The sequence below is a fragment of the Pongo pygmaeus genome, chromosome 20 (genome assembly GCF_028885625.2).
Source record: "Pongo pygmaeus isolate AG05252 chromosome 20, NHGRI_mPonPyg2-v2.0_pri, whole genome shotgun sequence".
In the NCBI taxonomy this organism is placed as follows: Eukaryota; Metazoa; Chordata; class Mammalia; order Primates; family Hominidae; genus Pongo; species Pongo pygmaeus.
Genome location: NC_072393.2, coordinates 14,769,636 through 15,056,469, shown reverse-complemented (window position 1 = coordinate 15,056,469; position 286,834 = coordinate 14,769,636). Strand labels below are relative to the sequence as shown.

The 286,834-nt window shown below is 47.6% G+C and overlaps 6 protein-coding genes, 1 long non-coding RNA gene and 1 pseudogene across 22 annotated transcripts; 5 read left to right on the top strand and 3 right to left on the bottom strand.

Annotated features, from left to right (window-relative positions):
• LOC129020454 (olfactory receptor 7C1-like) overlaps positions 1 to 348 on the top strand; it is a 10,994-nt pseudogene extending 10,646 nt beyond the window's left edge.
• Positions 349 to 22,473: 22,125 nt separating this feature from the next.
• LOC129019377 (adhesion G protein-coupled receptor E2-like) lies at positions 22,474 to 56,206 on the top strand. The gene is given in 20 exon segments (XM_063658736.1): positions 22,474 to 22,580; positions 24,993 to 25,043; positions 25,246 to 25,362; positions 26,645 to 26,800; positions 32,387 to 32,518; positions 33,117 to 33,263; positions 33,693 to 33,839; positions 33,927 to 33,973; positions 34,100 to 34,177; positions 34,890 to 35,067; positions 43,142 to 43,249; positions 43,609 to 43,668; positions 43,671 to 43,831; positions 44,358 to 44,549; positions 47,000 to 47,197; positions 48,181 to 48,416; positions 53,060 to 53,126; positions 53,703 to 53,794; positions 55,794 to 55,962; positions 56,048 to 56,206. Coding segments are annotated over 20 exon segments (2,517 nt in total). The 5' UTR covers positions 22,474 to 22,558.
• A 32,883-nt stretch (positions 56,207 to 89,089) lies between these two features.
• Positions 89,090 to 121,994, bottom strand: ZNF333 (zinc finger protein 333). 5 transcript variants are annotated; one of them, XM_063658730.1, is made up of 12 exons: positions 121,934 to 121,994; positions 118,384 to 118,427; positions 116,737 to 116,860; positions 116,210 to 116,305; positions 112,581 to 112,663; positions 106,970 to 107,086; positions 105,357 to 105,444; positions 96,935 to 97,023; positions 96,167 to 96,293; positions 95,300 to 95,395; positions 94,658 to 94,734; positions 89,090 to 94,165 (listed from the first exon to the last, which is right to left on the bottom strand). In XM_063658730.1, exons 2-12 carry the CDS (start codon positions 118,384 to 118,386, stop codon positions 93,068 to 93,070), a joined length of 1,998 nt encoding a protein of 665 aa, XP_063514800.1. In that variant the 5' UTR covers positions 118,387 to 118,427; positions 121,934 to 121,994; the 3' UTR covers positions 89,090 to 93,067. The 5 variants fall into 5 exon arrangements, with proteins under 5 accessions (XP_063514800.1, XP_054317745.1, XP_054317746.1 ...); XM_054461770.2 differs by lacking the exon at positions 121,934 to 121,994 and adding an exon at positions 121,714 to 121,809; XM_054461771.2 differs by lacking the exons at positions 116,737 to 116,860; positions 121,934 to 121,994 and adding an exon at positions 121,714 to 121,815.
• ADGRE3 (adhesion G protein-coupled receptor E3) lies at positions 121,803 to 193,462 on the top strand. 7 transcript variants are annotated; one of them, XM_063658732.1, is made up of 15 exons: positions 121,815 to 121,945; positions 143,799 to 143,849; positions 149,097 to 149,219; positions 150,534 to 150,689; positions 157,465 to 157,648; positions 161,792 to 161,911; positions 167,338 to 167,522; positions 170,379 to 170,546; positions 173,095 to 173,292; positions 176,380 to 176,615; positions 181,312 to 181,378; positions 181,602 to 181,693; positions 184,420 to 184,588; positions 189,034 to 189,141; positions 193,230 to 193,462. In XM_063658732.1, the coding sequence occupies exons 4-15, from the start codon at positions 150,594 to 150,596 to the stop codon at positions 193,266 to 193,268; spliced, it is 1,662 nt and encodes a 553-aa protein (XP_063514802.1). In that variant the 5' UTR covers positions 121,815 to 121,945; positions 143,799 to 143,849; positions 149,097 to 149,219; positions 150,534 to 150,593; the 3' UTR covers positions 193,269 to 193,462. The 7 variants fall into 7 exon arrangements, with proteins under 7 accessions (XP_054317749.2, XP_063514802.1, XP_054317748.2 ...); XM_054461773.2 differs by lacking the exon at positions 121,815 to 121,945 and adding an exon at positions 154,094 to 154,131; XM_054461776.2 differs by lacking the exons at positions 121,815 to 121,945; positions 143,799 to 143,849 and adding exons at positions 148,115 to 148,229; positions 154,094 to 154,131.
• A 7,249-nt stretch (positions 193,463 to 200,711) lies between these two features.
• CLEC17A (C-type lectin domain containing 17A) lies at positions 200,712 to 225,661 on the bottom strand. Of its 4 annotated transcripts, XM_054461765.2 has the most exons (13): positions 225,560 to 225,661; positions 225,335 to 225,406; positions 220,694 to 220,765; positions 218,970 to 219,002; positions 218,837 to 218,887; positions 218,719 to 218,760; positions 218,201 to 218,242; positions 214,977 to 215,114; positions 214,829 to 214,891; positions 212,233 to 212,328; positions 211,863 to 212,014; positions 205,659 to 205,768; positions 200,712 to 202,679 (listed from the first exon to the last, which is right to left on the bottom strand). In XM_054461765.2, exons 1-13 carry the CDS (start codon positions 225,600 to 225,602, stop codon positions 202,547 to 202,549), a joined length of 1,047 nt encoding a protein of 348 aa, XP_054317740.2. In that variant the 5' UTR covers positions 225,603 to 225,661; the 3' UTR covers positions 200,712 to 202,546. The 4 variants fall into 4 exon arrangements, with proteins under 4 accessions (XP_054317740.2, XP_054317742.2, XP_054317743.1 ...); XM_054461767.2 differs by lacking the exon at positions 218,837 to 218,887; XM_054461769.2 differs by lacking the exon at positions 205,659 to 205,768 and having other exon boundaries at positions 202,523 to 202,679.
• Positions 225,662 to 236,515: 10,854 nt separating this feature from the next.
• NDUFB7 (NADH:ubiquinone oxidoreductase subunit B7) lies at positions 236,516 to 242,596 on the top strand. The gene is made up of 3 exons (XM_054461763.2): positions 236,516 to 236,801; positions 241,747 to 241,915; positions 242,408 to 242,596. Exons 1-3 carry the CDS (start codon positions 236,690 to 236,692, stop codon positions 242,538 to 242,540), a joined length of 414 nt encoding a protein of 137 aa, XP_054317738.2. The 5' UTR covers positions 236,516 to 236,689; the 3' UTR covers positions 242,541 to 242,596.
• A 97-nt stretch (positions 242,597 to 242,693) lies between these two features.
• On the bottom strand, positions 242,694 to 279,889 carry TECR (trans-2,3-enoyl-CoA reductase). Of its 3 annotated transcripts, none has more exons than XM_054461761.2 (13): positions 279,652 to 279,889; positions 246,337 to 246,387; positions 245,660 to 245,711; positions 245,215 to 245,259; positions 245,014 to 245,117; positions 244,820 to 244,935; positions 244,630 to 244,735; positions 243,843 to 243,915; positions 243,708 to 243,751; positions 243,577 to 243,634; positions 243,410 to 243,498; positions 243,011 to 243,056; positions 242,694 to 242,930 (listed from the first exon to the last, which is right to left on the bottom strand). In XM_054461761.2, exons 1-13 carry the CDS (start codon positions 279,664 to 279,666, stop codon positions 242,803 to 242,805), a joined length of 927 nt encoding a protein of 308 aa, XP_054317736.1. In that variant the 5' UTR covers positions 279,667 to 279,889; the 3' UTR covers positions 242,694 to 242,802. The 3 variants fall into 3 exon arrangements, with proteins under 3 accessions (XP_054317736.1, XP_054317735.1, XP_054317734.1); XM_054461760.1 differs by lacking the exon at positions 279,652 to 279,889 and adding an exon at positions 275,280 to 275,423; XM_054461759.1 differs by lacking the exon at positions 279,652 to 279,889 and adding an exon at positions 246,791 to 247,583.
• Positions 279,890 to 280,016: 127 nt separating this feature from the next.
• LOC129019373 (uncharacterized) lies at positions 280,017 to 284,033 on the top strand. The gene is made up of 3 exons (XR_008495621.2): positions 280,017 to 280,150; positions 281,544 to 281,667; positions 282,725 to 284,033. It is a non-coding gene; the product is annotated as an uncharacterized LOC129019373 (long non-coding RNA).
• The last annotated feature ends 2,801 nt before the right edge of the window (positions 284,034 to 286,834 follow it).

Genomic DNA, 286,834 nt, shown 5'->3' with positions numbered 1-286,834 from the left:
CTGGGTGTGATTCCCTTCACTGGAATACTTTTCTCTTACTATAAAATTGTTTTCTCTATACTGAGGATTTCCTCAGCTGGGAGAAAGTGCAAAGCGTTTTCCACCTGTGGTTCCCACCTCTCAGTGGTCAGCTTGTTCTATGGCACTGGCCTTGGGGTCTATCTCAGTTCTGCAGCTACACCATCTTCTAGGACAAGTCTGGTGGCCTCAGTGATGTACACCATGGTTACCCCCATGCTGAACCCCTTCATCTACAGCCTGAGGAACACGGACATGAAGCGGACCCTGGGGAGACTCCTCAGTAGGGCAACATTTTTTAATGATGACGTCATTGCAGGACTTTCATAAGTAGCAAGGCTTAGACCATTGGGAGGCATTTTTGATGGTTCTTGAATGTATCCAAACGTCAATGTATTCTCTTTTAGCTCCGGAATTACCATATTTTATCGTGTCTTTGATACAGGAGCTAGAAAGAAATTATTTAGGTAGATAGTGAGGGTCACAGAGTCCTTGGCAAGGTTTCCCCATTAACAAAAAGCAGCCCTCAAAATCGTTACTTTTCTAACAAAGAACAGCCTGAAAAATCGAGCTGCAGACATAGATAAGCAAGCTGGAAGCTTGCATGAGTGAATGCCAGCAGCTGCGCCAATAGAAAACAGCTAGCTGGGGGCCAGGCATGTTCAACATGGAGGCTCCCTCTTCCTTTTCTTTGTCAACCACGTGTACAGTAAAGGAACAGGCAACATGGGGCTGGCCAGGTAGAGAACCCATCTGTATAATAAAAGATTAGGGTGGGGCAGCCAGCTTCTCCACATGCTATGCAAATGGCACACCTGATCCAACCAATCTTTTATGGCCTATGTAAATCAGACACCGCCTCCTCAAGCTAGTTTATAAAACCCTGTGCATTTCACCATGGAACTAGCAACCCATTTTCTCTGGGACCCCTCTCTGCACAGAGAGCTCTTCTCTTTCTCTCACCTGTTAAACTTCTGCTCTTAACCTCACTCTGGTGTGTCTGCATCCCAGTCTTCCATGGCTGTGGGACAATGAACCTCAGGTGTTACCCCAGACAACTATGCTGCTTCATCTTGATTTTGACAATTTTTGAAGACAGTGTATTAACTTTCTAGGGCATCTGTAACAATGTGCCACAAATTGGGTGAGTAAAACAATAGCAATTGCTTGTCTCACATTTCTGTAGACTATGACGCCTGAAATCAAGGTGTTGGCAGGGCTGGTTCCACTTGAAGGCTGTGAAAAAGATTCTGTCCCATGCCTTACCCCTAGCTTCTGCTGGTTGCTGGCAGTCTTTGACTTTCCTTGACAATATAGAAGCATCACCCCAATCTCTGCTTTCATCTTCAGGTGATGTTCTCCCTCTAGGTGTGTCTGTGTCCAAATTTCCCCTTCTTATATGGACAACATTCAGATTAGAGGCCAACTCTACTCCACTATGGACCTCATCTTAGCTTAACTAATTACATTGACCACAGCCCTATTTCTAACTGAGGGCTTTATGATCATATGATAACATATTATCACATAAGCAATGCAAACTATTGTGAACATCTCAGATATTTGCAATGAAAAAATTAAACATTGGCTTCACAAAGGTCAGAATAGCTGAGACCACATTCTGAAGTTTTGGCGGTAAGGACTTCAACACATGAATTTGTAGAGAATGAAAATTCAGCCCATAAAAAACCGTTTCATCGAGACTAGCTTTAAATACAAAGAATGACCAGCATCCCAAATTGCCCGTTTCTGGTTTTTTTTTTTTTTGCAGATAAAATTTTATTGGCATATAGCCACACCCACTTGTGTACATATTATCTGTGGCTGCTTTCATGTTACAAGAGCAGATATGAGTAACTGCCACAGAAATCATCTGTCCTGGAAAGCCTACCTAAAATATTTACTCTCTGGCCTTTTTCACTGTGAAGGTTTGCTGACCCCTGAATTAAAACATTGCTCTCATTTCATCTCATCTAAGTTAGATTTTTTTTTTTTTTTTTGAGACGGAGTCTCGCTTTCTCGCCCAGGCTGGAGTGCAGTGGCGTGATCTCGGCTCACTGCAAGCTCTGCCTCCCGAGTTCACGCCATTCTCCCACCTCAACCTCCCAAGTAGCTGGGACTACAGGCACCCACCACCACACCCACCTGATTTTGTTTTTGTATTTTTAGTAGAGACGGGGTTTCACCATGTTAGCCATGATGGTCTCAATCTCCTTACCTCGTGATCCACCCACTTCAGCCTCCCAAAGTGCTGGGATTACAGGCGTGAGCCACAGCAGCAAGCCTAAGTTAGATTTTTTTTAAGCATCTCAGCACACCATTAAAATTTTCTAATGAACATGAAATTCTTTGCAAAACTCCATTCTTATTACTATGTAATTAGAAGGGTTTCGTTCCATACATACAATGCTAACTCAAACAATAAGTGATCCTTTCCTAGTAATCTAAATATTAATTCTCATGATGGGTGGGACCTTCATATCCCCTCTGCATAGCAAAATCTCTGACATAGAAGGAAAGTGTGGTAAATTCTTGTTGAATAGGTAAACCTAAACTAGTATATGCATATCTTGAATAAATAAGTAGAATTAACGAAGCTGTGAAGCTAGAAAAACTTTTAGCTACTCTGTAGTTAAGCCTCACAGAGATTTTGAGTAACACCCTTATGTGAAGTCTCTGTTGTAAGATTATGTCATTATTCACCATCACACACATGTTAAAGCTAATTCAGTGCCATCATCTTCCAGGGGAGTGATGTAGAACAGGAAAGACTGAATGAATGGTCAACTTTTCATGTAACTCACTCAATTAGTGGAAATGGTCCTTCCATTTCTTTTTCTTTTTTTTTTTTTGAGATGGAGTCTCACTCAGTTGCCAAGCTGGAGTGGGGAGTGCAGTGGCACGATCTCGGCTCACTGCAACCTCCACCTCCCGGGTTCAAGTGATTCTCCTGCCTCAGCCTCCTGAGTAGCTGGGACTATACACACGTGCCACCACGCCCAGCTGATTTTTGTATTTTTAGTAGAGATGGAGTTTCACCATGTTGGCCAGGATGGTCTTGATCGCTTGACCTCGTGATCTGCCTGCCTCAGCCTCCCAAAGTGCTGGGATTACAGGCTTGAGCCACTGCACCCGGCCTGGTCCTTCCATTTCTAATTGAGAAGAGTGATGGTGAAACTGCCTTTGCAAAAAATTATCTCTGAGAACATTATGACGGTGAAAGAGGTCTGACCTAACTAACTCCATCTTGCCTCTAACCTCCAAGCTGTCTTTGCTCATTCCTGGGCTTAGGCAGAACTAACTTTGGGAGAAACTTAGTTTATAGTTTAACTTTGAAACAAAGACGGTAACAGCCCTTTCCCAAAACGAACTCCCTTCCTGCTGGGAGACTAGACTGCCTTCATAGGACTAACATATTAGCCACAAGATCAGAAACTATGGTTTAAAAGTCACTCAGTTCGCCAGGCGCGGTGGCTCACGCCTGTAATCCCAGCACTTTGGGAGGCCGAGGCGGGCGGATCACAAGGTCAGGAGATCGAGACCATCCTGGCTAACATGGTGAAACCCCATCTCTACTAAAAATACAAAAAAATTAGATGGGCGTGGTGGTGGGTGACTGCAGTCCCAGCTACTCTGGAGGCTGAGGCAGGAGAATGGTGTGAACCCGGGAGGCGGAGCTTGCATTGAGCCGAGACTGTGCCACTACATTCCAGCCTGGGTGACAGAGCAAGACTCTGTCTCAAAAAAAAAAAAAAAGAAAGAAAAGAAAAGAAAAAAGTCACGCAGCTAGAGACTGCAAGATTCTGAACCTCCCCAGATTGCTTCTGGGGATAACATCACTATTGTAAAACCTAAGATTGGTGCTTGAGCTATTTTGCAGACCGTGTACTCCATTGCTCATTTGGCACCACCCAGACTGATAAACTAACTCATCTGGTCTTGTGGCCCCTCCCAGGAACTGACTCAGCACAAAAGGAGAGCTTTGACTTCCTATGATTTCATCTCTAACCCAATCAGTCAGGACTCCCCACTTCCCAACTCCTACCCACCAAATTATTCTTTAAAACCCCAATCCCCAGATTTTCAGGGAGACTGATTTGAGTAATAATAAAACTGTGGTCTCTTGTACAGCTGGCTCTGCATGAATTAAACTTTATTGCAATTCTCCTGTCTTGATAAAGCAGCTCTGTCTAGGCAGCAGGCAAGGTGAACCCATTGGGCAGTTACAATGGTGCAATCAACTCTATTGTTGGACACCTCCCAACATTAGAGACTGAAAAATCTGAGTCAAAATTGCCTTCCCTATAACGTCTATGATTAGTTATTTTGAAGGAATCGATCAATTTTCAACACTCTTCCATGAAACCACTAGTCATTTCTTAGACAAAAGGTTTATTCCTGTCTTCACCCCCATAAGTTTTCTATACTCCTTAGAAGGTGGAATGAGTTCCTTTATCCATAATTCCTCTTCCACTGACATTCTATATTCACTCAGTTCTAACACTGCTGCTTCTAAAGTGTGAGACACAAGAATGCACCCAACACTCCAGGCATTTAATGATAAGCACAGAACACGCTTCCTTGAATAATCTGCAGCCCCAGGCCAGTGTGCATGTGTCTGTGTTGCAAAGCCACAAGACACATATTAAACATTAATTAGTAAAGTTGGATAAATAGAAAAGGTCAGTGTTAGGGGGTGGGCGGGGCAGAGAGAGTGGGAGAATTGTCACAAGGGTAAAAGAGTTTCATGGAAGAAATGTTGGGAAGTGAAATGTCGGGATAATTAAATGAGTGACCATCAGGTGTGGCTATTAGTAGATCACCAGGGATATAAACAGGTACCAGTTGGTTGGTGTTAAAGATGAAACCCAGATTGGCTCCTCCTCATCTTCTCAAGTTCTCAGTGCTGCAACATTCCATGATTTCGTCTTCTAGCCTCTTCTTTTCCCTACCTGTTCTCACTTTTCCCTATCTGTCTCTCACCACGTGTCTCTCTAGTTAATGTCATGCTGTCTCATAGACTTAAGATCATATATGGAGGCTAAAGAATCCAAAATGCATATCTTCAGACAAGATGACTCCAGATTCATAGACCCAACTGCCTCTTAGACAACTCCATTTGGAAGCTTAACACACATTTCAAACCTGACATGCCCAAAATCTTAATCCTAATTACTCCCAGCCTTCTCCACTCACAATCTTCCCATCTATGTACATGGCAAAACTCCATTATTCCAGCATCTCAAGTCAGAATCGTTTGAGTTGTACTTAACTCCTTTCTCTCTCTCTCTGTCTGTCTCTGTCTGTCTCTCTCTCTCTCGATTGTATATAAATGGAATCATACACTATTTTGACTTTGTGAGTGACTTCTTTCACTTAGCTTAATGCTTTCAAGGTTCATCCATGTTGTAGCATGTATTGGTACTTCATTATCTATTTTGACAAATAATACTCCATTGTATAGATAGACTATAATTTGTTATCCACTCATCAATATGAGAGACACTTCAGCTTTTCCACTTTTGGACTATTATGAATATTCTTATAAACGCTTGTATACAATTTTTTTTTTTGAGACAGAGTTTCACTCTTATTGCCCAGGCTGGAGTGCAATGGCGCTTTCTCAGCTCACTGCAACCTCCACCTCTCAGGTTCAAGCAATTCTCCTGACTCAGCCTCCCTAGTAGCTGGGATTACAGGCGCCCACCACCATGCCTGGCTAATTTTTTTGTATTTTTAGTAAGACGGGTTTCACCATGTTGGCCAGGCTGGTCTCGAACTCCTGGCCTCAGGTGATCGGCCCGCCTCAGCCTCCCAAAGTGCTGGGATTACAGGCGTGAGCCACCACGCCTGGCCTTGTATACAAATTTTTGTGTAGACATATGTTTCCATTTCTCTTGAATATATACGTTGGAGCAGAATTACTGGGTTGTATGGTAATTCTATGTTTAACATATTGAGGAACTGCCAAAATGTTTTTCATAGTGACTGCACCATTCTCATCTCCACCAACAATGTAGGAGTGTTCCAATTTCCCCATATTCTCATCAAAACTTGTTATTGCTTGTCTTTTTCTTTTTTTTTTTAGCCATTCCAAAAGATGTGGAGTGGTAGCTCAGTGTGGTTTTAATTTGCATGTCCCTAATGACTTATGATAAGACTCTTTACAAGTGTATATTGACCATTTGCATATCTTCTTTGGGGACATATCTATTCAAATTATTTGCCCATTTTTAATTGAGTTATTTATCTTTTATTGTTAAGTTGCAAAAGTTCTATGTATGTTCTGGATATAAGTCTCTTGCCAGATGATTTTGATGCATAAACATTTTTAATTTTGATGCAGTCCTATTTATCTAATTTTGTATTTTGTCATTTGTGCTTCGGATGCCATATCTAAAAATCCACTGCCTAAACCAAGGTCAAAAAGACTTACTTCTTTTTTTTTTTTTCTACAAGTTTTACAGTTTTAGCTCTTACATTTAGGCCTATGATCCATGTGGAGGTGATTTTTTAATGCAGTGTGAGGTAGGGGCTTAACTTCATTCTTTTGCATGCTGAAATACAGTTGTCCCAGAAACATTTCTTAAATAGACCATTCTTTCTCCCCAATGAATTGTCTTCATATCCTTGTTGAAAATCTATAGACCATAAATGTAAGAGTTTATTTCTGTACTCTTGATTCTATTTCATCAGGCTATATGTCTAATCCTTATGCCCATACCACACTGTCTTGATTACTGTAGCTTTGTAGTAAGTTTTAAAATCAGGAAATGTGAGTCTTCAAGTTGGTTCTTCTTCTTCAAGATTCTTTGACTATTGTGAATCCTCTACCATTCCACATAAATTTTAGGGTCATCCTGTCAATTTACGCAAAAAAGTTAACTGGGCTTGTGGTAGGGACTATGTTAAATTCATCAAGTTGGGGAGTACTTCTATCTTATCAATACTAAGCCTCCCAATTCATGAACATGGGATGTCTTTCCATTTCTTTAGATCTTCAACTTCTTCCAACAATGTTTCATAATTTTCAATGTACAAGCCTTGCACTTTATATAGTAGTATTTGTATATCTTCTTTCACAGGATAATTATAATGAGCAGCTAAACCAGATGATCTTGTCTCCTGGAAAATGAGGACAATGTTGAACTGTCATTCACTGAGCCAGGAGTATCTTAAAAATGCTTTTTCATGTTTGTTACAAATAACTTTTCATGACACCATTATAAAAGAAAATTTCCAGGAAATGTTTCACACGCAGTTGCTGTAGAATTTAGGTTTTCTGATCCATAGAGCATGCTCAGCTAACTCCCATTGCAGGTAAGGTGCTATGGCCCAATTTCACACATACTTTGGATTAAATCCTCTGTTTCAACCTGCTTTTCTAAAAAGATCTTCCTCAAGTTGAAAATATATAACCAGGAAAACCAGCCTTAACAGACTTTCTCAAAATAGCATAAGAGAGGAAATTATTGTTCAGTCCAAGACCTTCATGTAAAGCAAACAACTGATCTCAATTGCCCAGCACTTTCTTGGTTTAGTACAAAAAGCCCCAATCCCAGAAAAACATCTGTTACAGGAAAACCAGGTCACCTGAGCTCCCTACCTGCATGCCCCATCTTCTTCACTCTTCTTTTCTAAAGAGTCTCTAATTTAATTCATTCGACAAATATATTTTTATTACTCACCAAGTGCAGCACACAGATCAATAAAGATTCAATTCCTGCCTTTACAGAGCTTACAGATAATTTTTTGATGTTTCCTGGCTAGAGTAAAATCAGAACTCTGTAAACAGAATCTCTTCACTCTTCCATTTTATAAACTGAGCTATGGAACTAGGCATATATTTCTACTGCACATTTAGTAAAATGTATTTATAGATAACATGTTATTTTATCCTCAGCATGATATCTAAATCCAGAGCAGTTCCACCTAAAATAATATTCCCTCTGGGCTCCCACTGACCAAATTTGTACCAATTTGAACATCAAGGAAAATGACTTTAAATTATTATGACATATTAAATAAAAAATATCCATGAGTTCATAGTGATACATAAAATACCAGCCAATAAATGTAGAAGATATGATAGAATTAGAAAATCACGATTTTTCAATATCCAGTAAATGACCACTAAAAATGTTGCATAGTGGAGAACAGGGTATCCCTACAGTACCAAAGAATCATCTCACAAATTACTGATTAATTACAAGTGCCAAAGTGTACATTTACAATGTGGAGATCTGATAGTCACTATCTGAATTCAGTCTCAGGCTTAACATTATCAATACAGGGGCAACCTGACATTATATATCTCCTGATAAGACATGAAGTCACAAAATCATGTTTGTGGCAAATAAAGAATTATTGACAAATCAGCCTAACCTCAATCTAATCTAGTCTTTATTTAGACTGAAGGTTGGCAAACTACAACATGCAGACCAAATTCAGCCTGCTGCTTGTTTTTACAAATATGGTTTTATTGGAACATGGCTACACTTATTCACTGATGTATTATTATTGACAGCTGCTTTCAACCTACAATGTCAGAGTTGAGGTGTTGTAACAGAGACTATAAGGCCACAAAACCAAAAAAAAAAAATTACTATCTGACCCTTTATAGAAAAAGTTTGGTGGCCCCGTTCTTCTAGACCTAACCTTCAATCTACGTGAAATACAAGGGACAGAAGAAGTTAAGTGACATGATGAGGAAACAAACTGGCAAATCCAGAACATGAGACATTCAACAAGAAAACTGACCTAGACTCTTCTAAAGTCATTATCATGAAAAAAGTGGCCAGTAGCTACTCTAGATTAAGACACAAAACCAGCAAAACAATCAAATTCAATATCAATTTTGGTGGAAACTCTAGTTCAAATATATGGTATAAAAGATATTTTGGAGTCAAGCGGGATAATTTGACTATGCATTACATATTAAAAGTTATTGTGAAATTATTTATTCCTTTGGGTGTAATAATAGTATCATGGTTATATAAAGAACATTCTTATTCTTAGAATTTGTTGAAGAATTATTTAAGACAGAAGTGCTGGCCGGGCACGGTGGCTCACACCTGCAATCCCGGCACTTGGGGAGGCCGAGGTGGGCGGATCACCTGAGGTCAGGAGTTCGACACCAGCCTGACCAACATGGAGAAACCCTGTCTCTACTAAAAATACAAAATTAGCCGGGTGTGGTGGCGCATGCCTGTAATCCCAGCTACTCAGGAGGCTGAGGCAGGAAAATCGCTTGAACCCGGGAGGCGGAGGTTGCAGTGAGCCGAGATCGCGCCATTGCACTCCAGCCTAGGCAACAAGAGCAAAACTCTGCTGCAAAAAAAAAAAGATGGAAGTGCCATGATGTCTGCCACTGACTACCAAATATTTTGTATGTGTAAATGTGTGTATATAGATTGAGAGAGATGTTTTCTAGGGTGCCACTATACTAATATTGTTCCATCTCTATGGATGATATATGAGTGTTTATTGTATCAATCTTCTGAATTTTTTCTGTGTTTTAAAATTATAAATAAAGGTGTCAGGAAAGCAAATGCGTTAATTAGTTCTTAATTCATTAAGGATATACTCTCATGAATTCCTAGACATCCAGATCAAATGCTTTTTTCTCTGCACAAAGTTAATTTTGTCAATAGATGTTTTATAAAACTGTGAATATGTATGGCTACAAGGTGATGGATTTAAAATCTAAAAATTAAAAATAAAATTATTAAAACGTTAGGAAAAAATGGAGTGGATCTCTACTTCTGCCTAGGAAATAGCAAATAAAAATGAGTATGGCTCCCAACCCAAGAATAAGACAATCCAAATAAACTACAAAACCACTAATTTTCTTGAACCCATTAGAGAACGGAGGTCATGGGACAAGAAAGTAGCCTGAAATCAAAGGAAAGACAGGAGTGTCTAAAGAGAGACCATAAGGAGTACTGGCGAACCTAAGGCAGAGCACAAAAGGAAGTTATCTGGGTGTAATACAAGTGATTAAGAAGAATTCATCTAAATTTTTAATGAATTTAATAGCCCCAATAGTGGTCACTGATGAAAGTATAAGAACTCCGCAGGAGTGCAAAAAATGTGGGGAGACTCTCTCTGAAATGCAACTACATAGGGAAGATCCACAGCTGAAGGCAGAACAAGTATGAGACAAACAAACCCTCTTGCAAAAAGAGCCCTCACCCCAACACAAGACACCAAAGTAACACTCAAATAAACTGAAGCCTGGGGTTCACTGATTCCAGACACACTTAACCTCCCACAAAAATAGCTTAGGAGAAATAATACAAAGATGTGCTCATTTCCAGTCATAAATAATACCTCATTGTCAGCTGCCCTACACAAATTGTCCAGCATTCAATCAAAAATTATGAAACACAGGCCAGCCACAGTGGTTTACACCTGTAATCCCAGCACTTTGGGAGGCAGAGGCAGGCAGATCACCTACCAGGAGTTCAAGACAAGCCTGGCCAACATGGCGAAACCCTGTCTCTACTAAAAATACAAAAAAAAAAATCAGACGGCGTGATGATGTGCACCTGTAATCGCAGCTACTTGGAAGGCTGAGGCAAGAGAATTGCTTGAACCCAGGAAGTGGAGGTTGCAGTGAGCCAAGATTACACCACTGCACTCCAGCCTGGGCACAGAGTGAGACTCTGTCTCAAAAAAAATTATGAAGCACAAGCAAAAGCAAGAAAACACAAACCACAGAGAAATCAGCAGAAACCAGACTTAGAAATAAACTAATAGGGAATTTAAAATAACTATAATCGGGCCGGGCACAGTGGCTCACACCTGTAATCCCAACACTTTGGGAGGTCAAGGCAGGAGGATCACGAGATCAAGAGATCGAGATCATCCTGGCAAACATGGTGAAACCCCGTCTTTACTAAAAATACAAAAATTAGCTGGGCATGGTGGTGCGCTCCTGTAGACCCAGCTACTCAGGAGGCTGAGGCAGGAGAATCGCTTGAACCTGGGAGGCCAAGGTTGCAGTGAGCCAAGATCCTGCCACTGCACTCCAGCCTGGCAACAGAGAGAGACTCTGTCTCAAAAAAAACTATAATTAATTTTTTTTAACTCTAGTGCAATTCTGACCTTGGGGACAATTTTGCCCCAGGGAATATTTAGAAATTTCTGGAGACATTTTTAGTTGTCACAGAGAAGGGGCTCCTACAGGCATCTAGTAAGTAAAGGTAAATGGCCATCAGTTTATTGCATTCTCTTATCAAAACTCCTGAACCGCAGGACACTGGCTGCCACTCTGGCTGGTCCCTCCCAGCCCACAGTAGTCTCCCTCATTCTCTGACTCCCTCCAATTCCTTTCCAAGCTCTGCATTCTTCCAATTTCTCATACTTACTCTCACAGGACTCCTATTTCCTGGGCACTCAGAACCACCAACATCCCAGCCCTAGATCCCTGAGTCCTATTCCTGGATTTCTGCAGGCCCCCGCACTGGGACCTCAATTTCACTCCCTGCAAATGTGTGGTCTCTGACTTCCGGTATGGGAAGCAAGGATTTCCGGTTCCCACGCTCCTGTTGACAAAAACTTCCCGTTTTCGTTTTTTGAGGTTGCGCAGCAGCACTTTGGGAGGCCGAGGCAGGCAGATCACTTGAGGTCAGGAGTTCGAGACCAGCCTGGCCAACATGGTAAAACTCTGTCTCTACTAAAAATACAAAAAATTAGCTGGGCATGGCAAGAGCCTGCAATCCCAGCTACTCAGGAGTCTGAGGCAGGAGATCGCTTGAACCCAGGAGGTGGAAGTTGCAGTGAGCCAAGATCCTGCCACTGCACTCCAGCTTGGGTGACAGAGACCCTGTCTCAAAAAAAAAAACAAAAACAAGCAAACAAACAAACAATCAAAAAAAAAAAAAACAAGCTGACTCTGGACTCACACAGGCCTGGTGTCTCCAATCCCAGCCTTGCCATTTTCTGGTTCTATGAACCTGGGTGAGCCGCATCGCCTTCCTGAGCCTCAGTTTCCCCATCTGTAAAACGGGGATTCACCCATTCACCGTTCCACAAATGTGCACCCAGGACCCACTGACACCAAGCGCTGCGCCCAGCTCTAACCTATATAAAGTTAAGGCAGAACACGAACATGGTAAGTGCGTTCCTCCCTCCCCCTGGCATGGAGCTGCTGAACTAGCTTGGGACTGGGGGAATCAGAGCATACCTGGACAGAGGGAGGACCACAGAGTGGACCACCCCCACTCTTCTCAGATCCCCCTCATTTGACCAAAAAGCCCCTCTACCAGGAGGTGGGACCCCAAGCAGGGTGCCCGGGCTTGGCGTCCTAATCCGAGTCAGGAACTGACCCCAGCAGCCAGACAGGGGAGGGGGCTAAAGCTCGGGTTTTCCCACCTCCGGCTTCCCGCCGCTGCAGCGCGTGGAGCGAGCGCCACCTGTGGGCCGCCAAGGGGAGGTGCGTGCGATTGCCGGGGAAGTGGATGGTCGCCCCCGTTTCTCCCCGATCCGGGCGCCTCAGGCCCCCCAGGAGTTTAGGAAACAGCTCTCATCTCTTAAATTATCCTCCACATCCCACTTTTCCCAGTTGTCATTTCCCAGCTAGAACTCATCGTTCATGTATTATTTATGCACATTTATTGAGCAGCTACTGTGTGTATTGAGCAAACCTAGAGCATTGCTGTAGGTTTCGAGTACAGAGAAGAAACAGAACAGGCCTGGCTCAGGCCTGTAACCCCAGCCACTCAGGAGGCTGAGGCGGGAGGATCACTTGAGCCCAGGAGGTGGAGGCTGCAGTGAGCCGTGAAGGCAACACCACACTCCAGCCTGGGCAACAGAGCAAGACCCTGTCTCTAAAAGTAAGAAGAGGCCAGGTGCAGTGGCTCGGCCAGGCACGGTGGTCATGCCTGTAATCCCGGCACTTTGGGAGGCCGAGGTGGGTGGGTCACCTGAGATCAGCAGTTTAGGACCAGCCTGGCCAACATGGTGAAACCCCCTGTCTACTAAAAATACAAAAATTAGCCAGGCGTGGTGGCAGGCGCCTGTAATCCCAGCTACTCAGGAGGCTGAGGCAGGAGAATTGCTTGAACCGGAGTGCAGAAGTTGAACCGAGATCATGTCACTGCACTCCAGCCTGGGCGACAGAGCAAGACTCTGTCTCAAAAAACAAAAAAATTAAAAGATAAGAAAAATTCTGAGGGAAAGGTGTTCCAGGTGGAGGGAACAGCGCATGCAAAGGCTCTGAGGCTGGACTGGGCCTGGTATATTTATTTGGGGAATAGTGAGGAAGCTGCTGTGGCTGGAGGCAAGTGAATGAGGGGAAGAGAGCTGGAGTTGACAGGGCAAATCACACAGCCAAGCCTTGTGGGCCTTGGGGATTTTACTGGGTGAGGTGGGAGCCATAGAGGGTTCTCGAGGAGAGGAAGAGCTTGATCTGAACAGATTCAGGTGCTCTCAAGAAGAATAGATGGCCAGACCAACAAGACAGCTGTCACAGATACAGGAAGAGATTTTATATCTCCCTGCGGTTGGTTTTGTTGCCTTTTCCCATGACTCATGGGGAGAGGCACCAGTGGGGCGAGGAGCTGGGAAGACAGGCCACCCCAGACTTCCCCTTCCCAGGAGTCAGGGAGCCCCCACCCCACCATGTCCCAGGACACACTTGGGCAGGGCTGCCAGGAGTATTTGTGTTTCGCCCTCTCTAGATGGGTGGAAATGAGGTATGGCTGGGGAGGTGGAGGGGTGGCCAGGAGGGAAGCTGGGTCCCAGAGAGGCAGGACCCATGAAGGCATCAGGGAAGGGGGTGCCCCCTCTGAGAAGGCACAGGGGTCTTGCTGTCTCCTTTCTCTATTTGAGTACCAAAGCCCCGCTCAAGCCCGAAGCTAAAGGGAAGGTCAAGGGTGTGGGGGTGTCAGGCTGTGGGTGGCTGGGTTTAGTCACAGCTGCGATTGCACTGCCGATAAGGACCCTCGAGGCTGAATGTCACCCCTGCCAGGGTTGGGCAACATCCTGTTTGGGAAGTCTCTTCTAGTTATGTTTTTCGCTTCTCCAGCCCAGCTCTGACCCTAGTGGGAGAATTACAGGCAGGGGAGCACACACTGAATGCTCACGTTACCAGAAACAGAAATAATCCCCTTTAAATTTTCCCAAGAATAGGATATACACATGCAAAAAAAAAAAAAAATTAAAGAACTTAGACCCTACCTCATAGTCATACACAAAAAGTAACTATATATGAGGCCAGGTGCAGTGCCTCACGCCTGTAACCCCAGCACTTTGGGAGACCGAGGCGAGGGGATCACCTGAGATTAGGAATTCGAGACCAGCCTGACCAACATGTCTTTACTAAAAATACACACACAAAAAAAAATAGCCAGGGGTGGTGGCACACACCTGTAATCCCGGCTACTCAGGAGGCTGAGGCAGGAGAGTCGCTTGAACTCAGGAGGTGGAGGTTGCAATGAGCCGAGATCATGCCACTGCACTCCAGCCTGGGTGACAGACAGAGACTCCATCACAAAAAAATTAAATTAAATTAAATTAAATTAAAAAATAAAAATAAGTATCTGTTTGTGTCTGCCTTCAGTTTTCTCAGGTATATACCCAGGAGCAGAATGGCTGGATCACAGGGTCACTCTACACGTAACTTTTTGAGGAGCTGCAAACTGTTTTCTATGCCTGGAAAGAAGTGAAAGGGAGACCTCCATCCGAGGGACAGAGCCCTGGGGATGGGTTGATTCTCACCAATGCTTTCCCATCGCTTCTTTCTGGGACTGGCTGGGACAGTCAGTGCCATCCGTGGCCCTATTTCTCGGGAACCCACAAGCCCACAACAGAAGAGGCCCAGAGGCATGAGGAGGGGTTGACCCGGGTGGGCACCCAGCCTAAATAAGCCCCCTTCCTCTCCTGGCCTTCCCCACCCAAGTCAAGGGAAGGATTCCGAGACCCCCGTCCTCACAGTGCCCCCCAGAAGCCTGACCCTGTCCTTATCAGGACTTCGGCACCACCCAGCTCAGAAGACTTTGCAAAATGGGGAAGACACTGAGAGCTGCAAGAAAGTGACAAAAATGCCACCAAGAGTCACACAGAGTTCCCAGCTCGGGGCTTCTTGTTGGCTGCCACCAGTTCCCCACCCCCACAGCCACCCCCGAGCTGTTCCCCTCCCCCACCCTACTCTCTCCTTTGCTTCCTCTAAACGCTTCTCCTTAAAACTTTTACACATTTTAAAATTCTTTTTTAAATATTTGTATAGAGCCTCAGGTTTATAGAATAAATGAAACAATGCAATTCTTGGGACCATCGGTCTATCCATGATCAGCTTTATTTTACTTACTTATTTACTGAGACAGAGTCTCACTCTGCGGCCCAGGCTGGAGTGCAGTGGTGAAATCATAGCTCACTGCAACCTCAAACTCCCAGGCTCAAGAGATTCTCCCACCTCAGCCCCCTGAGTAGCTGGGATTACAGGCATGTGCCATCACTCCTGGCTAATTTTTGCATTTTTTTGTGGAGATGGAGTTTTACCATGTTGCCCAGGCTGGTCTCGAACTCCTGGGCTCAAGGGATCCTCCCGCCTCGGCCTCCCAAAGTGCTGAGATCACAGGCATGAGCCACTGTCCCTGGCTGATTTTATCTTCCTTGATACAAACTCTTTTCAGAATTCTCTTTGTTTTTGCTTTGGTCGCTGATAAAATCACGTCTGAATATAACCGCAAAACACCACATGCCTGCGTTACATGGCGTTATGTTAAACAACCATCATTTTGGCTGGGCGCAGTGACTCATGCCCGTCTCTACTAAAAATACAAAAAAATTAGCTGGGCGTGGTGGTGTGCACCTGTAATCCCAGCCACTTGGGAGGCTGAGGCAGGAGAATGGCTTGAACCCGGAGGGCGGAGGTTGCAGTGAGCTGAGATTGTGCCACTGCACTCCCGCCTGGGCGACAGAGCAAGAGACTCTGTCTCAAGAAAACAAAACAAAACAGCCATCATTTTAGGAAACATTTATATGTGGAAACTTCTATCTGTATTGTTCACAATTTGCGGGAATAAAGAACTTTGCTTGGCAAAAAAAATATGTAAATTAAAAAATAAAAGGGAAGGAAGGCATACCCATGAGCCTCCCTTGTCACCAAGAACTGAGACATGACCTTATTCCCATGCTCCCATCTTTACCTTGCTGATTACCACCAGTCCAAATATTCTTTGCCCCTTATTCCTTTGCTCAGTTAACTTATTTTTTATTTTACTTACTTTTGAGACAGGGTCTTGCTCTATCACCCAGGCTGGAGTGCAGAGGCGTGATCACAGCTCACTGCCACCTCGAATTCCTGGGCTCAAGCCATCTTCCCACTTCAGCCTCCTGAGTAGCTGGGACTACAGGTGCGAGTCACCACGCCTGGCGAATCTTTTATTTTTATTTTTGTGGAGATGGGGGTCTCATTATGTTACCCAGGATGGTCTTGAACTCCTGGGCTCAAGCGATCCTCCCATCTCAGCATCCCCAAGTAGCTGGGATTACGAGCATGAGCCACTGTGCCCGGCCCAGCCTTGTTTATTTTTATTTATTTATTTATATTTATGTATTTTTATTTTATTTTATTTTATTTAGACGGAATCTCGCTCTTGTCTCCCAGGCTGGAGTGCAGTGGCGCAATCTCAGCTCACTGCAACCTCTGCCTCCCGGGTTCAAGTGATTCTCTTGCTTCAGCCTCCCAAGTAGCTGGGATTACAGGCACCCACCACCACACCTGGCTAATTTTTGTACTTTTAATAGAGACGGGGTTTCACCATGTTGGCCAGGCTGGTCTTGAACTCCTGACCTCAGGTGTTCCACCCACCTCGGCCTCTCTGGGATTACAGGCATGAGCCACCGCGCCTCGCTGCCTTGATTATTTTTTAAAGTCTTCTTGTGTATGTTTGTATCCTGAAACCAAATATTTTATTATCTTTGTATCTCAGCTTTTTTGCAAGGTGGCCTTTTCCTATGGGGCTTTGGAGACTTTTTCAAGATTCTAGTATGGAATCTGTCATGCTGCAATTTAAGATTTTTTTCTCCTGACTTCACTCAGTTTTTAAATTTAAGAAAGGGGTGTGGCTAGGCATGGTGTTGTGCACCTGTAATCCCAGCATTTTGGGAGGCTGAGGTGGGCAGATCACTTGAGGGTCAGGAGATCGAGACCAGCCTGGCCAACATGGTGAAACCCCATTTCTACTAAAAAATTAGCTGGGCGTGGTGGTGTGTGCCTGTAATCGCAGCTTCTAGGGAGGCTGAGGCAGGAGAATTGCTTGAAGCCGGGAGGCGGAGGTTGCAGTGAGCCGAGATCTCACCACTGCACTCTAGCCTGGGTGACAGGGCAAGATTCCATCCCCCTCACAAAAAAAAAAAAAAGTGAAAAGTTAGCCAGGCATGGCAACATGTCCCTGTAGTCCCAGCTACTTGGTAGGCTGAGGCAGGAGGATCACACGAGCCCAGGAGGTGCAGGCTGCCTGAAGCCATAATTGTGCCACTGTGCTCCAGCGTGGGCAACAGAGACCCTGTCTCTAAAATAATAATAATAAATTATGCTAATATAATTAATAATACCATTATTATTATTGGTTGGATAATCTTGGGTTGTTTCTTTTTTTTTTTTTTTTTTTTTGAAACGGAGTCTCGCTCTATCGCCCAGGCTGGAGTGCAATGACGCGATCTCAGCTCACTGCAACCTACATCTCCTGGGCTCAAGCAATTCTCCTGCCTCAGCCTCCCAAGCAGCTGGGATTACAGGCAATCTTGGGTTACTTCTTAGCTGAACAACCTGGGGCCAATGGCCCAAAACCCCCAGGTGCCAGTTCCCCTTTTGACAAATGAGGAACATGTTCGTGCCCCACATCATTGCAGAGGTTGTCCAGAAGGTGCAAAATAGGTCAGCAAGACTGAGACTTCCGGACAAAGAGAAGGCGGAGAAACACAGGCAGACACCCCAGCAGGGACCAGATCAGCAAGGCAGAAGGAGGCTTCCTTTAGCTGGGCGGCAGCGGAGTGGAGTGGCAGGAGTACTACTAATTTGCATGGTTTACCATATGGGGCCCCACTCAGCACAGCCCACTCTGTGCTGGTGCTCTGCAGAAAACAAGACAAAAGTCACTCAGGGAGCTGACAGCCTAATGCGGCTCGAGGGCAGATGGTTGCAAGGGAAGAAGGAAGATGGTGAGAAGTATTGGAGACTCAAGAAAGCAGCTTGGTGGCTCACGCCTGTAATCCCAGTGCTTTAGGAGACTGAGGTATGTGGATCATTTGAGGACAGGAGTTCGAGCCCAGCCTGGCCAACATGGTGAAACTCTGTCTCTACTAAAAATACAAAAAACTAGCTAGGCACGGTGGTTGCATGCCTGTAATCCCAGCTACTTGGGAGGCTGAGGCAGAAGAATCACTTGAACCTGGGAGCTTGCACTGAGCCGAGATCAAGCCACTGCACTCCAGCAGCATAGGTGACAGAGTGAGACTTCATCTGAAAAAAAAAAAAAAAAGCCAAGAAGGGTTTCAGAGTGCTGAGGATGGGAGGAGTTTACATTTTGGATGAGGCAGGTAGGTCAAAAGATGTTTCAGCCAAAAACTGAAGAGAGAAGGGAGTGAACCCTGAGGTTATTCAGGGTAAGAGTGTTTCAGGGCCAGGCACAATGGCTCACGCCTGTAATCCCAGGACTTTGGGAGGCCGAGGCGGGTGGATCACAAGGTCAGGAGTTCAAGACCAGCCTGGCCAACATGGTGAAACCCTGTCTCCACTAAAAATACAAAAATTATGTAGATGCGATGGCAGGTGCCTATAATCCCAGCTACTCGGGAGGCTGAGGCAGGAGAATTGCTTGAACCCGGGAGGCAGAGATTGCAGTGAGACGAGATAGCACCACTGCACTCCAGCCTGGGTGACAGAGCAAGACTCCATCTCAGAAAAAAATAATAATTAATAATAATAATAATAATAATTGTAAAAGAATGTTTCAGGCCGGGCATTGTGGTTCACACCTGTAATCCCAGCACTTTTGGGATGCCAAGGCAGGCAGATCACTTACGGCCAGAAGTTCGAGACCAGCCTGACCAACATAGCGAAACTCTGTCTCTACTAAAAATACAAAAATTAGCCAGGCGTGGTGGCTTGCACCTGTAATTCCAGATACTTGGGAGGCTGAGGCAGGAGAATCTCTTGAACCCAGGAGTCAGAGGTTGCTGTGAGCTGAGATCACATCACCACACTCCAGCCTGGGTGACAGAGCGAGACTCTGTCTCAAAATAAATAAATGAATGAACAAATAAATAAAATAAAATAAAAATACAAAAATTAGCCAGGTGTGGTAGTGGGCACCTGTAGTCTGAGCTACTCTGGAGGCTGAGGCAGGAGAATCGCTTGAACCCGGGAGGTGGAGGTTGCAGTGAGTCGAGATGGCGCCATTGCACTCCAACCTGGGCAATACCAGAGTCTGTCTCTAAAATAAAGTAAAATTAAATTAAATTAAAAAGTGTCGATGATCACCATGAAGGGGTGTAGGGACAATCCCTGGCATCAGGAAGTGCCGCTGCCTCCCTGAGATTCTGCAGACGCCAGCTGTCTGACCTGCCCATCTGATCTGCAGAGAAGGGACGTTGAGCCCTGGGGTTTTAGCTGGGATTTCTGGCTTTCTGAGAAAAAAAAAAAAAAGGCAAAATCCCTCCAGAGCTGGTCTGGCCCTCTCTCCTTCCAGCTTCTGCTGGTGTTCATTCACCTCCCCCCACAGCCCAGGCCACCCCCACAGGAGCCCGGGACAGGAAGGGGTAAATTCTAGGACTGGGGATGTTTGATTACTCCCAGGACAATAGTTCTCTGACTTCAGTCATTAGTGACTTTTTTTCCCCATTGCTGCAATCTCCCCCTTTGAACAATTGAACTATATTTTCCTTAGCATTCATCACTTCTGCATCTTGAATTTATTCATGTAACAAGGAGACTTGATTTCGGCATCCTTATTGAAAAACCCTCCTCATTGTCCCAGATAGTAGGGAAGCCTAAAAATAAATATAAATATAAGGAACACAAAACCAAGTCCTTGAATTCTGGCTGGATACAGACGCCTGCTAAGCCTTAGGGTCACAGAGGCGCTAAAGACATGTTAGTGCCCAGTAGAGACTTTCCCCTGGGCTCATCGCAGGGACTCCAGGGCTGGGCTGCCCGCCTGTGGATCTGAGTCTCAGCTGGGTGAGTCACTTGTGCCTCAGTTTCCTCCTCTGTCAAATGGGAATGACAACATCACTGCAGATGTTTTAAGGAGTAAATGAGTTAAAATAGATTAAAAAAAAAAAAAACACTTAGGACCAGACCTGGAACAAATTAAGTGCTCCATAAATAATAGCATTTTCTTGGCAGCATAGCGAGATCTCATCTCTACAAAAAAAAAAAAAAAAACACTTAAGGAGAAAACTAGCCAGGCGTGATGGTGCACAGCTGTAGTCCCAGCTCCTCAGGAGGCTGAGGCAGGAGGATCCCTTGAGCCCTGAAGTTTGAGGCTGCAGTGAGCTGTGATGGTGCCACTGCACTCCAGCCTGGGTGACAGAGTAAGATCTCTTAAAAAAATATATATAGCGTTTTAAAAAATTATTAAGTAGCTCAAGGGACAAGCTAATCATATGATTTATCCAGAAAGGAAAGAACCCTCCTATCACATGATTCTCTGTTGATTAACAAAGTGCCCAGAGGCCTCCGAAATATAAGTTTTCCACAGGGGGAAACTGGCTTAGAAAGACCAGAAAAATCCAGGGGAGTCTGCTCTGTGCAGTGAAGCTTCTCTTCTTGGCACCTGCCTGGCATCGGAAAAGGGCCCCTTCTCCCTCCCTGGGCTATGTGGACACTGTAATGCCTCAGTATTCTTTCTTTCTTTTTGTTTTTGACACAGGATCTCACTCTATCACCCAAGCTGGAGTGCAGTGGTACCATCATAGCTCACTGCAGCCTCAAACTCCCCAGCTCGGGTGATCCTCCCTGCCTCAGCCTCCTGAGTTGTAGTAGCTGGGACCACAGACGTCTGCCACCAAGCCCAGACAATTTTTTTTCTTTTTTAAGAAACAGAGATTTGCCATGTTGCCCAGGCTGGTCTCAAACTCCTGAGCTCAAGCGATCCTCCTGCCTCGGCCTCCCAGAGTGCTGGCATCACAGTTGTGGAGAAATAGGAATGCTTTTACACTGTTGGTGGGAGTGTAAATTAGTTCAACCATTGTGGAAGATAGTGTGATGATTCCTCAAGGATCTAGAACTAGAAATACCATTTGACTCAGTGATCCCATTGCTGGGTATATACCCAAAGGATTATAAATCATGCTACTATAAAGACACATGCACATGTATGTTTATTGCAGCATTATTCACAATAGCAAAGACCTGGAATCAACCCAAATGTCCATCAGTGATAGACTGGATTAAGAAAATGTGGCACATATAAACCAGGGAATACTATGCAGCTATAAAAAAGGATGAGTTCATGTCCTTTGCAGGGACACGGATGAAGCTGAAAACCATCATTCTCAGCAAACTAACACAGAAACAGAAAACCAAACACCACATGTTCTCACTCATAGGTGGGAATTGAACAATGAGAACACTTGGACACAGGGTGGGGAATATCACACACTGGGGCCTGTCGGGAGGTGGGGGCCTGGGGGAGGGATAGCATTAGGAGAAATACCTAATGTAAATGACGAGTTGATGGGTGCAGCAAGCCAACATGGCACATGTATACCTATGTATCAAACTTGCTCGTTGTGCACATGTACCCTAGAACTTAAAGTCTAAAAAATTTAATTAATTAATTAATTAATTAAAAAAGAAAGAAAGAAACAGAGCTTCGCCATGTTGCCCAGGCTGGTCTCAAACTCCTGAGCTCAAGCGATCCTCCTGCCTCGGCCTCCCAGAGTGCTGGGATCACAGGTGTGAGCCTCTGTACCTGGCCTCAGTTTCCTCTTCTGGAAAACGGCAGGGGAAGCTACTGCCAGCTGGGACGGAGGCTCTGCCAACTCTGGCATGCCAAAGCTCTGGGCACAGGGTGAGCCCTACCAAAGTGGGAGCCCAGAGCTATTTCTGACAAGGTCCCTGCGTGCCTGCCCAGGGAAGAGCCAAATGGCCCTGGGCGAGACCGCCCCGCCCAGCTGCCACACCTTCCCCTGCAGAGCAGCCAGCCTGGAACACACAGGGGCCAGAGGGTTGGTCAGAGCCACATGGTGGAAACTCCAGCAGAGGGTTTTTTAAAATAGGTTGCACTTCATTCTTGCTGAGCGAGTGCACGTTTGTGTGTCTGTGTGTGTGTGTGTGTGTGTGTGTGTGTGTGTGTGTGTATGCAGCGCCCCTGGGTCTGTGTTTTTATTGTACTTTCCAGCTGGCTTCCAGCTGCACCGCCAGTTCCGGGGAGGGCCCTGGGCCAGCGGCTGTCCGCCCCGCCTCCTTTATAAAGTCCTGGCCTCGGGACAGCCCGCACAGCTGCCCAGCCTGGGCTGACGGGACAGCCCTGACCGACTCACTCTTTCCCCTGCCGCTCCTGCCGGCAGCTCAGCTCGAACCATGGGAGGCCGCGTCTTTCTCGGTAAGTACTTTGGGTCCCCGCTGGGGGGTGGGGAAGAAGCTCCAGCGGGACCCCTTGGATGCGTCTGAGAAACGGGAGGCGCCGCTGGTGGCTGTGGGGCCGGCGATGGAGGAAGCCACATGGTCAAGCAGGCACTCAAGGGCACACGGCGAGAGGGGCTGGTGGTGCTTGGGCACCCCCACACCCCGGCAGGAACTCCAGGGTGCTCTCGGAGCCTGCTACCCTGCCCGGAGGGATCCCCAAGCTTTCTACTGGAGCCAGTTTGGCATCTGTTCCCTAAGAGGGGAAACTGAGGCACGGGGGAAGGAAAGGGGCAAAAAGTGAGTGCTGGGACACCAGAGCCACTGCTCTTAATATAGCGCATAGAAAGACATGGGCGGGGAGCGGGGAAAATAGAGGCCAGGACTTCTCCACTGCAGGGTACCCCCAGCTTCTCCCTCTCTTTCTCTCTCTCTGTCTCTCTTTCATTCTCTCTATCTCTCTAATCTCTGTTTTCTCTCTACCTCTGCCTCTTTGTCTCTCTCTCTCTGGTGAACAACAAGGAGATCCCTAGGTCTCCATCTCTAAAGCCCCTGGTGACCTGAGGAGGGTCCCCCAGGACATGCCTTGGGAAGGGGAACTCCCTGAGCGCTGGGAACCGCAGCTCCACAAGCAACCCAACAGGCGGCCACAGCGTTTTCCTGTGGGAGGGGCGCCCGGGGTGAAATATCACCACTGGGTTTCAGGACGGGCTGCCAGGGCTGGCGGCGGTTGTGGTGTGTGTGCACCTGTATCCCTGAGGAAGCATGCGGGTCCAGGGCATCTTAGAGCCTGGGGGATCCAGCGCCATCATTTTTTTTTTTTTTCCCCCTGAGACGGAGTCTTGCTCTGTCGCCCAGGCTGGAGTGCAGTGGTGCGATCTCAGCTTGCTGCAACCTCCGCCTCCTGGGTTCAAGCGATTCTCCTGCCTCAATCTCCCAAGTAGTTGGGTAGCAGGAGTCCGGCACCACGCCCAGCTAATGTTTTGTATTTTTAGTAGAGACCGGGTTTCACCATATTGGGCAGGCTAGTCTCGAACTCCCGACCTCAGGTGATCTGCCCACCTGGGCCTGCCAAACTGCTGGGATTACAGGCCTGAGCCACCATGCCTGCCCATGCCTTCATTTTTACCTGAAGAAATGAAGATGGCAGTAAATGCTCAGGCACACCAGACACCCTCCAAGTCAGAAGAGCGGCAGCTGGAGCTGAGACCCCCACCAGGCTCATGGCCCTTTCCTACTCCTCAGTTCCTTAAACCCCACCCCCAAGCCAAGCTAGGGAGGCTGAGGCAGGAGGATCGCTTGAGGCCAGGAGTTCAAGATCAGCCTGGGCAACAGAGCAAGACTCTGTCTCTAAAATAATTTTTTTAATTATTTTTAATTTTTTTGGCCAGGTGTGATGGCTCATGCCTGTAATCGCAGCACTTTGAGAGGCCTAGGCGGGCAGATCACCTGAGGTTAGGAGTTCAAGACCAGCCTGGCCAACATGGTGAAACCCCATCTCTACTTAAAAAATACAAAAATTAGCTGGGTGTGGTGGCTCATGCCTGTAGTCCCAGCTACTCAGGAGGCTGAGGCAGGAGAACCACTTGAACCCAGGAGGTGGAGGTTGCAGTGAGCCAAAATTGCACCACTGCATTCCAGCCTGGGCAACAAAGGGAGACTCCGTCTCAAAAAAATAATAAATAATAAAAATAAATAAATTATTTTAAAATTTTTGAGCTGGGAGCCGTGGCCCACACCTGTAATCCTAGCACTTTGGGAGGCCAAAGCCGGCAGTTCACCTGAGGTCAGGAGTTCAAGACCAGCCTGACCAATATGGTGAAACCCCATCTCTGCTAAAAATACAAAAAATTAGCCAGGCGTGGTGGTAGGTGCCTGTAGTCCCAGCTATTTGGGAGGTTGAGGCAGGAGAATTGCTTGAACCCAGGAGGTAGAGATTGCAATTAGCCGAGATCGCACCATTGCACTTCAGCCTGGGTGACAGAGCAAGACTCTGTCTCAAAAAAAAGAAAGAAAGAAAGAAAATTTAAAATATGGCGGTGCACACCTGTGGTCCCAGCTACTCGGGAGGGTGAGGCAGGGGGATCGCTTGAGCCTAGGAGCTGGAGGCTGCAGTGAGCTATAATCGTATCACTGCACCCCAGCCTGGGTGACCGAGCGAGACCCTGTGTCAAACAAAACAAAACAAAACCCACCCCCATGAGGACAGGGTGACAGACTCTCTGGCTTTGAGCATCCGAGTGGGATGTGACATCTGCTCAGTCTGTTTGAACGACAGGCGGGATCTGAGCCTGAGAGGGGTCAGCATCCTCCTCCCACAAAATGCATCGCCCTTACGCCCCCTTTCCCACCCTGGGATTCCCTCTGACCCCCTTTCCTTTCTCTATTGCAGCATTCTGTGTCTGGCTGACGCTGCCGAGAGCTGAAACCCAGGACTCCAGGGGTGAGTCTGCTGGGGAGCAGAAAGCACAGTCCACAGCCAGAGCCTGGGGAGGGTCCTGGACCCCCGCCCAGCCCCCTTCAGCCCAGGGAAAGAGAGGCCTCCCCGCACGGGAAACTCAGCGCCCTGCCCCATCTCCCCCAGTGCCCCCTTTTTGTGTATCCCCTTGCCCCTCACCTTCTGACCGTGCTCCCTGCTCTTGCAGGCTGTGCCCGGTGGTGCCCTCAGAACTCCTCGTGTGTCAATGCCACCGCCTGTCGCTGCAATCCAGGGTTCAGCTCTTTTTCTGAGATCATCACCACCCCCACGGAGACTTGTGACGGTACAGAGGCTTAAGGGCAGTGCAGGGGACATCCGCGATTATGAGGCATTGCCCAGTGCCAGTAGGGGACAGAGGTTGTTGTGAGGCCACAGCCTTACCTTCCAGACTATCATCATGGCCAGAGAAAAGAGAAAGAGGGCAGGCGTGGTGGCTCACACCTGTAATCCCAGCACTTTGGGAGGCCAAGGTAGGTGGATCACCTGAGGTCAGGAGTTCGAGACCACCCTGGCCAACGTGGTGAAACCCCATCTCTATACTAAAAACAAACAAAAAAAATAGCCAGGTGTGGTGGTGGTCCCCTGTAATCCCAGCTACTCGGAAGGCTGAGGCAGGAGAATCGTTTGAACCTGGGAGATGGAGGTTGCGGTGAGCTGAGATCACACCATTGCACTCCAGCCTGGGCGACAAGAGCGAGACTCCATCTCAAAAAAAAAAAAAAAAAAAGACAGAAAGAGAGAAGGAGAGAAAGAAAAGAGAAGAAAAGAAAAAGAGAGAGAGGGAGGGAGGGAGGGGGGAAGGAAGGAAGGAAGGAGAAAGGAAAAAATATGAAGGGGGAGAAGTAAGAAGTGAATAGGCATGGCTTCCTGGAGAGAGAGAAGCTGGGTGCTCAGGAATCTGGAGTCTGTGCCTCAGTTTACCCTTAAGACTGGGAAGGGGGTACATTCTGGCCATGGGTTTTTTTTTTTGTTTTTTTTTTTGAGATGGAGTCTCACTCTGTTGCCCAGGCTGGAGAGTGCAGTGGCCCGATCTCCGCTCACTGCAACCTCTATCTCCCAGGTTCAAGCGATTCTCCTGCCTCAGCCTCCCGAGTAGCTGGGATTACAGGCATACACCACCACACCCGGCTAGTTTTTGTATTTTTAGTACAGATGGGGTTTTGCCATGTTGGCCAGGCTGGTCTCGAACTCCCAACTGCTGGTGATCTGCCAGTCTCGGCCTCCCAAAGTGCTGGGATTACAGGTGTGAGCCACTGCAGCCGGCTGCCGTGGGGTTTAAAATTCTACAGAAAGACTGGGGATGGGGATGTGGAGCTTCCTATCCATCCTACACCTCAGCACGGTTCACTGTGTCCAAATCTAGGATGCCAGCTAGAGAACTGAGATCAAGTGTGGTCTTCAGGAATGACCTGCTCCAGCTGCAGCACAGCCTGTGCAGTGCAACTTGAGATTCTTTCCAAAAGATACTAAGCAGCAGGCCCCATGTTGGGGAGTTAGGACAGGGGTCTCTGCCCTGATGGAACTCACATCTTTGGGAGGTGACCCCCTGTCCTGTTGTGTTCCAGACATCAACGAGTGTGCAACACCTTCGAAAGTGTCATTCGGAAAATTCTCAGACTGCAGGAACGCAGAGGGGAGCTACCACTGCGTGTGCAGGCCGGGGTATGAGCTTGCTTCTGGGGCAAAAACATTCAAGAATGAGAGCGAGAACACGTGTCAAGGTAAGAACCACCCCACATCCTCCATCACCACTGTCCATGAGGTTTGGGGTCACCAGAGCTGTTTCTGCAGCATCCAGGGAGCAGGTACCCAAGTATAGGTTCAGTTCCTGGAGTCTGAGATGAGACAGGTGTGCATGTACCTGTTTCACCAGCCCAGAGAGGCAGCGTGGTGTGAGGGCCAAGGGAAAACTCTGGGACCAGCTACCTGGGCCCAAATCCTGGCTTTGCCACCTGTTACCTAAATGATATTACCAACATCACTACTGCTCTTAGAGCCTTGGTTTACCCATTTATAAAATGAGGATGATAATAATGGTGCCTACTCCTATGCCTTCTAGGAGGATCAAGGAAAGAATAGGTGCTTCTAACAGAGCCCAGCACACAGCAGGTGCTACAGTCATCTTCATTCTTTCAATATTATTATGCACTGTAATCCCAGCACTTTGGGAGGCTGAGGCAGGTGGATCACGGGGTCAGGAGATCGAGACTATCCTGGCCAACATGGTGAAACCCTGTCTCTATTAAAAGTACGAAAATTAGCCAGGTGCAGTGGTGGGTGCCTGTAATCCCAGCTACTCAGGAGGCTGAGGCAAGAGAATCACTTGAACCAGGGAGTCGGAGGTTTCAGTGAGCCGAGATCATGCCACTGCACTCCAGCCTGGCGACAGTGCAAGACTCCATCTAAAATAAATAAATAAATAAGCGATGGATGCCTTTTAGGAGTTGTTCAGACAAGCTGGGCTCCTGTGGGGCCACACTCCTGGCTGGCACTCAGAAGAAATCTATTTCGACACAGCCTGCTTCATCCCTTGACATGGGATGTTGTTGTTGTTGTTGTTGTTGTGACGGAGTCTCACTCTCGCCCAGGCTGGAGTGCAGTGGCATGATCTCGGCTCACTGCAAGCTCCGCCTCCCAGGTTCATGCCATTCTCCCGCCTCAGCCTCCCAAGTAGCTGGGACTACAGGCACCCACTACAGTGCCCGGCTAATTTTTTTGTATTTTTAGTAGAGACAGGATTTCACCATGTTAGCCAGGATGGTCTCGATCTCCTGACCTCATGTGATCTGCCCACCTCAGCCTCCCAAAATGCTGGGATTACAGGCATGAGCCACCGCGCCCAGTCTTATCCCACACTGCGGCTCCAGCCCAGGAGAAGCCAGGCCCCCATGCATCACTCCGCTTTGCCTTCTTTCCAGTGGGAACTAGTTGGGTGGGGGAGGGAGCTTCAGGCATCTGCAAGGCCAGAAGGGAACCAGTAGCAGGTGGGCAGAGAAGACAGTACACAGAGTGGGAAGGGAAGGTGAGGAAAGGCAGGAAGTGAAGAGGCTGAGGCTGAGCCAAGGGTCCCAGGGGACATTAAGGGGGTTCAGCAGACCTGCCCTGCTGTAAAGAGAAAAAGTGGCAGTGCTCCTGGTCCCAGCCCTGTCCCTCCTGTCCTCCCTGCAGGCAGTAGAGCCTCCCTGGTGGGAGGAAAGTGAGGACAGAGCAGAGGTGTACGTTCTGAGGACATGCAGCTGCATAGAGCCCAGCAGGGGCGCTCCATATATAGTGCTGCTAGTTCACAGGGGTCCCCTGTGAACAGATGTTACGTTGCATGCACATGTCTTGACCAAAGGACAGAGCCTTCCTGTGAATTAGAAAAAGGACTCTCCAGGCCAGACATGGTGGCTCACGCCTATAATCCCAGCACTTTGGGAGGCTGAGGCGGGTGGATCACCTGTGGTCAGGAGTTCGAGACCAGCCTGACAAACATAGTGAAACCCCGTCTCTACTAAAAAATACAAAAGTTATCCGGGCATGGTGGTGGGCGCCTGTAATCCCAGTTACTCAGGAGGCTGAGGCAAGAGAATCACCTGAACCCAGAGGCAGAGGTTGCAGTGGGCCAGGATCTCACTATTGCACTCCAGCCTGGGCGACAGAGCAAGACTCTGTCTCAAAAAAAAAAAAAAAAAAAAGAAAAGAGAAAGAAAAAGAGAAACAGAAAGGCCTCTCCTCTCCAGGTAGACACAGCGCCATTTGGGGAATGGAGAGGTTTTCAGCCTCTGCTCACCCTCTTGGCTGGGTATCCATATGTAGTCAGCAACCTACACAACTGTACATGGTGATCGTGGGTCCTTCTCAGTGAGAGCCTCTGTTTTAGTCCATTTTGTGTTGCTATAAAGGAATACATGAGGCTGGATCAGGTATAAAGAAAAGAAGCTTATTTGGCTCATGGTTCTGCAGGCCATATAAGACACATGGCTCCAGCATCTGCTTCTGGCGAGGGCCTTAGGGAGCTTCCACTCTTGGCAGAAGGGAAAGGGAAGCTGGCATCCCATGGCAAGAGGAAGGAAGCAAGAGAGAAGGGAGGCGATACCAGGCTTTTTCCAACAAGTAGTTTTCATGGGAACTAACAAGGCGAGAGCTCACTCATGACCCAAAGACAGCACCGAGATGTTCACGAGGGATCTGCACTCAGAACCCAAACACCTCCCACGAGGCTCCATCTCCAACACTGGGGATCACATTTCAACATGAGATTTGGAGGGGACAAATATCCAAACTGTATCACCACATGCACAGGTGGTGTTTGTAATTATTGAGGAGGTGTGTTGCCATGTTAGAAACAGGCCAGCACTGGCCGGGCGCAGTGGCTCATGCCTGTAATCCCAGCACTTTGGGAGGCCGAGGTGAGTGGATCACAAGGTCAGGAGATCGAGACCATCCTGGCTAACATGGTGAAACCCCGTCTCTACTAAAAATACAAAAAAATTAGCTGGGCGTGGTGGCGGGTGCCTGTAGTCCCAGCTACTCGGAGACTGAGGCAGGAGAATGGCGTGAACCCGGGAGGCGGAGCTTGCAGTAAGCCGAGATGGCACCACGGCACTCCGGCCTGGGCGACAGAGCAAGACTCCGTCTCCAAAAAAAAGAAGAGGAGAGGAGAGGAGGGGAGGGGAGGGGAGGGGAGGAGAGGAGAGGAGAGGAGAGAGAAAAGAGGCCAACACTGAGAGAGGGGGCTTAGTTGGTGGATAGGCAGAGACACAGATGAGCAGGAATGAAGTTGGAGAGGGCTCTCATGGACCCCATCAGCACAGAACAGGCTGCTAGTTCGGAGCAGGACCTGCCCCTTGAAGCCCCAGCTCAGGGAAGGGCTCGGTGGGGCCCTGTCTGCATCCCCCTCACCCCTCAGCATTGTTTTTTTTTTTGTCTACCTGGTGTCACAGGCCTCATAGGCAGGAGACCGGGGGCCACTCCCTCAGCTCCTTGCCCCACTTACTCCAGGCATCACAGGGCCGTCCCAAACACCTGGTCACCTGTCGCTATCCAAACTTCAAGGTTCAGAACCCTCCACAGAGGGTCACCTCCAAAAGCTCAGAACATCCCCCTGCCCATCTGGCATCTTATTTGTTTGTTTTGTTTTGCTTTGCTTTGTTTTGTTTTGTTTTGTTTTGTTTTGTTTTGTTTTATTAGTAAAGATGGGGGTCTCACCATGTTGGCCAGGCTGGTCTCAAACTCCTGGCCTCAACTCCGCCCGTCTCAGCCTCCCAAAGTGCTGGGATTGCAGGCGAGAGCCACCATGTCTGACCTGGTATCTTATTTGTACAAAACAAAAAGGGGGCTGGCACTTAGGATATTTGATGAGCTCACTGCATGGTGCATTCTAGCGCAGTATCCACTCTCTCTGCTATCATCAGTGACTGCCAGGATGAGACAGTCTCCACACCAGCTCTGCTCACCTGGAACTCTCTCTGATCTGCCAGCTCATAATGGACCCAGGCACCCTGTCCAGAAATGAAGGAGGAGGGAGATTTGAAGGCAGGGCCACTGTCCCCAGTCGAACCTGCCACTGGCCAAAAACCCCACCGGGAGAAGATGCCTCATGGAGCCCTGACCTCTTTTTCTGCCACTCAGTCTCTGTCCCTTTCACTGAGCAAGACTGCTCTGACCCTTCCTGATAGTTTTGGTCCACCTGAGCGCACTGGAGGATGTTGTGGCTAAGGGTGGGCACAGTGACATTGACTCTCCAAACACACTTGGAGAGTTGAGTAAATGGAAGAGGCACTAGTGTGAACCCAATGGTAAGAGAGGTTAACATCAGGGCCATTGCTTCAAGCCCGATCCTCTCCCAGGAGGTCAACCCAGATCCCGTGGGGGTGGAACCATTCAGAAATAAGTCGTGTCCCTGGTGGAATGCCAAGAGATGAGATGACAGATACACCTCCATCTTTGCCCATCAGCACCTGTGCCCCTCTCCAGCCACTAAACCTTCACCCAGGGCCAGTCTTGCTCAGCTATGGATTCTCACTACATCCTGCCATTTCCAAGACACCTTCCTGAGGATCAAAAAAAGGCACCTTCATAGCCCTGGGGCAACCCAGCTGTACGTCGGCCCCCACTGTCCACCCTGGCCTGGGACCCACTGTCCAGGTAGCCTTGACCTGTGCAGCACCAGCCTTATGCTCCCCTGGGGACTGGCTCAGGGACCAGTCTTGGTCCATGTGCCTGGAGCTGGGCTCTCAGAGCTAGTGTGGATGGGAGAGCACCATCCTGCTAGGGCCACCGGGATTCTGATAACTCAGCCAGTGAGCAGCTGTCCTGGGGAAATCAAGCCCACCAGAAGCAGATGCTGGAGTCATGCATCTTACACAGCCTGCAGAACCATGAGCCAAATAAACCTCTTTTCTTGCAATACAAAATGGATAAACCAGAGGGTTCTCACTGAGAAGGACCCATGACCACCATGTACAGTTGTGCAGGTTGCTGACTGCATGTGGATGCCCAGCCAAGAGGGTGAGCAGAAGCTGAAAACCTGCCTACTCGCCATTCCTCAAATACGACTGTGACTACTTGAAGAGGAGAGGCCTTTTTCTAATTCACAGGAAGGCTCTGTCCTTTGGCCCAGGACTGCCACTGGGAACCAAGACAGGTCCTACCTGGGCAAGCAGCATGCCGCCTGCACTTGGTCCCAAGAAAATCCCACCCTGACCTTTGTCCTGAATCCTCAGGCTGGGACACAGGTGGCTGCGACATCCCTGCCCCAGCTGGGAGCTGCCCAGGGAGGCAGGGGAGAGGGAGAGGACTCGGATGCTTCCAGCCACATCTGGATAACAGAAGGCCTGGGCCAACATGCTCACCATGGGACGCCTCTGTGTGGATTAAAAAAGGGAGGAGATGGCCAGGCGTGGTGACTCATGCCTGCAATCCCAGCACTTTGGGAGGCCGAGGTGGGCTGATCATGAGGTCAGGAGATCAAGACCATCCTGGCTAACACGGTGAAACCCCGTCTAAAACTAAAAATACAAAACAATAGCCGGGCATGGTGGCGGGCACCTGTAGTCCCAGCTATTCAGGAGGCTGGGGCAGGAGAATGGCATGAACCCGGGAGGTGGAGGTTGCAGTGAGTTGAGATCACGCAATTGCACCACAGCCTGGGCAACAGAGTGAGACTCCGTCTCAAAAAAAAAAAAAGAAGGAAAGAAAGAAAAGAAAAGGGAGCAGACAGTGGTACCTTCCAGATGCTTCCATGCCAGGAAATGTGGCAGACCCTCAGCCCCGAAAGCTGCTCACAGCTACAGGCATCCTTCACCCTCTCCTTCCTCTTGCAGATGTGGACGAATGTCAGCAGAACCCAAGGCTCTGTAAAAGCTACGGCACCTGTGTCAACAGCCTCGGCAGCTACACGTGCCAGTGCCTACCTGGCTTCAGGCTCAAACCTGAGGACCCGAAGCTCTGCACAGGTAGAGGCCCCAGGAAGATGCTGTGAGGCTGGATGGGAGCTGGGGATGGAGCCCAGGCAGGTTCTGCAAAGCAGCCGAGGAGGAGGGAGAAGATCCCCAGGTTCCCACAAGGTCAAGGACCTGCTAAGCCCCTGCCTAAGGATTCACCTCCCACAAAGGTCCCGCCACACGGCAGGGAGGCAGCAGGGCCTTCGGAGCTTGGAGTGCCCTTGTGGGCCCCCAGACCTCACCCCTTCCTCATCTGTCACGTGTGAGTGGAAGAAGATGTCACTTCCAGTTCTAAGAAGGGGAACCTCCACCATAGTGAGGGAGGGAGCAGATGAGAGAGATTTTAGTCAGAAAGTCCAGCTCCCATGACTCAGTTTCCCTTTTGGTTTCACATCCTATAAACTGGGGACCATGGTCCCTGCTGTGCCCATCTGGTAGGAAGACCATCATAAGATGCTTTGAAGGTGAAGTTGAAGGTCACCAAGTGGTGGCACGTGCAATAATGGTTTTCCGTCTGAGGCAATGAAAAGATAGGGAAGTGGGTGCAGTGAGTGGAGAGCAGGCCCGAGCTGGTCAGGGACAGGGTTTGACCATCTGGCTTTGTCCTCAGATGTGAATGAATGCACCTCTGGACAAAACCCGTGCCACAGCTCCACCCACTGCCTCAACAACATGGGCAGCTATCAGTGCCGCTGCCGCCCGGGCTGGCAACCGATTCCAGGGTCCCCCAATGGACCAAACAATACCATCTGTGAAGGTCGAGAGCTCAGATCCCACTTTCCCAGGCACCCACAAACATCTGATCACATGTTCAACGGCACCCACACAAACCAAGCAGAATGAGCGCTGGAGGCGCCCGGCTGTGCCAGGCGTTCATTCTTCTGAGGCTAGATGAGAAAAGAGCAGGGGTCCTCCGGAAGGAGCTGGGGTACTGAGTGGGGAGCCTCAGGGAGACCCCAGGCAACAGCTGATGATTCACTGGGAGGAAGGCGTTTCACTATATTCATAACCTGCACATCTGCACGGGGCCCACCTGCTGTGCCCAGGCCTCACCACGCTTCCATAACCCAGCGTCCACCTCTCCAAGGGGCCACTAATGCTGGGAAGAACAAGCTGGGGGCACAGACAGGAGACAGGACCCTCTCCAGGCTGGGGCAGGGCCTGACCCCCTTCTTCCTGTCCTCAGATGTGGACGAGTGCAGCTCTGGGCAGCATCAGTGTGACAGCTCCACCGTCTGCTTCAACATCGTGGGTTCATACAGCTGCCGCTGCCGCCCAGGCTGGAAGCCCAAACATGGAATCCTGAATAACCAAAAGGACACTGTCTGTGAAGGTATGACCTGACCCTAGAAGCTCCCCACCCCCAACACACACACTGACACGCTCCCGCCTAATGAGCCGCTTGTCTTGTTCCCTACAGATATGACTTTCTCTACCTGGACCCTGCCCCCTGGAGTCCACAGCCAAGTGAGTGGCCCCCACAGGGACCAGGAAGCAGGAACTCCATCCACACAGCTTGTTGTATGCACCCTTTGCCCTGAGCTCCCCATTCACCTGAGGACTCCCTAACCCCCTCTTTTGTCCTCTCCCAAGAGCCTCTCCCGCTTCTTTGATAAAGTCCAGGATCTGGGCAGGGACTACAAGCCAGGCTTGGCCAATAGCTCCATCCAGGTAAGGGCAGGACCCAGGGCAAAGGGGCGGGGGAGGAAGGTGGCTGCATACCACAGAGGCCTGGGGCAGTTTGGGTCTGGGAGGGGACAGGCCCCAATGCAGTGGGTGCTGGTCTGACTCCTGGCATCTTTCAGGGCTGGTGGAAGCTATTGGACACCAAAGTGCACTTAATATCTTTCTTCTTGCTTTCCCTGGACTTTGGGTTTAGGTCAGCGTTGATATTGCAGAGAAGTATTGGCCTCTGAGGGGCCATAACCAGGGTCAAGGATCACCTAGGGAATCCCATCCAATGTCTTTTTTTTTTTTTTTTAGACAGAGTCTCACTCTGTCGCCAGTCCAGAGTTTAGTGGCCCGATCTCAGCTCACTGCAATCTCTGCCTCCCGGGTTCAAGCAATTCTCCTCCCTCAGCCCTCTGAGTAGCTAGGATTACAGGCGCACACCACCACGCCCGGCTGATTTTTGTATTTTTAGTAGAGACGGGGTTTCACCATGTTGGCCAGGATGGTCTCGATCTCACCTTGTGACCCACCCACATCGGCCTCCCAGAGTGCTGGAATTACAGGCGTGAGCCACTGTGCCCAGCCGCCAATGCCATCTTTATCCCCCAGATAGACAGTCTCTAGGATCTGTTCCCTGGGGCTGAGCGGTTAGAGTCTTCATGCAGGCCCTCTGGCCCCATGGCTCACTAGGTCTGTGTCCACATCCCTCCAGAGCATCTTACAGGAGCTGGATGAGCTGCTGGAGGCCCCCGGGGACCTGGAGACCCTGCCCCACTTACAGCAGCACTGTGTGGCCAGTCACCTGCTGGATGGCGTAGAGGATGTCCTCAGAGGCCTGAGCAAGACCCTTCCCGATGGGCTCTTGAACTTCAGTTATCCTGCAGGCACAGGTACATCCCTGGGTCTGCCCCAGACTCCAGCTCTGCATGTTTTCTGTCTCCTCCCTTTCCCAGTCCCACCAGAGCCAAGTGACCACACCTGTATATCAGTGTTACTCTCATCGACAAACTAAAATAAAAGATTAAAAAGAAATACATACCAGTCTGGGTAAGACGGCAATACTCAATCTCTACAAAAAAAAAAAATCTTTTAAATTAGACAGATGTGATGGCACACCGGTGGTCCCAGCTAGTTGGGAGGCTGAGGTGAAAGGATCGCTTGAGCCCAGGAGGTTGAGTCTGCAGTGAACTATGATTGCATCACTGTACTCCAGCCTGGTTTACAGGGCAAGACCTCATCTCAAAAAAGAGAAGACGAAGAGGAGGAGAAGGAGGAGGAGAAGGAAGAGGAGGAGGAGGAGGGGAAGAGGAGGAGGAGGATAAAGAGGAAGAAAGAGAAGAAGAAAAAGGAGGAAGAGGGCAGGAGGGGGAGGACAGGAGCAGGACAGGAGGAGAGGAGGGGAGGAGGAAGAGGAGGAAAGAGGAGGGGAGGAGGAGGACAGGAGGAGGAGGAGAGAAGGAGGAGAGAAGGAGGATGAGAGGAGGAAGAGGAGGAATGGAGAAAGAGAGGAGGAGGAGGAGAGGAGGAGGATAGGAGGAGGAGGAGAGGAGGAGGATAGGAGGAGGAGGAGAGAAGGAGGAGAGGAGGAGGAGAAGGAGGAGGAGAAGGAGGAGAGGAGGAGGAGGAGTGGAGGAGGAGAGGAGGAAGAGGGAAGGAGAAGAGGAGGGGGAGGAGACAAGGAGGAGGAGAGGAGGAGGAGGAGGGGGGAGGAGGAAGAGGAGTGGAGGAGGAGAGGAGGGGAAGGAGAGGAGGAGGAGGAGAGGAGGAAGAGGGAAGGAGGAGGGGAGGAGGAGGAGACAAGGAGGAGGAGAGGAGGAGGCAGAGGAGAGGAGAAGGAGGACAGGATGAGGAGAGGAGGAAGAGAGGAGGAGAGGAGGAGGAAGAGAGGAAGAGAGGAGGAGGAGAAGAGAAGGAGAGGAGGAGGAGATGGGAGGAGGAGAGGGGGAGGAGGAGAGGGGAAGGAGATGGGAGGAGGAGAGTGGGAGGAAGAGAGGGGAAGGAGGAGGGGGGAGGAGGAGAGCAGGAGATGGAGTGGAGGAGGAGGAGAGGAGGAGGAGAGGAAGAGGAGGAGAAGAGGAGAAGGAGAGGAGGAGGAGAGGAGGAGAAGGGGGAGGAGGAAAGGGGGAGGAGGACGAGAGGAGCAGGAGGACGAGAGGAGCAGGAAGAGGAGAGGAGAAGGGAGGAAGAGGACAGGAGGAGTAGGAAAGGAGGAAGAGAGGAGGAGGAGAGGAAAAGAAGAGGAGGAGGAGGAGAGGAGGAAGAGAGGAGGAGAGGAAGAGGAGAGGAAGAGGAGGAGAGGAGGAGGAGGGGGAGGAGAGGAGGAGGAGGGGGAGGAGAGGAGGAGGAGAGGAGGAGGAGGGTAGGAAGAGGAGGAGAGAAGGAGGAAGAGGAGAAGAGGAGGAGAGGAAGAGGAGAGGAGGAGGAGGACAGGTGGAGGAGGAGGAGAGGAGTAGGTGGAGGAGGAGGAGGAGAAGGAGAGGAGGAGACGGAGGAGGAGAGGAGAAGGAGGAGGAGAGGAGGAGGAGCTGAGGAGGAGGAGGAGAGGAGGAGGAGAGGAGGAGAAGGAGAGGAGGAGAAGGAGGAGGAGAGGAGGAGAGGAGGAGGAGAGGAGAAGGAGGAGGAGAGAAGTAGGAGGAGGAGAGGAGGAGAGAAGGAGGAGAGGAGGAGGAGATGAGGAGAGGAGGAGATGGAGAGGAGGAGGAGAGGACGAGGAGAGGAGGAGAGGAGGACGAGTAGGAGAGGAGGAGAAGGAGAGGAGGAAGAGGAGCAGAAGAGGAGGAGAGGAGGACAGGAGGAGGAGATGAGGAGGAGGTGGACAAGAGGAGGAGGAGGGGAGGAGGAGGGGAGGAGGAGGGGAGGAGGAGGAGGGGAGGAGGAGAGGATGAGGAGGAAGAGGAGAGGATGAGTGGAGGAGGAGTAGGAGTGGAGGAGGAGAGGACCAGGAGAGGAGGAGAGGAGGAAAAGCAGGAGAGGAGGAGGAGAGGAGGAAGAGGAGCAGAAGAGGAGGAGGAGAGGAGGAGGAGGTGGACAAGAGGAGAAGGAGGAGAGGAGAAGGAGGAGGAGAGGAGGAGGAGAGGAGGCTGAGGATAGGAGGAGGCGGAGGAAGATAGGAGGAGAAGAGGAGGAGGAGAGGAGAAAGCAGAGGAGAGGAGGAGGAGCACAGGAGGAGGAGGACAGGAGTAGAGGAAGAAGGAAGAATAGAAAGAAGGAAAGGAAAGGAAAAAGAAATGCATAAATAACATGCATTTTCATTGTAATATGAATTATCAGCAGTAAATAATTATGATGAAGAATTTAAAATAGCAAAATAGAAACCACTTCAAAAGAGAACAATTTATTTAATTTGGAATACTATAAATTAATATCATTTGATCTATAAGTATGATTTATTTTTTGTTTGTTTGTTTTTGTTTGTTTTGTTTGGTTTTGTTTTTTTGAGACGGAGTCTCACTCTGTCGCCCAGGCTGAAATGCAGTGGTGTGATCTCGGCTCACTGCAAGCTCCACCTTCCTGGTTCATGCCATTCTCCTGTATCAGCCTCCCAAGTAGCTGGGACTACAGGTGCCCACCACCACGCCCAGCTAATTTTTTGTATTTTTAGTAGAGATGAGGTTGCACCGTGTTAGCCAGGATGGTCTCTCGATCTCCTGACCTTGTGCGTGATCTGCTTGCCTCGGCTTCCCAAAGTGCTGGGATTACAGGCATGAGCCACCACGCCCGTCCTGCATAATAATTTTTAAAGCATGAATATGCATATAGCATTAATTTTATTGAGATAAAATTCACATAACATCAAGTTCACCACTTTAAAGTGTCTGTTTCATGTGAGGCGTGCCTGTAATGCCAGGAGCTCACGCCTGTAATCCTAGCACTTTGGGAGGCTGAAATGGGTGGATCACTTGAGGTCAGGAGTTCAAATCCAGCCTGGACAACATAGTGAAACCCCATCTCTACTGCAAATACAAAAATTAGCCAGGCGTGGTGGCGCACACCTGTAATCCTAGCTACTCAAGAGGCTGAGGCAGGAGAATCACTTGAGCCTGGGAGTCAGAGTTTGCAGTGAGCCGAGTTTGCACCACTGCACTCCAGCCTATGTGAGACAGAGTGCCACTCCATCTCAAACAAAAAAATTAAAATTAAAAATAAAAATAAAATAAGAAAAAAATTTAAAAGTGTGTGTTTCAGTAGGATCTAGTATATTCGGAAAGTTATAAAACCGTCACCTGTATTTCTAAAATGCTTGCATCAGCCCAAAAGTCAACACTGCACATGGTAAGCAACCATTCCTCATTCCTCCCTTCCTCCAACCCCTGGCAGCCACTAATCTGCTTTCTGTTTCCATGGATTTTCCTAATCAGGATATCTCACATAAATGGAATCATACAATATGTGACCATCTAGTCTAGCTCCTTTCACCTAGCATAATGGTTTTGAGGTTCATGCATGCCATAGCATTTATCAATATTTCATTCCTTTTCATGGCTGAATACTATTCTATTGTATGAATACATCACATTTTTTTTTTATCCATCCATCCATTGATGGACATTTGGGTTATTTCCACCTTTTGGCTGTTGACAAAAAGAGTCAAAACTCTGTAAAATCTTTGAAGAGATTTATTGTGAGCTAAATATGAATGTATGACTGACCATGGCCCATGACACAGCCCTCAGGAGCCCCTGAGAATATATGCCCAAGTGAAGTGGTGTTGTTGTCTGGGGTAATACCCGAGGTTCATTGTCTCATACCAAGAAAATTAAGGACACGGACACGCACCAGGAGTGAGTTTATGAATGGAGGTTTAATAGGAAAAAAAGAGAACAACTCTCTCTCTTGTGAGAGAAAGGAATGCCCAAAAGGGACTTCCCACCCGTGCCAGAGTGCACCGGATTTTATAGACAAGCTTGAGGAGGCAGTGTCTGATTTACATAGGGCCCAAAGATTGGTTGGACCAGGTGTAACGTTTACATAAGGTGCAGGGAAGCTGGCTGCCCCACCCTAATCTTATTATGCAAATGGAGTCTTTGCCTGCTCCTTACTGTACACGTGATTGGCAAAGAGATGGGAAGATGGAGCTACCATTTTCAACATGCCTAGTCCCAGGTGGCCTTTTCCTATCGGCACAGCTGCCAGCATTCACCTGTGTAGGCTTCCAGCTTGCTTGCCTATGTCTGCAGCTCGATTTTACAGGCTGCTCTTTGTTAGAAAAAAAAAAATGATATAGGAGCTGATTTTCATTAAAAGGAAAGACTTACCCAGGACTTCCTTACCCACACTCTCTGCCTAAATAATTCCTTTTTAACTTCTATATCACAAGGTGGTCATGGCACAGCTTGTTGTTGTTGTTGTTGTTTTCTTTTGGAGACAGAGTCTCGCTCTGTCAACCAGGCTGGAGTGCAGTGGTGAGGTCTTGGCTCACTGTAGACTCCACCTCCCAGGTTCAAGGGATTCTCCTGCCTCAGCCTCCCAAGTAGCTGGGACTACAGGCGCCCACCACCACGCCCGGCTAATTATTTTGTGTGTTTTCAGTAGAGACAGGGTTTCATCATGTTAACCAGGATGGTCTTGATGTCCTGACCTTGTGATCCACCTGCCTCGGCCTCCCAAAGTGCTGGGATTACAGGCGTGAGACACCACGCCTGGCCCCACAGCTCGGTTTTATACATTTTAGGTGGGCATGAGACATCAATCAAACATGTTTGAACCTGGGAGGCGGAGCTTGCAGTGAGCCGAGATCGTGCCACTGCACTCCAGCCTGGGCGACAGAGCGAGACTCCGTCTAAAAAAAAAAAATATATATATATATATATATAAAATTTATACTTTTTGTGTAACTGTATGTCTGTACGTGTTAACTCACCTCTCTTCATCCCAGTGATACAGGAGTGAAAAAGAAATTAGGCAGTTAGCAAGGGTCAGAGAGTCCTCAGTAAGGTTTCCCTTTTAATAAAAATCAGCCCCCAAATCATTTCTTTTCTAACAACGAGCAGCGTGAAAATTCGAGCTACAGACATAGAAAAGCAAGCTGGAAGCTTGTACGGGTGAATGCCAGCAGCTGTGCCAATAGAAAAAGGTTACCTGAGGGCCCGGCATGTTCAACATGGGGGCTCCCTCTTCCCTTATCTTTGTCAACCACATGTACAGTACAGAAGCAGGCAATATGGAGCCAGCCAGGTAGAGAATCTATTTGCATAATAAAAGATTAGGCTGGGGCAGCCAGCTTCTTCACGCTGTATATAAATGGCTCACCTGTTGGGACCAATCTTTGAGCCTTATATTAATCGGACACCGCCTACCCAAGCTCATCTATAAGACTTCGTGCATTTCACCACGCAACCGGAAGACCCACTTGGGAGCCCCTGTCCTTCTGCAGGAGAGGGAGCTATTCTCTTTTTCTTTTCTTTTTTTTTTTTTTTTTTTTTTTTTTTGAGACAGAGTCTTTTTCTGTCCCCCAGACTGCAGTGCAGCGGCGCGATCTCGGCTCACTGCAAGCTCCGCCTCCCGGGTTCATACCATTCTCCTGCCTCAGCCTCCGGAGTAGCTGGGACCACAGGCGCCCACCACCACGCCCGGCTAATTTTTTTTTTAGTAGAGACGGGGTTTCACCATGTTATCCAGGATGGTCTCGATCTCCTGACCTCGTGATCCTCCCGCCTCGGCCTCCCAAAGTGCTGAGATTACAGCCGTGAGCCACTGCGCCCGGTCAGAGCTATTCTCTTTTTCTTTCGCCTATTAAATCTCCACTCTTAAACTAACTTCTTATGTGTCCACGTCCTCAATTTCCCTGGTGTGAAACAGTGAAACCTGGGTATTTACACCGCTTCACTAGTGAGATGATACCTCATTGTGGTTTTGATTTGCCCTTCCCTAATAACCAATGATGTTTAACATCTTTTCATGTGTTTGCTCACCATTTGCATGTCATTTTTGGAGAAATGTCTATTCAAATCCTTTGCCTATTTTTAATTGTGCTGTTTGTCTTTTGTTTGTCCAGTTATAAGCATTCTTTATACATTCTGATAGTAGATCATCTGAGATAAATGATTTGCAAACTATTTTCTCCCATTCTGTAGATTGTCTTTTCATTTTCTTGTCTTTTCACTTTAATGAATAGATGTTTTAAATTTTGAAGACATTTATTTTATCTAATTTTTCTTTTGTTGCATGTGCAATTGGTGTCATATTTCAGAATTCATTGACCGGGGGCAGTGGCTCACACCTGTAATCCCAGCACTTTGGAAGGCCGAGGCGGGCAGATCACCTGAGGTCAGGAGTTCGAGACCAGCCTGGCCAACAAGGCGAAACCCTGTCCTTACTAAAACTAAAAATAAAAAAAAATTAACCAGATATGTTGGCACATGACTGTAATCCCAGCTACTCGGGAGGCTGAGGCAGGAGAATTGCTTGAACCTGGGACATGGAGGTTGCAGTGAGCTGAGATTGTGCTACTACACTCCAGCCTGGATAACAGAGCAAGACTCTGTTTCAAAAATAAAAATAAAAAAAGAATTCATTACCACATCCAAGACCAGGAAGATTTACCCCTGTTTCCTCCTAAGTCTTCTAGTTTTAGCTTCTAAGCTTAGGTCACTGGCTTATTTTGAGTTAATTTTTGTTGGTTGTGTGAGGTAGGATTACAACTTCCTTATTTTGCATGTTACTATCCAGTAATCCCAGCACTATATGTTGAAGAGATTATTCTTTCCCCCATTGAATAGTCTTGGCACCCCTTGCTGAGAATCAACTGACCATAGATGGATGGGTTTATTCCTGGACTCTCAATTCTATTGTTATATTCTTATGCCAGTATTACTGTCAGTTTGTAGTAAGTTTTGAAATCAGAAAGTGTGAATTCTCCAACCTTGTTGTTCTTCTTCAAGATTGTTTTTGGGTATTTGGATTCCTTACAACACCATATGAATTTTAAGATGAACTTTTCTTATTCTGCAAAGTAATAATAGGCTAAAATATTGATAGCGATTGCATTGAGTCTCTAGACCACTTTGGGGGAGTATTGTTATCTTAACAATAGAAAGTCTTCCAATCCATGAACATAGGATGTCTTTCCATTTAGAGAGGGCCTTTTATTTCTTTCAAACACTTTTGTAGGCCAGAAGCAGTGGCTCACGCCCAGCATTGTCAGAGGCCGCCAAGGTGGGCAAAATTGCTTGAGCCCAGGAGTTCAAGCCCAGCCTTGGAAACATACTGAAACACGATCTCCACAAACAATTTAAAAATTAGCTGGGTGTGGTAGTGAGCACCTGTAGTGCCAGCTACTTGGGAGGCTGAGGTGGAAGGATTGCTTGAGCCCAGGAGACTGCAGTGAGCTATGATCATGCCACTGCACTCTAGCCTGACCAACAGAGTGAGAATTTGTCTCAAAAAAAAAAAAAAAATACTAAAAAACTTTCCTATAAGTCTTGAGTCTCCTTGGTAAAATGTATTCCTAATATTTTTGCTGAAAATTTTTGCAGCTATGTCCATAAGAAATATTGGTCTATAATTTTATTTTCTTGTGATGTCTTCATCTGGTTTTGTTATCAGAGCAATATCAGCCTCATAAAATTACTTAAATAGTGTTTCCTCCTCTTCCATATTTTTAAACAGGTAAAAGATTCATGTTCATTCTTTCTTAAGCTATTGGTAGAACTCACCAGTGAAGTCATCTGGTCTGGGCTGTTAGTTTTGAGAGGGTTTGATTACTGATTTAATCTGCTATAGGTCTGTTCAGATCTTCTATTTCTTCTTGGGTTGGTTTCAGTGGTTTGTGTGTCACTAGGAATGTGTCCATTTCATCTAGGTTATCTACTTTGTAGATATACAGTTGCTCACACTATTCTCTTCTGATATTTTGTAACTTCAGACTATATATGTATATAGTATATATATTGAGTCATAGTATATCAACCACTGCAGGCACGATTCCTAACCTAACTCCCCTTATATAATTCCCACAACTCATAGAATTGTCCCTGGAGGTGCAGAAGCAAGTAGACAAGAATGTCACCTTGAGACAGAATCAGGCAATGATGCAGCTGGACTGGAATCTGGCACAGAAATCTGGTGACCCAGGTAATGGCTGAGATGGGGAGGTGGTCAGTGAAGCTTCATGGTGGGACAAGATGCCCAAGAATGTGAAAAATAAGAGATTTAAAGATTAAAGGGAAGTGTGGGGTGGGTGGGGTGGGGCTGTAAGAGGAGAGTCCAGCTGAGGAGGAACGGACCTTGTTGGGGGCCCGAGATATTAACCGTGGCCTTGTCCTGCAGGATGTGATACACATAGAACTAAAGATTGAAAGAAAGTGTGGGAGGGGTGAAGCCAAAGGAAGGTAGCCCATCTGAGTAGAAAGTTCTGTGCAGGGCAGAGGAACTCTGGTGTGGACCCAGAGATTCAACCTACTCCAAGATTCAACCTTGGCGTCACCCTGCAGGCCCTTCTGTGGTGGGCCTTGTCTCCATTCCAGGGATGGGCAAGTTGCTGGCTGAGGCCCCCCGGTCCTGGAACCTGAGAAGCAGGTGCTTCTGCATGAGACACACCAGCACTTGCTGCAGGATGGCTCCACCATCCTGCTCTCTGATGTCATCTCTGTCTTTCTGAGCACCAACGACACCCAAAACCTCAGCTCCTCAGTTACCATCACCTTCTCCCACTGTGTGAGTGCTGGTGGGGTGGGGTGGTGGGTGAATAGTCTGAGTCCGGGCATAGCCTTGCTGCTCAGCTCAGCCCTGGGGCTCAGGGCTCTCTGTTATGGGTACATTATCTCCCCAGGAAAGTCAGTCCTTCCCAAGCTGGCTTTGGGTAAGCATCTCTGAGCATCAGACCCACCAGCTCACACCTGTGTTCTTTTTTTTTTTTTTTTTTTGAGACAGAGTCTCGCTGTGTCAGCCAGGCTGGAGTGCAGTGGCACGATCTCAGCTCACTGTAGTCTCCACCTCCCAGGTTCAAGCGATTCTCCTGCCTCAGCCTCCCTAGTAGCTGGGACTACAGGTGTGTGCTACCACGCCCGGCTAACTTTTTTTTTTTTTTTTTTTTTTTAGTAGAGATGGGGTTTCACCATGTTGGCCAGGCTGGTCTCGAACTCCTGACCTCAAGTGATCCACCTGCTTCAGCCTCCCAAAGTACTGGGATTACAGGCGTGAGCCGCCACATCCGGCCCACACCTGTGTTCTGTTCTTGCAGTCGGTGATCCCGAGACCGAAGGTGCTCTGTGTCTTCTGGGAGCATGGCCAGAATGGATGTGGTCATTGGGCCACCACAGGCTGCAGCACGATGGGCACCAGAGACAACAGCACCATCTGCCGTTGCACCCACCTGAGCGGATTGTCCGACCTGGGCAGCTTTGCCATCCTCATGGACCACTACGATGTGCAGGTGAGACCCTTAGGAGGGGCTACACTCTGCATTTATTGCTGTGTAACAAATCCCCACAGACGTAGCAGCCTTTAAAAAAAATATGCATTATCTCACAGCTCTGGGTCAGCAAGCTGGCATAGCAAGATGGCTTTTCTGCTCAGGGTCTTACAAGACTGAAATCATCATGTCACCCCACCCCCAGGGCTGCCGTTTCATCTGAGACTTGAGGTCCTTCTCCAAGCTCCCTGGTTGCTGGCAGAATTCAGTTTCTTGTGATTGTAGGACTGAAGTCTCACTTTTTTAGCTGTCAGGAAGGCATCACATTCAGTTTCTAGAGGCCACTCACATCCCTTTTCACATAACCCTCTGGCAAACTTCTAGCATTCCTATCTGGAGGACAAGGAAAAAAATTTCCTGCATGCAGAATCCCTCTTAAGCTTTGTATTAGTCGGGGTTCTCTAGAGGGACAAAACTAATAGAATAGATAGATAGATAGATAGATAGATAGATAGATAGATAGATAGATAGATAGATAGATAATTTGTGCCTGCTTATATTCTAGCCACGCTGGCAGCTGATTAGATGGTGCCCACCCAGCTTAAGAGTGGATCTGCCTCTCCGAATCCACTGACTCAAATATATACATATATATAGATATATATAGAGATATATAGAGAGATATATATATAGATATATAGATATATATAAAGGGGAGTTTATTAAGTATTAACTCACATCATCACAAGGTCCCACGATAGGCCGTCTGCAGGCTGAAGAGCAAGGAGAGCCAGTCAAGTCCCAAAACTGAAGAACTTGGAGTCTGATGTTCGAGGGCAGGAAGCATCCAGCACGGGAGAAAGATGTAGGCTGGGAGGCTAGGCCAGTCTCTCTTTTCACATTTTTCTGCCTGCTTATATTCTGGCCACACTGGCAGCTGATTAGACGGTGCCCACCCAGATTAAGAGTGGATCTGCCTTTCCCGGCCCACTGACTCAAATGTTAATCTCCTTTGGCAACACCCTGACAGACACACCCAGGATCAATACTTTGTATCCTTCAATCCAATCAAGTTGACACCCAGTATTAACCATCACAAGTTTTGAATCTGATTCTCCAGGAAAAGCCCGGATCTTGTAAAGACTCATCTGATTAGGTCTGGCCCACCCAGGATAAACTCTGTCTTTTTTTTTTTTTTTTTAGACAGGGTGTCTGTCACCCAGGCTGGAGTGCAGTGGCACAGTCATAGCTCACTGCAGCCTTGACCTTCTGGGTTCAAGGGATCCTCCTGCCTCAGCCTCCTGTGTAGCTGGGACTACAGGCATGCACCACCATGCCCGGCTAGTTTTTGTATTTTCACTAGAGATGGGGTTTCTCCAAGTTGGCCAGGCTGGTCTTGAACTGCTTAACTCAAGTGATCCACCCGCCTTGGCCTCCCAAAGTGCTGGGATTACAGGCGTGAGCCACCACGCCTCGCCCACCTGACTTTCTTATCTCATCACTTAGAGTAGATGCAAGGGACATCATCATCATATCCTGTGGGAAAAAGGGCCAAACCACCCTTTTGTTTTCCATCACAAGAACATCTTATCAATATCCTCCCAGGCAGCAAGCCATACTGCCCAGCCCCTCCTGCCCAGACCTGTAATTACCCCAGCCTGTAAGCAGCAGTGGGTTCTGGCACGAAGCTAGCTCCCCACTCCACAGGTCTCAGGCTGGACATAAACCTGCATTGCTGTAGAGCTGCCAACTCTCTCCCTGTCTTTCTTTAACCCTCACCTTCCCTTCAAAACCTAACGGGCCCACACCTGGAATCTCTGTGCTTTGGGAGGCTGAAACGGGAGGATCACTTGAGCCCAGGAATTCGAGACCAGCCTGTGCAACACAGAAAGACCCTGTCTCTACAAAAATTAAAAAAAAATTAGGACGGGTGTGGTGGCCCACGCCTGTAATCCCAGCACTTTGGGAGGCCGAGGCAGGTGGATCCCAAGGTCAGGAGTTCAAGACAAGCCTGGCCAACATGATGTGACCCCGTCTCTACTAAAAATACAAAAATTGGCCTGGCATGGTGCGCGTGCCTGTAATCCCAACTACTTGGGAGGCTGAGGCACGAGAATTGCTTGAACCCAGGAGACGGAGGCTGCAGTGAGCAGAGATCACGCCACTACACTCCAGCCTGGGCAACAGAGCAAGACTCTGTCAAAAAAAAAAAAAATTATCAAGGCATGGTGCCATACATGACTATAATGCACGCCTGTTGTCACCTACATGACTACACCTGTATTCCCAGCCACCCAAGAGGCTCGGGTGACACCTTCACAAACTAAATTAAATTGGTGACATCTTCACAAATTTACCTGGCTCCCTCATTCTTGAATTTGCTGTGCCAAAATAAAAATTTAAAATGGTGGTGGGGTCATTACCCCAGAGCAGGAAAGCATCACTGTGAACTCTTCTTTTCGGGGTCCCAGGAGAAGGATCCCGTGCTGACTGTCATCACCTGTGTGGGGCTGAGCGTCTCTCTGCTGTGCCTCCTCCTGGCGGCCCTCACCTTCCTCCTATGCAAAGCCATCCAGAACACCAGCACCTCACTGCATCTGCAGCTCTTGCTGTGCCTCTTCCTGGGCCACCTCCTCTTCCTCGTGGGGATTGATCAAACTGGACACAAGGTATTGACAGCCATGTTCCAGAGGGCTCCCTTCCTTGACGCAGGGGATGCTGGCTCATGGAATGATGCGGCATTTGATTCCTTAATATAATGGTCCGGCTGGGCGTGGTGGCTCACGCCTGTAATCCCTGCACGTTGAGAGACTGAGGCGGGCAGATCCCCTTAGGTTGGGAGTTCGAGACCAGCCTGACCAACATGGAGAAACCCTGTCTCTACCAAAAATACAAAATTAGCCAGGCATGGTGGCACATGCCTGTAATCCCAGTTACTCAGGAGGCTGAGGCAAGAGAATCTCTTGAATCCAGGAGGTGGAGGTTGCGGTGAGCCGAGATCGCACCATTGCACGCCAGCCTGGGCAACAAGAGTGAAATTCCGTCTCAAAAAAAAAAAAAAAATATATATATATATATATATATACACACGTGCATATACACATACGTGTATATGTATATACACGTGCATATACACATACGTGTATATGTATATACACGTGCATATACACATACGTGTATATGTATATACACGTGCATATACACATACGTGTATATGTATATACACGTGCATATACACATACGTGTATATGTATATACACGTGCATATACACATACGTGTATATGTATATACACGTGCATATACACATACGTGTATATGTATATACACGTGCATATACACATATGTGTATATGTATATACACGTATATATAACATATGTGTATGTGTGTATATACACGTATATATACACATATGTGTATGTGTGTATATACACGTATGTATACACACACATATATATATAGGCCCTTGAGTCCTGGGGAATATTAGAAGAGAACACCATCAATTTCCCATTGCCTGACTCAACTACAAAGCAAATATTCTCTACAATGCCATCAAATATCTCAGAATTCTCCCCAATTGCATGGTACGGGAGAAGCCATGGGCCACACTCAAATCTGACCGCCGCTCTGGACGTCTTTCACTTCTCCCCCAGGTGCTGTGTGCCATCACCGCCGGTGCCCTGCACTACCTCTACCTGGCCGCCTTCACCTGGATGCTGCTGGAGGCCCTGCACCTCCTCCTCACTGCACAGAACCTGACGGTGGTCAACTACTCAAGCATCAACAGATTCATGAAGAAGCTCATGTTCCCTGTGGGCTACAGAGTCCCAGCTGTGATAGTGGCCATCTCTGCAGCCTCCAGGCCTCACCTTTATGGAACACCTTTCCAGTTAATGCAAATTCTCACAGTCCTTATCTTCTCCAGCATAACCATGGCCATTGCTAGAACCTAGATAGCATTTTTATGATACCTGCTTTTAATTAGATCAGTAGGGATTTTAGGCTCTATTGGTTGGATTACACTGCAGCTCCTCATTCTTAGCTATTGAGTTTATTTCAATTACATTTCAAACTAGGCATTGTAGAAGAGGGTTTTTGGAAATTTTCTGAATGAAATAAAGGGCAAGTCTGTGGAAAGCATGAATAGGACAAAGACACTATGTCATAATCCCTAGGGCATCTTTCCGCTAGAAGATTATAATAATTAAGGAGGGTCAGCCTCAGTGGCTCACACCTGGAATCCCTGTGCTTTGGGAGGCTGACACAGGAGGATCACTTGAGCCCAGGATCTTGAGACCAGCCTGGGCAACACAGCAAGACCCCTTCTTTACAAAATTTAAAAAATTAGCAGGGCATAGTAGCACACACCTGTAGTCCTAGCTACTCAGGAGGCTGAGGTGGGAGGATTGCTTGAGCCCAGGAGTTCGAGGTTGCAGTGAGCTATGATTGTGCCACTGCACTCCAGCCTGAGCAACAGAGAGAGACATTGTGTCTAAAAAATAATAATAATAGTTAGGGATAATGTATTTAAATCTCTCTCATTGAAAATAGCAAGAATGAAATCAAAGTGCTCATGATAGCATTTTTTTTAAATCTAACCTACTTTATCCAAATCTTTTAGGATGCTTCAATTTTTCATTTGAAAAAGTAGACCTGATTTGAATAACCAAAATAATTGATACTGTCATAGTTAAGATTGGCGAGATGCTTACTTTGTGCCAGGTACTTTTCTAGCTAGGTTGTTTGTTTCTTTGTTCATTTGTTTGTTTGCCAGTTGCGCTGGTTGAAACCTCCAGGACACTGTTGACTAGAACAGCAGACAATTTTGTCTTGCTCCTGAACTTAGGGAGAAAGCATTTACTCTATCCTCATTAATGTATGATGTTAGCTGAGGATTTTTCATAGATACCCTTTTTCAGGTTAAAGAAATTCTTTTCTATTCCTAGTGTGTTGGGTATTTTGATGATGAAAGGGTGTTTGATTCTCTCAAATGCATTTCTGAAGCATATAATTTTTAATTATATGGGATTAAAATTATACGATCACATTATAATTATATAATTATATCAGATTATTTTATATGTAATTTATATATAAATATGTATCTATGTAATTTGTATATTATATAATTATATAATATAATTAAATATAATTATATTATTAATTTATATATTATATAATTATAGAATATAATTATATATAATTATATTATATATAATTATAGAATATAATTATATAGAATATAATTATATATAATTATATAGAATATAATTATATATAATTATATTATATATAATTATAGAATATAATTATATATAATTATATTCTATAATTAAATATAATTCTATTCTATAATTAAATATAATTCTATTCTATAATTCTATAATAGAATTAAATATAATTCTATTATAGAATTAAATATAATTCTATAATACAATTAAATATAATTATATTCATTATATAATATAATGAATATAATTATATTATATAATTAAATTATATAATATAATTAAATATAACTATATAATATAATTATATAATATAATTAAATATGATTATATTATATAATTAAATATAATTATATAATATAATTAAATATAATTATATTATTTTAATATAATTAAATATAATTATATTATTTTAATATAATTATATTATATAATTATATAATTTAAATATAATTATATTATATAATTATATAATTTAAATATAATTATATAATTTAAATATAATTATATAATATAATTAAATATAATTATATAATATAATTAAATATCATTATATAATATAATTAAATATAATTATATAATATCATTATATAATATAATTAAATATAATTATATAATATCATTATATAATATAATTAAATATAATTATATAATATCATTATATAATATAATTAAATATAATTATATAATATTATATAAAATTGTATAATATAATTATATATAATTATATTATATAATTATATATAATTATATAATATAATTATATTTAATTATATTATATAATTAAATTTAAGTATATAATATAATTAAATTTAAGCATATAATATAATTAAATATAATTATATACTTAAATATATTATATACTTTATATATTAAAAATATAATTATATTTAATTATAAACATATAATTAAATATAATTATATAATTATAAATTATCTTATCACATTAAATTATATAATCATATATTATATCATTATAATTATATGATCATAGATCATTATATGATTACTTAATCCTTTGTTCTATTAATACACATAATAGAATAAAGGATTAAAATTATATGATTACATTATAATTATATGGTTATATATGGTTAATTATTTACCTTTGAGTCCTGGGGAATATTATATGGTTATATATCGTTAATTATATGGTTATATAATTATAATGTGATCTTATAATGTGATCATATAATTATATGATTACATAATTATATAACTATAATGTGATCATATAATTTTAATCCTTTATTCTATTAATATGTGTAACTAGCCTTACATTCCTGGGATAATTACCACCTGGTCAGGGTATATAATCCTTTCAATATGTTGCAGGACTTGGTTGGCTAGTATTTTTTTTTTGAGGATTTTTGTATTCATTTTCATAAGGGATTTTGGTCTGCAGTTTTCTTTTCTTGTGTTGTCTATTTCTGGGTTTGGTGTCAGAGTAATAGTGGCCTCGTAGAAGATTTGGGAAGTGCTTCCTCTTTTTCCATTTTTGGTTTTGTGAACTATTAACACTAATCCTCCAGAAGTTAACCATAGAGCTACCATATGACCCAGGTATATACCCAAAACAAATTAAAACAGATGTCCACACAAAAACTTGTAAATGATGCAGCCATAAAAAATAACAAGATCAGCTGGGTGTGGTGGCTTAAGCCTGTAATCCCAGCACTTTGGGAGGCCGAGGCGAGGGGTCACGAGTTCAAGAGATGGAGACCATCCTGGCCAACATGGTGAAACCCCGTCTCTACTAAAAATACAAAAGTTAGCTGGGCGTGGTGGTGGGTGCCTGTAATCCCAGCTACTTGGGAGGCTGAGGCACAAGAATCGCTTGAACCTGGGAGGTGGAGGTTGCAGTGAGCCGAGATGGCGCCATTGCACTCCAGCCTGGCAACAGAGCGAGACTCCATCTCAAAAAAATAAAATAAAATAAAATAACGAGATCATGTCTTTTGCAGGAATATGAATGGAGCTGGAGGCCATTATCCTAAGTGAATTAATGCAGGAACAGAAAATCAAATACCACATGTTCTCACTTGTAAGTAGGAGCTAAACATTGAGTACCCATGGACACAAACAAGGGAACTTCAGACACCGAAGCCTACTTGAGGGTGGAGAGTGGGAGGAGGGCGAGGATAAATAAACGACCCAGGTCATCAGTACTGTGCTGATGACCTGGGCGACAAAATAATCTGTACACCAAACCGCCGCAACATGCATTTTACCTACATAACAAACCTACAAAATGTACCTCTGAACCTAAAATAAACGTTTAGAAAAATGTTGTACATGAATGCTCATAGAAGCAATATTTAAAATAGTCAAAAATTGGAAACAATGCCTATCACTGATGAATGGATAAACAAAACGTAATATATCCACAATGAAATGTTATTCAGCCATAAAAAGGAACGTTAAGAGACCATTCAGTCATTATTTATTTGTTTAGAAACACTCTGTCACCCAGGCTGGAGTGCAGTGGTGCTATCTTGGCTCACTGCAACCTCTGCTCTCTGCTTCCTGGGTTCAAGCAATTCTCAAGCCTCAGCCTCCTGAGTAGCTGGGATTACAGGCATGCGCCACCACACACAGCTCATTTTTTGTGTGTTTTTAGTAGAGAAAGGATTTCACCACGTTGGGCAAGCTGGTCTCAAACTCCTGACCTCAAATGATCCACCCGCCTCGGCTCCCAAAGTGCTGGGATTACAGGTGTGAACCACTGCACCTGGCCTCATTCAGCCATTTTAAAATGCTGCAATATAGGTCTTGCTCTGTTGCCCAGGCTGGAGTGCAGTAGTGCAATCACAGCTCACTGCAGTCTTAACCTCCTGGACTCAAGCGATCCTCCCACCTCAGTCTCCCAAGTAACTGGGAATACAGGTGTGAGCCACCACACCCGGCTATTTTTTTATTTTTTGTAGAAACGGGGTCTTGCTCTGTTGCTCAGGCTGGTCTCAAACTCCTGGCCTCAAGCAATCCTCCCACCTCGGCCTCCCAAAGTCCTGATGTGAGCCACTGTGCCTGGCACAACCTTCCATTTTTGTTTCATTGTTAGAATGTATCTAATTGTGTGTACCTTCCTTGAGTTGAAATTTTGGGGATCTAAGACTGTGTTCATTTTCTTCACCACTGTATCTTCAGAGCCAACCACAGACCCTATCACTAAAGAAACACTCAATATTGTTGATGTAGGAAGGAAGTGAGGAAGTGGTAAGGAGGGATGGCATAGATTTACATAACTGTTCCATATCTCCAAAAACTGATGCATTTTTTTTTTATCTCTCTCTCTCTTGTTCAGCTGCTGGCTCCAACCAAAAAAGGGATTTATATGGGGTTTCCTTGGACCTGTCTGTGCCATCTTCTCTGTGAGTGACATCATCTAAGCATCCTCGCTGCCCCACTGAGGGTCATTAGAAAAACAAGATAATAAAGATGGTGACAAGAGCAGGAATGTTCCCTGGGTTGTCATGGGTTGGGTTCAGTTTCCTAAGACCACTCTTGAATCTTCAAACTCTAACACTGTTACTTAATATTTAAGAAAAAGACTTACGTGTATAATTCATATTAGACAGGCTAGGATGAAGAGATAATGAGCTTCAGGCCCTGTGTGGTGGCTCATGCCTGTAATCCCAGAACTTTGGGAGGCCGAGGCAGGCAGATCACTTGAGGTCAGGAGTTCAAGACCAGCCTGGCCAACATGGTGAAACCCTGTCTCTACTAAAAATACAAAAATTAGCCAGGCGTGGTGGTAGGTGCCTATATTCGGGAGGCTGAGGCAGGAGAATCGCTCGAACCCAGGAGGCAGAGGTGGCAGTGAGCTAAGATTGCACCACCACACTCCAGCCTGGGCAACAGAGCAAGACCCTGTCTGAAAAAAAAAAAAAGAGATAACGGGTTTGGTTTCAAAATCTATTCAACAAATCTTCTGTGGTTTTCTGAAGGTGAACTTAGTTCTCTTTCTGGTGACTCTCTGGATTTTGAAAACCAGACTCTCTTCCCTCAATAGTGAAGTGTCCACCCTCCAGAACACAAGGTAAGATGGAGAAGGGGGTGATAACCACACAGACATGTATGGTTCCCAAGAGCCAAGCCATGTGCCTCAGCAACCACTGAGGTCCCTTCTCAGGGTCTTTTGAAGGGACCCAGTGTAAACAGACGCAGCCATCCTTCTATGGCAGCCATCTCAGATTCAGTGGTATCCTGTTGAGACCCCATGCAACATGTTTTGTCCATGTCTAATCTCAGTTTGTGCATCCCAGAGCAATAGGAAGAATTTTCATTGGCTGGTAAGTGGTATATATACAAAATAGAATATGATTCGACCACAAGACAGAATGAAACCATGTCATTTGCAGCAACATGGATGAAACTGGAGGTCACTCTCTTAAGTGAAATAAGCCAGGCACAAAAAGACAAATACCACAGGTTGTCACTTACATAGAGAGGAGCTAAAGAAGCTGATCTCGTGGAGGCAGAAAGTAGAATGATGAAAGTTAGCCGGGCGTGGTGGCGGGCACCCGTAGTCCCAGCTACTCGGGAGGCTGAAGCAGGAGAATAGCTTGAACTCAGGACGGAGGTTGCGGTGAGCCGAGATTGCACCACTGCACTCCAGCCTGGGCAATAGAGTGAGACTGCCTCAAAAACTAAAAATAAAAATAAAGTAGAATGATAGATTCCAGAGTCTGGAAAGGGTATGTGAGTGGGCAAGGCAATGAAGAGAGGTTGATTAATGGGTACAACATACAGTCAGATAGAAGGAATAAGTTATAATGTTGGATGACAGAGTAGGGTGACTCTAGTTCACAATATATTGTATATTTCAAAATAGCTAGAGGGGAGTATTTGAAGTGTTCCCAACACACACAAATGGTAGACACTCGAAGTGACGGATACCCCAAATACTCTGACTTAATCATGACACACTCTATGCATGTTAAGAAAATATCACATATGTCCCCACAAAGATGTACAAACATTACGAATCAATAAACTAAAAGGTTAAAAACTTCTTTGGACTTTTGTCAGCAATCCTATAACAAAAGCACAAAGAAGGCCGGGCACGGTGGCTCATGCCTGTAATCCCAGCACTTTGGGAAGCTGAGGGGCAGGGGCAGATCACAAGGTCAGGAGTTCGAGACCAGCCTGGCCAAAGAGACCAGCCTGACCAACATGGTGAAACCCCGTTTCTACTAAAAATACAAAAATTAGCCAGGCGTAGTGGTGGGTGTCTATAATCCCCGCTACTCAGGAGGCTGAGGTGGGAGAATCACTTCACCTGGGAGGTGGAGGTTACAGTGAGCCGAGATCGCACCACTGCACTCCAACGTGGGTGACAAAATGAGATTCCATCTCAAAAAAAAAAAAAAATCCTCTACAGCACTTGAGCAGCTTGTTGTTCCAGGCACCCATGAGCAAAATTAATGAACTTTCTTCTAGGTTCCTATCATTATCCTTTCCAAATTTTGTATGTCATGCTTTGGTTGTATTGGTGATTTGAAGAGACTGTGTAGTTCATGAACACAGAAATCTCTTTGTGTGTTTAAAAAATAATCTTTTCTTTTTTTTTTTTTTTTGAGACAGTCTCGCTCTGTCACTCCCAGGCTAGAGTGCAGTGGCACTATCTCGACTCACTGCAACCTCCGCCTCCCAGGTTCAAGCGATTCTACTGCCTCAGCCTCCTGAGTAGCTGGGATTACAGGTGCCCCCCACTACGTCTGGCTAATTTTTGTATTTTTTTTAGTAGAGACCAGGTTTCACCATGTTGGTCGGGCTGGTCTCGAACTCCTGATCTCAGGTCATCCGCCGTGCCTCGGCCTCCCAAAGTGTTGGGATTACAGACGTGAGCCACCACGCCCGTCCCCAGGTGGCATTTCTACTGTGGGCTATCATTGACAGTAAAGATCTAAGCTGATCACAGCCCAGTCTGAGAAATCATCTACAGGGGAGGGCAGGGGACTCCATGGGCACAGATGAAATAGCCTTGATTCTGTTTCTCTGGGTGCATCACCAGCCTCTTTTCTTATTCAATCCAGGATGCTGGCATTTAAAGCGACAGCTCAGCTGTTCATCCTGGGCTGCACGTGGTGACTGGGCATCTTGCAGGTGGGTCCGGCTGCCCGGGTCATGGCCTACCTCTTCACCATCATCAACAGCCTGCAGGGTGTCTTCATCTTCCTGGTGTACTGCCTCCTCAGCCAGCAGGTACCACTGCCCAGCTCCCACCCAGGACTCTTCCTGTCCTCACTGCTCTCTGTGAGCTGACCCATTGCATGCTTTGCCTCTGCAGGTCCGGGAACAATATGGGAAATGGTCCAAAGGGATCAGGAAATTGAAAACTGAGTCTGAGACGCACACACTCTCCAGCAGCGCTAAGGCTAACACCTCCAAACCCAGCACGGTAAGATCACGCATTGCTCCAGAGCACTTCACTAACTGACCCACCTGAGGAGCATGTGCCTATCACACAAGAAAATCTGGGAATACAGCAGGCAATGCCCTAGAAAGGTTCACATCTGAGTACACCTTGACTCATTAACCATTAGCAATGATCTCAGTTTAAATGTTTATTTTTTTTTTTAATCAGTCAGGCCTGTTGGGATTACAGTCATAGCCTGTCATCCCAGCATCTGGGAGGCCTAGGCAAGAGGAGCACTTGAGGCCAAGAGTTCAAGATGACCCTGGGCAGCATAGCAAGATCCCATCTCTACAAAAAATAAAAATAAAAATTAGCCAGACATGGTGGCATACACCTGTAGTCCCAGCTACTCCTCGAGAGGCTGAGGTGGGACAATCACTTGAGCCCAGTAGGTTGAGGCTGTAGTGAGCCATGATCATGCCACTGCACTCCAGCCCAGGCAACAGAGTGAGACCCTATCCCAAAAATTAAAAAAAAAAAAAATGCTTGGCTCTTACTCCTTAGGGAACTGTGCTTAGCTTGACTCTCACACACAAAGACTCCTATTGGACACCTACTGTGTGCCATGCCTGGTTAACTAAATGAGCAGGAATTGATCTGAAGCAGTGATGCACGTTCTACCCAGAAGCATTTACCCTATCCCTTTCCTCTACATACAAGTCTATCTCACAGTCACTTGGCACCACCACCCCATAAAGGCAAGCATGGGAGGAAATGCTGTACATATTTATGAATTAAACAGAAATAAGTGTTAACTGGGATTTAAGCTTTCTTAACAAGTCTGCCTCTACCAACTACCACTTAGTAGTGGGTAGTGGGCAGTGCCTCTACTCAGCACCCTCTACCCGCTGCAAAACTCAGAAAGAAAAGCAGTAATGGGGCCAGTGATGGTGGCTCATGCCTGTAATCCCAGCGCTTTAGGAGGCTGAGGCAGGACAACTGCTTGAGGCCAAGAGTTCAAGACCAGCCTGAGCAACCCAGTGAGACCTCGTCCCTATAAAGCATTTAAAAATTAGCTGAGGGTGGTGGTGTGCATCTGTAGTCCCAGGGACTCAGGAAGCTGAGGTGAGAGGCTCACTTGAGCCCAGGAGTTTGAGGCTGCAGTGAGCTATGATTGTGCCACTGCACTTCAGCCTAGATGACAAAGCAAGACCTCTTCTATAAAAAATAATACAAATAATAAAATTAAATAAATAAAGTTTTAAAAACACACTGGGCAACCTGGGAATCAGCGGGTGATGCCCTAAGAGGGTTCACATTTGAGTGACTCCTTGACTCATTAACCATTAGCAATGATCTCAGTTTAAACGCTTTTTTATAAATCAGCCAGGAACAGTGGTTCAAGCTTGTAATGCCAGCACTTTGGGAGGCCAAAGCAGGAAGATCACTTGAGCCCGGGACAACTTGGGGATCACTTGAAGCCATATTATCCTATGCCTCAATGGCATGGGATAATTCATGACATTGATGACTGATAACCAACATTTATTAATTTAGACATACAAAGTTCTCTTGTATTTTTCTCACCTCTTCTTCCATCTTCTCCAGATTGTATGTGTAATTCTAACCCCATTTCACAGATGAGCAAAGTAAGACTACTTGGATTTGTGTGAAATGTACAGAGTCTCGGCCAGGCGCATTGACTCACGCCTGTAATCCCAGCACTTTGGGAGGCCGAGGCAGGCGGATCACGAAGTCAGGAGATGGAGACCATCCTGGCTAACACGGTGAAACCCCGTCTCTACTAAAAATACAAAAGAAAAAAAAAAATTACCCAGGCGTGGTGGTGGGCGCCTGTAGTCCCAGCTACTCAGGAGGCTGAGGCAGGAGAATGGTGTGAACCCAGGAGGCAGAGCTGGCAGTGGGCCGAGATCACGCCAATGCACTCCAGCCTGGGCGACAGAACAAGACTCCGTCTCAAAAAAATTAAAAAAAAGAAAAGAAATGTACAGTCTCTTCAGCCAGTGAGATTTAGGCCTCTTGAGTCTTCCTTCACATTTAAAGAGCTCATTCAGGGCCAGGCACGGTGGCTCATACCTATAATCTCAGCACTTCAGGAGGCCAAGGCAAGCAAATCACCTGAGGCCAGGAGTTCGAGACCAGCCTGGCCAACATGGCAAAACTCCATCTTTACTAAAAATACATAAATTAGCCAAGCGTGGTGGTGCACACATGTAATCCCAGCTACTCAGGAGGCTGAGGCACAAGAATTGCTTGAGTCGGGGAGGTAAAAGTTGTGGTGAGCCAAGATTGTCCCATGCCACTGTACTCCACCCTGGGCAACAGAGCAATACTCTGCCAAAGGAAAAAAAAAAATGTCTATTCAGCCTGGGCAACGTAATGAGACCCCATCTCTATAAAAAAGTTTTAAAAATTCGCTGGGCGTGGTGGCACATGCCTGTAGTCCCAGCTACTTGGGAGGCGAGAGGATCGCTTGAGCCCAGGAGTTGGAGACCAACCTGGGCAACATGGCAAAATCCCATCTCTACACAAAATATAAAAACTAGCTGGGCATGGTGGTGCATGCCTATAATCCCAGCTGCTTAGGAGGCTGAGGCAGGAGGATCACTTGAGCCCAAGAGTTGAAGGCACAGTGAGCTACGATTGTGCCACTGCACTCCAGCCTGGGTGACAGAGCAAGACCCCTTGCGTAAAGTAAATAAATAAATAATAAATTTTTTAAAGTCTTGAAAAGAAGCCCACCATACTGCCATGCACTCTTTCCACATTTGCATTTCTCTCCTTACCTTTTTCCTTTTTTATTTTATTTATTTATTTTTTTTTTGAGACAGAGCTTCGCTCTTGTTACCCAGGCTGGAGTACAATGGTGCTATCTTGGCTCACCGCAACCTCCGCCTCCTGGGTTAAAGCGATTCTCCTGCCTCCACCTCCCAAGTAGCTGGGATTACAGGCATGTGCCACCAAGCCTGGCTAATTTTGTATTTTTAGTAGAGATAGGATTTCTCCATGTTGGTCAGGTTGGTATCAAATTCCCGACCTCAAGTGATCTGCCCGCCTCAGCCTCCCAAAGTACTGAGATTACAAGCATGAGCCACCACGCCTGGCCTCATTACCTTTTTCATCCAACCTGCACAATCCCTGTTTCCAACACAGGATCTTCTATTTCCTTTTCTGTTCTCACTAAATGCCCTCACCACCTATGTCACACACACACACACACACACACACACAAATCCAAGTCATCATGATGACACATTGTAAACTCCATGCTGTCAATCATACAACCAAACATGAGCATCCGCCTTCCACATTCCCATATTATTGACTGTCCATCCTGTCTTTTTTTTTTTTTTTAGACAGAGTCTCACTTGCTGTCACCCAGGTTGGAGTGCAGTGACTCCATCTGGGCTCACTGCAAACTCTGCCTCCAGGGTTCAAGTGATTCTCGTGCCTCAGCCTCCCGAGTAGCTAGGATTACAGGCGCCCACCACCACGCCCGGCTAATTTTTGTATTTTTAGTAGAGACAGGGTTTCACCATGTTGGCCAGGCTGGTCTTGAACTCCTGGCCTCAAGCCATCTGCCCGCCTTGGCCTCCCAAAGTGCTGGGATTACAGACGTGAGCCACTGCACCCAGCCCATCCCTGTCTTTGACTCTCCTACATCCTTCATACTTTATAAAGACCTTGGTGATTACGTTGGGTCCACCAAGACAATCCAGGGCAATTTTCCCGTCTCAAGATCCTTTTCATAACCATATCTACAAAGTCTCTTTTTCCATGTCAGGTAGCATTTACAGGTTCTGGGGGTTAGGGATGTGAACCTCTTTGGGGGGTCATTATTCTGTCTATCATACCCATATAGTTTGGGTTTACCTATTGTAGAATCATCAAAATCTGCCTCATATTGTAGATATCTGCGTAAACATTTATCACCCTTTCACCACACACAGCCACTAGAAATGATATATACACATTGAAGGAAGAAAACGTGTACTTTTGTGTAGGGAATTAGAGTTAGGCCATCAGATAGCCAATAAAGGCTTCTGAAATTTAAGGTGTGTGATCAGATATTTCTGCCAACTACGGACAAAGGACCAAGAAAATCCGTTGCATTACTTAATGTCATTTTATCTTCTATTGTTTCCTAAAACTTGGTATCTCTGGTGTTTGAAAATGTATGTGCCTTGTTCGGACATGCTGGCTCACGCCTGTAATCCCAACACTTTGGGAGGCCAAGGCAGGCAGAGCACTTGAGGTCAGGAGTTGGAGACCAGCCTGGCCAACATGGCAAGACCCCACCTCTACTAAAAATACAAAAACTAGCCAGGCATGGTGGTGGATGCCTGTAATTCCAGCTACTCGGGAAGCTGAGGCACAAGAATCACTGGAACCCAGGAGGCAGAGGTTGCAGGAAAGCCAAGATCGAGCCACTGCACTCCAGCCTGGGTGACAGAGTGAGACTATGTCTCAAAAAAAAAAAAAAAGAAAGAAAAGAAAATGTGTGTGTCTTGCTCTTATTCTGAAGTCCATGGCTTTCTTCAGTCTTGTTTCATAAAAACAAAATGTCTTGTGATCACTACTGAATAATCTCCTGAACACAATATTTATTAATCTCTTGAGCACATATTAATTATGCATTAAATACTAACTATATAAGCAAGTGAAGCTGACCATCTCGAACCATAGAAATTACACTGAGTTTCCTATGAACCTAGGAATAAATAACTCATATTGGAGATGGAAAAGATATGGAAAAAAGAAATTCAGGCCGGGCGCAGTGGCTCACGCTTGTAATCCCAGCACTTTGGGAGGCCGAGGCGGGCAGATCACTTTAGCTCAGGACTTCAATTTTGCCTGGGTAACAAGGCAAAATTCTGTCTCTACAAAAAATATAAAAATTAGCCAGGCATGGTGGTGCATCCCTGTAGTCCCAGCTACCAGGAGGCTAAGATTGGAGGATTGCTTGAGCCCAGGAGGTCAAGTCTCCAGTGAGCTATGATCCTATCACTGCACTCCAGCCTCGGCAACAAAGCAAGACCCCTGTCTCAGGGGAAAAAAAAAAGGAATTCAGTGCTTCTTCTTTTAAATCTTATGTGATTAACAATATAACACTTCTAACATTTCATTAATTTCCCACCTGGCTTCTTTTATGACTCCACATTTAAAGCAACATTACACAAACCCTGGAGCTCAGAGGTCAAGACCTACATTTGGAAACAGATAGATCTTTTTAAATGTTTTTTAATTGATCCATAATAGACGTACATAGTTTCTAGGTACATGTGATCATTTGCTACACTCATATAAGCAAATCAGGGTAACTAAGATATCTATCACCTTAAATACTTATCTTTTCTTTGTACTAATAACATTGAAATTATTCTCTTCTAGCTATTTTGAAATGTATGGTAGATTAATGTTAACTATAATCACCCTACTTCAGATACGACTTTTTTTTTTTTTTTTTGAGAGGGAGTTTTACTCTGTCACCCAGGCTGGAGTTCAGTGGCACCATCTTGGCTCACTGCAACCCCTGCCTCCCAGGTTCAAGCGATTCTCCTGCCTCAGCCTCCCAAGTAGCTGGGACTATAGGCGCCTGCCACCAAGCCTGGCTAATTTATTATTATTATTACTATCGTATTTTAGTAGAGACGGGGTTTCACCATGTTGGCCAGGCCAGTCTCAAACTCCTGTCCTCAAGTGATCTGCCCGCCTCGGCCTCCCAAAGTGCTGGGATTACAGGCATGAGTCACCGCGCCTGGCCCAGATAGATATTTTACTGCAACGCATTTACTTCCTCTTAACTTTGGTAACTTGGGGTTTAGGACTCATACAAAGATGGGGCTTCTGAGAAAGAACAGGATGGAGCTAAATGAAAGCTGATATGGCCTTTTGATGTTGCCCTGACAAATACATATGGTAAGAAAACCTTATGATTAAAGCCTTCTTGGCCAGGCATGGTGGCTCACACCTAGAATTCCAGCATTTTTGGGAGGTTGAGATGGGAGGGTCACTTGAGCCCAGAAGTTCAACAGCAGCTTGGGCTATACAGTGAGACCCCATCTCTACAAAAAATTAAAATTAAAAAATGAGACAGGCATGGTGGCACATGCCTGTAGTTGCAGCTACTCGGGAGGCTGAGGCAGGAGGATCACTTGAACCTTGGAGTTGGAGGTTGCAGTGAGCAGAGATGGTGCCACTGCACTCCAGCCTGGGTGACAGAGCAAGGCCCTGTCTCTAAAAAGAAAAAAAAAAGACTTCTTAAATTTCTTTTTTTAAATAAATTTTATTGTGTATATACAGAATTGAAGTTTAACCTGTGAAGTTATGGGATACGTATAGATAATAAAATGGTTATCTATATGTGAAGCAAATTAATATATCTATCATCTCACATAGTTACTTACTTTTGTGGCACAAGCAGCTATAATCTACTTATTTAACTAACTTCTTATTTCTTTTTCAAAATAGAAATTATAGGTTTTCTTTCTATAGTCTTATATATATTTCTAAATATATATGTTTCTAAATATATTTAGAAATATATATATAGAAATATATATTTAGAAATATATATATATATTTCAGGCCAGCTCAGTGGCTCACACCTGTAATCCCAGCACTTTGGGAGGCGGAGGCAGGCAGATCACCTGAGGTCAGGAGTTCAAGACCAGCCTGGCCAACGTGGTAAAACCCTGTCTCTACTAAAAATACAAAATTGGCCAGGCGTGGTGGCACATGGCTCTAATCCTGGCTACTCGGGAGGCTGAGGCAGGAGAATCGCTTGAACCTGGGAGGCGGGGGTTACAGTGAGTTGAGGCTGCGCCATTGCACTCCAGCCCAGGCAACAAGAGTGAAACTCTGTCTCAACAACAAAATACATACATATATATATTTCAGGTTAACTAGAAAAATCTTCTGAATAAGATCTTCCCTCTTTGCCCGTGGAAAATCTGAACAATCTTTGAGCCATCTAGAGGGGAAAGAAAAGACTTTGTTCTGTGTGTTTCAAGAAATTCACCATGTCAGCAATATGAAGAATGTTATGGAAGGCGTGCTTGGCATTCAATTCCTGTAGAAACCAGAAATCTTCCATGCCCTGCAATGTGCTCATCAAACTCTCAGCATATGGACGGCCAGCTGTGGCCCATATCTTGGTCACTCTGAAGCACAATATTTATGAAGCTATAGAACGTTAAGACCTCTTCCACAGCCTCTCCTTCCTACAAAGACTCCTCCAAATCTTAAAATGAAGCAGGAAAATGAGCCTAAGAGGACTTTCATACCAACAACATCTGAAAGGACTAGAATGTTCACAACACAATCTGGATTTCTTAATTTGTTGTTGTTGTTGTTGTTGTTGTTCTCTAGTTCTACGGGTTTGATTATTTAGTCATGTGAAAAATATTGATTACTCACACATAGATCAAGAGAGACATGGCTCCTGCCTTCATGGAGCTTTTAGGGGAAAATGAAGTGGCTCTTGCAGCTAGAGTTGACTCAGAAGCTGAAATTCCTAGAAATCAGGTTTCTACTGCTAGGCAATTGAAGTATAAACTATTTTATAAACACTGTCTTCTTTCATCTTCACACCAACATGCAGAAAAGTTTCTAAGATCAGGGATGTGCAACAAATTCCATTTCAAAGGAATGACCTGCAAAACTCCTAAATATTCCAAGCAAATGCCCTTAACCCTGTCTGTTACCTGCTTTCCTTGAACAGAAATTCTACATGACCATAAAACCTCAAAGATGGGTATGGCACAGTTCATGCCCTGTAACCTAGCACTTTGGGAGGGTGAGGCAGGAGGATGGCTTGAGCCCAGGAGTTTGAGACCAGCGTGGGCAACAGAGTGAGAACCATCTCTACCAAAAAAAAAATTAAAAATTAGCCAAGCATGGTGGTGATATAGGAGTTAAGGAGAAGTCATTTAGGCAAATAGCAAGGGTAGGAAGTCCTCAGTAAGGTTTTCCGTTTAATGAAAAGCAGCCCCCAAAATCACTTTCTTTTCTAACAAAGTGCAGCCTGTAAAATCAAGCTGCAGACATAGCTTGCTCGGGTGAATGCTGGCAGCTGTGCCAATAGGAAAAAGCTACCTAGACTAAGCGTGTCCAAAATGGCGGCTCCCAGTTCCCTTCTCTTTGCCAGCCATGTGTACAGTAAAAAGCAGACAACACAGAGTCAGCCAAGTGGAAAGCTCATTTGCATAATAAGATTAGGGTGCGGTGGCCAGCTTACATAGGGGTAGGCCCTAGGTAAATCAGACACCGCCTTCTCAAGCCTGTCTATAAAATCTGGTACACTATGACGAGGGTCAGATTTCCCATTCAGACGCCCCTCTCCCATGCAAGAGAGAGAGCTGTTCTCCTTTCTCTTTCTTTTGCCTATTAAACCTCTGCTCCTGGCCAGGCACAGTGGCTCATGCCTATAATCCCAGCACTTTGGGAGGCTGAGGTGGTCAGATCACCTAAGGTCAGGAGTTCAAGACCAGCCTGGTCAACATGGTGAAACCTTGTCTCTAGTAAAAATACAAAAATTAGCCAGGCGTGGTGGCACACACCTGTAATCCCAGCTACTCAGGAGGCTGAGGCAGGAGAATTACTTAAACCCAGAAGGTAGAGGTTGCAGTGAGCCGAGATCCTGCTATTTCACTCCAGACTGGACGACAGGGCAAGACTCTGTCTAAAAAAGAAAAAAAAAAAAAACCTCCGCTCCTAAACTCACTCCTTGTGTGTGTCCATGTGCTTAATTTTCTTGGCATGAGACAACGAACCTTTGGTATTACCCCAGACAATGATGCTGCTTCAGTGGCACATGCAGGAATAGCCAGATGTGGTCCCAGCTATGGGAGGATGAGGTGGGAGGGTCACTTGAACCCAAGAGTTCAAGGTTACAGAGAGCTATGATCACACCACAGCACTCGAGCCTGGGTGACAGAGTGAGACCTTGTCCCCAAAAAATTAAAATTTAAAAAAAGTTTTGAAGTTGCACAGATATAGGTTGATGAACTGAAAGTCTAAAAATAAATAGTAAAGTTATTAACATAATAAATGGAAATATATGTAATTCCAGGAACTATAACCTCCAGCTACAGAAACGCTTCTTAATCAAGAACCAAAAAGCAAAAGCGATAAAATAAAAACCTGAAATGTTTTATTTCAACAAATCTTAAAGCTTCTAAATAACAACATCATAAACAAAGTTTGATGTCAAGTAATTAAAATATTTACATTACAAAGGATTAATGTTAAGAGCCTAAAATAGGCCAGGTGCAGTGGCTCATGGCTGTAATCCCAGCAATTTGGGAGGCCAAGGCAGGCAGATCACTTGAGTCCAGTAGTTCGAGACCAACCTGAGCAACATGGTGAAATCCTGTCTCTACAGAAAAAATACAAAAAATTAGCAGGGTGCAGTGGTATGTACCCGTAGTCTCAGCTACTTGGGATGCTGAGGCAGAAGAATCACTTGAACCTGGGAGATGGGGGCTACAGTGAGCTGAGATGTCATCACTGCACTCCAGCCTGGGTGACAGACTCTGTCTCAAAAAAAAAGAGCATAAAATTAACTTAGAAAGAACTGTTTCAAACCATTAATTTAAAAAAGTAAACAAGAAACTAGAAAAAAATTATACAATGTATGAATAAACAAACTCTGCAGGCTAGGCACAATGACTTGTGCCTGTAATCTCAGCACTCTGAGAGGCTAAGGTGGCCAGATCGTTTGAGGCCAGAAGTTTGAGACCAGCCTGGGCAACATAGCAAGACCTTGTCTCTACCAAAAAAAAAAAAAAAAAAAAAGAATGGGCTGTGGTGGCATGCATCTATAGTCCCAGGTACTCAGGAGGCTGAGGCAGGAGGATCACTTGAGTGCAGGAGTTTAAGGCTGCAGTGAGCTATGATCACACCACTGCACTCCAGCCTGGGTGACAGAGCAAGACCCTATCTCTAAAAAATAATAACAATAAATAAATTATAGGAAAGGAAAGACAAATGGCCAACAATTACATAGGATGTTTATCCTTACTAGTAATCAGGGAAAGTATAATAATAATACAAGAACACAATTCTATCAAATTATCAAAAACTGAACAGTTGGACAGTATTCAGGGCTGGTTTGGTTGTAGGAAGTGGGCATCCCTGTGTAGTGTTAGGATATTAACACAGCCACTTACCAAGTGCAGTTGATTGTCTTTATTTGCAGTAATTATAACTCTATAAAGTCACTGTGAACACTGAATTAGCAAATCCTTAACCATTGCTCCTGGGGGAAATATGTGTACATATATATATAATCTCACATAGATTATAATGTTAAGTTCCAAAAGCAACTCAACCTGGTAGATTCTAATTTTTTTTGAGGCAGGGTCTTGCTTTGTCACCCATGCTGGAGTACAATGGCACAAACACTGCTCACTGCAGCCTCGACCTCCCAAGGCCTAAGCAATCCTCCTGCCTCAGTCCCCCCCCCAAAGTAGCTGAAACTACAGGTATGTACCACCACACCTGGCTAATTTTTGTATTTTTTGTAGAGACGTGGGTCTCACTATGCTGCCCAGGCTCGGGGCTCAATCTCCTGAGCTCAGGCGATCCGCAGGCCTCAGCCTCCCTAAGTGTGGGGATTACAGGCATGAGCCACTGCACCTAGCCTCTATTTGTTTTACAAAAGAGAAACTGAGATCCTGAGTGTTAAGTGACTTGCCTGAGGCCATACCACTAACAGGAGCCAGGGTTAGGATTCAAACCCCTTCCAACTGGTCCCAGAGTTGGAGCTTCTTGCACTGCCCTACACTACCTACCATCTCCATCCTCTGGGCACCTTTGTATAAGAACCAAAACAGTACAGAGCATTGCTTTGTCAACTCAGCTGGGAACATTTCCCAGTGAAACTCACATTTTTCACTGCTCTGTGCCTGTCTGTATAAGCTCAATGAGTATTGATTTAGGGGCTTTGGAGAACTTTGAATGCTACCCCCCAAGTAACCATCGTTGGCAACCTGGTACCTCTACTTTTAGGCATTTCTCCTTCTCTATAGATAGTGCAGAAGTGACCCACTTGGTAACAAGCATCCTTGCCAAGCCTCCACCACCAGGTCAGTGTAAGAATTAAAGAAAGAGGAAAGAAACATGAAAGGTGGCTTGATGGTTAAGACAGGTTTATTTTAGAGAAAACACACCTGAGAGGGGCTGCTGGCCAAGTTAGGTTAGAGTCTTTTTTACAGACTAAGAGTGTTTAAGGATTTAGGGTGGGAGAGTTTCTTAGAGGCTTGGACTGCTTCTGTGTTTTTTTTTTTGTTGTGCTTATACGGGAGGGAGAGTGATGTGTTTGCTTTTATACATTTTTCTGCAGCTATAGGCATACCCCCCAAGTCTGCTTTTAGCTTCCCTATTTTAGTGCACCTGGAGGGAAAGGAATGTGCTTATTAAGGCCCACTGTTTTACTGGGGCCCATTGTATGAGGGTGAAGTTTGGCAGTTACCCAAGAGACTTTTCCTCCACCTTCCTCTGTGCCCAAGCTGTTTTATCTGCTTTTTACTGTCTGCTTTTTTTGGCTGCTTATAGTTTTTAAAAAAGTAATTTCCTTAAATCCAGAAGGCTAAAAATGAAGCTGAAACTTAAAGTGGCGGTGTTTGTCCAAAATAACGGGGCTCCTGCTCTGCCAGTCAGTACCCTCAAGTCACTCCTGATCCTCAACCTCCATGCCTAAGGCTGGTTCAAGAGACCACATAATATCTGCCTTTTATTACATACGTGATGGGTGCATGGGATTCTGCATGCCCTTTGCTTGATATAGACTGCTGAGGTGAGATGGGGAATATCAGAGTCAGCAGCTGCTTGAGGAAGCAGAACACACAGCTGGAGGCTTGGAACATGTGGGTCCCTATGAGTGCAGAGCCTGTATCCCCACAGAGTCTACCTAGGGCAGGGGTCGCCAAATGTTTTCTTAAAGAGCCTGATAGTGTATATGTTAGGCTTTGTGAGCCAGGTATTTACAGCAACTCAATTCTACCGCTGTGGTATGAAAACAGCTATAGACAATCATAAATGAATGATCATGGCTATGTTTTAATAAAACCTTATGGACACTGAACTTGAACTTCCATTGTGATATGAAAACAGCTATAGACAATCATAAATGAATGATCATGGCTATGTTTTAATAAAACCTTATGGACACTGAACTTGAACTTCCATTGTGATATGAAAACAGCTATAGACAATCATAAATGAATGATCATGGCTATGTTTTAATAAAACTTTATGGACACTGAACTTGAACTTCATATATCAGTCATGTGACACAAAATACTATTCTTCTTTTTATTTGTTTTCACCCATTTGAAAAATGTAAAAACTATTCTTAGCTGTACAGAAACAGATGGTGGGCCAGATTTGACCCACTGCCCATAGTTTCCAGACCATGATGTTCAGGTTCACGGAAGCACTTCACTCTACACTAATTTATTCATCCATTCATCACATATGTGATGAGCACATACAGGCACACCTCAGAGATAGTGCAGGTTCCACTCCAGATCGCCACAATAATGTGAATATTGCAATAAAGCAAGTCACACACATTTTTTGGTTTCCCAGTGTACATAAAAGTATGCTTACCCTATATCATAATGTGTGCAATAGCATTATGTCTTTTTTTTAATGTACATACTTTAATTTAAAAATAGTTTATTTCTAAAAAATGCTCAAGCAGGCACACAAAGTGAGCACATGCTGCTGGGAAAATGGCACCAACCGACTTGCTCGACACAGGGCTGCCATAAACATTCAATTTGTAAAAAATGCAATATCTGTGAAGGGCAATGAAATGAGGTATTCCTATACTCTTGTGCAAGGCATAATGCTAAATTGAGAGAAACTAAAACATATAAGACAGACATGATCCTATATCCAGGAATATTGATTATTTGTAAGATGGAAAATGAGGAGAAAGGAAAGGTGCAGTGCAATGGATTCTGTGGTCTGGGGGACACACAGCCCCTCTAAGGACATGGCAGAAGTGAAACACAGACAAGGTTGGCGAAGGTAGGTCAGAGGAAACTCTAGGGTCAGCTGATGGCAGCATCCATTTGCCCCCATATCTTCACCTTTTTAAATTTATTAAGTCCATTCTCTTTATTTATGATGGAAATAATGTTAATTTGCTCATGGGTTGTGTTTGAATATTAAGTAAGAAAATAAAGATTAAGCTCTGGTATTTAGTAAGAAACCCAAAGACAAACAAGAGTTAAGGGGCAAGTAGGCAGCGGAGTTTCCCATCTCATTTCTCCAGAATTATATCATCCAGGTAGAAACATGAAATACGGCTTTAAGGTAGAGTTTGGCTTCTCAGCTGGATTTTAAGTACAAGACCACGCCCACCAAAGACAGCAGACAAAGGAGCTAGGGTACACGTTTGAAGAACCCTCTCCCTCCAGCTCTCCACCGTGGGGGTCCACTGTGAGCAGTTTCCCTGGCTGTTTTCCCCCTTTCTGCATCTAACAGTCATTGCACGCCTGGGGAAACAAAGATCCACCCAGGCCTTAGTCTCCTTGCGGGGAACCTACAATCCGGAAGCCAGAAGTATGTGACTAAGCTCCCGGAAGCCGGAAGTTAAGGAGCCCGGATGTCACGGAACTGGAAGTTTGAAAGTCCGGGGCCACTGACCTGCAAGCTTCAGAATCTGCAGATTTGGAGTCTTCAAGCCCCAGTAGTGATCCTTTGATATCCAGAGGTTGAATTCTAGCGATCTGAACATGCAAGAGAGTACTGGATGTGGAAATTCTTCCAAATTAGTTGGGTGGCTGAAAAGGGAATTATAAGGAGGAAGAATGAGGGAAAGAGAAGAGAAATTGAATGAATAAAGGGGCCAGTCCTTGGGGGGGAGGGGGCAGGAGGGGCGGTGCTTGAGACCAGGGCAGCATGTAAGGGACTGCCTATGAATGTCCTAAATATCTGCTATTTAGGGCATTCTGGGATGGGAGTTTGAAAGACTGATGGTGGTGTGTTTTGCAGCAACATGGATGCAGCTGGAACCATCATCCTAAGTGAATTAACTTAGGAATAGAAAACCAAATACCGCATGTTCTCACTTATAAGAGAGAGCTAAATATTGGGTACACATGAACATAAAGATGAGAACATTAGACAATGGGGACTACTAGATGGAGGAGGGAGGGAGGAGGGCAAGGGTTGAAAAACTACCTTGAAAAACTACCTATCAGGTACTATGCTCACTAACTGGATTCATTTGTACCCCAAACCTCAGCATCATGCAATATGCTCTTGTCACAAACCTAAACGTGTACCCTCAGAATCTAAAATAAAAGTTGAAATTTAAAAAATCACTGTTGATAGACATTTGGGTTGTTCCCAGTTTGGGTTATTACAAACTACTTTGCTAGCTTTAACTTTTTTTTAAATAATAAACTCTTAAATTTACAGTGCAAGAAATACAGAAAGAGAGAGAAAGACAAAGAAAAAGAAAGGAGATAGAGAAAGGAAAAGCAAAGAAAGAAAAAGAAAAAAGTGAAAGAGAGGAAGGGAGGAAGGAAGGGAGGGAAGGAGGAAGGGAAGAAAGAAAAAAGGAAGATGGAAGAAAAAGAAGGAAGGAAGGAAAGAAGGAAGGAAGGAGGACAGACTGATGGTAGGATAAGAGGGAAGGGGCTGGGAAGAACTAAGTGGAACATTCTGAAAATGAAGACAGTGGCTGGGCACGGTGGCTCATACCTGTAATCCCAGCACTTTGGGAGACTGAGGTGGGCAGATCACCTGAAGTCAGGAGTTCAAGAACAACCTGGCCAACATGGAGAAACCTCGTCTCTACTAAAAATACAAAAATTAGCTGGGCGTGGTGGCATGCGCCTGTAATCCTAGCTACTTGGGAGACTGAGACAGGAGAATCGCTTGAATCTGGGAGGCAGAGGTTGCAGTGAGCCAAGATCGCATCATTGCACTCCAGCCTGGGCGACAAGAGTGAAACTCCTTCTCAAAAAAAAAAAAAGAAAAGAAAAGAAATGGAAAAAGAAAATGAAGATGAGAAGATTGGGGATGTCGTGAGGAGGCCTGAGAAATGTTGGTTGGCATTGGAAGAGACTGACATTGAGAGGAGGCACTGGGTGCTGTGGAGAGCCTGGGGAGAAAGTTGGAGCAACAGGGAGTTAGGGAGCGACTGCATCAGATATAACTTGGAGTTATCAAATGAGGAGACCAAGTTGAATAGGGCACAAATGGGAGAGACTAGGAAGGATAGAGGATACAGGGAGGCTGATGCAACAAATGGAGGGTGGACTTGGAGAGCTTGTAGGGATTTAGGACGGTGGGATGAATATGAATAGGTATGAGATGAAGCAGGAACAGGAGGGGAGGGAGTGAGAATTGGGCAGGTATGGGGGCCTGAGGGAAATGTGGAGAGCAGGCTGGACTGTGAGAACTCAAAGTACACTGGAGATTATGGACTCAGCCATCTGGTATGGAAAGAAGGTTCTCAGGTAGCTTGAACCATGAGTACAAAGTGGGGGATGGGGAGAACTGTGAGAAACTGGAATGTGTTGTTGTGAAAGAGGGCAATGGAGTGCAAGGGTTGGGGAAAAATAAGGAGTGAGGATGTAAGGAGGAATGGCAGTAACTTTAATGTCAATGGAGAATGAGTGTGAAGTGTTGGGGGAAGACAGGAGAAGGCCTCACAGGGCTGAATATCTGGAAGGGCCCAGAGTTAGAAAGAACCCAAATATGCATTGATGGATGAATGAATAAATTAAATGCGGTCCATCCATACAATGGAATATTACTCAGCCTTAAAAGAAAGGAAGTTTTGTCACATATTATAACGGGGAAAACCTTGAAGAAATTATGCTAACGGAAATAAACTTGTCACAAAAAGACAAATACTGTGTAATTTCACTTCTGTGAGGTATCTAAAGTAGTCAACTTCATAGAAACAGAAAGAAGAATGGTGGTTACCAAAGGCTGGAGCTAGAAGGAAACAGAAGTTGTTGTTTAATGGGTATAGACTGCAGGGTGTCCAATTTTTTGGCTTGCCTGGGCCACATTAGAAGAAATGTAATTGTCTGGGCCACACATAAAATACACTAACACTAACGATAGTTGATAAGCTAAAAAAAAATCTCTTAATGTTTTAAGAAAGTTTACAAATTTGTGTTGGGTCACACTCAAAGCTATCCTGGGCCACACACAGGTTGGAAAAGCTTGGTATAGAGTTTCAGTTTTCAAGAAGAAAACTTTGGGAGATCACAACAACGTAAATATACTTAACACTACTGACGTTTACACTTAAAAATGGTTAAGATGGTAAGTTTCATTGAATGTGGTTTTTTTTAACCACAATTAAAAATAAGTTTTTTAAAAGTTAAAAAAAGAAATCTTTGCCTACTAATTTCAATATTTCGATCATATTTGAAAAAGCAGTAGCTTAAAATTCAAGTGACTGATACAGTCACTCTTGATTGCCTCTATCGATGGATATGCAGGAAATCTTCAAGATTTTTTTTTTTGTTTTTTGTTTTTTGTTTTTTTGAGACGGAGTCTTGCTCTGTCACCCAGGCTGGAGTGCAGTGGGATGAACTCGGCTCACTGTAAACTCTGCCTCCCGGGTTCACACCATTCTCCTGCCTCAGCCTCCCGAGTAGTTGGGATTACAGGTGCCCACCACCACATCTGGCTAATTTTTTGTATTTTTAGTAGAGACGGGGTTTCACCGTGTTAGCCAGGATGATCTCGGTCTTCTGACCTCGTGATCTGCCCACCTCGGCCTCCCAAAGTGCTGGGATTACAGGCATGAGCCACTGCGCCTGGCCGAAATCTTCAAGATTTTTTTAATGGTATAGTACCTCTGTTCAAGAAAAGTAGAAATGCACCATGGAAAGGGCATATGATTAGAAGGCCTGGAAATTTTGAATGCCATTCCTTTGAGATGGAACTTGGCGCACATTCCTGTTTGGGGTTTCAAAATCTTTCTCTAGCATGAAGGAAAAAGAAGATGGCATATTGTAGAGTGTGTTTTATAAATTCTACAGTAGCAATATAACCATAACGTTGATTTACAGGGCTCCTTGGGCCTCTGTGCTAACTCTAGCTGGAAGAAATATTGTATTTGTCTCATAAGCTCCATAAAGAGTTATTTTGATCTTTGCTCTAGACATAGTAAGTAAACATATTTTTAAGAAGCGGGTAAGTAAACCCATGGAAATAGAGAACAAAGTAATTAAGAAACTCAGACCATAGTGTGAACATCCCAGTCTTTTTGGATGTTGTTGCTATGAAAGTCCTTTGAGGCTGGTTGTTCTCCTTATAGATTTCCAGCATCCAGAAAAGTCTTTGAAGGAAGGAGAAGCTGTAGAAAAAAGCTTAAACCAAGGTGACCAAGGACTTGGACCAAGAGTTTGCTGCAGGGCACAGAAAAATTCCAGATTCTACAAGAATTGTGCATCACATATGTCTTCAATGACTTTCTTCAAATTTCTGATATGATGAATTTTTTGTAACACGCAACAAACATGAAGAAGAGTTTTATTTCTCCTCTTCGTGCCTCAAAGGACGTCAGTTCAGATTTTTCTATGAAACAAATTAGTATCTTTCTAATTCTTCTGGTAGAAAAATTAATTTTAAATGATACATAAAATTGCAGAAAGATACCTTACAAGTCCCTTCTAAGAAAGGAAATAAGAAAACAAGATTTAAAAAAAGAAAGAAAGAAAGAAAGCAGGACTTTCCATTTCTCCATTAAAAGCTCTTGTTACTGAAATCATCTTGCTAGCTGGATTTGCCTGTCATTGGCAACAACATGCATGAAACTGGGGGTCATTATGCTAATTGAAATAAGCCGTGCACAGAAAGACAAAACATCACATGTTCTCACTTATTTATGAGATCTAAAAATCAAGACAAATGACCTTATGCATATAGAAAGTAGAAGGATGGATACTAGAGGCTGGGAAGGGTAGTGAGGGACTGCGGGGAGGTGGGGATGGTTAACAGGTACAAGAAATAGAAAAAATGAATAAGACCTACTGTTTGATCGCACAATTAGGTGACTATTGTCAATAAATTAATTGTACATTTAAACATAATATAAAGAGTGTAACTGAATTGTTTGTAACTCAAAGGATAAATGCTTGAGGGGATGGATACTCCATTCCCCATTATTAATTCACATTGCGTACCTGTATCAAAACATCTCATGTACCCCATAAATATATACACCCACTCTGCACCCACAAAAATTAAAAATAACAAAGGAAAAAATAAAATCAAGTTATAAATCTCAATTCAGATGACATGTTTCACTATATTGGTTTTTCTCAGAACTCTCACTTACCTACGTTTATTTAACTCCCAAGCTAAAGAAGATAAGGACACTTAAGTGTGTCACAGAGCTTATCTCTCTGTTGTAAAATGTACATCCTGATTCCTCTGCTTCAAGGTTTGTGAAATACTGCTTTACATAATTGTAAATAACCATAAAACAGAGTTACTGGGCAGGGCGCGGTGGCTCACGCCTGTAATCCCAACACTTTGGGAGACCGAGGCGGGTGGATCACCCAGGGTTGGGAGTTTGAGACCAGCCTGACCAACATGGAGAAACCCCTTCTCTACTAAAAATACAAAAAAAATTAGCCAGGCCTGGTGGCACATGCCTGTAATCCCAGCTACGCAGGAGGCTGAGGCAGGAGTGTCGCTTGAACCCGGCAGGCAGAGGTTGCGGTGAGCTGAGATCGCGCCATTGCACTCCAGCCTGGGCGACAGAGTGAGACACCATCTCGAAAAAATAAATAAATGAACAAACAAACAGAGTTACTAAGAAAATTACTGATAGTTTTTTTTTAGGTGTTTAAGACAATGGTTCTCAACTGGGAGCAATTTAACCCCCATGGGACTTTTGGCAATGTCTGGGGATTTTGTTGTTGTTGTTAGGATGGTTAGAGTAGGCAGACAGCTAGACATGAGCAGGAGGGGGAGCTCCTGAGGAAACGGAGAAGTGGAAAGTCTCACACCCCAGGGACCACCCAAAACTTGCATAATAGATATAAGCAGAGAGGAGCAGAAATACCTAAGCAGAAAGGATTTCCCCTTAAGATGCCCAGTAATCACTCACTCTGCAGCTAACCTGTCAGAATCTAGCTACATGTTGATAGGAGGACAAAGGAGAAATTCTTTTAACCACTATTTGACAGATGTAACTGCTGTATGACCTTCCTGGGGTGGTAGCAATGAGCAATGCAGCCATGAGGTAGGATTCCTATCTAGCACCGGGCCACACGTGTGCACCAACTAATGGTAAGGGAAGGCCCCATAAACCTGGGTGGGAATGAGGCAGGACAAGGCAGAGACTTAAAGCAGGAGAGGGAAAACTAAGCAAAGAAAAAGGCAGAGACTTAAGACAAAGGAGGGAACTTCAAGGAAGAGCCCAAGATTGTAAAAAACCTAAGGCAGAACACTCAGGCTACTGCTGGCTCATTCCCTTCAGCGGCCCGCTCTGCCTCATCGTTGCAGGGTGTAATGTCCCTTTAAATAACTCTCTGCTGGCCGAGGGAGGTGGCTCATGCCTGTAATCCCAGCACTTTCAGAGGCCGAGGCGGGCGGATCACCTGAGGTCAGGAGTTCAAGACCAGCCTGACCAACATGGTGAAACCCCATCTCTACTAAAAATACAAAAATTAACCAGGCATGGTCACAGGCACCTGTAATCCCAGCTACTCAGGAGGCTGAGGCAGAAGAATCACTTGAACCTGGGAGGCAGAGGTTGCAGTGAGCAGAGATTGTGCCATTGTACTCCAGCCTGGGTGACAGAGCGAGATTCCATCTCAAAAAATAAAAAATAAAAATAACTCTCTGCTCTCTATTTTCCTTCAATAAATTCTCTTTTTGGCTAAAGTAGTCATTTTGGCCAAAATCTTTCTCTCAAGACAACAAAGAACTGAGGATTTCTGCCCTTCCCAGTATACAACTAGCGGGGATCCCACTGGCATTTTTCTTTGGACAGATAAAATTGGATGTATTTATCAAGAGCAACATGGTGTTTAACGGATGTATACATTGGGGAATAACAAGATCTAGCAAATTAATATATGCCTCATCTCATATAGTTATTATTTTGTGGTGAGAACACTTTACATCCACGCTCTTAGCATTTTTTAAGAATATAATTTATTATTAACTATAGTCACCATGCTTTGACCTCTTGAACTTCTTCCTCCTGTCTAACTGACATTTGTATCCCGCTGGGTGCAGTGGTTCACGCCATAATCCCAGCACTTTGGGAGGCTGGGGTGGGCAGATCGCTTCAGCCCAGGAGTTGAAGACCAGCCTGGGCAAAATGGAGAAACCCTAACTCTACAAAAAATATTAGCCAAGCATGGTGGTGCATGCCTGTGGTCCCCGCTACTCTGGAGGCTGAGGAGGAAGGATCACTTGAGCCCAGTAGTTTGAGGCTGCAGTGAGCTGTGACCACACCACTGCACTCCAGCCTGAGTGACAGTTAGACCCTGTCTCAAAAAAAAAAAAAAAAAAAAAGTGTATTGTTCGACCAACATCTCCCCAACCCAAGCTACTGGCATTTAGTTGATAGAGTCCAGGGATGCTGTTAAACAGTCTTCAGTGCATAGGGCTGTTCCTACAGCAAAGAATTATCTGGCCAATAAGGTCACAGTTGAGAAACCCTGACTGTAGGATGCAATGAATCTCTCAGTTTCTCTTCAAAGGTTCAGTCTGTTAACTTCCTTGTCTCTATGCCTCCCTGCCCCAAGTTACTGTAAACAGCCTTCCCGTCAGCGCTAATCAATAACTCACATCTGTTCCATCGGTCACACATTCTGCACCCATTCCACCCCTCAAAACCACACACATACCCTTCAAAACTGCACGTCCCACCATTGTAACTCACGTCCCCTTCCCCCTTCCTTATTTGGCAGAAATATTAGCAAGTAGCCAATCGGGTCAGCTTACATTGTGCAGTCTGACCCCAGCCCATGGGGGAAGGACATGGAGGCAGGGATTGCGTTAAGGATATAAAACCCCCCGGCCTCCTTCGTTCTCTGTGCTCTTGGATCTTGATTGACATGAGTGGCATCCTTCTGCAGAAGTAAATTGCCTTGCTGAGAGAACTTTTGCTTCAGTGCTGGTTTCACTTTGTGGCACCCAGCATTTATTCCTAGAACATTTTTATATTCAACATGACCTAAGGTGTAAAGGGATTCACATGAAAGTTTTTGTCATTTTCTTCATCCTTTCCATTGTCATCATAGGTCACTCATTCCCAGATCTAGAGAAAGTTTGATGCAGCAACTGTTGTTTGAGATGAGTGGCTTCACCTGCTCATCTTTCTATTGAATACATTTATAAGTGATGTTCTTCAAGAAATTCTTCAAAGCTAAACATAAGACAAAGTTTTTACATATCCTAGCAAGATAACATGACCATTTAAAAACTGATATGAAGCTACAGAAGAGACCTCAGGGATGAGAGGATTAGACCACCCACACAACTTCAGCCAGACCTCAGAGAAACAGACTGGCATTACACCCTAGTATAAGAAGAGACACTAAGCAGTGAGGTTTCTGTCTTCAGCCTGTAGATAGCAAAAATATTCGAAGAATTATCTCATGCCTTTACCAAGTCTCAGCTCAAATTTTGCAGCTTGACTATTCTGAAAATATATATATATTTTTTTTGAGATGGAGTCTCGCTCTGTTGCCCAGGCTGGAGTGCAGTTGCACAATCTCGGCTCACTGCAAGCTCCGCCTCCAGGGTTCACACCATTCTCCTGCCTTAGCCTCCCAAGTAGTTGGGACTACAGGCGCCCGCCACCACGCCCGGCCAATTTTTAGTAGAGATGGGGTTTCACCATGTTAGCCAGGATGGTCTCAATCTCCTGACCTTGTGATCCACCCGTCTCAGCCTCCCAAAGTGCTGGGATTACAGGCGTGAGCCACCGCGCCCGGCCAAAAATATTTTTAAATACTGGAAATTTTTATAAACTCTGAATTCCAAGGTAAAATAGCTCAGTTTACTTTATAAATGTGTGCCTGCATGCATGTATACATAAGCCATTGATTTTCCACCATTGTGGGGAAGAGGGTATAGGGTGAGACTTAACATTAAATGGGATTAAAGGAAATGATTAAGATACTGGGACTCTTAAGTTTGTAAATCACTGCCTCAGATATTTGGTTATATTTAACTAATAGGTACATGATACAGTTTGGATGTTTGTCCCCTCCAAATCTCACAGTGAAATGTAATCCCCAGTGCTGGAGGTGGGGCCTGGTGGGAGGTGTTGGATCATGGGGGAAAATCATTCATGAATGGTTTAGTAATCCCTTTGGTGTAAGTCAGTTCTTGCTCTGGTAGTTCACACCAGCTCAGGTTGTTTAAAAGAGTATGGAACCTCTCCACTCTCTCTCTTGCTCCTGGTCTCACTATGTGACGTGCCTGCTCCCGCTTTGCCTTCTGCCATGATTGCAAGCTTCCCGAGGCCCTCACCAGAAGCCAAGCAGATGTTGGTGCCATGTTTGTGCAGCCTGCAAAACAGTGAGCCAATTAAACCTCTTTTCTTGGGCCAGGCTTGGTGGCTCACGCCTGTAATGCCAGCACTTTGGGAGGCCAAGGCAAGAGGATCACGAGGTCAGGAGATTGAGACCATCCTGGCTAGCATGGTGAAACCCTGTCTCTACTAAAAATACAAAAAATTAGCCAGGCATTGTGGCAGGTGCCTGTAGTCCCAGCTGCTCAGGAGGCTGAGGCAAGAGAATGGTGTGAACCCAGGAGGCGGAGCTTGCAGTGAGCCGAGATTGCACCACTGCACTCCAGCCTGGGCAACAGAGTGAGACTCCGTCTCAAAAAAAAAAAAAAAAAAACTCTTTTCTTTATAAATTACCCAGCCTCAGGTATTCCTTTATAGCAATGCAAGAACAGCCTAATACAGAAAATTTCTGAAAATGTGAAAGCAGCTTTGGAACTGTGTAACAGGCAGAAGTTGGAAGAGTTTGGAGGGCTCAGAAGGAGGAAGGAATATGAGAGAAAGTTTGGAACTTCTTGGGACTGGTTAAAGTGTTGTGACCAAAATACTGATAGAGATATGGACAGTGAAGGTCAAGCTGAGGAGGTCTCAGATGAGGAACTTATTGGGAACTGGAGCAAAGGTCAGCCTTGTTATTCCCTGGCAAAGAAACTGGCAGCATTATGTCTATGTCCTAAGGCTTTCTGGAAGTTTGAACTTAATAGTAATGACTTAGAGAGTGTCTGGTGGGAGAAATTTCTAAGCAGCAAAGTGTTCAAGGAGAGGCATGGCTGCTTCTAACAGCTTACAGTCAGATGTGGGAGCAAAGGAATTAAAATTGAACGTTATATTTAAAAAGGGAAGCAGAGCAAAAAAACTTGGAAAATTCTCAACCTGGCCATGTGGTAAAGAAGGAAAGAGCATTTTCAGGGGAAGAATTTAAAAGGGCTGCAGAACAACCACTTGCTAAAGAGACTAACATGACTAAAAGGGAGCCAAGTGCTAAGATCCAAGACAAAAGGAAAAAAGGCTTTGAAAGCATTTCAGAGATCTTCCAGGCCACCTCTCCCATCACAAACCCAGAAGCCTAGGAGAAAAGAATGACTTAGGGGGCCAGTTCCAGGACCCCGCTGCCCTGTGCAGCCTTTGGACACTGTTCTCCATGTTCCAGCCACTCAAGTCTCCAGCCTTGGCTCAAAGGGGCCCAGGTATAGCTTGGGTTGCAGCTCTGCAGGTTGCAAGCTATAAGCTTTGGTGGTTCCAGGTAGTATTAAGCCTGCAGATGCTCAGATTGCAAGCATGAAGGAGGCTTAGTGGCTTCCACCTAGATTTCAAAGGATGTATGGAAAAGCCAGGGTGCCCAGGAAGAAGACTGACATTGGGGCATAGCTCCCACAGAGGAACTCTATTAGGATTGGATTCCCCCCTATCCCTACAAGAATCCCTACCAGGGCACTGCCTAGTGGAGCTGGAGGGCCACCTCCCTCCAGACCCCAGAATGGTAGATTCACTGGCAGCTTGTGCCCTCTGCCTGAAAAACCTGCAGGCACTCAACTCCAACCCATAAGAGCAGCCATGGGGGTTGCACCCTGCAAAGCCACAGGGCTGGAGCTGCCCAAGGCCTTGAGATCCCATATCTTGCACTTGTGTGTCTTGGACGCAGGATATAGAGTCAAAGGAGATTTTGGAGCTTTAAGATTTAATGACTGCTCTTCTGGGTTTACAACTTGCATGAGGCCTCTTGCCTTTTTCTTTTGGCCTATGTCTCCCTTTTGAAATGAGAATGTTTAACCAGTGCCCATACCACCATTTTCTCTTGGAAGTAAATAACATGTCTTTGATTTCACAGGCTCATGGGGAAGGAATTCATCTTCAGATGAGACTTTTGATTTGGGACTTGGGACTTTTGATTGAGTTGATGGTGGAACAACTTATGACTTTGGGGAGGTATTTAGAAGGGATGATTGTATTTTGCAATTTGAGAAGGTATTGAGATTTAAGGGGCAGGGGCAGAATAATATAGTTTAGATGTTTGTCTCCTCCAAATCTCTTGTTGAAATGTAATCCCCAATATTGGAGACGGGGACTGGTGGACGGTATTTGGATCATGGGGGCAAATCCCTCATGAATGGCTTAGCATCATCCCCTTGGTGTTGTCAGTTCTCACTCTAGTAGTTCATGTGAGATCTGGTTGTTTAAAAGAGCATGCAATCTCCCCTGCCTGCTCGCTCCCATTCTCATCATGTGATGTGCCTGCTCCTGCTTCACTTTCTGCCATGATTGTGAGCTTCCTGAGGCCCTCGCCAGAAGCTGAGCAGAGGCTGGTGCCGTGCTTGTACAGCCTGCAGAACCGTGAGCCCGTTAAACCTCTTTTCTTTATAAATTACCCAGTCTCAGGTATTCCTTTTTAGTAATGCAAAAACAGACTAACACAGTACATCTCTCCCTAAAAGTGCTTGGTATTTGCCTACATTTATGAAGAACATAGCATTAAATACAGCACCAAATAGGTGCTCAATATTTTCATGGAAAGAATTAATGCACATGTGTAAGAATCAAGCAGCACAGTCACCTAATGAGGAACAGCCAACTTTTTAAACAAACTTTTTCTTTTTGAGACAAAGTTTCACTCTTGTTGCCCAGGCTGGAGTGCAATGGCATGATCTCGGCTCACTGCAACCTCTGCCTCCTGGGTTCAAGCAATTCTCCTGCCTCAGCCTCCAGAGTAGCTGGGATTATAGGCTCCCACCACCACACCCAACTAATTTTTGTATTTGCAGTAGAGATGGGGCTTCACCATGTTGGCCAGGCTGGTCTCGAACCCCTGACCTCAGGTGATCCACCCACCTCGGCCTCCCAAAGTGCTGGGATTACAGGTATGAGCCACTGCGCCCGGCTTAAACAAACTTTTTAATGGAGAAAATATCCTCTGCCTGGCCGCCACCCCGTCTGGGAGGAAGTGAGGAGCGCCTCTGCCCGGTTGCCCCATCTGGGAGGTGAGGAGCGCCTCTGCCTGGCCGCCACCCCGTCTGGGAAGTGAGGAGCACCTCTGCCCGGCTGCCACCCCATATGGGAAGTGAGGAGCGCCTCTGCCCAGCCGCCCCTTCTGGGAGGTGAGGAGCGCCTCTGCCCGGCCGCCCCGTCTGGGAGGTGAGGAGCGCCTCTGCCTTGGCCGCCACCCCGTCTGGGAGGAAGTGAGGAGCACCTCTGCCCAGCTGCCCCATCTGGGAAGTGAGGAGCGCCTCTGCCTGGCTGCCACCCCCTATGGGAAGTGAGGAGCGCCTCTGCCTGGCCGCCCACTCTGGGAGGTGAGGAGCGCCTCTGCCCGGCCACTCCGTCTGGGAAGGGAGGAGCGCCTCTGCCCGGCCACCCCGTCTGGGAGGTGAGGAGCGCCTCTGCCCGGCCGCCACCCCGTCTGGGAGGAAGTGAGGAGCACCTCTGCCCGGCCGCCCCGTCTGGGAGATGAGGAGCGCATCTGCCCGGCCGCCCCGTCTGGGAAGTGAGGAGCGCCTCTGCCCGGCCGCCACCCCGTCTGGGAGGAAGTGAGGAGCGCCTCTGCCCGGCTGCCCCGTCTGGGAGATGAGGAGCGCATCTGCCCGGCCACCCCGTCTGGGAAGTGAGGAGCGCCTCTGCCTGGCCGCCCCGTCTGGGAGGTGAGGAGCGCCTCTGCCCGGCTGCCCCATCTGGGAAGTGAGGAGCGCCTCTGCCCGGCTGCCACCCCGTATGGGAAGTGAGGAGCGCCTCTGTCCGGCCGCCCCGTCTGGGAGGTGAGGAGCGCCTCTGCCCGGCCGTCACCCCGTCTGGGGGGAAGTGAGGAGCACCTCTGCCCGGCCGCCCCATCTGGGAGATGAGGAGCACCTCTGCCCGGCCGCCCCGTCTGGGAGGTGAGGAGTGCCTCTGCCCAGCCGCCACCCCGTCTGGGAGGAAGTGAGGAGCACCTCTGCCCGGCCGCCCCCTCTGGGAAGTGAGGAGCGCCTCTGCCCGGCCGCCCAGTGTGGGAAGTGAGGAGCACCAATGCCCGGCCGCCCTGTCTGGGAGGTGAGGAGCGCCTCTGCCTGGCCGCCACCCCGTCTGGGAGGAAGTGAGGAGCGCCTCTGCCCGGCCGCCCCCTCTGGGAAGTGAGGAGCGCCTCTGCCCGGCCGCCCCCTCTGGGAAGTGAGGAGCGCCTCTGCCCGGCCGCCCCCTCTGGGAAGTGAGGAGCGCCTCTGCCCGGCCGCCCCGTCTGGGAGATGAGGAGCGCCTCTGCCCGGCTGCCACCCGGTCTGGGAGGAAGTGAGGAGGGCCTCTGCCCGGGCGGCCCCGCCTGGGAAGCGAGGAGCGCCTCTGCCCGGGCGGCCCCGTCTGGGAAGCGAGGAGCGCCTCTGCCCGGGCGGCCCCGTCTGGGAAGCGAGGAGCGCCTCTGCCCCGCCGCCCTGTCTGGGAGGTGTACCCAACAGCTCCGAAGAGACAGCGACCATCGGGAGCGGGCCATGAGGACGATGGCGGTTTTGTTGAAAGGAAGGGGGGGGGAAGTGTGGGGAAAGGAAGGAGAGATCAGATTGTTGCTGTGTCTGTGTAGAAAGGGATGGGCATAGGAGACTCCATTTTGTTCTGACTAGGAGAAATTCTTCTGCCTTGGGATGCTGTTGATCTATGGCCTTTCCCCCAGCCCCATGCTCTCTGAAACATATGCTGTGTCAACTCAGGGTTAAATGGATTAAGGGCGGTGCAAGATGTACTTTGTTAAACAGATGCTTGAAGGCAGCATGCTCTTTTTTTTTTTTTTTTTTTTTTTAAAAACATTAAAGTTTATTTTTAAAAAGTCAACACAAACATATGTAAAAGTTCAAACAGATCAAATTCAATCTATGTCTCCCAGTCTACACCCCAGAAGGAACCAATTTTACCTGTTTCGTGTGTGTGTATTCTTGCAAACACAGTCTATGATTATACAAGTATTTACATGTATATATTTCTTTTTCATTTTAAGCAAACAGTAGAATTTGCCCTTTCTGGTACCTTTTAAATACCTTGCAGGGTACTTAATACCTTGGTGGTCATTCCACATATAAACTGCCTTTCTTTTTGATGGGTAGATCCTATGAATGAAAATTACAGATTACATAGAGTAATCATCCAGTCCTCAACACATGGGCATTCCTGTTTCCAATCTTTTGCAATTATGAACTGTTGCCAAGAACACCCTTGTTACTGGAAAGAGGTCCCAATCCAGACCCCAAGAGAAGGTTCTTGGATCTCACACAAGAATTTGAGGTAAATCTATAAAGTGAAAGCAAGTTTACTAAGAAAGTAAAGGAATAAAGAATGTCTATTCCACAGACAGAGCAGCCCTGAGGGCTGCTGGTTGCCTATTTTTATGGTTATTTCTCGATTATATGCTAAACAGGAGGTGTATTATTCATGTCTCCCCTTTTTTAGACCATCTCCCCTTTTTTAGACCATGACGTTGCCATGGCATTTGTGAACTGCCATGGTGCCAGTGGGAGTGTCATTTAGCATGCTAATATATTATAATTAGCAAATAATGAGCAGTGAGGATGCCCAGAGGTCACTCTTTTTTTTTTTTTTTTTTTTTTTTCTCTACATTTTATTTTTTATTTTTTTTGTTTTTTTTTTGCTGGTCATGGTGGTGCATGCCTGTAGTCTCAGCTACTTGAGAGGCTGAGGTGGGACGATCATTTGAGCCCAGGAGGTTGAGGCTACAGTGAGCCATGATTGTGCCACAGCACTTCAGCCTGGGTGACAGAGTAAGACCCTGTCTCAAAAAAAAAAAAAAAAAAAAAAAGAAGCAAAGTTATATGTATTTTAAATATTATAGGAACACACAATGTAGAAAGTGTAAGTATCCCATAATCCTACCCCACAAAGATAACCCACCATGGTCTGCAGTTTAGGACATATTTCTGTAAATTTTTTCCTTGCATTTAAAAAATACAGTGGTGCTCAACTTCATTAACAAAAAATGAAATACAAAGTAAACAAAAATGAGCATCGCCCCCTTTAGCTCTTAAAGATAAAACAAAAATGTAAAAACAGTAGTTATATCCATGTTGATGGCCACATAGCAAAATGGGTACACTCATACAATGTTGGTAGGAATATAAATTGGTTCAAGTTGAACATCTCAAACCTGAAAATCTGAAATGCTCCAAAATCTAAAAATTTTTTTTTTTTTTTTTTTTTTAATTTTTGTATTTTACTTTTTTTTTTTTTTTTTTTCTGAAGTATTTATTGATCATTCTTGGGTGTTTCTCGGAGAGGGGGATATAGCAGGGTCATAGGATAATAGTGGAGAGAAGGTCAGGAGATAAACACATGAACAAAGGTCTCTGGTTTTCCTAGGCAGAGGACCCTGCGGCCTTCTGCAGTGTTTGTGCCCCTGAGTACTTGAGATTAGGGAGTGGTGATGACTCTTAAAGAGCATGCTGCCTTCAAGCATCTGTTTAACAAAGCACATCTTGCACCACCCTTAATCCATTTAACCCTGAGTTGACACAGCACATGTTTCAGAGAGCAGGGGGCTGGGGGAAAGGCCATAGATCAACAGCATCCCAAGGCAGAAGAATTTCTCCTAGTCAGAACAAAATGGAGTCTCCTATGCCCACCTCTTTCTACACAGACACAGCAACAATCTGATCTCTCCTTCCTTTCCCCACACTTCCTCCCCTTCTCTTCAACAAAACCGCCATCGTCCTCATGGCCCGCTCCCGATGGTCGCTGTCTCTTCGGAGCTGTTGGGTACACCTCCCAGACAGGGCAGCCGGGCAGAGGCGCTCCTCACCTCCCAGACAGGGCGGCTGGGCAGAGGCGCCCCTCGCTTCCCAGACGGGGCCGCCCGGGCAGAGGCGCTCCTCTCCTCCCAGACGGGGCGGCCGGGCAGAGGCGCTCCTCACTTCCCCGACGGGGCCGCCCGGGCAGAGGCGCTCCTCGCTTCCCAGACGGGGCCGCCCGGGCAGAGGCGCTCCTCAGTTCCTCCCAGACCGGGTGGCAGCCGGGCAGAGGCGCTCCTCACCTCCCAGACGGGGCGGCCGGGCAGAGGCGCTCCTCACTTCCCCGACGGGGCGGCCGAGCAGAGGCGCTCCTCACTTCCCAGAGGGGGCGGCCGGGCAGAGGCGCTCCTCACTTCCCAGACGGGGCGGCCGGGCAGAGACGCTCCTCACTTCCTCCCAGATGGGGTGGCGGCCAGGCAGAGGCACTCCTCACTTCCCAGACTGGGCGGCCGGGCAGAGGCGCTCCTCACCTCCTAGACGGGGCGACCAGGCAGAGGCGCTCCTCACTTCCCAGACGGTGTGGCGGCTGGGCAGAGGTGCTCCTCCCTTCCCAGATGGGGCAGCCAGGCAGAGGCGCTCCTCACTTCCTCCCAGATGGGGTGGCAGCCAGGCAGAGGCGCTCCTCACTTCCCAGAGGGGGCGGCCGGGCAGAGGTGCTCCTCACTTCCTCCCAGATGGGGTGGCAGCCGGGCAGAGGCACTCCTCACCTCCCAGACGGGGCGGCCGGGCAGAGGTGCTCCTCATCTCCCAGACGGGGCGGCCGGGCAGAGGTGCTCCTCATCTCCCAGACGGGGCAGCCGGGCAGAGGTGCTCCTCACTTCCTCCCAGACGGGGTGACGGCCGGGCAGAGGCGCTCCTCACCTCCCAGACGGGGCGGCCGGGCAGAGGCGCTCCTCACCTCCCAGACGGAGTGGTCAGGCAGAGGCGCTCCTCACTTCCCATATGGGGTGGCGGCCGGGCAGAGGCGCTCCTCACTTCCCAGATGGGGCAGCCGGGCAGAGGTGCTCCTCACTTCCTCCCAGACGGGGTGGCAGCCGGGCAGAGGCGCTCCTCACCTCCCAGACGGGGTGGCCGGGCAGAGGCGCTCCTCCCTTCCCAGACGGAGTGGCCAGGCAGAGGCGCTCCTCACCTCCCAGAGTGGGCGGCCGGGCAGAGGTGCTCCTCACTTCCTCCCAGACGGGGTGGCGGCCAGGCAGAGGCGCTCCTCACCTCCCAGACGGGGCGGCCGGGCAGAGGCACTCCTCACCTCCCAGAGTGGGCGGCCGGGCAGAGGCGCTCCTCACTTCCCAGAGTGGGCGGCCGGGCAGAGGCGCTCCTCACTTCCCATAGGGGGTGGCAGCCGGGCAGAGGCGCTCCTCACTTCCCAGATGGGGCAGCTGGGCAGAGGTGCTCCTCACTTCCTCCCAGATGGGGTGGCGGCCAGGCAGAGGCGCTCCTCACCTCCCAGACGGGGCGGCCGGGCAGAGGCACTCCTCACCTCCCAGACGGGGCGGCTGGGCAGAGGCGCTCCTCACCTCCCAGAAGGGGCGGCTGGGCAGAGGCGCTCCTCACTTCCCATATGGGGTGGCAGCCGGGCAGAGGCGCTCCTCACTTCCCAGACGGGGTGGCGGCCAGGCAGAGGCGCTCCTCACTTCCCAGATAGGGCAACAGGGCAGAGGCGCTCCTCACTTCCTCCCAGACGGGGCGGCCGGGCAGAGGTGCTCCTCATCTCCCAGACGGGGCAGCCGGGCAGAGGCGCTCCTCACTTGCTCCCAGACGGGGTGGCAGCCGGGCAGAGGCGCTCCTCACATCCCAGATGATGGGCGGCCGGGCAGAGACGCTCCTCACTTCCTAGACGGGGTGGCGGTGGGGCAGAGGCTGTAATCTTAGCACTTTAAGAGGCCAAGGCAGGAGGCTGGTAGGTGGAGGTTGCAGAGAGCCGAGATCACACCACTGCACTCCAGCCTGAGCACCATTGAGCATTGAGTTAGCGAGACTCCGTCTGCAATCCCAGCACCTCGGGAGGCCGAGGCAAGCAGATCACTCGAGGCCAGGAGCTGGAGACCAGCCCGGTCAACACGGCGAAACCCCGTCTCCACCAAAAATACAAAAACCATTCAGGCGTGGCGGCGCGCGACTGCAATCCCAGGCACTCGGCAGGCCGAGGCAGGAGAGTCACAGGAGCCCGAGGCAGGGAGGTTGCAGCGAGCCGAGATCCCGGCAGTACAGTCCAGCTTCGGCAACAGAGGGAGACCGAAAAAAGAAGGAGAGGGAGACCGAAAAGAGGGAGAGGGAGAGGGAGAGGGAGAGGGAGAGGGAGAGGGAGAGGGAGAGGGAGAGGCAGCATGCTCTTTAAGAGTCATCACCACTCCCTAATCTCCAGTACCCAGGGGCACAAACACTGCAGAAGGCCGCAGGGTCCTCTGCCTAGGAAAACCAGAGACCTTTGTTCATGTGTTTATCTCCTGACCTTCTCTCCACTATTATCCTATGACCCTCCCATATCCCCCTCTCCGAGAAACACCCAAGAATCATCAATAAATACTTCATAAATTAAAAAAAAAAAAAAAAAAAAAAAAAGAAAATATCATCCAATAAATCAACCAAGTGTGACCCATCCTTGTGTGAGCCATCCTAGAACATCACCCACTGTGGACCAGGTTGCCAGTGTTATAAACATGTGCTCCCCAAGTCAATCAATAAGAGAAGTTATCTGGGGAAGAGCAATGTATGATCTTACTGTGCTAGGTTTGAAGGCATCAGGCACAGCCCTTCTAGAGAGTGTGTATTTCTCAGACCTAGCTCTTCTCATTCTGATCTTTTTGAACCATTTCTTGTTTTGTCCCCAGACCTGCTAGAGGCACTGCATCTTCTGGGTCAGCTCATTAAGAGAGGCAAGGACAAGAAGAGTCTTGAGTGGGACCTAGACAGTGGCACCTGTTGACTGAAAAGGCAGTACACCAGAAGATGAAGACACCCTGCAGGGTGTTGATGATGGTGAAGAGATAGGCAACAGCATAGCAACTGGGCCCACCTGCAGAATGCCCAAACACCAGGTGCAGCCCAAGATGAACAGCTGATCTGTCACCTTGAATGTCAGCATCCTGGATTGGATGAGAAAAGAGGCCCATAATACACCCATAATAACAAAGTCTATTTCATCTCCATCCCATGGATATCTCTGCCCTCTCCTGTTGGTGATTTCTCAGACTGAGTTTTGATCAACCTAGATCTTTACTGTTGATAATTCCCCACAAAAGAAATGCCATTTGGATCCAGGAAAGCATTTTAACTTGGACCAGGGAGAGTAGTGACACTTCATAATATGGGTTTCAAAAGAAGTGTGATGATCAACACAAAAAAAATCAGTTGCATTTCTATGCACTAACAATGAACAACCCAAAAAGGAAATTGAGAAAACAAATCCATTTACAATAGCATCAAAAACAATAAAATACTTTGGAATTAACCTAACCAACGAGATGAAGAACCTGTACACTGAAAGCTAAAAAGCATTGCTGAAAGAATTTAAAAGAGACACAAATAGACATACTATGTTCATGGGCTGAATGACTTAATATTTTTGCAGAAACAGAAAAACATCCATCCTAAAACTCATATGAAATCTCAAGAATACCAAACCAAGAAGTCAAAACCATCTTGAAAAAAAACAGAGTTGGACATCTCACACCACACTTATTTCAAAATTTATTGTAAAACTACAGTAATCAACACAATACAGTAATGGCATAAAGATAAGACATATAGACCAATGGAATCGAGTAGGGAGCCCAGAAATAAAACTTCATATATATAGTCAAATGAATTTTGACAAGGGCGCCAAGACCATTCAATGGGGAAAGGACAGTCTTCAACAAATGGTGATGGGAAAACTGGACATGCACATGCAAAAGAATGAAGTTGGACTCTTTTCTTACACCATATAAAAAAATTAACTCAGCTGGGCATGGTGGCTCACACCTGTAATCCCAGCACTTTGGGAGGCTGAGGCAGGCAGATCACAAGGTCAGGAGATCAAGACCATCCTGGCTAACATGGTGAAACCCCATCTCTACTAAAAATACAAAAAATTAGCCAGGCATGGTGGCACACGCCTATAGTCCCAGCTACTCAGGAGGCTGAGGCAGGAGAATCACTTGAACCAGGGAGGCGGAGGTTGCGGTAAGCCAAGATTGTGCCATTGCACTCCAGCCTGAGCAACACAGGAAGACTCCGTCTCAAAAAAGCAAAAACAAACAAATAAACAAACAAAAATTAACTCATAATACATCAAAGACCTAAATGCAACAGCTGAAACAATAAGACTCTTAGAAGAAAACATGGGGGTAAGCCTCACGACATTAGATTTGCAATGATTTTTTGGATATGACATCCAAAGAAAACAAAAAATATCTATAAGTTGGACTACATCAGGATACAATTAATAAAGTAAAAAGGTAACCCCTAGAATGGGAGAAAATATTTGCAAATCATATATCTGATAAGGGGTTAATATTCAGAATATATAAAGAACTTCTACAACTCAACAACAACAAAAAAAAGAATTTAAAAATGGGCAAAGGACTTGGACATTTTTCCACAGATGATATACAAATGGTCACAACTAAGAAGGAAAAGCCCAATGTGTGTTCTTCTAGCCTCTGCTTCTGTCATGTTTGTCAATGTTCCATTAGCCAAAGAAAGTCACATGACCAAGCTCATCTTCAAAGTTTGGAGAAATAAACTCCACCTCTTGATAGGAGGAGCTGCAAAGTCACATGGAAAAGAGATATACATAGAGGAATAGAAGAAGTCATTGTGACAACCATCTACCACTGCATCATTACTTAACAAGAATATGCAAATTAAACCTAAGAAACTGCTGCATACCCACTAATGTAGCTCAAATTAATTTAAGTGACAGCACCACGTGTTGCCAAGGATGTGAAGCAATGAAACTTTCATTCATTAATGTACAAATTGAGGTATAAATGGTTTCAACCACATTGAAATACTGTCTGGAAAGATCTACTAAAGCTAAAGATAGGTCTCCGCCAAAATCCAGTAATTCCATTCCTACATTTATACTCAAGAGAAATGAATACCTATGTCCACAGTATGACTTAGCAAGAACATTCACAGCAGCTTTATTCATAACAATAAAACCTGCAGGATTATTCACAATAGCCAAGATATGGAATCAACCTAACTGTCCATCAGTGGATGAATGGATAAAGAAAATGTGGTATAGCTACACAATGGAATACTATTCGGCCTTAATGAGGAAGGAAATTCTGTCATTTGTGATAACACGGATGAACCTGGAGGACAGAACTCAAATGTTTGTAAGCAGAATAGAATTTTTAAATTGTGGTATATTCAGACTGTGGACTATTACATGGCAATTAAAAAGCATAAACTACTGATAATACAACATAGATAAATCTCAATGACACTATATTAAGTGAAGAAAACAGACACAAGAGGGCTGTTTATGGTTCCATTTACATGAATAGGAAAAACAAATCTATGGTGATAGAAGTCAGAATAGTGGTAACCTTTGAGGATGAGGTGGGGCCCAAGGGAAATTTCTGGGATGATAAAATATTTTGATGGGTCCCATGGTGGGTATAGACATATACAAAATTCACCAAGGTGTACTAAGATTTATTAACATTTATGTAAGTTATACCTAAGAGAACTTTAAAACCAAAAAAAAAAGAACAAGTAAAAATGGAGACTAGTCCCCTGGGTCTGCCACTGTAGAGAGAGTCAGGCCTGTCACATGCCACCCAGATGACTTTGATAGCCCACTTTAACTTGCTGGGCCTCAGCTTCCTCATCTGGGAATTGGGGATGATAACTTTGGGAATGAGTACATACCTCAAAGTGTCAGTGTGAGGACTAAATTAAAAGATGCAAAGCTTCAGGCAGTGGCTACTATTAATAGTAAACTCTAAATAAGTATTTACTATCATTATGATGAATGGTTGAATGTTCAGTAATAGGGAAAAGGATGATCACTTTATACGAATAAAAGTAACAATTTGTTGGAAATGCAAAAAATGTCAGTATCTAAGTTCATTGCTTCAAAACATATATATGTATGTATATACATAAATTTAAAAACTGACAGAATGACAAAGATTTTTCAGCAATACATAATCATGGTGGGAGAGTTTAACATACCTCTCTCAATAAATGCTAGATCACAGATCAATATTTATTAATGTGTAGATGGTTTTTAAACACATATGCTTGATCTAGCAGACATTTGTAGAATACAATACATTGATTTCAACCATCCATGAAGTATTTATAAAAATTGACATATACTAAGTGCATCAGTTAGGAATTACATTCAGGTGAAATAAACCTCCCACCAAAAACAAAAACAAACAAACAAAAAGTCTTGTACCAGTAAGAAGTGCATATTTTTTATGTATGGGACATCCAGAAATAAATAGTCGAGGGCTGCTGCAATCATATAAATATGCCAATTCTATTAAATATATCCTAAATATTTTTTAGATTACAGAAGCAAGATGGATATGACTTCTGGCCACACTCTTCTTAGCCTGTGGCTTTTACCCTTATGGTCACAGGAGGGCTCCTCCAGCTCTAGACATGTCTGATTGTCCAAAAGGCAAGAAGTAGAGAGATGTGGCTACATGAAACCATCCCTGAACACATCTTCCCCAGAGTCACATCCAGTGACTTCTCATATTCATACTAGCCAGGACCAGAGGAAATGGCCTGCCCTTGCTTGCAAGAAGGGCTGGGAGATGGAAGCTTTTTATTATTATTATTATTTTTGAGACAGAGTCTCACTCTGTTGCCCGGGCTGGAGTGCAGTGGCGCAATCTCGGCTCACTGCAACCTCCGCCTCCTGGGTTCAAACAATTCTCCTGCCTCAGCCTCCCAAGTAGCTGGGATTACAGGTGCATACCACCAAACCTGGCTAATTTTTGCATTTTTAGTAGAGAGGGGGTTTCACCATGTTGGCCAGGCTGGTCTCGAACTCCTGACCTCAGGTGATCCCCCAGCCTCAGCCTCCCAAAGTGCTGGGCTTACAGGCATGAGCCACCGTGCCCAGTCGGGAGATGGAAGCTTTTTAATAGTGCACACTACCAATCTGAACAGAAAACCCAGGTTCTTTTCTAAGGAGAAAGGGGCAATTTTGGTTGGCAGCTAGAAGAATAAGCCACACCAGACCTAATAGCAAATTTCAGCAAATACCTAGGACTCAGTAACAAAGAGGCCACATACTCTTCTCACCGTGTAATTAAATTAGAAACCAACAACAAAAAGGCAACTAAGAAATAGCCATATAACATGCAAGAACCTTCCAGAAAGGTAGAAACATTCTATATCTGGAATGGAGTGTTGGTTACATGCATGTATGCATCTGTCAAACTCATCCAACTGTACACTTCAGATGTATGCATTTCACTAAAAGTCATTATACCTCTATGAAAATATATCCACGTATTAGTTTTGAAAAATCTAATTCCAAATAGATGGGTCAAAGAATAAATGATAATGGAGGTTAAGACAATACTTACAATTAAACCAAAATGAAAATACAATACATTGAAACAGGATGCAGCTAAAGGAGTATTATGAGGGAAAGTCATAGCCCCATGTGTTTATATTTTTACAAAATGGAAGTTAATTAGCAAGGGGCCCACAGTATGGATGAGACATGGATAAAGGCAGGCTGCCATTCCTAATGTTCTCTCTTCCCACGTGGGTTCTTTTGTGTACAGTGAGTGAGGAGCTGTGCCTGAAGGCTTTCTCACACTGATTACATTGATACGGTCTCCCTGCACTGTGTGTTCTCACATGTACAATAAGATGTGAAGACTGACCAAAGGCTCGCCCGCATTCCTGGCATGCATAGGGCTTCTTGCCACTGTGAGTCCTTGCATGTTTTCTGAGGGATGAGGGCTCACTGAAGGCTCGCCCACATTCCTGGCACACATAGGGCTTCTCTCCAGTGTGAGTTCGCATGTGACTCTTCAGGGTTGAAAGACGACTCAAGACCTGACCGCAAGTCCCACACTCATACAGTTTCTCCCCAGTGTGTATCCTCTTGTGCACATTCAGATGAGTGCTCGTCCGGAAGGGCTTGCCACACTGGTTGCATTCATATGGTTTCTCTCTGGTATGGGTTCGCAGATGTGTCTTCAGTGAAGAGTGTTCCCTGAAGGCTTTCCCACACTGGCTGCATTCAAAGGGCTTCTCTCCAGTGTGAGTTCTCACATGGCTCCTGAGGGATGATGGCTGATTGAAGGCTTTCCCACACTCTTTACACTCATAGGGCTTCTCTCCTGTGTGGTTTCTCTGGTGCAAAATCAGGTTAAAGTTCCTCGTGAAGGTTTTCCCACACTGACTACATTCAAATGGCTTCTCTCCAGTATGGGTTCTCATGTGTCGCCGGAGATTCGAGGAATACTTGAAGGCTTGCCCACATTCCTGACAGTCAAAGCACTTCTCTGCAGTATGAGTCTTCTCGTGCCTGATAAGGTCAGAGCTGTATCTGAAGGATTTTTCACATTTGTCACATGCGTAGGTTTTATCCCCACTACGGATTTTCTCGGGCACAATTAGGTGGGCACTCTGGAAGAAGGAATTTCTAATCTCTTGACATTCATAGGACGCCTCTCCAGCATGAATTCTCTGGTACTGGAAAAGTGGTTCAATGCTGTTAAAAGGTTTCTCAAGTTCATCATATTTATAGAGTTTTTCTCCAGGCTGAGGTTGCTCCTGTTGATGAAAGAAAATGTGAAGACCAAAGGCCTTATTAGATTCACAGATATTCTCCCCTATGTGAAATGAATGTAAGAAAAAGTTCTACATCTGATACTTTTACCATTTATGGAGTCCATACCATTTCTACCCAGAGTTCCCTCAAGTGGAATAGGGTGGATACTCTGTTGCAAAGAGCTATCTTTTCATTATTTTCATGGGGCTTCTTAGATGCAGAATTTTTCCAATTTGTGTAAGGCTAAATTAAGTCTTAAACACTTTGTATCTGTGTCGTACCTGTGAAAATGCTTACTTGTAAGAACATGATCTACGTTTAGTTTTCCACCAATTCATGACATTCACGGACTCTCTCCCAAGAAACTGCTTCCTTCTGGGTAAACACTTCTTGCCTCGAATCTCTCTTGGCTCTTGGGCTGCTTTTCTAACTTACAGTTAACCCCAGACTCAACCTATTACAGAGAACCACGAATAATCCCTGGTGAGCCTTACCCCTTTCACATCAAGGGACAGGATCTCTGTAAAAGTATCTTGGCTAGGAATTGCCTCTTGGGGTTGACATTGAGGTTCTGAAATCAATTAGGGAAGAAAAAGTTAAGCACACAGAGAAAGAAACTGTGGGATCAAGGTCACCTAAAAAGTAGGCAAGGCACATGAGGACTTTTTTTTCCAAATACTGATCCTAAGTACGGGAAGAAACTGCAATGAGAAGGAATGCATCTAAAAGTTAGGAAAATTTTAAGGTGTGTGGCTAGGTGAGAAGTTATGTAATCAGAGGAACATGGGAAGGAAATAGTAGGTCATTTACCAAAAAAGGATTCTATGAAGATTGTGACTAATGTTGAGGAAAACTATTAGCAAGAATATACAGTAGGGAGGAAATGGATAAAATATACACATGGAAATATTAAATATGAAGAGAAAGTATGACAGATCTTTCTAGGAGATTAATGTAAAGTTTCAGAGATGAAAAAGGAAAGGGAAAAAGGAAAGAAGGTGGCATTTAATAAGGGAGCTCAACCAAACAGGCTTCTCAGTCAAGGGTATGAATAGGTTGCCCTGATAGACAATTTCCAAACTGGACACTCCCCTTACTGACCAGAGCTGATGCTCACCTGATCCGCCTGGGCTTACCTGCACAGGTGTCTGAGAGGATGCCCCTGTCAGTGGTCCACTGCTCTCCTCTTTCTTCCAAATAAGACAACGCATTGGGTTTGCACAGTTGATCAGCTGCTCATGAGAAAAAAACATATGTTGTGGGAGGACTGTGCCATGCCCTGACACCAGGGCCAATATTCTCAAGTCTTTAGGGGCTCTAGAGATGGCAGTGGCAAAATGCATGTGCCTAAATTCTGATGGACACAGCCAAACTCTTTCACTGAGCAACTAAATACAAGTTCCCTCACTGGGTCCCAGAGGACACTGAGGCTCTCCGGTCTACAAAACCAAGGGCCTAGCTAAGGAATACATTTGAGAAGCCCAAAAGCTTTTAATCACAGAGAGACAGAGCAGTAAAAAGATCTTCATTCCACAGAAAGGCCAGTAGACTGGAAGCTCGTGAAGGTGGGAATTATCTGTTTTTTCACCTCTAAGTTTCCCAGACTTGCACAATTTCTGGAGCTTATGGTTGCTACATAAATGTGATGAAAAGACAAAGCCTTGGCCGGGCGCAGTGGCTCATGTCTGCAATCCCAGCACGTTGTGAGGCTGAGGCAGGTGGATCACTTGAGCCCAGAAGTTCAAGACCAGTCTGGGAAACATGGCAAAACTCCATCTCTACAAAAAAATACAAAAATTAGCCAGGTGTGATGACGCACCCTGTGGTCCCAGCTACTTGGGAGGCTGGGGTGGGAGGATCACCTGAGCCCAGGAAGCGGAGGTTGCAGTGAGCCAAAGGTTGCAGTGAGCCAAGGTCACGCCATCACACTCCAGCCTAGGCAACAGAGCAAGACTCTGTCTCAAAAAAAAAAAAAAAGGAAAGAAAAGACGAAGCCGCCTTACCCACAGAGGCCAGGTTCCTGTAGTTCTCCAGCATCACATCTCTATACAGGCTCCTCTGAGTAGAGTCCAGAAACACCCATTCTTCTGGGGTGAACACCACAGCCACATCTGCAAAGGTGACTGGTTCCTAAAACACACATCCATCCCGGCTCAGCCAGGGACCACCCTCACCAGTACGCCAGAGGATGCTGGAGGATGGCAGGCCTGGGGAAGGGAAACCCCAGGCAGAGGACTTTCAGACAGGGTTCTGAGATCCCCCAGAATCTGGCCCTTAGCTCAGGACTCTGAACTAGAACTCCTCTCTCTACTCTCCACTCCTTAAGTAAGAACAGCAAGAGGCGATAACTAATGTTGCAAGTCCTCGACCTCAGGACAGGACTTATCTATTGACAAGGAGCCAGGAAGCTCTTGCAGATTTGTCCCCCTTCTAGCTCCAGGGTCCAGCAGACCTGAGCATGGTACAGGCAAGAGGGAACTATCTGGAAAATGACTCAACTCTTTGTTCAGTGAGACCATGAAGACCACAAAATGAGGACGGCTGACATCCTTGCTTTGTTTTCCCTCTTGGTGCTCAGCAGCCTGGGGAGGGTCTGAATGAGGTGGTGGGATCATGGCCCACGCTCCCTTGCTGACACCCACTGCAAGAGGCCCAGTACCTGAAAGCATGAAGACCAACCCCATGAGATGACCCAGACAGGTCACAGGAAGAGGGCAAGTCCAGCCTTTGGGCACAGCAGTGTTCTTTTAGAACAAGAAGTTCTTACCTACCTGTGAACAGGCGGTTGGCAGCCCAGGAGCCATAGCTTCTTCCTCCACTTTGTCCTCCTGAAGCCAGGCAGGGTCTCGTGCAGGCACAGCTAGGGGAGAAGGGAAGAGGCATGAGGGTTGGTGCCTGGCCTACTGGGCACACTCACAGGCCCCAAGGCTGCTCACCCTGGCTGTGAGTGATCACGTGTACACACACACATGCACACACTCACAGGGACACACATGCAGACACATATCTGCAAGTTCTTGCACATGCATGCATGCAATCACATTCACACACGTACACACAGACATGCACACATATACACACAAACACATGCACCTGTTCATATATATAACATATACACACAGACCAGCACACAAAGAGACATATAGACATGCACACACACACACAGACACACACACACACACACACACACACACACACGCCTTCATTCCATATCCCAAGAGCCATAGACTCCATAATTCACCAGGAGACTCCAAAGCTCCTGCAGCCCCCACCACTGTCCCCTGACAGCTTTGGGACAGCTCTTCCTCCCCGGCTGCCTGGCCCCTTCCTCTGCCCCGCTACACTGCAGGGCTAGTGGTGCTCCAGGACTTACCACAAGTTTTCCAAGGCAGATAAACCACAACCAACCTGCAAGTCTGCCTTAAAAGGAAACTCCCTTCCCACCTGCTTTCAAATCAACACCACTCCTCGCTCTGCACCAGGCATCCTCCTTCTGGCCTATGACAGACAAGCAAGCAACTCCCAGATCATCCCTCATCCCCTGCATCCTCACCTCTCCCTCCCAATGGGACCTTTCCCCTCACTTTTTAAACCTGACCCACACCCAATCCCTGACCCCACATGTGTTTTCTGCAGCTGCCATAACAAAGTATCACAGACTGAGTGGCTTAAAACCACAGAAATGTATCCTCTCGCAGTTTTAGAGACCAGGAGTCCAAAATTAAGCTCAGCAGGGCCAGGCCTCCTCTGACGCTCTGAGAAGAGTCCTTCCTTGCCCCTCCCTGGCTTCTGGTGGCGGCCATCGACGCTTGAGGCTCCTTGGCTTGTGGATGCATCACTCCAATGTCTGCCTCCCCCGTTGCACGGTCCCCTCCCTGTGTGTCTGTCTTCACGTGGCATCTTCCTCGTCTCATAAGGACAGTCCTGTTGGATTGGGGCCCACCCTTGTGACCTCCTAACTTGGTTACAGCTGCAAAGACCCTATTTCCAATAAGGCCACATTTACAGGGTTAGGACTTCAGCAAGTCTTTCTGGAGGGGCACAATTCAAGCCATAACACCCCACTTTTCCCTTGGGCTACCTCTATCTCTTCATTCCCTATCGTGGGCTATCCACCCTCTGTGCCCACTTCCTCCCCTCCCTCTTGCTTCCCATCTCCACTGTTCCAAGGGCTGGCACCACCCTGGAATCACCAGTGACCTCCATCCATGCTGGGAAATCCCACTGATGTGTGCTCATCATCCAATCTCTCCTGGGTTTGTTGTTGTTGTTTTGAGCCAGAGTCTTGTTCTGTCACCCAGGCTGGAGTGCAGTGGCACAATCACAGCTCACTGCAGCCTCAAACTCCTGGGCCCAAGTGATCCTCCCACTTCAGCCTCCCAAGTAGCTGAGACTACATGTGTGCACCACCACACCCAGTTAATTTTTTTTTATTTTTTTAGAGATGGGGGTCTCACTATGCTGCCCAGGCTAGCCTTGAATTCCTAGCCTCAAGCGATCCTCCCACCTCAGCCCCCTGAGTAGCCAGGATTACAGCTGTAAGCCACTGTACCTAGCCAATCCCTCCTTCTTGTAGCCCACCCAGCCTGTGATCGGTGATCACAACCCCAGCCTCCTCTTTTTCCTATAAGAGCTTCTTCTCCAATATGTTGCTGGCGTCCACAGGTTGCAGGCCCTCCTCTTCATGTCTCCCTCAATTCTCTCTGCCTTGGTGTGCAACCTCACCCATTCTCTGGGTGTCAATTCCCCAATCTTCATGATGAAGCCCAAATCTCCAGGTTGACTCTCACATCTGAACACCAGACCATGTACCCAACCATTGGCTCAAATCTTTCTGCCCATCTAAGGGAACAGGAATAGAAGGTACCCAAAATGAGGTCCAGAGGTCAGAGCTTCCAACCATGGAGAATTTGTTCCAGGCCTGGAAACCGCATAGCATTTGCCCTGATGGGTTTTAAACTTGCTCAGGACCCATGACCCCTTTTTCTCCTTTTGAAATGGGAATGTCTATCCTTTGCTTGCCCCATCACTGTATTTTGGAAGCAGATCACTTGCTTTCTGATTTCTCACAGGTTCGCAGATGAAGAGGAATTTTGCCCCACAATGGACCACACTCTGAGTCTCTCTCATACCTGCTGTAGATGACTGACATGATGAGTTGTGGGATTCTCATCAGATGAGATGAGGCTTTGAGTTGATGGTGCTTAGATGAGATTTTGCACTTAAGAGTTGACGCTGGAATGGATTAAAACTTTGAGGATGTCAGGATCACGTGAGTGTATTCTGCATGTGGGAAGGACATGAATTTGGGGGAACTAGAGAACAGACTGCTATGGTTTGAACTGTGAACCCCCCAAAAAAGAGAAGTCTTAACCCCCAGTACTTCAGAATGTGACCTTATTTGGAAATAGGATTGTTGCAGATGTAATGAGTTTAGACGACACGAGAATAGGGTAGGCCCTTAATCCAATACGATGGTTCTCCTAACAGAAGAGACAGAGACAGATACACAGAAGGGAGACAGACATGAGGCAACACAGGCAGTGACGGGAGGGCTGCATCCACAAGCCAAAGAGTACCAAGGGCTGCAGGCCACTGTTAGAAGGCAGGTGGCAGGATCCTCCCCTCAAGCCATCAGAGGGAGCACGGCCCTGTCGACACCTTAATTTCGGACTTTTGGTATCCTAAATTGTGAAAGAGAAATCTCTGTTGTAAAAAAAACTAGGCCAGGCACAGTGGCTCACACCTGTAACCCCAGCACTTTGGGAGGCAGAGGCCAGCGTTATCACTTGAGGTCAGGAGTTTGAGACCAGCCTGGCCAACATGGCGAAACCCCGTCTCTACTAAAAATACAAAAATTAGCTGGGCGTGGTGGCACACATCTGTAGTCCCAGCCACTCGGGAGGCTGAGGCACAAGAATCACTTGAACCCAGGAGGCAGAGTTTGCAGTGAACCGAGATTGCACCACTGCACTCCAGCCTAGAGCTGGACTCCAGCTGGACTCCAGCTCCAACGGAGCAAGACTATGTCTTAAAAAAAAAAAAAAAAACACTCATCACCGTCCTCCCAAAGCCTGCTCTCCCTAACCATGTTCTCGATCTCAGGAAGTGCCGTCTCTGTCTTTGATCAGAAATCTCACCCCTCTCTGACACTCTACAGATCCCAGCAACTAATCAGAATAAATAGTGATGACGTCTCTACATGGCAGTACTCACCCTCAAGCCCCTCTCCCACCCATCCCCGCTACAGCCAACACCTACATCGAGCCTTTTCTTTTTGGATCCACTGAAATGTCGCCCTCAGAGTCCGCATCCTGAGGTCTCCTCCCCTGTAGAAAGAGCCCCTTCTCTCCTTTTCTCTGATAGGACCCTTTCCCTTTCTTCGCAGCCCTTACCCATCTGTAACCAGCTATGTATTGCTGCCACGAATGTTTCTTTTCTGTCATCCTCACTGGATTGGAAGCTTTGTAAGAATAAGCCTGGGTGCCTTTTACCACCTTGTCCCCGATACCTTACTTGGCACAAAAATGCTCCATGTCATTGGTAAATGAATACATGAACCACCAAATTAACTCAACCTCCTCAATATAAAGGTTTTATATGCATTATTACTATAATTTTTTGAGACAGGGTCTCGCTCTCTCACCCAGAGTGGGCTAGCTCACTGCAGCCTTGAATTCCTGGGCTCAAGTGATTCTCCCTCCTCAGCCTCCTGAGTAGTGAGACCACAGGTGCACACAACCATGCCTGGCTAATTTTCTTATTTTGTAGTGATGGGGTCTCACTATGTTGCCCAGGCTAGTCTCCAACTCCTGGCCTCAAGAAGTCCTCCCACCTCAGCCTCCCAAAGTGCTGGGATTACAGGCATGGGCCACCGCACCCGGCCTCTATGTGTTTTAAATCATTCCTCACTTCCCTACTGTGCAGAAAGGAGTTAACCCAGCAGGCCTGGATGGGCTCCTTAGTGAGATGTGTTTGCAAGGCTGGCCCTTGGGTGGAGTCTGAGAACTTGGATTTCAGGAAGGTTTCCGAGCCCCTAACTGAAAAGAGAAACTCGCTCCACTTAAACTGCTTGTACAAACAATGCGGTTTATGTTGAACACCTGCTTTCCTTCTGAAAGTCTGGAATTTAGGGACTGTTTGTTTCCTCCAAAACTCACACCGAAATGAAAATCCCCAGTGTCAGAGGTGGGACTTGGGGGCAGATCCCTCAAGAATTGATTAATGCTCTCCCTCAAAGAGAATGAGTACTCTTCTATTACTTTCCAAGGAAGCTGGTTGTTAAAAAGAGCCTGCCACCTTTCCCCCTTCCCTTCCCTTCCCTCCCCCACCGCCCCGGCTCCTGCTTCCTCCCTCACCATGTGATCTCCGCACACTGGCTTCCCTTCCCCTTCTGACATAAGTGGAAGCAGCCTGAGGCCCTCGCCAGGAGCAGATGTTGGTGCCGTGCTTCTTGTACAGCCCACAGAACCATGAGTCAGATACACTTCTTTTATTTACTTTTATTTCTTTTGTTATTTTTTAAGAAGGAAATCTCACTCTGTCACCCAGGCTGGAGTGCAGTGGCGTGATCTTGGCTCACTGCAACCTCCACCTCCTGGGTTCAAGCAATTCTCCTGCCTCAACCTCCCAAGTAGCTGGGATTACAGACATGCACCACCATGCTCCGCTAATTTTTACATTTTTAGTACAGACAGGGTTTCGCCATGTTGGCCAGGCTAGTCTCGAACTCCTGGCCTCAAGTGATCTACCCACCTTGGCCTCCCAAAGTGCTGGGATTACAGGCATAAGCCACCACACCTGGCACCCCCTTTGCTGATTCTGCTTCATATCTACTTGTGGTAATAAATCACAGCCATGAGTATGACATCTCCTGTGAGTCCTCCTAATGGATCATCAAGCCTGGGGTGGTCTTGGGGGAACCCAGCACACCTCCTCCACACTCAACCCCAAGTCTAGACCAGCACCATTCTATTCCTAATGGCCTCCACCTACCACTGCTTTCCTCCCTGAGCCCACACTCCTCACAGGTGCTGGGAGATGGGGTTCTGTTAAAACCACAGGTGCATTGCACCACTCACCTAAACACGTCACTGGCTCCCAGTGGGCTTAGAACATGGGCCAAGGTTCTTTTCCTGCACTTCCAAGCCCTGAACAATCTGGAACCTGCTTCTTCTTCAGTCAGCTCACACCACTCTCTCTCCACTTCTCCCTGCTCCCTTCACACCATCTTCCATGGGCCCTGGATGCAACCGGTTCTCTGCTCCATGGGGAATTTCATCAATGTTGTTCCTAAGCCTGTACCCTCTCTCCGAACCTCCTAACAGCCCAACAGCTGACCAAGCTAAATGTTATAGTATTTATCATGGTCTAGGTCAGGGTTTGACCCCCAGGGGACATTTGGCAACGTCTGGTGTTGAGCTGTCGAGCTGTCATTCCAAAATACCATGCACTAGGTGACTTAACAGAAATTTGCTGCTAACAGTTCTGGATGCTGGAAGTTTGAGATCAGTATGCCAGCATGGTTGGTTCCTGGTGAGGGCTCCCTTCCTGGCTTGCAGATGGCTGCCTTCTGGCTGTGTCCTCACATGGGCGAGAGAGCACTCTGGTGTCTCTTCCTCTTCTTGTAAGGGCATGAGTTCTGTTGGTTCAGCACTTCACCCTTATGACCTTATTTAACCTTTATCACCTCCTTAGAGGTCCCATCTCCAAAGGCACCTTTGGGGGAGACATTAGGGCTTCAACATGAACTTGGAGAAGGGGAGCACAATTCAGTCTGTAGCATCTAGAGACATTTTAGCTTTTCATGACTAGGGGGTATGTGGCTGTTATGAGCTGAATTGTATTACCCCAAAAATTTATATCCTGAAGTCTTAACCCCTGGTATCTTATCTCACCCCTGGTAACTATATTTGAACATAGAGTCTTTAGAGGTAATTAAATTAAAATGATGTCAGTAGGGCGGGCCCTAGCCCAATATGACTGGTGTACTTACAAGATATATTAGTCTGCTTTGCACTGCTATAAAGAACTACCTGAGACTGGGGAATTTATAAAGAAAAGAGGTTTAATTGGCTCCTAGTTCCACAGGTTGTACAGGACGCATGGCTGCGGAGGACTCAGGAAACTTACAATCATGGCGGAAGGCAAAGGGAAAGCAGGCACGTGCTACGTGGCTGGAGCAGGAGGAAGAGAGTGAACGGGGAGGTGCTACACACTTTTAAACAACCAGATCTCGTGAGAACTCACTCACTATCAAGAGAACAGCAAGGGGGAAGTCCACCCCCATGATCCAGTCACCTCCCACCAAGCCCTTCCTCCAACACTGGAGATTACAATTTGACATGAGATTTAGGCAGGGACAGAAATCCAAACCCTATCACAAGAAGATGACATTTGGACACAGGCATGTACAGAGGGAAGATGATGTGAAGATACAGAGAGAAGATAGCCAGCTACACACCAAGGAGAGGCTTCAAAAGGAACCAACCTGCCAACACCTTGATCTCAAGCTTCTGGCCTCCAGAACGGTGAGACAATATATTTTTGCTGTTTAATCCACTCAGCTGGTGGAACTTTGATACGGCAGCCCTGGTAAACTCATAGAGGAAAAGTGCTCGTAGCATCTAGTGAGTTGAGGCAGGGATGCTGCTCAACATCCTACAATGCACAGGACAGCCCACAGCTGAGAGTGAACAGGCCCCATTATCAGCAGTGCTGCAGTTGAGAAACCCTGGCCTAAGCTTAAATATCCATCCTTTCCCAGAACTCTCCCTGTCCCCTGAGATGAAGTCCTTGTATAACACGCTTCCACTGGACTCTGTTATTCATTTCAAACTCTGACCACCCAGCTGACTGTGAGCTCCACGAAGCAGGGGTCAGTGTTTTCTTTGTGACTGTTTCCTGGTCCCCATCTCAGCACCGGATGACAATGGTGGTGTTACCCTCTTCAAGAAGTAACAAAATAGGTGAGGCACGGTGGCTCACACCTGTGGTCCCAGCACTTTGGGAGGCCAAGGTGGGCGGATCACCTGAAGTCAAGAGTTCGAGACCAGCCTGGCCAACATGGTGAAACCCTGGCTTTACTAAAAATACAAAAATTAGCCGGGCATGGTAGCGCACCCCTGTGATCCCAGCTACTCGAGAGGCTGAGGCATGAAAATTGCTTGAACCCGGGAGGCGGAGGTTGCCGTGAGCCAAGATCATGCTACTGCACTCCAGCCCGGGTGACAGAGCGAGATGCTGTCTCAATTTAAAAAAAAAAAAAAAAAAAAAAAAGAAGTAACAAAATAGAGCCTGGCCCAGAAGGCTTACCAAAAATATACTGAAGAGCAACACACGACCTAGATCTAAGAATTGTTCCCTGTCAAGAAGAAAACAGAGATTCCAGACACAAGAGTGGATGGCACTTTTAAGAAACAAGGTTTATTATTCTTACTAGAAGGCCAACTGGAAGAAAACAAACACCTTACTGTTAAAGCTAAAATGTCATTTGTCTTCTAGAATTAATTTCTTCCCTACTTCTCAGGAGAAGTGGCTTTGAACCTCTTTTTTTAGAGACAGGGACTCATTCTGTCATCCAGGCTGCAAAGTGCAATAAAGCAACTGTAGTTCACATCAGCCCTGACCTCCTGGGCTCAAGTGATCCTCCTGCCTCAGCCTCTCAACTAGCTGGGACCTGAGAGGCACCACCCACGGCTAATTTTTTTTTTTTTTTTTTTTTTTAGAAATAAGGGTCTCACCTGATGTTACCCAAGCTGGTCTCGAACTCCTGGCCTCAAGCAATCCTCCTGCCTAGGCCTTGCAAAGCACTGGGATTAAAGGCATGAGCCACTGCAACCGGCCTGAACCTCATTTATAAAAACACAGTTAAAACACAGGCCATTTCTAGTAAATTCAATCATAATTTTCAAAATCGACATTATCGTGTAGTCAAGAATTTCATGTTGCCCAAAGAGAGGTCTGGCCTTTGCTGTGGTTGAGTGAGCCCTCTCTTTCTTAAAGATCTGTCACTGGAAGTGTCCTCCCCCTTAAACACACAAATAATGAGAGAGGCCTTCTGTATCCTCTTTATGGTGTCACAGCACTGCTTGCAGTCAGAGGAAATGCAGGCAGGATAGGATACAAGTTCCTGGACAGAACACAAGGACAGCAGGGTCCTCTGCCCACGTGTTCCATGCAGCACTCACTCACCAGAATCCCTGGCCACCCATGGGTTGCAGTGGCTCAGTGTAGGCACTGGTATGACCACCCTCTGAATCTGCACAGCAGCCTTCAGTCCCTGGACAGAGTGACAGGGGTCACAGATTAGAGTCAAGAAGCTGAGGGGGTCCACTCACACCTGCTCACCCCAAATGAATGTGCATGTTTAATCCTGCTTTGGGGAACATATTAATAAAAGAAGAGATAGACCCATTTACCTTGTCAGGATTTACCCAATCCTTAAATACAAAGCTAATAATCACTGTGATCCAAAATGGCCTGGAGAGAGGGCGCCCAGGCAGGGGCTGGGGAAGGTGGCACCCTCCAAGGAGGCTCCAGAAGTCAGGGAAAAGCTGGGAAAAAAGTGGGGAGTGGATGGCCAGGAGGTTGACGGATAGAGGGAAGATGGTGTTTGGAGGTGGAGCCGCGTGAATGAGGAGCAGGCAGTCAGTGAGTTTTTCTGAGAGGAAGACCTCTCCTTGGAGTAGGATGTGATCTCTTCTCTGCTGGCAGCTGCTCGCTCAGGAAACATGTCTGACCTGACTCACACTTCTAAGGGATCCCTCTGGCCTCCGTGTCCAGGGTGGAGCCCAGGTGCCTGTCAGGAGCAGAACTGGAGTCCAGGAGAACTAACGGTGGCTCTGGGCAGGGTGGCAGCAGCAGGGACAGGAGGGGCAGCTGGAGGTGGGTTGCATTTTGGAGATAACGCTAGCAGGACTTGGGGGTGGATGGGAGGTTGGGGGGTACATGCAGCAGGTCCGTCAGGAGAGGGAACAGGGCAGGGACAAGTGGGAGGAGGCCTTTTCTCCTCATGCAGGGCTCAGGACGTGCCTTACAGCAGCAGTCACCAACCTTTTTGGCACCAGGGACCAGTTTCATGGAAGACAATTTTTCCACAAACCAGGGTGGGGGTATGGTTTTGGCATGAAACTGTTCCACCTCAATTATCAGGCATTAGTTAGATTCTCATAAGGAGCCTGCAGCCTAGATCCTTCGCATGTGCAGTTCACAGTAGGATCAGCTGCTGCTGCTGATCCGACAGGAGGCGGAGCTCAGGCATGGATGCTCGCCCGCCGCTCACCTCCTGCTTTGCAGCCTGGTTCCTAACAAGCTAGGGGCTAGTATTGGTCCACGGCCTGGGGGTTAGGGACCCTTGCCTTACGGCATCTCTCTCCCATTCTCTCTCTGCCTTGGTAAGGACATGCAGGGCCCTGAGCCAAGAGGTCCTCACTTCCCTGAGCCTGGACGCTCCCTTGCCCAGCGCTTAGGTCATAGGACCTGCCAGTTCCTGTCAGTTTCAAGGTTGTGGAAGCGGTGGGGCTGGGGTGGAAGGACAGGAAGAAAAAAGGCTGGACCAGGAAAGGCAGGGCCCACGGTCCAACAACCAGACCCTCCCCCAGGACCCGCCCTGGAGCCCACCATCACCCTGGGGACAAGTATATTCAACACAGAAACAGACTCCACCACCCCAAGCCCACAGCCTGGGCCTCCTACAGGCCCCAAACACCCTCCTTTCCCTCCCCTCCCCCATTTACAGACACCCTGCACCCCAGGCCTTCCTGACTGCGCCTGGTGCCATCACAGTGAACCTCTCCCAGGCTTACCATGCATCCTGGAGACCAAGGTGGCTCCTGGAGAGCTGGCCAGTCCTCTCGAGTCAATGGTGTCTCCCTCTCTTCTATGGAGGGCACCAGCTGCATCCTCAGGAACAGCCCCGGCCCCTGGCAAAAGACAGGAGGGTGCTGAGCAGGACAGAGGCAGCACCACAGCTGTTCTCAGCCCGAGAGACCTTTGGTTCGAGGCTTAGGGCTGCCAGAAGTCAAGGCAAATGGGGCTGGGTGCAGTGGCTCATGCCCGTAATCCCAGCACTTTGGGAGGCTGAGGTGGAAGAATTGCTTGAGGCCAGGAGTTCAAGACCAGCCTGGCCAACATGGCGAAGCCCCATTGATATGGTTTGGCTCTGTCCCCATCAAAATCTCATCTTGGATTCCCACGTGTTGTGTGAGGGACCCAGTGGGAGGTAACTGATTCATGCGGACAGGTCTTTCCCATGTTTGTTCTTGTGATAATGAGTAAGTCTCATGAGATCTGATGGTTATTACAAGGGGAGTTTTCCTGCACAAGGTCTCTTTACTTGCTGCCATCCATGTAAGACGTGACTTGCTCCTCCTTGCCTTCTGCCATGATTGTGAGGCTTCCCTGGCCACGTGGAACTGTAAGTCCAATTAAACCTCTCTCTTTTATAAATTGCCCAGTCTTGGGTATGTCTTTATCAGCAGTGTGAACACAGCCTAATACACCCATCTCTACTAAAAATACAAAAATTAGCCAAGTGTGGTAGTGTACATCTAAGGTCCCAGCTGCTCAGGAGGCTGAAGCACAAGAATCACTTGAACCTGGGAGGCAGACGTTGCAGTGAGCTGAGATCACAACACTGCACTCCAGCCTGGATGACAGAGCGAGATTGTGTCTTAAAAAAATAGTCAAGGTACACGGGTCTGACATCTGGTAGCCTCAGACCTAGTAACTACTCCCAACCTACAGCAGGCACCAGCCACCACCGAGGGTCTCAAGGCTTGAACACACTGCAGGTACAGAGACAGACCTGAGGTTAGGACAGAGCCCCTGGAGAGGCTATGAGACGTTTCACTATAGAACATTAAGGTGTGGCACAGAGGGGTGGCCGTGTGAAGAGGCAGCAGGAGGGTGGCCACCTGCAAGCCAAGGAGAGAGGCCTCAGGAGAACCCAGCCCTGCCACCACCTTGATCTTGGGCTTCCAGCCTCCAGAAGGGTGAGAAAATAAATTTCTGCTGTTTAAGTCACCCAAAAACCAAAAAAGAAAGCAAGGTCAGGAGATGTTGGTTCTGAACAGGAATGCTGTCCTTGTCCACAGGGCATCCATCATTCACAGGGGAAAATTGCCTGCCAACTTCGTCTCCAAATCCCCTGTGACCCAGAGCCCACACACCATACCAGCTCCTTATCTCACTCTCACCCAGCCAATATTTCCCCTGCCCTAAATCAACCAGGGACAGCACCTATCCCCCAAGGTCCACTAAAATTATTCAAACTGACCAATCCTGGGCAGTTTACCCTACCCAGCCTCACCTTTCCTGTGGAAACCCCAAGAAAGGCTCTGGCCTGGGCTATCCCCTCACTCCTTTCTGCCTCCAGGCTGACCTTGGTGCTTCCCTGTGTGGACCTGTGTGGCATGGTGTGCCCTGTCCTCCCAGAAAATACAAGTAATCAAAATTTTCCAATGACATTGGCCTCTCTGTGTCATAAATCAAAATCCCATGGGTACATTTTGAGACAAATGTTTGCATCAGAATCATTTTGACACAGGTCACTCTACTTAAAGAAACTGTTTTTAGGCGTTCTGCCTATTTGTTGAACAAATATGTACTGGGCTGATATGGTTTGGCTGTGTCCCCACTCAAATCTCATCTTGAATTGTAGTTCCCATAATCCCCATATGTCATGGGAGGGACCCGGTGGGAGGTAACTGAATCATGGGAGCGGTTACCATGACGGTGCTGTTCTCAAAATAGTGAAATGAGTTCTCAAGAGATCTGATGGTTTTATAATGGGTTTTTCCCTCTTTGTTTATACTTCTCCTTGCTGCCCACCATGTGAAACATGTGTTTGCATCCCCTGCCACCATGTTGTAAGTTTCCTGAGGCCTCCCCAACCATGCTGAACTGTGAGTCAATTAAACCTCCATCCTTTATAGAGGACCCAACTCGGGTATGTCTTTATCAGCAGGGTGAGAACAGACTAAGACACGGGCACTGCTAGTGCAGGCCCTGGGGATGCAGCAGAGGATGAGAGCAGCAACACTGTAGCCTCAAAGAGCTGGGTGTCTGCAGAAGAGGCAGCTGTGGGGTGGCCCTGGGACAGAAGAAGGGCTGAGCCTGGAGAGGCCTGTTCCTCAGCCTCCCTTGGGGCGTTTTATTTTTCTTTTTTTGAGACAGAATACTGCTCCGTCACCCAGGCTGGAGAGCAGTGGTGCAAACACACGGCTCACTGCAGCCTTGAATTCCTGGGCTCAAGCAATTTTCTCACCTCAGCCTCCCAAGTAGCTGAACTACAGGTGCACACCACCACACCTGGCTATGACTAATTTTTGTATGTTTTGCAGAGACGGGTTCTTGCTATGTTGCCCAGGCTGGTTTCAAACTCCTGGGCTCTAGTGGTCCTCCCACCTCGGCCTCCTGAGTTGCTGGGATTCTGGGGTGAGCCCCTGTGCCTGGCTTCCTTGGGGCTCTTCTAAGAGCAGTTTCCCACCCTCCTCTTCACTGGTCCCTCCGCTGGACCAGCCGACCAAAGAGAGGGAGGCCATGGGGACTCAATCTGTCCCTGGCCATCAGCACTTTTTCCCATGTGACAGGGAGGTCTAGGAGCCACCGTACAGGGTCTCAATGATTGTGACAAGGTGCAATGACGCCTGGCATGGCCTGGAAGGGCTACCTAAAGGGTCAGCACCATCAACCCAGCAGCATGATTGTATGATCGTCAGGCAGTAGAACCTGACAGCTGATACTGTGGTCTCTGGGGTTAGGTCTGGATTCAACTCCTAGCTCCAAACCCACCTCCACTACTCACGGGCTGGATGTCTTCAGGGATGAACTCCTCAGCTTCTCTAAATATGTGTCCATAGGTGGACCTCCTCTGCCCACTCAGAATAGTCTGTGACCGCCTGTTTCCTGGGGCTCTGATATAACAAGAGCCCCATGCCTGCCACTGTCAGCACCCATTATGAAGGGGCTTGCCGGGCTGGGTGTGGAGTTCTGTGGAGGGCGCTGGAGCCCTGTACTGAAAGGAGAGAGCCCACAGAAACGAAGAGGGCACCGGGCCCTTGTGGCTCATTCTCCCTCCCTCTTTCCTTTCTTCACATGGGGTCCACCTGCTGATCAAGAGAGACATAGAGGTGGAGGATGGGGCCTGGAGATGCCTTCTGCAACACCTTATCCATTCATTCCTTCATTCAACAAGCATTGAGGGCTACATGACACATGGAATGCCCTGCAATGGCAGCCTGCACAACACAGTGAGACTTCGTCTCCAAAACAATTTTTTAAAATTAGCTAGGTGTGGTGGTGCGTGCCTGTAGTCCCAGCTACTCGGGAGGAGGCTGAGGCAAGAAGAGCACTTGAGCTAAGAAGTTCGAAGCTACAGGGAGCTATGATCGTGCTGGTGCACTCCTGCCTAAGTGACAGAACAAGACCCCATATCTATTTAAAAAGAAAAGAAACAAAAAAGGATGTTCTGTAATGAGGCTTACCGCAACCACCACATCAGATAACAAACCTGCAATCCAGCAGCCCTGGTAAGACATTCTCAGAACTCAAGGTCTCAAAACCCAAGCACCTGTTCCCAAGGAGCTACTGGAGGGTGTTCTCCACCAAAACAACAGTGTAAACCAAGGATGAGGAGAGCCTGTGGAGTGAGGAGGGCTGTCAGCTGCCCAGGGGTCTGTTGCAGCCAGGCAGGTTGTGAGTTTTGGCTGATCTGCTGCCCACACCAGGCTGCACAAGGTTGAGGCTTCTCTGTGTTCCAGAAGCTTCTCTGGCAAAGAAGTGGAGTGTGGGTCTCTAAAACCTAGGCTACTGCACCCCATCCACTAGGTGGGGCGTCCCTGATGCTCTGATGCTGACACCCATCCATGACACAAGGGAAGGGGCACTGACTGAGGGATCCCAGCGTTCTCACTGACCCTGGGACTAATACGCCCCACTTGGGGGTGAGGCTGAGCTCTGTGCCTCCTTCTAACCAAACCCTAACTCTAACTTTCACCAATACTCAGGAATGGGAACTCAAACTTTGGAAGGTCCTCTCGTTTGAGGCAGAGGGAATTCAGGGCCAAAGGGGGGATAGTGGGGACTCAGTGTATATTTTCTCCTGTACTATTAATTGTACAAGCTCGTATGGAAGGCTTTTTCCACACTGAAAAGGGCTTCCTTCCAGTGTGGGATCTAGACTGGTCTCCTAAGAAGAAAAGGATGCCCAATAACTTTCCCACATTCTTTCCAATCAAAGTGGCCTCTGTCTTGCCAGTTCTCTCACCCACATCCAGGTTACAGCTCCTCCAGAAACATTTCCTGCCTCCTTTCAACTCATCAGGAGCCTTTTCTCCAGGTGGAGCTTGCTCCTGACAAGAGGTGAGTAATGGCTGGGCCCACTGGCTCACACCTGTAGTCCCAGCTACTTGGGTGGCTGAGATGGGAGGATCACATGAGGCCAGGAGTTCGAGATCATCCTGGGCAACATAGAAAGACCCCATCTCTAAGAAAAAAAAAAAAGAAAGAAAAAGAAAAAAATTAGCTGGGCATGGTGACTCAGGCCTGTGGTCCCAGGTACTCGGGAGGCTGAGGTAGAAGGATTGCTTGAGCCCAGGAGTTTGAGGCTGCAGTGAGGCATGAACATGCCACTGCATTCCAGCCTGTGTGGCAGAGCAAGACCCTGTCTTTTAAAAAACAAAAAAAGAGGTGAGTGATGGTGGAAAGCCCGCCAATATCTGCGCCAGTGCCCCGGGGTCCTCCCCACCGGGAGCATATTCTCAGCATTTTCAAGCCATGCCTTGTTTAGACAGCTGGAGTTCGTCAAGTTGAGTGTGTTGCCAGCTCTACCACAGGGCTCTCTCTTATTCACAATGGGGCTTCTCTAGCAGGAGGGGTTTGTCTGACAGTTGCTGAAGAGGAAGTCATATTTCACTCACTCAATGTCTGACTCACATTTATTAAAACATTTCCTTCAGGAAACCTTCTAGAAAAAAAGAATCTTGAGGCAGGCAGATCGCTTGAGGCCAGGAGTTCGAGACCAGCCTGGCCAACACAGTGAAACCCTGACTCTACCAAAAAATACAAAAATTAGCCAGACGTGGTGGTGCACGCCTGCAGTCCCAACTACTCGGGAGGCTGAAGCAGGAGAATCACTCGATCCCGGGAGGTGGAGGCTGAAATGAGCCAAGATCATGCCACTGCACTCCAGCCTGGGTGACAGAGCAAGACTCTGTCTCAAAAAAAAAAAAATCTTGAGCAACAGTCAGGGTTTGCCCAAATTCAGAAGTCACAGGCACTCCCCTCAGACACCATTTCCCTTCCAAGAGACACCCACGCTGCTAACATCTCCCTGGCTCTGGTCCTGTATTTCCACCTCACGTGTTCCTCAACTGCTCCCATGCTGGAAGCCGGGGAAAACCCCGCGCATCTTACCATTTGCATGTCCCTGGAGGATGCTTCTTCCAAAAGATCCTGCATAGAAGGCAACTCTTTGGGTTTAAGTTGAGATTCCCAGGCTGAAATGAATGGGGGAAAAATGAACTCCTTTCAGAAATAGTGACATTAAATTGAAAATATATATTCACATATATATGTGAATATATATACACACTATACACACACAGGCTTTTTCTTTTAATATTGAATATAAATATTCAAATTTTAATACCAAATACATATATTCAAGCTGAGATTTCCAGTCTGAAATGAATTGGGAAAAAATGAACTCCTTTCAAAAAGAAATAGTGGCATAAAATTGAAAATATATATGTGTATATATAAATCTATATATATCTATATTTGTGTGTGTACACACATACACGTTTTTTGCTTTTTGGTTTTTTTTTTTTGTTTGTTTGAGTCTTGCTCTTTCGCCCAGGCTGGAGTGCAGTGGCACAATCTTGGCTCACTGCAACCTCTGCCTCCTGAGTTCAAGCAATTCTCTGCCTCAGCCTCCCAAGTAGTTGGGATTACAGGCACCCACCACCACGTCTGGCTAATTTTTTTTGTATTTTTAGTAGAAACGGGATTTCACCATCTTGGCCAGGCTGGTCTTGAACTCCTGACCTTGTGATCCACCCGCCTCAGCCTCCCAAAGTGCTGGGATTACAGGCATGAGCCACATGTTGTCTTTACTTTTTATTTTATTTTATTATTGAGATAGGGTCTCACTCTGTCGCCCAGGCTGGAGTGCAGTGGTGTGATCTTGGCTCACTGCAACCTCCACCTCCCAGGTTCAAGCAATTCTTGTGCCTCAGCCTCCCAAGTAGCTGGGATTACAGGCATGCACCACCATGCCCAGCTAATTTTTTTTTTTTTTTTTTTTTTTTTTTGAGACAGAGTCTCACTCTGTCACCCAGGCTGGAGTACAATGGTGTGATCTCGGCTCACTGCAACCTCCGCCTCCCAGGTTCAAGTGATTCCAGTGTCTCAACCTCCTGAGTAGCTGGGATTACAGGCGCATACCACCACGCCAGGCTAATTTTTGTATTTTTAGTAGAGACAGGGTTTCGCCATGTTGGGCCAGGCTGGTCTCGAACTCCTAACCTGAAGGGATCCACCAAAAGTGCCGGGACTGCAGGCATGAGCCACCATGCCCAGCCCAGCTTTTAATATTGACCCTAGACTTGGGAAGATCCTGAAAGGGAAGACAGCATCTGTATGTAGGGCTATGTGTGGACTCTGGCAGTCATAGGAATAAGGGGGAAATGAGAGGCAATTTCCTAGCTAAGAACTCTATGAGGATTGAGACTATTTCCAGAAAGCAGATGTTATTAGAAAAAAGAGTAAGAAAGAACTAGACAAAGAACATACATAGAAAGGTTAAATTTAAAGAGGAAGTGGACGACAAGTATGGGCGAGAATGTGGATAAATCAAAACTCTCATCATCGCTGGTGGGAATGTAAAATGGTGCACCTGTTTTGGAAAGTGGTATGACAGTTGCTCAAGAAGTTAAGCATAGCGTTACCATATGAGCCAGCAATTCTGCTCCTCAGTATATACCTAAGAGAATTAAATACATGTGTACATAAATCTTGTACACGAGGCCAGGCACGGTGGCGCACGCCTGTAATCCCACCACTCTGGGAGGCCAAGGTGGGAGGATCACCCAAGCCCAGGAGTTCAAGACCAGCCTGGGCAACACAGGAAGAATGGTCTCTAGAAAAAAATTAAAAATTAGCAAGGCATGAGGGCATACACCTGTGGTCCCAGCTACTCAAGAGACTGAGGTGGGAGGATCACTTGAGCCCAAAAGGCTGAGGCTGCAGTGACCTATGATTGCACCACTGCACTCCAGCCTGGGCAACAGAACAAGACCCTATCTCAAAAAAAAAAAAAAGAAAGAAAGAAAGAAAAGAAAAGAAAAAAGAAATATTGTACACAAACGTTCACAGCAACATTATTCACAATAGCTAAGAAGTAGAAACAATCCAACTGTCTATCAACTGATGAACGAATAATCAAAATGTAGCTTATCCATACAATATATATTATTCAGCCTTAAAAAGGAATTAAGTTCTGATTCATGCTACAACATGGATGGAAATGGAAAACATAAGGCTAAGTGAAAGAAGACAGATACTGCTGTAGTTTAAGTGTGTCCTCCACAGTTCATAGGTTGGAAGCAATTCCCATACAACAGTATTGAGAGCTGGAACTTTAAAAGGTGATTAGGTGGCTGGGCACAATGGCTCATGCCTGTAATTCCAGCACTTTGTGAGGCTGAGGTGGGTGGATCACGAGGTCAGGAGTTTGAGACCAGCCTGACCAACACAGTGAAACCCCATCTCTACTAAAAATACAAAAATTAGCCGGGTGTGGTGGTGTGCACCTGTAGTCCCAGCTACTCAGGAGACTCAGGCAGGAGAATCGCTTGAACCCAGGAGGCAGAGGTTGCAGTGAGCCGAGATCACACCACTGCACTCCAGCCTGGGTGACAGGGCGAGACTCTGTCTTTAAAAAAAAAAAAAAAAAAAAAAAAAAAAGGTGATTAGGTCATGAGGAATCTGCCCTGTGATTACTTCAGAAGGGGGTTAGTTATCTCAAGAGTGGCCTTATAAAAACAAGTCTGCGCCTCTCTTGTTCTCTTGCAACATGATCTCGTCCACCATGTTATGATGCTGCAAGAAGGCCCTTACCAGATGCAGCCCCTCAGCCTTAGACTTCCCAGCCTCCAGAACCAGGAGTCAAATAAACTTCTATTGTTTATAAACTACCCAGTCTATAACTTACTTGCAACACAAAACTATTATACTAAGCCAGATACCAAAGGCTACTTATGATACGATTTCCATTATACAAATGTCTACATAGGACAATCCATAGATACAGAAAGCAGATTAGTGGCTGCCAGGGGCTGAGGGAGGGGTAATGGGGAGTAACTGCCCATGGGGACAGGGTTTCTACTTGGCGTGATGAAAATGTTCTGGAATTAGGTAGTGGTGATGTTTACACAAGGTTGTGAACCACTGAACTGCACACTTTAAAAGGGGGGAATTTCATGGTGTGTGACTTATAGCTCTAATTTTTGTTTTGTTTTGTTTTTTGGAGACAGAGTCTCGCTCTATCCCCCAGGCTGGAGTGCAGTGATGCAATTTTAGCTCACTGCAACTTCCACCTCCCAGATTCAAGCAATTCTCATGCCTCAGCCTCCCAAGTAGCTGGGATTACAGGTGCGCACCATCACATCTGGCTAATTTTTGGTAGAGACGGGGTTTTGCCATGTTGGCCAGGCTGGTCTCGAACTCCTGACCTCAGGTGATCCACCAGCCTCGGCCTCCCAAAGTGCTGGGATTACAGGCATGAGCCACCACACCTGGCCCTCTAATTTTTTAAGAGAAATTAGAACAAATCTTTTTCTCAAACCAAAGGAAAGTAGGAGAGGAGGGCTAGAAAGTGAAAATAGAAGAGAAGCTAAAGGAACTTGAGAAACCTCGCTCCAAATAGCCTTCGATGTCCCCTCAGAACAAAGGGCCTTTGAAAATGCTCTTAGCCTGACACTTCCCAGGGTGCACCACCCAACCAGGGGGGTTGGGGAATCCACAGCCTGCCTAGTACTCACCTACACCTGTGGCATGGAGAATCCCTTGTTCTGTTGCCCGTGGCTCTGCTCTTGGCCCCAGCTGGGAGACGCAACTGGGTTTGCATGGTGGAGTTCCTGCACATGAAGAAAGACACAGGCGCTGAGAGAGAGAGGGCTTGCAGAGGAAAACAAACTCTTGTTTCTCAACTCAAACTCTCCTTCAGCTTCAACATGGGCTTCAGATTCTTTGGGCTGAGCAAGTGTGATGGGTAGCAAAGGAATCTTGCCCAATAGCTAATGAACTCAGGACACAACCCACAAACACCCTCCCCTCTGCCCCAAGGGGCTGAGGCTCTCTCACCTCAGAAGCCTTGGGCCAAATTCAAGGAGACCCAAAAGGGCCTTACTACAGAGGGAAAGAAGTCAATGCAACAGATGAAGCTTTGTCATCCTGTGGACGATAAGTGCCACAAAGCCTAAGCCACGTCTGCCTTGTTCACATGGCAGGCGCTTAAGAAGCATTTAGTGCCTGCGTACAGGAAGGAGCCAGGTGACGCCAGCCTTACCCCTGGAGGCCAGGGTCCTGCACTGGTCCAGCATCCTGTATCTGCACAGGCTCCTCCGTGCACTGTCCAGCAATGCCCACTCCTGGATGAACTCCACGGCCACATCCTCAAAGGTGACTGATTCCTAAAACAGCACACACGTTCTGGCTCGGCAAAGACCACCCCCACCACTGAGCACAATGACTGGTTATCACTGGAGAAGAGAAAATGTTCAGACACAGCAGGCGTGGAAAATCCAGCCTAACGCCTATTTTTGTAAATAATGTTTTCTTGGCACACAGCCACGTGCATTTATTTTACAATGCATCAGTGGCTGTTTTGAGGCCACAACGGCAGAACTGAGTAGTTGTGACAGAGATCACATGGGCCACCAAACTGAAAGGTTTACTTTCTTTTAACATTTGGATAAATCCTAAAGTGTAAGTTTTGGCTCTCTGTGTAACTCCACTGACTTGTGATGGCAGAGCCTGTCCTTTCAGGCTTAGAGAGTTTTTCCTAAACTCCTTATCACAAACTGGCACAGCATCACAAATTTAGGATTGACCACTTAATTTCTGTGAATCCCTGGGATCCCCCAAGACTTATGTCCTTAATAATCTTTTATACTTGTCAAAGTAGGACTTCCATTGCATCTGAGTTTTTTTTTTGTTTGTTTGTTTGTTTTTGAGACAGAGTCTTGCTCTGTCGTCCAGGCTGGAGTGCAGTGGCATAATCTCGGCTCACTGCAACCTTCACTTCCTGGGTTCAAGCGATTCTCCTGCCTCAGCCTCCCAAGTAGCTGGGATTACAGGCGCGCGCCACACACCCAGCTAATTTTTTGTATTTTTAGTAGAGACAGAGTTTCACCATGTTGGCCAGACTGATCTTGAACTCCCAGCCTCAAGTGATCTGCCCGCCTCGGCCTCCCAAAGTGCTGGGATTACAGGCATAAGCCACCATGCCCGGCCTCATCTGAGAATCTTTATGGCCTTTTAATTGCAGAATTCTTCAGAGCAGCGCTGTCCAACAGACATCACTCTCTGATGATGGGAATGTTCCATGCCTGCACTTTCCAGAAAGGGGCTACCAGCACATGTGGCTGTTGAGCACTTGGGCAATGTGACAGGGGCAATTGAGAAACTGAGCACTGAAACTTTTTAATTTTTTTTTTTTTTTTTGAGACAGGGTTTTACTCTGTAGCTTAGGCTGGAGCGCAGAGTCACAATCCTAGCTCAAAGCAGCCTCAATCTCCTGGGCTCAAGCTATCTTCCCACCTCAGCCTCCCAAGTAGCTGCGAGTCCAGGCACACACAACCATGCCTGGCTAAATGTATTGAATCTTAATTAATTTAAGCTGAATTTATATTTCTATGGCCACATGTGTTTTCAATAGGTCTCACCAGGGATGACAAGGCTGGCCCTGGAGGAGCTCCGCTCAGAGCCCCAGGGTCTGCTATGGGACTCTTCTTCCATGCCAGTTTCCCTCTAGAGGTCAGGCACAGAAGGACGTCCCTATGTCCCCTAGAGCAGGGACGAGGATGCTCCTCACTCACCCTTCCTTTTCTTCCTCAGTTGGGGAAGGAAGTGGCGAGAGAGAAGACAGGGCCCAGAGGACATAGTTATCCTACATATGCACCCCTTCAGCCACAGGAGCCCCCAACTTCCTCACCATGACACTGGAGCCAGGGTTTGTGGTCTCAGTCGGTGTCCTCCCTGCAATAAAAGAGATACTGAGGTAAAAGAAGGGGTGAGGACAGAAGCAGAGCATTTTGGGGGGTCTCCAGCAGAGTGACCACAATCAAAATCCTTACAGGACATTTATCTCCATAAGCAACATGTTGGTCCCCAACGTACCTTTCAAACAATAGCCTCTAGTGACTGCTACTGAGTCTTCCCATGTCATCAAAGGAACATTTTAACTTCTAGCTTCCCTCAAAATACATCTAAGATCTACTTTTCCTCCACTGCCTGTATGAAGGTGTGATTTGATATTTATTTCTTAAATGATTTTTGCCTCGCTCTCTCCAACTATGATGTAAACTTTTTTTTTTTGAGTCTCATTCTCTTGCTCAGGCTGGGGGCCAAGGTGGGTGGATCACTTGAGGTCAGGAGTTTGAAACCAGCCTGGCCAACATGGTGAGACTCCATCTCTACTAAAAACACAAAAATTAGCTGGGCATGGTGGCACACACCTGTAATCCCAGCTGCTCGGGAGGCTGAGGCAGGAGAATTGCTTGAACCCAGGAGGCAGAGGTTACAGTGAACTGAGATCGCGCCACTGCATTGCAGCCTGGGCAACAGACCAAGACTCCATGTCAAAAAAAAAAAAAAAAAAAAAGAATAAGGTCCAGGTCAAGCACGGTGGCTCATGCTTGTAATCCCAGCACTTTGGAAGGCGGAGGCAGGCGGATCACTTGAGGTCAGGAGTTCAAGACCAGCCTGGCCAACATGGGGAAACCACATCTCTACTAAAAATACAAAAATTAGCTGGGCATGGTGGCACACGCCCGTAATCCCAGCTACTCAGGAAGCTGAGACAAGAAAATCGCTGGAACCCGGGAGGTGGAGACTGCAATGAGCCCAGATCCCACACTGCACTCCAGCCTCGGTGACAGAGCAAGACTCTGTCTGAAAGAAAAAAAATACAAAGAAGATCCAATGCTCACCATGATCTTCAGGGACCTGCCTCCCTGTCTCACCTGGCTCATCCACTCAGTACTTTCTCTACTTTAGCTTTCTCTACCTGTTCTCAGCTCCTGGAACACAGCAGGCTTTGTACTGCCTGAAGGACTGTACATCTGGAATGTTCTCTCAAGTTTCCTCCGCTACCCACTCCACAGCTAGACTTCTTGTTTAGCTACGTACAACTCATCTTGAAAGTTCAAACATCTGTTCCTTTTCGGATGTGTTTCCTGACCCCCTCCCCAAGTTCTCCTGTTCCACGTTCTCATATTGACTTTGGCACTATTAATTTACCAATATTATTAGCTAGAATAAAGCCTCCATAGGGGCAAGCACTATAACTATTTCAGTCCCACTGTTTCCCCATGTACAGGGTCCAATTCATTGAGGGCACCCCAGTGAAAATACGCCAAATAACACTACTCAAGAATGACTCAATATAGCTAGCCTAAGAAGGAATATGCCCACGCACACACAAAACACAGTATGAGGCCGGGTGTGGTGACTCACGCCTATAATCCCAGCACTTTGGGAGGCCGAGGCAGCTGGATCACCTGAGGTCAGGAGTTCCAGACCAGCCTGGCCAACATGGTGAAACCCCGTCTCTACTAAAAATACAAAAATTAGCCGGGCATGGTGGCGGGCGCCTGTAATCACAGCTGCCTGGGATGCTGAGGCACGAGAATTGCTTGAACCCAGGAGGCGGAAGCTGCAGTGAGCCGAGATTGTGCCACTGCACTCCAGCCTGGGTGATGAAGTGAGACTCTGCCTCAAAAAAAAAAAAAGACAATATGACACCATAAAAATCAAATATAAGAATAACTTAAAATGCCTGTCTTTCGTAAGACATAATCACACAAGTTTCAGGTATCTTTAAGAAACAATATTAATTCTTTTTAAAAAGGCAAGGCAAGCGCATATATTCTTTATGGAAACAAACACCTCACTCATAAAACTGAAATCTGATGCGTGATTTTCCTCTGCAGTTAATTTTTTCCTCATTTCTCAGTAGACATGAGCTTTAACCCCAATATTAAAAAAGACATCCTACTTATGGCCAACTCAATTTGAATTTCCAGTACTAACAAAGTTTATATCGTCTTTTCCCTGCAGTCCCATTAGTTTTGAAGCTCTGTGATTCACATGCTTGGGGGAAGGACTGGAGCCAACTTGAAAAGATCTGAATAACAGTCTTACGTTTGCTTGATAATAATATTTGTGAAATAACTGAGAAACGGCTTTTCTTAAGATACCCTCACCTCACAGTGAGAAACTTGATGCCCATAGCAGAAGTAAAAGTCGTCTCAAACATAGAAAATAAAGAAAAAAACAAAAACAAAAAAAATTAAGAACTCCTCCTTTTGTTGTTGTTTTTGTTTTTGAGATGGAGTCTTGCTCTGTCACCCAGGCTGGAGTGCAGTGGCACAATCTCAGCTCACTGCAACCTCCGCCTCTGGGGTTCAAGCGATTCTCCTGCCTCAGCCTCCCAAGTAGTTGGGATTACAGGTGCCCACCACTACGCTCGGCTAATTTGTGTATTTTTAGTAAAGACAGGGTTTCACCATGTTGGCCAGGCTGGTCTCGAACTCCTGACCTCAGGTGATCTAGCCGCCTCGGCCTCCCAAAGTGCTGGGATTATAGGAGTGAGCCACCAAGCCTGGCCAAAAGCTTTCTTATGAGAAAGAAAAGAAGAAAGAAAAAGTTATGGAAAAGGAAGAGATGCAAAGCCAAGCTAACAGATACTAAGCTAAAAGACTTCAAATTGTCAGTCTCCAAAAGAAATCTCTCGTCATCTAATTAATTCCTTAGTGGAGGATGCATTCAATTTTTTAAGTAAATTTGGCCAATCAATTAAACCAGTTTGCACATGTGGACCCAGACCTCACTTTCCAGTTGCAAAGCTAGATAATATTAAGTATCATATCAAATAAAACGTGAATTACTAATTCGCAGTTATCTTGCACACTGTAGGCAAGGTAGGGCCGTCTTTATGCACTTCCCTAAAAATTGGGACGGACAGGTGAGGGCTGGGACCGGTGTCACCACATTCCTGAGCTGTGGGACCTGGACTGTTTGGGATTTCCCTTTTGACAGGATGACAGCCCTGTCTGCCCGGACAGGGGGTACCTGACAGTAAGAGACCGGGCGGCGGGCGCCCAGATGCGAGGCCCTGACTGTGCGGGCCTCATGCCGGCCACGGGATGATCGCAGGGAGGAACCCCTCACACAGGCGGAGCTGTTCTAGGCCCTCCAGTTCCTCCCCGCGCCAGCCGAGCCCTCCCCGCCCTCCCCGCCCTCCCGAGGGGCCGGGCCACACCTGCAGACCAGCCGGAGACACTCCCACCGTGCCGTGCCGCGCCGCGCAGCACAGCTCCGCCGCCGTCGGCCGCCGCCGCGCGCACTTCCGCTTCCGGTCTCGGGGCCGCCGGGAACGGAAGTGGCTGTGGCTCCGGCTGTTGTGGCCAGGGTAGCCTTAGGCGGCGGCAGAAAAACTAACGTCTTCTTTAGCCTCCAAGGAGAAATTCTAGTATTCTTACCCGGGAGATGAGGTTAGTCTCTGGAGTGGGGTCCAACAGAGCATAGAGGGTGGTGCTGGGGGCGGAGCCTATGTCCGAGGGACGGGGATAGGGGTGGGGCTTAGGTCCCAGTGGCAAGAGTGGGGCGGGGACTGTGCGCGGGGGCGGGGTGGAGTATGGCTTTCCCTCCGACGGCGGGTGGGCGGGGCTTGCACCCCAATGGAGGAGTGGGCGGGGCCTTGGTTTGGAGGGTGGTAGTAGGGGCGGGTCGTGCGCCTAAGGGGCAAAAATGGGGCGGGGCTTGTGCTTGGGGTGGGAATGGGAGCTGAGCTTGCACTCGGAAGGCGGGGTGACGGGACCTGGGCTTCAAGGGTTGAGAGGGGACACCCGACCCCTCCCTGGGGCTCTTTAGGGATGCTCGATATTTACCCTTTTCTCCTTCGTTTTCCCCAACCCCTTCCACCTTTATCCATGGGCTTAATCCAATCCCCTACAAAAATATACCCATACTTAAGATTGTTTTTGTATATTTATATATGGCTGACCCTTAGGCAACGGGAGTTGGGGCGCCACCCTGTGCAGTGGAAAATTCACTTCTTTTGACTCCCCAAAAACTTACCTACTAATAGACTACTGTTAACCAGAAGCCTTACCAATAACATAAAGTTAGTTAACACATATTTTGTATATTATATGTAGTATATGCCATATTCTTAAAATAAACTAAGCTCAGAGAAAAGAAAGTGTTATTAAGAAAATCATGAAGAAGAGAAAATATATTTACTCTTCGTTACGTGGAAGTGATCATAAAGATCACAAATAAAGGTCTTCATCGTCAGCTTCACCCTGAGTAGGCTGAGGAAAGGGAGGGCTTGGTCTTGCTGTCCCAAGGAGGACAAAGGTAGAAAAAAATCTGCCTATAAGGGGATAGCCACAGTTCAAACCCTTGGTGTTCACGGGTCAACTGTCTTTATTCTAAAAATAGGATGACGTATTTTTGTTTCTTCTACAGCTTGCCTTTCTCACTAAAAATGAGATGTGTGAATCTAAGACATATATCTGACTTTTTAAAAATTATTTTTTATGTAGTATACATAATACATACCTATAGGAAAAGTTCAAACGAGAGGCTCACTCTATTCCTAAATTTTCCTCCCCTGAAACAACCACTGTCACTAGTTCCCTGGTATTCTTTATATACAAGCACATGTGCAGTCATGCACCACAGAACAACGTTTTGGTCAACCACGAAACACATACACAGTTGTGATCCCATAAGGTTATAATGGAGCTGAAAATTTCTTATCACCTAGTGATGTTGTAGCTGTCACAATGTTGCAGTGCAACACATTACTCACATGTTTATGGTAATGCTGGTGCAAACAAGTCTCTGCCAGTCGTTTAAAAAGGTTTTAAAAATATGAAAAGGCCACGCGCGGTAGCTTACGCCTGCAATCCCAAGACTTTGGGAGGCCGAGGCGGGCGGATCACTTGAGGTCAGGAGTTCGAGACCAGCTTGGCCAACATGGTGAAACCCCCAGTCTCTACTAATAATACAAAAATTAGCTAGGCACGGTTGCATGCGCCTGTAATCCCAGCTATTCGGGAGGCTGAGGCAGGAGAATTGCTTGAACCCAGGAGGTGGAGGTTGCAGTGACCCAAGGTCTTGCCATTGCACTCCAGCCTGTGCGACAAGAGCAAAACTCCATCTCAAAAAAAAACGAAAAATAGCTTATTGAATAAGGATATAAAGAAAGAAAATACCTTTATGCGGTACAATTTATCTGTGTTTTAAGCTAAATGTTCTTACAAAGAAGTTGGGCCAGGCGCAGTGGCTCATGCATGTAATCCCAGCACACTTTGGGAGGCCAAGGCAGGAGGATCGCTTGAGTCCAGGAGCTCCAGATGACCAGCCTGGGCCACATAGCAAGACACTGTCTCTAAAAATAAAAATTAAAAAATGTATCATTTAAAAAACAAAATGTACAAAGGTTCAGTTATTTCAGATAAATAAGTTTTGGAGATCTAATGTACAGCATGGTGACTGTAGTTAACAGGATGTATTATGTACTTGAAATGTGCTAAGAGGGTAGGTCTTATGTATTCTTACCACCAAAAAAAAAAAAAAGCACATATGTGAGGTGATGGGTGTGCTAATTGCTTCATTATTTCACTGTATGTATATCAAAACATCAAGTTGTACACCTTAAATATATACAATTTTTATTTGTCAACTATGTGTCAACAAAGCTAGGAGTAAGAAAGGAGTCAGTGGCCAAGCGTGTTGGCTCATGCCTGTAATCCTAGCACTTTGGGAGGCTGAGGCAGGCAGATCACCTGAGGTCAGGAGTTCAAGACCAGCCTGGCCAACATGGTGAAACCCCATCTCTACTAAAAATACAAAAATTAGCCGGGCATGGCGGCAGGCGCCTGTAATCCCAGCTACCCGGGAGGGTGAGGCAGGAGAATCACTTGAACCTGGGAAGCGGATGTTGCAGTGAGCCGAGATCGCACCATTGCAACCCAGCCTAGGCAATAGAGCTAGACTCCATTTCAAAAAAAAAAGAAGTGAGACCATGCAGTATTTGGTCTGCTGTTCCTGTGTTAGTTTGCTAAGGATAATGGCCTCCAGTGCATCCATGTCCCTGCAAATAACATGAGCTCATTCTTTTTTATGTCTGCATAGTATTCTATGGTGTGCATGTACATATAGCCTGCTATTGATGGGCATTTAGGTTAGTTCCACATCTTTGCTATTGTGAGTAATGCTGCAGTGAACTTACATGTGCATGTGTCTTTATGATAGAATGATTTATATTTCTTTGGGTATATACCCAGTAATGAGATTGCTGGGCCAAATGGTATTTCTGTTTTTAGGTCTTTGAGGAATCGCCACACTGTTTTCCATTGTTAACCCCATTTTAAATGTGAGAAAGTAAACACTGAGTAAAATGAATCAACCTGACATGAAATCACCGAGCACAGAGACCACATATTTTAAACATTTGTCAGATGGATGGATGGGTTCACAATGCGTGAATGAATAAATGTCACGATCAGGCTTCCTAACTCTAATTCTCATGCACTTGTCACTAAATTTAGCTTATTGACTTAATGAGTATCTTTGGGCCTGAATGTCCCAGAATAATAAAGATACAATAATAGATTTAAGGTGATGTAAAAAAGAACAAGTTAATATCTCTGTAGGATTTGCCTCAACTCCTCATACCCGGAAGATTTAGACCTTCATCTATACTTCAGCCCAGCTTCTTAAAGCCCAGCATTTGAAGCTACTTTGGATTTCTTTTTCTTTAATCTTACCAGAAGATGGCACTATAATGTAAAGACTAAGCCCTCTGAGCTGGGCGCGGTGGCTCAAGCCTGTAATCCCAGTGCTTTGGAAGGCCAAGGCAGGAGGATCACTTGAGGCCAGAAGTTCAAGACCAGCCTGGGCAATATAGAAAGACTCTATCTCAATTTCAAAAAGAAATTAAGCACTCTGAAATAGGACTAAATCATCATTATTATCATCATGATCAATAAAGTAATATTGATAATAGGGGATCTTATTTGTATCTTGCCATAAACCAAGCGTCATATTTTTAAATCTCATCTCAGGATAAAACCAGAAAGTGTTAGGAAACTTGAATTATTTCTTCTTTTGTTTTGATGACATAACCAAATAAGGGAGGGATTTGGTTAGGTCACAATCCCTGGGAGGAGGGTGGGTCCTCATGATTTGCTGGGGTGCTCTCGGGAGAGAGAGAGTAAGGAAAGCAGGGTAGGAAGGAAAGGAAGGAGTTGAACAAAGATGTGGGCTCAGCTGGAGTCAAACTTCAGCCTAATCCCATAGGGAGCTCTGGAGTATGAGACACAGAATTGGTCCCATTCCACTTTGAGGAAAGGAGCTGGCATTTTGTACCCCCATCTTGGATAGCCATTGGCTGCAAGATGCCTCCTAAGGGTGGGGGATCATAACCTCCCAGAGCAACTCCTGTTCAGCTGAGGCAGCAATTATCTGAAGGAGGTATAAAATTAGTCATTCAAAATTTAAGCTATTGGGGCTGGACACAGTTGGCTCATGCCTGTGATACCGACATTTTGGGAGGCCTAGGTGGGAGGATCACTTGAGGCCAGGAGTTTGAGGCCAGCCTGGACCACGTACCAAGATCCCTGTCTCTACAAAAAAAAAAAAAAAAAAAAAATTTAATTAGGCATAGTGGCATATGCCTGTTGTCCCAGCTACTCAGGAAGCTAAGGTGGGAGAATCGATTGAGTCCAGGGGTTCAAGGCTGCAGTGAGCCATGATCACACCACTGCACTCCAGCCTGGGTGACAGTGAGAATCCACCTCTAAATAAAAAGAAAATTAAGCTGTTGGAACTCAATTAAATTATTTAGGGCCTTAAAGGAATGTGAATTACAGTCACGTAACAGGCAGCTGAAGCCCAGGATGCCATAGCTTTTGTTTCTCTGATTACAGATTAAACCTTTTCCTTTACTGGCACTGTTTTGTAAAATGTTACAGGTGGTTGAAGAGCCAGGGAAGACCCTTCCTTCTCTGCTGTTGACTTTCATTATAAATTAACTTCCCTTTCCCTTTCTCACATAAGGACTTCATGGCTATTACATTGCCTTTAGAGGGAATGTTAAATACACGCTTTTAAATTGGAAAGAAAATGAAAACCAGCTACAATAAAAAGAAAACAAATCACAGAAAAAAAAACTGCAACTAATTAATTTGTTATAACTCATAAACCAGCCTTGTATAGAAAATGTAATCCTGTTAAATTTCTTTGTCTTCCTATACAAGCAAGAACTTAGCTTCTAACTTCAGAGCATTGATTCCATTTCTCTAGAGTTTGTGCATCCCAGAATGGCTATTCCTAGCTTTTCTCTTGAATAAGCTCTTTAAAACTGGAATCTGATGCTTTTGATTATTTCAGGTTGATATATCAGACAGCTGTGAGTGATAGCAACTAATTTACAACAGCTGGGGGATGAGTCCCTACGGAACAATCCATTTGTTCCTTAGGGCAAAGAAATACTTTCTTGACATTAATAAAATTTGATTTTATTTCTCAAGGAAATAGTTCTAGAAAATAAACCAGAAAATGGGATCTGGGTGAGGGATCAACAGCATCCTCTCTGTAGGGATCTACACTTAAATAAATTCAACCTGACTACCAAGCTGGCTGCCATGATCATCTTTGAGCCCGTCAAGAATTAAGCATTACAGCCAGGGGCGGTGGCTCACACCTGTAATCCCAGCACTTTAGGAAGCCGAGGTGGGCAGATCACTAGAGGTCAGGAGTTCCAGACCAGCCTGGCCAACATGGTGAAACCCTATCTCTACTAAAAATACAAAAATTAGCTGGGCGTGGTGGCGGGCACCTGTAATCCCAGCTACTCAGGAGGTTGAGGCAGGAGAGGCGCTTGAAACTGGGAGGCGGAGGATGCAGTGAGCTGAGAATCACACCACTGCACTCCAGCCAGGGTGACAGAGTGAGACTTCGTCTCAAAATATAAAAAAAGAATTAAGCATTACTTTTGCCAAAGAATATGAAGTTCCAGTTAAACAGGAGGAATGAGTTTTCAAGATCTATTGCCTAGCAAGGTGCCAGTAGTTAATAATTCAATGTATATTTGAAAATTGTTTTAAAAAATACATTTTGGCCAGGCACAGTCACTCATGCCTGTATTCCCAGCACTTTGGGAAGCCGAGGTGGGAGGAGGGCTTGAGCTCTGGAGTTGGAGACCAGCCTAGGCAACATGTCAAGACCCCATCTCTACTATATATATATATGAGCCAGGCATGGTGGCATGCCCCTGTAGTCCCAGCTACTCAGGAGGCTGGAGCAGGAGGACCGCTTGATCCCAGGAGTTCGAGGCTGCAGTGAGCTATGATCACATCACTGCACTCCAACTTGGGCAACAGAGCAAGACCCTGTCTCTAAAAATATATATATATTATATATATTTTTTAATATTCTCACTACAACAAAATATGTAAGTATGTGAAGTAATGAATGTGTTAATTCGCTTGGTAAAATCATTCCACATGAAAACATATATCAACACATTACATAGTACCCCATCAATATATACAATTCTTATTTTTTCAATGAAAAATAACAGAAATTGAAAAAATCATGTGGAAGCTGCTCACCCCCATATTTATCATGTGATATTGCAACATGGCTAATGAGAATTGTTATTTTGAACACTTTAAAATGAAGAGGAAGTGATATTCATACTCTGTGTAGCAACATTTGAGGCAGTGGGTGAGCATGACCCAGATAAAGGTTTGAGCAATGCAGTCGATGCTCCTGGAGCTCCACCCAGTTGCTCTTCATGGTTGCATTCATTCATTTACCTGTGAGGTTTGGCTTGCACCCACCCCCAGGGCAGCCACAGCCAATGATTGACTGACATAAGGGCCTTGTATAAGGGCCCTGCCTCAAGATGGATCAACTCCATGGTGCACAGTCCAGAGCTGCCCATGGGATTAGGCTGAGGCTGGACTCTTGCTGAGACTACCTCCTTGTTTAGCTCCTTCCTCTGTCCTATCCTTCTTCTTCAGTTCTCTTCTTCTAGGAGTAACCCCTCTGTAAGAAATCACATGCATTACAACCCCTACCCCCAAAGTCATGGGCATCCCAACCTCTATGCCTCAAAAATCATGTGCATCCCACTGCCTGCACCCAAGAAAAAAAAAATCATGTGCATTTTAACCCTTATCCCTCCAACAAATCAAATGCATCCTAAACCCTGCCCCCCAGCAAATCTTGTGCATTATAAACCTCACCCAAAAGTCATGTGCATTATGAACCCTGCACTCCCCTCAAAATTCGGTAAATTCTCTTTTTTTGGGGGGGAGGGGGCTTGTGTTGCCCAGGCTGGAGTGCAATGGCACAATCTCGGTTCACTGCAACCTCCACCTCCCAGAGTCAAGTGATTCTCCTGCCTCAGCCTCCCGAGTAGCTGGGATTACAGGTGCCTACCACCACGCCCGGCTAATTTTTTGTATTTTTATTAGAGACGGGGTTTCGCCATCTTGCCCAAACTGGTCTTGAACTCCTGACCTCATGATCCACCCACCTTAGCCTCCCAAAGTGCTGGGATTACAGGTGTGAGCCATGGAGCCTGGCCAATTCGGTGCATTCTAATCCTCATCACCCAAACAAATCAAGTGCATCCCAACCCTTACCCCCCACAAATCATGTGCATTACAAACCCTACCCCCAAAAAATCACATGCATCCCACCCTCTATCCCCCCAAAAAATCATGTGCATATCAGTCTCTATCCCCCAAAAATCACATGAATCCCAGCCTCTATCCCCCAAAACATCATAAGCATCCCAACCTCTAACTCCCCAAAAATCATGTGCATTCCAACCTCTATCCCCCTAAAAAATCATGTGCATCCCAGCCTCTATCCCACACCAAAAATAATTTGCATCTCAATCTCTATCCTCACCAAAATCATGAGCATCCCAACCTCTGTCACCCAAGATGAAAAGTTGAGTGTGTGACTAAGTGGATGGATAAGTGCATAAATGGGTTGGTGGATGAAAAGAAGAATAGGTCGGTGAGTGAATGGATGAAAGGTAGATGGCTGGGTGAGTGGACGGATGGATGGATGCATGGATGGATGGATGGATGGATGGATGGATGGATGGATGATGGATGGATGGATGATGGATGGATGATGGATGGATGATGGATGGATGGATGGATGGATGGATGATGGATGGATGATGGATGGATGGTGGATGGATGGATGGATGATGGATGGATGATGGATGGATGATGGATGGATGGATGGATGGATGCATGGATGGATGGATGATGGATGGATGGATGGATGGATGATGGATGGATGGATGATGGATGGATGGATGGATGGATGGATGGATGATGGATGGATGGATGGATGGATGGATGATGGATGGATGGATGGATGGATAAATGGATAGATGCATGGATGGATGCATGGAAGGATGGAAAGGGCTATTCAGGGGCATCTATGAGGTAAACCTGCGAGAAACTCTCAGAGATAACTGAGAACACACTTTTAGATTTCCAGCAAGAAAGCCCCTGGAATATTATACCACAATAACTTGGTTATGAAAAGGAATTATAATCTCATTTGTCATCACAGTTGGAAAACATTTGATTTATTCTCAGGTGCCCCTCTAAGCAATGTGAGGATGGCAGAGAACTAGCAATGGCCTCTGGTTCTCTCATGGGTTCTTTGAATAAATCCTACATCACAATACTCCTGATGGTCCAGAGAACAATACCATGCAAAGCTGGGTTCTCAAACTTAAGCATGTATCAGAATTACCTGGAAGGTCTGTTAAAAAACACTCACTGGGCTCTATCTCAACATTTCTGATTCAGCAGGTCTGGATATGGTCCAAGAATCTGCATTATTTATTTATTTGTTTGTTGGAGATGAAGTCTCACTCTGTCGCCAGGCTGGAGTGTAGTGGTGTGATCTCAGCTCACTGCAACCTCCACCTCCCAGGTTCGAGTGATTCTCCTGCCTCAGCCTCCTGAGTAGCTAGGATTACAGGTGCCCTCCACCACGCCCAGCTAATTTTTGTATTTTTAGTAGAGACAGGGTTTCACCATGTTGGCCAGGATGGTCTCGATCTCTTGACCTTGTGATCCACCCACCTCGACCTCCCAAAATGCTGGGACTACCGGCATGAGCCACCACACCAGGCCCAAGAATCTGCATTTCTAACAAATTCCCAGACAATATTGATGCAACTCATCTGGGGACCACATCTTGAGAACTACTGATGTAGAGAAACATGGACATTGAAACAGGGGCATCAATGACTGTGTTGAAAGTAATTTAGAAGATTCTGAATATGAAGAAGCTTCAAGAACATCTTAACAAATTTAGTTCCCACTGCTAGTTTCTTTTGTATGCATGCAACAGAGCCATGCATGATAAATATTCATTTCTAAATAAATCTATTATAGCTTATTCAAGAATAAAATAAAAATTTAAAGAATAATAAAGCATTGTGTCATAGTTTAATGTTTAGGTGTAGTGGTACATAAAATAATGGTGTACCTTTATTTATTTGTTTATTTATTTATTTATTTATTTATTTATTTTTGAGATGGAGTCTCACTCTGTCACCCAGGCTGGAGTACAGTGGCACCATCTTGGCTCACTGCAACCTCCGCCTCCTGAGTTCAAACGATCCTCCTGCCTCAGCCTCCCGAGTAGCTGGGATTACAAGTGCGCGCCACCATGCCTGGCTAATTTTTTGTACTTTTAGTAGAGATGGGGTTTCGCCATGTTGGCCAGGCTGGTCTCAAACTCCTGGCCTCAAGTGATCCGCCCACCTGAGCCTCCCAAAGTGCTGGGATTATAGGCATGAGCCACCACACCCGGCCAATGGTGTACCTTAAAATTAATAATGCTTTAGATTTGATGAAATAAGATATGAACAGAGAAATGAGAGAAGCTAACTCTATCTTAGAAGCAGGGAAGGGGACAGTGGAGAGTATAAACCAAAAAGTACCTGCGACAGGTCTCAATCAATTTAGAAGCTTATTTTGCTAGGGTTAAGAACGTACCTGGAAGAAACGAACACAGAAAAACATACTATCATCTGTTTGTTTCTCCAAAGACAATTTTGAGGGCTTCAATATTTAAGGGGGAAAAGCAGACTGGAGGGGAAAGCAGGAGAGTTTGGTCACGTTACTAAACCATGTGTTGCCAGAGAAAAAAGGAGCAGGTTGGGGAATAGTCAATGATGTATTCACCTTGTGCTCAGTAAATCAGCACTTTACGTAAGATAAAATGAATATACAGTAGCTACCTGTGAAGATATCTGGCCTTTTATCTGTAGCTGTCTGCTTGACTCCGCTTTCAGCTTAATTTTATTCCTGAATTGGGGTCCTGAGACTTTATTTTCCTTTCACAAGAGTTTATCAAGGAAGGACATGCAAAAGAATGCCACTTGAAGGACGTGGCCAGGAGTAGAGTGGCAAGAAAGAAAGGGCATTCCAGGTGGGGCACGGTGGCTCACGCCTGTAATCCCAGCACTTTGGGAGGCCAAGGAGGGCAGATCGCTGGAGACCAGGAGTTCAAGACCAGCCTGACCAACACGAGGAAACTCCATCTCTACTAAAAATACAAAAATTAGCCAGGCATGGCGGCAGGTGCCTATAGTCCCAGCTACTCAGGAGGCTGAGGCAGGAGAATTGCTTGAACCCGGGGGGCGGAGATTGCAGTGAGCCAAGATCATGTCACTGCACTCCAGCCTGGGTGACAGAGTGAGACTTTGTCTCAAAAACAACAACAAAAAAAAAAAATGGGGCATTCCAGGTTGAGAGAATCACATGTACAAAGGCATGAAAGGCTACAAATAGAATGTGGAGTTCAGGAAAACAGAAAATTTATCAGGGAAGGTGGAAAGGCTGAAGCAGAAGGGTAGGAAATGAGGCTGGAGAAGTGGAGTGGGACCAGAGTGGGGTGAGATTTATGCACCTACTAAGTAAGTGCATTTAGCCTGTGAAATATTCATGGGCAGAGGTGTGATAGGCCCAGAATCATCTTTCAGAAAGCTGTCCTGACTGCATGGTGGAGGATGGGACAGAAGGACAACGAGTTATGAGACTATTGCAGTTATCCCAGATCAGAGATGCCTGCAGAAAAGAGAGGTTGAGTAACTTTCCCAAAGTCACACAGCTAATCAGTGGCAGAGCCAGGATTTGAACCCAGGGATTCTGACTCTGCAGCCAACATTCTGTAATAGCATAACTACTGAGTTAAGCCATTCTTGCATTGTTACAAAGGAATATCCGTGGCTGGATAATTGATAAAGAAGAGTTTTAACTGGCTCGTGGTTCCGCAGGCTTTACAGGAAGCTGACATCTGCTTGGTTTCTGGGAAGGCCTAGGAAGCTTCCAATCATGGTGGAAGTTGAAGGGAAAGTGGGTGTCTCCTGGTGAGGGCAGGAGCAAGAGAGAGGAGGGGAGGAGTCACACACTTTTAAACAACCAGATCTCGTGAGAACTCACTCACTATCATGAGGACAGCACCGAGGAAATGGCACTAAACCAGCCATGAAAAATCCACCCCCATGATCCAATCACCTCCCACCAGGCCCCACCTCCAACACTGGGGATTACATTTCAAGATGAGAGTGAGAGGGAACAACATCCAAACTATGTCAACTACTTTGGCCTGACCATTAGGTAGCACCACCTGTCTCTCTTGATCAACTCTTGCCTCTACAACCCCACCCCTAGACGATCACTAGGGAGAAAGACCAGGAAGCTTCACTGCATGCATGCTGGGACAGTAGGATGTTGAAAGCCCAACAAACCTACTACGTACATTCATGGCCTTGACAATCCCAATAGCCAGCTAATTCCGCCATGCTCCAAACACCCCAGGAAGTCTCTTGATCATCTTTCTTTGCTCACACTCTTTTCTCCAACTGTCTTTATAGGTGACTTCACTTGCTGTCTCCACTTCTTCCCCTCGTGCTTTTTCCTCAGTCCACATAATTCTGGCTTGCACCATTATAACCACAACCTCCACCACCTTCCCTACCATTATTGGCATCACCACCATCTTTACCTCCACTATCAACCTAACCACCACCTCCACTATTTTCACTCCCATCATCATCTCCACTGCTATCACAGCCTTCATCACCATCACAACAATCACCTTCACTACAACTGTCACCATCAGTCACCACCATCTGTGAAAACATCACTGTAATGTTACCACCACCATCGCTACTACCATCACCGTCACTTTCATCACCTTCAGCACCATCACAACCGTCATCATCACCACCACGACCTTTACCACCATTGCTACTGCCACTACCGTGATTACCACCATCACTGCAACCGTTTTATCACCATCATCATCACCACCACAACCATTATCATCATCATCATCATCACCATGTTAGATATGAGTTCTAAATTTATTTTCAAAGAATTAATATGTCAGTATGTTCAATTCTTTGCCTTCTACTTTTAAACTTAACTTCCTCGTAAAGCAACCTTTTTCGATTACCTACTCCACCCTGCCTCATTCTGATCACCCGCTCCACCCTAACTCATTCCGATTACCTGCTACCTGCTCTGCCCTGACTCCTGCCAAAGCACTCACCCCATCATTCTCTTTAAATTAGCCAATCGTAATTAGTTTAGCCTGTGCGGTCTAATCCTAGCCAATAGGGGAACAACACAGCAGCAGGGGCCACATGAGTCAGGGATAAGAACCCCTTCCCCTCCTATGTCCGAATGTGCGTTCGCCATTGTTCCATCTGTAAGGGCGCACCCTTCTATATAGAAGTAACTTGCCTTGCTGAGAATTAAAAGGAAAATTTTATATTCGAGTGCTATTTCTTTCGTGTCACCGAAACTTTATATATAACAACCACCACAACAACCACTATCATCAGCATCAGCATCATCACCACCACCACCACCACCTTCACTACTGTAATTGTTCATGCTAAGAATACAAACAACCTCCTTGCAGCTCTGTCCTGTGGGTGTTTTTCAGTCTTAATTCAGTGTGTTCTCTTTCCTTTACCTCAATAATACCACACTCCATTCATTTCCCACCCCCACCCCTCATCTCTCTGGCCATTCTCATCCTGTCTCCTCTATTAGCTGCATCTCCATTCCTTTACTTTTTTAAATTTTTTTTCTATTGCCTTTGCACAAATTAACATTGCCTGAGTTTTTAAATGAGTTACTCAGGGTTCTTTTTCCACTCTATAATCTCTCCCTAAATGATTTAATCCATGACCGTGTCTTCAGTTGCCACCAGGGCTACTTTCTTGCAGTGGTTTTTTTGTTTGTTTGCTTGTTTGTTCGTTTTTGTTTCTGTTGTTTTTGTTTTGAGACAGAGCTTCACTCTTTTTGCCCAGGCTGGAGTGCAATGGTGCAATCTCAGCTCACTACAACCTCCGCCTCCTGGGTTCAAGCGATTCTCCTGCCTCAGCCTCCCAAGTAGCTGGGACTACAGGCACATGCCACCATGTCCAGCTAATTTTTGTTATTTTTAGTAGAGACAGGGTTTCACCATGTTTGCCAGGCTGGTCTCGAACTCCTGACCTCAGGTGATCTACCCACTTCAGTCTCCCAAAGTGCTGGGATTACAGGCGCGAGCCACCATGCGCAGCCTTCTTGCAGTGTTTTCATAAACAACCTAAACACCTTTATCAGTACCTGGAGATGTTCAAGATCTCAGCTTGGTTTGAACCTGCAGGGTAAAACATACAGCTGGCAATGTCACAGAGCAGTCAAGGCACTCTGGATTTCTAAGTTGGGACAGAGAAAAAGTCAAAAACTGGGGGACTCTAGAGGAAACAAACATGAATATTAAAGTGGAAAGCATCCTAGAAAGCATCAATAGCGCATGCAAACGCCCTGGGGTGGGAAAAAACTTGATGTGTTCAGGAAACAAAGAGACCTCTGTGTCCCATGCACAGGAAGCACAAGGGAGTGTCATAGCAAATTAGGCTGAAGATGTGGATGAAGAAAAACCATGGAGGGGCTGACGGCCATAATCTCTATAATCTCTCCCTAAATGATTTAATCCATGACCGTGTCTTCATTTGCCACCAGGGCTACTTTCTTGCAGTGGTTTTTTTGTTTGTTTGCTTGTTTGTTTGTTCGTTTTTGTTTCTGTTGTATCTAGTGATACAGGAGCTAAAAAGACATTATTCAGGCAACTGATGAGGGTAAGAGAGTCCTCAGTAAGGCTTCCCTGTTAACAAAAAGCAGCCCCAAAATCATTTCTTTTCATCTTTACCTCCACTACCAATATAACCACCACCTTTGCTATTTTCACTCCCATCATCATCACCACTGCTATCACAGCCTTCATCACCATCACTACAACAATCACCTTCACTGCAACTGTCACCTTCAATCACCATCATCACCACCATCTCTGAAAACATCACCATAACATAACCACCACCATCACTACTACCATCACCATCACTTTCATCATCTTCACCATCATCACGACCATCATCATCATCACCATCACCCCTTCCTTCATCGTCACCACCACCACCTATACCTCCACCATCACTCCTGCCACTACCATGATTACTACCATCACCACCACAACCGTTATTATCACCATCATCATCATCACCACCACCACAACAAAGAACAGTCTGCAAAATTGAGCTACAAACATAAATAAGCAAGCTGGAAGTTTGCAAAGGTAAATGCAGCAGCTGTGCCCATAGGAAAAGGCTCCCTGGGGGGCAGGCATGTTCAACATGGAGGTTCCCTCTTCCCTTTTCTTTATCACCATGTGTGCAGTAAAAAAGCAGGCAACATGGTGCCAGCCAGGTAGAGACCGCATCTGCATAGTAAAAGATGAGGATGGGGCAGCCAGCTTCTTTGTGTGCTATGCAAACAGCACACCCAGTCCGACCAATCTCTCGGGCCCTATGTAAATCAGACAGCTCCTCTTCAAGCTCGGCTATAAAACCCCATGCATTTCACCACGAGACCGGAAGACTCACTTGGGAGCCCCTCTCGCTCTGCAGGATAAAGCTTTTCTCCTTTTTCTCTTCTCTTGCCTATTAAACTTCTGCTCTTAAGCTCACTTTTTTTTTTTTTTTTTTTTTTTTTTTTAAGATGAAGTCTCACTTTGTCACCCAGGCTGGAATGCAGTGGCGCAATCTTCGCTCACGGCAACCTCTGCCTCCCAGGTTCAAACAATTCTCCCGCCTCAGCCTTCCGAGTAGCTGGGATTGCAGGCATGCGCCACCATGCCCAGCTAATTTTTGTATTTTTAGTACAGACAGGGTTTCAGCATGTTGGCTTGGCTGGTCTTGAACTCCTGACCTCAGGGGATCCACCCATCTCAGCCTCCCAAAGTGCTGGGATTACAGAGGTGAGCCACCGTGCTCGGCCTTAAATTCACTTCTTGTGCGTCCGCATCCTTGATTTCCTTGGCATGAGAGGATGAACCCCAGACAATGACACTGCTTCAGTAGGAAGTCTGGTGTTTTAAGTCTAATGAAGAGCTTTAGAAGAGTTTTAAGCAGGGGAGGCCAGGTGCAGTGGTTCACACCTGTAATCCCAACACTGAGAGGCTGAGGCAGAAGGATTGCTTGAGCCCAGGAGTTCAAGACAAGCCTGGGCTACAAAGCGAGGCCCTGTCTCTCTTCAAAAAAAAATAATAAAAACTGAAAAAAAAAAGCCAGGCGTGGTGGCATGCAACTGTAGTCCTAATAATTCAGAGGAATGAGGTGGGAGGATCGCTGGAGCCCAGGAGTTTGAGGTAGCAGTGAGCTATGATTGTGCCACGACACTCCAGCCTGGGTAACAGAGCAAGACCCAAATAAATAAATAAATAAATATTTGTTGGAGGCAGGGTAGACTTAGAGACCTTTTCTCCCAAGTCCTGTGACTGGTTAGGGTTGGTCCAAATAACCAAATAATGTATTACCTTCTATGAGACTTTGGGACTCTTAACTTCTTATGGCTCAGCAATCATAACCAGTAAGTATCATCTACTGGGGGAAAAGAAAGATATGTGAAAATGACTCCTCTGGAAACTTCAGATACCAACACAGACGCCCTAAAATCTGGTTTACTCAGCTCAAAACCACAGGCTTATTTAGGATTTATTTTGGCCCCAAAGGCACTTCCTAATCCTCAGGCAATGTGATGCAACTTTCAGGGCATTTCCTCGTTAGGGTTTACCGACTCAATCATCCCAAAGGTGATCAACAATAGCTAGGCAGAAAAGGTACAGCAAATAAACGAAAAGCAGAACCATGAGTCCGATGGCGAAAGAGGGGAAGCAGTTCTCTTTTCTGATAGCAATTTCATGAGTCAGCTGACCTAAGATACATACTTCAATTCTCATGGGATTTCTTGAGCTAGGAAAGGTGGTTGGCTTACGGCACAGTAGAGAGCTTCCAGGGCTGGCTGGCGTGGGATACCCGTACCGCAGAAATGCAGGGACCATTGCTTCTTCCAGGTATGTGTGACTGTAACAATGACTGAGCCTTAACCTATCCCCCAGTCAGGGACCACTTGGTTCAGCAATTGGTTATTTTCTCCTCTTTCTTCTGCTCTGAACACTCTCACCTTTTCCCTTTGGAGTGGATGCTCTCGAATATCCCTAAAATGTTCCTATCCAATCTAGTAGCTTCGTTTTTTGTTTGTTTTGTTTGTTTGTTTTGTTTTGTTTTTTGAGACGGAATCTCCCTCTGTCACCCAGGTTGGAGTGCAGTGGCGCGATCTTGGCTCACTGAAACCTCTGCCTCCCGGGTTCAAGTGATTCTCCTCCCTCAGCTTCCTGAGTAGCTAGGAGTACAGGCACACATCACCACACCTGGCTAATTTTTGTATTTTTAGTAGAGATGGGGTTTCACTATGTTGCCCTGGCTGGTCTCGAACTCCTGACCTCAGGTGATCCACCTGCCTCAGCCTGCCAAAGTGCTAGGATTACAGGCATGAGCCACCGCACTCAGTCTCTAATAGGTTCTTCATCTTCCTCTTGGCAAGTTTTGTTTTCTAATTGATGTCCTCTCCTTCTTGATAACTTCTGCAACCTAGCCCTGCCCTGACTTTTTTCCTTTTTCTCTTGCTATTCTTTCTTCTCCCTCCTTTATCATTTTCCTGTGACAATAAAATAAATGGTAATTTTATTATTAATTTTAGAGGTCATTATATTAAGTGAAATAACTCAGACACCAAAAGACAAATACCTCATGTTCTTGTTTATCAGTGGGAGCTAAATAATGTGGACACATGGACATAGAGAGTAGAATGATAGACAATGAAGACTGGGAAGGCTGAGGGAGTAGAAGGAGAGTGGAAAATAAGAAGTTACCTAATGGTTTCAATGTACATCATTTGGATGGTGGATACTCTAAAAGCCCTGACTTCACCACTATGCAATCTATGCATGTAACAAAATTACACTTGTATCCCACAAATTTATACAAATAAAATAATGATAACCAACATCTTTGAAAACTCACTATGCATCTTACATGTATTAATCTGTTGCATCATCAGTATGCTCATGGGGTATCCTCATCTTACAGATAAGAAAACTGGGGCACAGAGAGGTTATGCTATTTGTCCAACATCACACAGCTAGTAAATAAGAGAGCTGGGATTTGAACCCAAACCGTCTGTCTCCAGATCTTTGCTATAATGCTCCTCCCACAGGATCCTTCCTGGGGTCTTCTGTTTTTCTACTCCCTCTCCCTATAGGAATCTCCGAATTCCATGGCTTCAACCACCACCTCTGTACGGATGAAATCCCATCCATCTTTCCAGCTCCAGATGAATTAACAATATTCATAGTCCCAATATCAATCAAAGCTTACATTTAGTAAGCAGCTACTTTAGCCCGGCATTAGGCTTAAATTGCTTTACATTGTCACACAGCATCTCCACATTACAGAGAAGAAATTGCATCGTAGAGAGGTTCTGTGAATTGCTCAAAACCTCACAGCCATTCCGCTGCAGAGGCAGCTGATAGGCCGTAAATTCTATCAAAATAATACAAGCTACACTTAAATCCTAATGCCATGTCTCCCTCACCTTTGCAACCCCTAGCATAGCATCTTATATATAAGAGGTGTTTCAGTATATGTGGAATCAAATGAGAAAGAAGCCTGCCTTTTTGGAACTGGAGACAGAGTCCTCCACACTTCTGAGGTGGATTATAAGTGAATTTCGGTTATCCAGGAACTTTTAGCGCATATCACCGGATGGTACAGTCAAGGGTGATGATACGAGCATTGGGTCAAGAATTAGGATTCCAGGGTTGGGCATGGAGGCTCATACCTATAATCCCAAAGCTTTGGAAGGCCAAGGTGGGAAGATTGCTTGAGCCAGGAGTTCGAGACCAGACTGAGCAACATAGCAAGACTCTGTCTCCACGAAACATTAACAAAAAAAAATTAGCCAGTCATGGTGGCACACACCTGCAGTCCCAGCTACCCTGGAGGCTGAGGTGGGAGGATCGCTTGAGCTTAGGAGTTCAAGGTTACAATGAGCTGTGATTGCATCACTGCACTCCAGCCTGAGCAACAGAGCTCAAATGATAATATAGGCAGCAAGCCAGAGCAATTAGGCAAAAAGAGAGAAAGAGAAAGCATCCAAATGGGAAAGGAGGAAGTCAAATGGTGACAGAAGCAGCCAGCATCAGTGGAGGACTTCCTGCCTGACATTGTGCTCTACACAGTCCCTCCTTTAGGTCATCTCCAAAACCCCACAAAGTAGGTCATACTGCCGCCCTATTTCACATAAGGAAGCTTAGAGAAGTTAAACAACTTACCCAGATTTGCCCAGCTAGTGTGCCAGCCACTTAACCCCAGGGGACGTGTTTCCTCATCTACAAAATGAGTCAGTGGATGATTTCTAAAGTTTCTTAGAACTCTGGGATTCTGACACACCAATGACTCTTCAGAAACCCTAACTTAAGACCCTTGCCCAAATTAGTGAGTACAGGCTTGCTGGTTAGACTAAAGACTAGTCTTAAGGAAACATGATGGTCCCCCAGACTGCCTGAGTTTTAGGAACAGGGTAACACTATTCAGCCATATGGTTTATCAGTTGGCCCTGTGAGCTAGTCATCATTTGGGCAGGCGTAAGGTTTGTGTGGCTGCTACACATTCATGTTTACACAAAAGAAGAAAGTGCTTCACGCATATAATGCCAACACTTTGGGAGGCCACAGATGGAGGATCACTTGAGGCCAACAGTTCAAGACCAGCTCAGTCAACACAGCAAGACCCAATCTCTACCAAAAAAAAAATTTTTAATTAGCCACAAGTGGTATCTCATGCATGTAGCCCAGGAGTTCAAGGCTACAGTGAGCTATGATTGCACCACTGCACTCCAACCGGGGCAACAGAAAAAGAACCTGACTCAAAAAAATAAAAATAAAAATAAAAAATGTAGGAGAAAGGGGACTTTAAAGGAAACATCAGCCTGACATTAAGCCCAGCTGAGAATATTCAAAATGTTCTATGAATGCAATTGCATAAGTAACTGATCACAAACCGGACCTGGCATCTTCTTGGGGGAAGGGTGAGAATTATGGGAAGAAAAATAACAGTCCCCACAGAGACATCCACATCCTAATCCCTGGAACCTGTTAATATCTTACCTTACATGGTAAAAGAAACTTTGCAAATGTTGATTAAGCTAAGAATCGTAATATGGGGGTAGTACCCTGAATTTTCCAGGGGGCCTAATATAATAATCACAAAGATCCTCTTAAGAGGGAGGTGGAAGATCAAGAAGACGAGAAGATTCTGTGCTGCTGGATTTAAAGAAGGAGGAAGGGTCCATGAGCCAAGAAATGCAGGCAGCTTCTAGAAGCTGGAAAAGGCAAGGAAACAGATTCTCCCCTAGAGCCTCCAAAAGAAACCAGCCCTACTAACATTCTTGATTTTAGCCTATAGAGGCTGATTTAAGACTTCTGACCTCCAGACCTGTAAGAGAATGAATCAGTGTTGCTTTAAGCCACCACATTCATGGAATTTGTGACAGCAGCAATTGGAAACTCAGGAGAGGGATCCAGAAAAATTTAGATTGCTCCCATTACCGCTCTTGAAGAGTCACACAGTTAGCCCCCAGGGCCTCTTCTCCAAAATCCTACAATTGATCTGCACTGCCCTAAATGACCAAGTCACATATCACTCTCTACTGGACTTTGAGGCTCCAGTCAGATCTGGTGAGTGGCATCTGCTGGGGGAAAAAGGACAAGTCACTGTCACAATAAACATGCCAACCTACAGTGTCTACAATCTGAACAGCACTTCCATGCATGTAGTGCCCTGTGGGATTTCTGAAGGAGAGGCTATGTGGTGTAAGGGGTTATCAGCTAGAACCCAGAAACCGTGTTTAACCTCAGCTCTGCCACTGACTAGCCCCAGTGAATGGAGCAAGTTACTTACCCTCTCTGTGCCTCCATTTCTTAATCTGAAAAACAGAGATGATGCTAATAGCACTTTCCTGCTAAAGTCGTTGCAAAGCTGAAGTGACAGGAAAAAAGCAGTCCATCTGTCCAGCATCTTTAGGTCTTTGCAGAAGCAGGAACATGACTGATGACACCACCTGATGTTGGAAAGGCATGGGGAAGAGCAAAGGGCTCTTTACCAGCCACAATAGAGCCAGCCTGAGCAGACTATTTTCCAAAAAGGTGGAAATAATATCCCCCATCAAAAATGTGTTTCTAGAATCTTGCTGGTCTCTCATAAGGAGGAAGAATTTGATTCTTCTCCACTTGAATCTGAATGAGCTTGTAACTTGCTTGTAACCAAGGGAATATGATGGAAGTAGAGCCAGGTGACTTTCAGGGATGAGTGTCAAGAGGAAATGCAGCCTCATCGGCTGGGGCAGTCATGCTTAGAGCTTAGATGTTCCATTAAAGCAGTTTGCTTCAGGTCTCCATGTTTGAAGGAAGCCCAAACAAGCCCAACACCCTGAGACAACAGGTGAAAGGACAATGCCCAGCTAGTTCTCAGCTGTTGCAGCCCCATCCACTAACTGACTACAATCATATGAGACCATCAAGCTAGAACCTCCCAGCTGAGCCCTTCCCAGATTCTTGACCCACAGAAACCAAGAGTGATAACAAAACAAACATTTTTTTTCTTAGATTCAAGATGTACATGTGCTTGTATGTTACATGGATATTACATGCATAATGGTGGAGACTGGGTTTCTGATGTACCCATCACCCAAATATTAAACATTGTACCCAATAGGTAATTTTTCAACCATCACCACCCCACATCCTCCCCTTTTTTACTGGCTTAAAACAACATTTTTGTTGAGTGTGGAGATCTCTTAAAGAACTAAAAATAGAACTACTGTTGGACCCAGAAATCCCACTACTGGGTATCTACCCAAAAAAATAATAATAGTCATTGGGCTGGGCAGGGTGGCTCATGCCCGTAATCCCAGCACTTTGGGAGGCTGAGGTGGGTGGATCACTTGAGGTCAGGAGCTCAAGACCAGCCTAGCCAACATGGTGAAACCCCCCTCTCTACTAAAAGTACAAAAATTAGCCAGGTGTGGTAGCGAGTGCCTGTAATCCAAGCTACTCGGGAGGCTAAGGCAGGAGAATCGATTGAACCTGGGAGGTGGAGGTTGTGGTGAGCCAAGATCGCGCCACGGCACTCCCGCCTGAGTGACAGAAAGAGACTCTGTCTGAAAAAAAGAAAAAAAAGTAATCATTATATCAAAGAGACACCTGCCCTCATATGTCTATGGCAGCACTATTCACAATAGCCAAGTCATGGCTATTGCAAAGTCCCCAGCGTCTATTGTCTCCATCTTCATGTCCAGGTCTGCCCACTGTTTAGCTCCCACATATAAGTGAGAACATACAATATTTGATTTTCTGCTTCTGAGTGAGTTCACTTAGGATAATGGCCTCCAGCTCCATCCATGTTGCTGCTAAGGGCATGATTTCATTCTTTCTTATGGCTGCATAGTATTCCATGGTGCATATATGGCATATTTTCTTTATCTAGTCAGCTGTTGGTGGACACTTAGGTTGGCTCCGTGACTTGCCTATTGTGAATAATGCTGCTGTAAACACATGAGTGCAGGTGTCTTTTTTATATAATGATTTCTTTTCCTTTGGGTAGATATCCAGTAGTGGGATTGCTGGGTCCAACAGTGGTCCTATTTTTAGTTATTTGAGAGATCTCCATACTCAACAAAAATGTTGTTTTAAGCCACTACATTTTTGTAATTTGTTACACAGTGATAGATAACTGATACACAGTCCTTGGGGCATTTCTTGGAATCATTCCTCAATTGTTTCATGTCTCTCCCTTCTGTTTCCCATCTATTCCAGGCCTCTGCTTTCTGCTGAGCCTCTTTGGAGCTGTGACTCAGAAAACCAAAAGTGAGTGCTCAGAGCCAGAATAGAGAACGTGTGGACCAAGGGCTGGACCTGGAGCCACTCATGTTCTCCAGTGGGCTGAAGAAAAGTGCCTGTTCTGAGAGCAATATTTGGGAAGTCTTGCTCCTGTGTTTCATTATTTGTTTGCTTAATTCATCATTATATCAAATATGGATAGCCTTTTATTTATCTTTTTGTTTGATTTTTAATTTGTCTGTTTTTGCTAACCACAATGAGTACAACATGGAGATAGAACAGAAAATAAAACACACAAAGTCTCATGAAGCAGACATTCTAGTGGGGAGAGACAAAGGAATGGTAATCATTATCATTCTGATTATAAACAAGCCAACAAATAATGAACAAGGTCATTTCTGTTTAATGTTACTCCCCTGGGACTCTCTCTCTAGATTCACAAGTACCTCTTGAATCTAAGAGAAAAAAAAGTTTGTCTGGTTATCACTCTTGGTTTCTGTGGGTTAAGAATCTGGGAAGGGCTCAGGTCTAGGGTGGAACCTGAGAGTCTCTTTTTTTCTTCTTCTTCTTCTTCTTTTTTTGAGACAGAGTCTCACTCTGTCACCCAGGCTGGAGTGCAGTGGTGCCATCTCGACTCACTGCAACCTCCACCTCCTGGGTTCAAGCGAATCTCATGCCTCAGCCTCCCGAGTACCTGGGACTAAAGACACACGCCACACTGGGCTAATTTTTGCATTTTTTGTAGAGACTGGGTTTCACCATGACACCCATGCTGGTCTCCAACTCCTGGCCTCAAACCGTCTGCCCACCTCAACCTCCCAAATTGCTGGGATTACAGGCATGAGCCACCATGCCCAGCCTGGAGTCAGTGTTTAGTGGGTACAGAGTTTCAGTTTTACAAGGTGAAAACAGTTACGGAGATGGTTCCACAACATTATGAATGTATTAAATTCCATTGAACTGTACACTTAGTAATGGCTAAGATGGTAAATTTCTTTTTTTTTTTTTTTATTATACTTTAAGTTCTAGGGTACATGTGCACAACGTGCAGGTTTGTTACATAGGTATACATGTGCCATATTGGTTTGCTGCACCCATCAACTCGATATTTACATTAGGTATTTCTCCTAATGCTATCCCTCCCCATGCTCCCCACCCCCTGGACAGGCCCCAGTGTGTATGTTCCCTGCCCTGTGTCCAAGTGTTCTCATTGTTCAACTCCCAACTATGAGTGAGAACATGCGGTGTTTGGTTTTCTGTCCTTCTGATAGTTTGCTGAGAATGATGGTTTCCAGCTTCATCTATGTCCCTGCAAAGGACATGAACTCATCATTTTTTATGGCTGCATAGTATTCCCTGGTGTATACGTGCCACATTTTCTTAATCCAGTCTATCATTGATGGACATTTGGGTTGTTTCCAAGTCTTTGCTATTGTGAGTACTGCTGCACTAAGATGGTAAATTTCATATTATGTGCATGTTACTATAATTTAAAAAAAAAAAACAGAAGAGAAGACATTCATGGAAAAGAAGACATTCATGAGCAAGGTAGATTTTACTGGCCCATTCACAGGAAGGATGGAAGGATATTTGCATTACAGGGCATGCCACATTTCACTCCAAAAAATTTCCATCTGCTCCAAGTCTTACTTCATAGCCACCAGCAGCCACATTTCCTCTCTGCCGAGACTCCCCCAGACAACCGCAAGTCCCATTCCCAGAGTTCTGGAGGCCATAAGCAGCCTGACTGAGGTCGCCATGTTGGAAGGAAGCCCAAACTAGCCCACACCCTGACACTACATGAAAGGACAACCTGCGCCCACACTACTCCAGTACGACCTCATCTTAACTTGATTACATCTGTACAGACCCTGTTTCCAAATAAAGTCACATCCTGAGGTTCTGGGTGGACAAGAATTTTAGGAGGACACTATTTAAACCAGTATACTCAGTATGGTAAGGTATTAAGTGCTGGAAAAGATTAAGAGTAGACTTTCAGAGCTCACTTTGAACTAAGCAGAACCTGAACAGGAAGGGAAGGGATAGGAAAGAAATGAGTGGCAGAGGGTACCACCTCTCCCTGTCCCCCCAGGAGAATTGTGCATACTTAGTGGGTGACTATTTTGCTCCACTAAGTACAATACCACCTCTTCTATATACAAATGGCCAACAGGCCAGGCACAGTGGCTCATGCCTGTAATCCCAGCACTCTGGGAGGCCAAGGCAGGTGGATCACTTGAAGTCAGGAGTTCGAGACCAGCCTGGCCAACATGGTGAAACTCCGTCTCTACCAAAAATACAAAAATTAGCCAGGTGTGATGGTGCACATCTGTAACCCTAGCTACTCGGGAGGCTGAGACAGGAGAATCGCTTGAACTCAGGAGGTAGAGGCTGCAGTGAGCCGAGATCACACCACTGCACTCCAGCCTGGGCAACAGAGCGAGACTCTGTCTTTAAAAAAAAAAAAAAGGCCAAGAAACATGAAAAAATGCTCAACATCACTAATTATAAGGGAAATGCAAATCTAAATCACAATGCAATACCACCTTACTCCTGCAAGAATGGCCATAATCAAAAAATAATAGATGTTGGCTTGGATGTAGTGAAAAGGGAACACTTTACACTGTTGGTAGGAATTAAAACTAGTACAATCACTATGGAAAACATTGTGGAGATTCCCTAAAGAACTAAAAGTAGCTCTACCACTTGACCCAGCAATCCCACTACTGGGTATCTACCCAGAGGAAAAGAAGTATTATACAAAAAACATACTTGCACAAGCATGTTTATAGCAGTACAAATCACAATTGCAAAAATATGGAACCAGCTCATGGAACCAGCTCAAATGCCCATCAATCAACAAGTGGATAAAGAAAACACTATATATATATGTGTGTGTGTGTGTGTGTATGCAATATATATGTATAAATATATAATTTATATCTTATAATATATTATTATATATTGTTATATATTATATTACAATATACAAATTATATAACATATAATTTTATTTTTATCCAAAAATAAAATTCCAAAGGCTAGGCATGGTGACTCACACCTGTAATCCCAGTGCTTTGGGAGGCCAAGGCAGGTGGATCACTTGAGCCCAGGAGTTAGAGACCAGCCTAGGCAACATAGCAAGACCCCCATCTCTACAAAAAAATTTTTTTAATTAGCTGGGCATTTTGGCACATGCCTGTAATCTCAACTACTCAGAAGGCTGAGGCAGGAGGATCGCTTGAGCCCAGGAGATTGAGGCTGCAGTGAGCTATGATCTGCCACTGCATGCCAGCCTGGACAATAGAGTGAGACCTTATCTCTTAAAAAATAAAATAAAACAAAATCCAAAATGCATTAAGACTTGCGTGCATGGTCAATTGCACCCTTGTTTCAGTAGCATATTTGGGACTATCCATCCCCAGGATGGAATACTGCAATGCCTTTTAAAATAACGAGGTTGCAGCTGGGCGCAGTAGCTCACGCCTGTAATCCCAGCACTTTGGGAGGCCGAGGAGGGTGGATCACGAGGTCAGGAGATCAAGACCATCATGGCTAACACCGTGAAACCCCCGCCTCTACTAAAAATACAAAAATTAGCTGGGCATGGTGGCGGGCGCCTGTAGTCTCAGCTACTCAGGAGGCTGAGGCAGGAGAATGGCATGAACCCGGAAGGTGGAGCTTGCAGTGAGCCGATATCACGCCACTGCACTCCAGCCTGGGCAACAGAGCAAGACTATGTCTCAAAAAAAAAAAAAAAAAGAGGTTGCTCCACATGTGAAGCTGTGGAAAAAATTCTCAGGCAAAATTTTACATGAAAACCAAAGAACAGAGCAGTATGTGTAATATGTTCCTATAATGTAAAGAAAAATGATGCACATATGTGTGTATATGGATTGGTATTTTTCTGAAAAGTATACAATAAGAAGTGGGCAGCTCAGAATCTGGGGTAATAAGAGACTTATTGTTGGATTTTTTTTCAATTCTGTGAATTTATCATTTTCATAGTAATGAAGCCTAAAGAAAAAATACCTTAACATATACCACGATCAGAATCTCCCTCCCATGGTACCCTACAAATTCAAATTTTTTTGTCTGTTTGTTTTAGAGACAGAGCCTCACTCTGTCACCCAGGCTGCAGTGTAATGACATGACCACGACTCATTGCAGCCTCAAACTCCTGGGCTCAAGCAATCCTCCCGCTTCGGCCTCCAGAGTAGCTGGGACTACAGGCACATGCCACCATGCCTGGCTAATTTTTTTAATTATTTTTTATAGCAATAGTGTCTTGCTATGTTACCCAGGCTGCTCTCCAACTCCTAGCTTCAAGGAATCCTCCTACCTGGGCCTCCCAAAGCACTGGAATTACAGATGTCAACAGGCGTGCTCACCATGCCTTTCACCATGGTGAGATCACAATGGCGCGATCTCGGCTCACTGCAACCTCCGCCTCCCGGATCCAAGCGATTCTCCTGCCTCAGCCCCCTGAGTAGCTGGGATTACAGACATGTACCACTACACCTGGCTAATTTTGTATTTTTAGTAGACAGAGTTTCACCATGTTGGTCAGGCTGGTCTGGAACTCCTGACCTCAGGTGATCCACCCGCCTCAGCCTCCCAAAGTGCTGGAATTACAGGCACCTGCCACCACACCCGGCTAATTTTTGTATTTTTTAGTAGAGATGGGGTTTCACCATGTGAAAATCCTCACCAGGCGGACTGAGCCACCATGCCTGGCCACTCTAATTTTTTAATGTGCTTAGATCTCACAAGAGGAAAAGGCACAGGCTTCCTCAGCCTTGAGAGGCCCTGCCCAGAGGCGAGGTCTCATTATTATTATTATTTACATATATAATATGTCAGGGGAGTTGGGGGCTGGGGGAGGGATAGCATTAGGAGAAATACCTAACGTAAATGGGTGCAGCAAACCAACGTGGCACATGTATACCTATGTAACAAATATATATATTTGTTTTGAAACGGAGTCTCCCTCTGTCACCCAGGCTGGAGTGCAGAGGCATGATCTCAGCTCACTGCAATCTCCGCCTCATGGGTTCAAGCAATTCTTCTGCCTCAGCCTCCGGAGTAGCTAGGATTATAGGCATGCGCCACCACACCTGGCTATTTTTCGTATTTGTAGTAGAGATGGGGTTTCAGCATGTTGGCCAGGCTGCTCTTGAACTCCTGACCTCAGGTGATCAAGAGGCAGGGCCTAGTTATAACAGGAGAGTTTGTGACCCCAGTCCATTTAACCTGCCTCTCTTCTCCCTGCAGCTTCCTGTGCTAAGTGCCCCCCAAATGCTTCCTGTGTCAATAACACTCACTGCACCTGCAACCATGGATATACTTCTGGATCTGGGCAGAAACTATTCACATTCCCCTTGGAGACATGTAACGGTAAAGAAGTATTATTTTTTTATTATTATTTTATTATGATTATTATTAGAGACAGGGTCTTGCTCTATTGCCCAGGCTGGACTGCTGTGGCATGATCAAAGCTCACTGCAAGCTGGACACAGTGGCTCAAGCCTGTAATCCCAGCACTTGGGGAGGCCGAGGCGGGCAGATCACTTGAGGTCAGGAGTTCGAGACCAGTCTGGCCAAAATGACAAAACCCCATCTCTACTAAAAATACAAAAATTTGCCCGGCATGGTGTGGGGCGCCTATAATCTCAGCTACTCAAGAGGCTGAGGCATGAGAATAGCTTGAACCTGGGAGGCAGAGATTGCAGTGAGCCGAGATTGCACCACTGCACTCTAGCCTGGGCAACAGATCGAGACTCTGATCAAAATAAATAAAAACACTCACTGCAGCCTCCAACTCCTGGGATCAAACCTCTCAAGTAGCTGCAACTACAGGCGTGCCACCATGCCCAGCTAATTTTTTTCTTTGTTTGTTTGTTTGTTTGTTTGTTTTGTAGAGATGGGTTATTACTCTATTGTCCAGGCTGGTCTCAAACTCCTGAGCTCAAGCAATCCTCCTGCCTCAGCCTCCCAAAGTGCTGGGATTATAGGCGTGAACCCTGCACCTGGCCAGGGATAATTTGCAAGTTATCCAGAAGCAGGAGCAAAAGGGAGGCAAAATGGAGGCTGTTTTGGAAACTTGGCCGTTCATTTAAGATAGTTTCTTGTTTCAGCCAGGCATGGTGGCTCATGCCTGTAATCCCAGTTCTTTGGGAAGCCAAGGCAGGTGGATCACCTGAGGTCAGCAGTTTGAGACCAGCCTGGCCAACATAGTGAAACCCCGTGTCTAAACTAAAAATACAAAAATCAGCCGGGCGTGGTGGTGCATGCCTGTAATCCCAGTTACTCGGGAGGCTGAGACAGGAGAATCGCTTGAACTCAGGAGGCAGAAGTTGCAGTGAGCCCAGATCCTGCCATTGCACTCCAGCATGGATGACAGAGCGAGAACTCCATCTCAAAAAGAAAAGATAGTTTCTTGTTTCATTTCGTGGCTTCCCTTTCAGTGTTTCCTGGGATCCCCTCCCAAATAAAGTACTTATACTTATATTCTCGTCTCATTGTCTGCTTCCTGGAGAACCCCACCAAAGTCAATGAAGAAAGCGAAAAACCAAGATAACCATTACCTAAACTGATTTGTCTCAGAAAGCCAGGACAGACCATAGGGGAAAGAGCACAATTCCTGACACATAGTAGATGCTCAATAAATCTTTGCTGAATGAATGACCCAATTGCTTCTTTGTGTTCCAGATATTAATGAATGTAAACCACCCCATAGTATATATTGTGGATTAAACGCTGCGTGTCACAATGTCGAAGGAAGTTTCTACTGTCGCTGTGTCCCAGGATATAGACTCCGTTCTCGGAATGAACAATTCAATAATTCCAATGAGAACACCTGTCAGGGTAAGAACTTTTTTGTCCTCCTTCCTTCCTTCCTCTGTTGTTGTTTTTTTGTTTGTTTGTTTTGTTTTGAGACAGAGTCTCGCTTTGTAGTCCAGGCTGGAGTGCAGTGGCTGAAACCTCCACTTCCCGGGCTCAAGCGATTCTCCTGTCTCAGCCTCCCAAGTAGCTGAGATTACAGACGTGCACCACGACGCCCAGCTAGTTTTTCTTGATCCACGAGCCTCATCCTCCCAAAGTGCTGGGACTTCTTACAGGCGGCAGTCCTTCCTCATTTTTTATTGAATCTAACATCAGAAAAGACATATTTGTTGTGGGACCAGGATGTGGTTTTTGTTTTCTGCAGGGAACTACAAGGAAAGAAGGAAGTTCAAGTTGAGGGAAATAAGGGGGTGAGAAAGGGAACTTTAGTTTGGAGATGAAGGATGTGATAAGGTGGTGATTGAGACCACATTCTTTGAATTGCAAGGAAGAGAAACTCACTCAGGCTAACAGGCAGAAAAATGGGTTTATGAAAAGGATGCATGGCCATGCCCTGCAAGGACAGGAATGCAGCTGGGCTTCTAGAATTAACTAAAACTGGGAACTCGACACCTCCAGGGTGCATCTCCTAGTCCCTGTCTCTAAGCGTCTTTGGGTCTGCTCCTTCCTTCTCTTTCATTGCAGGCTGGCTTTCTCTGCTTCCTAGACCACAGGACAGAAAATATGACCACTGGCTGGGAGGGGTGGCTCACGCCTGTAATCCCAGTACTTTGGGAGGCCAAGGCGGGCAGATCACTCGACACTGGGAGTTCAAGACCAGCATGGCCAAGATGGCGAAACCCCATTTCTACTAAAAATACAAAAATTAGCTGGGTGTGGTGGCAGGTGCCTGTAATCCCAGCTATTCAGGAGGGTGAAGCACAAGAATTGCTTGATCCTGGGAAGCGGAGGTGGCAGTGAGACAAGATCACGCCACTGCACCCCAGCCTGGGTGACAGAGCGAAACTCTGTCTTTAAAAAAAAAAAAAAGGAAATATGACACCAACCGCTCCAGATCTTACCATTTTTTTTGCCCCAACCAACCAAAGAGAGATCAGTTGATTCTCTCTCTGAGACCCCATTGCAAATCTTTGGGAATGAATACATTGGCCCAGTTTGAGCCCCATGTGCACCCGTGGATCCGTGTCCAGGGAGAGATGTTATGTCGTATAAACATGACCACTCCCATGGAAAACATGGATGGGAAAGTCTATATGAGAAAAGAGATGAGACTTGGTAGACCACCCATGAGGTATTGGATACTGTTGGGATAATAAAACAGAAACTTTTTTTTTTATTTTTCAGAGATAGGGTCTCACTCTGTCACCCACGCTGGAGTGCAGTGGCACCATCATTGCTCACTGCAGCCTTGAACTTCTAGGCTCAATCCTCCCACCTCAGCCTCCTGAGTGGCTGAGATTATAGGTATGAGCCACCACACCTGGCTAATTTCTTCATTTTTTGTAGAGATGGGGTTCTCACTATGTCGCCCAGGCCGGTCTCAAACCCCTGGTCTCAAGCGATCCTCCTGCCTTGGCCTCCCAAAGTGCTGGGATTATAGGCATAAGCCACAGCACTCAGCCGTAAATCTGTCTTTTACTAAGCAATGTGCACCTCTATTGACAGTGTAGAAGCAGACTGTGATTCTACCTGGGTTCTGATGTTAATCTCTTAAATTCGCCTTATTTTACAAAAAAGGAAAATGCCTTTGGTTGTTTTCCTAATGTTAAGAGATCTGCACCATCCTTTTATAAAGACTGAGCCCATTTGCGGTTCGTTATTACCAAGGCTGGCAGCTCTAAGCAACCCACACCCCCACCCAATGATAAAGTGTGCAGCTTTGGTTCAAAAGGGCAGTTTTCTACAATGAATACGGTTTCCTATAACAAACATATTCTAGACTCAGGGTTGTAAGTCAAAGAGTTCTTGAACTCTTAAGATAAAATGTTCAGTATTAAAACAACACTGTTTGCGCTTTTAAGCAAATAGACTGAGCTGAAAACCAAAATTTAGAATAAGTACAAATTTAACCTCAGCATGATGATAAAAGATATGTAAACATTTGCTAGATTTTCCTTGTCTTCTTTTTTTTTTTTTTTTTTTTTCCAGAGACAGAGTCTCGCTCTGTCTCCCAGGCTGGAGTGCAGTGGTGTGATTTTGGCTCACTGCAACCTTTGCCTCCTAGGTTCAAGAGATTCTCCTGCCTCAGCCTCCCGAGTAGCTGGGATTACAGGCACCCACCACCATGTCCAGCTAATTTTTGTATTTTTAGTAGAGACAGGGTTTTGCCATGTTGGCCAGGCTGGTCTCGAACGCCTGGGCTCATATGATCCTCCTGCCTCAGCCTCCCAAGCAGCTGGGACTACACGTGTACCCTTCCTCAAATTTCTAAAGTAGAGATGTCCTCACTAAGCACAGGAACCAACACAAAAGTCTTCATTAACAGCTGAGGACCAGACAGTGATGCTTCTGTTTCGGTTATCATTCCCAGCCAGGCTGACTTTAAACACAGGAGGCTTCTAATTTTCTGTTTTCTCGGCCATTTCAGTTCTAATTTCCAGTCAAGACGGAATAAAAGAATTTGGAGGCCAGGCACGGTGGCTCACGCCTGTAATCCTCGCATTTTAGGAGGCCAAGGCGGGTGGATCGCCTGAGGTCAGGAATTTGAGACCAGCCTGGCCAACATGGCGAAACCCCATCTCTACAAAAAATACAAAAAAAAAAAATTTAGCCGGGTGTGGTGGTACACACCTATAGTCCCAGCCACTTGGGCGACTGAGGTGGAGGATTGCTTGAGCCCAGGACGTTGATATTGCAGTGAGCCAAGATTGTGCCACTGCACTCCAGCCTGGGCAACAGAATGAGACCCTATCTAAAAAAAAAAAAGGAAAAAAAAAAAAGCCAGGTGCGATGACTCATGCCTGTAATCCCAGACCTTTGGGAGGCCGAGGCAGGCGGATCCTGAGGTCAAGAGTCTGAGACCAGCCTGGCCAACGTGGTGAAACCCCATCTCTACTAAAAATACAAAAATTAGCTGTGCCTGGAGGTGCGTGCCTGTAATCCCAGCTACTCAGGAGGCTGAGGCAGGAGAATCGCTTGAACCCAGGAGGTGAAGGTTGCAGTGAGCCGAGGTCGCACCATTGCACTCCAGCCTGGGCAACAGAGTGAGACTCTGTCTCAAAATAAAAATAAAAATAAAAAATAAAAAATTTTTTAAATAAAATTTAAAATTTTTAAAAAATAAACAAACAACAGATAAAGACTATGAGTTCAGGCTTTCACCTTCTAGGTGCAAAGTTGCCCACCCCATTACTTACCCCACCTGCCCAGCCCTCTGCTGGTCACTCTCAGCTCCAATAGTAACTCCATCATGATGTCTTTTGCAGATACCACCTCCTCAGAGACAACCCAGGGCAGGAAAGAGGTGAGTGGAGGCTAATCCCCAGACCCTACCCAGGTAACAAACATCAGTAACAAATATTTACAAAGCCCAAAGTGAGCAAATGGGGATGGATTTAGGACAAAATATATACTATATATAAATAAAATAATGTATTATTTAGGACAAAGTATTTATTATATATAAATATATAATATATTATTACCATATAATATCATATTACTACACAGTAGTACATATTTATATATTATATACAATTATATATTATGTATAACTGTGGTATATATACATATATCTATAGATAGATAGATATAGATATACCATTAGGTATACCACTATATGTGTATCATTATCCAGCTCACTATAGATATATCACTATATATACAGTTGAACAACACACATTTGAACTGCGGGGATCCACTTACATGAGGAAATTTTTCAACCAAATTGTGAATCAAAAATACAGTATTGCCAGGCTTGGCACGGTGGCTCACGCCTGTAATCCCAGCACTTTGGGAGGCCGAGGCAGGCGGGTTACTTGAGGTCAGGAGTTCGAGACCAGCCTGGCCAACATGGTGAAACCTCATCTCCACTAAAAATACAAAAATTAGCCAGGTATGATGGCACATGCCTGCAATCCCAGCAACCCCAGAGGCTGAGGCAGGAGAATCACTTGAATCCAGGAAGCGGAGGTTGTGGTGAGTGGAGATGTTGCCACTGCACTCCAGCCTGGGTGACAGAGCAAGACTCCGTCTCAAAAAAAAAAAAAAAAATATATATATATATATACACACACACACATATATATTGGCAGGTTGCAAAACTCACAAAGAGGAAGCACTGACTTTTCATGAGTGAGTTCCATGGGACTTGAGTATGCATGGATTGGATTTGAGCATATATGGACAATCCTGGAACCAATGCCATGCGTATACCAAGAGGGCTCTGTATCTATATCTACTTATAGATATAGGTATAGATAGACACACACAGTGTGCGTGTACGTACATACATACAACAGTGTGTGAGTGTGTGTGTGTGAGTGTGTGTGTGTTGACATCTAAAGACAGGAATCTATCCCAGACCAAGAAAGACAGGCCAAGAGAGTATATTAAGGCCTGCTGCACTGCTGCAAAAGAGATCCAAGTATCCAATGGTATCCATTATTGTCTCTGGCCAACTGACAGCATTTATATAAATATGTAATTACATCATGTAATCAATCCCTAGACTGTGAGCTTTTTGAGGAAGGGAATAAGACCAACCCCAAATTAGGAGTTCAAGGAATGATCATTGAGGTAATGAACACATAAAGAATCAAGTAATCAGGCCGGGCATGGCGGCTCACACCTGTAATCCCAGCACTTTGGGAGGTGGGTGGATCACCTGAGGTCAGGAGTTCAAGACCAGCCTAGCCAATATGATGAAACCCCCATGTCTACAAAAAATATAAAAATTAGCCGGGCATGAGGGCGCATGCCTGTAATCCCAGCTACTCAGGAGGCTGAAGCAGGAGAATCACTTGAACCCAGGAGGCTGAAGCAGGAGAATCACTTGAACCCAGGAGGCAGGAGAATCACTTGAACCTTACAGTGAGCTGAGATCACGCCACTGCACTCCAGCCTGGGCAACAGAGCAAGACTCCATCTCAAAAATAAATAAATAAATAAATAATGATATAGGAGTTAAGAAGAAATTACTTAGGCAGATAGTGAGGGTAAGGAAGTCCTCAGTGAGGTTTTCCTTTTAATGAAGAGCAGCCCCAAATTTTCTTTTCTAACAAACAGCAGCCTGTAAAATCGAGCTGCGGACATAGACAAGCAAGCTGGAAGCTTATGGGTCAATGCCAGCAACTATGCCAATAGGAAAGGCCACCTGGGACTAGACATGATCAAAATGGCAGCTCCATCTTCCCTTCTCTTTGCCAGTCACATGTACAGTAAGGAGCAGACAAGATGGTACTGGCCAAGTGGCTAGGGCAACCAGCCTTCCCCGAGCAGTATGTAAATGTCGCACCTGCCCAACCAACCTGTGGGCCCTATGTAATTCAGACACCGCTTCCTCAGTCTGACTATAAAATCTAGTCGGTGGGGGGGATTTTGCTTTCAGGCATCCCTCTCTCTCTCAAGGGAGAGAGCTGTTCTAGTTCTACTTTCTCTTTTTTTTTGAGATGGAGTCTCCCTCTGTTGCCCAGGCTGGAGTGCAGTGACGCGATCTCGGCTCACCACAACCTCTGCCTCCTCCACCTCCCAGGTTCAAGCGATTCTCCTGCCTCAGCATCCCAAGTAGCTGGGATTACAGGCATGCGCCACCATGCCCGGCTAATTTTGTATTTTCTGTAGAGACGGGGTTTCACCATGTTGGTCAGGCTGGTCTTGAACTCCTGACCTCAGGTGATCCACCCCCCTCGGCCTCCCAAAGTTCTGGGATTACAGGCATGAGCCGCCTCGCCCTGCCCTCTTTTCTGTTTCTTTTGCCTATTAAACCTCCACTCCTAAACTCACTCCTCGTGTGTGTCCATGTCCTTAATCTTGGCGCAAGGTGACAAACTCTGGGTATTTACCCCAGACAATGACGCTGCTTCAATAGTGGCAACCACTCCCTTGTTGTGACAGTGACAACCAAAAATGTCTCCAGCCATCGCCACATGTGCCCTGTGGAGGGAGTAGCAGAATCGCCCGCCAGTTGAGAACCACTGGTCTATTTCTAACAAACTCACCACTACCTTGTTGGCAAAAAATGTTAACAATAACTAACCCAATCAGGCACGGTGGCTCACTCCTATAATCCCATCACTTTGGAAGGGCAAGGCCGGAGAATCGTTTCAGCCCGGGAGTTCCAGACCAGCCTGGGCAACAGAGCAAGACCCTGTCTATACAAAAAAATAAAAATAAAAAAAACTAAGCAAGCATGGCGGTGTGCACCTGTAGTCCCAGCTACTCAGGAGACTGAGGCACGAGAATCACTTGAACCCAGGAGCTGGAGGCTGCAGTGAGCCGAGATCCCACCACTGCACTCTAGCCTGGGCGACAGAGCAAGACTCTGTCTCAAAAATAATAATAATGACTCACCCTTACATAGCTTTCACCAGGTACAGACACTGTCCTAAAAGAAGAGCATCTGTTAACTCATTTAATCCTTCAGAAAAACCCTTTGAGTTCCTTTTCCTGTCATGGGGCACAGAGTGATTGAGTGACTTGCCCAAGGTCACAAAGCTGGGACATGATGAAGTGCCAGGATTTGAATGTGGTTCCTCCAGCTCCAGAGCCTGCTTTCTCATGCTTTCTACTGCTCTTTTGGATATGGGACTTACCAGATTACATTTTTAAAAAATGAAAATTCTTTATGTCTTCAAAGCTGCAAAAGATTGTGGACGAATTTGAGTCACTTCTCACCAATCAGACTTTATGGAGAACAGAAGGGAGACAAGAAATCTCATCCACAGCTACCACTATTCTCTGGGATGTGGAATCGAAAGTTCTAGAAACTGCCTTGAAAGCTCCAGAACAAAAAGTCCTGAAAATCCAAAACGATAGTGTAGGTAAGACAATAATGAGGCCTGATACACCCTGGGGACTGGTTAGCAGCTGGGATCTGGGTTAGGCAATTAGAAAAAAAATAATTGAATACACCACATGAGTCCCTTTATGTAAATTACATAAATTTATATAAATTCTAGAAAACACAAACTTATCTAGAGTGACAGGGAGGGGCAGGAGGGAGGGGTGGCAGAGGCATGAGAAAATCTGGGGAAACTATTAGGGGTAATGGAGATCTTCCTGCCTTGATTATGGTGTTGATTTCAGAGGTGTGTGCACCCAACAAAACTCGCCAGATTGTACACTTTAATATGTGCAGTTGGTTAGACATCAATTATACCTCAATAAAGTTGTTTGTTCAGAAGATTGCCAATAGTTTCCAATCCCAGGTCTGGAATTTTCACTTAAATGTAGTTTGAGGACCAGGCATGATGGCTCACGACTGTATTCCCAGCACTATGGGAGGCTGAGGTGGGAGGGTTACTTGAGCCCAGGAGCTCAAGACCAGCCTGGACAACATAGTGAGACCCCCAACTCTTTAAAAAAATTTTAAAATTTGCCAGGTGCAGTGGCTTGTACCTGTGGTCTCAGCTACTTGGGAGGCTGAGGGAGAGGATGGCCTGAGCTCAGGAGTTTGAGGGTGCAGCGAACTATGATCATGCCATTGCCACTCCAACCTGGATGACAGAACAAGAACCTGTCTCATAAAAAAAAAAAAAAAAAAAAAAAAAAAAAAAAAAAACAGGTTTTGGGCTGGGCATGGTGGCTCACATCTATAATCCCAGCACTTTGGGAGGCCAAGGTGGGTGGATCACTTGAGACCAGTAGTTTCAGACCAGCCTGGGCAACATGGTGAAACTTCATCTTTACTAAAAATACAAAAATTAGCCAGGCATGGTGGCTCACAACTGTAATCCCAGCTACTCCGGAGGCTGAGGTGGGAGAATCACTTGAACCCGGGAGGCAGAGGTTGCAGTGAGCCGAGATCACACCACTGCACTCCAGCCTGGGTGACAGAGCAAGACTCCATCTTAAATTTAAAAAAAAAAAAACAACACAGCAGGTTGTGAAAAAGTCAGTGCCTATTCTTCTTGGAAAACTGGAATCTGGATACTTTGGTTCAAAATTAAACCATTTTCCAGATTGCAAGTAAATCTCATCTCTCCTGATTTTGCCATGTCCTAATTGTTTGATCTGAGACCAGTGCCCTCACCTCATTGGGCTTCATTCTCCTGTCAATAAAATGAGGATAATATTAGCTGGACATGGTGGTGTGCAAATGAGGTCCCAGCTACTTAGGAGGCTGAGGTGGGAGGATCGCTTGAGCCCGGGAGTTCGAGGCTGCAGTGAGCTGAGATTGCACCACTGCACTCCAGCCTGGACAACAGAGTGAGAGCCTGTCTCAAAAAAAATTTTTAATAGAGATAATGAAAGTGCATGTAATGCACTTAGGACTAGGATACCTCAGAAGCTAAACGACTCAAACTTTTAAGAAAGAAGAAAAACTATGGTAGTAATTGCTATAATTATGATTATTCTATCTTTCCACTCTTTAATATTATGAAATATTGCCAAAATAGTGTCATTCTTTTTTACGGGAAACACATAGTTTAATTTAGAAAATATTAAATAATATAAAAACAAGTCAAATTGAGGTTTGATAAAAATAACACAGAGTAACAAGCGATAATATAATGGATGATGAAATTAACATTGTGGGCAGGGTGAGATGGCTCACGCCTGTAATCCTAGCACTTTTGGAGGCTAAGGCAGGCAGATCACTTGAGGTCAGGAGTTCGAGATCAGACTGGCCAACACGGCGAAAACCTGTCTTACTAAAAATACAAAAATTAGCCTGGTGTGGTGGTGCACACCTGTAATCTCAACTACTCGGGGGGGTGAGGCAGGAGAATCACTTGAACCTCGGAGGCAGAGGTTGCAGTGAACCAAGATCGCGCCACTGCACTCCAGACTGGGTGACAGAGAGAGACTCCATCCTGGAAAATAATAATAATAATAATAATAATAATAATAATAATAATAATAATAATAAATTCAGCCAGGCACAGTGCCTAACTCCTGTAATCCTAGCACTTTGGAAGGCCGAGGCAGGTGGATGACCTGAGGTCAGTAGTTCGAGACCAGCCTGGCCAACATGGTGAAGCCCTGTTTCTACTAAAAAAATACAAAAAAAATTAGCCAGGCATGGTGGTGCATGCCTATAATCCCAGCTACTCGTGAGGCTGAGGAAGGAGAATCACTTGAACCCGGGGGACAGAGGTTGCAGTTAGCTGAGAGCGTGCCACTGCACTCCAGCCTGGGCAAAAGAGCAAGACTCCATCTCAAAAATAATAATAATAACAATAAATTCACTTACACTGAGCTCAAGAATTTCTATTCATTAAAACGTACTAAATGAATGAAACAGTAGGCCAAAAACATTAATACATAATTAGAGTAGATACTTGTAAACTTTTCAAAAACTGAGAGTCAATATTAAACAAACCAGTAGTAGTTTCTAGAATGTAATTAGTGTCATTCTTTTTTCTTTTTTTTTTTTTTTTTTTGAGATGGAGTCTCACTCTATTGCCCAGGCTGGAATGCAGTAGCACGATCTAGGTCACTGCAACCTCCGCCTCCTAAGTTCAAGCAATTCTCCTGCCTCAGCCTTCCCAGTAGCTAGGATTACAGGCGCCTGCCACCATGCCAAGCTAATTTTTGTGTATTAGTAGAATGGGGTTTCACCATGTTGGCCAGGCTGGTCTCGAACTCCTGACCTCAAGCAATCAACTGGCCTCAGCCTCCCAAAGTGCTGGGAATTCAGGCATGAGCCATTGCACCCAGCCATAAAATAGTGTCATTCTTGATGTGCTATTTTGTTGCTTGCTTCTTTTTTTTTTTTTTAACCTTTTAATATGCACAAAAGGAAATAGGAGAATAAAATCCCTGATGCACCCATCACCCAATTCAACAATTTCCGACTCACAGCCAGTCTTGGGCTGTCTGTTTTTAAGATACATATTTTCATGGGCTTAACCTTTTTTAGCTTTATTAAGGTGTAATTGATAAATAAAATTGTATATATTTAAGGTGTACAATAGGATGACTTGATATATATATATATACTGTGGAATGATCACCACAATCAAATTAGCTAACACATCCATCACTCACATGGTTACCTTTTTACTCATGGGTTTTTCTTGATTGCAATTCATTTGTGACTTTATTTTTATTTGAAGCCCTGGTTCCCCACCATAGGGATATATCATCACTTATTTACTTATTTACTTACTTACTTATTTTTGAGACAGAGTCTCACTCTATCACCCAGGCTGGAGTGCAGTGGCGTGATCTCAGCTCACTGCAACCTCTGCCTCCCCGGTTCAAACTATTCTCGTGCCTCAGCCTCCCAAGTAGCTGAGATTACAGGTGCACACCACCATGCCCAGCTAATTTTTGTATTTTTAGTAGGGATGGGGTTTCGCCATGTTGGCCAGGCTGGTCTTGAACTCCTGGCCTCAAGCAATCCACCTGCCATGGCCTCCCAAAGTGCTGGGATTACAAGCATGAGCCACTGTGCCCAGCCCATGTCATCACTTATTTAATCAATCACCTCTTGTTGAACATCTAGATAATCCCCCATTTTCCACCATTATCATCTAAGCTGCTATGAATTTTCTTGTAGCTAAATCTGCCCTCCATCCACAATCGTTTTCTGAGAATAAACTCCTAGAAATAGAACTGTATCTTCAAAGATGTATGCTGACAGCTGTTAGTTAAGAACTTGGTTTCAGGAGTTAGAGTCTTACCTAACGTCTGACTTCAGTTTCCTCATCTATAGAGTTGTCCCTGATGAAGTTATAGGTTATTATAAGGTGACATGTGTAAGGCTCTTAGCTCAGTGCCCGACACACCCTAGACATTCAGTGTATGTGAGCCATTTATGTTGCTATGAACATTTTTTTTTAGAGGCAGCATCTCACTGTGTTGCCTGGGCTTGAATTCCTGAGCTCAAGCAATCCTTCTGCCTCAGCCTCTTGAGTAGTTGAGACTACAGGCATGCACCACCATGTCCTGTTCCTATGCATATTTTTAAAGTTTCTTACAATATCACTAAGCCTGCCCATTGCTTTTCTCACCAGCTATTGAAACTCGAGTGATTACAGACAATTGCTCTGAAGAAAGAAGGACATTCAACTTGAATGTCCAAATGAACTCAATGGACATCGGTTGCAATGATATCATCCAGGGAGACACACAAGGTACGCCTAATGGCTACATTCAGAATCCTTCACACAGAGCCACGTCATTGTGTGAGTCATGGGGAAACAAGCCCACTGGGCTCTCCCCTAATGGGCTTGTTACCCTCAAACTGCGATATTGGAGATTTTCCCTTTAAAAAAAAAAAAAAAAAAAAAGACATGTTCCCAAAATGGAGGTTTTCTATTATTCAGTATGGGAGGGACTTCTTTGCAATTTGGGATGGTGGGGAAGTGCTGTTCTGCCTGTGTCCTAGTTTGGGTTCACCCAGAAGCAAACCCTGAAAGAAGTGTGAGAAGTTTCTTTGGGAGGTGATCCCCAGGAACAACAGTGGGTGTATTAATCAGGGTTTTCCAGAGAATCACAACTATCAGTGTTCTCCAGAGAATCACAACTAAAGAGCTGAAGAGTGTAGGGTGTGGGGAGTGTGGGAAGAGAGGAGAGAGAGAGAGAAAGAGAGAGAGAGAGAGATGGAGACAGAGAGCAAGAGATGAGAGAGATGGAGAGAAACAGATATGGAAAGGCATATGGGTAGAGACAGATGGAGAGAAAGATGGGGAGACAGGTGGAAGGAGAGACATGGGGAGAGACAGATGGGAAGAGGGAGATGGGGAGAGAAAGATGGAATTAGATGGGGAGAGAGATGTGGAAAGAGAGAGATGGGAGAGTGATGGAAAGAGAGAGATGGGGACAGCGATGGAAAGAGAGAGGGGGAGAGAGATGGAAAAAGAGAGATGGGGAGAGAGAGATGGAGAGACAGATGAGAAAAGAGAGATGGGGAGAGCGGTGGAAAGACAGAGATGGGGAGAGAAATGGAAAGAGAGAAGGGAAGAGAGATGGAAAGAGAGAGATGGGGACAGAGATGGAGAGGAGAGAGATGCGAAGAGAGAGATGGGGGAGAGAGAAGGGAAGAGAGAGATGGGGAAAGAGATGGAAAGAGAGAGACGGGGAGAGAGAGAGATGGAAAGAGAGAGATGGGGAGACAGAGATCAAAAGCAAGAGATGAGGAGAGAAATGGAGAGAGAGAGATGGGGAGAGAAATGGAAATAGAGAGATGGGGAAAGAGATGGAAAGAAAGAGATGGGGAGAGAGATGAGAAGAGATGGAAAGAGAGAGATGAGGAGAAAGAGATGGAAAGAGAGATGGGGAGAGAGAGATCAAAAGAGAGAGATGGGGAGAAAAGTGGAAAAAGATAGATGGAAAGAGAGAGATGGAACGAGAGATGGAACGAGAGAGATGGAATTAGAGAGATGGGGAGAGAGATATGGAAAGAAAGAGATGGGGAGAGAGAAGGAAAGAAAGAGATGAGGAGAGACGGGGAGAGGCATTTTAAAGAATTGGCTCACGTGACTATGGAAGGCCGACATGTCCAAAATCTGCAGGGTGGGCAGGCAGGCAGGAGACACAAGGAAGAACTGATACTGCAGCTTGAATCCAAAGATAGTCTGAGGCCAGAACTCCCTCTTTCTCAGGAGACCTTAGTCTGATTTCTCTTGAGGCCTTCAACTGATTGGACGAGGCCCACCCACATTATAGCAGGCAATCTGTTTTACTCAGTCTACTGATTTAAATATTAATCTCATCTTTAAAACACCTTCACGCAACATCCATGCCTCATGTCTGGGGACCATGGCCTAGCCAAGTGGACATGTAAAATGAACTATCACTGTAGGTAAGAGGCAAAGTAAGACAGGCAAGTAAAGGCAGCCAATGAGGTAGGTACCTGAGTGAGCAGCTTGCTGTTGGGGTACCCGGGGCTCAATCTCACTGAGTTGTCCCATTCGAGAAGAGGGAGCTAGGATGTCCGTCCATCTGCTCTGATCTATCATTGGTGGAAGGTTACTCCGGGGGCTGAACTTTCAAGCTCTTCCAGCCTGTCCTCTGTGCAGACCAAACGCAAATTCACGCCCATGGAAGTTCCCAGGCAGAACCACTGATGCTTACAGCAGAATTCATCAGCATATTAAAGAAACCAAGAATGCCAGGGATTCGAGCTAGGGTGCCCACCATACCTACAGCCTTTGTAAGAAGAAATAGATTATTATTCATTGTCTCAGTGTTACCAGACTTTGAAGTTTCCAGAAAATGCAACAAGTGGTTGTTTGTAAGAAAACATCTTTTTTTTTTTTTTTTTTTTTTGTCTTTGAGATGGAGTCTCACTCTGTCACCCAGACTGGAGTGCAGTGGCGTGATCATAGCTTACTTCAGCCTCCGCCTCTTGGGTTCAAGCAATTCTCCAGCCTCAGCCTCCCAAGTAGCTGAGATTACAGGCATGTGCCACCACATCCAGCTAATTTTTGTATTTTTAGTAGAGACGGGGTTTCACCATGTTGACCAGGCTGGTCTTGAACTCCTGACCTCAAGTGATCCACCCCCCCGCCTCAGCCTCCCAAAGTGCTGGAGTTACAGGTTTGAGCCACCATGCCCGGCGCCAGCACTCTGTTAAAACGAATCCTCCAGGGATCACAGGATTTAAGCTCCATCTGAGAACGACTCTTCTAAAAAATGGCAGACCGGGCACAGTGGCTCATGCCTGTAATCCCAGCACTTTGGGAGGCCAAGGCAGGTGGATCACCTGAGGTTGGGAGTTCGAGACCAGCCTGACCAACATGGAGAAACCCTGTCTCTACTAAAAATGCAAAATTAGCCAGACGTGGTGGCACATGCCTGTAATCCCAGCTACTTGGGAGGCTGAGGCAGGAGAATCGCTTGAACCCGGGAGGCAGAGTTTGTGGTGAGCCGAAGATCGTGCCATTGCCCTCCAGCCTGGGCAGCAAGAGTGAAACTCCATCTCAAAAAAAAAAATGGCAGAGATCTCTTTTGGGGTTAAGCTTTGCAGCAAAGCCACGTTCACAACTCAACCTTCATGGGTGTTAATGCACAATAAAGAGAGATTCTAAAATCGTTTACCCAAGCCACATATCCTAGATCCTGCTAATTTCCCTAGTGAGAACCTGTCTCTGTATCCATTAGGCTTATTAACAGACTAATTTCACCATTGAAAACTCACTTTTTTTTTTTTTTTTTTTTTTTTTGAGACAGGGTATCGCTCTCCCAGGTTGGAGTGCAGTGGCCTGATCTCGATTTTGGCTCACTACAACTTCCACCTCCCGGGTTCAAGCGATTCTCCTGCCTCAGCCTCCCGAGTAGCTGGGACTACAGGCGTCCGCCACCACTGCCAGCTAATTTTTGTATTTTTAGTAGAAACAGGGTTTCACCATATTGGCCAGGCTGGTCTCGAACTCCTGACCTTGTGATCCGCCTGCCTCGGCCTCCCAAAGTGCTAGGATTACAGGCATGAGCCACCGTGCCTGGCCGAAAACTCACTTCCATAGGGTCTTACGTCTAATTGGCCAAATTAAATAAGAAATCATTACATCTGGCTGAGCATGGGGGCTTATGCCTATAATCCCAGCACTTTGGGAGGCGGGAGGAGGGAGGATCACTTGAGACCAGGAGTTTGAGACCAGCCTGGGCAACATAGTGAGACCCCATATCTACAAAAAGTAGGGGAAAAATTAGCCAGGTGTGGTGGCATGTAACTGTAGTCCCAGCTACCCAGGAGGCTGAGGCAGGAGGATCACTTGAGCCCAGGAGGTCAAGGCTATATTGAGCTGAGATTGCACCACTGCACTCCAGCCTGGGCAACAGAGCAAGACCCTGTCTCAAAAAAAAACAAATGAAAAAAAAGAAATCATGAAATCTGACTGATGGCTAAAAGGAATCAAGATAAATCTTAGGCTTGATACATGGGTGGGTCTGCAAATTTTTAATATAAGTATGGCTGATACAAATGACCAAAAAACTTTTTTTGACATTCATTATGGTAATTATGCTAATTAGCAATATATCTGGTGTTAACTGGAGATAAGGACACCTGAATTACTTGCAGTGGCCATCTCTCAACTGTGGTGTTTCTGATTCAAGTTAATCAGGCCTGGCACATGAAGCCCTAATTAAGACAAAGTCTACCCCAGCGTAGTTTAAATTAATATATGTGGCCAGCCACGGTGGCTCACACTTGTAATCCCAGCATTTTGGGAGGCCGAGGAGGGCGGATCACTTGAGGTCAGGAGTTTGAGACAAGCCTGGCCAACATGGTGAAACCCCATCTCTACTAAAAATACAAAATTAGCCAGGTGTGATGGCACACACTTGTAATCCCAGCTACTCAGGAGGCTGAGGCAGGAGAATTACTTGAACCCTGGAGGCAGAGATTGCAGTGAGCCGAGATCGCGCCATTGCACTCCAGCCTGGGCAAAAAGAGCGAAACTCCATCTCAAAAAAAAAAATTAATACACATAAGAACACACTGTCCTCACAGCAACATTATTCAAAATAGCCAAAAAATGAAAATGACTCAAATGTCCATCAATGAAAGACTGGATAAATAGAAGGTGATATATCCGTATAATGGAATATTATTTGGTCAGAAAAAGGAATGAAGCACTGACCCATGCTACAGTGTGGATGAACTTTGAAGACATGATGCTGAATGAAAGATGACAGATATAGAAGGTCACATAGTGTATGATTCCATTTATATGAAATATCTAGAATAGGCAAACTCATAGAGACAGAAAGCAGGTTGGTGGTTTCCAAGGACTGAGTGAGGAATGCTTATGGGAATGGATTCTCTTTTGGAGGTTATGAGAATGTTTTTGAATGACATAGAGGTGATGAAAACATTGTCAATGTACTCAATGCCACTGAATACAATTCACTTTTTTTTTTTTTTTTGAGACACGATCTTGCTCTATCACCCAGGCTGGAGTGCAGTGGTGCAATCACGGCTCACTGCAGCCTCAGCCTCCTGGGTTCAAGCGATCCTCCAGTCTCAGCCTCCCAAGTCACTGGGATTACAGCCTCCCAAGTCACTCACGGTGCCACTTTGCCTGGCTTTGGGGACACTTTTAAAGATTCCAATTTTGGGCTGGGCATGGTGACTTATGCCTGTAATCCCAGCACTTTGGGAGGCCAAGGTGGGCAGATCACCTGAGGTCAGAAGTTTAAGACCAGCCTAACAAACATCGTGAAATCCCATCTCTCCTAAAAATGCAAAACTTAGCTGAGCATGGTGGCTCATGCCTGTAATCCCAGCACTTTGGGAGACCAAGGCAGGTGGATCACCTGAGGTCAGGAGTTGGAGACCAGCCTGGCCAACATAGTGAAACCCTATCTCTACTAAAAAGACAAAAAATTAGCCAGGCATGGTGGTGCGTGCCTGTAATCCCAGCTACTTGGGAGGCTGGGGCAGGAGAATCACTTGAACCCGGGAGGCGGAGGTTGCAGTGAGCCGAGATCATGCCACTGCACTCCAGCCTGGCTGGGCGACAAGAGCGAGACTCCATCTCAAAAAAAAAAAAAGAAAAGAAAAAAAAAAGAAAGAAAAGGAAAGAAAAAAGATTCCATCTTTCTGTTTCCTCAGGTCCCAGTGCCGTTGCCTTTATCTCTTATTCTTCTCTTGGAAACATCATAAATGCAACTTTTTTTGAAGAAATGGATAAGAAAGATCAAGTGTATCTGAACTCTCAGGTTGTGAGTGCTGCTATTGGACCCAAAAGGAACGTGTCTCTCTCCAAGTCTGTGACGCTGACTTTCCAGCACGTGAAGGTGGGTCATAAGTATGATTTGAGCTTGTCGGGTCTCAAGGAGGCAGGCCAAACGATGTGTGTATCATCCCAGGCTGTGTTTCTAGACCCGCCCTCTTCAGGGTCGTAGTCAGGAGCACCTGTCGCTATTGAGCATTTGAAACGTGGCTGGTCTGAATCAAGATTTTGAAGGCAGTATTTCCAGATTTACATCTTGTAAATCAGCCTTTGAAGACTTAATAAGAAGAAAACAATTAGCCTGATTTAAACCAGGCAGGCTGGCATGCTCCTATAGTTCCAGCTACTCGGGAGGCTGAGGCAAGAGGATTGCTTGAGCCCAGGAGTTGGAGGCTGCAGTGAGCTATGATTGCACCACTGCACTCCAGCCTGGGGCACAGAGCAAGACACTATCAGAAGAAGAAGAAAAACAGGAAGGAGAAGAAAACAAGAAACAAAGAACAAAGGAAGGAAGGAAGGAGAGAGGGAGAGAGGGAGGGAGGGAAGTGACTGAGAATTTCCCCAAATCAATGTCAAACACCAAACCACAGATCCAGGAGTTTCAGAGAACCAATAAGAATAAATGCAAAAAAAAAAGAATTAGCTAGATTTAATCATCCTACATTGTATGCAAATACAAGTATTATAAATCACACTGTATCCCATAAATATATACAATTATAATGTATAAATTAAAAATACATTTTTAAAAAGTAAATCAAAACAAAAAAAGAAAAGAAGAAAGGTCACACCTGTAATCCCAGCACTTTGGGAGGCCGAGGTGGGCGGATCATGAGGTCAAGTGATCCAGTGGCCAACATGGTGAAACCCCATCTCTACTAAAAATACAAAAATTAGCTGCGCATGGTGGCACATGCCTGTAGTCCCAGCTACTTGGGAGGGTGAGGCAGGAGAATCGCTTGAACTCAGGAGACGGAGGTTGCAGTGAGCTGAGATCGCACCACTGCACTCCAGCCTGGCAACAGAGTCAGACTCCATCTCAAAAAAAAAGAAACAGAGAAAAGAAGAAAGGAATGTAAAATATCTCCTTGATAATATCTATGTTGATTATATTTATTAATTTATACTGATATATTTAAAAGATACTATGTTGGATATAGTGGGTTAAATGAAATTTATTATTAAAGTTAATTGACCTATATCTTTACCTTTTTTGAGAAAGGGTCTCATTCTGTTGCCCAGGCTGGAGTGCAGTTGCACAATCATAGCTCACTACAGCCTCGAACTCCTGGGTTCAAGGGACTCTCCCACTTCAGCCTCCCCAGCAGCTGGAACTACAGGTGTGTGCCACCACACCCAACTAATTCTTTTATTTTTGATAGAGAGGGGGACTCATAATGTTGTCCAGGCTGGTCTCAAACTCCTGGCCTCAAGCAACCCTCCCACCTCAGCTTCTTAAAACCCTGAAATTATAGTAGGTATGAACCACTCCATCCGGCCTCTTTTTCTATTTTCTTTCTTTCTTTTTTTTTTTTTGTTTTTTTTTTTTTTTTTGAATCGGAGTCTCTGTCGCCCAGGCTGAAGTGCAGTGGTGCGATCTCAGCTCACTGCAACCTCCGCCTCCCAGGCCCAAGCGATTCTCCTGCCTCAGCCTCCCAAGTAGCTGGGATTACAAGCAAGTGCCACCACACCTGGCTCATTTTTGTATTTTTAGTAGAGATGATGTCTGGCCATGTTGGACAAACTGGTCTCCAACTCCTGACTTTAGGTGATCCACCCGCCTTGGCCTCCAAAAGTGCTGGGATTACAGTCGTGAGCCACTGTGCCCAGCTTCAAAGGCTCATTTTATTCTCTCTCCTCATGACGTTTCTTTCCTATAACATGCCTCTTATTGCATGAGCAATTATTGTGTTGTAAGGGAGTAGAGACAAAATTGATTATACAACGACCAAGGACATTTGGCTTAGAGAGACTTTAGGGAAAAACATGAGAGCTTCAGACTCCACTGTATTTTTTGTTTTTTTGTTTTTTTCCTCCCATGGTCTGGGCAAGGTTCTAAAACCAAAGAAATCTCTTGAAACTGTGGTTCCCAGGGAGCCTTTGCTTTATTTTATGTTACATAAAATTCCAAAAGAGCTGCGGTTATGGATCGGGGGTCCTGGTGGCCACATAAAATAGAAATCAGGTACAGTGGCTCATGCTTGTAACCACAGCCCCTTGGGAGGCCAAGGCAGGAGGATTGCTTGAGGCCAGGAGTTCAAGACCACCTGGCAACATGTTGAAACCCCATCTCTACTAAAAATACAAAAGTTAGCTGGGCATGGTGGTGCACACTTGTAGTTCTAGCTACTCTGGAGGCTGAGATGGGAGGATCGTTTGAACCAGGGAGGTCAAGGTGGCAGTGAGTTGTGATTGTGCCACGGCACTCCAGCCTGGGCGACAGAATGAGACCCCGTCTCAAAAACAAACAAAACAGAAATCACCTGAGTCACTCTTCACACAGGTGCCTTAGCAGGTGGCACCCCGGCATAGGCCAACAATAAGAACTGTCCCTTCTGAGGAAAAAGACATTGAGCTGGCCGGACGCAGTGGCTCAAGCCTGTAGGATCCCAGCACTTTGGGAGGCAAAGGCAGGCAGATTGCTTGAGTCCAGGAGTTCGAGACCAGACTGGGCAGCATAGTTGACCCTGTCTCTACAAAAAATACAAAAATCAGCCTGGTGTGGTAGTGCACGTCTGTAATCCCAGCTACTCGGGAGGCTGAGGCAGGAGAATCGCTTGAATCCAGGAAGCAGAGGTTGCAGTGAGCCGAGATTGAGCCACTGCACTCCAGCCTGGGTAACAAAGCAAGATTTCGTCTCAAAAAAAAAAAAAAAAAAGAAAGACAAAGACAATGAGCCCTTTCTATTTTCTATTTTCAGATGAACCTCAGTACCAAAAAGGTCTTCTGTGTCTACTGGAAGAGCACAGGGCAGGGCAGCCAGTGGTCCAGGGATGGCTGCTTCCTGATACACGTGAACAAGAGTCACACCATGTGTAATTGCAGTCACCTGTCCAGCTTCGCTGTCCTGATGGCCCTGACCAGCCAGGTATGATGTATATGTTTTATTCTTCCAGCAAATACTTTCTAAGCCCCTACTAAGTGGTAGTAAGTGCTATTAAAAAAAAAAAAAAAAAAAAAAAACTTGAAAAAAGGCCGAGCATGATGACTCATGCCTTTAATCCCAGCACTTTGGGAGGCCAAGACAGGCAGATCACCTGAGGTCAAGAGTTTGAGACCAGCCCTGGCCAACACGGCAAAAACCCATCTCTGCTAAAAATACAAAAATTAGCCGAACATAGTGGTACATGCCTGTAATCCCAGCTACTCAGGAGGCTGAGACAAGAGGATGGCTTGAACCCGGGTTCAACCATCTGCCGGGAGGCAGAGGTTTCAGGGAGCTGAGATCAAGCCATTGCACTCCAGCCTGGGTGATAGAGCAAGACTCCATCTCAAAAAAAAAAAAAAAAATCAATATATGGAAAAGACACAAGGTAAGAAGTCCAGGAGAAGCCTGGCGCAAGTTTCCAGTGTCCTCTCCCAGGAAAGTTGCACAGATGCAGTTCATTCTCCCAGCAATGACTTATGACAACGCATGTGAAGTGTTGTCAGCCAGGGAAGCTCACCTGAGCTTTGGTGTTCAGGGTGTGTATTGGGGGATCATTCACATAGGTATGCAGTGCCTACATGGTTGACCTCAGTTGCTCAGACTATAGGACCCCAGGGCAAAAATATGACTACTGGGCCAGGCACAGTGGCTCACACCTGTAATCCCAGCACTTTGGGAGGCCGAGGCGGGCAGATCACAAGGTCAGGAGATCAAGACCATCCTGACCAACATGGTGAAACCCCATCTCTACTAAAAATACAAAAATTAGCCAGGTGTGGTGGCACACGCCTGTCGTCCCAGCTACTCAGGAGGCTGAGGCAGGAGAATTGCTTGAACCTGGGAGGTAGAGGTTGCAGCGAGCCAAGATCGCACCACTGCACTCCAGCCTGGCGACAGAGCGAGACTCTGTCTAAAAAAAAAAAAACCATGATTACTATAAACCACATCATGAATGACTACTATTAAAAAGTCAAAAAATAACAGATGCTGGTGAGGTAGCAGAAAAAAAGGAACACACACTGTTGGTGGGGTTGTAAATTAGTTCAACCATTGTGGAAAGCAGCATGGCAATTTCTCAAAGAGCTGAAAACAGAACTACCATTCAACCCAGCAATCCTGTTACTGGGTATATACCCAAAGGAATATAAATCATTCTATCATAAAGACACATGCACATGTATGTTCACTGCAGCACTATTCACAATAGCAGAGACATAGAATCAACCTAAATGCCCATCAATGTCAGACTGGATAAAGAAAATGTTGTACATATGGAATACATACACCATGGAATACTATGCAGCCATAAAAAAGAATGAGATCATGTCCTTTGCGGGGACATGGATGGAGCTGGAGGCCATTATCCTTAGCAAACTAACACAGGGACAGAAAACCAAATACTCATGTTCTCACTTATAAGTGGGAGCTACATGAGGAGAACATATGGACACAAAGAGGTGAACAACAGACACTGGGGCCTATCGGAGGGTGGAGAGTGGGAGGAGGGAGAGAATCAGGAAAAATAACTAATGGGTACTAGGCTTAATACCTGTGTGACGAAATAATCTGTACAAGAAACCCCTGCGACAGGGGTTTACCTATGTAACAAACCTGCATATGTATCTCTGAACTTAAAAAAGTTTTTTAAATCCCTTCATTAGTATGAGCTCTCTGATCAAACTGGTACTGCATAGCACAAGCCCTCTGCATATAAAAACACTTTATTTTTTTTTAGATACGGGGTCTCACTTGTTGCTCAGGCCGGTCTTGAACTCCTGGCCTCCAGCAGTCCTCCCACCTCAGCTTCCCAAAGCATTGGGATTACAGGTGTGAGACACCATGGCCCAAAAATCACTTTGTAAAGATTGTGGTAAAATACACAGAACATAAAATTTACCATCTTAGCCATTTTTAAATGTATATACAGTTCAGTAAAGTACAATCATATTGTGCAATCATCAACCACCATCCATCTCCAGAACTCTTTCATCTTGCAACACTGAAACTCTTCACTCCTTAACCAACTCCCTATTCTCTCTCTCTCCTCTCCCCAGCTTCTGGTAACTGCCATTCTACTTTTTTTAGGGGAAAAAAATCATATGTCCAAACTCATCAAAATGTATACATTTAATATGTGTAATTTTTGATACATTAAGTATACACCTCAATAAAGCTGAAAACAAAAAAGACAGTCTAGCAATCTATATTAGCAGTCTACATTAACAATCACATTAGCAGTCTGTATTAACAATCTACATTGGCAGTCTACATTAACAATCTACATTAGCAATCTATATTAGCAGTCTATATTAGCAGTCTACATTAGCAATCTATATAAGCAGTCTACATTAGCAATCTACATTAGCAGTCTAACGGTCCCACACTACCACTGGGCTTGGTGCCTGTGTCTAGGATGCCCCAGTTCAAGGAGGGAGCCATAATCCCAGTGCAGGAAAGCGTAACTGTGAACTATTTTTCTCGGTCCCAGGAGGAGGATCCCGTGCTGACTATCATCACCTACGTGGGGCTGAGCGTCTCTCTGCTGTGCCTCCTCCTGGCGGCCCTCACCTTCCTCCTGTGCAAAGCCATCCAGAACACCAGCACCTCACTGCATCTGCAGCTCTCACTCTGCCTCTTCCTGGGCCACCTCCTCTTCCTTGTGGGAATTGATCGAACTGAACCCAAGGTACTGACAGTGTCTCAGAGGATGCCCTGCCCTGCCCCAAGGTGCATTTGAGCTCACGGAGCAATGCTGCACTGGATTCCTTAATAAAATGTCCTTGGGTCTGTAGAGGAGAAAAATATAATTTTCCCGCTACCCTTCTGAGATCGTAGCTGGGACCCACATAACAAAAGACAGATAAGAGAAAAAGCAAACAGAAGTTCATTAACATATATGCATATTTCATATATAAGTGGGAGATACCCAGGTAACGAGGCATTCTCAAAGAGGTAGTTTAGAACGACAGCATTTTTGACAAAGAATGATAAATTTTTGAAGAAGGGAAAAAGATCTTGGGTCTCTAGGGGCACAAAGTATAGGAAGGCAAATATCTGGGAAATGAGTGATAGATAAAGGCTTACTAGTATCATTGGTTGTATTACTCCATTTTCAGGCTGCTGATAAAGATATACCCAAGACTGGGAAGAAAAAGAGGTTTAATTGGACTTGCAGTTCCACATGGCAGGGGAGGCCTCAGAATCATGGCGGGAGGCGAAAGGCACTTCTTACGTGGTGGCTGCAAGAGAAAAAATGAGGAAGATCCAAAAGTGGAAACCCCTGATAAAACCATCAGATCTCGTGAGATTTATTTCCTACCACGAGAACAATATGGGGAAAACCGCCCCCACGATTCAAATTATCTCCCACCGGGTCCTTCCCACAACATTTGGGAATTATGGGAGTGCAATTCAAGATGAGATTTGGGTGAGGACACAGAGCCAAACCATATCATTGGTTTTGTAGATTCCTCCGGTGTTGGCTCCATACCAGTGAGGATCTAAAGTTGTCTTGGTGGCCGGGCACAGTGGCTCACACCTGTAATCCCAGCACTTTGGGAGACTGAGGTGGGCAGATCACCTGAGGTCAGGAGTTCAAGACCAGCCTGGTCAACATGGCAAAACTCCGTCTCTACTAAAAATACAAAATACTAGCCGAGCGTGGTGATGAGCACCTGTAATCCCAGCTACTTGGGAGGCTGAGGCAGGAGAATTGCTTGAACCCGGGAGGCAGAGGCTGCAGTGAGCCAAGATTGTGCCATTGCACTGCAGCCTGGGCAACAAGAGCAAAACTCCATCTTAAATAAATAAATAAATAAATAAATAAGTTGTCTTAGTAATCAACTTTTGTCACCCCCGCATAGCAAGGGTAGGAGGATAGAAGGAAGACAATAGGTGGGAGGAATGCCTTTGTAAAGTAATGTCCCAGTATAGTATTCAGCCTTCAGAAAAAGAAGGAAATCCTGCCATTTGTGATAACATGGATGAACCTGGAGAGTGTTAAGCCGAGTGAAATAAGCAAGGCACAGAAAGACAAATAGTGCATGATCTCACTTATGTGTGGAATCTAAAATAGCCAAACTCATAAAAGCAAAGAGCAGAATGCTTGTTAGCAGAGACTAGGGCAGCAGGGAAGGGGTTTAGGGAGATGTTGGTCAAAGGATACCAAATTTCAGCTAGACAGGAAGAATAAATACAAGAGAGCTATTGTACATCATGACTATAGTCAATAACAATATATTCTGTATTGAAAAATTGCTAACAAAGTAGATTTTAAGTGTTCTCACCCCCCAAAAACGACAAGTACAAAAACGTATGTCCTGCTTTTAGGCAAATAGCGGGGAGGGCAGAGAGCTATTTTTGTATCTGCTTCTTCTCAACTGCCTTCAGTTTAAAATAATCCCTTGGGCCAGACACAGTGGCTGACACCTGTAATCCCAGCACACTGGGAGGCAATGGTGGAAAGATCACTTGAGGCCAGGGGTTCGAGGCCATCCTGGGCAATATAGTGAGACCTTGTCTCCACAAAAAAATAACAAAATTAGCTGGACACAGTGGTGCATGTCTGTAGTCTCAGCTGCTTGGGAGGCTGAGGCAGGAAGATTACTTGAACCCAGGAGTTCGAGGCTGCAGTGAGCTATGATTGCAACCACTGTACTCCAGCCTGGGTGACAGAGCAAGACCTTGTCAAAAAAAAAAAAAAGAATCATAATCATAATAATAATCTCTTACGCTAAAGTGAAACTTTTTTCTAAATTTTATTTTTAATTGAAAAATAATAATTGTATAAAATTATGGGGTACAATGTGAAGTTTCCATAGACATACACGTTATGAAATGATCAAACCAGGATAATAAACATATCTATCACTTCCATACTTATCATTTCTTTGTGGTGAAAACGTTTAAAATTCACTCTTTTAGGACTGGGGTGGCGGTTCATGCTTGTAATACCAGCACTTTAGGAGGCCAAGGCGGGAGGATCACTTCAGCCTAGGAGTTGGAGACCAGCCTGGGCAACACATTGAGACCCCGTCTCTGCAAAAATTAGTGGATATGGTGGCACACACTTGTAGTCCCAGCTACTGGGGAGGCTGAGGTGGGAGGATCACTTGAGCGTGAGAGTTCAAGGCTGCAGTGAGCTATGATTGTGCCACTGCACTCCAGCCTGGGTGACAGAGTGAGATCCTGTCTCAAAGAAATAAAACAGAACGAACTCCACTCTTTTAGCAACTTTGAAATTCATAATATATTAACTATAGTCACCACGCAGTACAGTAGGAGTAGAGAGTAGAATGGAGGTTCCCAGAGGTTGAGGGGGGAAGTGGATGAGGAAAGGAGACATTGCTCAAAGTATACAAAGTCTTAGTTTAAAAGGAGGGATAAATTCTGGTGATCTGTTGCAAAGTGGCATAGGTGGAGGTGGTACATTCTGCTACCCTTTCAGTCTCAAGGGCAGGTTGAAGGGATTGGTGGCCAGGTGACCAAAGCTAGCCTTGACTATCAACTATCTATTTTTTTAAATATAATTGAGATGGGGTCTCACTAAGTTGCCCAGGCTGGTCTCAAACTCCTGGGCTCAAGCAGTCCTCCCACCTCAGCCTCCCAAAGTGCTGAGATTACAGACATGAGCTACTGCATCCAGTTCCCCTTTACTTTTAATGCCCTTGGTCTGATGTCAGGTGCTCTGAACCCAAAGCCAATGTCAAGGAGAGGTCCTAGGGCCATACTCCACCCTGACAACCCCTTCAGGCGTCCCTTTCTCCTCCCCCAGGTGCTGTGCTCCATCATCGCCGGTGCCCTGCACTATCTCTACCTGGCCGCCTTCATCTGGATGCTGCTGGAGGGCGGGCACCTCTTCCTCACTGCACGGAACCTGATGGTGGTCAACTACTCAAGCATCAACAGACTCATGAAATGGATCATGTTCCCAGTCGGCTATGGCGTTCCCGCTGTGACTGTGGCCATTTCTGCAGCCTCCTGGCCTCACCTTTATGGAACTGCTGATCGGTGAGCTCGAATCCCACCCTGTGTCATGGACAGTTTCCTAAGAAAGATTTGAGGGCAGCATTCATGATGATGGTGGGAATATACATAACCAATGCACTCTATGTTCTCCTTTATAACAGCTCTAACCTCTTTCCCAGCAAGGCAGGGTGAGATGGTGGTAAGAGTTTGCAAGGTTCTGGAAGTCTTATACAACCAACAGGTTCATATGCCCACTGCACGGTAATGTACCAATCCACCAAGACAGCAGGGTTTGCAGCAGAGAAAGAGCTTAATGAGGCCAGGTGTGGTGGCTCACACCTGTAATCCCAACAATTTGGGAGGCCAAGGTGGGAGGATCACTTGAGGCCAGGAGTTCAAGACCAGCCTGGGCAATATAGCAAGACCCTCATCTCTACAAAAAATTAGCTGAGCACAGTGGCTCACACCTGTAATCCCAGCACTTTGGGAAGCCCTGACAGGAGGATCACTTGAGTTCACGACTTCAAGACTAGCCTGGGCAACATAGAAAGACCTTGTGTCTACTAAAAATTTAAAAAAAAAAAAATAGCCAGGCATGGTGGTTCACACCTGTAGTCCCAGCTACTCAAGAAGCTGAGATGGAAGGATTGCTTCAGCCCAGGAGTTCAAGGCTGCAGTGAGCTATGCTCAGGCCACTACATTCCAGCCTGGGTGACAGATCGAGACCTTGTTTCCAAAAACAAAGAGCTTAATAATCTCAGGGCGCCAAGCGAGGAGATAAGAGAAGACTCTCAAATCAATCTCCTCAAGGAGTTCTGGACTGGGGCTTTTAAAGGGATCATAGAGGGTGTGGAAGCTGGAAAATGTGGGTCATTGATTGTTCAGGGTACAGCAGATGAAATCATCAGGAGACGGAAACTGCCTTCTTTGGTGACTTAGCTCCTTCTGTGGTCCTTCAGAGCAGCTGAAGTCAGTAGTTTCACTGGTACACAGGACCTGAAAGAATATCTCAAGGGGAAACTTCATTTTTTTTGTTTTGTTTTTTTGTTTTATTGAGACAGAGTTTCGCTCTTGTTGCCCAGGCTGGAGTGCAATGGCACAGTCTTGGCTCACTGCAACCTCCACCTCCCAGGTTCAAGCGATTCTCCTGCCTCAGCCTCCCAAATAACTGAGATTACAGGTGCCCACAACCACGCCCAGCTAATTTTTTTACTTTTAGTAGAGATGGGGTTTCACCATGTTGACCAGGCTGGTCTTGAACTCCTGACCTCAGGTGATCCACCCACCTTGGCCTCCCAAAGTGCTGAGATTACAGGTGTGAGCCACCGCACCTGGCTGAAACTTCATGTTTTATAATATTTAAGTTGTTACCTATAGAGCAGTAAAGGGAAACTGTTATCTAGGATCTGTGTGATTCTGGGATAACAGGCACCAAACAGCTAGGAGGAAGCAGGTCAGAGAGCAAGCTGACCTGGCAGTGAATCCTGGATGTGCTGCAAGTTTGGCTTGTTTTCATTTCTCCCCCTTTTGTCTTCTCTGATTATTTTTATAAAGTTTATAGGGATGGCTTCAGAAGGAGAGGGTTTGGGGTGTTGTTCAAAAGACCATCAAGATGAATAAATAATAGAAAGAAGAGCTTTAAGGTCGGGCACGGTGACTCATGCCTGTAATCCCAGCACTTTGGGAGACCAAGGCAGGAGAATCGCTTGAGGCCAGGAGTTCGGGACCAGCCTGGCCAACATGTGAAAACTCGTCTCTACTAAAAATACAAAAATTAGCCAGGCGTGGTGGCACACACCTACTCAAGAAGCTGAAGCAGGAGAATCGCTTGAACCTGGGAGGTGGAAGTTGCAGTGAGCTGTGATTGTACCAATGCACCCCAACCTAAATGACAGAGTGAGACTCTGAAAAAAAAAGAAAAAGAAAAGAAAGAAAGAAAGAAAAGAAAGAAAGAAAGAAAGAGGAAGGAAGGAAAGGAAAGGAGGAAAGAAAGAAAGAAGGAAGGAAGGAAGGAAGGAAGGAAGGGAGGGAGGGAGGGAGGGAGGGAGGGAGGAAGGAAGGAAGGGGAAAGGAAAGGAAAGAAAAAGAGAGAGAGAAAGGAGAGCTTTATTGGCAATATTGGTTTGCAAACCAAAAAAAAGAAAGTCTCCAGCATGAGCCAAAGGTGCTCCCTCTTTGAAAAGGGGAAGGACAAGTTAGGTTTTATGCCTCACTAGACCTGTATTGCACAACAGAGTCATACACATTCAGGAGGTTTGGAAAAGCTGTACCTATTTAAGACGAGAGCAGAGTGCATGCACAATGGATAAACATATATATATAACATATATCCCATGTTCACTTTGGGGCAGGATTTCAGCATTAAAATAAGATGGAAAAGCTGGGCGCAGTGGCTCAAGCCTGTAATCCCAGAACTTTGGGAGGCTGAGGCGCATGGATGACCTGAGGTCAGGAGTTCGAGACCAGCCTGGCCAACACAGTGAAACCCCGTCTCTACTAAAAAGACAAAAAATTAGCCGGGCGTGGTGGTGCGCACCTGTAATCTCAGCTACTTGGGAGGCTGAGGCAGGAGAATCACTTGAACCCGGGAGGTGGAGGTTGCAGTGAGCTGAGATCCAGCCTGGGCAACAAGAGCGAAACTCTGTCTCAAAAAAAAAAATGAAAGACCAGGCATGGTGGTTCATGCCTGTAACCCCAGCACTTTGGGAAGCCAAAGAGGAAGGATTGCTTGAGCCCAGGACTTCAAGACCAGGCTGGGCAACATAGCAAAACCCCATCTCTACCAAAAAAAAAAATTGTTTTAATTAACTGGACACAGTGGTGCATGCCTGTAGTCCCAGCTACTCAGGAGGCTGGGGCGGGAGGATCAGTTGAGCACATGAGTTCAAGGTTCCAGTAAGTCGTGATAGAGCAACTGCACCACAGCCTGAGTGACAGAACAAGATCCAACTCTAAAAAATATATAAATAAAATAAAATAAATAATGAGGAGGAATGTGGCTCTACACCAAAAGTTGAACCAAAGGACACAAAGACAGTTTGTGCACAGCCTCTATAAACTAACTGAAACTGGCTTAAGATCCATAATTGCTTTGACGGTTTCCCTTTCCAGTCAGAGTTATAGTGGTCTGGATCGTATATCAGAGGTAGGAGGGAACTGATGGCTCCTACTGTTAAGGAGTTTAGCAAGCATGGGTTTTCTTGTAGCCAGAGGAATTCAGAAAGTTGCTTCAACAGCCAGGCCCTGAACCCTCGACCCATAGGTAACTTGGTTTCCTTAACCTTAGGGTCCATCTTAGTGGATATAGAACTGTCTATTTCAATCTCTCGGATCACAAGAGTTAGGTCCCAACTTTATTCTTCTGTAATTTGAGCTCTCAAGTCTCAGTCCCCTCATTAGCGAGATGAGAATAATAGTTGTCCCCATTGTTCCAACCTCACAGTGCTGGTGTGAAAATTCAACAGGACTGTGCTCCTAAAATGCTTAACAGGACACTGTTCCTCCTAGCTGTTTGGTGCCTATTATCCTAGAATCACACCACAGTTACTAAAAAGCTTAAATTCTATTAAAACCCTAAAAATCTGGTAATGTCACAAAGCTGTGTCCACCCCAGCCAACAGAGATCAATCTAGCTATATTAAATCACATACTTAAATTACAAATTAAACTCTCTGTACACATACCAATTTAAATGTGTATCTCCAATTGTGTGTAATAGGTTCAATAAGGATCTAAATGAAAATACATTTTGTATACTACTACTTCAAAATACCTTGAGCTATGAGTATTTTTTATGTTGCAGCATCCATTTTAATTTGAGCACGTAATTTGTTGTTTTCATTTTAATCATAAAAATAAGACAAGTTTGTTAAAATTTTTTCATAGTTTTTGAAATATATAAAGTAAAAAGTGAAAGTGGCTGTCACATGATGTGTGGATCCAAGTTGCAATCAAAATGTGTAATCAAAGCTGATTGTTGGCCGGGCGTGGTGGCTCACGCCTGTAATCCCAGCACTTTGGGAGGCCAAGGGGAGCAAATCACGTGAGGTATGGAGTTCAAAACCAGCCTGGCCAACATGGCAAAACCCCATCTCTACTAAAAATGCAAAAATTAGCCGGGTATGGTGGTGCACATCTGTAATCCCAGCTATTCAGGAGACTGAGTCAGGAGAATCACTTGACTCCAGGAGGCAGAGGTTGCAGTGAGCTGAGATCGCACCACTGCACTGCAACCTGGGCAACAGAGCAAGACCCTGTCTCAAAAAAAAAAAAAGCTGATTATCATCAGCTGACTTTCTTTTTATTTTATTTTTTATTTTTTATTTTTTTAATTTTTTGAGATGGAGTCTCAGTCTGTCACCCAGGCTGGAGTGCAGTGGCGCGATCTCAGCTCACTGCAAGCTCCGCCTACCGGGTTCACGCCATTCTCCTGCCTCAGCCTTCCGAGTAGCTGGGACTACAGGCGCCCGCCACCACGCCCAGCTAATTTTTATATTTTTAGTAGAGATGGGGTTTCACCATGTTAGCCAGGACGGTCTCGAGCTCCTGACCTCGTGATCGCCCATCTCAGCCTCCCAAAGTGCTGGGATTACAGGCGTGAGCCACCGTGCCTGGCCTGTCATCAGCTGACTTTCAAGAGAAATTGGCAACAATTCTCTGGTAGGAAAAGAGTCACTTTATGTTGATCTCATGTGCTTTCTCTGATCTCTCTTTGTATCTCTTTTCCCATTGTTCCTAGATGCTGGCTCCACCTGGACCAGGGATTCATCTGGAGTTTCCTTGGCCCAGTCTGTGCCATTTTCTCTGTGAGTATGTGCCTTTGATGTTCCCAAACTAAGAAGAACCAAGAGAAGTGCTGGGTACAAGATGGTACAAGGGGCTTGCATTTCCACTGTTGGGTGGTTTGATTTTCCACCTGCTACCAATTCAGTCCCATGTACAAGAGGGTAGGACTACTGTGTGCAATTTAAAGTGGACACCATACATTACTTTAACCTGCACTCTGCCTTGTTTGTGTTGGTCCTGCAGGTGAATTTAGTATTGTTTATCTCGGTCTTTTGGATTTTGAAAAGAAAACTTTCCTCCCTCAATAGTGAAGTGTCAACCATCCAGAACACAAGGTAGGATGTGACAAATGGTACTTCCTATTCCCTTTCCTTCTGCCAATCCTTCCTACTTATCCATACACACATACATTCAACAGCCATGCTCCCAGGACTAGCAAGACCACTGTAATCTTCCACCATCACAATTAATGAGAACCTGAATTAGCTAGAATACAAGCTAAGCTGCTGTGATAAAGAAAAAAATCTCCAAAAAAAAAAAAAAAAAGAATAAAATAGAAGTTTATTTCAGTCTCATGTTGCAACCCAGAAGTGACCAGTTCAGGGCTAATAAAGCTCTGCTCCACACAGTGTTCTAGGGTCTCAGGTTCTTTCTACTTTGTTGCTCCACCATCCTCTAGAAGGATGTTGCCCTTGTCAATATCCCCTCCATGGGAAGGAGGTAATATAGGAGTTGCACTTGCCACATTTGCTAATATCCCATTGGCTGATCTTGGTCACATGATAACACCCAGCTGCAAGGGAGGCTGGGAAATGTAGTCTCTACCCTGACCATGTGCCTTGTTTTAAAATTCAAAGGGGAAGAGAGCTAACACTAAAAGGAAGATGAAAAGGGAGAAAAACATTCGTTTCTGCCACACTACACAGGATGCACACAGGAGTATATTTTTTATCAAAAGAAACCAACTCAGATTTGCTAATCCAACAGTTACTAAAAAGCTTAAATTATATAGAAACCCTAAAAATGAACCTAGTAATGTCACAAAGCTATGTCCACCCCAGCCAATAGAGATCAATCTAGCTATATTAAATCACATGCTTAAATTACAAATTAAACTCTCTGTACACATACCAATTTAAATGTTTATCTCCAATTGTGTGTGGTAGGTTCAATAAGAATCTAGATTAAAAGATATTTTGTATAATATTTCAAAATATCTTGAGGTATGAGTATTTTTATGTTGCAGCATCCATTTTAATTTGAGCATGTAATTTGTTGTTTTCATTTTAATCATAAAAATAAGACAAGTTTGTTACATTTTTTTCATAGTCTTTTGAAATATATACAGTAAAAAGTGAAAGTGGCTGTCTCTTTTCCTGCTACTTCCACTTCCCAGGATGCCAGAATTAACAGCCTGTATGATGTGTGAGATAAAATACGACATTTTCCCAGAGCTTCTCTGTGCACTTTTAGGTAGAACAGACCAACACACACACAATAGGATCACACTATACAAACTGTTCCTCAATTAGCTTTCCTCACTTATGTAATATCCTTAATAATTACAGATATATATAATATATATACATATAATATAGATATTATATGTGTATGTATACACATATATACACATATACATACACATATAATATATTCTATACATATATAACACAATATATATTTTACATACACTATCACTATATATTGTGATTATATATTGTGATAATGTATGTAAAATATATATGTACATATATATATTGTGTGTGTATATATGCCATGAATACTATAAGTAGGATGGCCTCATATCTCAGCTTACCTGGAACAGTCTCAGTTTATGTCTTTTGACACAATGTAATTATTAATAGTACCCCTTTTATTTTTTATTATTATTTTTATTCTTATTGATACATAATATTTATATACATTTACAAAGTATTTGTGATATTTTGATTCATGCATAAAATGTGCAATGATCAAATCAGGGTATTTAAGGTATTCATCACCTCAAACATTTATCATTTCCTTCTGTTAGGAACAGTACATCTCCTTTTAATCACAAAAGCCTTCCTGTTTGAATAACAAAGTATATGACCCCGGCCGGGTGGGGTGGCTCACACCTGTAATCCCAGCACTTTGGGAGGCCGAGGCAGGTGGATCATTTGAGGTCAGTCGTTCGAGACCAGCCTGGCCAACATGGTGAAACCCCGTCTTTACTAAAAATACAAAAATTAGCTGGGTGTGGTGGCATGCCTGTAATCCCAGCTACTCAGGAGGCTGAGGCTGGAGAATCGCTTGAACCCATGAGCTGAGATCACACCACTGCACTCCAGCCTGGGCAACAGAGCGAGACTCCATCTCAAAAAAAAAAAAATTATATGACCCCTGTCTATAAATGATGAGTGAGAGAGAGAGAAAGCACCCAGGTTTTAAAATGCCTTATGTATGTGTGGTACTAACTTTGTCCCATACATTGTCCTAAATACTTTCCCATTAAAGTTTCACGTAATCTTTATAGCAACCCCATGAAATAGGACAATTATTAAGATAAGGGAACTGAGGCTGGGTGCAGTGGTTCACGCCTTTAATCCCAATACTTTGGGAGGCCGAGATGGGTGGATCTCTTGAGGTCGGGAGTTCAAGACCAGCCTGGTCAACATGGTGAAACCCCATCTCCACTAAAAATACAAAAATTAGCAGGACATGATGGTGCATGCCTGTAGTTAGTCCCAGCTACTGGGGAGGCTGAGGCAGGAAAATCGCTTGAACCCTGGAGGCAGAGGTTGCAGTGAGTCGAGATCATGACATTGTGCTCCAGCCTAGGCAACAGAGCAAGACTCCATCTCAAAAATTAAATTAAATTAAATTAAATTAAAAAGATGAGGGAGCTGAGTTGCAAGAAGGTAAAGCAGCTTTCCCAAGATCACACAGGTAGCCAGTGCTGGCTTCCATTTAAACCCAGGTAGTCCAGCTCCAGAGTTCTCATTATTAACAGCTAACTAGAGGGGTGTTCATGCTCATTATTAGTTTTTTGACATCCTAATCTCTGACTTCCTCCTCCCAGGATGCTGGCTTTCAAAGCAACAGCTCAGCTCTTCATCCTGGGCTGCACATGGTGTCTGGGCTTGCTACAGGTGGGTCCAGCTGCCCAGGTCATGGCTTACCTCTTCACCATCATCAACAGCCTCCAAGGCTTCTTCATCTTCTTAGTCTACTGCCTCCTCAGCCAGCAGGTAAACACTGACCCCTTTCTTTGTTACTTTAAACTTAAGAAAATTTTGGAAATGGAGTTTAATGGGGATTTAAGTCAACATTCTCTAAATGTTCCATATGAGATTATAATCCACCTGTAAACACTCTCTCTATTTTCTCTACTTTAAAAATGCTACTAGTTGTTAAGATACATCATTTATTAACACATTTCAGAATATAAATAATTGCTATGTCAAAAAAAAATCATGCCTTTTTCTCAGTTTTTCCACTCGTAATAGTCAGCTAATGCTGTGTAACAAACAACCTCAAAAAATCTCATTGGTTTAAACACAAATATTTGCTTTTCTTATTCTGGGGTCTACAGGTCTGTTGGGGTTCACCTGATCTTAGCTAAGCTCAGCTTGCCTTTGCTCCAGGATGCAGATCAGGTTTAGGCCTGCTCCTTGTGACTCATCCTGAGGCTTAGGCAGAAGGGGGAGCAACTCCCCAGCAAATATTCTTCTCCTAACAATGCTGAAATCACAAAAAGGCAGACCCTACTGGGCAAGGTCACTCAGGCCTGTGATTCTTCCTCCGCTAATATCCCATTAGCCAAAGCAAGTCACACAGCCAAGCCCAAAGTCAATGGGAAAAGAACACTCAACCCACCAAGAGACTAAGACAGAGTGTAATACAACTACAAAAGAGTGAATCGTGGAGATCAATAATGCAGCTAACACACCACTTCACATGAATTATTTTTTTTCCAACTATTATTTTATTTACATTACTACCTTAAATTACATGGAAAAAAAACACCCAAGCAGTTCTGCCCTATTTCAGAAAAAGTTTCCAATCGGCAGGGTGCGGTGGCTCACGCCTGTAATCCCAGCACTTTGGGAGGCCGACACAGGGGGATCACTTGTGCTCAGGAGTTCAAGACCAGCCTAACGAATATGGCGAAACCCCGTCTCTACTAAAAACTACAAAACAATTACCCAGGTATGATGGAGGCGCCTGTAATCCCAGCTGCTCGGGAGGCTAGGCAGGATAATCGCTTGAACCCAGGAGGCAGAGGCTGCAGTGAGCCGAGATCGCACCACTGCACTCCAGCCTGGACAACAGAGCAAGACTCCGTCTCAAAAAAAAAAAAGAGACAAAGAAAAAGCTTCCAATCAGTACCAATTATATAGTGCTGGGATTACAGGTGTAAGCCACCATGCTGGGCTGATTTATCTCTTTTTCTTCAGGACGTATCAGATGATACATGCCCCTCAAAGCCCTCACTGTCCCAAACTAGGTCACATCCCAGGATCACACAGCCTTCCTTCTAACACTGGCTGTCTTCAGGGGCAAACTCATAGATCCATCCCAGTCTGCTATTGCAGTTTTTGCAACTCACATCTCAAACCATGGAACAGCAGTGGGCATGATGAGGTCTTGAACTTCACTGTACTGCCGGTTAACTGCCTTGTTATAGAGAAACTGGGGCCAGGTACAGTGACTCATGCCCATAATTCCAGTACTTCAGGAGGCTGAGGCGGGAGGCAGAACTCATCTCCACTTGGTTCACAGGCACCACTGGCAGAGTGTTTGTTTCATCATCATCATTGTCATTTTTTTTTTTTTTTTTTTTTTTGAGACGGAGTCTTGCTCTGTCACCCAGGCTGGAGTACAGTAGCTCAATCTCGGCTCACTGCAACCTCTGCCTCCCAGGTTCAAGCGATTCTTCTGCCTCAGCCTCCCGAGTACCTGGGACTACAGGCGCATGCCACCATGCCTGGCTAATTTTTTTTTTTTTTTTGTATTTTTAGTAGAGATGGGGTTTCACATGAGCATACGAAAAACACTTACATATACTCTTCCCTTAGTTTAGCTCAGTTTTTGAGGCATATCATAGCATCCAGTTTTTGTTTGTTATTCGTTTTTTTGTTGTTTTGGTTTTTGTTTTTTGTTTGAGACAGAGTTTGGCTCTTGTTGCCTAGGCTGGAGTGCAATGGCGTGACCATAGCTCACCGCAGCCTCCGCCTCCCGGGTTCAAGTGATTCTCCTGCCTCAGCCTCCTGAGTAGCTGGGATTACAGATGCACGCCTCCACACCCAGCTGATTTTGTGTTTTTAATAGAGATGGGGTTTCTCCATGTTGGTCAGGCTGGTCTCGAACTCCCGACCTCAGGTGATCTGCCCGCCTCAGCCTCCCAAAGTGCTGGGATTACAGGCTTGAGCCATCGTGGCTGGCCTAGCATCCAGTTTTTAAAGATATATATAGTTTTATTTCATATGGCTACTAAATTCAAAACACTTTATTTGTCTGCAACTGAACAGTAGTGTGTGTCCTCCAAGAAGGTCCCTTACTAAGGGGTGCTCAGGGATAATCTGGACTGCACGCTATCTCCAGAATGGAACCCAGCCAAGCGTGGTGGCTCATGCCTGTAATCCCAGCACTTTGGGAGGCCGAGGCAGGCGGATCATCTGAGGTCAGGAGTTCAAGACCAGCATGGCCAACATGGTGAAAGCCCGTCTCTACTAAACAATACAAACATTAGCCGAGAGAGGTGGCACCTGCCTGTAATCCCAGCTACTCAGGAGGCTGAGGCTAGAGAATCACTTTAACCTGGGAGGCAGAGGTTGCAGTGAGCTGAGATCACACCATTGCACTCCAGCCTGAGCAACAGAGCGAGACTCCTTCTCAAAAAAAAACAAAAGAAACTACCCCAGAGGGTTTCATTTTGTTTATATAACGAGTATAAGCACTCATTGTTTGTGTTATTGTTATGTATTTATTTATGTGTAGGTATGGGTGTTTATGGCATATCAGAATGGTTCTTACCAGGAGCAATTGTGTTCCCACCACGGGACAGTTAGCAATGTCTGGGGAAATGTTTGTCATAACTGGGGTGGGGGTTTCTACTGGCATCTAGTTGGTGGAGGTCAGGGATGCTGCTAAATATCCTAAACAATGCACACAGGACAGCCCTCTCCAGCAAAACATGATCCAACCCAAGATGTCAATAGCGCCAAGGTTAGGATATCACGGTGTGGCAGATGCTGTCCACGGCCCTCTCATATCCCTTTGGCTTCTGTCTCTACATGCCTGGAGTTGCTTGTCGCAAACACCCATGACTGTGCCTGAAGGCTTCGTACTGCCCACAGGACATGTCTGGCCCATGCACAGGGCAAACTGGTGATGCCAAAGAGTAATGGCCCTTGAGACCGGCCATCAACCCATGACTGATGGGAGCTGGTGGATAAATACCCCAGCTCCCTCCTCCTTCAGGCAAGTTGACTCTAAGGTAGTTCCATGCTCTATCCCAGAGCTCCTGAATGGGGCTGAGCCCCAGATTCCCACAATGGAAATAACCTTAATTATGCATTTTTTACCAGCTGCCTTCTCTTCCCTGTCCTGCTTCCTCGTTGCTCTACTGGTGCTTCTTGGGATCACCCCTCAAATAAACTCCTTACACTTCAATCCTTGTTGCAGGGTCTGCTTCTGAGGTGCCCAAAACCAAGACACATTGAAGGGTACTACCAAAATATTATTGGTGATTTTCACTAGATTGAGGAATTATATGTAACTTCTATTTTCTTCCTTTTGCATATGCATATCTTATAAATTTTCTATTTTTTCTTTTCTTTTCTTTTCTTTTTTTGAGATGAAGTGTCGCTCTGTCTCCCAGGCTGGAGTGCAGTGCCGTGATCTCAGCTCACTGCAACCTCCGCCTCCCAGGTTCAAGCAATTCTCCTGCCTCAGCCTCTGGAGTAGCTGGGATTACAGTCATGAGCCACCACTCCCATCTAATTATTTTGTATTTTTAGTAGAGACAGGGTTTCACCATGTTAGCCAGAATGGTCTTGATCTCCTGACCTCGTGATCCACCCGCCTCGGCCTCCCAAAGTGCTGGGATTACAGGTGTGAGCCGCCACACCTGGCCATAAATTTTCTACAACAATTATATACCCTGTAATGGAAAATTTTTATTGTGGTAAAACATATATAATATAAAATTTACCTTTTTAACCATTTTTGAGTGTACCGTTAGTAGCATCACATTCGCAATGTCATGCAACCATCGCCAACATCCATCTCCGGAACTTTATTCATCTTCCCAAACTGAAACTCCATCCCCATTAAACACTAACTCCCCATTCTCCTTCCCCCCAGGCCCTGGAAACCGCTTTTCTACTTTATGTCTATATGGATTTGACTACTTTAGGTACCTCATATAAGTAGAACCATACGTATTTGCCTTTTCATGACCAGCTTATTTCACTTAGGCTGATGTCCTCAAGGTTCATCCGTGTGGTAGCATATGTGTCAGAATCTCCTTCGTTTATAAGACTGAATAATATTCCATTGTACGAATAGACCATGTTTTGTGAAAATAAATAAATAATAATACATCTCTATCCTCTTCCTGACTCACTGACCTTTCTGCTGTTCACCAATATTAGCAAAACCCATCCAGGTATTTCCTTTGATGTTCCAGGTCCAGAAACAATATCGAAAGTGGTTTAGAGAGATCGTAAAATCAAAATCTGAGTCTGAGACATACACACTTTCCAGCAAGATGGGTCCTGACTCAAAACCCAGTGAGGTAAGTGAACATCTGAATTGTTCTAATGTTTTACATACTCCTCTCTTGACACTGCAAACTTCCTCTAGTTTGGGGTTTTTTTGTTTGTTTTTGTTTTTGTTTTTTAAGTTCTGAGGTTACATGTGCAGGTTTGTTACATAGGTAAACGTGTGCCATGGTGGTTTGCTGCACCTATCAACCCGCCACCTAGGTATTAAGCCCAGCATTGGCTGGGCATGGTGGCTCACGCCTGTAATCCCAGCATTTTGGGAGGCTGAGGTGGGTGCATCACCTGAGGTCATGAGTTCAAGACCACCCTGACCAACATGGTGAAACCCCATCTCTACTAAAAATACAAAAATTAGCCGGTTGTGGTGGTGTGCACCTGTAGTCCCAGCTACTGGGGAGGCTGAGACAGGAAAATCACTTGAACCTGAGAGGTGGAGGTTGCAGTGAGCCAAGATCACACCATTGCACTCCAGCCTGGGTGACAGAGCGAGACTCCGTCTAAAAAAAAAAAACAACAACAAAAAAAAGCATGCATCGGCTCCTTTCCCTAATGCTCTCCCCCTTCTAACCTCCCCTAACAGGCCCCAGTGAGTGATGTTCCCCTCCCTGTGTCCATGTGTTCTCATTGTTCAGCTCCCACTTATAAATGAGAACATGCGGTGTTTGGTGTTCTGCTCCTGAGTTACTTTGCTGAGCTTCCTCTAGTTTTTAATTTATATTTTCCTTTTTTTTTTTTTTAAGAGACAGGGTCTTGCTCTGTCGCCCAGGCTGGAGTGCAGTGGCACGATCATAGCTCACTGCGGTTTCAACCTCCTGGGCTCAAGCAATCCTCCCATCTCAGCTCCCCGAGTAGCTGAGACCACAGGTGTGCACCACCATGCCCTACTAATTTTTTTTATAGAGAGAGAGATGGAGTCTCCCTATGTTGCCCAGGCTGGTCTTGACCTCCCAGTTCAAGCAGTCCTACCACCTCAGCCTCCCAAAGTGCTGGAATTACAGGTATGAGCCACCACACCTGGCCTATATTTTCCTTTTTCAAAGATATGCTCATGTTATTCAATTTCCACAATGTAAAATAATAATAATAAAAAGGAAGCCAAGGGCCGGGCACAGTGGCTCACGCCTATAATCCCAACACTTTGGGAGGTCGAGGTGGGCAGATCACCTGAGGTTGGGAGTTCGAGACCAGCCTGACCAACATGGAGAAACCCCATCTCTACTAAAAATACAAAATTAGCTGGGCATGGTGGCACATGCCTGTAATCCCAGCTACTCGGGAGGCTGAAGCAGGAGAATCGCTTGAATCCGGGAGGCAGAGGTTGCAGTGAGCCAAGCTCATGCCATTGCACTCCAGCCTGGGCAACAAGAGCAAAACTCTCTCTCAAAAAAAAAAAAAAAGGAAGCCAGGTGTGGTGGCGCTGTAGTCCTAGCTACTTGGGAGGCTGAGATGGGAGGATTGTTTGAGCCCAGGAGTTTGACACCAGCCTGGGAAACATAAGGTAGCTTTGAGGAGCTAGTCTTAGTACAAACTCGCTTTCCTGGAGGGTATGAGGAAGAGTCCTTTTCCTGATAACCTGGTTTGAGTTCCTCATTCTTGTTATATTGTTCCTCAGTGACTACTCTCTGCTCACTAACAGCACTTAAGCTGGTTTTCATATGTATTCTTGTTGTGTGAAGATGTATGGGTAAAACATATCACCAGAACCAATGCAATCTAACACAGACTCCCACTGGGGGAAATTTACAAGCATACAAACATAGGCATAGCAGAGTGATCATCTTCCCCCAAATGCCCACTGTCCATAAAGATGTGCATGTGGGCCCACAGAGTGGGGGTACACCATGGAACAGGCTCCAGGGGAGGGATTCTGCCCCAGCTGCTCTGCATAATTACAGAGGATGGGTGCAGGGAATCATGGGACCTTTCTGGGAGAGGAAATAGCCCTGTTGGAAAGATGATACTTCTGGAATCTGGTTGCTGGTATTCTGTTCTTCCATTGCACTAACTCAGGCTCAGTGCACCGCAGAATGAGCTTTCTGCACTATGTGACATTTCATTCCGTATTTGGCTTTTTGAATAAATGACAGAATAGACGTCTAAAAAGAGGCTGGGCATGGTGGCTCACACCTGTAATCCCAACACTTTTGGAAGCCAAGGTGGGAGGATCACTTGAGTCCAGGAGTTTGAGACCAGCCTGGGCAACATAGTGAGAACCTGTCTCTTCTTTTCTTTTCACTTTTTTTTTTTTTTTTTTTTTCCGAGACAGAGTCTCACTCTATCACCCAGGCTAGAGTACAGTGGCACGATCTCGGCTCACAGCAACCTCTGCCTCCTGGGTTCAAGCGATTCTCCTGCCTCAGCCTCTTCAGTAGCTGGGATTACATGCGCCCGCCACCACACCCGGCTAATTTTTTTGTATTTTTAGTAGAGATGGTGTTTCACCATGTTGGCCAGACTGGTCTCGAACTCCTGACCTCAAGTGATCCGCCCGCCTTGGCCTCTCAAAGTGCTGAGATTACAGGTGTGAGCCACTGGGCGTGGTGGCAGGTTGCTGTAATGCCAGCTACTCAGGAGACTGAGGCAAGAGAATCGCTTGAACCTGGGAGGCAAAGATTACGGTGAGCCAAGATCGTGCCATTGCACTCCAGCCTGGGCGACAAGAGTGAAACTCTGTCTCAAAAAAAAAATTTGATTAATATTAGGCTTAATTATTCTCAACAAGAGTAAAAGTGCCAACTGTTGACTGTGACCTATGAAAGGTTTCCCAGATAATCCAAAATAATTCCCAAAGCTGCCAGCATTCCAGTTACTGGTTCTCCACAATGAAATAAGGAAAATCATTTTTATTATTATCACTTAACATTGTGGAAATTGAATAATATGAGTGTATCTTTGGAAGGGGAAAATATCAAATATAACCTGGGCAGTATAGTGAGACCCTGTCTCTACAGAAACATCAAAGAATTAACCAGGTGTAGTGGTGCATGCCTGTAACCTGTAGTTTCAGCTATTTGGGAGGCTGAGGCAGGAGTGCTTAAGCCCAGGAGGCAGAGGTTGCAGTGAGCCAAGATCATGCCACTGCACTCCAGCCTGGGCGACAGAGCAAAACCCTGTCTCAAAAAAAAAAAAAAAAAAAATATATATATATATATATATATATATATACACACACACACATGTATATATGAATCTCTCTTTCAGAAATACATTAGCTTTGGCAGGGCATGGTGGCTTATGCCAGTAATCCCAGCACTTGGGGAGAACAAGGTAGGGGAATCGCTTGAGGTCAGGAGTTTGAGACCTGCCTGGGCAACAAAATAAGACCCCATCTCTACAGAAAAATCTCTGTGCTTTTATTTTTTAGGCACAGAGTTTGAGTAAAAAGCTAATGAAACTCTTTCTCTATGGACAAATTTGACCTTGGGTTAACTTTCTAACTCTGTTCCCAAGAAACTTGATAAAGTTGGAAGATCAGTTAGGTCGCCGGGCAATGTTGCCTATGGAAAAAGTCATGCTTGACTTGTAAATTGCATCTGGATGGGAAATTCTGTGAATGAACCATAAATACCAGGAAGGAAGATGTAACTTTGAATTTCTTGCACACAACTCTTATAACTAGGCTAGGAAGCACTAACCTCATAGGCTTCTTCAGGAGATGTTGGTTCCTCTGTGGAGCTTGGGGCTGCTAAACCAAGCTGTAAGTTGTGGGGTGCAAAGAGAATATTTGTTGAATTCTACAGTGTGTCAGGCACTATGTTAGATAATGGGCATTCAAAGAGAAACAAAGCCAACAAGACTCTAACCTTTCTTCATAGACAAAAAAACATCCAGGGGGCTGAAATTTCAGAGTGGAATATTATGTCTGAAAATTTATCAAAAAGAAGAATTCTTCCTGCTGAATTTTTGATAAGTCTTCCCACTCTAAGCCAAAGAAGACCACATCTGCCCTAGGATCTTTAAATGCTAGGAGATCATGCCATCCTTGCCTGCTGGTTCAAACTGGGTTTAAATCACTCCTGCTGTTTCTCCATGTTGTTGATTTTGTCTGTTTACTTTATTTTACCCTTACATCCACCTTTAATCTAAACCTCTTTTATAGGGGGATGTATTTCCAGGACAAGCGAAGAGAAAATATTAAAACTAGAATATTCAACTCTATATGGAAAATCATATCCATGGATCTCTTTGGCATTATGAAGAATGAAGCTAAGGACAAGGGAATTCATTAAACGTATCATCCTTGGAGAGGAAGTAATCAACCTTTACTTCCCAAACTGTTTGTTCTCCATAATAGGCTCTCAACAAATGTGTGGTAAATTGCATTTCTCTTCACTATGGTGTATTCAGTCAATGCTTGTCTCTGGAAACCCAAATCATGACCACTGCAAATATTTCCTTGACTTTTTGTAAATGAAGAGGTCCTTTTCCTCAAGTTCTTAGTCCCACTCATCCTAAACTTGCTCTTTTTTTAAGACAGGTTTCATCTGTCACCCAGGCTGGAGTGTAGTGGCATGACTGTAGCTCACTGCAGCCTCAAACTCCAGAGCTCAACTGATTCTCCAGCCTCAGCTTCCCAAAGTGCTGGGATTATAGGCATGAGCCACTGCACCTGGCCATAAACTTGCTCTTTAAACTCACTCATTCCCTCAAACCATCGGCTTCCTACTGGCTTTACTTCCTTGCTAGATACAGGCTAATTTTTTTTTTTTTTTGAGATGGAGTTTTGCTCTTGTTGCCCAGGCTGGAGTGCAATGGCATGAGTGCAACCTCTGCCTCCCGGGTTCAAGCGATTCTTCTGCCTCAGCCTCCCAAGTAGCTGGCGTTACAGGCATGGACCACCATGTCCGGCTAATTTTGTATTTTTAGTAGAGACCGGGTTTCTCTATGTTGGTCAGGCTGTTCTCAAACTGCCAGCCTCAGGTGATCCACCTGACTTCGCCTCCCAAAGTGCTGGGATTACAGGCGTGAGCCACCATGCCCGGGCCCAGGCTAACTTCTATTCTTTTGAGACTGAGTCTCACTCTGTCACCCAGGCTGGAGTGCAGTGGTGAGATCTAGGCTCACTGCAACCTCTGCCTCCTGGGTTCAAGCGATTCTCCTGCCTTAGCCTCCCGATAGCTGGGACTACAAGCACATGCCACCATGCCCAGCTAATTTTTGTATTTTTAGTGGAGACAGGGTTTCACCATGTTGGCCAGGCTGATCTCAAACTCCTGACCTCAAGCAGCGATCCACCTGCTGGGGCCTCCCAAAGTGCTGGGATTACAGACACAAACCATCGTGCCTGATGAGAGATTTTAAGTGTTCTCACCACAAAAAAAAAAGAAAAAAAAGTTATATGAGGTAATCATATATTAATTAGCTTGACTTAGTCATTCCACAATGTAGATATATTTCAAAACATCCTGTTGTACATGATAAATATATACATTTTTGTCTATATAAAACAAATAAATAAATGTTTAAAGTGTAGAAGAGGCTGGACTCTAAACTATGCTGTCCCTCCAAGTAAAAGTTTATTTTGCAAAAAATAAAAGAATTAAAGAATGTAAGAAGATTCAAGTGCATGCCCAAAAGTTCCAGTTCTATGGAACTTAATTAAAAAGGAATACATTTAAGAAGATATTTTACTGGATTATTTTTATTTTTCTTTAGCACCTGTCTGCTATTGATGCTGGGTGATTTTTTTTTTTTAAGTCATCACTCTCAAAAGCCAAATTTGAGGCTTAGAAGACCACGCAGGAGAAGTAGCACAAAGCACTGAGGAAAAAAGTCCAAAAGATTAAAATCTTGGAAGAATAAAAGGAAGACTGGGGTGTTTAATATGAGAATAATAGGAATTTTGGAAGAAAAGAGAGGACACGGCCGGGTGCAGTGGCTCACGCCTGTAATCCTAGCATTTTGGGAGGCCAAAGCAGGTGGATCACCTGAGGTCAGGAGTTCAAGATCAGCCTAGCCAACGTGGTGAAACCCCATCTCTACTAAAAATGCAAATATTAGCCAGGCATGGTGGCGGGTGCCTGTAATCCCAGCTACTTGGGAGGCTGAGGCAGGAGAATCACTTGAACCCGGGAGGCAGAGGTTGCAGTGAGTTGATATCACGCCATTGTACTCCAGTTTGGGTGACAGAGTGAGACTCCATCAAGAAAGAGAGAAAGAGAGAAAGAAGAAAGAAAGAAAGAAAGAGAGAGAGAGAGAGAAAGAGAGAAAGAAAGGAAGGAAGGAAGGAAGGACGGACGGACGGATGGACGGAAGGAAGAAAGAAAGAAAGAAAGAAAGAAGGAAAGAAAGGAGGGAGGGAGGGAGGGAAGGAAGGAAGGAAGGGGAAGAGAGAGAGAAAGAGAAAGAAAGAAAAAGGAAGGAAGGAAGGGAAAGAAAGAAAGAAGGAAAGAAAGAAAAAGAAAGACAGAGAAAGAAAGAAAAGAAAAGAGAAAAGAGGGAAGGAAAAGAGAGGACACATGTTCAGGCCCCTTCTATCCAAAAAGTCTCCCCTTAATCTGCTTTCCCGCTGCAATAGCCACTCTATCTCTCCTCCTCTTTACAGCCAAAATTCTAGAAAAAAAGGCCGGGTGTGGTGGCTCACGCCTATAATCCCAGCACTTTGGGAGGCCAAGGTGGGTGGATCACCTGAGGTCGGGAGTTCGAGACCAGCCTGACCAACATGGAGAAACCCCCTCTCTACTAAAAATACAAAATTAGCCAGGCGTGGTGGCGCATGCCTGTAATCCCAGCTACTCGGGAGGCTGAGGCAGGAGAATCACTTGAACCCGGGGGCTGGAAGTTGCGGTGAGCCGAGATTGTGCCACTGCACTCCAGACTAGGCAACAAGCGCGAAACTCCATCTCAAAAAAAAAAAAAAAAAAAAATTCTAGAAGAAAAGTTGTTTCCACTGTGTTGTCTTCACTTGCTCCAGCCTCCTCACTGTTCAACCACTGCAATCTAACTTCTGCTTGCAACACACGAAAGGATGAACCAATGTCCCAAATGCTTCCTCGGTGCAAAGTCCACTGGTTGTTTCTCAGTCTTACCAAACTTGACCACTGGGTCAACATTTGACTCTTGATCATTTTTTTTCTTCTTGAAGCATTCGCTTCTCTTGGCTTCCCTGATGCCACACTATCCTCCTATAAGGATAGTCAATTCATTCTGGTTTACCCGGGACTTTCCCAGGTTTAGTACCAAAAGTCCCACAATCCAGGAGTCCCTCAGCCCCAGGCAAACCAGAACCACTTCACAAACTCATCTTTGATGATGACACTCATCCCATAGCATCATCGTTTGAGTTCTCCCAAAAGCAAACTCTGAGATAAGGAGTTTAGTGCGTGCAGGTAGATTATTTTGGAGATGATCCCGGGAAACACCAACGGGGTGTGAAGAAATGAAGCAGGGCCGGGTGCAGTGGCTCACACCTGTAATCCTAGCACTTTGGGAGTCCAAGATGGGCAGATCACGAGGAGTTCACATGGACATCATGAGGAGATCACAAGGGCAGAGGTCAGGAGTTCAAGACCAGCCTGGCCAATATGGTGACACCCCGTCTGTACTAAAAATACAAAAATTAGCCAGGTGTGGTGGCATAGGCCTGTAGTCCCAGCTACTCAGGAGGCTGAGGCAGAAGAATCACTTGAACCCGGGAGACGGAGGTTACAGTGGGTGACAGAGCAAGACTCTGTTAAAAAAAAAAAAAAAAAAAAAGTAAGGCAGAGAAAGAACAAGATGTGTTAAAAGATGTGTTATTGCTGGGAGCAGTGGCACACACCTGTAGTCTCAGATACTCGGGAGGCGAAGGCGGGAGGATTGCTTGAGCCCAGGAGTTCAATGTTGCAGTGAGCTATGATTGCACCACTGCACTCTAGGCTGGGCAACACAGCGAGAACCTGTCTCTCTAATTTTTTTTTTTTTTTTTAGCAGAGTCTCTCCGTTGCCCAGGCTGGAGTGCAGTGGCATAATCTCAGCTCACTGCAACTTTCGCCTCCCGGGTTCAAGCAAATCTCCTGCCTCAGCCTCCTGAGTAGCTGGGATTACAGGCACGCACCACCATGCCCGGCTAATTTTTGTATTTTTTAGTAGAGATGGGGTTTCAACATGTTGCCCAGGCTGGTCTCGAACTCCTGGCCTCAAGCGATCCACCCACCTCGGCCTCCCAAAGTGCTGGGATTATAGGCGTGACCCACCACACCTAGCCAGAGATGCTGTCTCTCTAAAAAAAATTTTTTTTAATTTTAAAAATTAACCAAAAATGTGTTAGTTGAGCAGGCTATCTCTCTAGGCAGGTGGAGCTTTACCTTAGTGGGGACTTTCAGGAGATAATGTGGAACATGCATCTCAGAGGGTTGCAGTGAGCTGAGATCACACCACTGCACTCCAGCCTGGGCAACAGAGCGAGACTCCATCTCAAAAAAAAAAAAAGGCAGCTGTAGAAAGAGATCAACAGTGGGAGGCACAGATGGAATCTGAATCCCAGTTGTGCCATTTACCCACTAAATGACAATGGACAAGCCGTGAGACCCCACCTCTGGGCCTCAGTTTGCCCAGGTATAAAATGGGGTTGGTTAGCCAGGTGTGGTGGCACACACCTGTAGCCACAGCTACTTGGGAGGCTGAGGTGGGAGGATCACTTGAGCCCAGGAGGTTGAGGCCACAATGAGCTATGATTGCACCACTGCACTTCAGCCTGGGTGACAGAGTGAGACCCTGTCTTTAAAAAAAAAAAAAAAAAAATGAGGGCCGGGCACAGTGGCTCACGCCTGTAATCCCAGCACATTGGGAGGCCGAGGCAGGCAGATCACTTGAAGCCAGACCAGTCTGGCCAACATGGCAAAACCCCATCTCTAGTAAAAATACAAAAAATTCACTGGGCATTACGGTGCACCTGTAATCCCAACTACTTGGAAGGCAGAGGCAGAAGAATCACTTGAACCCAGGAGCCAAAGGTTGCAGTGAGCCGAGATCACACCACTGCACTCCAGCCTGGGCGACAGAGTGAGACTCTGTCCAAAAAAAAAAAAAGATTGGCGGGAGTTGGTAAATATATTCCAACCTCACAAAGTCATGGTGAAGATTCATTGAGAGCCACTGCATTTATTTACCACACAATATATGTTTGATAAACCATGGTTATTATTTTTATCCAACTATTGCTCCCCTGGACCTAAAGTGGTAAAAAGTGACCTCTTTCATGTTTACCTCTCTGCAATTAGATAATCATGAGAGATGTGGAAGGGAGATAGGTTGGGACCAGTTCCACCAGGGGCCTCCTAGAGACGTGACCACAGCCCCCTGCTTCCCCATTTCTCAATACGCGTATCAGAAAACAACTTCCCTCTTCTGAAACGTGGGAACTTCCCCTGACCCCAGATAAAGTTGCTTGACATAACAGTCCCCTGGGTGGAGGGTTTACAACAGGACACCCACCCACTCAGCAGGCTGCGGACAGTACAGGAGCTGGCTTTGGTAGTGATGCATCAGGGCAGCTGCAGAGGTGGGAGGAGGTGAGAAGAGAGGACAGAGAGAATCAAAACTCAGTAGTGGGATCGTGCCTGTGAATTGCCATTGCACTCCAGCCTGGGCCACATCCTGAGAACCCACCTCTTAAAAATAAATAACGAGGCTGGGTGCAGTGGGTCACACCTGTAATCCTAGCACTTTGAGAGGTCAAGGCGGGCGGATCCCTTGAGGTCAGGAGTTCGAGACCAGCCTGGCCAAAGTGGCGAAATGCTGTCTCTACTAATAATACAAAAATTAGCCGGATGTGCTGGCGCACACCTGTAATCCCAGCTACTCAGGAGGCTGAGGCACGAGAATCGCTTGAACCCAGGAGCAGGAGATTGCAGTGACCCGAGATCATGCCACTGTACTCCAGCCTAGGTGACAGAGTGAGACTCCATCTCAAAAAAAAAAAAAAAAAATTTATAACGAAATAAAAGAACAAGTAGATTTAAAACAAATCAAAGAAATAGGAAGTGAAATCAGCTCCGACCTCTCCCACCACCTGCTCTCCTCACAGTCTCCTTTCTATAAGTACCCACTCTCAGACAAAACAGGAAAGATTCTGCTATTGATTAAGGGTGCTTGTTGATCAATAAATTGATCGCAATCCTTGCATTTTAGGAGGCTGAAGCAGGAGGATTGTTTGAGAACAGGAGTTTAAGCCCAGTCTGGGCAACAAAGCAAGACCCCTGTCTATACAAAAAAAAAAAGAAAAATGAAAATTAGCTGGGTATGGTGGGGCACACCTGTAGTTCTAGTTATACAGGAGTCTGAGGAGGGAGGATTTCTTGAGCTCAGGTGTTTGAGGCTGCAGTGAGCTATGATTACAACACTGCACTCCAGCCTGGGCAACAGAGTGAGACCTTGTCTCAAAAAATAAAATAAGGCCGGGCGTGGTGGCTCATGCCTGTAATCCTAGCACTTTAGGGGGCTGAGGTGGGTGGATCACTTGAGGTCAGGAGTTCGAGACCAGCCTGGCCAACATGGCAAAGCCCTGTCTCTACTAAAAATACAAAAATTAGCCAGGCGTGGTGGCACGCGCCTGTAATCCCAGCTATTCAGGAGGCTGAGGCAGGAGAACCACTTAAACCTGGAAAGCAGAGGTTGCAGTGAGCCGAGATCACGCTGCTGCACTCCAGCCTGGGCAACAGAGCAAGACTCTGTCTCAAAAAAAAATAAAATAAATTGATTGGTTTGGAGAATGTCTACCCACCCTCAGATGCAATTCAGGGATTGTCCAAAGGGAATACTATGTTGAGTTATGGCTAGCTGGGAGTAATACCAGCCCTCTAATTGATATTTTTTGGTTGTCACATGGCCAGGGCAGGAGGGTCAGGCGGGGGTCACTCTGGCAGTTTGTGAATGTTATGGGCCAAATTGTGCCACCCCTCTCAAATGCATATACTTAAATTCTAATTCCCAGGACCTCATAATATGGCTGTATTTGGAGACAGGATCTTTAAAGAGGTCATTGTAGGCCCAGCACAGTGGCTCATGCCTGTAATCCCAGCACTTTGTGGGGCCAAGGTGGGCAGATTGCTTGAGCCCAGGAGTTCAAAACCAGTCTGGGCAACATGGTGAAACCCCATTGCTACAAAAAATACGAAAATTAGCCAGGCACGGTGGTGCACACCTGTAATCCCAGCTACTGGGGAGGCTGAGGCAAGAGAATGCTTAAGCCTGGGAGGTGGAAGTTGCAGTGAGCTGAGATCACACCACTGCACTCCAGCCTGAGTGACAGAGCGAGACCCTGTCTCAAAAAAAAAAGAAGAAGAGGAGGAGATTAGGACCCAGACACACAGAGGGAGAACCAGGTGAAGACACAGGGAGAAGAGGATCATCAACAAGCCAAGACGGGAGGCCTCAGAAGAAATTAACCCTGCCAACACCTTGATCTTGGACATCCAGCCTCCAGAACTGTGAGAAAATGCATTCTGTTGCTGAAGCCACCCAGTCTATGGTCCTTTGTTATGGCAGCCCCAGCAAACTAACACACAGTAGACAAGGAACACCCAACATACTGGCATTTTGAGAAGCACTAACATTGCAAGAGCTAATAGCCCAGGAAAGTCCACACAGAAGTAAAGTGAATTTTTATTTTTATTTATTCATTTATTTATTTATTTGAGATGGAGTCTTGCTCCGTCACCCAGGCTGGAGTGCAGTGGTGCGATCTTGGCTCACCGCAACATTCGCCTCCTGGGTTCAAGCAATTCTCATGCCTTAGCCTCCCGAGTAGCTGGGATTACAGGCACATGCCACCACACCCAGCTAATTTTTTTGTATTTTTAGTAGAGACGGGATTTTACCATGTTGGCCAGGCTGGTCTCGAACTCCTGACCTCAGGTGATCCGCCTACCTCAGTCTCCCAAAGTGCTGGGATTACAGGCGTGAGCCACTGTGCCCAGCAAGTAAAGTGAATTATATCATCAAAGACGTTACAACCCACAGATAGCTCAAGGGCACGTGTTGGCAGATATGTCCATCGTTGTCCTGTGTGGATATGACCAGGTTATGGCCTGTCTGGCCACACTATGTAGGGGTCTTGCTTTTCAGCTGGTATGCCTTTCTAGAAGTTCCATGGGCCAGCCAGGTGTGAGGGTGAACACCTGTAGTCCCAGCTACTTGGGCGGCTGAGGCGGGAGGATCACTCGAGCCCAGGAGGCAGAGAGTGCAGTGAGCTATGATCGTGCCACTGCACTCCAGCCTGGGTGGCAGAATGAAACCCTGTCTCAAAAAACAAACAAAAAAAAAAGGATAGAAGTTCCATGGGCCAGGTCTTCTGGCAAAGGTCTGATTCTGCCACTTAGCTTGTGCAAACCTCACCCAAGACTTTGAGAAAGTTGCTGGTCGAAAATAATTTTGATGGTTTCTGGGTTATTTGTGCTGTTTGAGACCAGGAAGGAAGCAGTGTCTGGAGAGGATGACATGGGGTGAGTACAGAAGCTCTCCTGTCTTCTCTGCTGATGTTCTGTATTTTTAGGTTTGTAATTTGCAATGATGTGGGGACTACATGAGACCAGCCCACTTAATGTATTTCTGTGCAAGGCAGATCTAGAGGTCTAGCTCAAAGGGAAATTTTGCTGTCACCACTTTCAAAGCTTTCGTTTGAAAAAAAAAAAAGGAAAAGATGGGGAAAGTAAAAATAAAAATAAAAATATCGGCCAGGTACAGTGACACATGCCTGTAATCCCAGCACTTTGGGAGGCCATCGCAGAAGGACTGCTTGATCCCAGGAGTTTGAGACCAGCCTGGGCAACAGGGCGAGACCTCATCTCTATAAAAATAATAATAATAATCTTGAGCCAGGCACAGTGGCTCACACCTATGATCCTAACAATTTGGGAAGCCCAAGTAGGAGGATCAATTGAGGCCAGGAGTTTGAGACTGGCCTGGGCAACATAGCGAGACTCCCTCTCTTTAAATGCTACAAAAAATTGGCCAGGCATGGTGGTGTGCATGTGTAGTCCCAGCTACTCAGGAGGCTGAGATGGGAGGATCGCCTGATCCCAGAAGTTTGAGGCTGCAGGAAAAGGAGCCCAGTCGCAGCTCTTTGTGGTTCAGAGGCACCAGGATATTTCATCCCAGGTTCAACACCAGCCCCAGGGTCCTCAGGGCTAGTATCACTTCCCAAGAGTCATGATCAGGAACTTAGTGAAGATCCTTTCAACCCCAGAAGTGGGAGACCTCCCACCACCAAGCTCTGAGCATCCTCCCAGCTCACCATCTACTAGGGCAAGCCCAAGTCCTCACTCTAGAAACAGCCTGACTTGCATCCCTGGGAACTTGCTACATCCAGGGTGCCAATCCTGTTTGGGGCACATCTGTGTGTCCAGTCATGAAGAGGCAAGGCCGTCCATGAAAGGGCAGGAGATTCTCATCTCAAAGAGACACTCGAATATGGACCCCCAGCCTCGGCCCTGGGCTTCAACAGGAACATTTCCGCTCACAAATCCAATATGTAGTTTTGTAGCAAGAGAGATCATTCCAGGTGCCACCTTTGTTCATGGTAGCACAGTCCTCATCATGGATGTTATTGGGTTCCTCTGGCTCCCAGAAGCTGGATGGAGGAAAAAGTGGGCAGAGGGACAGGGATCTTTAGGGTGGTGAAACTCTTCTGTATAATACTGTAATGATGAATACCTGGCACTACGCATTTGTCAAAACCCATATTAGGCCGTGTGTGGAGGCTTACACTTGTAAGCCGGGCAAGGTGAGCCACCGTGCCTGGCCCTTAATCAATTTCTGTTGGGGTTTTTTTTTTTTGTTAACCAATTTTTTGGGGGGGTTTTTTGTTTTGTTTTGTTTTGGAGACAGAGTCTCACTCTGTCGCTGAGGCTGGAGTGCAGTGGCGTGATCTCGGCTCACTGCAACCTCTGTCTCCTGGGTTCAAGCAATTCTCCTGCCTCAGCCTCCCAAGTAGCCGGGATTACAGGTGTCCACCACCACACCCAGCTAGTTTTTATATTTTTAGTAGAGACGGGGTTTCACCATGTTTGCCAGGCTGGTCTTAAACTCCTGACCTCAAGTGATCCGCCCGCCTCAGCCTCCCAAAGTGCTAGGATTACAGGCACAAGCCACCATACCTGGCCCCTTAATCAATTTCTGAATCTGGTCAGTTTCTGTCTTGTCTTCCAAGGACTCTTTCCTTTACAACCTCCCAACCCAACCTCCCCAACCTTCTAGGAATTGTTTAGATCATGTAGGCTCTTGCTTAAAGCAGGGCCTGATTCAGGGACTCAAGTGTGTAGGATTTATTAAAGGATGTTCTTAGGAGAGAGGTGAGGGAAGCTAGATGGAGAAGGGGAAGGAATTGAGCAGGAGCGTGGACTCAGATGACTCTAGCCTCAGCCTGACCCCAACGGAGACCACTGGGATGTCAACAGCACCAGAGTCATCCCAACTTGTCACAAGGGGTCCAGGCTTCTCTTAGGCTGTCACCGGTTGTGAGCTGACCCCAGTGGAGTTGGGTAATGTCTTAGGTGAGCAGGCTCCCATTCAGGTGAGAATAGCTTTCTGGAAAAAGCATTCCTGTGAGCCTTTAGCAGCCAATGTTCCGCCAGGTGCGGTGGCACACACCTGTAATCCCAGCACTTTGGGAGGCCAAGACGGGCAGATCACCTGAGGTCAGGAGTTCGAGACCAGCCTGGCCAACATGGTGAAACCCCGTCTCTACTAAAACTACAAAAATTAACCAAGCATGATGGCGGGCGCCTGTAATCCCAGCTACTCGGGAGACTGAGGCAGGAGAATCGCTTGAATCCAGGAGGCAGAAGTTGCAGTGAGCCGAGTTTGTGCCACTGCCCTACAGCTTGGGCCACAGAGTGAGACTCTGTCTCAAAAAAAAAAAAAAAAAAAAAAAAAAATTAGCGAGGCGTGGTGGTGCACACCTGTAATCCCAGCTACTCAATAGTCTGAGGTGGGAGAATCACTTGAGCCTGGGAGGCAGAGGTTGCATTGGGTCAAGATTGCACCACTGCACTTCAGCCTGGGCAACAGAGTGAGACTCTGTCTCAAAAAAAAAAAAAAAAAATCTTCCTCATCCTTCCACCCTCCCCTTTTTCTCCCAACCATTAGCCTGGGGAGCTTGATATATTTCAGCAGTTGTACGAAAAGGTTGAGATGTTGCAATGGAGGAAATACTGAAGGTTCAGAGTCCAGACAGCCTGTCACCAAAAAATCACCCTGGTGCTGTCCCTGTCTGGCCCAGCCTGGGATTCTAGACACCCTATCAACTTGGACTGCAAGGATGCCAAGCACACAGGGAAATGGGAATGACTGGGGGTGGTGTACCAAAATAATGAGCAACGCTACCTGTGCCACACACCCTGCAATCAGGGTCTCTAGGCCCCTTCTTTGCCAGGGACAAACCTTTTAGTTGTTAGGTGATGTGGAAGTCCAAGGGGCAGCAGAAGGATTCTCAGGAGGTTTAAGGCAATGGCAATTTACCAAACAGGACAGGAATTTTTCTGTGTTTAAAATTAGTAGAGGCCAGGTGCGGTGGCTCAAGCCTGTCATCCCAGCACTTTGGGAGGCTGAGGCGGGTGGATCGCTTGAGCTCGAGTTCAAAACCAGCCTGGGCAACATGGTAAAACCCCACCTCTACTAAAATTACAAAAAATTAGCCAGGCATGGTGGTGTGTGCCTGTGGTCCCAGCTACTTGGGAGGCTGAGGCAGGAGGATTACCTGAGCCTGGGAGATTGAGGCTGCAGTGAGCTGAGATTGCACCACTGCACTCCAGCCTGGGTGACAGGGCGAGACAGTCTCAAAAAACTAAAATAAGGCTGGGCGCAGTGGTTCACGCCTATAATCCCAACACTTTGGGAGGCCAAGGTGGGCAGATCACCTGAGGTCAGGAGTTCAAGACCAGCCTGGCCAACATGGTGAAACCCCATCTCTACAAAATTACAAAAATTAGCCAGGCATGATGGCAGGTGCCTGTAATCCCAGCTACTTGGGAAACTAAGGTGGGAGAATCAACCTCTACCCAGGAGACAGAGGTTGCAGTGAGCCGAGATCGCGCCATTGCACTCCAGCCTGAGCGACAGCGAGACTCCGTCTCAAAAAAAAAATAAATAAATAAATAATAAAATAAAATAAAACAAGTAGAGCTGTACCAGTAAGAACCAGCTCCTGGCCGGGCGCAGTGGCTCACGCCTGTAATCCCAGCACTTTGGGAGGCCGAGGCGGGCAGATCACGAGGTCAGGAGATGGAGACCATCCTGGCTAACACAGTGAAATCCCGTCTCTACTAAAAATACAAAAAAATTAGCCAGGCATGGTGGTGGGCGCCTGTAGTCCCAGCCACTCGGGAGGCTGAGGCAGAGAATACCTTGAACCTGGGAGGCGGAGCTTGCAGTGAGCCAAGATTGCGCCACTGCACTCCAGCCTGGGCGACAGAGCAAGACTCCTTCTCAAAAAAAAAAAGAAAGAAACAGCTCCTGACTCCTTCAACCATGTACTCCATCACCTTCTCCCCTCCCCATGGTCAGGACCTACAGAGGAAGCAGAGAGAACCCAGGAAACCCAAGCACTTGCCTTAATGTCACAGGAGACCCATCCAGCCACCTCCAGTCCCCTTCCTGGGCCCTGTCATTCAGCCCCAGCCAGTACACCCGTGGAGAGCCGTGGGCCTTGGCCACAAAATTCTGCAAATACAAACTCCATTCAGCCAGCCATTCCTCTACATGACGCTCAGGGTGAGGACCTGCCCTGTACCCTGTCCCACACATTTAGGGCTTGGGAACGTCACCTCCCACAACCCGTCCCCATCCCCATGGTATGCAGAACAGGATCAATGTCTTCCTCCCACTGTAGCGTGTGTGGTGGGAATAATCATGCTACTTTTTCTCATGCAATCTGTGAACTGCTCTGTGCCTCAGTTTCCTCACCTGTAAAATGGGTTAACAGTAGCTACCTCCTGGTAGTGTTGTGAGGATTAATTTTTTTTTTTTTTTTTTTTTTTTGAGAGGGAGTCTCGCTCTGTCACCCAGGCTGGAGTGCTGTGGTGCGATCTCAGCTCACTGCAGCCTCCGCCTCCTGGGTTCAAGCGATTCTCCCGCCTCAGCCTCCTGAGTAGCTGGAATTATAGGTACCCGCCACCAGGCCCAGCTAATTTTTGTATTTTTTAGTAGAGACGGGGTTTCACCGTGTTGACCAGGCTGATCTGAAACTTCCGACCTCAGTTGATTCACCTGCCTCAGCCTCCCAAAGTGCTGGAATTACAGATGTGAGCTACCACACCCAGCCTATTTTTTTTTTTTTTTTTTTTTTTGAGACAGGGTCTCACTCTGTCAACCAGACTGGAGTGCAGTGGTGCGATCATGGCTCACTGCATGTCCCGGAGGTCACTGTAAGTCTCCCAAAGAGCTAGGATTACAGGCATGAGCCACTGTGCAGGGCCTCATACTGTGGACATCTTAGTATGTAGCATTATAACATTTAAGTGACATTTTTAGCAATAGTAACTGATTTTTTTTTTTTGGTTTCTCTTGCACTTTTGTGCTACTCGGTAGCCTTAATCTGCATCCAGACAACATAAGAGTTCATTGTTCCAGGAAAAGAAAGAAGGAAGATGAAAAGTAGGTTTCCTGGCTTTGGTATTTCAAAAGCCCAGGCTTTTAACATGCTGCCTCATATCTGTAATCCCAGCACTTTAGCCAAAGAGGGAGGATCGCTTGAGCCTAGGAGTTCGACACTAGTCTGGGCAACATACTGAGACCCCATATCTACAAAAATTTTTAAAAATTAGCCAGACATGCTGGTGCATGTCCATAGTCCCAGCTACTCAGGAGACTGAGGTGGGAGAATCCCTTAAGCCCATGAGTTCAAGGCTGCAGTGAGCTATGAATGCACCACTGCACTCCAGCCTGGGCAGCAGAGCAAGACCCTGTTCTGAAAAAAAATCAAAATCCCGGGTCTTTGGAAGAAAAGAAAGGACTTATGACAAAGATAAAAGATAGGGAAGAAAATATAGTTAGAAGCAACTCCTCTCCAAACAAACTAATTTATGGTGAAAGAAATTAGCCCGGTGGTTGCAAGTAGGGGGCAGGGAGGGATTAACTAGAAAAAGGACATAAAAAAACTTTCTAGGGTGGTGGAAAGATTATAAATATTGGTTAGTTTGACAGTTACACAGGCGTATGTATTTGTCAAAGTTCACTGAACATAACACCAAAGATCTGTGCATTTTACTGCATGCAAATCACATCTAACTCACCCAACTTACCACCAAACCAAGATTCCTTAAAATGTGGGGAGGTGGCCGGGCGCGGTGGCTCACGCCTGTAATCCCAGCACTTTGGGAGGCCGACGCGGGTGGATCACCTGAGGTCAGGAGTTCGAGACCAGCTTGGCCAACGTGGCAAAATCTCATCTCTACTAAAAATACAAAAATTAGCCAGGCGTGGTGGCATGCCTGTATTCCCAGCTACTCGGGAGGCTGAGAGAGGAGAATTGCTTGAAACCAGGAGGCAGAGGTTGCAGTGAGCTGAGATCGCGACAGTGCACTCCAGCCTGGGCAACAAAAAGCAAAACCCCATCTCAAAAAAAAAAAAAAAATGTGGGGAGGTCAAAGTGCTGGGATTACAGGCGTGAGCCACCACGCCCAGCCCATTTTAGACTTTTTGACTGCCCTGTGATATCAGTTAGCTAATGAGTTTAGAAAAAGTTATGATTTTGTAGTTATTCTGGCTATTGTTGCTGTTCGGGTGTGAGTAACACTCGCCCTAGCTTTCCACATCCTGGAATTCTTTGTGTTTTAAGAATTTTTTACTATAATCTATTTCATGTGTTCTACTATAGGCAATGCCAATTGCTGTTTGCTTTTATTTATTTGCAGTTTTGATTTCTTCTTTAACCCAAAGTCATCTGGTGACTTTAAAAAAAATTTTTTTTTGAGACAGAGTCTTGCTTTGTCTCCCAGACTGGAATGCAGTGGTGCGATCCCAGCTCACTGCACCCTCCGCCTCGCAGGTTCAAGCGATTTTCCTGCCTCAGCCTCCTGAGTAGCTGGGATTACAGCCACGCGCCACCATGCCAAGCTCATTTTTGTATTTTTAGTAGAAACAGGGTTTCACCATGTTGGCCAGGCTGGTCTCAAACTCCTGACCTCAGATGATCTGCCCACCTCGGCCTCCCAAAGTGCTGGGATTACAGAGTGAGCCACTGCAGCCGGCCGACTTTAAACATTCTTAAGGTGATTGAAATTTTTGTAAAAGAAAATATTTCTGTCGTTACAGCATTGTGGTCAAAGAATGTGGGTAATAAAATTTCTGCTTTGACGGAAAAAAAAATGTGGGGAGGTAAAGTCACCCTGGGAAGGAAATAATAAATGTGTAGACATGGCAGGTCCCAGAGAGAAGAATCTGGCATCTCATTTCCGGTGAGCATCAGGTGATGGTAAAAACCCCAGATGGGTTTGGAGACTCTAAAAAGCAGAAGGGGCCTGGGCACTATTTCCTGGGTAAAGCCCCAGGGAGGTGTCAGAAAATCAGAGAGCGGAAAGGGCTTCCTGTCCTATCAGATGAGATGGAGGCTTAGAAGGCTTCACAGTGTCTTAGACCCCAGAATGGGATAGGAGGAGCAGAAAGATCTCTTGTGCCCAAGAACAGCAGGAAAAGACCTCCAGGCCCAAAAGGCTTTGCTGATGGAAGAGTGGGATGCCTCAGAGGCAGCCTAGATGGTCCAAAGACTGAGCCCCAGAAAACCAGAAGACTCTTTAACATTTAGAGAGTCCTTACTATTTCTAGGCACCAAAATCAGAGCAGTTTAAGAAGAGGGAACTCATATGTCTTGGTCATCACTGGATCCCCAGTATGTAGAATGTCTCCAGCACATAGTAGGTGCTCAGGAAATGTTGGTTGAATTAATGAATTAAGAAGTGAGCCATGGGCTAGGCATGGTGGCTCATGCCTGTAATCCCAGCACTTCGGGAGGTCAAGGGGAGCAGATCACTTGAGATCATTAGCTAGAGAGCAGCCTGGCCAACATGATGACACCTTAACTCTTCTAAAAAAAAAATACAAAACTTAGCTGGGAGTGGTGGCATGTGACTATAGTCCCAGTTACTTGGGAGGCTAAAGCAGGAGAATCACCTGAACCTGGGAGGTGGAGGCTGCAGTAAGCCAAGATCATGCCACTGCACTCCAGCCTGGGCAACAGGGCAAGACTCCATCTCAAAAAAAAAAAAAAAAAAAACCTATTTAACTACTCATACAAATAATGCTATGAAACAGAGGGATAAAAAACAGAAGGGACATGACATACAGGAAAATAATAAGATAATAGACCTAAATCCAACCCAATCAGTAATTATATTAAATGTAAATGGTCTAAAAATACCAGTTAGGCTGGGTACAGTGGCTCATGCCTATAATCCCAGCACTTTCGGAGGTGAAGGTGGCAGATCACTTGAGGTCAGGAGTTCCACACCAGCCTGGGCAAAATGGCAAAACCTCAATTCTACAAAAAATGTTAAAAATTATCCAGGCATGGTGGCACACACCTGTCATCCCAGCTACTAGATGGGGAGCTGAGGTGGGAGAATCACTCGAGCCCAGGAGGCCAAGGCTGCCATGAGCTGAGGCTGCACCACTGCACTCCAGCCTGGGTGACAAAGTGAGACCCTGTCTCCGAAAATACATAAATAAGTAAATGAAAACACCAATTAAAAGCCAGAGATTATCAGATCAGATTTTAAAAACCCAAACCCAACTATATACTGTCTGGGGAAAAAAACATTTTAAATATAATGACATAAATAAATTAAAAATAAAATGAATAGAAAACATAAACCAAGAGCCTAGGCAACATAGCAAGACCCTGTCTCTACAAAAGTAAAAGTAATTTGCTGGGCCGGGTGCGGTGGCTCACGCCTGTAATCCCAGCACTTTGGGAGGCCGAGGCAGGCAGATCACAAGGTCAGGAGATTGAGACCATCCTGGGTAACACAGTGAAACCCCGTCTCTACTAAAAATACAAAAAATTAGCTGGGCGTGGTGGCAGGCGCTTGTAGTCCCAGCTACTCGGGAGGTGAAGTGGGAAAATGGCGTGTACCCGGGAGGCGGAGCTTGCAGTGAGCCGAGATCACGCCACTGCACTCCAGCCTGGGTGACAGAGCGAGACTCCATCTCAAAAAATAATAATAATAATAATTTGCTGGGTACAGTGGCAAGTGCCTGGTAGTCCTAGCTACTCAGGAGGGTGAGGTGAGAGAATTGCTGGAGCCTAGGACTTTGAGGCTGCAACGAGCTGTGATTATACCACTGTACTCCAGCTTGAGTGACAGAGCGAGATCTTGTCTCTGAAAAACAGAAAAAAGGAAACATAAATCATACTATAGTCCTGTGTCTATGGTCAAGACCACGGACTTGAAAGCCGGCTACCTAGGCTCAAATCCCACTAGTTGTAAGTGACTCCAGGCAAGTTGCTTACATGTATTGTAACCTTGACTTCCTCACCTGTGAAGTACAGATGATACATATTGTGTACAAATAGTAATACTACCTAAATTGTAGTAGCAAATCATTAAAGCTGTTTACCCACATTCCAATCCTCCTTCTGGTTGCAGGGAGGTAAGACATTTCCCTACCACCTTAAAAGATAGGTGTGTACATGTGACTTTTGTGAGCAAAAGTAAATGGAAACTCTGACAGTCAATGTATGATTTCCCTCATCTATTTTCACCATTGGACTATGGAGACTGTCTGTTACCGCAGCATGAAGTAACCCCTCCTAGCCTGGCGTGGTGGCTCACACCTATAATCTCAGCACTTTGGGAGGCAGAGGCGGGAGGATCACCTGAAGTCAGGAGTTCGAGAACAGCCTGGCCAACATGGAGAAACCTCATCTCTACTAATAATACAAAAGTTAGCCAGGCGTGGTGGCACACACCTGCAATCTCAGCTACTCGGGAGGCTGAGGCACTAGAATTGCTTGAACCCGGAAGGCAGAGGTTGCAGTGAGCCGAGATTGCACCACTGCACTCCAGCCTGGGTGACAGAGTGAGAGTCCATCTCAAAAAAAAAAAAAAAAAAAGGCCGGGCGTGGTGGCTCACGCCTGTAATCCCAGCACCTTGGGAGGCCGAGGCGGGCGGATCACGAGGTCAGGAGATCGAGACCATCCATCCTGGCTAACAAGGTGAAATCCCGTCTCTACTAAAAATACAAAAACAAAATTAGCCAGGCATGGTGGTGGGCGCCTGTAGTCCCAGCTACTCGGGAGGCTGAGGCAGGAGAATGGCGTGAACCCAGGAGGCGGAGCTTGCAGTGAGCCAAGATCCAGCCACTGCACTCCAACCTGGGTGAAAGAGCGAGACTCCGTCTCAAAAAAAAAAAGAAAAGAAAAGAAATAACCTCTTCTGACTAGCATACTAATGTATAGGTTGTCGTGAGGATTGCATGTGTTAATGAGTGTAAGATGTAAAGTATTTGGAATACAACCTGAAACATAGAAAGTGCTACCTAACAGATATTCATTATTGTATTTTCATGTTAGAGATAAAACCAATACTTGAAACGTACAGAGGTTAAATCAACACAATCAGAATTTGAACTCAAAAACAAAGCATGTCTTCTTAACCTCTGCATGATACTATCTTAGGAAGAGCTTGCTGTTAAAGTTTTAGTAACTGAAAAGTAATTCTAATTTCTTGCCATCCAGGGAAGGGAGGGATGTGTGCACCCTGGAAGAGAAGCAGGCTGTCCCTGAAGGTTCTCAAAGGTTCAGTGGGAAGAACTCACGTGCTCAGCAAAGCTATTGATGATGACCAAGTGAGAGTAATTCTCCTGGCAGAACATCCGGGCTTCATCCCATGACTTGGTGCTTGGGGAGAAGTAGTAACACTTGCCCTCAAAGGGCAGCCAGCCTTCAGGACAGGTAATTCGGCGGCAGTCTGGGAACCAGACAGAATGCTGTCAGGATGGCCCCAGAACCTGAGCCATGTACATAGTATGCCATGTACAGTTGTGCAGGCTGTACACTGCTCAACTCTGGTTGGGGGGAGGGGCACCATTCACATAGACTGCACTGAGAATGACTTCAATGGAGTGGTGTAATGTGCCAGCTCTGCCATGCCCCCCATCCCTGGGCAATTCCACAAGTCTCACTTACCTAATAAGCCCCGAAGTTCCACCAGGGACTGGTTGGTGTCAGCTCTTACACGGTCAATGTCATGCTTCAGGCCAGCTAGCCCTGCCATGCCAGTCACTGTCAGAAGGGATGGGCTTGAGGGTTACAGACTCAGAGCCCATCCTACCCATCCACCACGGACTGCAGACACATCAGAGAGAGAGGCAAGGGTTGTGTTCCCCACTGTGTCCACATTCCAGTGGGTCATGCTTGTGCTCAGAAACCACATGTACAGTGCTCAGAATCTGAGAATGGCTCAGAGAAGGGATCGATCCCGGGGATGTGGGGAAAAGTAGGGGTGGTGGGCACCCTAGAGGAAGTGGGTTTTAAAGGAAGAAAGTGATTCGATAACTGTGAGGTGAGGAAGAGGCACATTAGGCAGGGACTATCTTAAAAGCAAAGATGCAGGCTGCCCATGGTGGCTCCCACCTGTAATCCCAGCACTTTGGGAGGCCGAGGTGGGCAGATCATTTGAGGTCAAGAGTTCAAGACCAGCCTGGCCAACATGGTAAAACCCCGTCTCTACTAAAAATACAAAAATTAGCTGGGCGTGGTGGTGCATGCCTGTAATCCCAGCTACTCAGGAGGCTGAGGCAGGAGAATCACTTGAACCCCGAAGGCAGAGGTTGCAGTGAGCCAAGATCACACCACTGTGCTCCAGCCTGGGCAACAGAGTGAGACTTCATCTCAAAAAAAAAAAAAAGCAAAGGTACAGAGGCAAGTATGTTGTGGTGAGCTGGCAAAGCCTGTAAGAGTGGAGGGAAAACTCAGAAAAGCTTGAGATCAAAGTAGAATGAGCTCAGATGCCTGGATACTTTATTTTATTTTTTTTAGACAGAGTCCTGCTCTGTCCCACAGGCTGGAGTGCAATCGTGGTTCACTGCAGCTTTGACCTCCTGGGCTCAAGTGACCCTCCCACCTCAGCCTCCTGGGTAGCTGGGACTACAAGTACACAACATCATGACTGGCTAATTTTTTAAAATTTTTTGTAGAAACAAGGTCTTGCTAGGCCAGGCGCAATGGCTCATGCCCATAATCCCAGAACTTTGGGAGGCTGACACAGATGGGTCACCTGAGGTTGGGAGTTCGAGACCAGCCTGGCCAACAGGGTGAAACCCCATCTCTACTAAAAATACAAAAAATTAGCCGGCAGTGGTGGCAGATGCCTGTAATCTGAGCTATTCAGGAGGCTGAGGCAGGAGAATCACTTGAACCTGGGAGGGGGAGGTCGCAGTGAGCTGAGATCACGCCACTGTACTCCGGCCTGGGCAACAAGAGCAAAACTCTGTCAAAAGAAAGAAAGCAAGACAGAAAGAAAGTAAGAAGGAAGGAAAGAAGGAAGGAAGGAAGGAAGGAAAAAGAGGGAGAGAAGGAAGGAAGGAAGGGAGGGAGGGAGGGAGGGAGGGAGGGAGGGAGGGAGGGAGGGAGGGAAAGAAAGAAAGAACGAACGAACAAAAGAAAGAAAGTTTTGCCGTGCCCAGGCTGGTCTTGAACTCCTGGCCTCAAGGGATCCTCCCACCTTGGCCACCCAAAGTGCTAGGATTACAGACATGAGCCACTGTGCCCAGCCTAATATGTGGATCCTTGAATGCCAAGCTAAAGGTTTCACCTTGGACCCTGGACAATGAGAAGCCATTGATGGGTTTTGAGCTTGCTTGTTATGAAGCATAGGGTGAGGCAGTGTGGAATGGAGAAATATTCAGACTTCGGCAGTCATGATGAAGGCCATCCCAGGTCAGAAGATTCTTCTATAATTAATGTGTGTATTATCACTACTCCCCCACGAACTCTTCCCTTTTTCAACACTTGCTAGCTCAGTAGCTGGCCCTTCAGTTGGACAAAACAGAAACACAGGTTTTATGCCAGGCACGAAACACTTCAGGAGGCTGAGGCAGGAGGAATACCTGAGGCCAGGAGTTTGAAACCAGCTTAGTCAACATAGTGAGACCTCTTCTATACAAAAAAAAATTTTTTTAATCAGCCGGGTGTGATGGCATGCGCCTATGTCCCAGCTACTCAAGAGGCTGAGGCAGGAGGATCTCTTGAGTGTGATCACGGCTCATGATCAACCTCAAACTCCCTGATTCAAGAGATCCTCCCACTTCAGCCTCTTGAGTAGCTGGGATGACAAGCACACACCACACACCACCACACCCGGCTAATTTTTTTTAGAGATGGAGTCTTGCTGTGTTGCCCAGTCTGGTCTCAAACTTCTGGCCTCAAGCAATCCTGCCTCAGCCTCCAAAAGTGCTGGGATTCCAGGCATGTGCCACTGCACCTGGACCAGTGTGTATTTCATACTTAGAGCACATCTCAGTTTGGACTGGCCACATTTCAAGTGTTCAACAGCCACATATGGCTTGTGGCCACCATATTGGACGGTGGAGGTCTAGACACATATACACATGCATGCTTCACAGGGACGAGGACTGTGTCTGACATGTTTACCATTTTAACCCCCTGGTACCTAGCACAGTGCCCGGCAAAGATGGGGATGAGGTTGAATCTTGGAGTTGGATCTGAGGATTGGGTTAGGGCTCAATAGGAGTGGCATGAAGGAATGACTGAAAGCACTCACTATTTGTTCGCCATGTCATCTGCTGAAAGCTTAACATTCTCAGTTCTTCCATCAACTCCTGGTCTATGAAGAAGAGTCCAAATTGAGCCCAGGTCCTCCTGTGCACCCTCCCCAATCTCTCCCCGTGTCCCTTCCTGGCCCTACTCACACTTAATCAGGGTCACAGTGAGACCAAGGCAGCTCAGGAACAGGGAAGTCACCACCAGCAGACACAGGTACACCATCCACCTCTTCTGGCAGCAGCCAGGACCTCCAGACCTCTGATTGAGCCAGGGGACTGGAGTTGCTGGGGAGTGGGGATAGGGACAGAGAGACTGATACTGGGGCTTCAGAGAGTAAAGAAGAGACCCTTAAGTCTTTGTCCAAGATCAGGGGGCAGAAGTCTGTAGTCATGACTGTTTCAGCAGATGAGGTCAGCAAGAGAGGGTTAGGGAGAGTGAACCCTGGGGAGGCTCAGGGTCTTTTTGATGCATTTACTGTGCACTAAGCATCATGTTGCATCTTTCTTTTTTTCCTTCTTTCCTTCTTGAAACAAGGTTTCACTCTGTCATCCAAGCTGGAGGGCAGTGGCGCAGTTATAGCTCACTGCAACCTCTAATGCCTGGGCTCAAGCAATCCTCCCACCTCAGCCTTTCAAGTAGCTGGGTCTATAGCTGTGTGCCACTAGGCCCAGCTAATTTATTTTATTTTTTTGTAGAGATGGGGGTCTCGCCATGTTGTCCAGGCTGGTCTTGAACTCCTGGCATCAAGAGATCCTCCCTGCTTCAGCCTCCCAAAGTGCTGGGATTATAGGTGTAAGCCACTGTACCCAACCTACATCCTTCTTATCTTTTTGGAGTCTTATCCTTATGATGTAGGTTATAAGCATTATTCCCATTTTGCAAGTGAGTAAACTGAGGCTTGGTGAGGTTAGGCATGACTTGGACACAGCTTTGTTCTTAATATCTACGATGCATCATCTTCTACTCTCCAGAAGCCCCTGCCCAAGTTTCTCCTAGGTCAAGGAAGCTTGTGGACCCCGGCTTCTAAAGCAAAGAACATTTCCCATATCTTATGCAAGCAGACACCTGAGTTTCTGGAGATCTGGCCTAGACTCAGAGAGGAGCAGCTTCTTTTTCTTTTTAAACATGGTCATCACCCACACCATCACTACCTCCACCATCACCACCATCATCACTCCCAACAACACCATCACTACCTCCACCACCACCACCATCACTCCCAACACCATCACTACCTCCACCACCATCACCATCACTCCCAACAACACCATCACTACCTCCACCGCCACCACCATCACTCCCAACAACACCATCACTACCTCCACCACCACCACCATCATCACTCCCAACACCATCACTACCTCTACCACCACCACCATCATCACTACCAACACCACTACCTCCACCATCACCACCATCACCACTACCAACAACACCATCACTACCTCCACCACCACCATCATCACTCCCAACAACACCATCACTACCTCCACCACCACCACCATCATCACTCCCAACAACACCATCACTACCTCCACCACCACCACCATCATCACTCCCAACAACACCATCACTACCTCCACCACCACCACCATCATCACTCCCAACAACACCATCACTACCTCCACCACCACCACCATCATCACTCCCAACAACACCACCACTACCTCCACCACCACCACCATCATCACTCCCAACAACACCATCACTACCTCCACCATCACCACCATCATCACTCCCAACAACACCATCACTACCTCCACCATCACCACCATCATCACTCCCAACAACACCATCACTACCTCCACCATCACCACCACCATCACTCCCAACAACACCATCACTACCTCCACCACCACCACCATCACTCCCAACAACACCATCACTACCTCCACCACCACCACCATCATCACTCCCAACACCATCACTACCTCTACCACCACCACCATCATCACTACCAACACCACCACCTCCACCATCACCATCACCACTACCAACAACACCATCACTACCTCCACCACCACCACCATCATCACTCCCAACAACACCATCACTACCTCCACCACCACCACCATCATCACTCCCAACAACACCATCACTACCTCCACCACCACCACCATCATCACTCCCAACAACACCATCACTACCTCCACCATCACCAACATCATCACTCCCAACAACACCATCACTACCTCCACCACCACCATCATCACTCCCAACAACACCACCACTACCTCCACCACCACCACCATCATCACTCCCAACAACACCATCACTACCTCCACCATCACCACCATCATCACTCCCAACAACACCATCACTACCTCCACCATCACCACCATCATCACTCCCAACAACACCATCACTACTTCCACCATCACCACCATCATCACTCCCAACAACACCATCACTACCTCCACCATCACCACCATCATCACTCCCAACAACACCATCACTACCTCCACCACCACCACCATCATCACTCCCAACAACACCATCACTACCTCCACCACCACCATCATCATCTCTACCAACACCATCACTACCTCCACCTTCACCACTGGCACCATCACTACCAGCAACACCATCACTACCTCCAGCATCACCACCATCATCACTCCCAACAACACCATCACTACCTCCACTATCACCACCATCATTACTACCAACAGCACTGTCATCACCACCACCATCACTGCCTTCACCACCACCATCATCACCAACAACATTGTCATTGTCAACAATACCATCACTACCTCTACCATCATCACCAACACCATCACTACCACCACTATCATCATCACCATCTCACTAACACCATCACTACCTTCATCATCACCACCACCACCATCACCAACAACACCATCACTACCTCCACCCTGCATTACCACCATATCACTGTTTCCACCATCATTACCATCATCAATACCAACAACACCATCGCTATCTTCACCATCACCACCACATCAGTATCTCCACCACCACCATCAGCACCCAACAATGCTATCACTACCTCTACCATCATTACTACCACCAACCATCCTCTTCCTTTCCATCCTTTCCTTCCTCACATTCCATCACAATCACCAACAGAACCATAAGTACCATCATCATTGTCAAAAACAAGACAACCACATAACTCTGGTCTTCAGAGGGACAAAAAAGAATACATGTTTGCAAACTCTGATGTCAAGGAATGGCTTTCTCACTTAGAGCAGCGCTCAGTAGACTAACTCAGAACAGTGCAGCAGGTCCTGAAGGAGCAGCTTCTGAAAGGAGAAGTTCCTCTGACTCAGGGTCTCACTGTAGAGCCATAAGTCTCAATCAGATACACTAGCCACTGTCAGAGGGGAAATGGGAGGACACTTACCGGCCAGGGATGGCTGCAATGGAGAAGGCTCAAGATTCACAGCTGGGAGAAAGCGGGAGAGAGGTTTATTCAGAAGATGCCTAAAGACTCTGTCTTCCAAGATCAACAACCTCTGTTTTGTTCTCTGGTCAGAATTTAGGGGGCTGGCTGGGGGCAGTGGCTCACGCCTGTAATTCCAGCGCTTTCGGAGGCCAAGGCGGGTGGATCACCTGAGGTCAGGAGTTCGAGACCAGCCTGGCCAACATGGCAAAACCCCATCTCTACTAAAAATACAAAACTTAGCCGGGTGTGGTGGTTCGTGCCTGTAGTCCCAGCTACTCGGGAGGCTGAAGCAGGAGAATCACTTGAACCAGGGAGGCGAAGGTTGCAGTGAGCCAGGATCGCACCACTGCACTCCAGCCTGGATGACAAAGTGAGACTCTGTCTCAAAAAAAATAAATAAATAAAAATTGGGGGATTGAAAGGAAACATCCAGGTATCCCCTCTTAGGCATCTTAAAGGGTCTTCCCACTGCTCACCCAGTTGAGGAGGTGGACAGGTGACAGCAGCAAGGTCCAGGCCTAGAAGAGATGAGAAAGTCATTTCAAGAAGGGCTTCAGCCAGGTGAGCAGGAAGACTCCAGCCGTCAGCTCTCACCTGTCATGTTCTGGGGCTTGCAAGGTAGTGGGGGTTTCTCTGTTTCCTTTTCTGAGGAGGGAGAAATGGTTGCTCAGGCCCAGAGCAGGGCAAAGCCGGCTCTGGCTCTCTTACACTCCCAGCCCCAACTCACCTGTCCTTGGAGGTCTTGGTGGAGCACTTGAACCTGGAGAAGAGAAGCTCAGGGTGAGGGCTGGGCTGAGGATGGGAACACGTCAAAAGGAAGTGATGGAAACAAGGTTAGGATTGCAGTGGAGGGTTGGAGATTGGGTTAGAGACGGGGTTGGACGTGAGAATGGAATTGGGATTAGGGATGGAGATGGGATTAAGCTAGGGTGACCAACCAACCTGGATTGCCTGGGCGTCTCCCTATTCTATTTTTTTTTTTATTTATTTACTTATTTATTTATTTATTATTTTGAGACAGAGTCTCACTCTGTCGCCCAGGCTGGAGTGCAGTGGTGCAATCTTGGCTCACTGCAAGTTCCGCCTCCCAGGCTCACGCCATTCTCCTGCCTCAGTCTCCGGAGTAACTGGGACTATAGGTGCCCGCCACCACGCCTGGCTAAGTTTTTGTATTTTTAGTAAAGAAGGGGTTTCACCGTGTTAGCCAGGATGGTCTCGATCTCCTGACCTCGTGATCCACCCGCCTCAGCCTCCCAAAATGCTGGGATTACAGGCGTGAGCCACTGTGCCCAGCTTTTTTTTTTTTTTTTTTTTTTTTTTTGAGACAGAGTCTTTCTCTGTTGCCCAGACTGGAGTGCAGTGGTGCGATCTCATCTCACTGCAACCTCCACCCCCTGGGTTCAAGCAATTCTGCCTCAGCCTCCTCAGTAGCTGGGATTACAGGCGTACACTACCACGCCCAGCTAACTTTTATATTTTTAGTAGGGATGGGGTTCTGCCATGTAGGCCAGGCTGGTCTCGAACTCCTGGCCTCCAGTGAACTCATGGCCAAGTGATCCTCCCACCTTGGCCTCCCAAAGCAGTGAGACTACAGACACACACCACTGCAACCAGCCCAGATCTCCACTTTTACATCCTCTCATCAGACTCTTGTTGAACTCTGGGCTATGCCTTGGGTTTATTGAGATCCAAAACTAATAAAGCCCTGGGCTTTGAGTGGTAATGAGAGGAGATTGAGGAGCCCACAGTCCACTCCCAGTTTCTCAAGCACCTGCTTTTATGACTCGGGGACTTTGCAGCCAACAATTCTCTCCTGTGCTTCTCTACTTAAGAAATGTCTGCTCGGCCAGGCACGGTGGCTCACACCTGTAATCTCAGCACTTTGGGATGCCGAGGTGAGCAGATCACCTGAGGTCAGGAGTTTGAGACCAGCCTGGCCAATATGGTGAAACCCCGTCTCTACTAAAAATACAAAAATTAGCTGGGCATGGTGGCACCCACCTGTAATCCCCGCTAATTGGGAGGCTGAGACAGAAGAATCACTTGAACCCAGGAGGCAAGGTTGCAGTGAGCGCAGATTGTACCACTGAACTTCAGCCTGGGCGACAGGTGAAATTCCATCTCAAAAAAAAAAAAAGAAAAAAAAAGAAATGTCTACTCATCCCTCAAGTCACACCCCAAAGTCCCTTCCTCTAATTGAGCCCTCAATCCCCCAAGGATTTTGCCAATCTCCTGAATCCTCCTCTCTCAGCCCTGCTCAATCAAGGGTGTGTCCAAAACCGCCTCCCCCATCAGACTGGCAGATCCTTCTGACAGGGTGTGGGGTCCACGGTACCTGGCATGGGCTGGGTACAGAGGAGACTGACTGTGTGTCTACAATACCCAGTCAATGCCCCCTGGAGACCCTGTTCCCTGTATTCCCCCAGGTCACACTCCAAAAAGTCCTCTTACCTGGCTTGGGAGGAAGGTCCTTGTAGGGAGGTGTTGAGTTCTCATAGTCATCATCCTCCTCCTCCATGGTGCCTTCCAGGGGAAAGGCAAGTCAGAGCCCAGCCATTCCCTCCTCCCTCCATCCCTCAAGCCCTGGTCTCTGCCTCAGCTGCCCCATGGTGGGGATTCTGTACCCTGGGTCCTGACCACACCTGGGCCCCAGCCCCAGCCTGGCTGGAGCCTTATCTGGTGGGTCTGGACACCCAGCGATAGTATACAGATTGTGCATGGCTACAGCTAACACCAGGAACATGACAAGTGGTAGCCAGGTCTTGTCCCTCCTACTCAGGTGTCTAAGGCATCTGTCTGTTTCCCTTTCCTTTCAAAGTCAAGTACAGGCAAATCCATCTTGGGGAGAAGCCCCCAGACCTCACATACACACACACACACACACACACACACACACACACACACACATCTTTCTCCGGAGTTTGGATTCACACATAGAAGAAACAATGGGCCGGGGGTGGTGGCTCATGTCTGTAATTCCAGCACTTTGGGAGGCTGAGGCTGGCAGGTCGCCTGAGATTGGGAGTTGGAGATCAGCCTGAGCAACCACCATGGCGAAACCCCATCTCTACCAAAAATAGAAAAACTAGCCGGGCGTGGTGGTGCGTGCCTGTAATCCCAGCTACTTGTGAGGCTGAGGCAGATGAATCACTGGAACCCAGGAGGTGGAGGTTGCAGTGAGCTGAGATCGCATCACTGCACTCCAGCTTGAGTGACAGAGTGAGATTCTGTCTCAGAAAAAAAAAAAAAAAAACAGAGTAAGGAGAAACAATGACAATAGCCCCCGTTGCAGTGAGCCGAGATAGCGCCACTATACTCTAGCCTGGGCAACACAGTGAGATTCTGTCTCAAAAAAAAAAAAAAAAAAGGGCCGGGTGCCGTGGCTCACAACTGTAATCCCAGCACTTTGGGAGGCCGAGGCGGGCAGATCACAAGGTCAGGAGATCGAGACCACCCTGGCTAACATGGTGAAACCCCATCTCTACTAAAAATACAAAAAATTAGCCGGGCATCGTGGCGGGCACCTGTGGTCCCAGCTACTCGGAAGGCTGAGGCAGGAGAATGGCATGAACCCGGGAGGTGGAGGTTGCAGTGAGCTGAGATCACGCCACTGCACTCCAGCCTGAGTGACAGAGTGAGATTCTGTCTCAAAAAAAAGAAAGAAAGGAAAAGAAGAAACCATGACAACAGCCACCCTCCTCCCCGCTCCCAGTTGAGCTCCCCTACAGAGCACCAAGTCCTGGGTGGAAGAGATGGATAAACTTCTTCCTTCAATCTAGACCAGAGACACAATAAACCAGTAAAGAGACATAGAAATAGGCTGAGTGCAGTGGCTCATGCCTATAATCCCAGCACTTTGGGAGGCCAAGGCAGGAGGATCGCTTGAGGCCAGGAGTTCAAGACCAGCCTGGGCAACATAGCAATACCCTATCTCTGTAAAAAAAAAATTTTAGAAAAAACCATCCAGGCATGGTGGTGCACACCTGTAGTCCCAGCTATCGGGAGGCTGAGGTGGGAGGATTGCTTGAGCTCAGGAGGTTGATGCAGCAGTCAGCCATGATTGCACTACTACACTCCAGCCTGGGCAACAGAGGGAGACCCCACTCTTAAAAAAATAGAAAAGAGGCTGGGCATGGTGGCTCACACCTGTAATCTCAGCACTTTGGGAGGCCGAGGCAGGCAGATCACCTGAGGTCGGGAGTTTGAGACCAGCCTGACCAACATGGAGGAACCCCACCTTTTCTAAAAATACAAAATTAGCCGGGCACGGTGGCACATGCCTGTAATCCCGCCGCCAGGGAGGCTGAGTCAGGCGAATCACTTGAACCCGGGAGGCAGAGGTTGCTGTCAGCCAAGATTGCACCATTGCACTCCGGCCTGGGCAGCAAGAGTGAAACTCGTCTCAAGAAAAAAAAAAAGTAAAGCAATTAAGAAACATTAAAATATGTTTTTATACAGACTAAGTATTACTGCTCTAAACCTAATAAAACAGCAATGGGATAGGATAAAAGCTAATGTAGAGAGGTAATCAGGAAGTACCTCCTGGAAGTGGTAACATTTGTAACAAGATGTTAAGGGGATAGGTGTTAAGTATTCCCCCACATTCCAGGGTGAAGTACCAGGGCACTGGGTCAGTTATCTATGGCTGCATAACCAATTACCCCAAAACGCAGTGACTTAAAACAACCATAAGCATTTATTATCTCACAGTTTCTGTGGTTCAGGAATCTGAGAGCAGCTTAGCTGGGTAGTTCTAGCTTGAGATCTCTTGTGTGATTTTAGTCAAGATGTTGCCTGGGACTGCAAGTCATCTACAGGCTTGACTGGGGCTAGAGGATCTGCTTCCAAGATGATGCACTCACATGGCTGTTGGTGGGAGGCCTCAGTACCTTGCCATGTGAGCCTCTCCAAAGGGATGACTGGGCATCTTCACAACACGGTAGAGGCAAAGATAGAAGCCACCACGCTCCTATGATCTAGCCTCACAAGTCACAAAGGATGGTCTCCACTATACAGTATTCTATTCATCAGATGGACGAGCTCTGAGTCGTTGTGGGAAGAGACTACACAAGGGCATGAATATGAGAATGTAAGGGTCACGGGGAACCCATCCTGAAGGCTGACTACCACAGTCATCTCTGCAGAACTTACAGGCCCTGAGAGTCATATGAGTCATATATGTAGACCCTGAGCTTCACATGAGGCTTAACAGAGAGTGACTCATGCCTGTAACCCCAGCTACTCGGGACGTTGTAGTAGGAGGATTGCTTGGACCCAAGAGCTCAAGGCTGCAGTGAGCTATGATTGCACCACTGCAGGGCAGCCTGGGTGACAAGAAAGACCGTCTCAAAAAAATTTTTAGAAAATTCTCTGGTTTCCTCGCATAAAAACTAATGAGCAGACAATTCATAGTTCTCTTCTCTCTGTGTCTCTTTCAGGGTTTGGATGGAAGGGGAAGGAGGGATTTTAAAATACAAAAACACAGTTGAGTTTGAGGATGGGGATGAAGATGAGGTGGGGTTTGGACTAGAATTGGTGTTGGGATGGGGTGGGATGGGATGGAAAATGGGTTGGGGACAGGGATGGATGTGGGTAAGATCATGATGTGGTTAGGATGAAGAACAGAGTCCTTGCCAGGTTTGGGAATGGGGAAGGAGTCGAGGCTGGGCTATAGTAGAGAGGGTGATGAAGTTGGATTGGAGAGTGGATGCTGGGCTGCATGTGGAGGGGGGGACAGGACTGTGCTTTTGGAGGAGACGTGGCCCTGAAGAAGGGAATGGGATTGGTTGGTCATATATGTAGACCCAGGGCTTGAGGGTCACATTCAGACCATAAATTGGAAATGGGGCAGTGAAACAACACAGCCCAGGTCACCTCCTACCTCAGGCAAGTCCCACCATATTTCTGGACCTCCCAGGTGGCCCCACTCTGGACTCAGAGATGGGGGATATACAGCTTCAGCCCTCACGGAATGGCCCCTGTCTAAGGTCACCAGGACCAGGCCATCAGCATATCTCAGGGATTTTGTGTTTTGGGCCCCCAGGATCTCTCATGGCCTCAGGGTCCCTGGTGGCAATAAACTCAGGAAAACCTCAAAAACCTCCAGTTTCATTTTCTTTTTTTTTTTAGAAGTGGGGTCTCGCTATGCTGCCCAAGCTGGAGTGCAGCGGCTACTCACAGGAACAGTCGCACCACCGATCAGCTCGGGAGTGTCGAGCTGCTCCGTTTCCAACCTGGAAACCCGTCCTCAGACACCTTAGGCAACCTGGTGGTCCCCTGCTCCCAAAACGTCACCATATTGATGCCAAACTTAGTGCAGACGCCCCATCACATACTTCACAATAGCCCAGAACTCCTGGGCTCAAGTGATCCGCCTGACTCAGCCTCCAAAGTAGCTGGGACTACAGACGTGTGCCACCACACACGGCCCAAACCTCTACTTTTTTTTTTTTTTTTTTTGGCAGAGATGGGGTCTTGCTATGTTGCCCCGGCTGGTCTCAAATTCCTGTCCTCAAGCGATCCTCCCACCTTGGCCTCCCAAAGTATGGAGACTACAGACGCACACCACTGCAGCTGGCCCAAACCTCCACTTTTACAACCACTTAACAGACTCTTGTTGAACCCTGTGCCATGCCTTGGGTTTGTGATCCAAGTCTAAATAAAATCTGGACTTTGGGTAGAAAGGTGAGGAGATTGGGAGCTCACAGTCCACTCCCAGTTTCTCAAGCACCAGCTTTTGTGACTCAGGGACTTTGCACCCAACATTTCTCTCCTAGACTTCTCTTCTTAAGAAATGTCTACTCATCCCTCAAGTCCCACCCCAAAGTCCCTTCCTCTATTTGAGCCCTCAGTCCCCCAAGGATTTTGCCAATCTCCTGACCCCTCCTCTCTCACCCTGCTCACCAAGACTGTGCCCAAACCCGCCTCTGCCATCAGACTAACAGGTCCTCCTGGGCAGGGTGTGGGTTCCACAGTGCCCGGCATGGGCTGGGTACAGAGGAGATTGACTGTGTGTCTACAATGCCCAGCCAATGCCCCTGGAAACCCTGTTCCCTGTATTCCCCCAAGTCACACTCCAAAAAGTCCTCTTACCTGGCTTGGGAGGAAGGTCCTTGTAGGGAGGTGTTGAGTTCTCATAGTCATCATCCTCCTCCTCCATGGTGCCTTCCAGGGGAAAGGCAAGTCAGAGCCCAGCCATTCCCTCCTCCCTCCATCCCTCAAGCCCTGGTCTCTGCCTCAGCTGCCCCATGGTGGGGATTCGGTACCCTGGGTCCTGACCACGCCTGGGCCCCAGCCCCAGCCTGGCTGGGGCCTTACCTGGTAGGTCCGGGTACCCAGTCATGGAATACAGATTATGCATGTCTAACACAAGGAACCTGACAAGTGGCAGCCAGGGCTTGGCAACCTCTGCCCCCTGTCTCTCCGACTCAGGCGTCTGAGGGCTCTCTCAGTTCCTTTTTCCTTTCAAAGTCAAATACATGCAAATTCATCTTGACGGGAAGCCCTCAGACCTCACACGTGCTCACACAAGCACACAAACACACACACACACACAGAGCCTTTCTCCCCAGTTTGGATTCACACACAGAAGGAATAATGACAACTGGCCTGGTGTGGTGGCTCTCGCCTGGAATCCCAGCACTTTTAGGGGCTGAGGTGGGTGGATCACTTAAGGCCAGGAGTTCGAAACCAGCTTGGCCAACATGGTGAAACCCAGTCTCTACTAAAAATACAAAAATTAGCCAGGCACGGTGGTGGGTGCCTGTAATCCCAGCTACTCGGGAGGCTGAGGCAGGAGAATGGCGTGAACTCGGGAGGCGGAGCTTGCAGTGAGCCGAGATCGCGCCACTGCACTCCAGCCTGAGTGACAGAGTGAGACTCTGTCTCGATAAATAAATAAATTAATTAATTTTTTTAAAAACATTAAATATAAATTAATTAATTAATTAAGGGGCTTGAGATGGATGGGTTATCCTGGATTACCTAGGTGGGCCTTAAATGGTTTTACAGGCCAGGCACGGTGGCTCACGCCTGTAATCCCAGCACTTTGGGAGGCCGAGACAGGTGGATCACGAGGTCAGGAGATCAAGACCAACCTGGCTAACACGGTGAAACTCCATCTCTACTAAAAATACAAAAAATTAGCCGGGCATGGTGGCGGGTGCCTGTGGTCCCAGCTACTCGGGAGGCTGAGGCAGGAGAATGGTGTGAACCCGGGAGGCGGAGCTTACAGTGAGCAGAGATCGCACCACTGCACTCCAGCCTAGGTGATGAGCGAGACTCCGTTTCAAAAAAGAAAAATGGCATTACAAGGGTCCTTGTAGAAGGGAAACAGAAGGAGATTTGACACAAAAAAAGGCAATGTGGTCACTAAAGTTATGCACTATTCTGCTGGCTTTGAAGATGCAAGAAGGAGCCATATGCTAAAGAATGCAACTGCAGAGGCTGGAAACAGCAAGAAAATGGATTCTCACACTGCAGCCTCTTGAAGAAGCATGGCCCAGCCCATGAACACCTGGGTTTCAGCAGTGAGATTGATGCTGGTCTCCTGACTCCAGAACTATAAAATAATCTGGCCAGGCACGGTGGCTCACGCCTGTAATCCCAACACTTTGGGAGGCCGAGGTGGGTGGATCACCTGAGGTCAGGAGTTCAAGACCAACCTGGCCAACATGGTGAAATCCCATCTCTACTAAAAATACAAAATTAGCCAGATATGGTGGCACGCGCCTGTAATCCCAGCTACTCAGGAGGCTGAGGCAGGAGAATCGCTTGAACCCAGGAGGTAGAGGTTGCAGTGAGCCAAGATCACATCATTGCACTCCAGCCTGGGCGACAAGAGTGAAACTCCATCTCAAAAAAATAAAATAAAATAATCCATATAAACTAACCCATTTCTGGCCGGGCGTGGTGGCTCACGCCTGTAATCCCAACACTTTAGGAGGCTGAGGCGGGTGGATCAGTTGAGGTCAGGCATTCGAGACCAGCCTGGCCAACATGGTGAAATCCCACCTCTACTAAAAATACAAAACAAAAAAAATAGCTGGGCGTGATGGCAGGCACCTGTAATCCCAGCTACTCGGGTGGCTGAGGCAGGAGAATCGCTTGAACCCGGGAGGCGGAGGCTGCAGTGAGCCAAGATCTCACCACTGCATTCCAGCCTGGGCGAAAGAGCAAGGACTCTATCTCAAAATAATAACAATAATAATAATAATCTATTTCCGTGGTTCTGAGTCACTCAATTTATGAGTAATTTGTTAGAGTCACTATAGGAAACTAATATGTACCCCAAGGGGCAAGACCCCAATTTCCCTTTGTAGAGGTTTTTACTAAAAGTAAGAGGAAATGCAACTCAGATTGGCTTCAACAACAAGGAACATTCATCAGGCCCATGGGGAACATTAGGTTGGGTTTCCATAACTGAGACTCAGAACAAGAGTGTCTCAAACAAAATAGAATGTATTTCTTAGCTGACAGGCTCAGTATAAGCAAGTGAGAGACTCTAACAAATGGAAAAACCTTCCCCCGCACCGCACGTGGGCAGTGGGGTAGCCCCGGTCTTAATTGAGGTAGGAGGGCAGCAGCAGATTAACCTCCCTTTCCATTTAAAACTGACTCTAGGGACTGGGCTTTCCTCTTTTACATGGCCTGATGTCATAGAGCCTTCCCAAACTGTAGGAGGGTAAATGTGACTGTACCCATTCTAGAGATGGGAAAATGGAGACCTGTCTGAGAAGGAAGAAAGAGCCCATCTGTTTGCCAACATCTGCTAAGCACACACAGGCTAATCAGGCTCCAGATGGATGGGGGTGGGGAGCAGCTCCAAACAGACATAGGAGGATAGGAGAAGGGGAAAAGTAACAGGGGGAGGGACAGGTAAATAGGTCAAAAGGACTGACGGTATATCTGCCCATCAAGAGCACTTTTTGGGCTAAGCATGGTGGCTCATGCCTATAATTCCAGCACTTTGGCAGGCCAAGGCAGGAGGATCTCTTGAGGCCAGGAGCTTGAGACCATCCTGGGCAACAAAGTGAGACCCCAACTATACAGAAAAAGAAAATTTTTTAGGCCGGGCACAGTGGCTCACGCCTGTAATCCCAGCACTTTGGGAGGCTGAGGTGGACGGATCACCTGAGGTCAGGAGTTCGAGATCAGCCTGGCAAACATGGTGAAACCCTGTCTTTACTAAAAAATACAAAATACGGGTGTAGTGGCAGGCACCTTAATCCCAGCTACTTGAGAGGCAGAGGCAGGAGAATCATTTGAACCCAGGAGGCAGAGGTTGCAGTGAGCTGAGATCGAGCCATCGCACTCAAGCCTGGGGGACAAGAACGAGACTTCTCTCAAAAAAAAAAAATGTTTTTTAATTAGCTGGGCATGGTGGTGCATGCCTGTAGATCCAGCTACTTGGGAGGCTGAGGTGGGAGGATCGCTTGAGCCCAGGAGATTGAGGCTGCAGTGAGCTGTGATCACACCACTGTGCTCAAGCCTGGGCAACAGAGCAAAACTCTGTCTCCAGAAAAAAAAAAAAGCACTCTTAGAGGTAAGGGGACCTTCCTACAATAAAGGCTGGGTGGTCTCATGGTATAGGGGTGATAGCTACCTGGCCAATACCATCCCTCAGGACTTGGCACACAGTAGGTATTCAGGAACCGATGTTGGAATCCAGCCCCATTCACTGAAATAATAAGGCTATGAGCCCAGGCTGCTTCCAGCTCAGGCCCATTCTTGCTGTGTGACCTCGGGGGTGTAGAACAACATCTCTGAGCATTAGTCTCCTGATATGTCAAACAGGGATTCATTTGTTCATTCATCGATTCAACAGATAAGCACTGACCACCTACTCTGTGTTAGGCTCTAACACATAAGAACCAGAAATACATTGGTGAACAACAAAAAATTTTACCCATGGGAGCAGCAACAGGGAGAAAGAGAGTGAATAAAATAAATAACTCAACTATGTTAGAAGTTATGTTAGATAGTCATAAATAGAAAAAAGAAGAAAAACACAGGTGCAGTGGTGTGAGCCTATAGTCCCAGCTACTCAGGAGGCTGAGATGGGAGGAGCACTCAAGCCCAGGAGTTTGAGGCTGCAGTGCATTATGGTCATGCCTGTGAATAGCCACTGCACTCCAGCCTGGGCAACACAGTGAGACCCCATCTCTAAAAACAAGAAAAGAAAAAGAAGTAGATGGTCAGGCACAGTGGCTCATGCCTGTAATCCCAGCACTTTGGGAGGCCGAGGCTGGGGGATCACCTGAGGTCAGGAGTTTGAGACCAGCCTGGCCAACATGGTGAAGCCCTGTCCCTATTAAAAATACGAAAATGAGCTGGGCTTGGTAGTGTGCGCCTGTAATCCCAGCTACCAGGGAGGCTGAGGCAGGAGAATCGCTTGAACCTGCGAGGCGAAGGTTGCAGTGAGCCAAGATCGTACCACTGCACTCCAGCCTGGGTGACAGAAGGAGACTCTATCTCAAAAAAATAAAAATAAAAAGTAGAAACAGAAAAAGAAAAAGAAAGAAGGAGAAAGGAATCACATGTACATGGGGGATTGCAATAAAGAGGAGGATCAGGCTGGGCGTCGTGACGCACGCCTGGAATCCCAGCACTTTGGGAGGCTGAGGTGGGTGGATTACCTGAGGTCAGGAGTTCAAGAACAGCCTGACCAATATGATGAAAAACCAGCCTGAGTAAGATAGGGAGACCCTGTCTCTACAAAATTAATGAAATATCCCTCTGATATTTATCATATCACAGGGTTTACACCCTGTGATATTAATGAAAAAATTAACCAGCCATGTTGGTACACACCTATAGTCCTAGCTACTCAGGAGGCTGAGGTAGGAGGATCCCTTGAGCCCAGGAATTCAAGGCTGCAATGAGCTGTCATTGTGCCACTGCACTCTGGCGTGGGCAACAAAGTGAGACCCTTTCTCAAAAAAATAAAATAAAAACAAAATTCCAGACCATCCCTTCTCATCCACTCTGTCTGCCATTTTTCCCCTTAACCATTGTCACAGTCTTACCATACCTCACATTGCACATACCTAACTTCCTAATCGTGTTCTCTGCCTGTCTTCCACCTATTAGCAGCTCAACTCCATGAGGGCAGGGATTTGTGTCTGTCTTGTTCACTGCCTGCCACATGGTAGGTGCTCAATGAATGTTTGTTGAATGAGTGAGTGAACTCCTGCCTGCCAAGCCCTGTCTAAGGCCACCCCTAAAGCCCCACCCCTCCAGGCTTTCTCATCCCTGCAATACCAGCCAGCCACCCTCAATGCACACGGCAGCAAACCTTGGGTGTCGGTAGCACTCCTGCCTGGATTAGAGACAAGTGTTCTGTCTGCCCCATAAGCAGAAGTGGGGCCTGCCCTGGGAGTCTTCTGCTGAGGCCTCACTGACCTTGTTTTTCCTCCTTCCCTGAAACTGAATCCCCCAGAGCATCTGGTCTCCCAACCAGCAGACTGTGGCAAGGTGCAGACACCACTCAGAATTTCCTTCCCCACCTCAGGTCCCATGTGGGCCCTCTGAGGCTGCTCTGCTCACAGAGTGCAAATGCAGCCCCTTCTGGCACAGACCAGATGGGGCAGGACAGGAGAGCAAGGGAAGGAAGAAAGGCAGAGGCGGGGAACTGTGGCCAATAAACCGGGTCCTGGCTCATGCCTGTAATCACACCACTTTGGGAGGCCGAGGCGGGAAGATCACCTGAGGTCAGGAGTTCGAGATCAGACTGGCCAACATGGTGAAATCCCGTCTCTACTAAAAATACAAAAATTAGCCGGGCGTGGTGGCGGGCGCCTGTAATCCCAGCTACTCAGGGGGCTGAGGCAGGAGAATTGTTTGAACCCAGGAGGCCAAGATTGCAGTGAGCCGAGATCTCACCACTGCACTCCAGCCTGGGTGACAGAGTAAGACTCCGTCTCAAAGAAAAAAAAAAAAACCAGGTCCCCTGGGAGTGGTGGGCAAGGGACACAGGAAGGTCCCCTTGGTGGGTGGTTGATAAAGAAAAAAACAGGAAGGATACGGATCATGGGTGATGGAGGCCCTCACATGCTGCCTAAAATCACCCTCACCCAAATATTGATACAGGAGATACAAAGAAATTATTTAGGCAGATAGTGAGGGTAAGCAAGTCCTTGGCAGAGCTTCCCTTTTAACAAAAAGCAGCCCAGGCTGGGCTCAGTGGCTCATACCTGTAATCTCAACACTTTGGAAGGCGGAGGCAGGCGGATCATCTGAGGTCAGAAGTTCGAGACCAGCTTGACCAACATAGCGAAACCCCGTCTCTACTAAAAGAAAAAAAAATACAAAAAATTAGCCAGGCGTGGTAGCAGGTGCCTATAATTCCAGGTACCCAGGAGGCTGAGGCAGGAAAATCACTTGAACCCGGGAGGCGGAGGCTGCAGTGAGCCAAGCTCGCACCATTGCACTCCAGCCTGGGCAACAAGAGCAAAACTCCAGCTCAAAGAAAACAAACAAACAAAAAAGAAAAAAACAGCCCAAGAAATTATTTTTTTTTTAACAACGAGCATCCTGAGAAATTGAGCTGCAGACATAGATAAGCAAGCTGGAAGCTTGCATGAGAAAATGCCAGCAGCTGTGCCAATAGAAAGGGCTACCTGAGGGCCAGTCATGTTCAACATGCAGTCTCCATCTTCCCTTTTATTATCACGTGTACAGTAAAAAAAAAAAAAAAAAAAAAAAAAAAAAAAAAAAAAAAATGGGCAAGATGGTGCAGGCCAGGCAGAGAACCTACCTACATAATGAAAGATTAGGGTGGGGGGACTTCCAGAAATTCGTGCCCTATGCACATGGCACACCTAGTCCTAACCAGTTTTTGCACCCTATGCAAATAGCACACCTGGCCCAACCAATCTTTCAAGCCTTATGTAAATCAGACACTGCCTGCTCACCAAGCATCTATAAAACCCCCTGCATTTCACCTCAAAACCGGCAACCTGTTCGGGACCCCTCTCTCTGCAGCAGAGACAGCTATTCTTTCACCTATTAAACTTCCACTCTTGGCCAGGCGCAGTAGCTCACGCCTGTAATCCCAGCACTTTGGAAGGCCAAGGTGGGTGGGTCATTTGAGGTCAGGAGTTCAAGACCAACCTGGCCAACGTGGTGAAACCTCATCTCTACTAAAAATACAAAAAATTAGCCGGGTGTGGTGGCACACACCTGTAATCTCAGCTACTCAGAGGCTGAGGCACAAGAATCGCTTAAACCCAGGAGGCAGAGGTTGCAGTGATCTGAGATCCTGCCGTTACACTCCAGCCTGGGCAACAGAGCAAGACTCCATCTCAAAAAATAAGTAAATAGGCCAGAAGGGTGACTCACACCTGTAATCCCAGCTACCTGGGAGGCTGAGACAGGAATTACTTGAACCCAGGAGGTGAAGGTTGCAGTGAACCGAGATTGTGCCACTGCACTCCGGCCTGGGTGACAGAGCAAGACTCTATCTCAAATAAATAAATAAATAAATATAAACTTCCACTCTTAACCTCACTCCTTGTGTGTCCACATCCTTGATTTCCTCTGCTGTAAGACAACGAATCTCAGTTATCACCCCAGACAACAGCCCTTTCAATATCATTCCCCCCAGGTCCCCAATGCTCGGTAAGGCTAGGCCAGGCTGAACCATTTGAGTCCTGGAAGCTTAGAATGAAATGGGCCACATGCCTCCACGCCCAACCCCAGAAATCCCTGGCTTGAATCCCTTCAGCCTCTGGGGAAATGACTGGTCACAGTAGCCTCCTTTGTTTGGCTTTCTAGCGCCAGACTGTGACCTGGATGAAAGAAACAATAGTGAGCATGTATTGAGCGCCTACTGGATGCCAGGCACTAAGCGCTTTTGATGCAACCATCTGATTCTTCCACCTTCTCTATTTATTCCTGTGTTTATTCAACAAATTATTTATTTTATTGTATTGTTTTGTATTTATTTTCAGAGACAGGGTCTTGCTCTGTTGCCCAGGCTGGAGTGCAGTGGCATGCCCAGGCTGCTCACTGCAGCCTCAACCTCCCAGGCTCAGGCGATCCTCCCACTTCAGCCTCCCAAGTAGCTGGGACTACAGGTGCATGCCACCAGCCTCGCTAATTTTTTTATTTTTTTGTAGAGACAGGGGTCTCCCTATATTGCCCAGGCTGGTCTCAAAGTCCTGTTCTCAAGTGATCCTTCCGCCTCCACCTCCCAAAGCCGTGTAATTACAGTCGTGAGCCACCGCACCCAGTCTATTCAACAAATATTTTCTAAGCATCTACCGCACGCCAGTTCTGTTCTAGGTGTAGTAATATGGCAGTGAACAAGACAGACAAAATTCCCTGCTTCACAGAGCTGAGCTGAGAGGAGAGACCAATAATAAGCAAATAAATAAGGCAAATTGATCACAGTTTAAATGGTGCTAAGTGCAAAGGAGGAAAATAAAGGGCCAGCATGATGGCTCATGTCTATAATCCCAGCACTTTGAGAGCCCAAGGCGGGTGGTTTGCTTGAGCCCAGGAGGTTGAGATCAGCCTGGGCAACATGGCAAAACCCCATCTCTACAAAAACACAAATATTAGCTGGGCGTAGTGGCACGCACCTGGAATCCCAGCTACTCGGGAGGCTGAGGCAGGAGGGTCGCTTGAGCCCAGGAGGCAGAGGCTGCAGTGAGCCGAGATCATGACACTGCACTCCAGCCTGGGTAATAGAGCAAGACCCTGTTTTGAAAAAATAAAAAAATAAAGCCAGGAAAGGGGTGGAATCCATCAGGAGGGGAGCCCTCGCTGGCTGGGAACATTATGAGATAGGTATCACAAACCTCATCTTACAGATGAGTAAACTCAGTCTCCGAGAAATGAAGTCACTTCTGGAGGTCACACAGGGAAAGTGAGCTAGTACTGTAATTTGCCTCTCTGGATTCCCTTTGAGCTCTGACCTCTGGGTGAGCACCTGAAGCACAGAGAAAGGAAGATTAAGGAGACACGCCCAGAACAGGTCAGGGTTACCAGGTGCAGCTGTGCAGGCTGTGCACTGCACAACTCCAGAAGCACCATTCACAGAGATCACAATGTGAATGCTGCCCCCTTGAGTCTAGAAGGGCACAAGAATCACAGATTAATGTGGTGGCCTGGAGATAGGGACAGGTCACACAGGTAGCCCTGGAAAGAAGGTCTCATCTGGATGCAGTGGTTCACGCCTGTAATCCCTGCACTTTGGGAGGCCGAAGCGGGTGGATCACCTGAGGTCAGGAGTTCAAGACCAGCCTAGCCAACATCATGAAACTCCGTCTCTACTAAAAATACAAAAAATTATTTGGGAGGCCGAGGCGGGCGGATCACAGGGTCAGGAGATCAAGACCATCCTGGCTAACATGGTGAAACCCCATCTCTACTAAAAATACAAAAAAATTAGCTGGGCATGGTGGCGGGTGCCTGTAGTCCCAGCTACTCGGCTGGCTGAGGCAGGAGAATGGCGTGAACCCAGGAGGCAGAGCTTGCAGTGAGCTGAGATTGCACCACTGCACTCCACCCTGGGCGACAGAGCGAGACTCCGTCTCAAAAAATAAAAATAAATAAAAATACAAAAAGTTAGCTGGCCATGATGGCACCCACCTGTAATCCCAGCTACTTAGGAGGCTAAGGCAGGAGAATTGCTTGAAACTGGGAGGCAGAGGTTGCAGTGAGCCGAGATCGCACCACTGCACACCAGCCTGGGCAACAAGAGTGAAACTCTGTCTCAAAAAAAAAAAAAAAAAAAGAAAGAAAGAAAAAGAAAAGTCTCTATTGCCAGTTGTCTATTCTCAATAGCTTGCTTTTTTCACTTAATATATCAGCAGCCACTTCCCCATGTCAACACATAAAGATCTAGTTGAGTAATTCTCCCAAAGCTGGTTACTAGACCAGCAACATCACATCACCTGGGAATTTTTATAGACAGGGTCTCACTCTGTTGCCTAGGCTGGAGTGCAGTGATGGGATCACCGCTCACTGCAGCCTGGAACTCCTGGGCTCAAGTTATCCTTCTGCCTCAGCTTCCCGAGTAGTTAGGACTATAAGCGTGCACCACCACCACCACACTCGCCTTTTTTTTTTTTTTTTTTTTTTTTTTTGGAGAGATAGTCTCCCTATATTGCCCAGGCTGGTCTCAAACTCCTGAGTTCAGGAGATCCTCCCATCTCAGCTTCCCAAAGCTCTGAGATTACAGGTGTGAGCCACTGCCCTGGCCCATTTTTTTTTTTCCATTAGACTGTTTTTCTGTTCCATTAGACTGTAAGCTTGAAAGACAGGAACCACGTCTGCCTTTCTGACCAGTGGACCCAGCATACCATACAGTAGATGCCTAATACATGTTTTGTCAGACTGGGGGAAAATATATATTAGATATTAATATTATATATAATATATATTTAAAAATTGTTTAAAGATTGCATATATATATACATATAATTTATTTGAAATTTCAGCTTTAAATAATTGTTTTTGGCCAGGCACAGTGGCTTACGCCCATAATCCCAACACTTTGAGAGGCTGAGGCAGGAGGATCCCTGGAGCCCAAGAGTTCAAGGTTGCAGTGAGCTATGATTGTGCCACTGTGCTCCAGCCTCGGCGACAGAATGAGACCCTATCTCAAAAAATAATAAAATAATAGTAACTGTATTTATGAATAACTTTTATTTAAATTAAATTTACCAAAATTTTTCTTGGACAGGAACTGTGGCTCATGCCCGTAATCCCAGCATTTTGGGAGGCTGAGGCGGGGGAATCACTTGAGGTCAGGAGTTCGAGACCAGCCTGGCCAACATGGCGAAACCCCGTCTCTACTAAAAATACAAAAATTAGCTGGGCGTGGTGGTGGGCGCCTGTAATCCCAGCTACTCAGGAGGCTGAGGCAGGAGAATCATTTGAGCCCAGGAGGTGGAGGTTGCAATGAGCCGAGATCGCACCAATATACTCCAGTCTGGGCGACAGGTACTGTGTCTCCAAAAAAAAAAATTCTTAAAGTGACTTTATTCAAAATTACATACATTAACGATATAATAGATATCGTGCCTTTTTTAAAAGAAATTTGAATGTTTTCAAAGAAAAAACTTTTTGGAAAATGATATGAAAAATAATTTTAATATATGCTTTAGCCTCGGGCTACCAGAAGAGCCCCAGATAGGGTCGAGGGAGGCCTCAGTCCCACACCGTCCCCTTCTGCCCCGCCCAGATGGATTTCCAGGCTCAGGGAAGTCCCCTCTCGGGTCCAACTGTATCCTGCGAAGGGACGCAGCACCTGTCCCGCCTCCGCCTGTCCGCGAGGTGACGCCAGGCGGACCGGAGCGATCCTCTGGAGTCCTTCATCTCTATGATCTCCGCAGCGGCCTAAGCGACCCGGAAGCCGTGTCTGACTGAGGGGTCAGTGGTTCCGGGTAGGAGCTAGGTGACCCACGGCTGCTGCAGGGGTCTGCAGCGACTGCAGCCATGGGGGCGCACCTGGTCCGGCGCTACCTGGGCGATACCTCGGTGGAGCCCGACCCCCTGCAGATGCCAACCTTCCCGCCCGACTACGGCTTCCCCGAACGCAAGGAGCGCGGTGAGGCCCAGTGCGCAGGCGCAGCCAGAGGGCGTGGGGCGCGGGTGCCTGAACCCCCGAACCCTTGGCACCCCAGGGCTGGGCTCTAACCTCAGGTGTTGTATTTGGGTTTGGGTCTAGACTAGGAGTCCACAGGACGTGCGTGACCCCACCTGAGTGTGGAGGCGTTCCAGCCCAAGGGCACGGCTTGAGCAAAAGCCAGGGAGCAAAAGTGAGGCGACAAGTGGGGATTCGGGCAGGAATGCGACGCGCAGAGCTGGGTCGAGTCTTTTTATTTTTTTTCTTTTGAGACGGAGTCTCGCTTTTTCTTTCAGGCTGGAGTGCAGTGGCTTGGTCTTGACTCACTGGCAGCCTCCACCTCCCGGGTTCAAGCGATTCTCCTGCCTCAGCCTCGCGAGTAGCTGTGATTACAGATGTGTACCACCATGCCCGGCTAATTTTTTGTATTGTTAGTAGAGACGGGGTTTCGCCTTGTTGGCCAGGCTGCTCTTGAACTCCTGACCTCAAGTGATCCGCCCGCCTCGGCCTCCCAAAGTGCTGGGATCGCAGACGTGAGCCACCACGCCCAGCCTCGGGCCAAGTCTTGGGGGACGTGGGGAGTCATGGGAGGGCAGGGACACGTTCATTGTACCCCCTTTCTGATGTCGCTGCAATTGTGGGGTATGCAAAAGGAAATAAGGAGGATTCGCAACGCAAATACTGTCCTGCAGAGTGCTTTGTTTTGCTTTGAGACGGGATCTTGCTCTGTTGCCCAGGCTGAGTGCAGTGGCGCGATCACAGCTCACTGCATCCTCGACCTCCTGGGCTCAAACGATCCTCCTGCCTCAGCCTCCCGAGTAGCTGGGACTACAGGAGCGCCCCAGGATGTCAGGCTGATTGTTTATTTTTTGTAGAGATGGAGGTGTTGCTATATTGCCCAGGCTGGTCTCAAACTCCTAGGCTCAAATGATCCTTCTGCCCAGCCTCCCAAAGTGCTGGGATTGCAGATGTGAGCCACTACGCCTAGGACGGTTTTTTGGTTCGTGTGTTTGTTTTTGCTTTTAATGTAGTAATATCACGGGCATACCGAGCACCAGCTCTGGGCCACGTCCCACGTTAGGCACTGCAGATACAGCAGGGAACTGGAGGGATGCAGACACTGTCTCCAGAGAACTCACAGCGCAGTGGGAAAAATTGTGGAATCAGGCAGAGCTGGGGGATGTCAAGGCAGGCTTCCAGGAGGCAGTGGCTGGAAATAAAGACGTGAAGGGTGGCCGGGCGCGGTGGCTCATGCCTGTAATCCCAGCACTTTGGGAGGCTGAGGCGGGCAGATCACCTGACGTCAGGAGTTTGAGACCAGCCTGGCCAACATGGTGAAACACCATCTTTACTAAAAATACAAAAATTAAGGCCGGGCACGTGTCTCATGCCTATAATCCCAGCACTTTGGGAGGCTGAGGCGGGCAGATCACGAGGTCAGGGGATTGAGACCATCCTGGCCAATATGGTGAAACCCTGTCTCTACTAAAAATACAAAAATTAGCCAGAGGCGTGGTGGTGCGCACCTGTAGTCCCAGCTACTCAGGAGGCTGAGGCAGGAGAATCGCTTGAACCCAGGAGGCGGAGGTTATAGCGAGCTGAGATCACACCACTGCACGCCAGCCTGGGCGACAGAGCAAGACTCCATCTCAAAAACAAAATACAAAAATTAGGCCGGGCATGGTGGCTTATGCCTGTAATCCCAGCACTTTGGGAGGCCAAGGCTGGTGGATCACCTGAGGTCAGGAGTTCGAGACCAGCCTGGCCAACATGGTGAAACCCCGTCTCTACTCTACTAAAAATACAAAAATTAGCCAGGTGTGGTGGCGCGTGCCTGTAATCCCAGCTGTCTGGGAGGCTGAGGCAGGAGAATAGGCTGGAACCCGGGAGGCAGAGGTTGCAGTGAGCCAAGGTCAGACCACCACACTCCAGCCTGGGTGACAGAGCGAGACTGTCTGGAAGAAAAAAAAAAAACAAAGATGTGAAGGGGCATGAGTAGGGGTTGACCAAAGAGAGGTGGCAGAGCCAAAGCTTCTAAGCAGAGGAGGGACACAATCAGGTTTGGTTGGTCAAAAGGTCCCACTGTCTGCTGAGTGGGCGACAAGCTTGAGACAGAGACCTCTAAGCAGCCTGGATTTGAGAGAAAGTTGGGAGATGGTATAATCACTCCAGTGTCCTCACTCCAGGTAGTCCTTCCGTCCCAGCTGAACCTGCAGTTCATTGGTCCGTCCACCTCCCTCCCACTGCCTCACATATCTTGCTTTGCCCAAGATCAGCTTTGCAAACACTAGTAACCTGCTGCCCTTCTCTCTTGCTTACTCTGGATAAACTCACCTCTTTCCCTTCCTTAGTGTCTATCCCCGTGCAACTGAACATGATGGAGTGGGGGAAGATAAGAAACAAACAGCTCTAAGCCAGGCAAAATGGCTCATGCCTGTAATGCCAACGGTTTGGGAGGCCAAGGCAGGAGGATTGCTCGAGGCCAGAAGTTCAAGAACAGCCTGGGCAACATAGCAAGGCCCTGTCTCTACAATTTTTTATTTTTATTTTTTAGTTAGCTGGGTGCAGTGGCACATTCCTGCAGTCCCGCTGACTGGTCTCCCGATTGGTACTCCAGTGGATTCTTTATGCTGCCTGGCCTTTCTCTTACCTCCTGATCCTTCACTCTCTCCCTCCCTCCTAGATCACTGTCCCCTGCCCTCTCTTTCCTCCTTTCCACCCCCTTTCAGCCAGTCACTTTGCTCACTGTAACATCTGCCTTCCCGGTTCAAGCGATTCTCCCACCTCAGCCTCCCAAGTAGCTGGGATTACAGGTGCGTGCCACCACACCCGGCTCATTTTTGTATTTTTAGTAGAGACAGGGTTTTACCGTGTTGGCCAGGCTGATCCCGAACTCCTGACCTCAAGTGATCCACCCGCCTCGGCCTCCCAAAGTGCTGGGATTACAGGCATGAGCCACCGCGCCCGGCCCATATTTATTTATTCGTTTATAGAGATGGGCTCTCGCTCTGTTGCTTAGGCTGGAGTGCAGTGGGGTGGTTATCACCCACTGCAGCCTCAAACTCCTGGGTTCAAGCGATCCTTCCGAGTAGCTCTGGCTACTCGGTGTGCACTACCGTGCAAAGATAATTTTATTATTTTTTCTAGACATGGGATCTTTCTGTGTTCCCCAGGCTGGTCTCCCTAATACTTAAGCACTGCCAGACACGCTGTGGTGCTCTGTCTTCTGTCTGTTCTGTGTCTCCCTCCGAGGGCAGGGACACTTGTGTGTTGTGTTCCCTGCTGTATCCCCACCACTAAGCACACAGTAGGCAGTCTAAAGTCCTTGCTGCCAGCTGATTATAAGTTCGAGACAAAAGAGGGAGGAGTCTAGGATTGCCACCTGGAGCTCCAAGTGCAGATAGGGAATGGCCGGGGGCTGCAGGTGATACCCAGGCCTGGGGCTCAAGCGAGGTGTGGGGTGGAGGGATATCGGGCTCATCTACATAAGGGGCAGCAGCAGAGAAAAAGGCTCTCATGCCGGGCGCAGTGGCTCACACCTGTAATCCCAGCACTTTGGGAGGCCAAGGTGGGTGGATCACCTGAGGTCAGGAGTTCGAGACCAGCCTGACTAACATGGCGAAACCCCATCTCTACTAAAAATCCAAAAGTTAGCTGGGCATGGCGGCAGGTGGCTGTGGTTCCAGCTACTCAGGAAGCTGAGGCAGGAGAATCGCTTGAACCTGGGAGACAGAGGTTGCAGTGAGCTGAGATCTTGCCACTGCCCTCCAGCCTGGGTGACAGAGTGAGACTCCATCTCAAAAGAAAAGAAAAAGGCTCTCAGAACAAAGCGTAAGGTACGGCAGCCACAGAGATGGGCGACCTGGGGAGGCGGGATGTGGGAGGGGCCACAGGAAAGAAGGAAGCGGGAGGCTGGGGTCCTGGGCTGTTGGGTGGCCCTGTGAGAGCCCGTGTCTGGGCAGTGAGGGGGTGGGGCAGAAGCCAGGGAATGGGACAAGGGGCAGGAGAGGAGGACCTGGGCTTCAGTGGGATGAGAGAATCGCAGCTGGGAAGCAGAGGGGAGAGAAGCCAGCCGGGGACGACTGCCATTGAGATGTGAATGTCTCGTCTCACTTGCGCAGATGGGAAGGAGCTGGGACCGAGAAAGATGTGGACGTCAGGAAGGCTAGGGAGGCTGGGTCTGAGGGAGGCGGCAGGGAACGAGTGCAGGATCGCCAGGCACAGGCTCCGGGGTGAGTGTCCAAGATTCCTCACGCTCCCGTCGGCCTCCTCCTGAAGGTTGATTTGTCCGGAGTCGGGTTTGCTAGGTGAGTGGGGCACTGGGACCCAGATACTAGTCCAGCTGTCTTCTGAGCCCACGCCTAAGTACCTTACAGGAACTGTTAGCTCAGTGGATGCTCGGGTAACTTCCATGACCGGATGGTCAGTTCTGAGGCTGAGAGAGAGGCCACGCCACCGGCCAGTGCAGAGCTGGGACTTGGGCGGGTTGCAGGCAAGAAAGGCTGAGAGTGCTGCCTGGAGCTCCAGGTGCAGGTGGAGGGGCTGAGGGGTACTCTGGGAGAAGGTGGATTCTGAGCTCGGACTCTGGAGAGCGGGGCTGTAGAGAGCTGGGGACGGGCATCCCTGTGGGAGGGGAGGCAAGGATCCCGCACGGGATGTTGAGGTGCCTCAGGGTGATGGAGAGCCACCTTCTCCTGTCTGGGCCTTGGTGTCTGGAGTTACCTTTGTGCAAATTAGAAAAGGAGGCCCCTTCAGGACAGTGCATCCGTCAAAGGCATCTGCCATGCACTGCCATCTGCCACCTGGATGTGAATGGGGGACACCCCAAGCCGTGCCTTCCTGATGCCGTGTGCCTCAGTCCCCTGGGGATCCCCGGAATTGGGGTGGGGGGCCTCCAGCCTGGTTGAGTCCTGCCCACTCCCTGCAGAGATGGTGGCCACGCAGCAGGAGATGATGGACGCGCAGCTGAGGCTCCAGCTGCGGGACTACTGTGCCCACTACCTCATCCGGCTGCTCAAGTGCAAGCGTGACAGCTTCCCCAACATGCTGGCCTGCAAGCAGCAGCGGCACGACTGGGAATACTGCGAGCACCGCGAGTGAGCACCCCCACACCGGCCCACCGACACCCCCAGCCCGCAACACCTCATACCCCCAGCCTTCCATACCACTGGCCCACCCAAGCCCCCCGCATGCCCAGCCCGCCCGAGCCCCCCTCACCAACACCCACAGCCTGCACCCCACCCAGGCCCTGGCCCCTGGCAGGATGTGGCTCCAGAGGCCAGGGCCCTGAACTGCCACTGAAGTTTCTAGCCGGGCCCCACCTTAGTCCCAGAGAGGGCTCTCTAGGGGCCTGTTGGATGGGGACAGGGCAGGTGTTTGAAGCCACCTAGGGGAGTGGCCAAGCCCAGGTTCCAGTGGGAAGCCCTGCCACCTGCGTGGGCAGACCCCAGACCCAAGCCACAGGCACTCGGACATGTCTTCTTCAGAGGCCTCCCCTACAGTGCTCTGGGACAGCCCCTCTGCTTCCCAGGGCTTGGGGGCGTGTCCTGGCCAGGAACCCTGACAGCCTGCCTCGTGCTTTTCCCCAGCTATGTGATGCGCATGAAGGAGTTTGAGCGGGAGCGGAGGCTGCTCCAGCGGAAGAAGCGGCGGGAAAAAAAAGCGGCAGAGTTGGCCAAAGGCCAGGGACCCGGGGAAGTGGACCCCAAGGTGGCCCTGTAGGGGGTGCACCCCCCCACCCTATGGACCAGTCAAATAAAAGCCTTCAGGCCCCTCAACCAGAGTCCCCTCTTACTGCTCCGACGCGAGGGTGGGGAGAGAGGGAAGGGCAGTGTGGTGGTCCCCAACCCCGGAAGTGAACAGACAGAGCCAGAGTCCGACTGGGGCAGGCGGGCTTTATTCCGGGTGCTGGAGAGCTGTGGGCCCCACTCCTCCCCCAGAATACCACCGGGGTGAGGGGCTGAGCCCCAGCAGGGGTGAGCGCTCAGAGCAGGAAGGGGATGATGGGCATGCGCAGGGGCGGGTAGTCCCGGAACTCCTTCAGGTAGCTGCGGTGCTTGCCCTTGGCCCAGATGGTCATCTGGGTGAAGCCCACCAGGGAGAACAGGGCCACTGCAGGAAAGAACGGGCGTCAGGGAGGGGCTGCCGGCCCGGAGGGGCAGGGCCCTGCCAAGGGAGGGCGGCAGGCTCACCTGGGAGACACTGCGTCATGATGGCGAAACCGATCCAGGACCCCACCTGTGGGCAGGGGCGGAGAGTGAGGGTGGCCAGGGCTGGGCAAGGCCTGCTGTTCCGCCAGCCTCGCACCCCGTGTATGTGGCTGTCCTGGACTCAGCCAGTCATCTCCCGCCGCCCCTGCTTTCTGAGTCAGGGATGGGAACCCAATTCCAGCGGAGGCGGGGCTGTATACGGCGGAAGCCCAGCGGCACACGCCTCCCGGCCCCCACAGCAGACAGGCCGCGGTCTCCACCTCCCAATGCTCCCGGTGCAGGTGGCAAAAGCAGCTGCCCAGCCAGGCGCCCCCTCCTAGGGGCTGGTCCCTCCACATGGGACCCCAAGTCCCAGGGCAGAGGGGTAAGGCAGCCCCTCACCTCGTAGGTATAGTTGGGGCAGGACACCAGCAGGAAGAGCCACGTGAAGGGGTTCTTGGTGGGGTATGGGATCTTCCGGGTCTTGGACCCTGGCAGGCAGGACAGAAGGAGAAAGTCAGACCCCCTCACCCAGCCCAGCTGTCCCCCTGCCCCCAGCAGGCACTCACCAGCGGGCCGCAGGTCCCGCAGGGCCATGTGGATGGAGAAGTTGCCGAGCTGGCAGATCTGTCAGAGAAGCAGGATCAGCCTAGGGCCGCCCAGACTCCCCCGACCCCGTCCCCACACCCAGCCTCCTTACCACAAAGATGGCGAGCGCCACTTTCACCTGCTGAGCTCCGTAGGCTGAAGAGGAAGCAGGGAGGGGAGGCCCATGAGGGGAGTACCCGCTGGGTGGGGACCGTGGGGGAAGGAAGGACGGTCTGAGGCCACTTACTAGGGGGCGTGTAGAGAGGGTGATTGATGTAATAGGCCATCCACGCGGCGAAGCCCCAGTAGTAGGTGCAGTTCTGAAAGGGAGCGGGGCAGGGATGGGACTTGGGCCAGCGCCGGACAGGGCAGATTCTGCCCATGTCTCATCCCGAGGGGCCTGGGAGCATGGTGGGAAAGGACATGAGGGGCCTTGGGGCGGGGCTGGGGAGGATAGGCTGGGCCAAGGGGTGAGACTAGGGCAGGGCTCTGTGAAGGCGTGGTGGACAGGAGGGGCCTGGGGTGAAACTGGGGCGGGGCTCTGCAGGGGCGGGGCTGGGGAGGATAGGCTGGGCCAAGGGGTGAGACTAGGGCAGGGCTCTGTGAAGGCGTGGTGGACAGGAGGGGCCTGGGGTGAAACTGGGGCGGGGCTCTGCAGGGGCGGGGCTGGGGAGGATAGGCTGGGCCAAGGGGTGAGACTAGGGCAGGGCTCTGTGAAGGCGTGGTGGACAGGAGGGGCCTGGGGTGAAACTGGGGCGGGGCTCTGCAGGGGCGGGGCTGGGGGGATAGGCGGGGCCTAGGGGTGAGACTGGGGTGGATAGGCACGCCTAGAGGCCCGGCGGGGACGGGGCTGGGGAGGACGGGCGGGGCCTAGAGGCTCTGCGGGGGCGGGGCTGGGGAGGTTAGGCGGGGCCTAGGGGTAGGGCTCTGCTGGGGAGTAGTGGAAGACAGGAAGGGCCTTGGGGTGGGGCTCGGTGGGGGCGGGGTGGGGCGGAAAGGCGGGGCTTAGGGGTAAGGCGGGGACGGGCTCTCACCTTGAAGATGTTGCGCAAAGGCATGGTGCCATGGGAGAAGCGGTGCACGAAGAGCGTCTCCAGCAGGCGCTTGACGTAGTGGAATGAGTGGCAGATGCAGGCGAGGCTGGTCGGGGGGAGCGGGCTCAGCTGGGGCTGGTCCGGCAGGTCTTCTGCCTTCCCCTACCCTCCTCCCGCCTGCCCCACTTACTGCACCACTGTGTGCCGACTGGACGTGAAGTCATATTTATGGCCATAGATGAAGGGCACTCGGAAGTAGAAGAGCAGGTAGATGAAAAGGGGCCCTGCGTACTCTGTTAGGAAGACCTGAGGGTAGAGCGGGGCAAGATAAGTCACCCAATGTGGCTGACGGGAAAAGAGGCCGTGGGTAGGGTCAGGACTCACCGTCACCCAGCTGATCTGGGCCCCCAGGTCCCGGAAGTAGAGTGTGGCCGTGGTGCCCACGGGCAGCTTCTGCAGAACATCCTCATCCTTCAGGGACTTGCCCTCTGCAGAGAGGCGGGCCAGGGCTCAGGGGCTGCCCGGGCCTTCTCCCACTGCCACCCAGGAGCCCATAGGGTGGGCCGAGTGGACAGCTGTACTCACTGGGGTCCAGGCGGAGGGACTGGCGGGCGGGGTACCACTGTGGATCTGCGGGGAGAACGGGGCAGTCACAGCCCACAGCCTGGCAGGGCTCAGCCAGTCTGCTGGCCAGCCGCTGTGCCAGCTTCTCAGGGCTCCCAGGGTGCAAGGACCCCAGGACTCCACAGCTCCTCCCACCCAGGGGCAAAGCCTCAGGCTTGTGCAGTTTCAGGACACAGGCCAGAAGAGCGCGGGCAGAAGCAGGATCTTGTCCTTCCCAGAGCCTAGCAAGGGCGTTCCTGCGGAGTGCCACGTGGGGGCGCCTGCCCCAGTCACGCCCCAGAAGCCTGGGCCACACTGGGGCATCTCTGCAGGCCCCTGGGAGAGGGGTGCAGGATGGGATCCCTCCCACCCTAAGGTCCCTGGTCAAAGGGGTTGCAGGGGCAATGTGGCCGGGCCTAGGACTCACGGGTCTTGGTGAAGAGGTTCTTGATCTCCGCAATGGTGGCGTGGGGCTCCACCTGGGGGAAGCACAGGCGCAGGGACGTCAGCTCTGCGAGGAGCCCAGACTCAGGATGGGGAGGTACTGAAGGGGATGGCAGGCTGGGGGTTGGGCTGCAGCTATGGGAAGGGGGAAGGGCTGGGGTCCAGGCCTCTGCCTGCAGTCAGGGAAGGACCAGCAAGGGCCCTGCCAGTGCAGTGACAGCAGGGGTCTGGGGCTCCACTTTTACCCTCAGCCAGCAGGCCCCCAGCCAGGCTAGTGGCGGACTAAGCATGGGAAGGCGAGCCTGCTTCTCTGCCCCTCCCCTCCTCACCCATGACTCCCCTGGGAGCAAAGGCCCTCTGTCCTCCCCAGGGACAGCCCAAGCCCCTTCCCCCAGGCCCAGCCTCAGCAGGGGCAAGGCTCACTCCTCCACCGCCCTCCCAGGACCAAAATCCCTGCAGGGTCCACTGAGACTCCTGTGCCTCCATTTCCCCGCCACAACCAGGGGACGTGGCTATCCACCCTACCCCAAGTGAGGGCATACCCCTCCATAGGGCAGGGGGTGGGGCACAAAGGGCCCCACTGGACAGCTCCTGGGCTATAAGGATTGGGGTCCCGGGCCCAGTGCCCTTGGCCCAGTGCAGCCCATGCCCCAGTCCTACCTTGTCCAAGAAACACAGCTTCTCCCTTGTCTTTGCATCCAGAATCTCCACCTCGAAGAAGAGAACAGCCTTTTTAGGTTTCTTGGCCACCTTTGGGGGTGCAGGCCTGGGGAGCCCATTGAGGCCAAGAAGGAGGCCTGGGGTGGCCTCCCGGGCCACCAAGCTCAAGTTCATGTCCATGCCGCCTGCCACCAGCCCTGCCACTCGGCTCTGCCCACGGTGGCCAGCAGCCCCAGCTGCCGGCCGTCAGCCCCCACCACCGACCTCCCCACGCGAAGCAGCCCTGGGCCGGGCAAGCGCGATCAAATTCTGCCGCGGTCCTGGAAAGGAGCCCGTGCCGGCCCTGGCACTGCCGGCTTCTGTGCCAGATGTAACCCGAGTGGCAACCACAGCCACAGCCCAGCTAAATATAAAACCACCCCAGACTGCGCCCCCCAGGAGCCATGCCACAGACCTTCTCTGAGGGGGACTTGGGAGTCGCCCCCGGGAGCCAGGCTGCCCTGAAAGCAGCTTTTGAGTGGTCACAGCCCCTCAACGGCACCAGCACAGGGAAAGCCCCAGGGGCAGGCATGACGACACCTCCCAGCCCCCGCCCTGCACAGGGCCAGTGGCTGGAGGAGAGTGAGAGGCCAGCGGGCCGTGCAGGCCCCAGCTCGCAGCTCAGGCCTAGGGAGTTCACTGGGCTTGGAGAAATCCCAGCTATTTTGAGAATCCACGAGACAGATCATCCATTTCCCCTTCTGAGCTGTAAGAGACACTTTGGATTATTTTCCTTGTGCATTTGTGTTACCACGGAGGTGACAGATTCTGGAGTTATGGGTGCAGAGAGCCTCTCTCGAAGTGTGGAAAGGATCGGGGTGCGTGGAAGTTTTAGGCAAGCACCTCCAGCCTGGGCTGATGAGGCCTTCCCAACCTTCCTCCCCACCCACTTCTCACCTTGTAGCCACCTGTAGGGCAGGCTTTCCACTGAGTCAGCCCCAACACCGCACCCCCACCCAGGACCTGCGCCCCACTAAAGCCCGGCACTTCTTGCGTCTAAGAGCCAGGCCTGTGCCAGCCCCTGAGGGAGGAGTCTGGCCCAGCCCTCCCTGAGCCCCCAGGCCAGTGATGAACGATGGTGGGGCAGAGGGGCAGGGCTAGAGGGAGGCAGCCCCCGGGGATCTGACCCACCCTATGCAGGGGTCAGTGCAATACTATTATATAGGGGTCGTGGCAAGCAGGCAGGCCTGATCCCAAGTCAGCCATCAGCCAGCAATTCTTGGGGGACCCTTCCTACCCACAGAAACCCAGCGGGGGCCCCCAGAGGCTGCCTGAGGAAAAGGAGCAGGACACAATGCTCAGAAACAAACCTCTGGGCCAGGGCCATCCCAGGGCAGGCCCACCCACCCAGAGCCCAAGGAGACCAGGCCACAGCAGCTAGGGCCCACCCTGAAGGCGAGGGCACCACGGTCAAGCTAGAGAAGCTGGGCACCCCTCCTGCACACTCCCAACGACAGGGGGCTTGGTGGCCTGCACTCGGGATCCGTAACCAGCCCTGCCTTGTAGTCCCTGGGGGACCCCAGGCATGTCACCTCTCTCTGGGCCTCAGAAGGGGGCAGGTAGGAAGCAGACTACCTCCCAGGACTGTGAGGGTCCCGAGACAATGCATGGGATACACTAGGTGACCCCTGACAGATGGGAGGCCCCCCATGGGATACGAGGCATTGTTGCCCGTGGGTTTGGTTCAGATCCCCACTCCCCTGCTGGCCTGGCAGTCACCACAGCATGGGGGCCTATTTCCCCAGCTATGACACACTCGCCCCCACTTCCTGGACAGGAGGGTGGGAACGGGCCCAGCAGCCAGGAAATCCTGGCCCATGGGGCTTCCTGAGTCCCTGCTGTCAACTCCAGGCACTGCCTGGCCATGTGGCCTCTAGGGGAAGGTTACTGAACTCCTCCAAGCCACAGCGATAACAAGGCCAAAGAGCTGGCACATGGAGGGGCCAGAAAAAAGAGCTCGGTCACACCATGCAGGACGTCAGGCCCCACCAAGGGGATTTGTGGGATAGGGACAGAGGACACGGGGCAGGATGCACGGGAAAGGGTTAGCACAGCAGGGCCCTGGGCGGGCACGGGGCCTGCCCTGTGGCTGCAGGTATATTAATAGTTCCTGGGCCCCAGGCAGGCAGTGCCCACATGCTTCCAAGCCCGTGTGGCCTGCAGGAAGGCAGCCCGGTGTCCACAGGGAGAGGAGGCCTCCGAGTTCCTGCTGAACCACTCAACAGCTTAAAATACAACCAGCCCCTCTCCTTGTCCAGCCAGCTGCTAGTGGGAGGGGTGAAATCCTACCCTGCTCCCCCCAACCTGGGCACCAAACCAGGGCCCAAGAGGGAGAGTACAGCCATCGGGGTCCCGGCTAGCTGCTGGGAGAGGACGCCGGGCTGCGGCAGGAGGGGGTGGCCGAGAGAGGGGCCTAGGCCAGCCTGAGGCCCAAGGAGAGGAGACGCCCGAACCTGCAAGGAGGTAAGCCCGGGCTGCCAGGTGGCGCCTAGGGGCCCATGGGGACAGGAATGCCCAAGGATAGGGCCACCGGGCAGGATGAGTCCTCAGTGGGACGGCCACCCGTCTCCCACTTCCTGCCCCAAATCCCCAGCTCATCGGCCATCTCCTCCTAGAGAGAGGACTGAAAGGCTCTGGGGGGAGCATGAGACCTCTCCGTACTATTTTTGCAATTCCCAGTGTCTCTATAATTTTTTTTTTTTTTTTTTTTTTTTGAGACAGAGTCTCACTCTGTCACCCACGTTGGAGTGCAGTGGTGCGATCTTGACTCACTGCAACCTCCACCTCCCGGGTTCAAACGATTCTCCTGCCTCAGCCTCCCGAGTAGCTGGGACTACAGGCACACACCACCACATCCAGCTAATTTTTTGTATTTTAGGAGAGATGGGGTTTCACCATGTTGCCCAGGCTGGTCTCGAACTCCTGAGCTCAGGCAATCCGCCCACCTCGGCCTCCCAAAGTGCTAGGATTATAGGCATGAGCCACGTGGCCCAGCCTGTAATTATTTCTAAGTAAGAAAGTTAAATAAGACATTCCAGGTGGGGTAAAAGAAACAAGTTACGTTAGGTGAAACAAGCCAGACACAAAGGGTTCCATATCTATGCGAAATGCCCAGAGCAGACAGACAGAAAGCAAACTGGAGGGGCCAGGGGCTGGGCGGGGGGAATGGGGAGTGGCTGCTGCTGGGTACCTGGTCTCCTTTCAGAGTGAGGAAAATGTTCTGCAACGAGACAGAGGTGGAGGCTGCACAAGAATGTGCGTGCACTCAATGCCACTGTTCACTTTTAAACCATTAGTTTCATGTTACATGAATTTCACCTCAATAAATTATTGTTTAAAGGGGTGAGGGGTAACAAACAGGCCCCAAATACCCATCAAAATAAAAACAGTCGGGTGGGAGGAGCAGGAGAGGTTCCCCACCCCCCAGAGGGAGGGCCTAATGTGAGACCTCATGGAGGGCTCCGCGCCCCACACCCCACTGCCACCCCAATCTCTGCTCTGTGCCTGCCACACACACACACACACACAGACACACACACACACACACACACACACACAGCCTGCCCAGGCCTGAGGCCAGCAGGGGGCAGGGGCAGCCCAGGGCTGCAGAGGGTACAGGCAGCTGCTGAACAGAGCCCCAGGCAGGGGGTCCTGAGCACAGACGGGGAGGCGGCAGGCTCTGGCCCCATCACCAGGAGGGGAGGAGAGGCAGGACCTCCTAAGGAAGCCCACGGAGCCACTCAGAGGGGCTGGGAGAGGCTGAGATGCTCTGGGCGGATGAAGGGATACCCGTGGAAGGGGGGCTACTGGTGTCAGCGAGGTCCCAGAAATGGCCACGGGCAAGGGGTGTGACCCCATAGCCTCAGGCACGACGGGCAGGGAGAGGGCAGGAACGGGCAGACAGGCAGGCGCTCTGGCCTGGGGCACGGGCTGGTGGCTCTGCCGGCCTGTGGCTCTGTGATGACAGTTCCACTAGCCCGAGAGGAATTCTCACCAGGAGGCCCAAGATTCCTGGGCCCAGCCAACAGCAACTCGTGGCAGCACGAGGTCAGGGTAGGGCCAAGAGCCAGGACACAGGGTGCGGCGCGAAGCCCACCCTGCAAGAGGGAGCAGGGGCGAGGTATGTGCCTCCCAAGCCCGGAGGGGAGTGCTGCAAGCAACAGAGCCCCTGTCTTCACCGTCTTTGTGATCATGAAGATATTACTAACGGGGGCAGGAGGAGTGAAAAGGGGGGCTCTTGTTGTCTAAGCACTTGTCACAGCTCCTGGGAACGCGCCCGCCTGGTGGGTGAACCCAGAGAAGCAAACCCGCCCATTTCCTGGCTGTGTGGCCCTGGGCAAGTTACCCAACTTCTCTGAACCTCCAATTCCTCATGGCAAAGTGGGCTGTCCCCACCTGCCATCTGACAGGTTACCATAATCATCCCCAGTTTAGGATAAATCTTATTAAGAATAAATATGATGACCAGGCACAGTGGCTCATGCCTGTAATCCTAGCACTTTGGGACGCCAAGGTGGGCAGGTTACCTGAGGTCAGGAGTTCAAGACCAGCCTGGACAACACGGTGAAACCCCGTCTCTACTAAAGATACAAAAATTAGCCAGGCGTGGTGGTGCATGCCTGTAATCCCAGCTACTCAGGAGGCTGTGGCAGAAGAATTGCTTGAACCCAGGAGGAGGAGGTTGCAGTGAGCTGATATCGCACCACTGCACTCCAGCCTGGGAGACAGAGCAAGACTCTGTCTCAAAATTTAAAAAAAGAATAAATATGATTAGGCGGGGCACTGTGGCTCACACCTGTAATCCCAGCACTTTGGGAGGCCAAGGCAGGCAGATCACCTGAGGCCAGGAGTTCAAGACCAGCCTGCCCAACATGGTGAAACCCCGTGTCTAATAAAAATACAAAAATTAGCCAGGCATGGTGGTGTGTGCCTGTAATTCAAGCTACTCAGGAGGTTGAGTCAGGAGAATTGCTTGAACTCGGGACGGTGGAGGTTGCAGTGAGCTGAGTTCATGCCATTGCACTCCAGCCTGGGCGACAGAGCAAGACTCTGTCTCAAAATAAATAAATAAATATGATTAGACCAACACTAGCAGAACAGCCATGCCAGGTGCACAAGGGGGCCAAACCCTGGCAGGATCCACAGGCCCCTTCTCCTGGGACGCTGACCATGCTCTTGAAGGGGCCCATCCACAGGAAGCCAGGGCCAGAGAGCTGGTGCAGTGATGCCTCACCCAGCGGGTCACAGCGAACCCAAACCCTAATAGCGAGATACTTTCACTGCAGAGGCCGAGCTGACCCGTCACCACCGGGATGACTGGCTGCAAGCGCCGGAGGCTGCGACGCTCCCCACTGCCCCCTTGTGGCCGCACAGCCTCACTCCCGCCTGCTGGAAGGGCGCCCGCAGCAGCCCGCTCAGGCACAGTCTCAAAGCTGATGTCAGGGAGGGAGACAGCTCTGGTACAGAATGGGACCTTAACCCTGGCCCTGCCACCAGCCAAGAGAGCTCAGGGAGCCTGCATTCATTTATCCATTCATTCATTCCTGCCTCCCTCCCTCCCACATCCCAGGCACTGTTCCAGCTCCCGGGATATGGCAGTGAAAAGAACCAAGCCAGACTCTGGGGTTCATGGGACCTAAATTCTAGCCTGTGCGTGCTGGGGAAGCAGGGGGTGGGGGCAGACAGCCATAGCATGTTTTGTCACCAAGAGCTGTGAACAAAACTAGAAGGCTGGGGGAAGGTCAGATTTTGTTGTTGTTGTTGTTGTTGTTGTTGTTGTTGTTGTTGTTGAGACAGTCTCGCTGTCACCCAGGCTGGAGTGCAGTGGCGCTATCTCGTCTCACTGCAACCTCCAAGAGGATGGCCATTTGAGAGTGGTCAGGGAAGGCCTGAGAAAGGGGCATGTGAACAAAGGCCAGTAGACAGTGGGGGAACCAGTGCAGTCCAGGCAGAGGGAACAGTAAGTGCCAAGGCCCTGAGGCTGGACCACACCTAGAGTGGCTGAGCAGGAAGGAGTCCTGTGTGGCCTGAGCAGAGTGAGTCAGGGAGAGAGTGGGAGATGAGGGCAGAAAGGTGACGTGGCGGTCTGTGCCACAGCTTTGAGGGCCATGGGCAGGACATTAGCTTTTACTCTGAGTGAAGTGGCAGCCATAGAGGGTTCTTGAGCAGAGGAGGGATGAGACTTGGCTCAGGTTCAAGACTTGGCTCCCCCAGCTTTACCTGCTTGCCACTGCTGGGTGGAACAGACTGGAGGAGTGAGGGCAGGAGCTGGGAGCAAAGAGGGAGCTGTAGAGAGGTGAAAAGTGGGCTGGGCGCAGTGGCTCACGCCTGGAATCCCAGCACTTTGGAAGGCTGAGACAGGATGATCACTTAAGCCCAGGAGTTCAAGACCAGCTTACACAAAATAGCAAGGCTCTGCCTCTACAAAAAGTATTTATAAAAATTAGCTGGGTCCAGGCATGGTGACTCACACCTGTAATCCCAGCACTTTGGGAGGCTGAGGTGAGCAGGTCACCTGAGGTCAGGAGTTCAAGACCAGCCTGGCCAACATGGTAAAACCCCGTGTAAAAACACAAAAATTAGCCGGGTGTGGTGGTACACACCTGTAATCCCAGCCACTTGGGAGGCTGAGGCACAAGAATCACTTAAACCCAGGAGACGGAGGTTGTAGTGAGCCTAGATTGCGCCACTGCACTCCAGCCTGGGCAACACAGTGAGACTCTGTCTAAAAAAAAAAAAAAAAAAAAAAAAAGAATACATAAAAATACAAAAAAATTCGATGGGCATGGCGGTGGGCACCTGTAATCCCAGCTACTCAGGAGACTGAGGCAGGAGAATCGCTTGAACCTGGGAGGCAGAGGTTGCAGTGAGCCGAGATCGCACCACTGCACTCCAGCCTGGAACCACAGAGCAAGACTCCATCTCAAAAAACAAAAATAAAAAATTAGCCGGGTGTGGTGACTCGCACCTACAGTCCCACCTACTCCTCAGGGGCTGAGACAGGAGGATCGCTTAAGCCTAGGAGTTCCAGGCTGCAGTGAGCCATGATTGCACTGCAGCACTCCAGCCTGGGTGACAAAGCAAGACCCTGTCTCAAAAAAAAAAAAAAAAAAAAAAAAACAAGGCCAGGCGCAGTGGCTCACACCTGTAATCCCAGCACTTTGGGAGACGGAGGCGGGTGGATCACAAGGTCAAGAGATCAAGACCAGCCTGGCTAACATGGTGAAACCTCATCTCTACTAAAAATACAAAAATTAGCCGGGCATGGTGGCACGCGCCTGTAGTCCCAGCTACTCAGGAGGCTGAGGCAAGATAATCGATTGAACCCAGGAGGCGGAGGTTGCAGTGAGCAGAAGTCGGGCCACTGCACTCCAACCTGGTGACAAAGTGAGACTCCATCTCAAAAAAAAAAAAACACAAGGCAGAGACAAGCTGTGAAATTCTGGACAGACTGCGGAGGTGAAGGCAACATGGCCCGAGAGTGGAGTGGGTGTGGGGATGAGAGGTACAGGGAAGGAGGGAGGAACAGGCACCACCTGAGCCAAGGCTGGAAGAGCTGAGCCTGCAATTCCTGCTCATCCCCTGGAGGCGCAGCCTGCAGGCCTGGCACATACAACCATGCACAGAAGGCCTCTGGAGCTTCAGCTTCCCCAGCTTCACAAACAAGCCAAGGCTGGTGCTTCCCAGTCCCCTCCCAGCTGTAAACAAGCAGGTTGAACGGCCTTGCTGGCGGCAGAGTCCACACCACAGGAGCCAGCAAGGTGCCTGCCCGCCCTCTCAGCCCCAGACTAGGGGCAGATCCGGGCCAGAGGGAGAGCTTGGATTCTGAGCTGGCCTCATGCCCCATGGCTTATGAACCTGAAACTTCTGTGTGTCCTAGGACGTGACCTGCCTAATGGTGATGAGTGAGAACAGCGACCAACAGTTATTTCACGTTCCCTGCCCGGGGCTGGAACTGCCACAGCTTCCCAGACATCTCTCCTGCAGCAGCCGGAGGGAGCAGGAACCATTAGCTCCGTTTCACAGATGAAGAGGCCAAGATTTAAGCAGTAAATCCCAGAGCCCAGAAGACCACGCGTGCATGTTCAAAGCCAGGCCATACCCCACCACACATGGGCCTCCAGGGCCCCCTTGCAGAGCTGATGTGGTGCCGCACAGCCCACCTCTTGAGCTCAAAGCTCCGGCAGGCTCTCTCAGACCCCGCAGGAGACTGCACTCCCTGGTAGGAAGCATCTTCTCCCAAGTCTGGGGCACAAGAGGCCTGGCTGGGGGTGCAAGCCCTTGTCAGTGCAACCAGGGCCCCAGGTAAAGACACAAAGGGACTGACAGGTCCTGCAGCTGGCCAGCCGGGCACTCACCGTCCCCGCGCCAGGCACAAGCGCTGCTGCACTCATCCCTGAGCTCCCTGTCCAGGCAATGCCCAGCACAGAGGTCGGAGGCCTGGCCCGATCATGCCCAGAGCCACGCCGGCCACCTTGCCCCCATCACCTCGCCCCCATCACAAATGCAGAGACTCCGGCACATTCATCTGGACTCCGGCTCAGCAGCTCAGCCCTCTCGGCTCCCTTTCCTTCCCACTTCCAGAAATATCAAGTCAACCTGCTAATGCCAGGATGGCTAAGAAGACCTAGGGCTCAGCTGCCAGGAACCCTGCACAGGCCACACCTGCTCAGCCAGAAATACCACCTTCCCCAGTGGCCTGAGCGTCTGACCTCGTTTCTCAGTGACACCCAGAGGCAGCTGCACCAGCCTCCCCGAGGCACCACGGTGGAAGCAGAATGTCACCCAGGGTGGAAAGAAGGGCTGAGAGTCGCTGACCTCCCACTCCCAGGTCCCTGGACCGCTCTGCTCCTGTCTTCCACCCGAGCTGGCAAGACGAGAGGTGCCAGGGTCTCAATGCCAATGTCTCTGGGCTCTCGGATCCGAGGCCAGGGCCAGGTGCAGAGGCAGCGGTAGCCTGGGACCCGGAGAAGCTGGAGCTGCTGTTTCCATCCAGCAGAGCCCTGAGCGAGCAGATAGCAATCCAGCCTTGGAGGATGGTCATCGGACGCACGAGCTCCTGGCTTGGGTGACGCAGCCACAGGAGTCGGAGGATGAATATGGCACAGGACAAACACAGTGGGAAGTCGGAGAACCTGGGTCTCAGCCCTGGGCCTGCCCCCCATTCTCAGTGGCACCCACAGCCTACACCCGTCCCTGGGGCTGTGCCCTCAGGGCCTCCGAGGAGCACTGGCCCACCCAGAGCGATGCTGCTCTGGCCTGTTTCATTCAGATGTGACATCTATCAGATGCTCACCCTGTACCTAGGACTATGCTGAGACCGCCACCCAGGCCTCACCCAGGCCTCATCCAGGCCCTATAAGAAAAAGACTGTGGGCCGGGCGCAGTGGCTCACACCTGTAATCCCAGCACTTTGGAAGGCTGAGGCGGGTGGATCACGAGGTCAGGAGATCAAGACCATCCTGGCTAACACGGTGAAACTCCGTCTCTACTAAAAGTACAAAAAAAGTTAGCCGGGCATGGTGGCGGGTGCCTATAGTCCTAGCTACTCAGGAGGCTGAGGCAGGAGAATGGCGTGAACCCAGGAGGCGGAGCTTGCAGTGAGCCAGAGATCGCGCCACTGCACTCCAGCCTGGGTGACAGAGTGAGACTCCTCTCAAAAAAAAAAAAAAAGAAAAGAAAAAGACTGATGCCTGTTAAGTGGCTTGGAAAACTGGGGCTTGGGAACGAGGAAGCCCTCGCCCAAGGTAAGTAGCCTGGAAGTGCCCATATGAGTGTCCGCCCAGCTTGCTCACGCCCAAAGCTCCTACAATAAAATAATGCCACCATCCTAGAGAGCGGGGCTATGTGCAACAGAGAAAGGAAAAGGCAGGCCGGGCATGGTGGCTCACGCCTATAATCCCAGCACTTTGGGCGGCCAGACTGGGAGGACTGCTTGAGCCCGGGAGGTCAAAGCTGCGGTGACCTGTCATTGCACCACTGCACTCCAGCCTGGGGGACAGAAGACACACTATCTCAAAAAGAAAAAAAAAAAAAAGAAAGAAAGAAAAGAAAAGAAAAAGGCCGGGCGCGGTGGCTCATGCCTGTAATCTCAGCACTTTGGGAGGCCAGGGTAGGTGGACTGCTTGAGCCCAGGACGTCAAGGCTGCAGTGAGCTATGACTGCACCACTAATTGCACTCCAGCCTGGGTGACAGAGCGAGACTCCATCTCAAAAAAAAAAAAAAAAAAAAAGAAAGGGAGAGAAGGGGAGGGGGAGAGGGAGAGAGAGAGAGAAAGAAAAAGAAAAGAAAGAGAAAGAGGAAGAAAGGAAGAAATAAAGAAATAAGGGTAAAACCAAACAAAAGAAAAAAAAAAAAAAAACCAAAACACCCACCACCCTGGATGAGATCCTCCAGCAGACACTGAGGACTGAGCCTCTCTGCCTGGCCTGAGGACCCAGCCCGCTGGCCTCTGCCCCACAGCCTCATACAGCCAGGCTGTACCAGAGCAAAAGATCTATCAGCAATTCATACCACAGAGGGGCCCAGGCAGGGTTTACAGCTATGGCAATGCCTCCTGCAATGTTTTCCTGTCACAAGCTAAGACAGCCAATGGGCCTAGAAAAGCAGGGGCGTGTCCTCAATGCTGACTGAGAGGCACTGCCACAGGGGGCCCTGTCAGACCTGCCTTGCCTGTCTGCTTCTCCAACTAGTACATGGGTGTGCCTGCAAGAGGATCTAACACAGGGACTGCTTAGGAATTAGGGAATTCCTGCAGCCTGGGCAACATGTCAAAACTCTGTCTCTACACAAAATATAATAATTGGCCAGGTGTGGTGGCTCACGCCTGTAATCCCAGTACTCTGGGAGGCTGAGGCTGGTGGATTACCTGAGGTCAGGAGTTTGAGACTAGCCTGGCCAACATGATGAAACCCTATCTCTATTAAAAATACAAAAAAACTAGCTGGGTGTGGTGGTGGGTGTCTGTAATCCCAGCTACTCAGGAGCCTGAGGCAGGAGAATTGTATGAACCTGGGAGGTGGAGGTTGCAGTGAGCCTAGATGGCACCACTGCACTCCAGCCTGGGTGACAAAGCAAGACTCCATATCAAAAAAAGAAAAAAAAATAGCGTCTTTGCAGACATAATTAAGGATCTTAAGATGACATTATCCTGAATTTAAGGTGGACTTAATAAAAGAAAGGAGTGTCCTCATAAGTAAAAGGAGCAGCCGGGCGTGGTAGTTCATGCCTGTAATCCCAGTACTCTGGGAGGCCGAGGTGGGCAGACCACCTGAGGTCAGGAGTTCGAGACCAGCCTGGCCAATATGGTGAAACCCTGTCTCTACAAAAATTAGCTGGGCATAGTGGTATGGGCCTGTAGTCCCAGCTACTCGGGAGGCTGAGACAGGAGAATCGCATGAACCCAGGAGGTGGAGGTTGCAGTGGAGCTGCAGGTTGCAGGTGGAGCTGAGATCACGCCACTATACTGCTGGATGTGCGACAGAGCAAGACTCCATCTAAAAAAAAAACAAAAACAAAAACAGAAAAAAAAAACTGACACTCCTGGCCGCTGATGCCAGCCCTCAAGGAGCTCCAGTGTAAAGGCCAACCACTCAACTCCCCAGGTCCCAGACCCCCAGGAGATGGTCCAGAACTTCATCCCTGCACCCACGGCTGGGTGGCAGTTGGTGACATCTGGGTCTCTCTCCAACTCAGGGCAGGAAGGCATTGTCGGACCAGGAAGCTGGAAGGGGCCAGAGGCTGACCCTGCAGATACAAACTGACTGGAGGAGCAGGAGGAGCTCATCTGGGCCAACCCCCAAATGCCCAAGTCCAGCAGACAGGTTAGCACACCCCCATGACCTCAGCTTGCCAAAGAGCCTAGACTGGGATCTACGTGGCAGGCCCTATACATGCAGCAGCGGCTAACACCACCCGCCCACTCACAACCAGCCAGGCACGGAGGCTCATCCTCAACACGAATCATCTCCTTTACAATGTATTCATCCTCTTTTGCAGATAAGGAAACTGAGGCTCGTTTGTTCACTGACACATGCCAGGCACTGTTAAGGACTGTGGGGTTCAGCTATAGAAGGAGAGAAAAAAATCCTTGCTCGCATGCAACTCACATTTTAGCAAAGAAAGAGTGACAATGAAATAAATCGCTATACGCAATATGTTCAAAGGTGACGTGTGACATGGAAAGAAGAAAGGGGACAGGGAGTGGCAGTGGCAGGTGAAGGGGGCAGGTGTATCTTTTTTTTTTTTTTTTTTTGAGACTGAGTCTCACTCTGTCACCCAGGCTGGAGTGCAGTGGCGCAATCTCAGCTCACTGCAAGCTCCGCCTCCCAGGTTCACGCCATTCTCCTGCCTCAGCCTCCCACGTAGCCGGGACTACAGGCGCGTGCCACCATGCCCAGCTAATTTTTTGTATTTTTTAGTAGAGACATGGTTTCACCATGTTAGCCAGGATGGTCTCGATCTCCTGACCTCCTGATCCACCTGCCTCAGCCTCCCAAAGTGCTGGGATTACAGGCGTGAGCCACCCTGCCCGGCCTTTTTTTTTTTTTTTTTTTGAGACAGAGTCTCACCGTGTTGCCCAGGCTGGAGCACAGTGGTGCAATCTCGGCTCACTGCAATCTCCGCCTGCTGGGTTCCAGTGATTCTCCTAACTCAGCCTCCTGAGTAGCTGGGATTACAGGTGCATGCCACCATGCCCAGCTAATTTTTGTATTTTTAATAGAGATGGGGTTTTACCATGTTGGTCAGGCTCGTCTCAAACTCCTGACCTCGTGATCTGCCCGCCTCAGCCTCCCTTAAGTTCTGGGATTACAGGCATGAGCCACTGTGCCTGGCCTACAGTATTTTATAAAGAGGCCAAAAACTGAGTGCAGGTCGGGTACACTGGCTCATGCCTGTAATCCCAGCACTTTGGGAGGCCAGGGCAGGAGGATCACTTGAGCCCAAGAGTTTGAGACCAGGCTGGGCAACAAGACCCTTATCTCTACAAAAATTTTTAAAAACTTACCCGGGTTAGGGGGCCGAGGAGGGCAGATCACAAGGTCAGGAGTTCAAGACCAGCCTGGCCAATATGGTGAAACCCCATCTCTATGAAAAATACAAAAGTTAGCTGGGCGTGGTGGCGCATGCCTGTAGTCCCAGCTACTTGGGAGGCTGAGGCAGGAGAACTGCTTGAACCCGGGAGACAGAGGTTGCAGTGAGCCAAGATCGTACCACTGCACCCCAGCCTGGCGACAGAGTGAGACTCCATCTCAAAAAAAAAAAAAAGTCCAATTAAAGGTTGTGGAAATAATTCTGTGAAGGTAACGATGGCTTAGACAAAGGAGTCAGCAAACGACAGCCGATAGGGCGACTCTGTTCTACTGCCGGCTTTTGAACCAACTAAAAATGGCTTTAACTTTTGTTTTATCTTTTAAAAAATATATGAGGTTTTTACATTTTTAAGCGCATGGAAAAAACAAATCAAAGAAACCTATTTCATGATATGTGAAAATTAAATTCAAATTTCGGTGTCCATAAATACAGTTGTATTGAACACGCCATGCTCACTGGATGATGCCTGTGGCTGCCACTGCAGTGGTATCACTGCCGCTAAGATGTCTGAGATGGTTGGATGCGGTGGCTCACGCCTGTAATCCCAGTACTTTGGAAGGCCAAGGGAAGCAGATCACTTGAAATCAGGAGTTCGAGACCAGCCTGGTCTCTACCAAAATACAAAAATTAGCCAGACATGGTGATGCGTGCCTGTAATCCCAGCTACTTGGGAGGCTGAGACAGGAGAATTGCTTGAACCCAGGAAGCGGAGGTTGCAGTGAGCCGAGATCGCACCACCGCACTCCAGCCTGGGCGACAGTGCAAAACTCCGTCTCTAAAAGAAAAAAAAGAGACGACAGAGATGAGTAGTGCTGCAGAGACCCTTAGGCAAAGCCTAAGATCTTTACTAGCTGGATTAAGTTTGCCAACCCCTGGCTTAGGCCTGGTAACGGCAGTGAGGCTGATGAGAAGTGGTTAAATTCTAGAATGCTGAGCTAAGGGATGTGCTGACATTTGGACATGAGGCATGAGAGAAAAGAGCAGAGTCAAACGGCTTAGGGCCTGGGTAACAAACAGGCCGGAACTGCCACCAACGGGGTGGGGAAATGCAGGTTCAAGGGGAAAAATCAGAAGCTCCATTTTGGACATGTAAAGTTTGAAATGCCCATTAGGGCCAGGCATGGTGGCTCACACCTGTAGTCACAGCACTTTGGGAGGCCGAGAGGGGGCAGATCATGAGGTCAGGAGATCGAGAGCATCCTGGCTAACACGGTGAAACCCCATCTCTACTAAAAATACAAAAAGTAGCCGGGCGTGATGGTGGGTGCCTGTAGTCCCAGCTACTTGGGAGGCTGAGGCAGAAGAATTGCTTGAACCCAGGAGGCAGAGGTTGCAGTGAACCGAGATCACGCCATTGCACTCCAGCCTGGGTGACAGAGCGAGACTCCGTCTCAAAAAAAAAGAAAAGAAATGCCCATTAAATATCCACATGGTTGGGAGGCCAAGGCAAGAGGATCCCTCAAGGCCCAGAGTCCAAGACCCAAGACCCAAGACCAACCTGGGCAACATCCCAAGACCCCATCTCTACCAAAAAAAACAAAAGTAGCCGGCTGTAGGTGGTATGCACCTGTAGTCCCAGCATACTCAGGAGGCTAAGGCAGGAGTATCGCTTAAGCCCAGGAGGCCCAAGCTGCAGTGAACTATAATAGCACCATTGCACTCCAACCTGGGTGACAGAATGAGACCCTAACTCAAAAAAATATATATATATATATATATTAGGCCAGGCACAGCGGCTCACACCTGTAATCCCAGCACTTTGGGAGGCCGAGGCAGGTGGATTACCTGAGGTCAGGAGTTTGAGAACACCCTAGCTAACATGGTGAAAACTCATCTCGACTGAAAATACAGAAAATTAGCCGGATGTGTCGGCACACGCCTGTAGGGTCTATCACCCTATTAACCAGTCACGGGAGCTCTCCATGCATTTGCTATTTTTATCTGGGGGGTGTGCATGCGATAGCATCGCAGGCCGCTGGAGCCGGAGCACCCTGTGTCGCAGGATCTGTCTTTGATTCCTGCCCCATCGCATTATTAATCGCACCTACGTTCAATATCCCAGACCTGCACCATTATTGAAAGGTGTTATTTAATTCATGCTTGTTAGACATAAAATAACCAAAAAACAAACAAGCCTACAACGGCTTCTTCACATCAACCCTACAATAAAACTTCACAAACCCCCCTCGTCCAGCTACTCCGGAGACTGAGGCACGAGAATCACTTGAACTTGGGAGGCAGAGGTTACAGTGAGCAGAGTTCATGCCACTGCACTCCAGCGTGGGCAGCAGACTGAGACTCTGTCTCAAAAAACATAAAATAAAATAAAATAGGCCAGATGTGGTGGCTCACGCCTGTAATCCCAGCACTTTGGGAGGCCGAGGCGGGCGGATCATGAGGTCAGGAGATCGAGACCATCCTGGCTAACATGGTGAAACCCCGTCTCTACTAAAAATACAAAAAATTAGCAGGGCACGGTGGCGGGCGCCTGTAGTCCTAGCTACTCGGGAGGCTGAAGCAGGAGAATGGCGTGAACCGGGAGGCAGAGCTTGCAGTGAGTCAAGATCAGGCCACTACACTCCAGCCTGGGCGAAAGAGCGAGACTCCGTCTCAAAATAAATAAATAAATAAATAAGATAATAAAAATCCACATGGAAAGATCCAGTTCATTGAGAAGCACCAGCTGCCACCACCCTCCACCCTGAATCAGACAGAAATATCTGAGTGTGCAAACTCAGTGCTCTGCAAACTTTTTGCTCCTAAAATAATTTTGCAAATGTTATACACACCCCCAACATTTTTAAGGTGACATCTACTATTTTTTACCTAAGCTTTAAGAGTTGCAAAAGATGTCATTTCTGGCCTACTGTCGGTATTAAAAATTTTACATAAACATTTACAGGGCTCTGTTAAATCTATCTAAAGTCTAAATGCTTTAGTAATTTGAAACCTACCATTATCCCTTTAAAAAAAAATAAGAGGCTATGAATAAGCTCTCTAACATTTGCTCTCTTTTTGCTTTGAAGTTGGTTTCTGTTCCTCTCCTTCATAGGATCTTATTCTAATACATGTTTATGACTGAAGGTTAGCATTGATTACCCTATCATATTGATCAAATTGAAATTTAATTTTTAGGCTGGGTGCAGTGGCTCATGCCTGTAATCCCAGCACTTTGGGAGGCCAAGGTGGGCAGATCACTTGAGGTCAGGAGTTTGAGACCAGCCTGGCCAACATAGTGAAACCCTGTTTCTACTAAAAATACTAAAGTTAGCTGGGCGTAGTGGCGTGCACCTGTAGTCCCAGCTACCTGGGAGGCTAAGGTGGGAGAATGGCTTGAACCCACCCTCAGAGGTGGAGGTTGCAGCAAGCCAAGATCGCGACACTGCACTCCAGCCAGGGCAACAGAGCAAGACTCTGTCTTAAAAAAAAAAAAAAGAAAAAAGAAATTTAATGTTTAAGAAATATTTCAGTGACCAAAGGTTCTAAGCATAGAAAGAAAAATCCAGGCTAGACATGGTAGTGCATGCAGCCAGGCCAAGATAGTGAGAGCCCTGTTTCTGTAATAAATAAATAAATAAAAAGAAAATTTCTGCAGGAGGTTGCTCACTACAACCTCTGCCTCCCGGGTTCAAGCAATTCTCCTGCCTCAGCCTCCCAAGCAGCCAGGATTACAGACACATGCCACTGCACCTGGCTAATTTTTGTATTTTTAGTAGAAGAGGGGTGTCAGCATGTTGACCAGGCTGGTCTTGAACTCCTGACCTCAAGTGATCCACCCACCTCGGCCTTCCAAAGTGCTGAAATTACAGGTGTGAGCCACTGCACCTGGCCTAGGGTGGAGTTTTCTTAGAGCAAAAAAAAAAAAAAAAAAAAAAAAATCCCAAATCTAGAATTCCTTCTGAGTTAGATGCCCAAAAACTTTCACTGTGATCTATGATCGGAAATGTCTGTAATGATTTCCCAGCTGAGTAGCCCCCTAGCCCCGACCCCATGATTTTTCTGAAAGCAGATTTGTGACCACCCCAGGTGCAGCAGGACTCGGTCCCCAGGGACGAGCTAGCATGGATCACTTCCTCACCTTCCAGGCAGGTCCCCCAAAAGTCAGTGGCATGGCGGGCGTGACCCGGCCAGGAAGGGAGATCAGGGTCTCAACTCCTAGTCCAGCCATGTCCTGGGGTCTCTATGTGGCCCAGAGGAGCTCTGATCAAGCCTTGGATGGAATACTGAGACACTCAGCTCTGCCTGAGGGAGGCTGCAGTTACCTGCTGTGTTGTGACCCATTTCCGATGCTCCTCAGGGACAGCAGGAAAAAGCCGGGGAACCCACACAGCCCTTTCCCAAGCCACAGCCCTTTCCCAAGCACAGCAGGGATGTACTTGTCACACGGAGACCTATAAAGGGCTCAACCGTGTGCAGGGGTGTCTGTCACTCCCAAAAACCTTTTCTGCTAACTGTGCAGTTTGCAGTCGCCATGCACGCAACCAACACAGACTGTGCCCCTTGCTGCATCGGGCCTGCCTGTGCCAGCTGCTGGGCTCGGTGATGAATGGCAGTCAGGCTGGTCTACGTGTAACAAGAGCGTGCGGGCAGCGATCCAGGGGCCGGGATATGACAGTGCGCACGACTGAGAGAGGCCATCCCCCCAACCCCCCAGGCTTGCTGGTGCTCAAGGGGACATGAACAAAGCACCTATTACATAATACGGGGTCACGATGTACCAGGCGCTGTGGAGAGGAGACAGCGGGGCAGAGGGCCCAGAGGGCCACGGTGGGTGTGCCCGGGAAGGCTCTGCTGAGGAAATGGGATTTCAGCTGAGGGCCAGCATAAGACTCCCTGGCGGGGAATGCAAAGGCCCTGAGGTAGCACAGAGCTTTGGGGAAGCGGGTGACACCCGGAGGCTGGAACAGAGTAAATTTTAGGGGGAGCAGCTAAGCAGCAGGCTGGAGCAGAGCCAAGACAAGTGCTTTAGGTTTTACCCTTGAGCAATGAGGAATCACTGGAGTGCCACAGGCTGCTTTGGTTTCTTGAAGAATCATCTCTCTGCTGGGGACAGAGGAACAGTAAGGGAGCAAATGTGGCTTCAGAGACAGTGGTGAGAGGCTTGGAAACAACTCAGGGCAGACACTCAGGTGCTTGGACCAGGGAGGGAATAGAGGAGGGAAGGAGTGAAAAGGACACCGTAGTTCCTAGATTCCGAGGTGTCAATGGTTCAAAACAAGCCACCTGCTGGGTGTGGCGGCTCTTGTCTGTAATCCCAGCACTTTGGGAAACAGAGGCAGGAGGACCACTGGAGCCCATGAGTTCAAGACCAGCCTAGGCAACATAGCAAGACCCCATCTCTACAGAAAATTTTTAAATTAGCCGGGCGTGGTGGCATGCACCTGTGGTCTCAGCTACTTGGGAGGCTGGGGCACAAGAATCCCTTGAACTCAGGAGTCGGAGTTGCAGGGAGCCGTGATCATGCCACTGCACTCCAGCATGGGCCACAGAGTGAGACCCTGTCTCAAAAAAAAAAGGAATGGCCAAACACCACAGCAGCAAAAGATGAGCCTGGTTCATGGAAGAGCAGAACCCTCCGCTACTGTCATCAAGGATATGCTATAAGCTCAGGACCTGCACTCAAAGCCAGACCTGCCAGTCCCACAGAATGGCCGCATACCCCGAGATCATGCAAGCATCCTCGTCCTGATCAGTTGCAGTGACTTTTGAAGGCAGGCATCAATTATGCGGCTGAACGCCTGAGCCTGTCCTGTGTGCTCCGTAAGACAATGTCCTCTATCAAACATACACATACTCATTCCACAAGTATCCAGAGACCCTCCCCAGGACCAGGGGTTACAGGGGACAGCCAGGGGCTTACACAAACATGCCTTATCAGAAGGTGCCAAGTGCTGTGTGGAGAACTCAAACATGAACAGTGACAAGGTGATGAGTATGGCCTGGGTGAGTCAGGGGCAGAGGCTTCTCGGAGGTATTTTGTCACATTCAGACCAAGACCACACAGTCAGCCTCTCCAGAAACCGTCTCCACACCAGTATTTGGATAGGGATTCTCCAGCTCTGTCCTCTGTGGATCCCCCACCCCTGGCTGGGAGATTTTGTTAAAACTATTCTCTGGGCCTGGCGCGTTGGCTCATGCCTGTAATCCTAGCACTTTGGGAGGCTGAGGCGGGAGGATCATTTGAGGTCTGGAGTTCAAGACCTGCCTGGCCAACATGATGAAACCCTGTCTCTACTAAAAATACAAAAATTAGCCAGCTGTGGTGTGGTGCATGCCTGTAATCCCAGCTACTCAGGAGGCTGAGGCAGGAGAATTGCTTGAACCTGGAGGCAAAGGTTGCAATGAGCTGCGATCACACCATTGCACTCCAGCCTGGGCAACAAAGGGAGACTCTTGTCTCAATTTAAAAAATACATATATTCTCTGAAACAAATAGTATACAGGCAATACACTGTTTCCAACTATACATGTCTCCTCAGGAATTCCAGTATCTGCACACACACCCCCACCCCACCCTCTGCAATCCTCCAACCCCACCCAGCTCCTGAGAAATATTCATTCAGCAGCTCCACCCATCTGCCCACCTCCTGAGTTAGACGCTTGAGGTGTCCAGGGGAACAGCTTCTCCCCATAAGGAGCCTGGAGGCTCAACTCCGTGACTTCAGCCTGTTTCCAGATGGTTCCTGAAGCCCCAGGGCTTGTGTTAACTTCACACCCCCACCCCCAACTTGGCACCCCACCCTGAGGACAAGCCCAGATCCCACGCTCTGGCCAGTGATCCCTGCTCACTTTCAAATGGAAAAAAAAAAAAAAGAATTTGGAAGGACCCAGGAGACCGCACAAAGCCCTGCATTCTCTCAGGCAGTCTGTGAATGGCTGGTGGGCTCTGCTTACATAAGAGCCTGCTTCGAGCAGGGACAGAGGCAGGGCCATGCCAGCCTGTCAGTGTGACACAGCTACAGGGCCACAGAGAGGGCCTTTACATCTTGCAGGGCTGGGAAACACTCATGACCCACATCCAGCTAACCATGTAACTGGGGTGAGTCGCTCTGCTCCCAGTAAACCCCACACGCAATCCACGGTACACTTCTCAGAATAAGGAACAAGTGCTCTGTGCATTTTTATTACAAACACCATGGTGGGCAGGTGCAGTGCCTCAATGCCTGTAATCCCAACACTTTGGGAGGCCAAAGCGGGTGGATCACCTGAGGTCAGGAGTTCGAGACCACCCTAGCCAATACAGCGAAACACCATTTCTACTAAAAATAAAAAAATTAGCCGGGAGTGGTGGTGGACGCGTGTAATCCCAGCTACTTGGGAGGCTGAGGCAGGAGAATCCATTGAACCCGGGAGGCGGAGGTTGAAGTGAGCTGAGATTGCACCACTGCACTCCAGACTGGGCCACAAAAGCGAAACTCCATCTCAGGAAAAAAAAAAAAAAAAACCACTATGGCATGAGGGCCCCCTGAGGACTTAAAAATGAACTGCCCTCCAATAGGGAATCTTTTAAGTAAAATCAGTAGAATGTGGTTGGGCATGGTGTCTCACACCTGTAATCCCTGCACTTTGGAGGTCAAGGCAGGAGGATCACTTGAGCCCAAGAGTCGGAGACCAGCCTGGGCAATATAGCAAGACCCCATCTCTACTAAAAACAATAATCCATAGGTAACCGAATAAAACAGAAAAGGGACTTTCATTGCCATCAAAATGAGGCAGGGCACAGTGGCTCACGCCTGTAATCCCAGCATTTTGGAAGGCCGAGGTGGGCGGATCACTTGAGGTCAGGAGTTCGAAACCAGCCTGGCCAACATGTGAAACCCGCTCTACTACACATACAAAAAATAAGACAGGCGTGGTGGCGCATTAGGCCAATCGGGAGGCTGAGGCAGGAGAATCGCTTGAACCCAGGAGGCGGAGGTTGCAGTGACCCAAAATTGTGCCATTGCACTCCAGCCTTGGTTGCAAGAGTGAAACTCCATCTCAAAAAAAAAAAAAAAAAAGAAGTCCACAGGTCTCTCTAGGTGGCTACAAAGCCCTGCCCTGTCAGCCTCATCCCTCAACGTGGGACATCTGCAAACTCTGGGCTCCATGCCTCTGCACACACCACTCGGTTCCCTCTGCCTAGAACACCATTCTCCTCCCTGGCCCCAAAGACCTCGACCTTCAGGCATTGGCTTAAATGAAAAGATCTTGAGGGCAGAGAACATGGTTCGTTCATCCCAGGATTCTTAGCATTGATAAGAGGGAAAAAACATGTTAGAACAAATGAACTAATGAATAAGTGATGGACTGGAAAACAGAGGCAGGGTCCCATGACAGGAAAAGGCCTGGACCAGCAGGACCTGCCCACAACCTGTGTGGTGAGGGGCAGGCCCCAGTGTTGTCTTGGCAGCTTCCATCTCAGAAGGGCCACTGTGCCAGGAGGGTTGAGATGATGGGGAACAGCCACGGGCAGGATGGACCCAGGGCTTGTGGCCAAGAGGCCAGAAGAAGCCGGTTGCCAGCCAGGCACGGTGGCATACACCTAGAATCCCAGAGCTTCGGGAGGCTGAGGCAGGAGATCACTTGAACCAAGGAGTTCAAGACCAGCCTGGGCAACATGGTGAGACTGTGTCTCTACCAAGAAAAATCCTTTAAAAATTAGCCAGGCACTGGCCAGGGACAGTGGCTCACGCCTATAATCCCAGCACTTCGGGAGGCCGAAGTGGGCAGATCACTTGAGCTCAGGAGTTCGAGATCAGCCTGGCCCACATGGTGAAACCTTGTCTCTACTAAAAATACCAAAATTAGCCACGTGTGGCCTGTAGTCCCAGTTACTCCGGAGCCTGAGGCAAAAGAACGGCTTGAAACCGGAAAGCGGAAGTTGCAGTGAATCGAGATCACTCTACTGCACTCCAGCCTGGGCAAGAGCAAAACTCCAACTCAAACAAACAAACAAAGCAGCCAGACATAGTGAGACACACCTGCAGTCCCAGCTACTTGGGAAGCCGAGGCAGGTAGATCACTTAAGATCAAGAGTTCAAGGCCATCCTGGCCAACATGGTAAAACCTCGCCTCTACTAAAAATACAAAAATTATGGCCAGGCACGGTGACTCATGCCTGTAATCCCAGCACTTTGGGAGGCCCAGGCAGGTGGATCACTTGTGGTCAAGAGTTCAAGACCAGCCTGGCCAACACAATGAAACCTTGTCTGTACTAAAAATACAAAAATTTGTGGGGGGTGGTGTGGGCACCAGTAATCCCAGCTACTTGGGAGGCTGAGGCAGGAGAATGCTTGAATTCCAGACGCAGAGGTTGCAGAGAGCCAAGATCGCACCGCTGCACTCCAGTCTAGGTGACAGAGCACGACTCTGCCTCAAAAACACACATTTTTTAATAAATAAGTAAAAAGACAAAAATTAGCCAGGCACAGTGGCTCACGCCTGTAATCCCAGCACTTTGGGAGGCCGAGGAGGGTGGATCACGAGGTCAGGAGATCGAGACCACCCTGGCTAACACAGTGAAACCCCGTCTCTAGTAAAAATACAAAAAAAAAAAAATTAGCCAGGCGTGGTGGCAGGTACCTGCAGTCCCAGCTACTTGGGAGGCTGAGGCAGGAGAATTGCGTGAACCTGGGAGGTGGAGCTTGCAGTGAGCCGAGATCACGCCACTGCACTCCAGCCTGGGCGACAGAGCGAGACTCCATCTCAAAAATAAATAAATAAATAAATAAATACAAAAATTAGCCAGGCGTGGTGGCGGGCACCTGTAGTCCCAGCTACTCAGGAGGCTGAGGCAGGAGAATCACTTGAACCCGGGAGGTGGAGGTTGCAGTGAGCCGAGATCCCATCACTGCCCTCCAGCCTGGGCGACAGGGCAGGACTCCCTCTCAGAAAAAAAAAAAAGAAAGAAAACACAACCCAAGCCCAGATGGGCTGCGAAGGAGATGAGTGGGGTGCTGGGGTAACAGGCAAGGGGTTGGACTCTAGATTGGATGGCCAAGAAAGGTCTCTCTGGGGGACATGGAAGCTGAGCATTCGGTAACAAGAAGGGCCAGGCATGAGAAAAGCAGAGGGAAGGGCATCCGGGGCCGAGGGAATAGCATGTGCTCAGGGCAGGAATGTGGCTTTGGGTATCTGCAGAGATGAAAGACAGTAGCGTAGTAACAAGTGAGGAAAGCAGGGGACAGATGACAAGCCTCTGAGGGAAGGTTCTGAGCCATGACACACTAAGATCCTCCCACTTACAGGCAAAAAGGCCTTCTGCCTGTGGCTGGGTGGGGGACAGACAGCCAGGAGGGAACAGGAACAGAAGCAGTGTGCTCCTAGGTGAGGCAGCTGTGACAGGCACCTGGTGGCCAGACTGTCTTCCAGCCTCAACTTCCTGGGATGATTCTTTGTCACAACAGGTTAAAAAGTGGGTTCTGAGTGTGTTGTGACTTCCCCAAGGGTCTTCCCATGAAGAAGGAAAGAACCGATCATCTCAAAATGTGACTTGCAGCCAGGTGCGGTGGCTCACTCCTGTAATCCCAGTACTTTGGGAGGCCGAGGCGGGTGGATCACTAGGTCAGGAGATCGAGACCATCCTGGCTAACACGGTGAAACCTCGTCTCTACTAAAAATACAAAAAAAAAAAATTAGCCGGGCATGGTGGTGGGCGCCTGCAGTCCCAGCTACTCGGGAGGCTGAGGCAGAAGAATGGTGTGAACCCGGGAGGCAGAGCTTGCAGTGAGCCGAGATCGCGCCACTGCACTCCAGCCTGGGCAACAGAGCAAGACTCCGTCTCAAAAAAAAAAAAAAAAAATTAGCCAGGTGTGGTGGCAGGTGCTTGTAATCCCAGCTACTCAGGAGGCTCAAGGCAGGAGAATCGCTTGAACCCGGGAGGCAGAGATCGCAGTGAGCCGAGATGGAGCCACTGCACTCCAGCCTGGATGACAGAGCGAGACTCTGTTTCAAAAAAAAAAAAAAAAAAAAGTGACTTGCATGGTGTGTGACATTATATCAAAACTGAGGCACTGGCATCTGGGCTTCTTCCTCCGCCTTCTGGGCATACGATTTGATATCAGTCTGTCTCCCGGCGCCTGGTGGACCTTCTTCATTAAGTTTTGAAGCCTTTCTCGGCCGGGCATGGTGGCTCATGCCTGTAATCCCAGCACTTTGGGAGGCTGAGGCGGGTGGATCACGAGGTCAGGAGTTCAAGACCAGCCTGGCCAAGATGCTGAAACCTTGTCTCTACTAAAAATACAAAAATTAGCCAGGTATGGTGGCACGCACCTGTAATCCCAGCTACTCAGGAGGCTGAGGCAGGAGAATCACTTGAACCCAGGAGGCAGAGGTTTCAGTGAGCCAAGATTACGCCACTGCACTCCAGCCTGGTGACAGAGCAAGACTCCATCTCAAAAAAAAAAGTTTTGAGGCCTTCCAAAGAGGTCAGGTGCCAAAAGCATCTCAGGCAGCCCTGGGGCTGCTGATCTGTCCTTACCTGCCTAACACTGGTCCCTCTCCTCTTAATGATTTTTACCCTGCCTGTGGGCCGCGAAGCGTGCTGAGCACTTCACACTCCCCCGCAGGCCTCCAGGTGTCCTTATCCTGGCCTCACAGGTGACAAAACTGAAGCTTAGGTTAAGTCACTGTCCCAAGGGCAGAGTGGGTGGCCTCCAAGTCCTTCACCACCATCACACGCTTGATTCTTTCCCCAGTGCACGACCCACAGCAAAGCCCACTCTGTTTCTAGAAGAATCCCAGCTCTGCTAGCCACTAGCTGTGAACAAGTCGCTTCACTTTCTGTGCCTCAGTTTCTCCGTCAGTCAAGTAGAGATAAGAACAGCATCTACTTCTTATGTTTAGTACAAGATTTAGATATGTTACTAGATAAGAAGCACTCACACGCCTGTAATCCCAACACTTTGGGAGGCCAAGTTGGGCGGATCACCTGAAGTCAGGAGTTTCAGACCAGCCTGGCCAATATGGTGAAACCCCATCTCTACTAAAAATACAAAAACTAGCCAGGTATGGTGGCGGGCACCTGTAATCCCAGCTACTCAGGAAACTAAGGCAGGAGAATCGCCTGAACCCGGGAGGCGGAGGTGCAGCGAGCTGAGATCACGCCATTGCACTCCAGCCTAGGGGACAAAAGCGAGACTTCGTCTCAAAAAAAAAAAAAAAAAACACTGATAATTAAGCACTATATTCACCGTAATTTACTAAGACGATTACTATATTCTGGCTGCTGCGGGAAATGTCCCAGGTATTAAAACCTTCTCAGCTGCCACTGTCAGTATCAGCAAGAGCGTGTTAAGACCCAGCCTGAACTTGACCAACTAGCTCAAGGTCTCTGGCCTTTCTCACGCAACCAGGCTCGTCAATGAAAGTGCAGGATTCCCGACCAAACCCAACCACCTTATCTGAGTCAAAGGCCTTCCAAGCACCGCCCTCACTCAAGGCTGTCAACCCTCCTGTTCTCCTCAGGAACCAGTCCAGAAGGCTTTGCTGGGCCCAGCTGGTGGAGCCTCTAAATCCACCTGGGTGAGGCTGAAATAGCTACACCACCTGGCACACACCAAAGCCCACCACTCACCCCGTTCCACTTTCTTGTTACTCGGTCCCGCCTTCCCCTCCCGGGCCCCGCCTCCCCCTCCCCGGTCCCGCCTCCCCCATCCAGGCCCGCCGCTTCCTCCTTGCCCCGCCTCTTCCTCCTTGCCCCGCCTCCTCTTCCCGAGCCCCGCCTCCTCCTCCTCCTCAGCCTCGCCTCCCCATCCCCGGCCCCGCCTCCCACATCCCGGCCCCGCTTCTTCCTTCTTGCCCCGCCTCCTCCTCCTGAGCCCCACCTCCTCCCCCTCGGCCTCGCCTTCCCCCCGGCCCCGCCTCTTCTTTCTCAGCCCTACCTCCTCATCTTCTGGGACCACTCCTCCTCCTCAGGACACGCCTTTTCCTGCTCAACTCTGCCTCCTACTCCCTGGGACCCGCCTCCCCCTCCTCGGCACCCCTCCCCTTCCTCAAGCCCCACCTCCTCCTCGGCCCCTCCTCCCCACATCTGCCCGTGTCCAGAGGTGAGTAGGGCCGTACTACTTGTCAAATGTTAGCTGCTGCAAGGTGCTGCACCAAGCTGAGGCTTTCCAGGCATGTATCTGCTCATACGATGCTCACTAGACCAAGAAACCCCTTGAAACGATAACCCTGGGAGGCAGGGACAATTATCCCGGTCATTATGAACACTGGGCAGGGGAGAGGAAGGGGCCTGAGCTGTAGCGTTTGCCACTTTCCGTGGTGTAAATACCCTACCTGTGACTTAGAGATGTCAGCCTGATATGCCTGAACACAGAGTTGGGAAGATGCACACCATCAGCCAATGTCAGCCGGGTCTCGCACACCCAGGTGTCATTTTATGGATTAAAAAGCTAGCTCAAGGCCAGCCGCGGTGGCTCACGCCTGTAATCCCAACACTTTGGGAGGCCGAGGTGGGAGGATCACTTAAGGTCAGGAGTTCAAGACCACCCTGGCCAATATTGTGAAACCCCATCTCTACTAAAAATATAAAAATTAGCCAGGCATGGTGGTGGGCGCCTGTAATCCCAGCTACTCAGGAGGCTGAGGCAGGAGAATCGCTTGAACCCAGGAGGCAGAGGTTGCAGTGAGCCTAGATGGCACCACTGCACTCCAGCCTGGGCAACAGAGGGGGACTCTGTCTCACGAAAAAAAAAAAAAAAAAACTAGCTCGAGAAGCTAAAGAACTTGCCCATGGGCTCCAAACCTTGTCAGTGGCAGTTAAGCATATGAGCCTAGCACTAATCCAAAGCCCGCAAGCATTGCCACCTTCCCAGGAGGAGTATCAATCAATACTGCCCAACCCAAAGGGGAACTGGCCTGCAGCCCTGGAAAAGGCCTTCTTCTCTGGGTCTCAGGTCCCTCATCTGTAACTTTACAGAAGTTACACCAGAAAAATTATCTCAAGCCTGGGGCTCTGAGATTCTGAGTGCCTACAGCAAAGAAATGGCCTAAGTACAAAGCTACAGCCAGGAGGACAGAAGGGACTCCACCAGGAGAATCTGCCCAGTGAGTCGCCATCTGCTCAAAGCAAGAAGACTGCATGAAAATCTGAAAAGCCTAAGATCCCCTCCAACCCCCTCAGGATCTCGGCCTGAGTCAGGCTAACATAGGAAAGGTCTTTATAGCTCACCACAGCCCAAGGCTCACCACTTTCTTTTTTTTTTTTTTTTTTTTTGAGACAGAGTCTCACTCTGTTGCCCAGGACTGGAATGCAGTGGTGCGATCCCAGCCTGTCGCAACCTCCGCCTCCCAGGTTCAAACGAATTCTCCTGCCTCAGTCTCTCAAGTACCTGGGATTACAGGAGCACACCATGAGGCCTGGCTAATTTTCATATATATATATATTTTTTTGAGACGGAGTCTCGCTCTGTCACCCAGGCTGGAGTGCAGTGGCGCAATCTCCGCTCACTGCAAGCTCCACCTCCCAGGTCACGCCATTCTCCTGCCTCAGCCTCCCGAGTAGCTGGGACTACAGGCGCCCGCCACCACGCCCAGCTAACTTCTTCTATTTTTTAGTAGAGACGGGGTTTCACTGTGTTAGCCAGGATGATCTCGATCTCCTGACCTTGCGATTCACCCACCTGGGCCTCCCAAAGTGCTGGGATTACCGGCGTGAGCCACTGCGTCCGGCCAATTTTTATATTTTTAGTGGAGAGGGGGTTTCGCCATGTTGGCCAGGCTAGTCTCGAACTCCTGACCTCAGGTGATCCTCCTGCCTCGGCCTCCCAACGTGCTGGAATTACAGGCATGAACCACTGCACCCAGCCAAGGCTCATCACTCTCAATCCTGCCCTTACTGCAAGGGGCAGCCCATCCGATTTTAGGGCAGAGAAAGACCCTCTCCCAGCAGTCCACACTGACCCGCAGCACCTCGCCCTCCCTTCAGGGATGCTCTGTCCTCAGAACACAGCAGGACAGCCACCAGCTGTCCTAGGACAGCATCAGCAGAGAAGCCATCAGTGTGGACAAAACTGGAGTCAGACAAACCCAGGTTCAGCTCCCTGGCTTCCAGGCTCTGTGACCTTGACTAGCTTAGTTTACCTCTCTGAGCTTCAGTTGCATTATCTGTAAAGTAGAACAGTAGTTCCCATCTGATCAGGTGCTAATAAGACTCACCCCTGGGCAAGGCGTGGTGGCTCATACCTATAATCCCAGCACTTTGGGATGCCAAGGCAGGAGGATCGCTTGAGCCCAGGAGTTCAAGACCAGCCTGGACTAACATGGTGAAACCCCATCTCTACTAAAACTACAAAAATTAGCCGGGCATGGTGGCACCCACCTGTAATAACAGCTACTTGGGAGGCCGAGGCAGGAAAATCGCTTGAACCGGGGAGGTGGAGGTTGCAGTGAGGTGAGATCGCATCACTGCACTCCAGCCTGGGTGACAGAGCGAAACTGTCACAAAAAAAAAAAAAAAAAAAAAAAAAAAAGCCGGGCGTGGTGGTTCACTCCTGTAATCCCAGCACCTTGGGAGGCCGAGGTGGGCAGATCACAAGGTCAGGAGATCGAGACCATCATGGCTAACACGGTGAAACCCCATGTCTACTAAAAATAAAAAAATTAGCCGGGCATGGTGGTGGGTGCCTGTAGTCCCAGCTACTCGGGAGGCTGAGGCAGGAGAATGGCGTGAACCCGGGAGGCGGAGCTTACAGTGAGCCGAGATGGAGCCACTGCACTCCAGCCTGGGCGAGAGTGCGAGACTCTGTCTAAAAAAAAAAAAAAAAGAAAAAGAAAAAAGAAAGAAAACATCCTAAATGTGGGTTATGGGGGACCCCAAGAGGCTCACTTCTGGGTACTCAGCTGTGGGAAATGGGCAGCGACCTGGACTGCTGGAGGCTGAAGACAGACTGATTTTCTCAGGAATTAACAGGCTCATTTACAAGATGCAGTAGCTGTTTTTCCAGTTGCTACTGGGCTCATCGCTTTGAGTCTCATCTGCAGTGGCAAAAACAGCAATAAAATAAAAAAATACGTTAAAAAAATACGGTATCCTAGGATAAGCAGTTCGCTTACCCACCTAGCTCTGACCCCAAGACAATGCCAAGGCCTGCTCTGGTATTCTAAGAGGGCTTCAGCCAAGGCCTGGAGGTGACCTGTTCTAGAGAGAGGCTTCACCTCAATTAGGCCACAGAGTGGATAACTTTTCCTCTCAGATCACATGAGATTTGGCAGTGATATGAGGCTACTATGGAAACAGCCACCGATCTCCCCTCCTGCTGGGATCCCAACTGCCATGATAACAGTCCTCAACCAGACATTAATTCGTTGTGTGACAGTCAGCACGTCCTGCTCCCCTCTGGGCATTACCTCTATCAATTGTAAACTGCACTTCAAAATCTCCAAGGTCTCTCCAGGGGCCGACCTCTCAGTGGACAAGAGACTGCTTGAGGGTGGGAAGATGGATTTAGTCCCAAGCAGAAATAGACTTTTTTCTTTTTTTTTTTTTTTTTTTTTGAGACAGAGTCTCGCTCTTGTCACCCAGGCTGGAGTGCAGTGGTGCAATCTCAGCTCACCGCAACCTCCACCTCCCGGGTTCAAGTGATTCTCCTGCCTCAGCCTCCCAAGTACCTGGGATTACAGGCGTGCGCCACCACACCCAACTAATTTTTTATTTTTTGTAGAGACGGGGTTTCATCATGTTGGCCAGGCTGGTCTCGAACTCCTGACCTCACATGATTTGCCCACCTTGGTGTCCCAAAGTGCTGGAATTACAGGCATGAGCCACTGTGCCCAGCTGAAAAATATATCCCTTATTTATTTTTTTTAAAACAAACTCTCGCTCTGTCACCCAGGCTGGAGTACAGCGGAGTGATCTCAGCTCATGGCAACTCCGCCTCCCAGCTTCAAGTGATTCCCACTCCTCAGCCTTGGAGCCAGTAGCTGGGACTACAAGCACATGCCACCATATCCAGCTAATTTTTTTGTTTTTAGTAGAGACGAGGGTTCACCATGTTGACCAGGCTGGTCTCGAACTCCTGACCTCAAGTGATTCACCCGTCTCAGCCTCCCAAAGTGCTGGGATTACAGGCATGAGCCACCTCGCCCGGCCAGAAATATATTCTTTGATGTAGAAAAACCTTTTCTCAAATTGCTTGTTAAATGTGAGTGAAAGCATCCTTTCTATTTTCACTGACCTACAATAAACACATGCAGTTAAACTAATCTGCTTGCTATGCAATCCGCTGGGCTGAGAAACAACTGCTTCTCCCACCCAGAAGCCCTGTAGCTATCGCCTCTATGGGTACTTGGCAAAGGCTGGCAGAGAATAATAACAAGACAGCAAAATAACAATTTATTTTTTCCTTCAAGGTCACTTTGAACAGTGAGTTTGAAGCTTCCCCCTTCTTTTTTTTTTTTTTTTGAGATAGACTCTCGCTCTGTCGTCCAAGCTGGAGTACAATGGCATGATCTCAGCTCACTGCAACCTCTGCCTCCAAGTAGCTGAGATTACAGGCATGTGCCACAACACTCGGCTCATTTTTGTATTTGTAGTAGAGACGATGTTTCTCCATGTTGGTCAGGATGGTCTCGAACTCCTCACCTCAAGCAATCCAGCAACCTCAGCCTACCAAAGTGCGGGATTACAGGCGTGAGCCACCACGCCTGGCCAAAGCTCCCCTTCTTTCTGGGAGACAAAATGATTAAGTACGGTGGAGCATATTCTCCAGTCCAAGTCTTGGGCCTCAGGCTGTGCCCAGCTTCCTGGAACAAAAGCACACACCCCCAGGGTGCTCAGAGTCCTACTTTATCTGACTGTTAACTAGCAAAACTAAACCAACTACATGTGCAAAATGCCATATGGATGTTCCAAACTGCATGTTTCAAGCTGGACGTGGTAGCTTTTTTTTTTTTCTTCTAACAGGGTCTCTGTTGCCCAGGCTGGAGTGCAGTGGCCTGATTTTTGGGCTCACTGCAGCCTCAACCTCCTGGGCTCAAGTCATCCTCCTGCTTCAGCCTCCCGAGTAGCTGTGACTACAGCAGTGGGACTACAGGTTTAGACAGAGTTTGAGAGGGGAATCCACATCAGAACTTTATTCTAGAATGAAAACGTAAATGACAGAGATTACTGAATACAAACCTCCTCATTCTTGATACCATGTCAAAAATTACAGGATTTCTGGGTTAAAGGCTTCTAAGGGGTCGGGCACGGCAGCTCACACCTGCAATCCCAGCACTTTGGGAGGCCAAGGTGGATGGATCACTTGAGGTCGGGAGTTCAAGACCAGCCTGACCAACGTGGAGAAACCCCATCTCTACTAAAAATACAAAATTAGCCGGGCGTGGTGGCTCATGCCTGTAATTCCGGCTACTCGGGAGGCTGGGGCAGGAGAATCACTTGAATCCGGGAGGTGGAGGTTGCGGTGAGCCGAGATCACGCCATTGCACTCCAGCGTACGCAACAAGAGCGAAACTCCGTCTCAAAAAAAGGCTTCAAAGGATTGTGGGTAAATTTCCAAAAATAGTAGCAATAAAGGGGGCAGGAGGCAGAGGTAGTAATATTCAACTTGTGAATAAAAACAAACAGCCAGGCGCGCTAGCTCACACCTGTAATCCCAGTACTTTGGGAGGCCGAGGCGGTTGCAAATCACTTGAGGTCAGGAGTTTGAGGCCAGCCTGGTCGACATGGCGAAACCCCCATCTCTACTAAAAATACAAAAAATTAGCCAGGCATGGAGGCGGGCACCTGTAATCCCAGCTATTTGGGAGGCTAAGGCAGGAGAATCGCTTAAACCCAGGAGGCGGAGTTTGCAGTAGGCCGAGATCGCGCCACTGCAACTCCAGCCTGGGCAATAAGACCAAAACTCTGTCTCCAAAAGAAAAAAAAAAAAATCCTTCTACGTATCCAAGGTACCTAGAGTAGTCAATTCATTGAGACCGAATGGTGGCTGAGTAGAATGGTGGCTGCCAGAGGTGGACGTGGAGAGGAATGGGGAGTTAGTATTTAATGGCTACAGCTTCTGTTTTCCAAGATGCAAAGAGTTCTGGAGATGGGTGGTGGTGATGGTTGCACAACAATGTGAATGTTCTTAATGCCACTGAACTGCACACTTAAAAATAGTTAAGATGGTAAATTTTATGTGTATTTTGCCAGAAATTTTTAAATTGGAGGGGAAGTGAGAAACAAGAAATCGCTCGACCTGCTATTTTTCATTTGAGGACCAACATGGCATAGTGGCTAGGAACTAAGACCTTGGCGTCCTGAGTTCCTCTATCTGGTTTGCATTTACTAACTAGGGGCCTTTGAACAAGTCACTTGATATCTCTGAGACTTTATTCATCCTTACAAACAGGAGTAATAACAGTTCTTATACAAGGTAACAGAATCTCACCAGCACAAGAGTAAGCACTTGCTAAACTGTTCTTATTTTGAATTTTAATAACAAATTTTATTATTTGATGATAGTTACTTAAAAGTTAGCAATAATTCAAGGATAACTGGTTGAATTATTAATATTATATTATCACCTAGGGCGATAAGCACATCAGAAGACTTCGTTTTAAGGGAAAAAGAGACCCAAGTTAGGAGTCAGAAGACTTGGGCTTCAAGAGTGGCTGTGGGTGGGTATAAGATTTCTCCTTGGTGACACCCAAGGGTTGAGGGAGATGACCTCTTAGATAACCAGAAAGCACGATCAGCTTCGCTGCTCTGCGAAAGCTAGCCGTGGAGCTGCACCTCCCTCACCGTCTAAGTCTCCCGGGAACGTCCCGGGCGAGGGAAGGGGTCCAAAGGTCGTACACAAGAATACTGATTGCAAAGCCCCTTCCTACGCTGGTGACGGCGGCGTGGCGCAAGATTTGTGCAAGACTCCCTCGGATTGGGAGCAAGGGTCCCGCAACTTCATGGCTCCCATGACAAAGTCCCCCAACTCAGCCCGCTGGGGGAGCTGCAAGGAACCTACAAGCGTCCCAGCCCCTGCAGAGACCCCCCAAGAAAAAGTACCCCCAAAACAGCCTGGGTTGCAGATTTATAAATACTTCCTGCGCACATGCGCATTGGTATTTACGAGTGGCCCGGGGCGCAACGCTTCCCACTGCGCCTGCGCCGTCCGGCTCTTCCTTCGGGGCACAGGACCAGAAAGTGGGGTCCCATGGTCCCGCAAAGAAGGAAAAAGAATGGGTCAGCAGTGGCCACACAGTCCCTATTTCTCGCTTCTTACCTCGTAGTGCTTCATGGCTCCCTCCCAAGGCGGCTACTGCTCCGCTGCTGCTGCCTAACTGCGCGGCACAGCACAGGGTCCCTACAGCGCTCGCAACCGCAGCGATAGACTAAACGCGGCTCTGCGTCCGCCCCGCCCCTCCCGGCCGCGCGCGCCCCGTCGGCCAATCAGGGCACGAGGCGCCCACCTTCGCCCCTGCTCCTTGGGGCCGGTCCGAACCAAGAGTAGGGCTAGCACCAGGACATTGACCAATCAACTTGCGAGACCAATCGAAGGGGGCGGAACGCCTGTAGGAGGGGCTAAAGAGAAGGGGCTTGACCATCCACCAATCCAAAGGAGGTCTCTGCGCCGCGCGTCCCTTTGCCACGCCCCCTGATGGCGTCGCTGTGGAAACCAAGGCAAGCGACGGTTAGGCCAGACGCGGGGGCGCGGTAAGAAGTTGAGTGACAGGCAAGGCAGCATCCGCATGACAGGCGGCGCCGACGGGGTGAATTCTGAGGTGGGCGGCCGCCGGGGTACACCGGGAACAGCAGGAGAGGGCTAGGGGCTGGGGTCGCGGGCTGCGGAGTCTGGATGGCGAGGAGGTCACTATGGGAGGAGACTCTTGAGTGGGAGGGAAGGAAAGGGGAAACAGGGTGGCGAAAAGCTCCCCATTTGGGAACCCCCAACCTGCAACCTTGAGCCCCAGCCCCATTCTGGGGGTGGCTTCACTGCCGTTTTTAATGAAAGCCCCGCCCCACTTTGTTTTTTTGTTTTGTTTTGTTTTTGAAACAATCTCGTTCTGTCCCCCAGCTGGAGTGCAGTGGCGCAATGGACGGCTCACCGCAACCTCCGCCTCCCGGGTTCAAGTGATTCTCATGCCTCAGTCTCCCAAGTAGCTGAGATTACAGGCGCCCGCCACCACGCCCGGCTAATTTTTGTATTTTTTTTAGTAGAGACGGGGTTTCCCCATGGTTGGCCAGGCTGGTCTTGAACTCCTGACCTCAGGGGATCCTCCCGCCTCAGCCTCCCAAAGTGCTAGGATTACAGGCCTGAGCCACCGCGCCCGGCCCCCCTCCCCACTTTGCTCCACCCTATGGACAGGGGAGCTACATTTGTCTCTGCTTCACGTCCAGAATGGTGTCTGGTGGCTCCATGGGGCCACTGAGCCCTTGAAATGGGGCTGGTCCAGGCGGGGCACGATGGCTCACGCCTGTAATCCTAGCACCTTGGGAGGCCAAGACGGGCAGATCACGAGGTGAGGAGTTCAAGACCAGCCTGGCCAATATGGTGAAACCTCGTCTCTACTAAAAATACAAAAATTAGCCGGGCATGGTGGTGCACACCTGTAGTCCCAGCTAATCGGGAGGCTGAGGCAGAAGAATCGCTTGAACCCAGAGGCGGAGGTTGCAGTGAGCCAAGATCTTGCCACTACACTCCAGCTTGAGCAACAGACCGTCTCAAAAAAAAAAGAAAAGAAAAAAAGAAATGGGACTGGTCCAAACTGAGATGTACTGTAAATGAAAAACACATAAATTTCTGGCCAGGCACAGTGGCTCACACCTGTAATCCCAGCACTTTGGGAGGCCAAGACAGGCAGATCACTTGAGGTCAGGAGTTCAAGACCAGCCTGGACAATGTGGTGAAACCCTGTCTCTACTAAAAATACAAAAATTAGGCGGGTGTAATGGTGGGCGCCTGTAATCCCAGCTACTAGGGAGGCTGAGGCAGGAGAATCTCTTGAACCCGGGAGGTGGAGGTTGCAGTGAGCCAAGATTGCACCACTGCACTCCAGCCTGGGCGACAGAGTGAGATTCTGTCTCAAAAAAAAAAAAAAAAAGACTTCTGACAGGCAAAGGAACAGGCAGTACCTGGCACACTTCTTCACCTCCTCTCCTTACTGTTGTTTCCAGATCCTGTCCCTGAGCCTTCATGAGCTGTTGAACCATCTGGAATTCACAGGCCTGTCATGAGAGACACGATGAGAAGTCCTTAAAGGTAGATCGCTGATTCACAGGGGAGCAGGCAGAGGCAAGGGTGAGTCAGTGCTTGGAACTCAGTCATCCAGATTCGGCTCTGGAAACTTCTGAAGCTATAGCCTTTGGGGATCCCTGACTGCGAGTACAGGAAGCCAACGCTATGTGGTCTTCAGGAAACTCATTATCTTTTTCACTGGCGCTATCTGGGAAAAACAGATGAAAATCTGAAGGTGTTTTGTATGTGTTCTTTCAAAAGCAGGGATCTGGCCAGACGCAGTGGCTCATGCCTGTATTTCCAGCACTTTGGGAGGCCGAGGCAGGTGGATCACCTGAGGTCAGGAGTTTGAGACCAGCTTGGCCAACATGGCAAAACCCTGTCTCTACTAAAAATACAAAAATTATCTGGGTGTGGTGGCGGGCACCTGTAATCACAGCTACTCAGGAAGCTGAGGCAGAAGAATCAGTTGAACCCAGGAGGCAGGGGTTGCAGTGAGCAGAGATCACACTACCACACTCCAGCCTGGGCGACAAGAGTAAAACTCCGTCTCAAAAAAAAAAAGCAAAGATATTTTTCTGGTGGCAGTTTTGAGTTTTGAGGCCTTCTGTGTCATGACAGGCCTCACTCCCTGCCCTTCTTGGGTGCTGGGGGAAGAGTATTTGCTTCCAGGCCACAAATTAATTTTTTAGTAGAGATGGGATCTCATTATGTTGCCCAGGCTGCTCTGGAACTCCTGGCCTCAAGTGATCCTCCCTCCCTGGCCTCCCAAAGCGCTGGGATTACAGGCATGAGCCATCCCACTCGGCCTGAGACCACAGTTAAAATCCTATCAGATTGAGTCACTTGAGCTACTTGATTGTGAGGGACCATGGGGATAGGGTTGAACCCCTAAGACCCACCCACGTGTTGCTCCTTCACCAGTTATGCAAATTTTCAACTTATTTAATGTGATCTGAAGAGGTGAGTCTTCCATCTCTGGGTTGCAGCTAGATAGGGCATGACGGTGTACAAGTAGGTGTCATTTTGAAGAGATTCCATACATATTCCCATAAACTCAGAACGTTTTGGAAATTCCCTTTTGAGACTGCTTTTTCTGAGCCCCACACTTACTCAACAGGCACCAAATCATCCTCGTGCACCTACTATGCTGCGTGTCAACCGGAACATACAAATAATTTCCACCCCCTCCTCACCCATAAGAAGCTGGCAGAAAGGCAGGATCCAGCCTCCAAAGTAGAATTCCTCTTTGTTTTTGAGGGGTGTTGCAGGCTCGAGGAACCCCTTGTTTGCCCATCTGGCTTCCGGTAACCAGGCTGTGAGCAGAAATGAAACCCACCCTTGGAATGAAGACTGGCCACTTTGTTCAAGCCACTGAGGACACTGTACTGTGGCCCCCTGACAGTGCCTGTCTGTAGGGACAGCTAGATCCTGCTGGTCCCTTCACAGTCCCAGCAGTGGCTGATTCACAATGGTGACTGGTAGATCTGTTGGGTCCTTGCTGAGCTGATGGCAACTAGCTCCTTTATTAAGGTAATTTCCAAGGGAGAAACTGCAAGAGATGGCCTAAGCTGTGGCAGCTTCCAAGGATGAGCTTCTTGGACCTCAGGTTTGGGGGAACCCGAGACCATTTGAATGCCAGAGATGTGATGTGTTTGGTAACGTCGTGTCTCACAAGCTCCTTTTGTATTTCCCATGGGCAGGTCAGGTCGGATCTTGACTTTTTCCAGAAACTGGCTTGGCTGGTTTGGGGTGTGTGTGAATGAGCTGGCTTGCCGGGTGTATGAGAGGAGGTGAAGCTGGGACTAGACAAGCCAGGGCTCATTAGCAAGTTTCTGCTGTGTCAGGAATCTCGGAGAGAGGTTTCCCAAGCCCTATCCTGTCTTGCCTGGGTTTTTTCCTTTTTTTTTTTTTCATTGAAGTGTAATTGACATGTAGTAAAATTCACCCATTTTAGTGTACAGCTCTGGACACATACAGTCATGCAACCACCACTACAATCAAGATACAGAGCATTTACACCAACCCAAAAAATTCTCCAAACTACTCCATTTGTTGCAGGTCCCAGCCCCTGGCAAGCATTCATCTGCTTTCTGTCCTGATACTTTTGCCTTTTCCAGAAGGTTGAGTGAAATGGAATCACACAGCCTTTTGAGCCTGGCTTCTTTCACCCACATAATGCATATGATGTTCGTCTGTAATGTTGTTTTTTTGTATCCGTAGCTTGTTCCTTGTTATAGCTGAATAGTATTCCATTGTGTGGATGGATCCCATTTGTTTATCCATTCATCCATTGAAGGACAGTTAGGGTTTAACTGCTGTTGGTAATAACTAATAAAGCCTCAGCAAACATTCGCTCATGAGACTCCATCTCAAAAAAAAAAAAAAAAAAGTAGATTTTACCCTGCTGGTGTTGCTATGTGGATGAAATTGAGAGGAGCCAGGAAATGAACATTATAATAGTATCTTTTTTATTTTTATTTTTGAGATGGAGTCTTGCTCTGTCACCCAGGCTGGAGTGCAGTGGCGCAATCTCGGCTCACTGCAACCTCCACCTTCTGGATGCAAGCGATTCTCCTGCATCAGCCTCCTGAGTAGCTGGGGTTACAGGTGTGCACCACCATGCCCAGCTAATTTTTGTATTTTTAGTACAGACGGGGTTTCACCATGTTGGTCAGGATGGTCTCCATCTCTTGACCTTGTGATCCTCCCGCCTCAGCCTCCCAAAGTGCTGGGATTACAGGCATAAACCACCGCACCCAGCCATGAATTTTTATATATGAACAAAGGTTTTCATTTCACATGGGTATCCCACTAGGAGTGGGATTGCTGGCTCATATGGTATAGTGCTTTTTGAAGGTCTTTTTTTTTTTTTTTTTTTTTTGAGAACGAGTCTCGCTCTGTTGCCCAGGCTGTAGTGCAGTGGCACCATCTCGGCTCACTGCAACCTCCACCTCCTAGGTTCAAGTGATTCTCCTGCCTCAGCCTCCCAAATAGCTGGGATTACAGGCGCACGCCACCACACTTGACTAATTTTTGCATTTTTAATAGAGATGGGGTTTCACCATGTTGGCCAGGCTGGTCTCGAACTCCTGACTTCAAGGGATCCACCTGCCTCAGCCTCCCAAAGTGCTGAGATTACAGGCATGGGCCACCACACCCAGCCTTGAAGATCTTTTCAAAATTTATTTGGATTTTTATTTATTTTTGAGACACAGTCTCGCTGTCTCTCAGGCTAGTGTGCAGTGGCACACTCATAGCTCACTGCAGCTTGGAATTCCTGAGCTCAAGTGATCCGCCCACCTCAGCCTCCCAAGTAGCTGGCACGTGCCACCATGCCCAGCTGATTTCTTTTTCATTCTTTGTAGATATGGAGTCTCACTATGTGGGCCAGGCTGATCTGGAATTCCTGGGCTCAAATGATCCTCCTGCTTAGCCTCCAAAAGTGCTGGGATTACAGGTGTGAACCACTGCACCTGGCCTGAAGGTCTTTTTTTTCAACAGGTGAAGAGCTGAAGACAGGAGTAATGCAATTTTCTTAAAATTAAGGCTTTATGATCATCTGAGTCACATTATACACAAGCTGAGTGTCTACTGTAAGCACTCAGTATGCTAAACACTTCAGCACTTTACTCTCTGGGTGACCCTGGGGAAGTCACATGACCTCTCAGAATCTCCATCTCCCCACCTGTAAAATGGGTGTAATGATAGCCCAACCTCAAAGGGCTGTTGTGACAAGTATATGAGTTAATATTCATCGAGTACTTGGAACAGGCTTGGCCATGTCAATGTTAGATGTTATTACAGGCCAGACATGGTGGCTTATGCCTGTAATCCCAACACTTGGGGAGGCCAAGGCCGGCGGATCACCTGAGCTCAGGTGTTTGAGACCAACCTGAGCAACGTGGCAAAACCCCATCTCTACCAAAACCATAATACAAAAAATTAGCCGGGCACGGTGGCAGGCACCTGTGATCCCAGCTACTCAGGAGGCTGGGGCGGGAGGATCATTTGAACCTGGGAGGTGGAGGTTGCAGTGAGCCAAGATTGTGCCACTGTGCTCCAGCATGGGTGACAGTGTGAGACCCCATCTAAAAACAAACAAACAAACAAGGCCGGGTGTGGGGTTCAACCCCTGTAATCCCAGCACTTTGGGAGGCCAAGGTGGGTGGATCATGAGATCAGGAGTTCGAGACTAGCCTGGCCAACATGGTGAAACCCAGTCTCTACTAAAAATACAAAAATTAGCCAGGCGTGGTGGCAGGTGCCTGTAATCCCAGCTACTCGGGAAGCTGAGGCAGAGAATCGCTTGAACCCAGGAGGTGGAAGTTGCAGTGAGCCGAGATCGCACCACTGCACTCCAGCCTGGGTGACAGAGCAAGACTCCATCTCAAAAATAAAAATAAAAATGTTATTATAATGTTCATTTCCTGGCTCCTCTCTATTTCATCCACATAGCAACACCAGCAGGGTAAAATCTACTCTTTTTTTTTTTCTTTTTTTTTTTTGAGACAGAGTCTCGCTCTGTTGCCCAGGCTGGAGTACAGTGGCACCATCTTGGCTCACTGCAACCTCCACCTCCCAGGTTCAAGCGATTTTCCTGCCTCAGCCTCCTGAGTAGCTGGGAGTATGGGTGCATGCCACCTTGCCCAGCTAATGTTTGTGTTTTTAGTAGAGACAGTGTTTCACCACATCGGACAGGCTGGTCTCAAACTCCTGACCTCAAGTGATCCACCCGCCTCAGCTTCCCAAAGTGCTGGGATTACAGGCATGAGCCACCGCGCCCGGCCTAATCTACTCTTATCTCCAATCTGTGGAGGACAGACCTAATGCTCCCAGAGATCAAGCAGGCTGTGGAAGATCACACATGTAGGGAATAAGGAAACAGTTGGTCCAGGATTTGAACTAAAGCAGCTGTCCTCAGACTCACTTGTGTAGTTCCTATATCAGTCAGGATTTTACCAAAGACACAGAGCCAGAGCCAGTAGGAGTGTGTGTGTGTGTGTGTGTGTGTGTGTGTGTGTGTGTGTGTGTGTGTGTGTAGATATTTATTTCAAGGAATTGGCTTGCATGCTTGTGGGGGCTGGCTAGACAACGCCAAAATCTGCTGGGTGGGCTATCAGGCTGGAAACAGGCAGGAGCTGATGCTTTTTCTGCCGGGAAACCTCAGTGTTTGCTTTCAGTGTTGGCTTTTTTTTTTTTTTTCCTTTGAGACAGAGTCTTGTGCTCT

Excerpts from the sequence above, each read along its gene's own strand:
- NDUFB7 (XM_054461763.2), top strand. The coding sequence starts at position 236,690 with ATGGGGGCGCACCTGGTCCGGCGCTACCTGGGCGATACCTCGGTGGAG. Across the intron at positions 236,802-241,746 it reads CCCCGAACGCAAGGAGCGCG|AGATGGTGGCCACGCAGCAG; the intron begins GTGAGGCCCAGT and ends CACTCCCTGCAG. Across the intron at positions 241,916-242,407 it reads GAATACTGCGAGCACCGCGA|CTATGTGATGCGCATGAAGG; the intron begins GTGAGCACCCCC and ends GCTTTTCCCCAG.
- CLEC17A (XM_054461765.2), bottom strand. The coding sequence starts at position 225,602 with ATGCATAATCTGTATTCCATGACTGGGTACCCGGACCTACCAG. Across the intron at positions 214,892-214,976 it reads CACTGTGACCCTGATTAAGT|ACCAGGAGTTGATGGAAGAA; the intron begins GTGAGTAGGGCC and ends TCTTCTTCATAG. Across the intron at positions 202,680-205,658 it reads GGGTCTCCTGTGACATTAAG|CTTCTGGGAGCCAGAGGAAC; the intron begins GCAAGTGCTTGG and ends TCCTCCATCCAG.
- TECR (XM_054461759.1), bottom strand. The coding sequence starts at position 246,907 with ATGCCTGCCCCTGGGGCTTTCCCTGTGCTGGTGCCGTTGAGGGGCTGT. Across the intron at positions 243,752-243,842 it reads CCCTCTCTACACGCCCCCTA|CCTACGGAGCTCAGCAGGTG; the intron begins GTAAGTGGCCTC and ends CTTCCTCTTCAG. Across the intron at positions 243,635-243,707 it reads TGGCGCTCGCCATCTTTGTG|ATCTGCCAGCTCGGCAACTT; the intron begins GTAAGGAGGCTG and ends CTTCTCTGACAG.
- ADGRE3 (XM_054461774.2), top strand. The coding sequence starts at position 150,594 with ATGTCGAAGGAAGTTTCTACTGTCGCTGTGTCCCAGGATATAGACTCC. Across the intron at positions 161,912-167,337 it reads CATCCAGGGAGACACACAAG|GTCCCAGTGCCGTTGCCTTT; the intron begins GTACGCCTAATG and ends CTGTTTCCTCAG. Across the intron at positions 181,379-181,601 it reads CAGTCTGTGCCATTTTCTCT|GTGAATTTAGTATTGTTTAT; the intron begins GTGAGTATGTGC and ends TTGGTCCTGCAG.
- ZNF333 (XM_063658730.1), bottom strand. Across the intron at positions 97,024-105,356 it reads ATGGGTGGCCAGGGATTCTG|CTGTGCCTGCACGAGACCCT; the intron begins GTGAGTGAGTGC and ends CTTCTCCCCTAG. Across the intron at positions 95,396-96,166 it reads CAGGAACCTGGCCTCTGTGG|CTGATCAACTGTGCAAACCC; the intron begins GTAAGGCGGCTT and ends TCTCATGAGCAG.